Here is a 288,358-nt window from a genome sequence, read left to right on the forward strand (position 1 = left end):
GCATATATTTATTACGAGACTAAACTGAACTCATGTGGGACAGTCAACTTCCTGTAATGCTGCACAGCTTTTAATAAGCACTTCTGTAAAAAGCAGACTCTCCTCCACCACCCTGACTCAACCCAACACATGGAATGCATGGAGTTAATAAAATCTATTATGATATTTTGGGCTAGATTTGGATGGGGGAAGGATGTGAAATTCATAATAGATTAATTCTGTAGCACAGATAACCAGTTCCCAATTTAACATCTCAATTAAGTTGCACTGTATGTGGTTGGAGTTTGTGAATACAGATGATGAGATCTGATTAACTTTAGCCTAGCTGCAGTACAACACTTTGTTAGATATGAGATTCAAAACAGAAATACCCTTAGAACTCATGGTTTTATTTTCAGAATATTTTCTCCCTTTGTACCCAATTTTTGATTCCTAATACTATCACAGTTTGGCACCTTCTAGTGAAAGATCTGTGTGGCTGGAAGGCAAGCTAATAAGACAAAAGCTTACCAGTGTTTTTAAATGGGGATATATGTTTCTCTAAAATTCATCCAGTTACAAGCACTTTCAGGTGACAGAGTTGCTCATAAAAGTGTTTGCCATCAGTTACTGAGTATACTTATGGCATCCTGTGGGCTTAGAGGCATGACACATTATTAACCTCTCTACCAAGGTCTGACAGTTGCAAGTTGACCATGGCATCAAGCAGCTACAACACTCTGCTAACATTACTTCTTTGTTAAGCTGGTTGAATACCCTTATAACACACAGGAAATATACGATCTGATACAGTTAGTTAGAAATTATTTTTGTGTTCCCACCTTTGAAGAAAGCTTCAACTGGAAAGGCACTGCAGAATTACATAATCAATGAAAAGGACAGAAAAAGCATAACAGCAGAAAACTTCAATGGAAACAGTATGGAATACAACCAAAATAAGAAGAAGTATTTTTGACTGATATGTGATAGCTTAACCGAATAGTGCTATATACCTCCAGACAGTCCTTTGCATAAGGCATACCTAATTATCTGGCTTTTTTTGAACTCTGATGATCATATAGTTGAAGTTACTTGCTTACAACAGGCAGCAAGCACCAAACACTTCCTGCTCTCTAATTTCCCTTCCCTCATTTTTTATAAAAGGACTCTGTTTTAAGAATCTGCAGTACTCCATTCCAGATACAAATATCTTTACTCACATTAACCAGTATACAAGGGCAGATTTACTTGTCTGAGTGCAAACCATTGCCACCTCATCCACCTTTTAATTGAGTCACCTTAGAGCTGACTCCACTTTGGAGACTCTGTGGGAACACTGGCCTGTAAGAAAGCTGGGCATAATCCTATTTTACGATGTTTAAATGATTGACCCTATAGAAGTCCTTTTGTGGGTTAGGGATAGGCTACTAATCCCCATTTTAGAGATGAAAAATGGGTACAGAGAAAGTCTAAGACCATTTCTCAAGCATGATCACCTATTCCCATTGAATTTGGTGTGAGGCTCTTGTTTAAATGGGAAGCTGTAGACACACGGCTAAGCCACTTGGCCAATGTGATATAGAAAATCTGTGGCAGGACAGGGTATCTCCCCATCCTGTGGACTGAAATTTTCTGAACATTGGGCAGTGCTTTCTCCATGTCATAATTTCCAAAATTAAAAAAAAAGGATAACTCTAGAAGTGATTTTTCTGAAACCTGGAGTTCCTGTTGTGGAGTTCCACAACAAAGAAGCTACAGAGAAACTTCAGAATTTCCACAAGTCTCATCCTTTTTTTTTTTTCTCTACATATGAAGCAGTGAAGCAATGAAGTGGGCTATTGAAATTATTGAATTCCATTAGATTACTATCACCAGCAAAATCTGACTGCTGTCTTAAAGTAATAAAACTTGCATGATAAAAGAAACAACCCCCCCCAAACCCATGCAGACAAATGATAGCCTGCAATATTTCTTTTAGATTAATTTTAAGAGCAAAGAATAGTTAAAGCAGCAGGGCTAGCTGCATGTTCACTTTTCTGTGCATGTTGCAAACATTGCTAAAATCAGACCACATACAAATGTGAGGTGTCTGCTACTTTAGGTGACACTTGTAATGATTGCATATGGAGAGTATTTATGGAAATTAATGGAGATTATTTTAAATGGGAATTGACAGTGACAACTTGCGTCTGTTAAAATCATCAAGTGATCTACCCTCAAACTGAGTAATCTGGTTAAAGGGCCTGTCTTTTCCAGTGTGAAGGCATGCCACTGAAATGGGACAGAGGACACTGACTGTCACAGAAGTCAGGAGTATCACGAGAATAATCTTAATATCTGTCTGCGTAAATGTGATATTCATTGCCAGGCTATGTATGTGCTTGTACAGAGCTTATAGTATCTTGTAATAGGATAAATAATGAGAGAGAAAACAGTTGGTCACATGTAGGTCACAAATGCCTTATGGTAAAAATATTGGCTTTCATGAATAATTTGGATGTATTTGTTCATCCCATGCAAAAGGATACAAAAGGAACCAGATTTTTCTACACCCTATTCATTTTGTTGGGGAAGCAGAACATTTTGTCACATTCATCTTGACATTTACATCTTCCACTCTACCTGGAAGCAAGGAGATCTTTTTATATTGCGTCTGGTCTCCTTTTGAATTGGAACACTTCTCTACCTCTTTCATGTAATGCCTTAATAAGTTTCTATCACAACCTTTTTCATGTGGTTGAATGCATTTGATCTCCAACAAATTTATCACTCAGTACCTCTGATTAAAAAAATAAAATCTGGATGCCTTTGAAGAATTGTTCTGCTTTGCTGGAGAGTAAATGGATTTTTTTTTTTTAAATTAGAGCTCTAACAGCTTCTTACTATGTGTATATATGCGTGTATGCGTGTGTGCAGGGGGAAGGGAGCTTTATACTTATTACATCAGGAGATCCCACTGCTAGAATATGAAAAATAGATTGGAAAGACCTATTGTTTAATGGGCTATACTTTGCCTGCTTTTCTACCAATATATTAAAAGCACTTTATATTGTAAAACGGACAAATTCTAGTTAGAAATCCTCCTGATTACCACAGCAGCAATAGTCAGAAGACTAATTAGCTCTATTAACTTGTCTAATCGAGAAGGATATGAAAAGTGAAAGAGAACGGGTGTGTGAGGAGGGAGATCTTACACATTGTTTTCCTCTCCCATTTTAGTATTTTCCATTTTTATATATATTATAAAGATAAATCCTTGTAATACAATATGAAATACTTGCAGTTTTAATTTCAGTGGCTTTCTGTATTTTATAACCCTATTTTCTCATATGACCAGAGCTGAGTTACAAAGATAGACAGATGATTGACAAAATTTTCTGAAACATCTGCATGGCCTAACTAATGCATAGATACCTGAGGTAGCTCTGCTTATGTACTGAAGCAACATAGACATGTTTACATTGCTCTAATATGGACAAATTTACATCCCTTTAGGGATTGCAGAGCTAACCCTTCCTTAAACGTAAAAGGTCAATCTGTTTCCTAAATTGTTTAAAACTACTTTTGAAAACCTTGTCCACTATCAAAAACTCTTAGATTTATCTCTGCTAGTAAGGTTTAGCATGTTTCTATCACATTTTAGTTAGTTAGCTGGAGCTGGACATTCATCAGACACAGGTAAAGTACTCCGATCAAAACACCACGAGCTAGATAGGTAATTTCTTGAAAATACCAAATGTTTTTTATCTTCTTCTTTTTTTTTTTTTTTTTTTTTAATGTGGAAGACGTTCCCTTACCTTCTTCTTCTGACAATTTGGAACAACAAACAGGGAGATGGTAGAATTTATTACACTTAAAATATGCTGTTATTCCATAAAGTCAGCCAGTAAAGAGGGATGGTGAGTATAGATAGATGGCAGCTCAGCAGCTCATTTTACACTCAATACTCAATCTTTTGGCTTGTGGACAGTGTGAACAATTCAGGCAATTCCTAGGTCACACTCCTTTCTTCATTTGCTATCCAATGCATAGGTAGCATCAACCTTTTGATGTAACACGGTGTAACTGAACCACATACATGCAATATATCCAGTTATGTGACAGATGAAACAGTGCAACATCTATCTATTGCCAGTGCAGCTGGAGACGTTATGTATCTCAGAAGCCTATCACAGTAGAAAGGCTCTGTTGCCCCTAAATTAGATTTGCTCAAAGCATATAGACTGCTTTGGCATTGTCATTGAGGTTGACTACAAGAACTATCACAACTGGAATACTACTCAAAAGAAAAACAACAGTGAGCAAAATGATGCTATTTTGCTGTTCTGGAGCTTACTCTCCTTTCATGTGTCCTATTTTACATTTACAGAAGTCTGGAAGATACAGCACTGCTGAAAAAACCTGAAAGTACAATTGGACCTATATAGCACTTAGCTTTTCATTTGACGGTTGCCAAGCTTATGATAAACATGACAGAAACCTCCACAGAGGATGATTCATCGTATCCTTAGAAGTTCAAATATTATCTTGTCTAGTCCAGAAGGATGCAAACAGTGAAACAGGATATCTTTGTAAAAGGAGATTATTGATTTATTTGAGGTCATGCCCTGACTTTGAAACTTCTCCACTGGTAATGACTGGAAGACACAAATCTAGTCTTGGCCACATAGTCTTGCCAGAGCTTTGTGCTCAGTTATTAAATTCTTTAGAGAGAATTTCTGTGGAACTTGATCTGCATCTGGATAAATGCCATAACTCAGTCTAGGACCTACCAGGTTTATTAATTAGCAGTATGAATGAAGGTTGGTTTTTTTTTAAAAAAAATTAAGTTTTGTGTTGGATATTGTTTGTTTACTTTTTTTTTCCCTTGTTCTGCTTCCCACCTTTGGAGCCCTTTGCTTGGTACTATTTTGTGTGCAAGGGCTGTGAGTCTGTGGGCATCTAATATACACTTTTATGGTCTGTGAGTCTGATGCAGTTGAATCTATGGCCTTGTTCAGTGCCTGCAGAAGTCAAGGAGAACATTATCTTCAGCGGGCTCAGAATAAGGTGCAGAGACATTTACTAACCAAACAATTAGTTGCTGTTCTCTTCCACTAAAGCATGCAGTCAAAGACTGTGGGTAAAATTCTGATCCCATTTAAGTCAGTATGAAAAGTTGCTAGGATCAAGATTTGACTGCATGTAAACCAGAAATGAAATAAAGAAAGGTGAAGAGAGAGAAGAGGAAGAGAAGAGGAAGAGAAGAGAAGAGGAAGAGAAGAGGAAGAGGAGAGGAGAGGAGAGGAGAAGAGAGGAGAGGAGAGGAGAGAAAACAGCAACAAACATTTTTTTTTGTATAGCACTGGTTCTGGCAACCACTTCAAAGCACTAACCGAGCTGTTATCTCACTCCTCTATAGGAAGAAAAAAAAAGTACTAAGAATTTGTTTCTATCAGTGTTCAAGAAGGCTCCACAAACTTTGTTTCTGCCCTTAGCAGAAATAATTTGCACTCCTAAAATTTTTGAAACTTTTCCAAGTCTTAAAAAAAAGCCATGTAAAGTAGTTGCTGACTCTGCCTCCTTTTTCAGTTGTACACCCTTGAGGTGTGTTAGTGAGGCTGTGAAGCTGGATATGTTAGGTGTAGAGTTTATGAATATGAAAAACAGTAAATTTGCATGATTGTGGTGCACCAGTCATTGAAATTCACTCCTGTTTGAGCAGAAAGGATGTCTCAGTGCATAAAACATTTAATTAATGAAGACTTAATCTTTAAAACAAAAGCTAAAGTTAAAAATGAAAGAAAGAAGAAAGAAAGAGACAAATTTAACTTCTAAATGCATTTCATTTTTGAGAATCTTTCAAGATCATCTCTGAAGATCTAGTGTCAACATCGTTGCAGCTTCAAAACTCATTTCTGCTGCCTATTGCACTGTTTTAAACTTTTACTTTTAAAATCAAAACAAGGAAATGTAACCTTCCGTTTGTAGTTTCTCTTTTATAAAATAAAAGGCTTCAAATGGCACAAGGGCAGCAATTATACCTTCCAAACCTGTCATGACAGAGTTCTAGGGACAGCAGTGAAGCAGGCTGGAAAAAGGCAAAAGATATCAAAAGTAGGCATGAATTTTATTCCATTTATTCCTATATTCTTTCATGGTTTCTTGGAATCTTGAGAATAAGAAAATTGACTCATATTACATTTCCCTTGGGACAATTATACTCAATTAATGTAGGAAATGTGTTTTGGTGCAATAGCAATACAATAATATCCAATAACAGCTATGCTACATATTCATAGTCACATTTTTGGTGTAGCTTTTGAAACAGCTAGAATATTGTTCTGAAGTTGAGTTTAATAGAAATTACTTTTGCTAGGCTACCTTTTTATTTATTCAGGCCAAATTACTTCTAAATGTTTTGAAGCACATTGACCAGAATCAACAATATTAGCAATCATACTAATTTTAGAGGAAACATATTTCAGCACTTATGGTAACTTAAAAATTTGCTACTGTCTTCTGCAGGGATGACATACAAATTGGCTTTCTTCTGGTAATTGATCTTATACCTTTCAATAACCCCTGCACAACAAAGTATAGATTATGGAAATGGTAGCCTACAAGCAGTCAATGGGACTAGGATATTGGGTAGCCAGGTTAGGCACCAGAAAAATCTTTCGTTTACCACACTTATTTCCTATCCTTTGTAAAAACACAAAGCAACCTTATGAGGTACTGAGGCAATCTTTCCCTTTGTCTCTAAAAAATTTCAGGAAACACTTCAGCTTGGAACTTAATGGTTTATTCAGACTTAACTAATTACTCTTAAGAAAGACATGATCATGAGAAACAGTTTTGGACGGCTGAACTGTATGAATGCTCAGAACTCACATACAACTTCAGTCCTCAAAGTTTTGATAAACAGTTTACTTTGCTGATATCCATGTGGGTTTTTTTTTTTTGTGTGTGGGCTTTTTTTTTTTTTTTCCTAAAGATTAATCTCTACACAATATGTATTCTGCTTGATAGCTGAGAATTGTAAAGTTCAGTATGGACTCTAAATTCTGAATTGGTATAAGGAAAATTGCTCTCATGATGTCTGCAAGTACTGGCTGGAAACAAGAAACATTTAAAATAATATTAAAAAACTCCAACAGACGCCAGTGCAGTTTAAGGATCAAATGGAGGAAGAGCATTATTTAGGCTAAGAAAAGCAAAAGCTTTATTGCTTACATAGATGAGACACAAGCAACAAACAGTCAAACATTTGAAAGGCCAAAATCAACCAAAACCTCTTCACAATATATACTATTAAACAACAAATTTATCTGAAAATTTGTCCTACTTCTACTCGTTGCAAGGCAGAAAAATGATGGTGATCACTATGAGAAAAAAAAACCTAACTAATTCTATTTAACAATATTAATCAGATGAGGGTAACAGTAGACACATGTATTGGCTAGAGTAGATTGAGAAATGAGATGGAGATGCAAGGCTACTGGAATTCTCTGTGTCACATACCCACAATTTCAGCATCACCAGAAGGTTATCCTATTTAAAGTACTTATTATATAAGATCTTTAATACTGTCAATGGGAAAAAACAAAAAAACAAACAAAGAAAACAACTATGATTTTTGGCAAGGTAAAATTTCCATCATTTGGAAATGTGACAGAATTCTTCTAGATTTATCTGAACTGAAATGGTAGATTATAGAGCTAGACAGGGTCTTAAGGTGTTGTCTTGCCTGTTCCTGCCCCTCAAGGCAGGCTACACTTAAAGAAGTCATTTCTTCCTGCTGACAACACACAGTGACACCTCAGTGACTTGTGTTTGCATTGTGTTCTGAATCTCACAAGCAGCCCCAACATCTGAGCACACAGAGACAGAATCACAGAATAGTTTAGTTGGAAGGGATCATCTGGTCCAATCCTCCTGCTCAAGCAGGGTAAACTAGAGCTGGTTGCCCAGAACTTTGTCCAGATGGCTTTTAAATATCTCCAGGAACTGAGATTTCAGAAGAACTCTGGGCAATCTCCCCTATCTACAAAGCTAGTCATTACATGGGATTATCAAGTTGGTAAGGCATGACTTCCCCTTTGTGAATCCACACTGACTTCTCATCATCTCCATGTCTTTCAAGAGCCTGAAAATGGTTCCATCACCTTCCCAGAGGTCCAGGTGGGACTGAACAGCCTGTAGTTCTCTGGGTCCTTCTTGCCCTTTTTGAAGACAGGAATGACAACACACTTGCCTGTCTACCTGTAAGAGACAGGTGGCTCCAAATAATGTTTTCTTTGCATTTTAATTCCAATTCAGACAAACTTCTACATTTTAGAGTCCATTTAAATCTCAGATCCACATATCCAAAACAGACTATACATTCCTGAATAAAAAATGTCTCTTCTCCTCCTGGACTGGCATCTGCCACTTAACAATGTTGTGATTTTGTAGTCCAAGGGGTACCCTCAGCTGAGAAAACTTTTTTCGTTATTGATATTTACTTAATGTGCTGCTTTGAAAGCACCAACATATGCTCCAGTCCAGGAAACTACTACAGTAAAAGAAATTACCATAATACTGCAGTAGTCAAAGCTTAGTGAACCATTAAAAGCAAACCAGCTCAATGAACCGAGCAGCAACTGCAAAATAAAAGTACACTGAAAGCATGCCTAGGGCAACAACATTTATTTTACTCCCATCTCTGATACTGACTTCAACAAATTGCAAAAGGATCCAATAATTTCTTTGTTGCCCTCCCCATCTGGACTTCCAAGACTTTCAGGCAAATTTTCAGCACAGCCTCTTGATTTGACGGTCTCCATCATAAGGTCAGAGTCTTACGCAGAAGTGCTGATTGCTTTCCATTCCAGTTTGCCAGATGGTGTATCCAGGATGAGTGGCTACCTCTGATAATGCTGGTTTTTTTGTGTGTGTGTGCTTATGTGTGTGAATGTGTATGAGGTATTAGCCTACACACCAAAAAAAAGTGAGTTCCATCCAAGACATTTTTATTGCAGCTGTACTGCTCTGACCAGAGTGGAAGTCCCTTTTGGATGACTTCAGAAAGCTGCAGCTTACAGGTCACTAAGCTTACAACCTTCAATCCTAGGGCTTCTTTAATCTGTTTAGTCCAAGTCTAGCCAGCATGCAGCAGGCACGACATATTTGTTGCTATGATGAAAGTAATTCTCTTCTTCAAACTCATTAATAACTGACAACAGTCATTAGTGTCATCTAGAACTGACTGAACACAAAACCATTGGTCAGTATGAAAGTTCATATATTTTCTCTGAGCTTGCTGCCATCACCGTTAAAGCTGGAGGGAAAAAAAAAAAGGTTATTTTTCTCTTGGGGTGTCTCACTTGAAGAGCAAAGAGAAAAAAGTGTCCCATTACCTTATTTGCCAACTTCGTTAACAGGCAAGTGCTTTGAGTTCTTTAGTTGTGAGCGCTCTACCATCTTTGAGAAAAACGGGTTTGGATTTCACTGAAATGTACAAGTAAACTGACTAAACTGATGAAATATGGGTAGGGTATTATCAAAGCCTCTGAAGTGATGTTGGACTCTACCTCTTTCACTCTTATACCCATTTTGCTTTTCCCATTATCCACACCTAGCACCAAGAGTGGTCATGAGTGAGGGTAGCTTCAGGACCGTTGGAAAGGTGCCAAACAGAGGTGCAGAGTGACTGAACTGCCCAGGAAGTGTTTTTGGTACTGTCTGAATTTCACTTCCCAAGGTCCTGTGGCCAAATGGGACTTTAATTACACTATTTCATAAAGTAATGGATGAGTTTAGGTGAACAATGAGTTCCTCCTCTCTCCTGAGAGGTCTACTGTCTGCAAGGGGGAAATTAGATACTGTGTCTTTGATAATGACGCAATGAGTACAGAAGAGTTGCACCACTTTACAAAGAAAGAAAAGACAATTTTAGTTTTTCATGTCTCAGAAAATGCAGAGCAGCTAGACTCCAATGGCTCCAAAATCAGAAGGCAAATACAGTAAGGCTAACTTTGCTATGATTTTTAAAAGCTGTCTTATTTTGAGCTCATTTCCAAATGTGAGAGGGAGTATATTATGATGCTTTTGTGGTCTGCTCTCATCTCTAGGACTTCACAGATCAGGCAATAGTGTTTGATATGGAGATGCATAACTCTTGGCATTATTGATCACGTCTGCACTATCAGACGTGATCAATAAGTTAACTGGCAAATGCCCAATCCCAGCATGCATTAGGTTTTAGCAAGCAGAGTTAGAAAAATCTGGGGGCAATTTTGGTTTTGATTTGTTTCAGGGGAATTACTAGGTGTTTGTTGGGGGACTATGTGTTAAACAAGTATTATCCAATAGCCGAAAGAAGATAATAGTAAACTTGACAAACAAGCCATACAAATGTCAACTCTTCCCTCAATGTTCTTCATATTTTAAAGATGAAGTTTTATTTATCCATGAGGCTTTTCTTTACATGTTCTTGCTTGGATGTGACTTGAAGGACACCTGGGAACAACGTGGGAGACTAAGACAGAGGCCAGCTTCTTGTGACAAATAGCTTAAAGCATCAAGAGTTAGAAGCTCAAATGACAGTGAGTGTACTGTGCTCAAGCTTGTTGTGGTTTAACCCCAGTTGGCAGCTAAGTACCACACAGCCTCTTGCTCACCCTTCACCTCCCCCCAGTGGGATGGGGGAGATAATTGGAACTGTAAAAGTAAGAAAACTTATAGGTTGAGATATGAACACTCTGACGGTCAAAACAAAATAAAATAAAGCAATAATAATAATAACAACATTTTAATGAAAACAAAACAAAACAAAAAAGAACAAAAAAAGAGAAAGAAGCAAAACCCAAGAAAAACAAGTAATACAATCACTGACCATGTGCTAACCTATGCCCAGACAGTTCCCAAGCAGCGACCGCGGCCATTCAACCAGCTCCCTCCAGTTTATATGTTGAGTATGATGTCATATGGTATGGAATATCCCTTTGGCCAGTTTGGGTCAGCTGCCCTGGCTGTGCCCCCTCCCAGCATCTTGTGCACCTCCAGGCTTCTTGCTGTCAGGGCATGAGCAGCTGAAAAGTCCTTGACTTAGTGTAAGCACTACTTAGCAACACTAAAACATCAGTGTGCTATCAACATTATTCTGAGACTAAATCAAAAACACAGCACTATACTAGCTACTAGGAAGAAAATAAACTCTATATCTCAGCTGAAACCAGGACAAAGGTATTAGCAGAAAAAGCCAGACTGGACTTTCACTGAAGTCAAAGCGTCCCTCAGAAGGGCCAGTGTATGATTTCATCTAGTGTACATTTCTAATAATTCACAAAACTTGATTTAAACATTGCCTGTCTTTTATTATGTACAATCACTTGCAAAAAAAACCAACCCAGATCTAGTACATTTCCAGAAGGTAACAGAGCTATTTCAAGCTAATCTTTGAAAAAAACAGAGTATTGTGCTTAACAATGTTTTTCAAAATATACAAAAAATACATGTGGACATTATTTTACCCACAATGTCTGCATTGTTCTACACAGTGTAGCTTTTAGAAAAAGCACAGGTAGCAAAACTTCATTTCCCCAAAATGCACTTCAATATATTTTAAGTATAAAAACGTAATTTAAAATAAAGTCAGCATCTTTCGCCTGTAGAATACGAGGCTCAGCATCTTTAAATTATTTAAGAGGTCCTCAGAGAGTCAGTTATGCTTATAATGTCAGATTTACTCAAAGAAATGGAAAGAGCAAAGCAAAGTGTTGAATAAGGACTTCCTGTGTGATTTTACCAAGTTATTTTTTACTGCCTGTAATTGAAGCAGCGTTCTCACCTCACACAGTTTTAGCCAAAAATATCTGTTGTATAACTGTAACTCATTTAACTTGTTTTGTTTCTTTTTTTTTCTTTGTTTTTTTTTTTTTATAAATAGAGTAGGTCTGCTCTACTGAACTGCTCTTTTCCCCATGAGCATTCATTCACACAAATAGATAGAAGCTCTATCAAGACTCAATTGAAAGTGCATTTTGTACAAGAGTTATAAATCCTGCATGTGTCTCCTCTTAAAAGGAAAAATACATAATTGTTTGAAAACATAAGCGAAAGAGTTTACCAGTATAATCTCTGACATATTTTGTTCCCCTTTACTGTGATGGAAGGACCAGAGCTAATACTGATAATGTGATCTTAGCAGTTTATATTCAAACAAATGATGAATGTCAGAGTCTGTGCAGTGTCACATCACTGTTGTAGTTTGTCATTACAAGTGCACTTTGAAGATGAAAAAGTCTACCTTAGTATCAGCCATAATATTAGGTTAGCTGAAAAAAAAAAATTCTTGTTAGTCTTTAATGAAGGCTCTCCTTCTTTGCTAGGCATTTTGGAGACCTGTGGATAAAACAAAGTCTCTGTAAGATGTGATGTATTTTCTCATGCATAAGCCCCACTTTAACTGTGAAAAAAAAAAAAGTGTGTGTCCCCTCTGGCCAAGCACCAATGCTTTATTGGTAGAATAGATTAAGGATATGTGAGAGAAGACCTTTAAAAAAATTATAAGAGTACTAGGTACTCTTATACATTGTATAAGGTACATTGTATTCAAATGCTGTATACACGTGCCGCACTTTCTGTCTTAACTTTAGTCCTAAGACCAAACTGAGATCTTTATCCGTGTTCTGAACCCGTCTTTAAAACCATTAATTCAAGTGCTGCATTTAGAAAGCTGACATGCATACTAACTGTATGGCTTTACTGAGAAAAATTCGCATAGGGATATATGTCACTGCTCTTTTCTGTGACTAGCCACAGTAGTACACTGACCAGCAGCACCTCTTGTTCTCCTTGCACCTTGGCTACTTCTTATGCCTCTAATGAAAAAGAGGAACTACTGATCCCTATTTGCTTTGACACTGTTTCAGTACTAATGAGGAAATTAGAAAGTACACAGAGAACATCTATCAGAGGTAGAACAAGGAGAACAGGCCAGTTCCTACTTTAACATTACCTCTACCTCCAAACACCTTGTACTGGCACACCATGAACTATCCGTGTCTGAAACACTTCGTATTTGAACTGAAGCACAAGCTCCCCAGGGAAGAGACGTATCATCTCATTTGTGTTTGAACTGAGCACACACATTATTGACTCTTTTGTACACAATAAAAGGGATCGGTAGCATTCATAATGTTGATATTTGGAAAGAGATTTCTCATTCACTAAAAGAAATAATTCTCCTTTTAAATAAAAAATGAAACATACCTTGGGTATAATTACACAGTTCATAAGACAACATGCAAGGGTTATACCCTTCGGCCTGAGGAACTTTGGGTAAAGCTGAGTAACAGTCTTGGCATTTGAGCACGGGCCTCTCAGCTTCAACCCAGGCTGCCAAGTGGCTGTGTGTTGAAACTCACCCAGAGCCACGCTTCACCACTGCTGAAGTACAGCTGCTGCTGGAGACAAGAGCTTCTATCCATGGTCTTCTCTTTTCCACGCCTCCACTCTAATCGGCAGCTTACCTCTGGGTCTGAGGACTGTCCTTTCCAGAGCAAGCTGCAGGCTGAATATTTAAAAATGGATCTGAATACTACAAATAACACAACAGCAGCAAAAGCATAAGATGACAGAAATCTAACTATGCCATTGTTTTTACCATAGATAGATTTTTCTACTATCTCTTAACTCTGACTAATAAAGTACAGTAAACATTCTGTGCCCAGTAAGTGGAAATACATTCAAATAATTTGATAGGAAATCTAGCTGGTTTTGCTGTTTAGAGATCTGCCAACCCATAGCTGCCACAGGGTGGTACCTTAAGGAGGGACTGTAAACACAATACATTCATCTCTACGTCAATACGCTGTCATTCATCTCTTGCTGTCATTCTTTGGCTTTAAAATCCAATTTGAGGTTATATTGTATGGAAATAAATGCTTAACTTTAATCTTCTGTTGCAGACATCACCTTGTCCATTAAAACCTGGCAAATGGAATAGCACTTTATTTAAACAGAAGCTGAAAGTTATGTAGATTTGAAATTGTTCATTATTTCATGCAGAACAAAAAAAACCACAACCATCAAGTACATCTGAATTCAGTTTGAATACTGTTTCTTGCTTCACACTTCAACTTCTTCCTTTTCCCTCAACAAGGGGTTTTATAGCACAGGAGAAATAGAAAGAATTATTCAGATTCTGAGATTAGCCTTGAGCAGTACTGTTTTCCTGTCCATGTCCTCATCCTGTCTTTAACTAAGATATATCCTCTAAAACTTGTGCCAATCTCATCTGGCACAAGATGGTGAAGCTACACTGAAGCCAGTGTTCATTTACATAGCTATGGATCCCTTAACCTTCATTTTATAGTCTGACTTCAGCTTCTGCAAGTTCCTATCCCTTCCATCCCCTGACAGTATGCTGACCATGACACCACCTCTCTTGGTACTGTGAAGAGGACAACCTCTAAATCTAGATCACTTTTAACAGTGCTTGGACAGTAAAGGGGCTTATTAAATAAATTCATGACTGCTTTCTAAAACTCTCCATATTTCAGAAAAAAATATTGATTATTTTGGTAGTAAGTTCAGTGACTAACCTCTGCAGAGAATATAGGAAAAATTAGAGAGGAAACAAGATAGAGATGATCAGCAAAGCACCAGCATTTTTATTCTATTTCTTTGCTATTCTCACCTTGCTATTGCCATTTGCATTATTTTTCTCTATCAAAATAGAATAATGACCCTATTGTCATCCGTTACTACACAATACAGAAGTCTCTTTTTCCTAATGCAATATATCATATTTCATATTTATTCATTTTCACGGTCTTGTAAAAAAATCTTGAACCTAAATTTAAGAATTTATTCAAGACAGCATAATAGGAATAGTAGGATAGTATCTCTTGATGTTTGGAAGTGGCACTTGAAAAAGATTGCACGGGATATATGGAGTTCCCAGAATATGTTTACAGTGGTCTCCATAAGCACTAAGTTTTATCTCTGCCTACAGAGTCATTTTCTCTGACTGTAACAAAACATCCTCAGAAACGTCAGAGTAGATTTTTCTTTTTTCTCACGAGGAAAGGTAAAAAATATTGAGTAAATAACAAGACCTAACAAATAACAACTGGGCATCTTGGATGCTAGATTGTTTATAACCTGTTTTTTTTTAGACTGGAACAGAAATATGTTATGTCTCAGTGCTAAAGTACTATTTATCAAAATCAGAGAACCTGATATAGTACAGGCCTCAGTTATATGAAAGGTTGCAAAGAATTCATAACATATAAAACACACAACTTTTTTACTTTATATTATGGTGTCCTGTAGAGGCTTCATCCTTTGTGTTGTGTTATACAATACAAAGATATAAATGATGCTTAAAACAAGTGAGGAGTGTAATCTGAATCATCAATGACCTTAAAGATAGATAACCACTTAGTTTATGTAAAGGTTCCACTTAATCAAGATGGTTCTGTAAAAGGAGCTAGTACATACACTTTGGAACATCAACCATTCAGAGGTTTTACTGGATTTTAGTACAATCATCTGTTCACTGAAAACTTTTAAACTTGAAATGAGGATCAAAATGTATTTGCCTGTCCTGTTTTGGTAAAAGAAACTATAAATCTTGGACATAACTCAACTGTTCTAAGAGTGAGAATACAGACAGGCTTTAAATGTTAATAAACCAAATATTTATGGAATATTGAATTATGCAACATAATGTAAATGAGAATGGCAAGATGCAGAACATGATACTCCCTGGTTATTTACACTTCTCTCATCCAATATGGGACAATTTCCTTAATCTAAATTATATTGCAGATGTTACTAAGACAGATATGCTGAATCTAAACATTTCAAGTCTGGCACAGTTTTTTGAGAGTATTTCTAAATCTTTTTTCCAGGGCCAGATGATACAGTTTAATGATCACAATCCCTATAGAAACAGAAAAGTATTTTCCCATCTTTGGTATCATATGATCTTTTAATCGTATTATTTTTTTTTACAAGCAACATTTAATTAAAGCAACTATAATTCTACATTTCTGTTGTTGTGCTGATGAAAACATCTGCTTCTTCAGGACTGGAAGCACATTCTAGAGACGCACAAAGTACAGTTGTTTTCCTCCTAAAATTTACTCAGTAGCCTCATAATTTTACAATTGATTTTACGCCACCATTGCAATCCAAAGGTATCTAGGCACTTAAAAATACGCACTTTTTAGACCAGGTAGTTTAAGTTCTCAGCTTGAACAAGAACAGGATGTGCTGAGCCCACAGGGGAAACTGGAAGATGTCCTTTGTTCTTGTGGGGAAGATCCTTATTGCTCTTTATTACTTTATTAGAGAAAGCCCTGCCATTTGCAACACTAAGGAAGCTCTGCTGATTTAAAGTAGTGCTTTCTATTGGCTAAAATATAGCTAGTTTATGCATGTTCTTGTTTCTCAGTTGAGGGGTTTTTAAACAATTTTGCTTTAAAAAATGCAGATGATTTTCAAGGAGTGGTTATCTAGTGGTGACTACCTTGCTATGATTTTTTATTTTCCATGGTATGCAGCATGAGTTCAATTTAGAAGATCATTGAAATCACTGGGGTTACTCACCATCTCAAAATCATGCATGTGCTTCAGTGGTCTGTTGAACTGAGGCCAGAATTCCCATCACTCGCAGCAGAAGCAGACTAAGGGCTGAATTTGGTTTATACTGGCCTCTTGGTATTTAATGAGTGAAATGCCTTGTACAGCTGCCGCTGGTACTTTACACAGCTCTGCAGCTTGTGCATTTCTTTCCTCAAACCAGGACAATATTGTTATCCAGCCTGCTTTCATTCTGCAGGAGGATTTCTATTTCACGAACCCAGTACAGCAAACAGCTTTGACAATAAAAGATACACTGTTCAAACTCTATTTTTTTTTTCTGTAACCATGAGATCATGTTATGCATGACACTTCATCAGCCTTCTGATTTCAGTCTAGCAAAGAAGACAGAATACTGAGACAGTACATAAATTCCATTAAAACAAATGCTTGGATCCCATGTATTTCTTGACAGAAAAGAGACAAACATCAGGTAGAGTAACTGGCCTTTTCATAGGCTTAGGATAAACCAACATGGAATAATTTTCAATTCTATGCTATAAGGCCTTTTATTTTTCCTCATAATTAATTATAAACGAGGATCAGAGTATCGTGTTTACTGGCACATTTGGCTCCAAGTTTAGACTACATCACCTGATTTGAATATCCTCAAGAAAGCTGTTAGGTCCTAAGCATTTTGAAAATCTGAACTTTTTCATATAGGTATCTACTTGATCTACAACACTACGATAAAATCTGTAGTTTTCCTGCTCAGTAAATTGTGTCCCAGAATCATGTGCCTGAAGTATTACTGAATTTGCCCTGACTTTCAGACAATGGACATTTTTGTTAGCAGAGGGGATTTGCATTCCATAATAATGTGTAACATATATTTGGAAATGCAAAAACAACACTGTTAACATTTCAAATAAGTTTAGTGATATAGGAATTTATGCTGACATTAAAAGCTATACTAAATTGCTGCTTGGGTTATTTTGAGAATATCTCTATTACTAATATGACAAAAGATGAGTTTAATGGCATCATAAACCAGAAACATGAAAGCATTATTAAAACCAGCTTCATAAAGAGTTATCAGCCTGCTATCAGTTAAGCTGTTCAGACATGATGATATTTCAAGCTAAACACACTGGACGACTTCATACACTTTTAACCAGCGGTGCTGTAAATTCAACAGTAATGGATATGTAAGCTAAAAGAATAAAGGGAAAAAAAGGATTATTTTTTGCCAATATAGTCCAGAATAAATATTATAGAACAGAAAAATATTACACGCCTCCTGAAATCTACCCAAATATTTTGAGAATCTTTCTTTCCCTCATTATTACTGTGGAACATTTGTTTTGTGCATTGCCCAGTCCTACCATTTCTTTTTGGAAGCATGACACTTAGTTTAATTTATCCAATGAAATCAGTCACTTTAGGATCTTACGTATTTTTAAGACACAGAGGAGCTATACTCTGCATTCCTTTTCATTAATTATTTATCTCTCTGCAGGGTAAAACACTTGCTTTACATGTTCTATTCTTTCCCTTCTAAACTGCATACTGGACCTGGGTAAATCATGAAGTATCTGAAAACCAGACCTGATAGTAGGTAAGATAAATTTTTTTTTGGTTTGTTTGTGGAGGTGCCTTAATGAAAGTTTACAGAAATGTTTTTGGAGATCATATACCTGCTCAAAGCCACTATATTTGAAAACGTCATGTATAGTTGAAGGTCTGGGATTAATTTCATCCCAAATTCCTTAAAATGGTTTTGGCAACAAAGATTTTAGGAAAACAGAAAACTAAGGATCTAATGTAATTCTTCATGCAGTTTAGATTTAGATCTGCATAATTCCTATAATTACAGCCTAATGAAAAAGAAAGCATTGTGTTTCTGGAAAACATTCTGAACCATATCCATCTGCTTAGAGGATCAAGATCTTAAAATGTTCTCTGCTTGAGTTAGGTTAATGGTGCATTTTAATCAAATGGCAAATAATGTCTACATAACAAGTACACAGACAAAGTCCTGCAAGAACTTCTTCAGATGTAGAGCAACCTACAAGTCTATTTCTGATTACAGAACCAAAGAATAGATACACCTAATACATTAAAAGCTGAAGGAAAAACTCCCAGGAGCTACAATTTTTCTCATAGAATGTACTGGCAGCAAACATACTTCCTACTATTTGCATACTATTTGCATATTGTTCCATCCTCCTGCTCTCTCCCTCCCCCCCTGCTCCTCTCCTCCCTCTCTTGATTACAGAAGATTTGATGCATTATAACGGAGTTTAGGTACCAAGTGGGGGAACTGACTCACTGGACTCACAGAGGTGAGAGCATGCAATTCGAAAACAGAAAAAAACTTGTGCTGGAAAAAGGAATGGACTCAGCTAGAAGAAGGCAGCTTTGAGTGTCATATATATCAAAAATTTGCGGTGTTTTTAGGGTAATTCAGTTGTGACAGATGCAACAGCAGTGATGGGTAGACTGTGATTTGCAAGGCTAGCCTATAGTCCTCATGCAGGAAACTACTTCAGCAGAACAGTTTTATACAGGCCATATTTAAGCCTCTTGCAAAACGCTTGGGCTAAAAATCATTGGTCCACAATGCTTCTCACTGCATATAGTTTGTGTTTCATTTACAAGTCTGGTAGCAGAATCTTTCTGGTTGAAAGGACAGCATAAATAATGAGCAAGATACAAACGAGAGCAAGCAAAATAAATAAAGGATAGATGGGGCAGAATTGTTTCCCTGTCTTAGGCGCTATGGCAAACTTTACTTTCATTCAGGTATTATTTTTCCTCCAGCTCAACTCCATGGTGTATTCTAAAGACAGTGCCCACTACAGAGCACCTAGTTACAATAACATGAGTACATGCACCTTGGTCCATTTCTGAAAGAATAACACACAGTCACGAACTTAAATAAAAAATGGGAAATAAAGAGTCTTTTTGCCACATCTCATAGCTCTCAGGGATTCTGTGAGCCAAATAGTGTCTTGAGTTCACACACTCTGTAAGAAATATTTTTTAGAAAAGACAAGGAAACTCTTTCTTCATCATGTTATTAATCATTTCCCCAATCAGCTTGAGCTGTTTGCCATGTATAGATTATAGCTCCAGGAAGAGCTAGGAGTCATGCTTTTACTCGGGTTCCTATTAAAGCCACTTGTAGAGCTACAGGTAGAGCCAATGGGCAAAAAATACTTCCCCTGTTGACACCCAGGGCCCCTGGAGGGTGGAGGACACAAACTGTATGTTCCAGCCTCAGTGGTCAGCATGGTCTCTTACCTATTGCAACAGCTCATCAAAACTTACACAGGATTTGGCGAGTCCACTGGGTATGGCTGCCTCCCGCAGAAGGCACGTAACAGGCTTGTGGGATTTTCTCTGTTACTTCCAGTACAGACAGCCAGAGTCTGGACTAGAATTAGTAAAGGCACCAGCTGGAGGTTTCTACTAATTGGTTTAGACCCCTCTTAGTGTCTTACTGAGGCATCAGGATGTTTAGACCCCAGCTTTTCTGTTTAACAGACAGGAGGGCTGGAAGGCGCTTGCTGTTTTTCTGCTTTCTTATGGGACGAACGGCAGAAGCAGAAGGTAACCTGACTCCTGCCTTTGTTGTATAACAATATCTGCTTGTATTTAATAACAAACAGGAGCACTTCTCATCAGTTTGCGGCATGAGTAGAAGGCAGTTCAGCCATATGTTTGTATAAAATCCCAATGGAACACTTGAATCATTATTAGTTACACACACAAGATGATCATTAGTGTACTTATATTGGCGGCAAACTTGCCTTGCAACTGAATTTTAACTATAGTTTGAGCTTTTACAGCATATTTATTTGTGATCCACTGAAATAAAGCATTCTGAGAAAGGCAAGAGGCATCTGCATTTTGAAGATTACTAGTTAGGCTGAGCTTAGGAGATGATTAAAGTTCAGCTGGTTTGTAGAAGGTGAAATTTCCAAATCACTGTACTTTCATATACTTAATTAACTGAAGCCCAGCATAAATAATGTCAGTTTTCTAATCCTCCTAATATAAGGGCAATTTTGAGATGTACTGAAATGGAAATGAGTAAGAAACATATGATGATCAGTTAGACTAGTATCCCTAAAATCTCTAATCTGTAAATTAAATTAAAACCCTACAACTCCATTCACAATACAGATTTTTGTGACAAAGCACTGTTCTCAAGAATGCTGCCAAGGAAGCTGGCAGAATATCTTTCAAAAGTGAAGAAAGAAAATGTGTTTAGACATTTTCATTTTTTCTAGTTTCCCTTCTCTATTTTTATAATTCAGACCTCAAAGATTTGAAAATTCCTGATAAAGGCTGTGCTGAATTCTATATCATGGAGACAATCCTAAAAGGATGTGCAATTCCAGCAGCAGGACAGGCCTGCCATATGTGCAGGATAGTCCTGGACAAAATAGCCCAAAGCAAACTGCTCTTCCATGGCACTGCCTGCATGTAACATTGGGTGCAAAGATTTCATGTTATGCCTACGATCTTGCAGCAGTGGATTAACATTGGAACCTCCATTGCTCTGAAAACATCATTAGACATGGGTGTTACAGAGGATAAGTAACAAAGAAGGAAAAACACTTTGTCATTCTCTACTTCGAGTGTGAAGCAATGGTATCTGGGCACCAGGAAACTCACTCTAGATCTCATTCCATGTTTAAAGGATTTAGCTTGGCTTCTGTGCATGAAAAATGTGCCAAGCCTTTCTCCTGCTCCAGTTCTCCAGTATTGCACTGGACTTGGAAAATTGCAGACATTTCCCAGCCTCCTCAATATACTCTTGGCAGCATTACACGTTCACAAACACAACAGGTACAAACTTAAGCTGCTCACATATAGAGGATATTGATTCATGCACTGAGACACTTTTCTTGTGTGCATTGGGGCCCTCTTCCATGAAGAGGCACTACTGTGATGTGAATAAAACGAAGAAAGTAAGAGCAGAAGGAGGAAAGTAAAAGAGCAGAAAATAATCCCCCTGAACAATTTGTGCTTGTTAAGATGGACTCACTCGTATATAGTCTGGATTCAAAACAAAACAAAATAAATGACAACAACAACAACAAAATTAGTAAAAATACCAGAATGTGAACAGATCAGCAATGATACACAGTAGGAAGCCTTATGGTACTAACCTCTTTTTTTTTTTTTTTTTTTTTTTTTCGGGTACAACAAAAGCCGTGAAAAACAACAAAGGAGGGACTTGCATGGAAACAGTGAAGAAAAGCATTCTGCCAGGGTCCAAACCCCCATAAGGTGACATTCTACTGCACAAATCCACAGACCCTCACTGGTTTGCATAAGCCAGAGAAACACGTCAAAAATGGTGCTGCTGACATGCAGTTTAAACTCTATTTAGGTAGGTAGCTCACTACTCAGTGGGTGTTCCCAGCCTGCACGTTTGCCCCACTTGTGATTCCTGTGTCTGAAGATCTGAAGATGGGGGTTGCAAAATGAGAGCCTTCAGTGAAACTCAGCGTGTTTCTCTATCAACAAACTTTAAACAAATATAGTATTTTGAGATTACAAAGTGGTGATAATTTCTGTTTACTATTACAGCAGCAAACAAAATGATCCACCAAATTAACTCTTCAAATACTGAAATGGAAAACAAATATTGATACAATAAAGCTTGAAAAGCTGGATGCTTGTATTTTTCTGGCTGTCTAATGACTAAGTTGAGGACCATTTTTTTTTTCAAATGCTTTCAGCTATTAATTATGTTTCTAACAATATTCTGGATCAAACACTCTGCAATGAATTTGTGGTCTGATTTCTTTTTTAGTACCGTAATTACAAATTGTAAACAACTTCCCTTTTCCCTAAAGGTTGCATAACTTTATAAAAACAGAGGGGAGGGGTGGAGGGTGCTGAACAAAAAAAAAAAGTATCTATTGAAGTAGAAATTAAAAAGGGATGTTTGATATGATAAATAATGACTAGATAATGGGTTTCACTGGGATATGAAAATATACCCCAGAAAGAGAGCAAAAACCTGTGTGAAGGGGCTTGGGGAAGGACAGCACCATATTGTTTTTCTTTTGCTCACCCTTGGTGTTGCTGTCACCAGGCCAAACCTTAGGGATAATCCATGGTTGACTCAGCTCACCCGGGATTCTCCTTAAGAATGACTGTGGTTAGAGGTGCAGCTAATAGATGGTTTTATTTGTTTTGTAGTCAAATGGAGAGGAAAAACGTAGGAGATATTCCATGTATTCAATGCTTGTGAATAAAGAACACAAGTACAATTAAGAGGCACTGATAGCATTTAATCAAGATGCCTTACCACAATATCTAATTTTATTCATCTTCTATCGAGTGCTTTCACTTTATTAGTTGATTGTCCAACAGACTCTTGGACATCTGACAGTCTGTTGGTTTAGAAAGTCTCCAGAAATTTGCCTTTACATGAAGAATAGTGGATCTATCAACCTCAGGAGACTAGAATACCTCACATATGCCAGGTGATCCAGTGGCACCTGTTATGAGAAGAGGACAAAAGTTTATATTCCATTAAAAAGCATGTATTTTCAGTAGTGGAAGAAATTTAGATGAAATAGCGAAAAATACCTTTAGAATTGTATTTAATGATCACTGTCCTCTTTAGCTGCACTAGCTTGTGAGCCAGCTTCATTAGACATACTTCAGATCTAATGAAACTTCTCCAGAGCTCACAAAACCTTATAGAAGTCTGGAAGCCTATCCTTCCCATTTCTATTAGTGAAGGTGGCTCTTGAAACAGTTCAAGCAGATGCTTGAGTGATCTGCTGCTTTTCTAGTCTGGGATCCACTAGTTCACTAACTAATCACAAGACTAACCTAACGTCCTGCTTTCGGCAGGGATGGAGCTATTTTTCCTCTCAGTAGCCTCTGTGTTTTGGATTTCCTGTGTGAAGAATGTTGATAAACACCCTGATGAGATGAGTTGTTGCTAACAAGACCAAGGACACTATCTGGCTTTCCAGGTCTCACTAATGTGCAGGTAGAGGAAGCTGGGAGGGATATAGCCAGAATAATTGACCCAAACTGGCCAAAGAGAGTATTCCATGCCATAAATGTCATGCTCAGTATAGAAGTTGGAGTTGGCCGGGACAGGATGTGGCTCCCTTTCGCTCCTTTGCTTGCTGCTTTGTTTCGTTTCCATGATCGCTGCTGAGGATGAGCTGTATCGGTCATTGGGATGTCGAGTGGTGAGAAATCGTGCTTTGTTCATTTTGTATATTTCAGTATCCATATATTTAATTATTCCTGTAATTTTCCTTTGGTATTCTAGTAAACTGTCTGCATCTCAGCCTCCGAGTTTTCCTTTCTTCCTATTTCTCTCTGCCATCCCGCTGAGGAGGGGAAGGTTGAGACAGAAACTGTGTGGTGATGAGGGCTAAACCACCACACTAACTACAAAAGAAAACTAACCACAGTTTTGTTTCACACAAGTTGTAGCAGTGAAATATCTGTGCTAATATACCTTTTCCCAGTAATGGGAGCTATATGCCAAAAATAACCTAAGGAAAAAATCAACACTAGTGTAACTATTTTAAGAAGAAATAACAATAGAAGAGCAAGAGGTTTATGACAGACTTTTATTCCATGGCTTAACATGACATATGTACCACATATGCTATTTAATGTGCAATTTCAAGTTCAGCAGAACCTTTGTTAGCAAGCAGTATTTTGACTCGGGGACTGGGAAGGAAGACAGTTACTTTCCATCCATATAAAATTTTGATTTAACTCTGAGTAAAGCCTTTAGATTTTATTTTCTTCCAGCTAAACTTCTAATTCTTGTTAGGGGACTTCTAGGCTTTCAGAAGAAAGGAGCCAACTTAATGTCCCATTTTCTGCTCCTTCACCAGTCTGTGTAGGAAAGTGATTAACCCATAGTGCTTCTGTTTTACCTTTAAATATTAATGTGTTCTTTTTTTTTTTTTAAATGAAACATCCTAGGCCATTTTGTGTACAACCTCTTATAATGTTAAGAACACCTGCAAACCAATTAGTAGTGGTGGTAATGGCTTCAACAGAAGTGACAGTGTGACCACAGGACTACTCATATTAGATTTGAAAGAATTGTTCAGTGCTTTACCTATCTAAGTTTTTTCTTTTTAATGCATGTTTTTCTCTGTTTATATCCTTGAAGTTCTCAGATAATATCTACAAATCTATTTCAGTAGACAGAGTCTATACAAAGCAAAGCAACCGAATGTTTTGTGATCCTTTAATCTTTCATGCCTTTACCAATAAGTAGCTGTTTCCCTTCTTCCTAGCTAGTGCATTTCATAATCAATTATATAAAACTTTGCCTCATAATAGCACAAAGGAACTTGTAAGGGAACAAGGGGGAACACATGGTCCGTTAAGATCTCCCATAACTAACCTTGGGACTTTTTAATGCAGTTGCTCCCACCCTTAGCCTTCTCAGCTTGAAATTAAATCAATTCATATATCACCATTTATCTTCTTGGAAATCTAGCTTGCAACTGTACTCTCCAATTCTCTCCTCCAGAAATGTGTCAGAATAATTCACACTTGCTTCTATCACTGCCTTTGACAATTTGTTCCATTATTCAGTAACCCTCTGCATAAAGAAATTCTGTCTGAACTGCTTATAGATTAATCCTTTCTTTAACATAAATCCATTATCTCTGTTTTTGAGTAAATTATTATCTCAAAGAGTGCCTTAGTGACAACTCAGTTCTCTTCCTTCAGGATCTTACATGGGCATAACTAGGCCCTTGTTCTGCTAAGATCTATGCTCTCTGTGTATCTGATTTCAGATATTTTAAACTTCTTTCGACAACTAATAGAAGTACTTTTTATTTTTAATCTCTTACAGGAAGAACTCTACAATACCAGAATAGGAGATGGATTCTTGTTTATACTAATTTAGAAAAGTGAAACATCTGAAAAAGTCCTCCTACTTGGCACAACAGCTCAGGATACAAGGAGTCTCCTGGCTTGGTTGTTCTTAATACAGTTGTTATGAAAGGAGACTTTTGGGAGACACCATTCATCTGCAGCACTTGTCCTCCACTACACAGCTTTAGTGGTGTGGCAGAAATGCAAGCACTTGGTTTCATCTGTGCTAATACTAACAGGACAGTATGAAGATTTTATTATGGCAGGCATTTTGTCTTTCCATAGTAACAGAAGTAGTAATTTAGTGCTCTACCATTTTTTGAGCAGTCCTCTATTTTCTTGCACAGCTACGTATTTTTGTACTGCATCCAGATGTCAAAACAATGAGCATTGTAGGGGTAAAAAAATGAGTAAGTTAAGCACTCAACACAAATATGGATTAAAAGGTTAGCTTGATGGGCTGCTTAGAGTTGCATAAATCTATCCCTTTGTGTATTTCTCCTGCTTTCACTAAGACTTCATTTGCTCAAATAGTTTCTGTATTACATTGCTTTTTATTCATCATTACTTCATAAGCTGCTTTGAGAGATATTATCAAACCTGAAGGATCTACATAAAGCCAAAGTTGTTGTGATTCTTTAAAACAGACATTGAACTACACTCAGTCAGCTTTACAACTTCTGATTTTCATTCCTAGGTAAGGAACATTGTCAAGTATCTCTGCTGATGCTGTCTTCTTTCTTGTTATAGTACTTAAAGTTGGTACTGCATTTTAAAGACATGAATCTCTGACTTCTAATGCTTTTGTCTACAATTACTGTTTCCTTGCACATTGTGAGGTGGAGAACCTTTATGGTGGGTCTTGTGTTATCGTGGGCTGGTTCTGATTTGGTAATGAATTGTATGATGTTGACTGTGATGACACTGCTATTATCATCCTTTACAGAATACCTGAGATAAAGCTCTCAAACATTAACTTTTTTTTCTTTTTTTTTTTCTTAATAGAAAGATACTAGAAGTCAATACTCCACATACACATTCCTTATTATAACTTTCAACCTGGTATAAAATCTGGTATTTGACATTGATTTTTGTCTAATTTTAGGTTACAGAAGTATTGAATTATTTTTTGTTTAGATGAAAAATTCCTAAGATTTCAAAGAGGAAGTGACATCATGTTTTGATTTGGCATTTCGCATTCAAAATTTGCGATTTTTTATGGTTTGTTCTATTTTATTGACCTATCCCTCAAATTTTTTGCTTTTCTATAATTCTGCACTTCTGCTTGAGAGTTGTGTTTTTTCAAAGTTTCTGTGACTGATAAAAATAGGAACAACCCACAGCAAAATACATTCCCCGAAGCATATCTCTTTTTTCCCCTCTCCAAATTTTGATTTTTCAAAGACTGTATTTTCTATTAAATTAGTCATTAACACAAAAATATGTCACTAGATTTTTTAATAACAGGGTTTTAAAAATAATCTTATACCATAGATGTATATGTTATGACTTCTACATCAGTTTTTCCCTCTGTAATTCACTCACTAACACTACTAACTAGAATAAAAGCTGCTTTCTGTACAGCAGTGCATGGAGATTATAGGTGTGTAAAAGTATTTTTTTGTTAGTAAAAAAATATGAGTCTGAAAAAGCCCCCAAACTTTTAATCCTGAAACCCTTCTATTCTAAATTCAGAAGACATGTTGCTATTAACACAGTTTCAGGAGAAAAAAAAAACACCTGTGTCAGTGTAGGATGTGGAAAAGAAAACAGTTTTATATAATTCCATTATTTTTTTCCTTTTTGATCACTTGAAAAGTTGTTCATTAAGATTTTTACTAGTTTTACATTGAACATTCAAAATACAGTGGTTTAATGCATTGTTAAGATACAAAATCCTAATTTTTCATTTAAAAAAGGCTGAAATAAATTTTTCAGATATTGCTAAAATTTTCTCCAGTGCTAAGTGGTGAAAAATTATTCCAAGGTGTTTTTCCTCTATTAAGAAAATCCTAGATTTATTGAATTGACATTTCACAATAAAAGGAACAGAGCTTTCTACAAGGGTTCCATGCTTTATGGGAACAGACAGGTATACTGCGTAAAATCTGTCAGTAGTTCCCCTGAAAAAGCTCCAGTTATTGGAAGGGGGGAAAAAAAAAAAGAATAAATTGGACTGCAGCCTTTGCATTAGTTTTTTAATGTTATCGGCAAATCAGTGCGCTCTGTTGTTTACCTGGGAGCCTGGGCAAGTCGGGATAGACCACCTCATGCCACTCCTGCTAGATGCCAAATGTAGACAGGCTGACTATACTAAACAGTGATAGGGTGCCCTGCTGACCCATCTTTTTCAGTTAATTGCATTTTAAACATTTGCAAAATTTTCTGCATTTAATAAAAGGAATTATTGTGCCCTGTTCACATCTACATAAATAGATAGATGGATGAGAGATGGACATACACTTATGTAAACCCTCATTTGTTGTTTATGTTTTCACCATCCTACTCTAATATTTTATATTTGTGCTAAGCTGATTTGTGTTCCTTAATCCCTTTGTGAAGCTCCTTATTCAGCAACATACTGCAGGTCTTTTTACTCCTGCTGTGCCTATTACTAAATAACACTTGGTTTTGAACACATATTTTTCTCCTAACACTCTCTGTTTTCCTTAATGATTGTTCTCCCCAGTGCTTCTTGCCTTCTAATTTCATACTGTCCACTTCACAATCTGTTTTACAATCATTGTACAGTATTGTCAAAAGATCACAGACTCACATTCTTAAAAAACAAAACAAAAACCTCAGGGTGTTTTAGAAGTATTTAACTTTTTGGTAAAAATAAGCTAAAACAAATCCGAGTTAATTTTCTGTCTTGAAAAATTCTACTTTCAAGGTCCCTTCTTCCCACTCTCCATTTGTCCACTGTGCCCAGAGACATGGTAAAGCCACCTAGGTGAAGACACAAGCACATGTTCACACATACCAATAGGCATACAGTGAACTGAAGGAGATTTCAATGAAAACACAAGTAAGCTGCAGTGATGATGAAATTTAATTTTCAATCAGGCTTTTCTGAAGCTTCTGTCTGCAGACAACATTTCCAAGTTTACTGCAAAGTATTTTATATGTGTGTCCTATAAACCTAAAACTTCCTAGGTTTACCTGGTGCTAGAAGCATACACCTGTTTAAGCATTCTCTTCTCTGTTAGACATCATGCCATTGACACATGCCATTGTCCAATCTGGGATCAAGCTTGAATAAATACCGAGTTGGAGAAGCAGGGGAAAAAAAAAACAAAACAAGGAGGAGGAAAACTAAGAATAAATAAATTAAGGGTCTCTTACTGACAGGAATAACAACATAGGCAGAAATTAGAACTGGATTAAAATCGGTCTCCTAAGGGTCGAAACATTCCCTATAGACTAGTAAGATCATTGTCTAGACCTTGTTGCTTTCTGGGCCACATGTAGTAGGTCACAACTTTGGTCTTGCCAGGGCTAGAAAACAATGTTATCCTGTCCAGTTGGACAGGGCTCTTCTTGCTCTGCACAAAGCCCCCTGTTATTTATGTTTAGAGCTAGATAGCATAATTTACCATGCCTTGTCTCTGAGTGAGTCAGACAGACCCCTGGATCTGTGCCAACTGTTTTCCTCCCTGTCATTAGGTCCGAGATTTATTTATGTAAGAGTGGGAAAACTGATTGGAAGCAGGAGCTTAAACGTGAGAGGAATGTACAAGGCCTAGACTGTTACCCGCTCACTCAGACACTTTATACAGCTATTTCATGGGTCTTAGGCACCTGTAGCCTTATTTGGCTGGAGCAAATCAGGAAAGATAAAGAAATAGAGCCTCCTCCGTTGTTGCAATTATGAACAACAGCAGCATTGCACCCACCAAAAAGAACCAGTATTGTTTTTTGTTTGTTTCACTGATGACATCAGACCTGAACCTTTCAGTGGTCGACGTACAGCTGTGATATTTTCCAATATTTTACTGAAAGGGTTGTCAAGCATTGGAACAGGCTGCCCAGGGAAGTGGTTGACTCACCATCCCTGGAGGTATTTGAAGACGTGTAGGTGAGGCGCTTAGGGATGTGGTTTAGTGGCGGACTTGGCAGTGTTAGGTTTACAGCTGAACTCAGTGATCTTAAAGGTCTTTTCCAACCTAAATGATTCTGTGATTCTATGATTCTGTTCTAAATGCTGAGCACTATCAGGCTGTGGCCCGACAGAGCTATGAGGAAGTATTAGTTTTCTTCTCAATGCTTTTATTTCTTGCTTACAATGTGTTTTTTATGACAAAACAAATCTTAATTAAAGGCAAAGTAATGAAAATCAGAAACATATATATAAAAAAAAGAAAGTATAAAACATATGTTATCCTGTGCCCAGCCTTCTAGTGCATGCAGCAGATGTATTAACATTAGTATTCAGATCTATGGAACAGAAAGCTATTATTAAAGCAACTGAAGAGTTTTTAATATTATAAATATGTATGACTTCGTAAAACAGTAAGGAAATATATTCTGCTCAATATTCTGCTCAAAGTTCTCCAAATGCTGAATATTTTAATAAAACTTAAAGCATTTTTCTACAAGTGCTATAAATTATCTACTTTAAAATTAGATAAAAACTATTTGAGAAATAATTATGAGTATATGTTCATTAGACTGGAGTTGGAGGACTGAGAGATAAGGGCATTAGGTCAAGTCTTTCAATCTGCCTCCAGATACTCATTTCCACTATAATGCCTATAAGAACATTATGGCAACAGAATCTCAGTTTTTAGAGAATTCTAATTCTTTCCCACTCTCTCACTGCAAGACAGTCATTCTTGTGTACAAAAACACAAACACAAACACAAAATTTGAGCACACGCAGCTGAGATATTCCTCTCTCACCCCTTTCTGCCACCCATCGTCTTTCTGCTTCCTCTCCAGCCTGCCTGCTGAAGACAATCAGCATGCAAGACTTTACCAAGCAGTTAGTAAATGTTGATTCAGACTGCAGTATTTACTTAATAATGGCATTGCTTTATCCTTGCTTTTAAGTTAATCACAAACAATCCTCCTCCAATCCTTGCTAGGAAGCCTCCCTTAAGTTCATTGCAAATCATAGACATAATCTGTGTAAATAATTAATCTGCCTGAATCTTATTCCAGCAACACCTGCACCAACACTGATTACCAGATGTGTAATTGCATTGTGCTTGTATTTAAACAGATTTGCCTCTGCTTTTGGTATGGGAGAGGGCCTCACCTCCCTTGTGATCAAGGGCAGAATTTCTTGACCTCTCTTTTGTTCCTTGATGTGAGTGAGCACCAAGATAAACCAAGGTGATGTCAGACCATAAGGATGTACCTTGTCCAGCTTCCTCTGAAGCTAGAGGTCAATGTGTGAATCAACAAGGGGCACAATAACTTTCTCACAAGCCCAAGTAATAATAAGAAAAAAAGCAAAGTGATTAGACTCTACAGTATTTTTCATTGACTGAAAAATTAACACATAAACTGACTTAATTCAAAAATTCTCCATGGTAGCATACTGGTGTGATATATTGATTAATGCTTCCTACAGAAATTTTTTAAGGAGTCTTCTTTCTATCATCTTACTTTACCATTCAAATGACTGAGATTCATACACCTCAGAAAACAGATACATGATATGTATAAATATGCGTATACACACACACACATACACACACATCACAATGTATGTACACACACATGCAGACCATGTACAATATTGAAGCGTATATACTGAGGAAACTTTGCTTAAGTTTCAGTTCTTTGGTTCATCAACTGATATATACAAGGAAAAGTTCACCTTCAAACAAAGGCCAGCAAAACATCTAGTGATGGTTTTGAGTCATTTCAGCCCTGTTTAACATTTGTTCTTTAGCCCAAACATAAATTCATGCATTGTGCCTAAATGTACCACGCACATCAAATTATGTGTTTTATGCAGTGGAGGTGTGGTACTGTACAGTACAATACACTGATGTACAACCTAACATCTTAGGTGAAACAAGTTAGAGAAACAAGAATAATTCTGCTTGCTAGAAAGAACATTCTCTAACTTCTTGTGTTTTAACACAATAAGTGTTCTGCTTAGTAAATTAGTGCAAGTTAACTTCAGTCCTCCTGTACAACTTAACTATCCAGCCCACTGCGTTTACTCTATCTTATTTCTAGACTTTTTTGTTGTTGTTCTTTTAGACCATCTGGTATAGATAACTTACCTTTCAAAAGTGCTGAGAATTTGTCTTGAAAGGGGGGAGCAAAATAAACCACATCAGCTTCTACATGGTCATGGACTTTCTTTACAGCACTGAGATAAAGATTTTTCAAATTAATGAAAAGTAACACCCTGACTTTCAATGTTGCTTCAAACTCATATGTTATGGTTTGGGGCCAATCTTATGTTTAGCCATATATTTTCTCCTTCTCAGACTGTTGAAGATATATTGTGTAATATTAGTTGTATTTTTCCCCATTTCAGGTAATGGCAGAAATGAGTGTCTTAGCCTAAGTACACTCTTCTTACACATAATGACTTAGATGAGGCAAAGAAATAAATTGGATAACTATGAGGAATGCAGTACACTTCCACATAGACTTTACAAGTAACCTTAACCTTATGTCCTTTAGAGGAAGGCAGGCCAAAACAGATTTATAGTTATGGGATTGAAAATCATCTAAAGTAACAACATAAACTAAAACCATGAGAACATGTTCCTGTCAGGCAGGAACAACATTAAACAATATCTTGGAATGATACAGATGAGGGGCAGAACTTCATATAGTTCAGCAACACTGTTAAGGAAAATAAAAATTCCTGTATGAAAAGAGAGCACCAGATATGTCTTCGTAACCCTAAGTAATCCAAAGAAAGAGAAGTGCTACCCTTTGGAGTAAATGTTGTATATTGATTTCCAGTGTAGCAGCTCTTTTATATTTATTTATTGAAATGTTACTGTCTGAATTCCAAGCATTCATAAACAGCTGTCCTTAGCAAATCCTTAACATCCTCTGACCAGAAAATAATCAGAGATAACTGTTGTGAAGACGGATGAAGCAGAACCAGTGGGATTAGAAGTTCAGTCAAAAGAACTGTGATGAATTCTTTCAGCTGAAGAAAACACGACAAGGTAGGTCTTACATTAGAGTGCATAATGAAAGAGAAACTGAGGCAGACTGAAGTGATAATAGAAGCCTGTAATTCACATGAAATGAAAAACAAACAAAAAAAACCCAAATCAAAGCTATGCAGGAAGGAGAAAAAGGGGCTACAAGAGACCAAAAACATGAGAAAGAGGAATGATGATGTATTCTGCTACTTCGCTTATGTAAAGAAATACTGAATACATTACAATCAATAGCTCAAACAGAGAAAAGTTGCAAACGTACTGGTGATGCAAAGCAACCTTCAAAGCAGTGTTAGATCAGTCTTCCTTAGAGCTTTTGGGACACCTCTTACCTGCCTGTGTTGAAGGAATGAGGACACGTGAGAATCAGTGGCTGCAGGTACAAACAAATCGGCTGCTGCCAGTAATTAAGGTTAGTTAACAGTTTCCAGCCAACATAAAGTATTTAAAGCTGGTTATTACAGTTTAATCTGACTCCTCAGGAACTAAATTGCTGCTGCTATTGGCTGCTGTTTAATACTTTGAGGCTGTTTTTCAACACTTCTGCAATCCTCTGGGGAGCAGTGGTCTACACTTTGCAAAATGCTGAAAGCAACTGGCTATGCAAGATCACAGTGTTTCTTTTACTTTCTCAAACGTAGGTAACCGCTCTGATTGCAATCTATATGCTTTTCTTGTTAGTCATGTTTAGCGTGTGAGTGTCTAACAAATAAAAGTAATCAGGAAGATGTAGTTGACACTCAAATCTCACCAAAGACAAATCACGAAACATACACAAATGTAAAAATTTAGATCCGCTAACTCCGGATAAACTAAATTTCTGTGATTCCTGGCTGTGCCAGGTTTTACTAAACAGATATGAGAATTTTCAGTTCTTTATTATTAAGTCTGAGCACTCACTGTTATTTGCATTTCTGGAATGTTAAAGTAAAAACTAAAATACAAAAGCAAGCAGTGAAGTAAAGCTGGTATAATTTAACTCCTTTAAAATAGTACAGATGTATCTTCAATATACGGATTCAAGCCATTTGATTAAACAAATTCTTCTTATGTAGGTAGGCATAATTCTATTCCAAACACTTTACTGAGAAATTCCAAGTGATACAGTGTAGAGAGAGTTAAGATTATTAAGGATCAGGAAGTGCCTGCTCCACTTGAACAGAACCTGACTGTAGCATCCACTGCAATAGATGAAGAAAAGCTGCAAAACTATATGTGGGAGCCCATTAGACCATTCTCCCAGTTACCCTTCTCCCAGTTTTATGTTATTAGCAAACTTCGTGAGGGTATATTCTGCCCTATCATCCAAATCATTAGTGACTTCTGGGATATAATGCTAACTACTGGGCTCCAACTAGAGTTCATTCAGAGATTACCAAGACTGTCCTTGTAATGACATCAGAGAGTTCCCTTGGCACACATGGGTGCATCCCAACAGGGCCCATGGACTTATGCACGTCCAGTTTGCTTAAGTATTTCCTGACCTGATTCTGTCCCACCAAGAGTAAGACTTCCTTGCTCCTGACTTTCCCTTTGTTTTCCAGGACCTTGAATTCCTGAAGGACGGTCTTGCTAGCAAAGACTGAGGTGAAGGAGGCATTCAGTACCTCAGCCTTTTCTATGTCCTGTATCAGCAGGGCCCCTACCCTGTTCAGCAGTCAGCCCACATGTTCACTAGTCTCCCTTTTTCTATTTATGAACCTGTAAAACCTTTCTTGTTACCCTTAACATACTTTGCTGGATTTAACTCCAGGTGGCTTTGGGTTTTCTAACCATATCTTTGCATGTTCAGACAGTGTCTCTGTGTTCCCCTCAGACTTCCTATACTTGCTTCTACCTTCTGTATGCTGTTGTGTTTGAGCTTTGTCAGGATCTACTTGTTCATCCATGTAGGCCTCCTGGTACTTTTTGCCTGACAGCCTCTTCATTGGGATGAACTGCTCTTGAGCTTGGAGGAGGTGATCCTTGAATATCAACCAGCTTGCTTGGACTCCAGTTCCTTCCAGGCCCTTATTCTGTGGGACTCCTTCAAGTAGATCCATGAAGAGGCTGAATTCTGCTTTACTGAATCCCAAGGTTGTGATCTTGCTTTTTACCATACTCCCTCCACTGTAGTCACTGTAGGCAAGGTTATCTTTGACCTTTAGATCCTTAACCACCTGAGATAGTTATGAGCCAGTGGTTATGAACCATTTGGCTTATTAAAGACTTATGTTACAAGTAGCACACAAAAAAAAATGTAATAGAAGCAGATTGAAACTTTCCTCAAAGTTTTTCTTTGTCTTAGTGGGAAAAAAGTTTCTTCAGCCTTCAAAACCACTTCATTGTGGAATGGATAAAAAAAGAGATTTCAGATGTGTCTAGGCAAGATAAGTAGAATCATAGAATCATAGAATGGTTAGGGCTGGAAGGGACCTTCAAAGGTCATCTAGTCCAACTCCCCTGCAAGGAGCAGGGACATCCCCAACTAGATCAGGTTGCTCAGAGCCTCACCCAACCTGGCCTTGAATGTTTCCAGGGATGGGTCTTCCACCACCTTTCTGGGCAACCTGTTCCAGTGTTCTATAACCTGCATTGCAAAAAATTTTTTCCTAATATCTAATCTAAATCAACCCCCCTCTATTTTAAAACCATTACTCCTTGCCCTATCGCAACAGGCCCTACTAAACAGCCTCTCCCCATCTTTCTTGTAGGCCCCCTTGAGGTACTGGAAGACCGCTATCAGGTCTCCCCGGAGCCTCCTCTTCTCCAGGCTGAACAGCCCCAACTCTCTCAGCCTGTCCTCATAAGAGAGGTGCTCCAGCCCTTTTATCATCTTTGTGGCCCTCCTCTGGACCTTCTCCAACTGGTCTATGTCCTTCTTCTGTTGGGGGCTCCAGAACTGGACACAGTACTCCAGGTGGGGTCTCACCAGGGCAGAGTAGAGGGGGAGAATCACCTCCCTCGACCTGCTGGCCACGCTTCTCTTGATGCAGCCCAGGATGCGGTTGGCCTTCTGGGCCGCAAGGGCGCATTGCCTGCTCATGTTGAGCTTCTCATCCACCACCACTCCCAAGTCCTTCTCCTCAGGGCTGCTCTCAATCCATTCTCCGCCCAGCCTGTATTTGTGCCTGGGATTGCCATGACCCAGGTGCAGGACCTTGCACTTGGCCTGGTTGAACTTCAAGAGGTTGGCACAGGCCCACCTCTCCAGCCTGTCAAGGTCCCTTTGGATGGCATCCCTCCCTTCCAGCATGTCGACGGCACCACACAACTTGGTGTCGTCGGCGAACTTGCTGAGGGTGCACTCTATCCCACTGTCCATGTCGCCAACAAAGATGTTGAACAGGGCTGGGCCCAACACGGACCCTTGAGGGACTCCACTCATGACCAGTCTCCACTTGGACATCGAGCCGTTAACCACCACTCTCTGAGTGCGGCCATCCAGCCAACTCTTTATCCACCGAGTGGTCTGTCCATCAAACCCATGCCTCTCTAGTTTAGAGAGAAGGATGTCGTGTGGGACAGTGTCAAAAGCTTTGCACAAGCCCAGGTAGATGATATCTGTTGCTCGTCCCTTGTCCACCGATGCTGTCACCCCGTCATAGAAGGCCACCAAATTGGTCAGGCACGATCTGCCCTTGGTGAAGCCATGTTGGCTGTCACCAACCACCTCCTTGCTCTCCATGTGCCTTAGCGTGGTTTCCAGGAGAATCTGCTCCATGACCTTGCCAGGCACAGAGGTGAGGCTGACCAGCCTGTAGTTCCCCGGGTCTTCCTTATTTCCCTTTTTAAAAATTGGGCTTATGTTCCCTTTCTTCCAGTCATCGGGGACTTCACCAGAGCACCACGACTTCTCAAATACGATAGCCAGTGGCTTGGCAGCTTCATCCGCCAGTTCCCTCAGGACCCGCGGATGGATCTCATCAGGTCCCATGGACTTGTGCACCTTTATGTTCCTCAGATGATCCCGAACCTGCTCTTCAAGTACAGTGGTCGGTTCTTCATCCTCGCAGTCCCTGCTTGCACCTTCTACAGCTTGGGCGGTGGGACAGGAACTCTTGTCGGTGAAGACTGAGGCAAAAATGTCATTGAGTACCTCAGCCTTCTCCATGTCCTGGGTAACCAGGACATCAGTTCCCTTCCAGAGGGGGCCTACATTTCCTCTGGACTTTCTTTTGTCCCTTACGTACCTATAGAAGCTCTTCTTGTTGCTTTTTATATCCCTGGCCAAATTCAGTTCTGCCAGGGCTTTGGCCTTCCTTACCCAATCCCTGGCCACTCGCACAGCCTCTTTGTAGACCTCCCAGGCTACCTGTCTCTGTTTCCACCCTCTATAGGCTTGCTTTTTAACTTTCAGTTGGTCCAGGAGGTCCTTGCTCATCCACGCCGGCCTCCTGGCCTTTTTGCCCAACTTGTTCTTCGTCGGGATGCACCTCTGCTGAGCTTGGAGGAGGTGCTCCTTGAATATAGACCAACTTTCCTGGGCCCCTCTTCCCTCCAGGGCCGCCTCCCATGGCACTTGGCCCATCAGGTCCCTGAAGAGGCCGAAGTCTGCCCTCTTGAAGCGTAGGGCAGAGAGCTTGCCATGTAGTTTCCTTGCTGCCCTGTGGATCTTGAACTCCACCGTGTCATGGTCACTGCAGCCAAGGCTGTTCTTTAGTTTCACATCCCCCACCAGACCCTCCCTGTTGGTGAGCACAAGGTCGAGCATGGCACCCCTCCTTGTTGGCTATAGTACCTATAGTTTCATCCACCCTGTAACTAAAGAGAGAACAAGAATGCTTGCAGTAGATCCTTAGGATTCTTCGGTCTTTCATCTCTGTAACTCTGATGTATGAACAAGCAAAGCCACACAGTTGCAGAAACAGTAGGGACACATGGAAGTTCCCATCAAAAGCATGACAGAGGATGCCATGCAAATGAGAAAACATGCCACAGAAAAAAAACTTGGAAATGTTTCTCTACTCTGAAGCATTCACTAGTTAATGTCTTGCTTAATTTCTTCTGTAGCAGTGCATTTTACATGTATCCTCTTCTGATTTTATTCAGTGAGGTAGGCTACAGCGGCATCTTCTGTAAGAAGCTGCTAGAAGTTGTCTCCCCTTTGTTCAGCGGACTCGCCCGGGCCTAGGGTGGACCTGCTGCTGGCCAAGGCCGAGCTAATTGGTAGCAGAATGTTTCTTGATAACACCTCTGCGATAATGTATTTAAGGGAAAAAGAGGAAAAAAAAAAAAAAGAAGTGAGGATGTGAAGAAGCTGGAGTAGGGGCAGAGAGGGGGAGGCACAAGCCTTGTGGGCCCTGCAGGCCTCACCCTCTGGCCTCTTGCCAGGTGGCCAACTGGGCCCGACTCAGCCTGGCCCGGCTGCAAGAAGTGGAGAGGAGATGAGAAGTGAAGAGAATCTGAGAGGCATCTGCCAGCCTGTTGTGAAGAATTTCTTGTGAGAGGAACGGCTGCAGACTCCAAGGTCAGTGAAGAAGGAGGAGGAGAAGTAATGCCACTCTTGGCCAGAATTCCCCTGCAGCCTGTGGTGATGAGGCTGGCTGTCCCCCTGCAGCCATGGAGGCCCACAGAGGAGCAGAGATCCATCTGCAGCCCATGAAGGACCCAACATCAGGGCAGGCAGATGCCTGAAGGAGGCTGTGGCCCGTGGAGGGTCTGCTGTGCCAGCCATTCCGGAGGGACTGTACCCTGTGGAAAAACAACCCATGCTGGAGCAGTTCACAAAAGACTGTAGCCTGTGGCAGGGACCCCATGATGGAGCAGGGGAGGAATGTGAGGAGCTCTTCCCCTGACAAGGAAGGAGCAGCGTAAAGCGACGTGTGATGAACTGACTGTAACTCCCATTCCCTCTTCCCCTCTGTGCTGCTCTGTGGGGCAGGAGGTAGAAATAAAGTTAAGCTGGGGAAGAGGGAAGGGTGGAGGGGAAGTTATCTTGTTCTCTTTCTCATTATCCTGCTTTGTTTTTAATAATAAACAAATAGTTTTCCCCAAGTTGAGCCTGTTTTGCCCGTATTGGCAACTTTAAAGATCTCTCCCTGTCCTTATCTCAAACCTCAAGTCTTTTTTTTTGTATTATCCCTATTCTCTCAGAGGGAGAGGGGAGTGAGAGAGAGAGACTGTGTAGTCTGGTCCCGAGCAGGGCTAAACTACGACATACCCACATATGAATATTTGAGTGATTTTTTCATTTGTTTTCACATGCATCTGCATGTCTTTCTATCATATATGAGAAGCATAGCTGACCTCTGTCAGTTGAGACACTGAAAACAGTCAGCCTGAGCTATGTCTACTTTGATGTATAACTCAGCATTCCTGATTGCTCTTGAAGTTAGGAAACAAAGTGCATCCCTTGATTTCAGGGAAAGAGGACTGGACGTACTAATAGGTGAGTCAAAGAGGAATCTGTCAAATGCACAGAGTTTTGTGCATTGTGATAGCAAAAATGAATTGAAAACCAACCACTAGTTCCCCAAAACAGATGGTTAGAATCTGCATGTCAATAAGAAATTTGTCACTGCCGTCAGAGAGATAAAAGCAGATTATTCTCTGACCTTCTGAAAGCTTTTCTTATTGAATTGCCTTTGAGTTCAGACTTGCCCCCATTAAATCCAAGTCATCTTCCCTTTCATGACTGTATAGCTATCTTTACAGTTTACAGCTGTAGCCTATGGTTTGTGAAAGATAAGTATAAATTTTCCCTGATGTAATTTTAATTTACGGCACACAGAGATTTTAATTACATAATTGTTTAATTTTGATTCTGCCATCTTAATTGCTATACTTAAGTAAGCATTTGCTAAGTGTTAGATTTTTTCTTTTTTCTTCTTTTTTTTTTTTCCCCAGCAGGTTAAATTTAATTTTTTCTAATTTATTTTACTTTGATTCTGTATTGTGCCCTTTCCCCTTCAGAGTTATCTCCTTGCTAGGAGCACACTGCTATAGAGATGTTACAATTATCCTTTCAGATATCACAGATCTATATTTCCAGGAGTCTTCCAATTATGTAATGCATTTCCATTCCCAGCTGAATTCAGGTGCTTCCTTTCACACAGAAAGCAGTGTCTTTATCCCATGGAAGACTGACTTGCTCTTTTTTCATTGCTTCCCCTTAAATAAAAATAAATAAGGCATTTTTTCTTTCCCCCCAGTGGAAAAAAATCCATAATGACTTCTGAAGATGGAAAATTCTCTGAAATATCTCTCTCAAATTTCAGCATACTGCACTCAGTTTCTATTCTGTGGTCTTTGTAGGCCACAGTATCACTTGTGTTCCTAGACTTGGTTTCCTGTCTTGACTTTAGTTAAAACTTGAGATTCAGGTTCAAGTTCCTCGTCTGTATTCAGGCAGGTGCTCTAATAAGAGGTTGCTAATGCATGTCTCATTTTGCAGCCAAGTCAAGAAATTAAAAAGTTGATTTGGCACACTTCAATCAAAAGAAATATACTTACAGTGAATTTGGGTTGTAACAAACCATTTTGTGTCCATTGAGAATTTCCTCCTCCAAAACAACAACAACAACAAATCAGTTTGCTTCAATTCTGTAACACTGGGGGTTTTAAAAAACTAGACATTTTCTTACTTCTGCCTTGCGTTGCACTGACAGATATAGTGTCTACTATAATGTCATAATAACTTGACTTTTTAACTCAAACAGTTTAAAATTCCTATCTCGATTATTACAGAACCTGAGCCACAATTCTTTCTATCTGCCTCTGAACATTTTATTTTTGTCTTGATTTAAGATCTTTGGAATCACTCACAGAAGATGAGAAGTGCTATTAATATGAAAGGTACCTTTTTGCAAAAGAACAAATATTACCTCCTGCCACCCAAAGTCATTGCAGTGGTGGTGGCACTGATTGCAAATCTCTCAAAACACCTCTCCAGCGAGGTGCTTTACAGAGCAGGGAGAGCAGAGGCAGCAACACTTTTTCAGTGTGTTTCAGATGAAGTTTTTCCACAGTTAGATGCCTTGACATCACTCTGTGTGGATGCTGTATGCACACTTCTTGCTAGAGGAGTGAAACTTTAATAGAGTGATGTGGAGCTTTGCTTCATTAGCCCGAGCCTGAGCTGTACCCACCACACGCTTAAGAGCAGTAATGGCTCAATTTCACTGCCAGAAGTGTACAACATGGAAATTCAGATCCCCTCTTCTCTCAGATGTTGAGCTACAAAGCTTTAAGCTCCATCAAAGGATATTTCTATGGCAGCACCGTTGGTGACATCACTGAATTAAGTTCTGCAATAGCATCTGCATCCAACTCTTGTGCTTTCTAATGGGATAAAGTTGGGACAAACTTGTGGGATCCAAGGGACAGGACTACCAGATGTGGAATATGGAAGTCTTGGGGACTCAATTAGGTGCTAGGTAGTATCCAGAAGTTCACATCTGGCCACCTAGTCTCCCTAAAGTTTGGAAAAACAACCACAACTCACTGGAGCACATACATAAGATGGGCAGAATAGTCCAGAAGCAAAATAGGGGATAGGATGTTTTAAAAAGGATTTAAAAAAATTGGGATCCAATTCATACAAAGAAGGAAGAAAATCTCACTTCTTGTTTCAAGTGTGGCTGTACCGTACCAGGATTACCTACATATAGTAGCGATTCATTGCATGTGAACAAACTGTCACCATCTCGTTCTGTTGGTGAGGGTTGCAGTTTGTGAAAATCTGAATGCTTGCTTCTATATAAAAATGGAGAATGAAGTCTTCTGAAAGCCTGCCTGAACACTTTATGCTGATGTTAAGGGGTGATATTATAGAAACTGCATCATTATTGTCCATACTTATTTTTGTTAGCTAACCACTCCATAGAATGCAGAACTGCACAAAGACCTACCTGCAACTCATTTTTAGTGAGCATTTTGCAGAATTTTCTGAGGATCTTTTAATGCCATATACTTCATATATACTGAAAGATGCTCCTTTGTTAAGATTTTCAGTTTATATTATGCATTAGAGAAGTTAAGAGGAAAATGTTAGTGTATTGTTTAACACAGTATGTTCCAAGCACAAGGAGTTAATATCCGGATGCAAATCTCAGCTTTTCCACTCAGATGAACTTCTAATAATTTTGATATATTCTGTCTCTATGTGCTTTGAACATCTTGCTGGCAGACAAGTCAGTAACCATGTGGAATGAAAAAAGTTGGCTTATAGAAAGTTCAGTGTACCAAAGAATCATAGAATAATCGAATGGTTTGGTTTGGAAGGGACCTTAAAGATCATCTAGTTCCAACCTCACTGCCATGGGCAGGGACACCTTCCACTGGACCAGGTCACTCAAAATGCCATCCAACCTGGCCTTGAACACTTGTAGGGATGGGGCATCCATAGCATCTCTGGGCAATCCAGAGTGCCCCACCACCCTCATAGTAAAGAATTTCTTCCTCATATCTAATCTAAATGTACACTCGTCAGGTTAAAGCCATTACCCCTTGTCCTATCCCTGCATGCCTTTCTCAAAAGTCCCTCCCCATCTTTCTTGTAGGCCCCCTTTAAGTACTGGAAGGCTGCTACAAGGTCTCTCTGGAGCATCCTCTTCTCCAGGCTGAACAGCCCCAACTCTCTCAACCTGTCCTCATAGGAGAGGTGTTCCAGTCCTCTGATCATCTTCGTGGCCCGCCTCTGGATCCTCTCCAGCTGATCCATGTCCTTCTTATGCCGGCTCATCCACCATCACTCCCAAGTCCCTCTCTGTAAGGCTGTTCTCAATCCATTCATCATCCAGCCTGCACTAATATTAGGGAATGCCCAGGGTCTGAGACTTGGCCTGGTTGAACTTCATGAGGTTCACATGGGCCCACCTCTCAAGTCCCTCTGGATGATGTCCCTTCCCTCTAGGTTATCAACCATACCACTCAGCTTGGTGTCATCCACAAAATTGCTGAGGGTGCACTCTATTCCACTGTCCATGTCCCTGACAAAGATGTTAAATAATCCTGGTGCCAGTATGGATAGTGACACCACCCACCACTTGTCTCCACCCAGACACTGAGCCATTGACTGCAACTCTTTGAGTGTGATCATCCAGCCAAATCTTTATTCACCATCCATCAACTCCATGTCTCTCCAATTTAGAGACAAGGGTATCATAGAATCTTTAAGGTTGGAAAAGACCTCCAAGATCATCAAGTCCAACCATCAAACTAACACCACCATGTCCACTAAACCATATCCTGAAGTGCCACATCTACAAGTTTTTTTTTAACACCTCCAGGGGTGGCGACTCCACCATTTCCTTTGGCAATCTGCTCCAGTGCCTGACCGCTCTTTCAGTAAAGAAATGCTTCCTAATATCCAATCTAAACCTCTCCTGTTGCAACTTGAGGCCATTTCCTCTTGTCCTATCACTTGTTACTTGGGAGAAGAGACCAACACCCACCTCCCTACAACCTGCTTTCAGGTAGTTGTAGAGAACAATGAGGTCACCCCTCAGCCTCCTCTTCTCTAGATTAAACAATCCCAGTTCCCTCAGCTGCTCCTCGTAACACTTGTTCTCCAGACCCTTCCCCAGCTTTGTTGCCCTTCTCTGGACATGCTCCAGCAACTCAACGTCCTTCTACTGAGGGGCCAAAACTACATACAGTACTTGAGATGCAGCCCCACCACTGCTGAGTACAGGGGCATGATCACTTCCCTACTGCTGCTGGCCACGCTATTCCTGACACAAACCAGGATGCTGTTGGCGTTCTTGGCCACCTGGGCATACTGCTGGCTCATATTCAGTTGTCTGTCAACCAGCACCTCTGCTTTCCACTGGGCAACTTTCCAGTCACTCTTCCCCAGGCCTATAGCATTGTATGGGGTTGTTGTGATTGAAGTGCAGGAGCTTTATTGAATCGCATACAATTCATCTCGGCCCATCAATCCAGTCTGTCCAGATCCCTCTGCAGAACTTTCCTACCCTCGAGCAGATCGACACTCTTGCCCAGTTTGGTGTCATCTGCAGACTTACTGAGGGAGCGCTCAATCCCCTCATCCAGATCATTGATCAAAATGTTAAACAAGACTGGCCCCAAAATTTAGACCTGAGGAACATCGCTTGTGACCGACTGCCAACTGGATTTAACTCCATTCACCACAACTCTCTGGGCTTGGCCATCCAGCTAGTTCTTAAGTGGCTGGATTTTTTTTTTATATCATGCTGGACAATGTCAAACGCTTTGCACAATTCCAGAAAGATGCCATTGGTTGCTCATCCCTCATCCACCAACTCTGTAACTCTGTCACAGAAGGCCACCTACTTACTCAGGCATGATTTGCCCTTAGTGAAGCCATGTTGGCTGTCATCTATTACCTTCTTATTTTCCATGTGTCTTAGCATGGTGTCCAGGAGGATCTGCTCCATGAGCTTGCCAGGCACAGAGGTGAGACTGGCTGGCCTGTAGTTCCCTGGGCCTGTAGTTCCCCAGTAATGTTTCCACTTTTCCAGTCAGTCAGAACTTCACCAGACTGCCATGACTTATCAAATATGAGGGACAGTGGCTTAGCATCTTCATCCACCAGTTCCCTCAGGATGCATGGATGCGTCTCATCAGGTCCCATGGACTTGTGCACCTTCAGTTTAATGCTTCATCTTCTTACAGTATCAACACTCCAGGGGATCTTGATTCCAGTTTTACAAACAAAGATGTAGTCTAACGGAAAAAAATGAATTTATGTTTTCCATGCCAGCACACAGAGCTTTACTTTGTCATACTAGAAGAGACAGAAAGAATGCAGCCGTCTCAAGCCTCTTAATTTATCACCAGTTCTTGTTTACAGTGGTTACCATGGGACTGTTATTGCATTGTGTGGTTAAGAAAAACACTAAGATAACTTTTCTAATTTCTGCAATTGCTAGTTTGTTACAATTATAACACTGATAATAAGTATCAATCAGTCAAAACCATGTGAATGTACTATTAAAAGATGGAAGGAATCATTTAGGTCCATAAGAGACATTCTCCACACAGAAATTTCAGAGACAGACCACTGATGCCATCATTTGGAAGGAGTTATGGAAGAAGGGAGGAAACATTAACTTATCTTTAACAGTTGTAACTGCAGTAAGTATTTAGACAAAGGTATCTATACTTAAATACAGCTACGGAAAATACTGCTTTTGCAGAAGAAACAGCTTGATGCCCCTTTCCTTAAGAGACGTCGATTCCAACAGAGGTTTTGAAGTAGTCAAGTGATTGTTAAAGTTAATGCAATCTTAATGCTGTCTTGTTGTTTTACTTAAGATGAACTTGTAGGTGAGAAAATGTATATGTATTGTTTTTAACTTTTATCTAGTGAAGTATGAGGTGTCTGACTCCTCTGTCCCACATCAATATTGATGCCTTGTATCTGCCCTAAATCTTAAAGCTGATGTTTTGAAGTCCCTGAACAAATGATTGGCTATTTGAAATCTTACTTCTCAGGTGCACCTCTAGAGAATATTGATGTGCCACCTTGAGAAGAGCTATTGGAAGAATTTAGGAGAGGAAGTAGTGTCTTACAGTAACCAATTATTGCCAGTATGCAGTGGTGGTTGTACCTCTATCCCAGATCTCTTTTATATCAGCAGTGTCAATATGACGATAAATTTTTGACACTTTAAAACTGGTAAACAAGACTCTATGGACTTACTCTGCAGTAGGAGCAGCTGTTTTGGTTTAGTGGGACTTGCTGTTAACCAACTTTACCTAAGCCTAAATGCATTAGCCTTCTGAATACACAACTTGGTCATAGATCTTCAGATGATCTTGTTGATGGAAGAAGAGCAATTTATCAGAGGGAGGGAAAAAAAAGAGTGGTAATGCCAAACATTAGGCTAGTTACATTAATCAAATGTGTCACTGTTTACAGTCTTGGGTGTTGGCCAAAGATTTCTGAAGACTTGACTAGAACCTAAGGAGAGTGCTATGAAAACGAAGACAGAGACAGGGTGTTTGTGAAATTCAGCCAACTTCAGTCCAGAGTGAGCTCTAGAATAGTGACTAAGCTTCAGAATTTAGATCAAATTTACAGTGATTGCTTTTTAACATTAAAAAAATAGCTTAAAATCACCATCTGTCTCCATTTGTATTAAGTCCTGCATGCCTTTTCATCCATATATTTGAATTTGATTAAGGATGTCTAGAAGTGAGAATGTGAATTAATAAATGCCCTATTAATAATTGAAAAATAGCCCTAGGCATCTTGGGTAAAGGCAACAGTAACTCCTCAGTTCCCAGTCAAGGATAAGACTATTTCTTGCAAACAGAGAGAATTTTGTCTTATAATGTGGTTCTAAAAAGACAGCTGGATTTTAAAAGAAATTAGAATGCTATTTATCTTACAGGTTTCATTATCTTTTCCATATCTTGAATACTTCGTAATGTTTGTGGGTGATAAATTCAGCTATCTTGGTTTTACTTAGCATCATGTCGCTTACACCTCTTGGGTTTTCCTAATGCTGTACAAAATCTCTTGCAATGTTTGTGCAAGAAATGAGGCAAATCAATGTCTCTTTTACACGCAAATGCTAAGAGGTCTGGAAATGCAGAAAGCTACTTAGGGTGTTTTTGCACCTATTTCTCATTCATTTTAATTAGAATGGCGTGCTTCAGTTAGTCACCTTTTACCCTCTGCCACTCGCAGCTAAAAGATTCATATAATACCAAGAAACAGACAAAAAAAATCTGACAGCAGTAATTTTTAAGACCATATATAATCTGTGTTCTTTAAAATTGAAACTTTCACCGCACAAGTGTCTAAGAAAAGAAACAATTATGTCTTCCTCCATGTCTGGAGTCCAGCTGTCCTTATTACCACTGAGACAATCCTCAAAAGCGCTCATATTCTCCGAAGTAGCCTTAAAAAAAGAGTCTCTACCATGCAAATAGAGAAATGGTACTGAAAAATAAGACAGGAATTACTAAAAACTTGAAATAGTTTCCAAGTTACATTTTACTCTCAGAAAATACCAGAATGAACCAAGCATTTTTCATTTGAAATTTCCTATTTTCAGAGTTCCTCAGTCAAATGTAGACTTGGCTTTGACCACAATTATATCGATAGCAGATCACAAAAGATTCATTCTTGAAAACAGAGTAGTGTAGGTAGATCATGGTCTTACAAACATGAAAATGAAAGGTTCTCTGGCTGCAGCAACAGCAGAATTAAGTCTTTAGAGAAAGACTGAAAAAAAGTAATAATAAATTCCCATAGAATTGGGTGGACTTTGGCTCAAGCTTACAATGAGGAAGACAAAATAGACAAATGTTCATTCATACAGGAGGAAAACATCCGTTCCATTAAATTTCTTTTGGATGTCCAGACATTCAAGCTTTACTAAAAGACACTGTTAAAATATTTTCTAAGCATTTTTTTTCATGTGTTAAGATCCATTTTAAAGTCTTTTAATTTGACTTTAAAATTGTCTCTTCTTCTATAATTGTTAGTGATTTATGAATTATGCTTGGTGTTATTAATTTCATGCCTTTTATCATGAGTACACAGGTAAGTAGTAGGCAGTAGATTCTACTTTCTGTTGAACAGAAATCTGGAATATTTCCTCTTCCTGCAAGTCTGTTTTACCTCTGAGTAGGACAACAAAATTAAAGGGACTATTAATGAAACAGGAGACATCTTTGCACTAACAGTAGTTAACGCACAGCCTTCTCCTGCCCGTTTAAAATTAGATACTTGAACTACCTGTGTGATGACGTAAAACTAGCGATTTAAAACCAGATATCCAGAGCTCTGCATGTTCAGGGAGGAAACATCTAAATGAACCACCAGGAAAGAATGACAGAGATTTATCTTTTTAAACTCCGTCTCTCTCTGGAACTAAACCGCCTTTTGAAGAGTACAGTGAAGGTGCCAATTTCTGCATGGGATTTGTAGCTCTGATTGCCAGCAGCTATGTCAAACAGTGTCCACTTGCAAAGTAGAAAAACAATAGCTAAGGCTTTAGTGTGTCTTTTATCTCCCACCATTCATAAAAAATGAACAGTTTTCTGCCTTTCCAAACATATATAGAGATGCAAATGAGTTAGAATGGCTCTTGAGAATGCTGGTGAAGTTTTTTAAAAAATTATTCCTGGTACTTAAATCCTCAACCTTGGATTATTTATTTATTTTTTTTTTAAATTCATACATCTATTTTTAAAACTCACAGTTTTGAAGAAACATGGCCTTTCTATGTTTTGAATACATTTTGTACTCCTATGACCCAGCTAAGATTTACAGGCTGTTGCTGCTAATGAGGCCTACAATTTTCTCGTATTGTTTTTAAATGTGAAGCAGCCATCTCTTTCACAGTTGTTGAATACATTCCATAAAAACAAGGAATATTGATGCAAACTCTGTGAAGGCTCTGTTCTCACATTGGAAAAGCATAGATTGAGTAAAAGAATCAGAGACCAAATGCCAACTCTAAAAATGTTCCATTTTTTTCCTAAGTCCAAAATTATAATTTCTGTAATTGATGATGAAAATTGTCAAAGCTATACGAGATATTGAATATATTTATGGAAATACATTAGCTATGTCATTGCAAGTAATAGAAATAATTGTAGTGTTCACAGAGCACCATGCATTAAATTAATGATATAGTCATGGTAAGATAGAATCGTAACTATGTTGGTAGATCTACAGAGGGAAAAAGTTAGTGCTGAGGATCTGATATCGACATTAAATGTATTTCAGGGAGTATTTATTTCAGACTTAATATGTTTTAGTCTCATGGGATAAATGTCCATTATTGTTTGGAAACTATTAGATGTGTTTCAAGAAAGTATCTTGAAACAGTTTAGGTATATTTGAAAGATATACTGTCCATAGGCACCAAGACTGTGAACTAAGAAATTTTAAGTTAGGACTTTTGGAAAATCCACTTTGAAATTTCTTTGCTCTGAACTGAAACACTAATGTAGACTTGACATCGACATTTCTTTTGCAAAGCAAATAACCGTTCTGTTTTCTTTTTTGAAACTTTGAATATTCATTCCCCACTATCAGGTCTTCGTGTATAAGATGTTACAAGAACATTGAGTTCTAGGTATTATGTATTATAATTAAAATCACTTTGAAGATAGACATTGCAAATATCCCTAAGAATTGATCATGACTGCATTCAAAGTTTGGTCAAATTCTGTTTAAGACCATTGTGAAAAGAACTGTTCAATGATATGAATCTAGCCTAAAGGCAAAGCACAACTCTTTCAATAAATATTTTTATTGTCGAAAATTCCAACTAATTTCCTTACGTTTTTGTTATCCTGAAAACCAAAATGATCACAAAATATCTCCACTAAGGTGAATATTGAAACTTAGAGGAGGCTAAAGGCATAACATGGTAAGATAATAGTTCACTATGCTAAAGTACAAGACAAAATTAAGAAAATAAAAGCAGCAGCAGAAATGAAAAAAAAAGACAGTTAAAAGTTAGTAAAGCAAAAGAAAAAAAAATGAATATCCTAAGAAACTCCATGCTGTGTGACCTCGGATGAATAAAAATTTGTGCTAGAAGTTATAGTGCTTCCTAATTCCACTTGGACAGTTTTGACAATTCTCTAAGTAAAAGCAATAGGTTTGGGTTTTGACTCACGGTCATAGGCCAGCAGTTCATTTATTTGTGCTATGGTCCTCCCTGTCCTCCATGAATCTGCAACCCGTGTGTGAGTAAAGGAATTGGATCTGGCATCTGCCAAATGACATTACACGGCACATGATGCACAGGTCTGGGATTACTCCTTAGCCCTGCTTATAGTCAGTGTGGTTTGCACAGACCCTCTGCACTCAGCAGCTTATAGATCGACAATATCATAGAGTCATAGAATGGTTTGAGTTGGAAGATGCCTTTAAAGATCATCTAGTCCAATCCCCCTGCCACAGGGTCAAAGCCCCATACAATCTAAGCTTGAACCCTTACAGGGACAGGGCATCCACAGCTTTCTTAGGCAACCTGTTCCAGTGCCCCACCACCCTCATCATAAAATTTTCCTCATTATGTCCATTCTAAATCTACCCTTTTTCAGTTTAAAATCAATGGCCCTTGTCCTGTCACTGCAGGCCATAGTAAAAAGCCCCTCTCCACCTTTCTTTTAAGCCTCCTTTAGTATCAAAAGGCTGCAATGAGGTCTCCCAGAAGCCTTCTCTTCTCCAGGCTGAACAACCTGAACTTTCTTAGCCTTAATGGGAGAGGCATTGCAGCTCTCTGATAATTTTTATGGCCCTTATATGGCCATGTCTTGTACTGGGGATCTCAGAACTGGGTGCAGTACTCCAGATGGAGTCTCATGAGAGTGGAACAGACTGGGAGGATCACCTCTCTTAACCTGCTGTCCACATTTCTTTTACGCAACCCGGGATACAGTTTGCTTTCTGGGCTGCAAGTGCACATTGTTGGCTAATACCTATTTTTTCAGCTACCAACACCCCCAAGTTCTTCTCTTCAGGACTGCTGTCAATGCATTCATCACTCAGCCTGTATTGATGTTGGGGATTGCCCTGACCCAGGTGCTGTACCTTGTGCTTAGCCTTGTTGAACTTCATGAGAGTCACATGGGCCCACTCCTTAGGCCTGTCAATGTCCCTCTGGATGGCATCCCTTCCCTCAAGCATATCAACTGCTCCACTCAGTTTCATGTCGTCAGCAAACTTGCTGAGGGTGCACTCAATCCCACTGTCTATGTCATTGATGAAGATATGAAATAGTATTGGTCCCAGTATGGACTCCTGAGGGACACCACTCCCTTCTGGTTTCCACTTTGAGATAATGAGATAGCAACTTTAAGTCTTTGAATGTAGCCATCCAGCCAATTCCTTTAGTCAGCCATAAAACCCACACTTTAGAGATAAATATGCTGTGGCGGCCATATTGAAGACCTTACAGAAGTCCAGGCAGATGACATCCATAGCCCTTCTGTTGTCCATTAATGCAGTCACTCCAGTGTGGAAGGCTACTAGATTAGTCAGGCATGATTTGCTGACAGTGGAGCCGTGCTGGCTATCTCTAACCACCTCCCAGTCTTCCATATGCATTGACGTATCTTCCAGGAGGATCTGTTCCATGATCTTACTGGGCACAGAAGTGAGGTTGGTTGGTCAGTGTTTCCAGCATCCTCTTTTTATACCCTTTCTAAAAATGGGTGTGATGCTTCTATTTTTGCAGTGACTGGGGACTTCACGTGGCTGACATGACAGTAACAATGTCTTCAGACATCTCATATTTCAGCATTTTGAGTAGCATAATTCAGATTAATTGATCACCCAGATTGCTCAGAGAACTGAGGGCAAGAAAATAAGCAGCAAATATGGGCCTGATTTTTTTTTTAAAAAAAGGTAGTCAAAATCTAAACAAAACACTAATAAAGAAAAAATAATTATTTTCCTTTCAGGCTTGTGAATGTATACAGCCTCATGCAAAGCAGAACAAATAATGCCAATGTGATCAGTGAAACAACAAAAATATGTCGGCACATGTTTTATACACATGGACAAACAGACACAGATGCATACAAACACAAACAGACACAGACCAGAGACACACAGAGACATCCACACAGAGATACTTACACTGAGATATTAATACACATATTTCTTTATTTTTTTGTATACTTAAGGATCTGAGTATGTGTCTGAGTATGCACACAGGACGGCCTCTGATAAATTCACAGCTGGAAAATCTACAAAAAGCCAAGAATACAAATAACTTGTAATTACAGGAAATCTTATTTTTTCTTTCTATTTCTCACTTCTGTGAATGTCCACTCTATGCTCCCACCTCTTCTTGTTACCACCACAAAAGCTATCTTGTATTTTCACTACCCTACTCCTTCCACTCCCTCTGTCTAGTTTCATCCCTCTCTCTCCTCTTATTTGCAGTGATGATGTCTCTTGCTCACCCAAAGAAACATTTTTACTCTTCTTCATATGTTAAAACAAGGCTAGTGCCAAAGTGTCAAGTTTTTCTCCCCATATGGGGCAAGATCTAGAAAGGCAGTGTAAGTCCAAGTGGTAGGATGCTCCACTTCACACTTCTCTGGCATATGGCTGGCTGGGCTGCTGCTGGGAGTAAAGCCCTTATCACCTTTCAACAGTTGTTAGACACCTAGGAATGAGGAAAGAAGCCAGCCAGCAGCAGTCTTGGCTTTAGGATCTGCTTTGCTCTCCTTTGCTCCCTGCTCAGTCTAGACTGGCCTGAAGTGACATCTACTCTATACTCATAACAAGATAGACATACACTTGTGTGAGAGTAGCTGTGTCATGCTACACATTACAGGACACTTTTTAGATGTATGCGTGGAAACAGATGTGGAAGTGGTGAGAACCATGCACAATTTCAGTCTGTCTGTGTTTGCATGTCTTTGTAGATGCAGACTGTCTAGGCCAGTCCCTGTGCTGGCTGTAAGAAACAGCTCACTTCTAGTTACACTCCTGCTTTACTGGGCTGTATAAGGCACTTTAAATTCTCTGCAACTTCACCCTGGGCCCTTACATCCTTTTATTTTGTGTGGTTCCCTACTCATTTTATAAACTTCCCCATTTTCAGTCTTAGCAATGTAAAAGTATGAAAAGCTGGTAGACGTAACTGACACTGGAGTGGGTTGCTGCCCCTTAAGCTGAAACACTGACTTTCCTAGTGACAGCACATTTCAAAGACAATTAAAGGACAAATGAGAGATTTAGAATTAGCAGCAATGTATTAAAAAAAGTGTGGCACTCTGCCCAGATTTCTGCCATAAAGTTAATTGATTTTGGTAGTTGTGATAACACTTTGCAACAATAGTAATTCCACTGCGATTTTAAGTGGAGTGTGAAAGTATGCACACACAGTGAAGCACAATTTAAAGATAAGTGGTGGAGACACATATAAGTATATACTGCTCTGTGTGTGTGCATATGTGTATATAGATATATGTGTGCACATGAAGACACACAGTGATACAAGTACAAAGACATTTCTAAAATTTCAGTGGTGGAGTTGAAGTAATCCGTGTTAAATGTAAAGTGAGCATCCAGAGCATACTGCAGTGTGATATCCCATTCCCAGCCAGCAGCTTTTGTTGTCCCCTGCGAACCCAACTCAGCCTTGTATTACATAATAGCAAATATGTGTAACTTTTGTAATGAGGCAATTAAAGAAGGCAATTTCTCTGCTGTCTCTTCTAAGTTGTTTAAAACAGATTTGTGAATATTAAGAATGTTAATTCAACAAACAAAATGACTGCATGCACAAAGCAAAAGCTTAAAATGAATGTAATGACAGAGGTATTTGTAATTCTGATGTTCTAGGACTGTGTTCTAACATAATAAACCACAGAAATTAGGGGAACAATTGTTAAATAATTGTTTTCAAATTGCATACACCATTAAAAATATTTATTAAATGCTATTTGATCAACTAACCACACAGATAACAAGATGATAAAAGGTGGAAAATTAGTATAGAATAGTAGAAAAGAGATACAAACATTAATATACCTGTGTTTCAGTTATATGGATTTAATATTTGGCTTGGTTATATTCTTTGTTTTGTTGTTAGATTTTCTAATGTCAACACAATTGATGCTTCAGGAAGCACAAAATTCTGCATGCAACAATAAAAGAAAAATAGTATAGCACATGTAGCCACTCATTAAATATATCCACCTCCCTCATCAAATCATACGGAGCTTTTCCCTACAGATGTTCTGTTCTGTTTAAACTATGAAGAAAGTCTTGTGTTTTTTATTGTACAGGTGTTGTTCTGCATTGTATACGTAACCACTCTAAACGCTGAATGAGAAAACTGGTATTAGAAGTCAAGATTTTGTGTTTAAATATCTGATGAATTCCGCCCTTAGTTAAAACTAACTGTCAGAGTTGATGATACAGAAAATGGATCAATAATGATAGAAAGGCAGTGGCTGTGAGTTTAACATTATGAACATCCCCACAGTGAAAAGACAGATGTATAATATTCAGGAGTCAATACTTCCGCTGTTTAGGATTTTTCTAAAAAAAAAAATCTTTTCCAATTCTGAAAGTTCTGAGTGACCAAAAATATAAATAAAGCACTGTTTGATTTTAAAGATCTTATTTTTTTTTGTAAGTAGTAATTTTGTACAGCTTTCTTTGAATGTAATTAATATCCATTTCTAAAATGGGAAACTACTTTTAATAAAACCCAATACTTTTATGAAAGTAGGGAACTCAAATATTTTAAAAATTTAAAAAATTTTTCAACATCTTCATAAAATATTTTTGAAACAGTCTTTTCCCATGAAGGGGTTGCAAATTATGTATATTAACACAAACTTTTTATTAATAAGAAATCCTTATGAGCTACAGCATACACAGTGAGTTGCACATATATGCACTGATTGTTTTCTGTTGCGTTTTTATTGTGGAAAGTATTCTCCTCTTTAAAGTTAGATCCTAAGTATTATTTTTCCCCTTTCAATAACTTTAAAAAAATGTTAATAATTTAGTAATTTCTGGAGAAGAAAAAAACTGTACAATAAAGATATTGTTATCAGTATCATAGAATAGAATAATAGAATGGGTAGGGTTGGAAGGGATCTTCAAAAGTCATCTAGTCCAACGCCCACTACAAGAAGCAGGGACATCTCCAACTAGATCAGGTTGCTCAGAGCCTCACCCAACCTGGCCTTGAATGTTTCCAGGGATGGGGCATCCACCACCTTTCTGGGAAACCTGTTCCAGTATTCTACCACCCTCATAAAAATTTTTTTCCTAATATCTAATCTAAATCTACCTCCCTCTATTTTGAAACCATTACCCCTTGTCCTGTTACAACAGGCCCTACTGAAGAGTCTCTCCCTGTCTTTCATGTAGCCCCCCTTGAGGTACTGGAAGACCGCTATCAGGTCTCCCTGGAGCCTCCTCTTCTCCAGGTTGAACAGCCCCAACTCTCTCAGCCTGTCTTCACAGAAGAGGTGCTCCAGTCCTCTGATCATCTTTGTGGCCCTCCTCTGGACCTTCTCCAACTCATCCATATCCTTCTTATGTTGGGGGCTCCGGAACTGGACATAGTACTCCAGGTGGGGTCTCATCAGGGCGGAGTAGAGAAAGAGAATCACCTCCCTTGACCTGCTGGCCACACTCCTCTTGATGCAGCCCAGGATGTGGTTGGCTTTCTGGACTGCAAAGGCGCATTGCCAGCTCATGTTGAGCTTCTCATCCACCACCACTCCCAAGTCCCTCTCCTCAGGGTTAGTCTCGATCCATTCCCCACCCAGCCTGTATTTGTGCCTGGGATTGCCATGACCCAAGTGCAGGATGTTGCACTTGGTCTGGTTGAACGTCATGAGGTTGGCACAGGCCCACCTCTCCAGCCTGTCAAGGTCAAAGTTAATTTAAAAATTACCTACTTCTTATCTAGATTTTCAAGTTTCTAATGCTGGATATTAGACTAGAACAAATAACTCAAGAATGGGAAGAACCAACGAATACTTAAAGCTTTGAAGAAGTAAATTTTCAGGAAAATCTGTTTTGATTCAAACTTGTCTTTGACATTTTTTCTAAGCAACATATCCATTCCTGATTTTGCAAAACATACTCATATGTCAGAACGTATTCTTTAATCTGCATCTTTATATAATGGTCTTGTTCTTTAATCATATAGAGCAATAGCTGCTTATTCCTGTATGGCACATGTCGTTAGAATAGTTTTTATTCTCTTTTTTTCTTTAAAAGAATATCTGATTACTTAAATGTAAGAACTGAGAGTATGACTATAACACGTCTCTTTGTCTACCTTATCATAATGCCTGCTAAATAAGAATAAGGAACTAATTTACATAGATAGTTATTTAGAAGAAGCATATAAATGGTACAGTTACTGATACTTAATTGAAAAATAGAGATACCGAATCTATAGAATTCTTTTATTGCAGCCAAAGAAAAGAATGATGAAAACTGAACTGACTCCCAGGGAAGAAATCAACCAACTAACCACACAGAAAAGAGGGACACCAAAAAAAGAAAAAAAAAATTGAAGTCTGTAAGATCTCTCTGTCAAAGGATCAGGATAAGAATGCAGCAAAAAGCAAGGCACAGAAGAAATCAGCACCTTGTGAAACACACTAAAAAAAAAGAAAGCCAAGAGATTAAAGGTTCTCATGAAAGTAATTTATTTGTATTTCTATTTTTATAGACTTTGCAATGCTTGCTTGTTGTAAATAATGTATGTTGGCTCAGTAGACATACAAAGATATGAAGCTTAGCTGGGGCAAAATTATGTAAATTTGTCAGATTAGTGTTGGTAAAGATGTAGGTACTTTTTATTGAGATTGAAAACTAAAACAACAAGAGTAGTTTTTAAGAACTGCAAGAAACTTTGTCTAAGTTCCACGTGCAGAATCTCTCTCTCTCTAGGACTTTCAGACATGAGTGATCCAACTCCTAGCACCCAGTTTTCTTTGTGCCTTTGACTACCACAGTCCAGCAGAAGCAAGAATTAAAGTAGATTCAACTTTAGAACACAAGCATGATGAGTGGTCTTCAATTTGGGAAACAAATCTTGGTAAACTGAGGAGATACTACATAAATTCTCACTATACTAGCCTGTCACATTTGGAAAATTAGAAGCATGTGAACTTCCTTCACACATGTCTGGTAAGGTAACATGCTACTGGAGAAAAAATATGGTCTGGTATCACTCTCACATGCCTTCAGCTTCAGATATTTAGACATATCAAACTGAGCTGTCCTGTAGAAGTTAAATGAAAAGACAAATGTGGTTCGGTTGTTCAGCACTACAGGTGAAAGGCTACACTTTAATTTGGCAAAGTATGTTTAAATTAGGCCTTATAATAGGTTGGTTCCCCATTATTTTGTGCCATTAACTTGGTTTTAGAGAATACTTTAAAACACCTTCACTTGTTAAATCTTTCAGAGCCAGCTGATTGTCTCCCTAACAGAAAATGAGAGGCAAAATGTCAAGAAGAGCAAGGATTATCCTAACCTTGTACTACACTGATCAGAACTCCGCTCGAAGTCAATGATTGCAAAACTTGTTCAGAATAACCTGATGACTCAGTCTCCCAGAATGCTAATCTTCAAAATCAGTGCAGCAAGAGACAAGAGGATTAAAGCCACATTCAATTGTAATGAGATCCATCATTAAAGGTAGAACACAGTCCATTGACATGAGATATCTATCATGTGTTATTGCTTTTACTTTAAAATTTTCATTAGCACAAAAATTTAGAATCATTGTTCTGTCATTACATTTTACCTATTATTTTCATTTTATTCTTATAACTTAACTAAGTTGTTAATAAAGCTCTCAGTTTTCTGCAGGGACTTGCATTGTAGCTTCAATTTATACAGGCACCAGTTTTTTTTAATGAGGAGAAAGACCTGGCCGCTTAGCCTCTTCATATTGTTCACCAGATTTTTTTCTTTTTAATGTTCAAAAAGATTGTCTCATTCTGAAACTTACTTTTTCCCGCTTTCTTTAAGTAGAGCTCCTCATTTCCCTCAGAATTATTCTCTACCTCTGGCCAATGCATGTATGAACTGGATTGAGCATATGCAGCCTGCTTCTGGATCATGCTCCCCCCTTGAAGACCAAGTAGTTAAGAGGACTGTGGAGCATTGGTCCTCTGATTTTTTTTTTTTTTTTTTTTTTTTGAGTAAAGGAAAACTAAGCAGGTCTTCAAATTGTATTTTTCCTATTTGGCTTTGCTTTGGACTTTTGGTTCACTCAGAGAAAACCACTGCATTTCTGCTCCAGCAAAACAAATTGTTAATTTATTTGGAGTGGAGAATACCGAAGGATACTCTACATGATTAATTAACCTAAAGTATGTGCTAAAAGCAAATAAATAAAGAAACGGCAGGGCCAAATTACGCATGGTCCACATTCAGTTGATCTAAGCAGTGAAATACTGTTTGGAAATGCACAGCTTTCCACCAAGTCCTTTTATACGCAAGGGACTAATTCTCATTTAAGCCACATAGCATTTTATTTTTATCATTAAAACTGGTAAACAAACTGGTAAACATTTATGAATCTTAATTAGCCATTTAAAAACATTCTATAGCAACAGTCCTGAAACATACCAACTTTCTATTTTCTTGTTTTCCTCCCCCTCCCCTTCTTTTGCTTACACATACCACTGTATATATGAAAATTTTTATTGCATTTATGGATATATTTCCATAAAAATATATTATGTTTTGAAGAGTGTTAAAAGGATATCAGAAGCAGGATTCTAAAAAATTCAAGGTAAATTATATGATCCTCAGAGGAGTTAAGGTAACCAAGACAGACTTCCAAACTTGGAATAAAATAAAATAAAATAAAATTATATTCCCCCTCACCTCTGAAATTTACTCCTTCCATGTAAGCAAGCTGGTGCACTTACAAAGTACGGCTATTAATTCCAGTATGCTTTAAGACTCAACTCTGCTCTGGAGTGTTAAAGTGCAATTCTAGATTTATTACTACTACATAATAGTACAAAATGACTGTAATTACAACTACCTTTGCTTCCAGTTTCCCCCTCTCTCACACAGCCTCCCTGGGAGACTTTAAAGCAAGATAGCTAATAAAATAGATGACTGAATGCTGTAATGCAGATGTCATATGACAGGTCTGAAAGCATCAACAGCAAATTGACTACTGAGGTACATGGCTCTTCTGATGTTCAATGAATGAGATGATTTCTCGTGACTTAGCCTTGATAGAATCTAAGGCATGAAAATATAAACAAATTATACAAAATCAGAAATTATAATTTTTGACAGTGAGAAAGGATTAATGGAAAGGATTTTTACTTGCATATTGTCCATTTTTTTTTTCCTGGCTGAGTTACAGACTCAGGAAAAGATTATTTCTTTCTTAGATGGTGCTTCCTGAGTTTTGTTTCTGTCTCAGCTGAGCATGACAGAGGCAAGGAGGGGAAGAGAGGAGTGAAAGGCGGAGGAGGAAAGAGCAGGAGAAGTAACCATTTATAAGGAGTGGTTACTAAGCTAAGTGCCAAATATTCATAACACAAAACATAGATTGTTGCAGTAATGTCATAATTATCAGCTGGAAACTTGCCATAAAACATGTAAAAATAGCCATGTGCCATCTGGTAATCATTTTTTTTCCCAGGCAAAATGGAAATTAAGGGCTACAGCAAAACTGTAATTCCTTAGCCTGGGAGAGTAGTAGAACAAGCGTATACCACTTGGTGTATTTGTTTCCTGGGCATGTACTTTGGTATCAACATAATAAAGCACATAAAAAACTCTTACATTCTAGAACGCATCTCACTTGAAGGTCTAAGGTAGCTCATTAAAAGAGCAGAACATCCTTAGTAACAAACATATAAAGATATCTGTAACTATAGGCCTGACTACATTTCTTTGGAGTCCTATTTTCACTCTCCTTTCCCGTTTTGGATCTAGTGTTTCAATGACATTTTCAGTGTAGAACTAGAATGCCAGCTTTTAATATGAAAATCACAACTCTCAAAATTGAGTTCATTTTACTTTTATACATGCTAATTTGCAGATGATAATGTGTGCAAATGTCCTTATATATTTCACATCTATGACAGTATTTCATATGCTTTCTACTGCGTCTAAGCAGTAATATATTTCTTCATTTTGACATAGTACATAGTCTCTCAAAGTACCTTAATTTTGTTTATATTTGCACATTTTGCTAGGCATGATATGATTTATACTTTAATTGATTTATATATTACATTTTCATTTATATTCAGGTGAAAAAAAACATGAGGACAGACATGAATAATAACAAATGGTGATGCAATCTTTCAATTACTAGCAATATAACTTTCTCGTTAGCCAGAAATTACTTGCAGGATGTACCTGAAGACTTTAATATAATTGTACTAGTCCAGATCTTCACCTAATATATGTTTTCAGCAGACAAAACCTTTCAGACCTTACTCATGCCAAATTTGCTGTGATTAACCACTGTAATTACACATGTAACTAAGTGCTTGCATCCTAAACACGGTGGCTTCTTGATGACCCAATTCTACAAGTGTTGATTGTGTCACTTCTTTCCCACCCAGCAGTCATCCACTATTGCAGTCCTGAGGATTGTCATGTTCTGAAACTGGTCCATTAGTTTTTTCTTTGTTGTACTTTTTAAAAATTATTTTTGTGCAAGGTCCTACTGTCACAAGCACAGGGTCCTATTGTCACAGTGACCGTTGAGGCATTTTACTTGATGAAGGTTTCCAAGTAGGACTCTGGTGTAAGGTACTGTGCCTTGTCCAGTAAGCTTTGTGCCTGTCTCGTAGTGCTGCTGCCAGACTGGTAGAGCACAGTGGCTGTAAGTTTAGACAGTCTTGGCTGACAGTTGAAGCCAGTTAAAGCTCTTTTCCTTTCAGTTCAGGCTGAAAGAAGTGTTATGGGTCCATTTACTACTATCTTTGACAGAGTCCACAGTACATCACAAGATGTTATTAGTCAGTGTAATCCTCAAACGCATGGGTTCAAATGAATGCAGCACCTTTGCTCTTACCTGTTACAGATCCCTGAGGGACTTGTTACTAAAACTAATTTTACAGACCAGTTTGTACACCTGCACCAAAGAATTTAATGTAAATGAAGTATCCCAGCATCTCTTATACCAAAGGTTTTTCAGAAAAAGCAGATTTCTCTAAGTTCACTGTGAAAAAGAGGGGGACTTACAGTACCATTTCTTCCTGATTCCCTATTGTTGCCCTGAAGCTGTGCCCTTCAATTTTGTTTAAAGCAATACAGATAGAAAGCTCATGGTTTTTTTCCCTTTTCCTTTAGGAGACAGGAACTTCAGATTTGGTAAATATTCATGAAGTGCCTGAATTAATAGCCCATACTTCTTGCAATGCTCAACAATGAAAAATATCTCTTAATGCACGCAATGGCCAGAAATCATAAGGACTGTGCTACCTGCTGGGATCAGTCTTGTTTGTCTAACTGGAAGGTATCTGACCATACTGCTCCTGCACTGAATTGAAGGTAAGTCTTCTAATTTGAAAGCAACTCAAAGTCTCAGTGTATTGCAATGGATAAGGTGTTTTTCCACAATTAGAAAAACCTCAGAAGCTCTACCAGACCTCTACCTGGCCAGAAGCCAGGCCAGTTTCCAGGCCAGAAGCTCTACTTTGATTTGAGGATAGAGTAAATTAACTAATAGACTGATCTAGTTGAAGATGTCCTTGCTCCTTTCAGGCAGATTGGACTAGATGACCTTTAAAGGTCCCTTCCAACCCAAACTATGCTATGATTCTGTGATTCTTTGTGAAATGTAGATGTTATGGACTGCCATTAAGCTTCCTTTAGCAGACACAATGGCTTGAAAGTGTCTGTGTGTTCCCTTGTTCAGAAGTAAATTTTCCTTTGTTTTAGACTACCACATTACCTAAAAGTGTCTTAAAAAACCCTCTTTTATTTAGCCAATAATATTATTTAATGGTTAGGCACTCAAAGAATCCTACTGTATAGGCTACAAATATGTTGTTTAAAATAAATATTTAGGGTGAAATAATAGTACTTCAGTGAAAGTTTAAGGAAGCAGTAAGATACCTTGTCCTTTGTATTCTGACTATCAGATGCCAAATATTTTGATGGAAATCTCAATACTTCCCTCATGTAGAAATACTGGCCAGAGCAAGCAGATTCTGAAATATTTGGATGCAACAATAATTGCCCTCTAATTTATCAGTGCCTTAACTTTCAACACAAACCCTCTTCTTATTTGTACCTGTCACAGGTGCCAAGACATAAACCAACAGCAATGCCATGACCATTCAATAAACAAAGGGCAAGAGGCTAGTATTTCTCTGCCATGAAACAAAACTCTCTCAACATCAAAGACAAAATTTGCTTGACATGAAATGATATAATTTTTTTTTAAATACTAAATATTAAAACACATTTTACATTTCTCTATCAATAATAAACAATAATTCATAGATGTCTAAAGGCCAAAAATAAAGCATTTCTCAAGTAATCACTGTGAAAATTGAGAGAATGGTCAACTGATCCCATTTTTGCCACCCTTGCTACTCAGCTTGCCTTGAGAGTCACTGCAATTACTGTCAGGCTGAACAGTAACAGTATTAGATGCGATATTGTAGGTTGGCTGTGCTACTTAGAACTTAAAGTCAAAATTAGATTTTCAACGGGAATTCAGAAAACCACACAGTATGTTTCCATCACTTTTGACAAGATACTGTAGTATGCAAAGGAAGATGTCAATCACTGAGTATCTTTTGAAGGGGCTCATATACACACAGGGAGAGAGGTATTGTGCCTCTCTTTGAAGATTCCTTACCTCTCAGACTTCCACAGATGACTTCTGGCTGGTGTCAGAAAACAAACTATCCAAGAAGATTGCCCCCTCCAAAGAAACCCAGCAGAAAAAGATGCTGAAAAGCTCAATTGAAAATTAATGAATGTCGTCTGAATTTACTTGATAGAAGATCTTTTGACTAACTTATTATCACATAGTAATACCATCCCTAAACCCAAAATAACTTGGCATGAAAGCCTACTTTATTTTGCAGTTCCCCACAAGTCTCAGTTTTTGGCCTGTATCTTTAAGTGTGAAGAGCACGTTATTGGAAACGGAAACAGAGTTTGTTTTTCAGTATATTAAGAACAGAAGGGGTCTCAGGTACAAAGACATGATGTCTATTTTAAAAATAAGTCTAAGGTGCAGAAACTAAAGGCTTCCTATGTGTAGTCAATTCAAAAGTACAAACCATTTCATAAATATCTGGTATTAGAAGCTCAGTTATGCTCAGAAAAGTGTTGCTGACAGGCTTCATTAAAGTAATCTGGGGTAATTGTAGTACCAGAAAAAAATAATATGATCACAGACCCAGCTACAAGAAGTTGTAAGCCTTTTAGCTAAGAAGCAAGTTGTTATGTTGCTCTGTGAGAGCTAATCTCATCAGACAAAGACATAATTTCAAAATTTTAAACATTTCAAAAATCTTCAGTGTTTTGGTGTCACTGTCCAAATGAGAGTTGTGAGCTTCTTAAGCTTTACTCCAAGGTGGCCAGGCTTGATCAGGTTTCTGTCTAGAAGACATCTAGTTGCCTTACTATGTTAACTGTGTCTGAGCTAACATTTCTCACTTCTCAACAGGGGCTCAGACATTGAGGTCTAGTGCTTTACTGATATATTTTCTCAACTGTCTTACATCCACCTGATCAGCAGCCGATGCTGAAAACCATGTCTGCTTGTGTCATGCAAGCTTCAAAGAATGATGCCTATTTATTTAATTTTCTTCCCAACATACCAGTATTTAGACCAATCTGCATTCTTCTAACTACTAGGTTTTCATTGTAATGTCTTTGTTCCAAAGAATTCAACTTAATTATAGCAATTTGGCAACTACTAGAGTTTTACTCATACCTCCTTTCCCAACAGCCTCTCCAAGTCTTGCAATATGAACTGGAAGGTTTCAACACTGTTAATATGACCACCATTGGTCTCTGCTGTCTGAAAAGAACTATGTCTATTGGGTTTACATGGCAAGGTTTTGGTAGCAGAGGGACATCTATGAGAAGATACCACAAGCTTTCCCCATGTTGGATGGAGCCAGTTTCAACCAGCTTCAAGACAGATCCACCACTGGCCAGTGCTAAGCCATTCAGTGATGGTGGTAGTGCCTCTGTGACAACATATTTAAGAAAGGGAGAAAACTGGTGCACAACAGCAACTGGGACAGAGTAGTGAGAACATATGAGAGAAACAACTCTGCAGACACTAAGGTCAGTGAAGAAGGAGTGGAGCAGGTGCTCCAGGCACTGGAGCAGAGTTTCTCCTGCAGTCCGTGGTGCAGCCCATGGTGAGGCAGGCTGTCCCCCTGCAGCCCATGGAGGTTAATGGTGGTGCAGAGATCCACCTGCAGCCTGTGGAGGACCCCCACACACCGGATGGATGCCTGGAGGAGGCTGTGACCCCGGAAGCCTGTGTTGGAGCAGGCTCCTGGCAGGTCCTGTGATGCCATGGAAAAGAGCCTGTACTAGAGCAGGTGTGCTGGCAGGACCTGTGGCCCTGTGGAGGATGCATGTTGGGGCAGTCTGTTCCTGAAGGACTACACTCTGGAAACAAACCATGCTGGAACAGTTTGTGAAGAACTGCAGCTCATGGGAAAGACTCACGTTGGAGAAGTTCATTGAGGACTGTCTCCCATGATTGGGACCCTATGCTGGAGCAGGGGAAAAGTGTGAGGAGGAAGGAACGACAGAGACAATGTACAATGAACTGATCACAACCCCATTCCCTGTCCCTCTGTGCTGCTCACGGGGAGGAGGTAGAGAATTTGGGAATAAAGCTGAGCCCAGGAAGAAGGGAGGAGTGGGGAGAAAGTGCATTAAGATTTGTTCTTATTTCTTATTATCCTGCTCTGATTTTATTGGCAATAAATTAAATTAATTTCCCCAAACCAAGTCTACTTTGGCCATACCAGTAATTCCTGAGTGATCTCCCTCTCCTTATCTCAACCCATGAGCCTTTCATCATACCTTTTTTCGCCTTGCCCAGTTGAGGACGGGGAGTGATAGAGCAGCTTGGTGGGCACCTGGTGGCTAGCCAAGGTCAAGCCACCAGTCTGTGTTTTGGGGGAGAAGAAATTTCACTAATGTGTGGCAGTGTAGCTACATTTTTTTTTTCAGCAGTGCAAACTCAGTTTACATGAATATTCTTAAGAAATTATCTGGGCAGACTGTATGCACTTACCATCCTTTTTATTCTAATTTAAGAGCACAAAATTGATGGACATGGTGAATGAATGAAAAAGAATGTTACAGAGGTAGGGTTATTCAGCTGAATAGGACAATGGCAGCAAGTATTTTCTCTTCATCATACGAAGCAGCAGGAAAAATCATAAGGAGTCTAGTATGGCAAGTGTTCACTAACAAAGGCAAAAAAAATGGTAGATATGATTTGTGGCAATCTACCTACCACTAAGATAAGACAAAATTTGATCTATCAGCCTTTCTTCAGGTAAAGCTTTATAAAATTCAGAGTTTTGCTTGAATATAGAGAAGACCAGCAAGTACTAGATAACTCCGCTGTTATCTTTGCCGTTTCAATATCTTAAGGTAAATATTAACACTACACAGAAGATTTAACAAAACAAACTCACAATAAACATTGGCAGACTGTGAAATAGCCTCATCAGACAAAATATGACATCTTTTTTAGAGATTATCTCCAATTCTTCCCTTGCATTTTCCTTCTGGAAATCATCTGAAACACAGCACTGTTTTATGCTTTATATGAAGTGCCCCCACTGACCTCGCGTTACTAAATTTCTTAATATTTAAGCTGACAGATGGAGTGTTGGGATTTGAACCAGATACCAACCTTCTGTTCACATATGACTAGCTGTACCTTTAGTAAGAGAGCTCTGTGGAAGCTGAGTCCTGGTGAGGATTTCAAACCAGGTTATATTTTTGTCAAATTCTCACCAAGAAATGACACTGATTGCTTGGGACTCCATTCTGAATACTAAAGCGTGGCTCTTGAAAGATTCACTATACTCTCAAAACATTTATTCAACTGATTATTTCAGCAGTTTTTACTTTTGATAGTCCATTCCTCTCCTCCAAAAAGAGAGGTAGACCAGGATTTCAGCGACTCTTTCCTGAAACCTGTATCCGAGTAGCAAAACACCATCACATTTCCAGTGCATCCTTAATGCTGTTCTTTGATGTCTCTTTGAAGAGACAGTCAGGCAAGAATCCTTTTTTTTTTTGTTATTGTTCATCACATTCAAAATGTTCCAGATGTCATACAAAACATACAGAAGCACATAGTCAGCTACTTGGCTTCCAGTAAATGATTGTACTTTCAATGCTTATGAAGGCTCTATGACATAATGGCAAGAAGCTTATTAGAACAATAGCTAGAGAGAGATAAAGTGGTTGGCAGCAAGTGAGCTTGTCTTTCCTCCCCCTCCCCTTCTTGCTTCCTCTTCCCCTTGTCTCTCATAAAATGTGTGCTGAAAGGGATGAGCATAAAGCAGAGCAGAGAAGCTTCCTGGGCGAGGACTGAGAGATCAACTCAAGTCTAGGGGCAGGGATTTAATTCAAGGTTCCTTTTGTTGATAGCTGCTCACAGTACACTTTGAGCATTTAGTTACTTCATGCCTGTCATCAGTCCTTTAACACGATTGCAGTGCTCTAAGTAGAGCCAGACATCAAGCATTAACAACATCACAGCATGTAGATTAAAACACCCAACTCTTTATTTTTACTGAAGAACAGACACGTAGCTCTTCGCCTACACAAAATCAGAAGTCCCACTCACTGACTTTATGCATGCACATGGATCCTGGCTATTCTTCCAAAACTTCTGCCTGGCTCAAGAGAATCACGGGTTTGTCCAGCAGGTCCAACAGGCTCCGCACAGGTGCAGAGGGATTAGCATGGCTCCATTGACTTGATTCATGCTGATGAGGCCATGTAACAAAACTTCATTGTCTCTTTTGCCATTCAGGGGGAAAAGGGTTAAAAATCCTTGAGATGACAAGATGAGGGTAATCCTTTCCCTTGCATGGTGTAGTTTCTCCTTTTCCTGAAGAAAAGATCTCTAGATGGAAGATCTCTGAGGATCAGCAACCTCAGGAGAAGGAAAAGAAGCTAACTACAAGAATGAGTTCTGCTTATATAAACTTTCTTATGCCATTTTCCCAATTACACTACTCAAAAAGCTGGCAGGAATCAAATGAATCAGCATTTCATATCTCTGACCAAAGATAAAAGTCCCATAGAGATTCAAAGGAAAAAAGTCAATCTCCTCACTGGCTATGGATGTAATATCCTGGATGCAACAATCTGCTCCCCATTGCTAATGCCTCCACTGAGATATGTGCTTGTACGGTGAGGACTCATGCTTTTTATATGGATCAGCACATGCAAAACATTTCCTGTCTTCCTATAAGCATAGAAACTTTATGAGACTAGACTGAAATCTGTAGTCTCGTGAGTAGATATTTAAGGCCTATAAATACAGTACATTGCTGTAAAGTATATTATGAATTACTTTATTGTTATATAAGGAAAAAGCATGCTACTGTGATAAAATAGAAAAAAAAAAATTGTCGAAGTCTGATGCTACCTCACTCCAACCTAATGAATTCCCTCCTAAGAAATACCAGCAAAATAAATGGAAGATCACATGAAGCTTTGCAAAACCATTGGCTACAGAGAATACAGCAACAACCTGAGTCCCTCAGCAAAATGTTAACATCTCCAATAACGAAGCTAAATCCAAATCCACAAAATTCACATTTTTTTTTTTCACAAAGACCTAATAGATTTTCTCTCTTGTCTACTAATTAAATGTTACTCCAAAGGGCAATTGTGTAAAATTGAACATCAGTTTCAATTCTGATCTTTTCAAAGTTGCCTCTGATTTGTCAAGCAAGGTCTCTCTGTCCTGCAGTTTTTCCATTTCATTCTCAGCTCAAAGGCAAGGTGGTTTTTTTTTTCCCTATTGACTGATAAAAATTCACTGAGGCATGGTTGAATGGTACAAGCATGAAAAGATGTCACTTTAAAGATCCTATGTCTTAAAAATAGCAGAAATGAAATACTTCATATCCAGATTTGATCAGTGGATGTCACCAGAAATTCAGGCCTGAAGAAAATTACCTCAGTTTTAAGTACATGGGCAGTTTCACACTGGGATAATGCAAATTAGAGCATTTTCTTCCTGCGGTATACCTTGGAGCAAATATAGCATAGAATATGGGCAACATATTAAGCCTTTTTAGCCTTAGATATGAGATCAGGATGTAAGTGCTACATGGTTTCGCTATTATGGCTTGATGCTGTACATGCTGTACTTTTTAGAAATCTTAATTAACCCCAAGTTTTACTTTAAGCTTTAATGTACTTGTATTCCTTACCTGACTATTTTATATTACTTCTTCCATTCCATTTGTAGGTTACAAAAACTAAGTGAGAACTGCTGGCCAAAAATGTCAGGATCTGTCTAACTAAGGCTTTGTTAGTTTGGGATACATTGCAAATAAAAACATAAATGTAATATGTGCTAGCAACATTTCAAAACGCAAAATATTATGTCTATGTTAGTGATCCACAAGGATAAAAAAAAATCTATTTAGTGTTCTTAATGTCTGAAAATCTTAATAATCCAATGTTAGTTTTGTAATGCATTAGCACGTGCATAATACCACATCGATAAATTACGTCTATATATTCAGATTAATGTAGAATCCAGATCATATCCCTACGTTTGTTGCCATTGTTTCTTTTAAGAATTTGTACTGTGTACGATCTGTTCTGTTACTACATTTGTTCAGCATAAAAAGGAGCCCCTTCTTGTCCCATAATAAAAATGAAATATTTCTGATAGTCTTAAATGGGCATCAGTACAGTCCATTTCAGAATAGGATCATACCAATTTCTATGAAAGAACAGAAAGAGCATCTCCATAAGGATAATGACAACAGACTTTACCAGCCCTATTCCTCATTTATAACATATTAGCAATGAAGTGTTTATGAGAAGAACAACTCTCTGGTTATGATATCTCCTTAAAGTAGAAATAAACAGAAATACCCTCCATACTGTCGGTGGAATTTTAATTTTTGAATAGCTGATCACCTACCATTTTGTACACATCTTCCCTTGCTCACAATAACACTATTCGAATGGTGTTTCCTGTTTTAATGGTAAGGAGAAATTTAATTACTTCACAGTTTCATTGTCTGCTTCTCACTGGATATGAATTAATAAATGAAACCAATAGATGTATTTGTAAACAATATTTTAGCTATAACGATGGTTCTTTTGCCACAGCTTCAGGTCAATGATGAAAAAATTTACACTGTGATTGCTGCTGCATAGTATGATCTAGAGAAAAACAGCAGTTATGATTAGTGTGTAAAATTATTTTTCAGTACTATCCTGTCTTCAGAAGGAAAACATGGAGACAGTAATTTGATTCAATGAAGAGAATCTTTTTCATCATGTAATATAAGCATCTATAGATAAACTTCAGATTCAGGAGAGTATTGTTTCCGGCCCACAGAAAGATTGAAATGATCTGAAACTAATGTTTCTTTCTGGTGCTTCCTTGTCCAATAGCATCACATACTGATAAATCACACACCAACTTCTTGATTACTCCATACAAAAATTACAAAGTAATATATTCCTCACCCTGTACAAGGAAATAATAATTTTCTATATCTTTTGGCAAACTGCAACATGGTAGATTTTTCAGGGAAAAAGCTTGATGCATTCAGAATCTGAAATATCCAGGATGCTGCTGTCTGTAAAAAAATGTGAATCATACGGGTTCTGCTGACCATTTTCTGCTGCTTTTGAAAAGTTTTTTAGTTCTTGCACCAAGGGCTTTGGATATTGTAGGTAAAGTCAGTAAGTCTCCTGTTACTGAGATTACTTTCTTTTATAGGCTCATAAAACAACAGATCCACAAACAGCTGTTTGCAAGCCATCCCTTGGTTAAAAAAAAAACAAAACCAAACAACCCAAACCCAACTAAACAAAAAATGCAACTGATATTATTAGAGCCTAGGCACTAGTCTTGTATTTCATGAGGCGTCAAAGCTAAGAAAGTAGTTAAGCTTAATTTGAAGTTTGGCTTTGAAATAGATTCATAGGATGGGATAGCCAAACTTCAAATTAAGCTTTTATATTTTATCACCTCCATGGTGCATAGTTGAGATCCACAATAGGACCCACAGAGCCACATCACTTAATTAGGCAGAAGGGCATCTCAAACAATTTGATCTACTTGAGAATGCTCTTTATTGGAACACATTAATTGATTTTCCATTTGTCAACAAGGAACTACATTAATTTCTGCACACATTAGGACAGAAAATTTAGTGTGTACTTATATGATGATGGATGATATGAAAGATGAGGCCATAAAACATTGAGAGCAATGTTAAATCTTTCAAGCCCTTAGCATTGATAATTTGGAGTGAAAAAGTCTGGAAATCAGAGAAGGGGAGCAGTTTTCTTTTGGAGACTGAGAAATGAAGACAAAGCTCACAGAAAGTAAAACAACAGGGACATAATTAGTTCTGTTTCTGGTTAGGGATGTACACACGCAAACTTCTCTGCTCCCAGGCCCTCCGAGGTCTTCTTGTACGCTGAATGTGCAAGTTCCCTGGCATCCGTGCACCTAGGGGCATTGTCAAACCAGATCTTGGCACGACTCTGGTATCCCTGAAGCCTGTTATTTGCAAGGGTTTTGTCAGCATTAAGGGGCTCCGATGGTTGGACTTTGCTCTGTCTTTATTACTTTGTGTTAATACGGATACGTCATAACACATAATGTTTATACTGCAGTACAGTGTGCTTACTATACTAACCAACATTCAGCCTTTCCTTTTACTGTTGCCACTAATCGAGTCAATAAATAATTGGATGGGTCGTTTACGAGGATAAGCATCCTCTCTAGGCCTCAGAGTGCCTACACAGCTGGAAAAAAAAGCTCAGTTAAAAAATCAGGTCCCTCTACTTTCGTGAAGTGGAAACATTCCTCTCCTCATTTTGAGGATACATGTAGCGAAGAAATGAAAAGTTCGCTACTCGTTAAGAAATCATTGAGCTCTGGGGTGTCTTTTGGAAACCAGACTAAGTAATTCAAAGGAATCTCTACTTTGTGTGGTAAAGATTAAAATAACTGGTACGGGTGCAGGAGTCTGTAAGATCCTGGGGAGGGTTGTGAAGGGGAAAGATTTCTTTCAAACTCATTAGTGATTTTAAAGGGCAAAACTAAGCATGGGTCTGAGCCGTCACAAAATTAGTGAGACGCTTGATTTCAAAGTGAGAGGGAGTTTCTATTGCAGGTAAACGCTTTTGCCTCTAAACCTGTAAAAAGGAGGGGTGAAAGCAAGCAGAACCCATGGCAGACCAGAGGCTGCACCAAGAGAACTCTTGCCGGGAGAGGAATCGAGGACTGCCCATGCTACCTGAGCAACCAGGTCAAACATGTCGCCAGTAATGAAGACCCATCCATTACCATAACATGCAGGCTAGCACTGTAGATCACTTTCATGGTCTCCAAAGAAGCGGTGCAGTTATCAGTAACATTCAAAAATCCACTGGAAAGTCATTCATTTCACTTTATGGTCCTAATTAGCCATTTGTATAGTTCTATAATTAAATATGTTCCTTTCTCATCAAGTTTTTCACTTTAGTAATGATACCACTGTGCCACAAACAGGCCCCATGCTGTTTGGTTTGGGACTTATTCATAGCATTTAATTGGTCACCCAGTGGTTAGCCAATAACCCCTTCTATGTGAAGCAACACTCTGAATGCTGTTAATGGGCTAGAGGCACAGTGATTGCCTCCTGGTACCCAGCAGTACTGGGAATAAAGCAATTTCCTCCACTGTGTTGTGTGCCCAATAGCTAATCCTCTCCACTCCTGAAATGCACACTATTTGGTTATAAGTATTTGTACTGGCTTACTTACCGCTGGGTTGTTAATAGGCAGTGATTCTTCAATGCTCCTTCAGTGAAGTTACAGTCTGCTTGCTGACTGCTAATTAAAACAAGTTTGCACTCTAGGACTGCAACTAAGAGGTAGCAAGGTCATATTATTTAATGCAGCAGTCTTTTATTTAACAATGTTTATACAATACTTATATGGGCACACTTTGCAACAGGCACAGCTATTATTGATCATGTCAATACAGTTGGAATGAGCCACAGCCTAATCTTTCTGTCCTTGGAGTATGATCACTAGGCTCACCCTGTCTCTGGGACTGTACAGTTAAAAAGCAACATGTACACACAGATCTCTCCGGTCTATTTCTCAGCTTGAAGAAACATTTAAAAAATAGGAGCAGATGAACTAACAATGTTCTAGAAGGACTCAATCTGCCAGGAGTCTTTATAGAAATCCTTCTCCATAAGCATTGGAGAAATTTTGAACCTAGTAAGGTTAAGAGAGCAGAGTGGTTATGGCTTGCAGAAACAAATTTTACCTATTAGTTTGTGCTTTTGTGCTACTTATTTAAAGTCCAGTTTGAATAAGAACTCCTATCAGCAGGGTATTTAAGTGTAATATTAATCTGTTGTCAGTAACTATTCCTTTCTTTCTGCTTGTCTCCAGTAAAAATAATAGTGTTCTGTTTACTTTTACTTTTGACTTTACTAACAGGAAGGCTATAGAATAATACTTAGCCATATTGCTACTGAAACTAATATCTGAGACAGAAATAAGAAGTTATGCATTTTTAAAAAGTTGCTTGACAGTCTTTTGCTTCTCCATACATTACAATAGAAGTTCGCTCATCTAGTGTCTCCAGTGCAATGTAGGCCACTGCAATTTCCACAAGGCTTTAGCACAATATGTACCTTAATCAGAAAGATTTTACACTTTTTTTTTTTTAAATCAAATAATACATAGACTTGCACCTTGGAAATGGGTTCAGTGTTTACGAAAAGTTAACTATTAGGGAACAAATACTGTTCACCCCTCTTACTCTTTACTTTTAATACTTATATTCCCTACTAGTTTGAACAGGCATGCTTTCTCAAATGTAACACGAATGGAGAATACACTCATAGCATTACATATTCTCTAGCCACTCCCTGTTAACCCAAAGAAAACAAAATTGAAGCTATTTTGCTTCCGCAGTGTAGCCTTTTCTTAATAGCAGCCCTTATCTTGTAGCACTGACATGCAGCATGCTCCTCAATTTCAAACTGATTTTACAGTTCTGAAGGAATTGTGACTATTTAACCAATAGTCCACTCATCAATCAAAAAAATTATAAGTGACTGAACCACCGGTGTGCTTGATATTCACAGTCCACCTGCATGTGGGTAGCAATTCTTGTTTCTCTTTCTTTTCAAATTTCATGTCCTTGCATGATTTTTCTTCACCCTCTTCATTCGTTTCTGGTTTATGGAACCATTAGAGCTCATTATGCTCAGACTCAGACAGAACACGTACTGCACACCTTTAAGGCACAAAGGAGCACACCCCCAGGCTTTTGAGGAAGGCTGATGGTCTAGAACTGTGCAACCAGTTGATTAGCCTGTATTTTGTGTATGAGGGAGTGTTTTGCACCTATCTCTCCTCGTCTGATTTAGAAAACAGTTTTACATGAAAGCAAATTCACACACATTGAATCCTGTTCAATAGAACTGTTCATATGCAGAGGGGTTTGCACAAGTTTCACCTGAATTTTGATAGACTAGGTGTACTGTAAAAAGAGTTTGGATAAGTATCTTTAAATATTACTTTGAATACAGGATTACTTTCATAATTAACTTCACACAACACTGCAGATTATATAATTTAAAATTTTTATAGCACATTCTCTTTGTAATTTATGGAGCATTCACAAGACCCCACTCTGTACTGTAGGAGGATCCCTTTGTGCATTTTATGCATGTGCACAAAAGTTAGCATATTGTTCAAAGTGTACAGAACAGAGACCTATTATGCCTTGTACTTTAAACAGAAAACTTGGGCTGGAGAGAGGAGGAGAAAGAGAAAAAGGATGCTTTTTCCCCAAAGTTTGCCTATCCACAATTCCTAACAAATTATCTGCCTGTTAAACTTTCCTACACCAGTTCTCCTCCCAGCACTCACAATTCATCATCTAAAGATTTGGAAAACTTGTCTAATTATAAAAGGTGATTTTTCCAATTAATATATTTGATGGCTTTCCCTCTTCTTCCCCCTTTCGCCACCTCAAGAATGATAGAACATATATCACCTCAGGACATCTGGGCAGAAGGTGCACCTTGGATCCTCCCTCACAGAAAAAAAAAAAAAAAAAAGTATTACTTAGCCCATAAAAACATGATTAATTTGTTAAGAAAATAAATGGAAACTTTTTGATTGACTTCCTTAAGTCTTGAATCAGATGATTAATACAAAATAAGCCAGTCACAGCTTAAGTCTCTACAGAAGGTATTGTGTTGTTCTAGTCATTTGACCTATGGACACTAAGGCTCAAAGAGATTAAATTAATTCACTATTGCCATGCAGAAGTCTGTTTTGAAGCCTGAAACAGGAGCTGTAACAACCGAATCTCAGGCTACTCCCCACCCTTTTAAGGATCAATATTTTTGTTTAACAATGCAGTTCTGAATTATCTCTTAAACATTATTATGCTAGACATTAATATCTGCCATAATTCTCTTAAACATCATTATGCTAGACATTAATATCTGCCATAACTAAATTTTTATCTTTGCGAATGGCAGATGAACGTATAAAACCCACATGAGCACTTTGTTTCAAGTAAGAGAAAGGAAAGTGAAGCCCTTTTTAAAATGTCACCAGAACAACAGGTGCACTGCACAGGCATGGACTGACGCTCGCAGAACGTTAGAGACATACCATGAAAGCGAACGCTTCTGAACCAGTTTTGGATGAGCCAGCCCCAGTAGTCAAAGGACTGAATGTAGACCCAAACTGGGGACTGTGCTGTCAGTATGACCTTGTACCATCACTCAGTGCTGCATCATGGCAACTCACCACCTTAAATGTCATAGAATCATAGAACAGTTTGGGTTGGAAAGGACCTTTAAAGGTCATCTAGTCCAACCCCCCTGCAAGGAGCAGGGACATCTCTAACCACATCAGGTTGCTCAGAGCTTCATCCAACCTGGCCTTGAATGTTTCCAGGGATCGGGCATCCACCACCTCTCTGGGCAACCTGTTCCAGTGTTCTACCACCCTCATAATAAAAATTCTTTTCCTAATATCTAATCTAAATCTTTCTCCCTCTGTTTTGAAAACCATTACCCCTAGTCCTCTTTCAACAGGCCCTGCTGAAGAGCTTTTTTTCCTGTAGGCCCCCTTTAGGTACTGGAAGACTGCTATAAGGTCTCCCTGGATCCTCCCCTTCTGTCCCAGCACAATAATCTGCCATTTAATGTAAGAATACTCTGCTGTCCAGAGTTGCATGGTGGAGAACAACCGACAAATTTCATATGCAGGAGAGGCAGTGTGTTCATCTGGGTGTGTTCAAAGACATCAGAAAACCAAAAGATAACTGGGTCTGCCTGTGGCAGCAAGCCAGAGGAAAGCCTGCACTCTTGCTTTGTGGAAAAGAAACATGCTGAAAAGGCAGGCTTGGAGATTTGCCTGCAAGAGAACTGCCTGCCATTGTTTATTTCTACTTTGTTCAAACCAACAGGACTGGATGCACTCTCTGTAAATAAACTCGGCTGCAGCAAAGAATATTCCAGGCTCATATAATCAATTTCCTCTCCTAATGGAAACAGAGCCCCAGTATTGGCTGTGTGGGCTAAAGGGGAAATGATGTTATTATCACCTGGTTGGAAGAGTTAATCTACTCTGCCATGCATCATGATTTAATTATTCCTAATTGATCCTTAATAGATGGATGTCAAGTCTGGCCTTGCTCGGCTTCAATTACAGCAATTTTGCAACCTCACTTTGTAGTGGAGCTTGGCAAATATCTGGTGATTTTTGCCTCTCTGTGTTTCTGTTTGAGCACTTCTAAATTTACTTAAATGCTACATGAAACTTTCATGTAATATGGCACCAAAAAGAAAGGGAGTGCAGATTTTACAACAGATATTCTTTGTAAAAGGCTTGTGACCATTCCCAGTTTTTACAGGATTGAAGCTGTGTCAGTTGCTATTCTGTTGGTAGGTGCTATTTATATTCTTAGAGAAGATGGGTGAAAAATGATCAGATTTTTAAGTCAAACATATTTCTGAGTTAAACATTGATTTTCATTTTCACTTGCTGGAATGTACATGTGGGTAACCTTAAAAGACAGACAAATATGTTATTTTATAACATAAGAAAATACCCCTGAGATTAATTGTTTGTGTTGTCTCCTTTTTGACATTTTGGTTTACCTTCTAAATAAATTAATAGTTCAAAATATACTTAGGCTGGTTAGCTTTTGATTACTAGAAGATTAGTAAAATGATATTCCAAGATATTTTTATAAACTGAATAGGCAGAAAAAGAGTTTTCAATTAAAGCATTTTTCTCTATTTTTTCCTTCTTCAATATACTTTAACTCAATTTCAAGCTCAAGGATTAATTAACTTTTTTTTTTGTGAGACAGAAAGAGCTAATATTTGTATTAAGCATTCAACACTACTGAAAACACGCTGAATTAAGACATTAAAATTAACAATCTGTTTTAAGGCATCACTAACTCCTCAGGTACTACCAGAGAGAAAAATTAGTGATAGTACTTCATGGGGTACATGTTCATAGGGAAGCTACATCAGATTAGGTGTATTTCTTTTTAACCAGTGGAACTATGTCTATAGGCCAGATCAGCGCAAATAAAATATAAGGGAAAAGTATGTCTTTTCCCTGTCCTTCGAAAAGTTGGAGCCACAAGATCAAAATTATGAAATGTTGAATAGTTAACTTTAAAAATGTAAATAATTCTTAAAGTGAATGAATTAGAACATAACTAGAAAATTAATGTGGAAGAAGCATGTATAGAGTTTGAGTAAATTCAATTACTTGCATTCTCTAAGTATTTTTCTTATTTTTTCAAAAAGGAATCTTTTTTTCTTTGTTTTTGGAATAATTTTGGTTGCATTTCATAATGATTAACTTAAAAAGCCAAATTTTGTAGCTGGTATTATATTGTGCTGGTAGATGATATTAAGTGCACAGTAACTCAGTTATCTGATATATAGAAATTCAGAAAGTTCATGTCTATTTTTGATAATGCCCCAATAAAATTTCATTCTATTTCTCAGCTAGTCAAATAGATTAATCTCTAAAGCATCAACAAAAAATATTGCTCCTAACAAGAGTGCTAATATTGCTCTGAGTATCTTTACACACAGACACCTATGGAATTTGCTGAAACTTGTGAGTTTTTAAAAATATCTCTATTTGTAACAGAATGATGGATGAATTGGAGAAGAGAAAAAAATTATTGGTGGGCCTTTCAGAAAATGTTTTCTAGTTTCAGGGGAAACAATCACTAGAAGACACAAGGAAACCATAACTATAAAGTCTACAGCCACTTTGTCTCATTTATCTTACAGACTTGGTAAGCATTAAGGAAATAAGATAACCATAACATAAAATATTTGAGCCAGCAGTACGGGAGTTGGAAAAGGGACCTACATTTGTCCCTCAGCAGCTTTGCTATACCACATAAAGCACTTCTTTCTGTTACAGAAATACCAAACAGCTCTGATAACTCCGTTCCCTCTGCACACAGTCATCACAGCTTCATGTGTGGGATGGTAAGTCATCCAACAAAGCCTTAAATATCTCCTCCACATCACAACTTCGGCCACATCTGATAATACTTAAGGCAGCTATATTTGTTGATCTATTCGTTTCTTAATGGGCATTTCTGCCAGGGCTATGGCAGTCATAGGAAAATGCCATGGTGAAAAAGAGGTGCTTACTCTGCCACAGTATTTGCTGCCTAGCATTGCCAAAATGCCAAATTGCCATCTTTAGATGATGTTGTCAAAATCTGAGAGGCAGAACCACAATGGTGTTGATTCCCCTTTCTTCCACTGGGACCCACAGAGGACTGAGACAGCATTAAAAGTTGACAGCACTTGCTGAGGTGTGCTCAGGAAGCTAAATCAGAGCATTCCAAAGGTGGTTTCAGGCAGCAGAATTCCTTTGGAGCCCTTGGCAAAGACTGAACCTGTCTGTCTTCTCTTAGATGATTTTGCCCAGAGCATACCAGGCCAAGCTTGAGCAGAATATTACCATTGGATATGCTTGTCATTAGGCAAGTGAAATGGTCTTTCTAGCTTAAAGGGGTTGGGGAGAGGGTTCTACTTGGATGGAAATGAAATATGGCCAAATAAATAAAATATGGGATTCCCTGGAAGATAGAAAACCCTACCATTGTGTGCTCACAGAAGAGTAATCATTACACCTGTGTTGTGGGGACATAAATATATGCACGCTTAGTTCAGCTATTTAAATATTTCACGTAGCTATTTGCATATATTTGCTCTAACAAGGTTTCAATATTTCCAATCAAGTGGTCTGCATCACTGTTGATAGCAGATCAGTTGCTTAAAGAACTTCTATTGAGAAGAGTTTATATTTGAAAGAATAGCACGTACTTCACTGAAAAAAAAACATTACTCAGCAGGCATCTCACTCAGGCCCACACGGACTAAAAAAACATGTTCCAGAGCTGAAATATTACAGCTTGTTTGCACCTGAAGGTACCAAAAAGTGATTTACTGTTGGCAAGTTTACCCACAAAAATTCAATTTGAATGTTTATTCGGAACTGTACCAGTGCTAGCATGTCTCACTGGGGAATAATCTAACTGGCAATGTCACATAAAACACTGAGTGAAAAGCAGTGTAGAGGCAAGCTCTCCATTCTCTAAACGCATCCCATGTGAAACAAGGTTAGGAGGCAGGCAGCTGGCATGGAAGGATTTGCCATTAATAGAATATGAACAGGCATGGCAGAGGAGATAAATTGACAGACATTTATTTCTTTCATGCTCTCTCAAACAAATACACACTGTATTTTTGTCTTCCTTCCTCATTAATGTTGCTGCTTTTCCATAAAAATATGAAAAGAGTGATAGGATGGGGAAGATTCTGTCCTACTTTACATTGCACCTCAAGAATGGTCTGAAGCTTGTGCAAGGGGCTTGTAACCACTGTTTACACGGAAAAATATCAAATCTGCATCTTATCCACTCTCCAGTGCACCAAGCTGGGAGCTCATCCACTGCCCTCCAGTGACGAAGCCTTTTATAATGGTACACATCAGTTAAATTAGGATCCTGACAGATCCATGCCCACTGGGCAGATCCAAAGTCCTTTAAAATCAATGAATAGATTCAGGCCACCACTGCTGTCTCCTGCCAGCTTTTCTGCACTGGGGAAAGAGCACAGGCTAAAGAGTTGTTTTGGCAATCATCAGACTGCCTACCCCATCCGAATAACTAGGAGAGAGCCAACAGGCAAATGTCTAATTAAAAATTAAAAAAAAAAAAAGAAAAGGCAAACACGAACAATAAAACCCAGAGGGAACCTTCCAGTTATTTCTATTAGATAGATCCAAACAAGTTGTTCTTAATACCAAGAGCAAATTATTCTCAGTATTAGAACCCATTCCAGGCGGTTTGCAAAACTAGATCAGCAGTTCATCTAATCTAGCATCCTCTTCCTAGTTCTGCTGGATATTTCAGAGGAACTGCACAATTTCACAACTCATCTAATCATATAAATCTACACAACTGGGAATCTTTTTGTCCCGTTGCCCAGCTGGTAATCAGCATATGCCCTGAAGCATGAGGATTGGTTGGAGAGAAGATAAAAGCAGAGGAGAGGAGAAATAATAATGGGACTTAATTCAGCTATTGCTTTAGACCCTAATGGATCTCACCACAAATTAATTCTTCGTAGTACAAATGCCCTGTGGTAATGCTCTGAACTACAGATGGATCAGCTGTGTCATGTGCACCTAAAAGGCTGGTGCAAAGGTGCTAGATTTTAAAGGAAAGATTACTTGGTATTCATATGTAGAACACTGTTTGTGTACTAACAGAGAACAGTGGGAACAGATCTTTGATGCCCAGGAAATAAATGTGTTCCTTCTTCTCAGCAGTTTCGCTCTCTACACCACTGGATAGCCCAAGCTTTGTGCCCTTATTCTTTATTCAGCTCACTAGTCAATTTATTTTGAAGACCAGAAAGAGTTAGAATGCCTGGGGACAGTCAGAATGGTAAATACTCTGTATTTCTACCTGTGCTGTGTTCTTCAACAGTGCCAGTGAAACCAGGAAAAGGAAACAGTGTGCCTTGTTCTATCATGGGATTGGCATTTGCAGGTCGGTAACCATTATGCTTACCTTTAGGCAGTCATTCTGCAGGAAAGCACTTGAGGTACCAGGCAAAGCAATAACCACAGCACCAGCATCGGCTTCCACATCTCTGTTAGCTGTCTTTATATTTCCAACCCAGCAGAGTAGCCTGTGGGAAGTGGACTGACAGAAAGGTTTGGCCATTAGCGGACTCTTTTGTGCTGTTACCTCTTTTATTATGTTTGCAAATGGCTTTTTTTTTTTTTTTCTCCAAGGCTGAAACAGCCTGCAGCGGCAGCCTAGAGAAAGCAGGCATCACCAAGATAGGACAGCAAGAATGAGTGATGAATTACACTGACACATTTGTGGTGATAGGATCATATGAGCGATGCAGAGAAAGAAGGCCAAGGGGGAGTCATTGCCTTCATGCTCAGTAACTGGAGAGCAATTGTACTAGCTGAATGTCTGTGCTTGAATAGTGGAAGTCAAGGTGAGGGACACACATATTGAAAGCTGCCCATTCTGATGTCTGCTCTCTATGCTGCCTCCTAAGCTAACATGGTTCGTAGAAATAGTAATCAGAAACTGGCAATAACAGAACAGTGATGAAAAGGAGGATGCAGGTTGCATGAGATTATAGGTTGTCATTTATTGCAATTGAACAACAAAAAGATACCAGATGAGGAAAAAGGGAGTTGAGTGTGTGGTTTATGTGACTAAGTAGGTCTCTGCTACATTTCATCCTTACTGTTAGATATGCTTGCTAGCCTTTACTTGCTAATAATCCTCTTAAGCACAAAACCAAAAAACAAATGAGGTTATATTGCAGCATGCAGCTTCAGTCTCGCTTCAGATCAGGGATAGTATGAGTTACCATCAACACTGGTCACTCAGAGACAGCTGCAACATTTGGCCCTGAGAAATCTGGAGCACAAAGTTACTAAAGAAAATCTCAAAGAAAATAAAGAATTGAAGTGAAATGATCTTTACTCTCGTGCGGTTACCCAAAGCACTCAGAGGTCAATTGCACTAGTTTGACTGTTAGTTTCACAGGAGGTGTGACTGAAGTTTAATTTAAGAGGACCTCTTTTCTGTTGAGTCTTACTTTATAAAGACCATCTAAATTGTGGACTTTTGCTGTACAGAATATCAAGAGAGATTTTCTATCTTAAAGTTTTTTTTGATCACTTGGGAGAAACTAACCACATCCTCTTTTTCCTGTTGGAAATGTTAGATTCAGTTGGTACCTGAAGCAGCAATCCCTTACAAACTTTCTGGGAAGGCACAGGTGCCAGCAAGTTTTCAGAAAATGTCATACATTCTGAATCTGTTGGACTTACTGTGCCTGCACAACTCAACAGTATATCACGCAAAGAGTAGAAGAGATGTATTATGGATTTGTGGAACTTACTGTGCCTGCAGTGTATATTCCTGTCCAGAATATCGTGAATTAAAATAAGAAGGGTTAAGGGGGCAACTAGGGAGAGGTTGCCAAAATGGATTTTTAAGTGATGTCACTCCATTCTCTATGGATATGGATGTTAGTGGAACTGTGCAGTTGATGCTCTCCAGTGTTCTTGATCAAGTATGCTCCAGTATTAAATTATTATTGCTGGACAAAAAACCTAGCAGCAGAGACTGAATGAAGAATGCAGAGTAAACATTAAAAGAAAAAAAAATTGCTCAACAGTATAACAACATTCCTGTAGACTAGCTGAATAATTTTTCCACTCTGGTATATTTTCCTTTTGCTTTTTTATTCTAAATGATTAAGCCTCTAGTCAATGTAAACCAGACAGAAATATTGATTACATTTCAATCCAGGTCCATATTTGACTTTATTTTTTTAATGCCATTCTGCACATTTTCCCAGTGCTTGAATCATAGGATGGAAATATGTGTAATTTTTTAATGTTCATTTTCTCACAGATGCTAGTTGAAAAGAAAATAAAACATCTGTGGGGAAGAAGCAGAGAATGAGACAGATGGGAGAAAGAGCATATGTTACCTATACAGTTCTCTCCCTCACCTGATTTCTGATTCCCCTTTGGTATGTATACATCTGAGTTTAAGTAGGAAACTGAAATGAATTTTTCTTGCTTTTCTTTCATACTGTCACAAGAGAGAAAGAGAAATAAAGGCTTTAAAAAATGCATACTTTCCTTTTAAGATAAGATCAGTGAAAAAACCACCAGGAAACATTAAAAGTTCTGGTACTTTGCTGTGTTTTCCTTATTTACCCTGATGTTTCTGCTCACAGCCAAATTCTAACAAACAGACATTCCTGCAGCTCCCTGTGTTCCTCTGCATAGCTTTTTCCTACCTGTCCAGATAATTCACATGTGCATCAACATCTGGGACATCCTCAGATAGAAAGAGAATGTTTCTGTTCAAGGCTGTATCTAGTTTGGGAGACACAAACTTACAAATCCTCACAAACATATTGTGGACTCTTCATTGTCATCTTCAAGGAGTATACTTAGGTTGCTTCCAACAGATAGTAATCTTTTTTTCTCTCTCCAGCTTGATAGACATCACAATTTATTGGTATCTGCGTCCACATCTCAGAGAACAACATTTGCAAAGATGTCCTCTTAGGATAATGATTGCTGCCACTTGCACACATTATTTTTTGATGACAGCTAGTAGGCTTGTTGTATTTCCTATGAGCTCTAAAAGTCCACTTGCTATACCTCTACAGCCTCATTAGTTAGACTCGATCCTGAAAGTCAGTTTTCTGGATGATTTTGTGCAAGATGACAACCATGATGCTAATAATTTTCCTCCAAACTAACACTTTAGAAACACCTTTATCAAGCCATCTCAAGAAAAGCCTTTAAGCAAATATATATGGTACCTGAGATTCTAATTGGAGGCCCTTTCAAAATGAACTAAAACATAGTTATAAGATAGTTATATAGTTATAAGATATATCCCAGTCTGATAGAAGAAGATAAAGCAGGAGACAAATCTATGGTCTACTTTAAGGCCTGAGAGGGAGACAGGCTATGTTCTGACTCCATCCACTGAGATAAGGAAAAACTTGAGGAGGATTGTTCATTTACAGGCAGTAGAGGTATTTATATGGGTATTGCCTGTCACTGTAACCAGAAGCAAAACCACAACTGCTGCAATCAGAATCCAACCTTACATTTAACTTCTAATAACAAAATTTTCCTGTGTTTTGGTTTGGTAGTGAAAAAATCCAGCATTTTGTCTGCTTCTAATAGATCTGGTTTTGCCTTTAATACCTAATGGGAGGAATGTTCTCACAATGTGATTCAGGATAGTGTCAGTAAACTAGAAAGTGCTCCAAGAATAAGAGGTTAAAATATTTGTCCCTGGAGATAAAGTATAAAAATGGATAGCTGTGCTGTTTTAAAAAGAGTGTTACATTTAAAATGTGTATATAGATATCCTATGATGAAAAGAACGATAGCTCTACCATACTGTTGGCTAAGGCTTGCTTTAACTTCTGTATCCTTTAGAGATGTGATGTCTACAGAGCATTTGTGAAGCACTTTCAGTCTGATTTTGTGATACTCTGCCTAAAGCCACTTTTTAAAAAACATTAATCGTAGTGGGACATTAGTATAATAAAAGGAAAGATACCTCCTTTTCTAAAGTAATAACATTGGAAAGGAAGGCACAGATACTGTCTTTAAACAGCTAACAGTTTTGATCCCTATGATCCTTATGGCAGCTTCTTCTCCAAAAGATATGCAAGAACAAATAAAAACCCCAAATTACCCCAAAATTTACCCCAAATTCTACAGTAGGTTCCTACTTTTAAGTGAAGGACTAAACTTACATACAAGATGTGAACAAAACGATATCCTTTTCTTTATGTATATGTTAACTTTCAGTTACAATAATTTTTCCTGCACTACTTTGTAAATGAATCATTTAGTGTATAACCCTGGCTGTTGCTTGCCTCTCTCCATAATTGGTACTTTATAGTTGTCAGCATTTATTATAGTACATCACCAGTGCAATGCATTCATGACCTGAAATAATGACCCTCTAATAGGATCAGGGGACATTTAAAGTTCCTCTTTTCATATAGTTTGCAGTCTCTTATGAGCAGAACAATCAAAATTCATTGCCTAAAGGATCTTCTGTTGTTGGACATTCAGACTCATTTGCAATCATCATCGGTCTGGGCTAGCGTTAAGTGCTACAGAAACTATGAAGCTCAAGTCGACCCTGGTCAGTGTGTCACCTTGGCCTTTTGACAAAGGAGTATTAATGATGAAACTCCATTGCTGAAAACTATGTTTGCACAAAGTACCACCTTGCTGATATGAACACAACCATAATTGCTATGTATTCACAATTTAATAAGTAGTGTAAGCGTTCCTACAATAAACTCTCCCAGAAATGGCAAATATTCAGTACGCTTATTTTCAGGCTAGCAAAACACTGGAAACCATTAGTGTTAGCTTTAATAAACATAGCAAAGTATTTAGGGTGGTAGGCAGTGGAGCTAGGTTCTCTGGGATATGCAGCAAAAGATGGTTTCACAATCTAAACTAGCAAATAAATCAAATGTAATGCTATAAAGCCAAAAAGTCCAATGGCTAGCTATAGTCTTGAGTCTTCCATTTATTTTGTTTGTTTTTCAGTATGCTAAAAAATAATTTTTGTTCCATTGTATCACATATAAGCATATCTGTTTTGGGTGTCAATGCCCAGTTTTCTGGGGCGTAAGGGGTGTGCTGCAGGGGTGGCCTCTGAGGACGGCCCAGGAGCTGCCCTACGCCAGACACAGCTTGTGTCTGGCGTAGCTTGTCCCAGCCAGCTGCAGCAGATGGACCATGGGACATAGCTGAGCCCCTCAGCCAAGATGGTGGCATCTCCTTGGTAACATATTTAAGAAAGGGTAAAAAATGCTGCAGGGCAGTGATGAGATAGAGAAGTGAAAAATCATGTGAGAAAAGCAGCCCTTCAGACACCTTTGTCAGTGAAGAAGGAGAGAGAGGAGGTGTTCCAGATGCCAGAGCAGAGATTCCCCTGCAGCCCGTGGTGCAGCCCATGGGGAGGCCGGCTGTCCCCCTGCAGCCTGTGGAGGTCTATGGAGGAGCTGAGATGCACCTGCAGCCCGTGGAGCATCCCATGCTGCAGCAAGTATACATGCTCTAACGGAAGCTTCAGCGCATAGAGAGCCCACACAGGAGCAGTTTTTCAGGCAGGGGTGGTGACTCACGGGGGATCCATGCTAGAGCAGGTTTACCCTGAAAGACCATACCCCATGGAAAGGACTCATGCTGTAGCAGTTTTTTAAGAACTGCAGCCCATGGGAAGGACCCACAATGGAGCAGTTTATGGAGGACTGCAGCCTGTGGGAGGGACCCCACAGTGGAACAGGGAAACAGTGTGAGGAAGCAGCAGCAGAGAGGAACTGTCACGGATTGACCGCAACCCCCATTCCCCATCTCCCTTGCCCTGCTTGGGGGCAGGGAGAGGTAGAAGACCTGGGAATGAAGATATGAAGTTGAGGTTTAGGTGAGGGCGAGGGGGAAGATGGTGTTAGTTTTATCTTTGTTTCTCACTATCCCACTCTATTTTTAATTAGCAATTAATTAAATTGTTCTGCTTGTGATGGTAATTCATATATGATCTCCCTGTCTTTATGCTGAACCACAAGCTGCTTCATCTCATTTCTCCTCTGTCCTGTTAAAGAGAGGAAAGCAGCTGGGTGGGTGTCCAGCAGCCCATCACATTTAAACAACCACAATATCCTTTGCTTTCTAGCAACACAAATGCTTGGTTAAGACCAGAGAATTTCCAAGAAGCATTGATACAGACATTCCCAACACCTTGGAGGTTTTCTTCCAGTTCCTCCATTTGAATTAGCTCACTAGGATTACAATTAATAAGCAAAAGAGTTCGGTGTTTCTTCAAATATTTTGTGTACACCCTCTGCTATTCTCTTTAATAGGACTATCTCATAGTCTTACTACCAAGTTACCATCTTGATATTACACAATTAACCCCCTTCAGCTGCATTATAATGCTCCTACTTGCATTGGACAGTTATAGATCAAGTTTTGTGGGAGGCACTTGGTTCCAAAGCTTTGCTTGATAGGGCCAAAATGTAAGGAGAAAAAAAAAAAGTTCACATAAGAAAAACACAGAAGAGCTCAACTATGTCTTACAATTACATCCAGAGTAACTAAACAAATGTGACACACACACCCCCTTTTCCCTATCAAGCAAAGAATAAAGGCTTCTCAGGTAGCTTAGACAGAGTACTCAAAACCTCCACTCACTTACATTGTGCATAAATACAGTAATCTATAAAAATCCTCTTATTATAGCAGGATGGAGCAGTATATAAATGCCCATATATACAATTTTCACTAATTCTACCTTTTTTTTTTGTAAGAGGCAGAATGAACATCAATAGTTTACCATTTTCAACAGATATAACTGCTCTATTTTCATCTAAAATAGCTTTAGCATGAAATTACTTGGGAAAAATATGCCATCATGTCTGCAGAAGGCATTTTTGCTGAATAAACCCTATTCTCACAGGCACAGGGATACTGCAAGTAGGAGAGGGCAAGTGAACAAAATCACAAACCTCACTTCTTCTCCATATCATATAAAACATCCAAGTGGAAACCAGAGCTCACACATTGAAGATTAATGCTACAATCCTGTTGGTACTTAAAATTAAGCTATTGTCAGAGCTGCCAGCTCCATCAGGTAGCTTTGCTGTGTCAATATTGATTATTGCCATGCCCAAAACCTCTGTGCCTCACTGCGCATGGGAATCCCTATGCTTTGAAGATGTCGTGCAGGTTTTGAAAAATGCTTCATGAAGAAGAGCTGCAATGAAGGCATCTTCAGGAACAAGTTGCATGGGAAGCTGCATAAACTAAGAAGGAATTTAATCTAAAGGGAAGACTATGTCAGCCACAGGGAAGGGCAACCAACGTCATCTGCCTGGACTTGTGGAAGGCATTTGACACTGTCCCACACCACATCCTTGTATCTAAGCTGGAGAGACATGGATTTGACAGATGGTCCACTTCATGGATAAGGAATTGGCTAGATGGTTGCAGTCAAAGATTTTTGGTCAATGGCTTGATGTCCAAGTGGAGACCAGTGATGTGTGGCATTCTTCAGGGGTGTCTATTGGGTTTAACATTTTCGTTGATGATATGGACAATGGGATTGAGTGCACCCTCAGCAAGTTTGCTGACAACACCAAGCTATGTGGTGTGGTTGATATGCTGGAGGAAAGGGATGCCATCCAACGGGGCCTTGGCAGACTGGAGAGGTGGGCCCGTGCAAACCTCATGAAGTTCAACAAGGCCAAGTGCAAGGTACAGCATGTAGGTCAGGGAAACCCCTGCTATCAATACAGGTTGGGGAAGAAAGGGATTGAGAGCAGCCTTGCAGAGAAGGACTTGGGGGTACTGGTGGATGAAAAGCTGGACATGAGCTGGCAATGTGCACTCACAGCCCAGAAAGCCAACCGCACCCTGGGCTGTATCAAAAGAAGCACAGCCAGTAGGTTGAGAAAGGTCCTCTACTCTGCTCTCATAAGACCCCACTGGAGTACCGCGTCCAGCTCAGTACAGGAAAGACATGAACCTGTTGGAGTGGGTCTAGAGGAGGGCCACAAAAATGATCAAAGGGATGGAAGTCCTCTCCCATGAAGAAAGGCTGAGAGAAATGCAGTTGTTCAGCCTGGAGAACAGAAGGCTCCAGGGAGAGCTTATTGCAGCCTTTCAATACCTAAAGGGGCCTTATAAGAAAGACAGGGACAAACTTTTTACCAGGACCTGTTGCAACAGGACAAGGGGTTATGATTTTAAAGTAAAAGTGGATAGATTTAGACTAGACATAAGGAAGAAATTTTTTACAATGAGGGTTGTAGAACACTGGAACAGGTTGCCCAGAGAGGTGGTACATGCCCCATTCCTGGAAACATTCAAGGCCAGGCTGGATGAGGCTCTGAGCAACCTGAGTTGAAGATGTCCCTGCTCCTTGCAGGGAGGTTGGACTGGATGACCTTTGAAGGTCCCTTCCATCCCAAACTATTCTATGATTCTATAAGATTTCCTTTAACAATGACAGAAAAATTCTAGCAAACTTGTAAAGTCACTGAATAAACTGCAGAGAAGTTGGAACATAGTTCTTATCTCTCTCATTGCCACATATAATGTTCCAGAAAGCAATGGTTACTATTTTGAAAAAAAAACCCAAACCTGAAAATGGGCAAGTTATATGTATTTTGTCACCTACTGTAGTGTAGTTTGCAGATGGTTTGCTCATAGGCAGAACTTCTTCCTCCCTGCCACTTGTCAAAGCTTGTTTCCAACATAGTATTAGAGTTTGAGAATGCTCTAAACAAACAAAATACTAACCACTACTTCTTTTTGCTAATTTGAAAATAATCTTAAACACAGAGAAAATGTGCAAAATTTTTCCTATGGAAAGCTTCCAAATTCTTAATTCCTAAAATTTCCCAATAAAAGAATATACTTAATCTCTTACATTATGGATATTTTCATTCTCTAGTGTAAAATAAAAAATAAAAAAAAACCTAACAAACCAGTTGAAATTATTACAAACCAATTAAAGCAGGTGACTAGGAAAAGCCAACACAGACTTACCAAATGCAAGTCACGCCAGACTAACATCACCTTCTACAACAAGACAACATCTTCTGTCGACATGGGGAAAGAAGTAGATGTTGTTTAGGACTTCAGCACAGCATTTAACACTGTTTCCCAAAGCCTTCTCCTGGACAAACTGTCAAGGTACAGATTGTATGGATGGTCTGTGAAGTAAGTAGGAAATTGTTTCTCAGGCTGCCCTCAGAGGTGAGTGATCAACGTCTTTTACTCAGGCTGGCAGCCTGTCACAAGTGGTGTCCCCGAGAGATCAATACCGGTTCCCACATTGTTCAATGTTTTCATAAGTGATCTGGATGATGCAACTCAAAGCACCCTCACCAAGTTTGCTGACGACATTAACTTAGGTGGTGAGCTGGACATGTTAGAGGGAAGAGCCATTGTTCAGAGACCTGTTTGGAATAGTGGGCTAGCAAGAACTGTATGAAGTTTAACAAAGACAAGTGAAAAATCCTGCATCTGGGATGACACAACCAAAGAGCCCAGTACAGGTTAGGATCTGTGTGGCTGAAGAGCAGCATTGCTGTAGGGGACCTGAGGGTCCTGGTGGACAACAAGCTAAACATGAGTCACCAATATACTGCTCCAGCCAGCAAGGCAAATTGCGTCCTGAGCTGCATCCTCTGGGGCATTACCAGCAGAGATAGAGATGTGATCAACTCACTCTTAGAATCATAGAATAGTTTGAGTTGGAAGGGACCTTTAAAGGTCATCTAGTCCCCTGCAAGGAGCAGGGGCATCAAGTAGATCAGAGACAGAAGCTCTATCTTCACAGGGAGACACATGCATAACACAAAGGGTTATGGGTACAACATCATTGTGATATAAGAAACAGATTTTTTACACTAAGAACAATCCATCACTGTAGAGTCCCTGTCACTTAAAGTTTCAACATGCAATTGGACAGAGTGATAGATAACCTGATCTAGGCTCCCTTTCTCATGAAAGGTTGGACCAGGTGATCTTCTGAGGTCCCCTTCCAACTTGGCATATGCTATGGTTCTATGATTCTATGAAACTTATCTCAAGAAGTATAAATATTTTTCATATTCACAACTGCTTAATGGAAACCAAACTTTTTTTTTCTGATCTTTAATCATACTTTTGATGGAAAATCTGCAAACACTGATCAAATCACCAATACTAGGAAACTTTCTGACGTTATTCACAATAAGAGCATGCTTTTAAAATCATATATGTGGCCAAAGTATTTGTTTTAATGCACTGGAAAAGACTGTTCTGTCTTCCTAAACACACTATTCCTTTCACTGAGTTTCAATGACCAAAATTTAATGACTAAGTGGAAAGAGAAATGCTAAAATATTAGTGTCTATTTTTGGAGAGAAACAACATTCGTTAGGAATCAAAAATGTATTTGCATAGCCAAATTGGCAGTTCAGTCCCAGATACTGCACACCTTCTGGCCCCAGTTAAAATACATATGTACACATAAAAGATGCATGATCTCAAATATGTGTTTACCACTCCTATCTCATTCAAAGAAATTGATGTACAAACTACATATTATAGTCCCACATGCTTTCATTTCAGAAAAACAAAAAGAAGTGCTTTTCCACAAGTAAGTTTTATTTCCTGCTCCCCCTCCCCAGACTTCTATTGATCTTATTTACCTGTCTGATCTTCGTGCTTAACATAGTTCTTCTGCTCAAAATATCTATTGTGCCAATAGGAGGGCCTGCAAAGTAAAATATTGATTCTTACTAGTTCATTATTTCGTGTATGGGAAAATTTAAGTACCTGGAAGGAGGATTAATTTCCAATAATTTTCCATAAATCATCAAAAAATTATTACTGTATTAAAGGCATTTGTTGTCACTCTGAGTTTGAAAACTTCAGTCTTCTGGAAAACCAGAAGAAATGTATTTTCATGCATTTTATTGATGATATTTAAGTAAGATAAGAATAGAACTAGTGAAATAACAATGCTCAGATTCTATCAAATTAAGTAAAATACTAATTTTCTGGTATCCATTTATTTGTTTTTAACCTGGGAATAATCAACATTTTACTTGACATACGTTTACACTAACATTTTACTCTGTGCACTGGAGTGCAGGTTTCCAAGATATGCAGTCACCCAATTAGAAAGATATGCAGAACTCTTTGAAATGAACTGAGCCTTTAAAGAGAAAAAAAAAATAAAATACAGAAGTCACTCCAAGTCATACAAATAGCCCTTGCAAACAAACATAGATGTCTATTTTTGCCCGTTACATCACATTTATGACAAAAACAGAATTCTGCTGACTTAAAAGCATGATAGCATTTCAATTGTTATCTTTTTTTCACTCTTTTGTGTTTTATTTTAGTTATTTTTAAAACTTTGATACTATTATAGACAATAGCATAGAGAGATGTCAGCCAATGAGAAGATATGCTGCTTCTCCTAGCAAGTGAACAGTCTTGGTTTACCTAATTGCTACATTTCCCAGGAACTGAGGAATTTAAGGCTTGGGTCTCAGATTTAACTTTGCCTCTCAAATTTAAGAGAGGTAGAGAAAGGTAACAGCAACTTTCTCCTTCTATCTGCCTACTGCACAGAAAGAAACATCAAAACTCTTCAGGATCTTAGGGGCGTACAGAATTCAGAAAAGGAGGAGTATTTTTCAGTTGTATATGCCCAATAAACATACAGAAATCAGCATTTTCCCACCTGAAGCAAGGAGAGGACATTAACTTCAAAAATATATAGAAGGAAGGCAACAATGCAACCTTGCACATTCTCCCTACAGTATTACCTACTTTACTTTCATAGTATTTCAGACTTAGCCCTGAATTAAAAGAGTTGCTTAAGTTAGCTTGGAGTGCTGCTGAAGTTTTTCTGACAGCACAAGCAAGATTTCCTATTTCTTTATGACAGTTTGTGTTTCTGCTGAATTCGAATGGAATTACGTGGGCCAAGAGAGAGTTTTGCTAGGAAGAAATCCTTGCCTCTGATTTATAAATTATGCTCTGAACTGTGGAAGTAGAAAGATTCTGATTTCTCTTTGATAACAGGTGGAACTAGGCAAACTGAAAGTAGCAGTACATACCAGCTCCACTTGCCAAAAAAAAAAAAAAATAAAAAAAAAAATCAAAAAAAAATCAGGTTTTATAAGATCATGCCCAATTAAGGATTTCAAACACTCTACCAAATTAGGATAACTAACAGAATCTAAAGATGAAAAAATGCTGCAGAAAGGTTTAGTGAAGTAGAAATAAAACCCTAGCAGTAACAGTATTATAGACAGAACTGAAGTCTCCAAGCTACAGCTACTACGACTGCTTGCTATTATCTCTGATCAGGGTTAGACAGCAGCAGAGAAAGAACTACTCTGCTTTTGCACGGTAGTTCCAGGTTCATGTTACGTGATAATTAACAGAAGTGCTTTCTACTTTATACTGAGCTGCCAGTTTTAACTCTTCGAGGTAAGGATTGTATAAATCCCTTAATAGATCTTGATTAATTTAGTACTAGTGTTTTCAGCTGTATTGACACCTAACAGCATTTACTATTTGATAAAACAATTCAGCATTGCATGCTGGACAGATACATGTACACAAAGAAAATAAATGTGAGAAAAAAATCTCTGCTCTCAAACCAAAGTCTGCCCAGTTTCTCCAGCTTCACTCTAAACAGTTACATCCACAAAATTGGGTGTGAAGACCTATATAAAATAACTGTGGGGTGATAAAAAAAGACACAAAGATATGTTGATATCTTGCCTTAAAAAAAAAAGCAACAGTGACACTTACAAGCCTATCATCTGCAATATCACCTTGTCTTCACTGAACTACACACAGCTCAAAACAAAACTATGTTTGCATATGCAAAACCAGATGCGAGTCCGTTTGGTTTTACTGTCTTCACAGTTTCACTGTATCTCAGAGATATTATTCAAGGCAATCCAATATCTATATTCAAATTCCTTTTACTAGTATTGACACATTAATCTTTATAAAACCAGGAATAGAATCACTTAGGTTAGATATCAAACACCAAAACACCAAACATCAAACACTATTCTATGATTCTATGATTCTACCAACGTGCTGGATATTATGCTGTAGTTTTGCTACTGAAGACTTAAGGTACCTTTATAAAAGGAAGTCCATATGTGGATTGAATAGACAATAGCTGACTGAAGGGACAGTGATTATTCTTTTGCCTTCATATGTGCATTAAACCAACCCTTAATTAGATGCCTTCCAGAGCTCCACAATCTTCATAAACATATTGCGCTGGTTTTGGTTGGGGTAGAGTTAATTTTCTTCATAGTAGCTAGTACGGGGCTTTGTTTTGGATTTGTGCTGAAAACAGTGTTGATAACACAGGGATGTTTTCGTTATTGCTGAGCAGTGCTTACACACAGCCAAGACCTTTTCTGTTTCTCATACCACCCTACCAGTGAGGAGGCTGGGGATGCACAAGTTGGGAGAGGACACAGCTGGGACAGCTAACTCCAGCTGACCAAAGGGATATCTCAGACCATATGATGTCGTGCTCGGCATATAAAGCTAGGGGAAGAAGGAAAGGGGAAAGGTTCAGAATTGCTGTGTTTTGTCTTCCCAAGTAACCATTACGCATGATGGACCCTGGCTTTCCTGGAGATGACTGAACATCTGACTGCTGTTGGGATGTGGTGAATTAATTCCTTGTTTTCCTTCACTTGTGCACACAGTTTTTGCTTTACTTATTAAACTGTTTTTATCTCAGCACATGAGTCTTCTTACTTTTGCCCTTCCGATTCTCTCCCCATGCCACTGTGGGGGGAGCGAGTGAGCGGTTGGGTGGGGCTTAGTTGCCATCTGGGACTAAACCATGACCCATATACAGACAGATTGAGCTGTACAAATTGACTATCACATGCTAGCAGACTTTAACATTGAAATGATATTTTCCAGTGATACATTTTTCACAGCTGTAGAAATGATAAAATATTTTGAGTTTACTACTTCTGTTTTATCTGAGTAGTTAGGTCTTAAAGAATTATTAACTCTAAATACATTGCATATCTCTGCTTTAGTTGCTACCTTGAAAAAATGAACACTTTTTATAGTGAACCTACACTTCTAAAGCAAAATTAGTCTTAAAACTAATTAGGAATGCTATTATTTTCCAGCAGTTTGTATTTCTTTAAATGAAATTAAAACCAGCCTAGGTTTGTCCTGTAACACCACTAAAGATAGCACCTGAATGCTCAGTGGTGCATCCTAATTAAGTCAATGTAACCTGTAATGCTATTCAGAACAAGGCAAATCAGGTGCCATAGTTTCTGTTTGTTATAGATTCATGAACACTCTGAAAACTTATTTCCCCTGCTAATGAGCTAATGAACTTTGGCTCATCCTAAATCTCAAACTGAATGTGCTTTATTTTGGGTTATTTCCATATTCACCAAAGACAATTTAGGACTACAGTTTATCTTTTTTTTTTTTTTCCTTCTTTGGGAAAGTACAGAATGCCTGATTATTTAGTTGAAATTTCATTACTTAAACAACACTTCAAACAGTCACTGAGGTACCAGGCTTTAGCAAGGATTTACTGTGGAACAAATTTCAGAGGGGAAAAAAGAAAGGAGACAGGATAAAGGACAAGAGCTAAGAGACCAAGCACTTTATACAGGTAGATTAGAAACAAAAGCAATTAGGCTCCTGAATGTACCATTGTCTCCTGAAGTTCTTGAATTTGCTGTTTGCTGAATGAACTGAACAGGTATGAAGATGTTTAGTTAGGTGTTCAGAGGTCCCAATGCACAGAGAACACTGCAAGGTTAGACTGAGAAAAGCTTGGCAATACATCTATCTATACAAAGAAATGTCCATTCACATCTGTTAACATTGCTTCAGATTCTGGATAATTGTTATTCCCCCCCCCCCCCCTTTTTATAAACTGTGATTCTGAGAGGAAACTAAGCCAATGAAAAATCCAAGACCACGTTTGAATAGCTTAATCTACTGATCGTTCACAAATCTTCCCAAAGTAATTAATGACAGGCTTAATTTAATTGGTAAATAAGTACTAGAAGAGACTATTAGTGCCTTGTAGCAAGATTTCCAGACCTATGGAAGCTAACTGTGAGCGTATGTGGTAGCTACAAATACATAGCTCAAGTTTTTTTGACCATATCGGCACCCATGAAATGTTATTATCATAATATTTTGCTTCTATATCATTGCTTTGTGGTCTCTGGTCCCCTCACTTGGACTTGTTTTCTACTTAACAGGGAGCGCCAGGCTCTCCCTTAGCCTGCTGACATCTGTGACATGAGCCTGCTGCCTTGCACCCTCAATCTACTCCTGGAAGAACTTAGTCTAGGTTGAGGTGCCTTCAACGTAGTCACCAAACAGCTAAGCATAAATACCATCAGATTCCCAATGCAATAAATTACTATAGATGTAAAACATAACCTCAGAAGTCAAAAGGCTCTGGAGATAAAGCAACTTGCTATAGGCTGAACCAGCTCTTTCAAAGCAGAAATACTGTTTGGGATGCTCCTGATGTACAGTAATTGCAGACCAGATGGATTTGTGGTTTGCACTTTCCCACTTTTCACACTTTCTGGGGATTTTTCTACTGAAGTATCCACATGCACACATAACCCCAGGGTCAGACAGACACATTTACAGAGATGTCATATGGATTGTATTAGTGACTCAGAATCAATAATTTTTGTTACTGCTATTCACACTTTCAGATGCAGTTCTCTTTATCTTGACTTTCCAGAAGATACGTCAGAATTTTTGTATTAAATTGGAGTTTATGTATACAGAACCAACATATCAGCTAGCAAGCATATCTGGATTAAGCCAAGTGGCTAGGAACTTGCATTTGAACTCAAAATCTGCCTCTGTGCTCAACTGGTTCAAATATTTCACATTGTCTGTCTCGATACAACTTTTAGATATGACTAAACACTGTAGAGATGTAGATTGTCCTAGAAGTTCATTTCTGTACTGAAGATTCTTTTCATGAAACAAAATGTAATGAAAAGGTTTATGACCTGAGAGAAGGAAACAAAACTACACAGAAAATATGTTTTCTCTTGATACTTCTATATCCAGTGGTATATCAAAATACATTTTGCTTTACCTAAAGATTTTCCAAATGCTTATGAAGATATTTTTATTCTATTGGGGTTTCATTTAACTTAGATTTTGTATAAGATTTGGGAAAAAAAAACCTGACAAAATTTATTGTATATCTCATCAATGCTCCAGAAAAAGAATATTTTTCTTTTTGCCTGCAGTTGAAGGCATGATCCACAAGATCCTGTAAGTGTGGGGAAAGGCTTCCACTGATTATAGCAGACTTTAGATGAAATTCTTAGGCAGCTAGAGCACAATTGCTCTGGTATGCAAAAAAAAAATATGGCATTTACATTTAAAATGCAGGATCACTGTGCATAAATGCAAGTTACTTCTGCAACCAAGGAGAATTTTTTTATGAAATTCTTGGTGTATGAAATATCTCCCAGAATATTTGGTAACACATTTCTGCCCAAATGGTAACATTTACCTGTTTGGGAACCTCTCTGTTTACAAATCTGTTATGTGGTGGCTTTAAATCTGTCTGTGACTTATGTTTGTTTTGAGGTGGCTTGAAATCTGTTTTTAAACCAACTTAATCAAATTCTTCTCTGAATAGTTTTATTTTGCCTCAAGAATATCTTAATTTGATTAAACTCAACCCTATGCCTAACCAAGATAAACTGCTAATCATTTTAAACTTGAAAAAGCACTTTTAAATGGACCTCTAAGGTATCGACATGGGGGCTAATTCATGTAAAATCAGTTAAATTAAGCCTGCACAGACAAGGTTTAATATCAAATTAGTTTTTGTCCCTATATAATGCTAAGTAGATATTTGTTCTAAAACCCTGTTAATTCTCAATTTTTAATTCTCAATTATGTTATCACTCTTTGAGTGAAGTTTAAAGCATATGGTAACAACAAAGGTTTTCTATTAATGAAAAGACATTTCTGTAAGAGATCTAGAAAGATTTTTTTTAAAAAAAAATAAGTTAAATCATATTCAACACTTGATAAGTCTTCATGTGTGCTGGATATTTATCATCATCAAAGTATTCTTCAAAATCACCAAAGGCAGTCAATTCTTTAAAGACTGAAGCACCACCTGCTTTGATGCTATATATTTCTCCCAGGAGTTTGGATTGAGCCTGAAGTCATTACTGATGTTTAACTGAGAAGAGTGCAGGCTGAGAACTGCCATATTCTGTTTATGAAGTTTATTTCTGTTCATTCTCCCATAATGGTCTCTGATTTTTGCTGTAATCTTGAAAAATCTCTAAAATAATAATAAAAAAAAGTCTGTTTCTTCTCGGGTAATTTTTACGAGCATGCTGCAAATGAAGATAGCCGTAGATAAGAGGGCATGATTCTGCCACTGTTGCTATCCCCTTCCTGGAAAACAAATCACTATTATATACAAAGTGATAACTTCAAATACCTGCGGGTTCCCCAACTTAGTACAAAACCACTCTTGAGAGTTTTGAGGAGCTTTGTGTTTGCAAACTCTCTTCTTTGACTAGCCAAGCTTATTTCTGTCAAGTTGCTTACTTATTACCAGTTAGGGAAACTAGTATTGGAATGGAACTTCATCCTTTGGATCTTGCTTGCAAAAAGCACCTGAAGAGGATCAAAGTGAAAGGAAACCAGTGACAAACTGTTGTAGGTTAGCCTCAGTTGTGGCCAGACTACGCAGTCTCTCTCTCACTCCCCCCACCCTCCAAGAGAATAGGGGGAGATGATGTAAGAAAAACAGCTCAAAGTTTGAGATAAGGAGAAATTGAGAAATCCTTAAAGTTACCCTTACAGGCAAAACAAACTAAACTTGGGGAAAACTATTCATTTATTACTAAAACCAGCAGGATAATGAGACAGAGAATGAGATACCACCCCCCCCCCGCCCCCTTCCCAGGATTAACATTATCTCTACCACCTTTCCCCCATCGAGTGGCACAGGGCGGGAAGAGGGAATGGGGGTTACGGTCAGTCCATCACACATTGTTTCACGCTTCTGCTTCGTTGTCAGAGGAAGAACTCCTCACATTCCTCCCCTGCTTCTTTGTGGGGTCCCTCCCACGGGCCACAGTCCTTCATGAAACTGCTCTGGAGTGGGTCATCTCTTCCACAGGGTGCAGTCCCTCCAGAACAGCTGCCCCAGCAGGCCCTCCATGGGCCACAGCCTCCTTCAGGCATCCACCTGCCCTGACATGGGGTCCTCCATGGGCTGCAGATGGATCTCTGCTCCTCCATGGGCCTCCGTGGGCCTCCATGGGCTGCAGGGGGACAGCCGGCCTCACCATGGGCTGCACCACAGGCTGCAGGGGAATCTTGGCCAGGAGCAGCATTACTGCTCCCCCTCCTTCTTCACTGACTTTGGCATCTGCAGCCGTTCCTCTCACAAGAAAAATTCTTCACAACAGGCTGGCAGATGCCTCTCAGGATCTTTTTATATGTCATTCACTTCTCATCTCCTCTCCACTTCTTGCAGCTGGGCCGGGCTGAGTCGGGCCCAGTCAGCTGCCTGGCAGGAGGACAGAGGGTGAGGCCTGCAAGGCCCACAAGGCTCATGCCTCCCCCTCTTTGCCCCTGCTCCAGCTTCTTCACATCTTATCTCCTCTTTTTTTTTCCTGTTTTCCCCTTCTTAAACACGTTATCGCAGAGGCGTTATCAGGGAACATTCTGCTACCAATTGGCTTGGCCTTGGCCAGCAGCGAGTCTGCCCTAGGCCAGTCGAATCCACTGAACAAAGGGGATACAACTTCTAGCAGTTTCTTACAGAAGCTATCACCTTAGCCCCCCCCCCCCACTAAATAAAACCAGAACAAAAAGCAAACATCCTTCTTCTAGCCCAGAAAATACTGAGATGTCCAACTTTGGAAGCAGAAAAACCAAAATCACTTTCAGAGGAATGTCATTTTGTCTCCTGATAATCCAGATTACATCCAGAATCACCTTAGCATTTTTCTGATGACTTTATAAACCCTCACACTCAGTTCTAAAAGTTCTGTGAGAGGCTGGAGCAGAATACCTATGTTTGGCACTACAGTAGTTATTTACACATGCAAGGCACTAGATTCTCATTAAATAAATCCGAACAAAGGTAAAATGAGCTGCTGTGGCTTCCTTAGTTGCTCAGCAGAGAGGATGGTCACAGTTGGAAACTATACTGTAGAAACAGAAAGCACTCAGGTTTTAAACATTCAAGTAAGGATACAATAACTGTTTTGAAACTTCTGTTGTTTAGGTGTTTCCAAACTAGTTTTTAGGTCATTTCTCTATCTACTTCTAGATGTGAAACCACACAAACTAGTGAAAAGTGAAAGTGAAACCACAAAAACTAGGCATTTTTTTCTTCATATATGAACAAATATAGAAGAGTAAAAGAAAATATCAGCCAGAAGTAACTATGCAAGTATTTGGTTCTCTGTCTTGAAACAGAAATGTCAGAAAAAAAATAATATTGTGCCAACTGGAAATTACTCCTTCCTTCTGTCCCTGTTGGGAAGCACACAAGTGAAACAATAACATCAGGGTATACAAAAGCTTTTATCTATTTTTGGAGGCAGTTTTAAACTTCAGATAAAATCAAGTCAAATTTCTGAATGAAACAAAAAATGCTACATTTAAAATTACAAACATTTTGATTATTTTATACATCTTTCCCAGTGTGGGGCCAGATGTAATAGCAAAATTTAGTTGAATTTGCAAATAATTTAAAAAACAATCTAGCAAACATGATATTTAAAAACTTCCAGCAACCTATTTGATCATTTTAGTTTTCCGCATCTAAAAAAAATAGTTTCTATGTATTGATCTCATCTGTAATGTCGTTTGACATCTAATTCATGATTGCTTTGAAGTGTCTGAGCAGACCAACATGAGTGAATCATTGAAAATAGAATCCACAGCCAAAATTGTGACTGACTTGGCACCAAAATACTAGGGGTTTTTATGCATTGAATTGCCAAGGACATTTTGAGGATCTGTTCCAAATCACATTAAGATGTGACATTTTGTACTGCATGTATTGTTAAACTGTGTATTTTCATTCCTGTGTATTATCAGTATGGCATACTTGATATCATCAGAAATGGCTGATTTAGTCATTATTTAGCATGATATTCAACAAAGACTCTTGATACAGTAATGATTCATACATGAATTGCCATATATTTAGCTTAACAGGGTACAATCAACTATGTCCTGTTGAATTCAGCAGATAATTCTGAATTTAATTCTTTCAGACTGGAAATTAGCTAGTCACATAGCATATGTCTGCAATGTGTGATGTGTCAGAAAGATCAGAGCCAACTTTAAAGGGGCACATTGGTCTTCACAGCCCATCCCAGCATGATGGGTAATGTTCTTGCTCATGGGCCAGAAACATTTATGCATCAGTATGGCAGGACTGAGCAGAGACTGGAGGACCATGCTGCACTGCTCCCCTTGTTTGGAATTAACCCTTACATCTTTACACAATGTTTCATGGTTGCTTGAAGGAAAATGAGACCTTGTTGGTAGGAAAATTGACAAGATCTTAATTGAAAAAAAAATTTTGACAGACAAAACATTTCCAGTGATTTTCATTCTAAAAACCTGTTTGTGTTTACTTTGAAATATTTGGAGTCTAATATAAAATAATTAATGGAATCGGAAGAGCTCTGGAACAACCATCCACTAGTGAATGTCTGTGGAGATACCTCCATAATTTCTTCTCATTGTCATAGGAGTGGCCAGAAGTGAAGTGCAAGTCCAAGACAACTAAGTACAAACCTTGGGTTTTATTCAGCGGCCAAAATACCATCTGCAGGCAGTTTGTGCATGGGAGATTATGTATGGGGTGCTGTATAAAATTCTCTGAATATTTAAGATGGATGTCTAGGTGTAATACTCACAACAGCAACGAGTCACACTAAAGTAAAATTTCTCTGGTTCATTGTTTTCCAAGTTTATTATTTATTTATTCTTTCTTCAAAAAGGCGATGTCTAAGAAGGTTTAGCAACACATTAAAAGTAAGAAGCACCATCAGTAATTACACGGAAAGCACATAGTCTACGCATTATGAACTCAGACTTTACTGATATCTTGGCCTGACTAAGGATATGGTTTTAAATGGTCTTGGTTAAACCAGCTCAAAGAAATATAATGAGCATACATAATTCACCGTTAACCCTGGTTTATATGGATCTAATTCAACTAAGTAAAGCCTCAGTTTAAGACATAATTTTACATGTCCAAGTTAACAAGAACACTTGCAATATAAAAATGAATTTAAAAAAATCCTAATTCTACACCATTAATTAGTTCTAATAGCATCAAGAGCACCTCAATTTTTTCAGTAGCTAAAGAGTGAGAAATTTCCAATTTTGCAGCATATTGGGTAGCTAGAATGGCTCTATGACAAAAACATGCTGCCGTCTGGCCATACCCCCTGCCTGCAGATGGAGCTTTAGCAGCTGAGCAAAATCAAAGGTTTGTGCTCAGTTATGTGGAACTTCACTTCTTCTGGACACTCCTGTGAAGATGAAAAAAAAAATTAACACACTCCAAAGTTAATTTGGGTTTTAGACCAAAGTCAAGCTTAACTTGTTATACAGAGCTTTGTTTTTTTCTTTTCTGAATGAGTTAGGTAATGCCATGTGTGTATCAAGGACATAGAGCCAGAGTAGCCACTGGGATCTTAATTACCTTTCCTAAGCTACCACATTATACAAAATGTTATTTTGGGGTATTTTCATCTTATAAAAGCAACACATGCACGCACACTCTGCTGATTGTCAATTTAATTGTGCTCTTCTTACACAAGTGAGCTCACCCCCCCAAAAATTCTAGCACTCATTATATTTCAAATATTTGTGCTGTTCTAAGTACATGCACATTAACTGAATGCTAATATACTCAGTTTTCAGTCAAGTACTAATACAATGTTCTTGTAAAAATATATATATACACCACAGAATTTTTTAATGAACTAGCCATATGAAGTGGAAAAATGGTAGTATATATTTTGTGGCACAGAATTTACAGAAGCATTTTTTCCAGGTGTGTGAATTCCTTACTGACTAAAGATTCTTACTGACATGTATGGATAGCTGTGTACATAGACATGCTTTCCATGTACAGGTATTGGGTATAATGTGTGTGGTTATGTTGTTATGTGTATTTCTAAATAGCTATATGTATGATCATAGATGTGTGTTATTCTTGATCAGATATATAACAGATAATTGAGCAAAAGGAATTTTGATCCATACTCTACTTCTAGCTGGAATTATTGGGAAAGGTGCTGTCTTTAGGATATCTGTGAAAATTTTACAATATTTTAATAATATTTACCTTCTGTATAAGGAGATATTCTGTGAGACTGTCACGTGAAATTCAGCGCTTCTGATTGGAAACATGAACTTCCATTTTTGGCTCACAGATGAAGGAACATGATTAGTTTTAGAGAGAGATCTCACAGAGTTTAACTGAATAATGGCCTGGATTCACTTACTGTTGAATTATATGACAGGGACTATTGACTGTATGGCAAGGTTAAATTAATTACTATTTGCCAACATGTTTGAGATGCTTACATGAAATTTTCCATCACCGCTAATAGAGTGCATTCCTTGAAATAGGAATAGGATTTTTTTAGGCTCATTATTCAATGTGGATAAAGTAATTTAAAAAAAAAATCCAAAAAACTAGCTAATATTTACAGAACATTTTCAGAGTTACTCAGCTCTACAGGAAAGTTTTGGATTCTAAAAACAGTTGCAGATGTGTTTGGATTCCTGTTTTATCCGCATTATCCCTCCTATCACAGACACACTGATGTGTGGGCAGTGCTGCTTTCCTAAAGCACCAGAGCTCAGGTGATAAAAGGAGAAAAGGAAAGTAATAGCAGGTGTGAGAAAGACATTCAAGCTGTTACCAAGACTACCTAAAGGATCCATATTCTATGCTTCTAAGGAGGATCCCTTTCACAGCTACGGAATCATAATAAACAACGGGCAGTGCTTTTGTAAGGATTTATCTCTTGCACCAGCCACTTAATTCCTTTAAATACTGGAAACTGGCTTCCTCTTCTCAGCTTGAGAAGAGATAAAATCTGACTATTAACCTATTATCTCCCCTGAGGATCAAAAAATATATCAGAGTTTTATAAGTGATGGTAGCAGCTTTGTCTCATTTTAGCACCTACCATATGTGTATCTAAAAGCAAGGTATGGCAGACATAGGTACACCTAATCTTTTACATAACATTGTTTTGTGGAATATAGCCTTTCCGCCTACTAACATACAAACCAAGTTTCTTCAGTGTTACCTTGTAAGGGTCCATCTATCGGTATCTGGCCTAGAGTTGAACAAGTTACCACAGGGTGAGAAGTCCTTACAAGCCAGTTGACCTGTAGCTATTTAAGTCTATGTTATTTGCTCATTACAAATATGAAGTGAGATAAATAGGTATAGCTTAGCCTATTTTCACTGAGAAACGCGCTTGCCTTTCTGCCACTTGATCTACATAGAGAAGTGGGATATACATCCACGTACCTGTTTCTTTATATCTATGCATACCTAGATATATATATAGAAATGTACACATAAAACATACAGCAGGCATACTGTTAAAAAGTTTTCTTTCACTACTTGCTCTAGGTAAGATTGTTCCAGCTCTGGTAAATTGCATATGTAAGGATTGACTGTACAATCTGAGAAAATTAATATCTTTTCACACACACATAGATTATGATCTCAATTACACTAGTGAGAGCTAATGAATTAGTTACTCCACATGTGCTTCAGTTTAACTGGAATCAAAATTATACTCACAGTGCCATAATCAATTTGTTTTAAACCAGTGTAGGCAAATGAACAAAATGAGTGTTGAGAAATCTGCAGGTAGGATTTGAGTTCAGGCAACAAATTCTACAGATTGTTTAAAGTATTATTTCAGTCTACAATGAGAGGATCCTGTGGAAGGAGACTTCTCTACAGGTAATTTCAGAATACCTCCCATTTTTTCATGCTTAGGTATTTATTGTTGTACCCTCTTCTCAGCTACAACAGTATAGAAAGTGGCTGGTGTGTGAGAAGAATCAAGATTTTTGTATTTGTATGACCACAGAGGGCAGCCAGACCTTACTGATACAAAAATGCAGAGTAGGTAAGCTGAAAGTAAGTGAAACTTCCTTACTTTCAGTATTCTGGTTTCAAAAGACATCTGTTTTCCAGCATGCATTCAGCAATGCACAGTTGGCTAATGCATCAATATCATTAGTCTCAATAATTGTACTGTTTGAAAATAAATATAAGGAAGCCGAGGAAATGCTAGGACTGAAAGCCTGACTTTTGGAAGCTGAAGTAACACAGAAAGCAAGATACTAGAGTAGCAGTGTATTTTAACATCACCAAACTGTCTTAAAGAATAGGCTGTATAGTGCGGCCCTTTGAGGCACAAGGAGCTGGCTGAGATCTGAGTCATGTGGGAGACACTGGGGATGGAACTGGATGCATTGTTTGGTACAGTTCTCTTTACTTAACAGTGAATGTCTGAACCATCTTATTTTCTAGAACCAAGTGAGAGCAGATTGCTTCAAGGCTGTTTTGAACTCCAGCTCTCCTCAGAATCTTTTTCCCTTGCTTTTTCTCAAGGTTACCCTGTGACCTGCATTCCTCTAAGGCTTCATTTTAGCTTTTTTTTTTTTTTTTTTTTTTTCTTCCCTGCAAGTTTCTGTAGAATATTTTCTGGGGTCTTTTTTGGTTGTCGGTTTTTGGTATTTGTTGGTTTGATTTTTTTTTTTTTTTTTATCATGCACAACTCTCTCAAATCTCCCTCTGTTACCTGGGAAACCTCTTAGTCAACACAACTCAAACATGCTCAGGCTCAGCTTTCAAGCATCTAGCATTTTCCCTCTGTCACTAAACAAGAGCATCCACACATGTATCCTGCATGGAGGTAGCTGTCACTCCTAGAAAATTTCCTGAAGTAGTGGGACACATCAGTCCTCAGTATGAACTGAGACTTTTCCATTAATTTGCAACACGGGAAAATTCTATTACTTATAAGTAAAAAAAAAAAAAATTCACCATGAGGATGGTCAAACACTGGAACAGACTCTCAGAGGGGCTGTGAACTCTCTGCCCTTTCAGATACTCAAAACCTAACTGGACACGACTGTGAAAAACCTGCTCTTCAGCTTTCCTGCTCTGAGCAGGAGACTGGGCTAGAGACTTCCAAAACCCCCTTCTGGTCTACACAATGCCATCATTCTGGGGTTATGAATGACAGCTGGGCAAACCAGAAAAATATGCCTCAAACAAGATCAGCAACCACTAGTAAAAATGTGCTGCACGGTAAAAATGGATGTGACAGGGGTTTTTTTTATGTTGGCTCAGACTCTTCCCAAGTAAGGACTGTTCTGTGTTGCTGAGGCAAACTAATTCAGAGGGGCCATACCCCACTGTGAGGGGGTTACTGTACTGGCAATATGCATGGTTCTCCACTTTCTTGATCCTGTATGGGAAACAGCTATGAACAGATAATTCCTGCTAGGCTGGTGACCCCTGCTTTTGTTGTGGTCTGTCAATGGCACTGACAGTCAAAACAGTTTGGGAGAATCCTTGTGATACATTCGCTTCACTCAGGGGCCAGGGCAGCACATACATGGTTTATGATCTGGTAATCTTTTAATTCCTGCCCCTTATATCCCCCAGTCTGCTGTGCGTGCTGATGGGTGACAGCCAAGGGTTAAGCAATTACTGTATTTAGCAGAAAGGAACTGGTTGTCTCATGGACAGTACCTTTCATAGAGGCCAAGGGAAAGGTAGAGGAGACCAGTGCCATGTCAGCGCAATTGAAAAACTCCATCCTGGCTCTGTAAGTGATTGTCAAGAAGATCACCATAATATTCAGTAGTATGTAATGCAGTGACACATTCAATAGGACAGTGATGTTTTTCTGGCAGAAGGCAGGGAACATGTTAGCATGGGGTCTCTTTAGACACCAAAACCTGCAAGTTTTGTTGGACTTGGGGAAGCAATGGCATATCCCACTTGCCTATTGCTACATCTGTCTGAAATGAAAGTCCTGCTGAACGTAGAGCAGAGCTGAGGTTTATACAGTACACGTGTTGTGAAAATATTCACTTGCTACACGTAAAAGAAAGAGGTTTGGTCCTTTTTCAAATCTTACGTCTTATGGCTAGCTGAGAATACCTATTACCAGAGCACAGAAAAGAAGTTTCACCTGATTCTTACAAATATCTGCAGCGAAACAGCAAAGAATGAATCAGGGATGGGAAATTTGATGAACACAATTATAAGCAATGGTAATATAAATCCAAATTGCGGTTAGTTAGAATTTGGAACACTCTTCAAGTAGAGAAAAAGGCTAAATTAATTGAATGAATTATTTGCTTTGCATGATTTACTCTACTGCATCATCTGGCATGTGTGTTGGAATATGATTATGTACAATTTTTGAAGAAGAAAACACAAATGCATCATCACTTTGAGAAGATGTAGCTGTGCCCTATCCACCATACACATATAAGTTACAGAAGGAGAGTTCGTTCAATATGATTATAGTTGTGAGTTATCGTTGCCTAAAGACACTGCTTTGTTTTCCATATGTCAAATAAAGTTTTATATGGTAGGTATTACAAATGTAATTTTTTTTTAATCATTGCTATGGCTGTCTAAGGGTTTTTAACTAATTGATTATATGATGTATAACCTAATAAAACCACGTTTGATTTAGGTAATATATAATTTCATGTTTCTTAGTTTTCACTTTTTTTTTTTTTTGTTTTTAATATTAGAATAATCTCCCGTTTGGGGTGGATCCTTCTTAACTGGGAGCTTGTAATAGACTCCTACCTAAATAAACATATGTATGACTTTATATGACATTACATTTCTACATTTTCTAATGAAATTAGTATTCCTGGGAAACTTAGGAATTCTTTAATGCTGTTATTCTTTATTAAAGAAGTCCTCCCTGTGCAACCAATATAGAGGGGAGACAGACCAGAAAAATGTTTTTTAGCATTTTGCACATCAGCAGCTACCCAGCATCAATTTGATTCTTTCCTCCACATGTCGAAGCACAGCTCAGAGCATTAAACCCATTCTCCAGTGACTGGGACAAAAGTAGGTTAGTAGAGTGGGTTGCTAGGAGACCAGTGTCAGCGTCATCTATGACCTTGCAGAGCATAAAGAAACTGTATAGATTTATTGAGCTCTGTGGCACATTGTCTAAGTCCTCTGCTTGGCTGTCTTACTCCATTTCCATCTGCCATAGTGCTCTTGTGCTCCCTCGCACAGGCACAAATGCCCTCCTCCCCAAGAGCAGCCATGTGCAAGGAGATATACCTCTGCTTCTTGAGACGTCCTACAGCATCACTCTTATTACTCTGTAGCATTAAACTACAGCATAGTCTCTTCGCTAACTAGACACAGAGAAAGCAGCATCAGCAAAACCCCACCCTTTTAAAAGTCTGCTTCTTCATACTGTTGCTGCAAGAAATACAGGAATCAGTTCTACTGGGAACAGCATTATGAAAAATGTATAAACATCACAAAGTAATTTTGCTGTCACATTGAAAATGTTTTCTTCAAAGCTGCATCCACAGTTTTCACAGCTGAGGTGACTTAAGGTTAGACAGCCAAGTACTCTAGGAAGCTGTGGCACTTCTGTCATCTTCCAGACCCTCTTTTTCGGAAACAGCTGAAGGTAGCAGGTAGGAAGGAAAACAAATGAAAATGTAATACTCACACAAAGAAATATTTTATTTCTTTTTTAAAAAAAAGAAATTCCTTTGGATGTGAAAAACCTTCTGTTACAATAATTTATCTTCCTGTCAGGCATATTTAAGTGCTTACTATTTGAATGCTGATGTTTACATTACAGAAATAAAAAAGATATGCAATGGGGGCTAGATAATGAAATCCTAGTTACTTTGTGGCAGCAGTTTATGTGAGAGAAAAGGATCACATGTAAAAATTTCAATTAAAAAGTACTGTGTTGGATACATAGACTGATGTATGATCCTTTCCACAGCTCATAATATGTATATGCTGTTTTGTCAGACAGAAATACATGTAATAGCAAAGATTATTTTTAGGAAGAACTGGACCACTTTTCCTATGCAACCAAATTATCTATATTGCTTTTCTCTGCCCTGGCAGGTCCCTAATGAATGCTAAACAGTGAGCAGACTGCTCTGTGAATGCCAATAAACTCTGGTTGTATCGCAGCAGTTGAGAAAGTGCATTCCAGCTCGAAAGGCTTTCTTGGACGCAATTCCTTGTCACTTGCTTCTTGCATTTAAACCCAGGGACTGCTTTCTAGAGCATCTCAACTGACTGCAGCTGTCGCAGGGGTGCCTGGGCACCATGCGGAGTACTGGAGCATTAAAATCCTAGATTATGTGTGGCTCAGTGCTACCAGTAGATAAGGTTCCTTAATCAGTCCCAGTAAAAAGTAAGAAATTAAGTTGTTTGTTCATTTGTTATTACCCCCCCTCACATTATGATACATAGCTGAGAGATTTTCAAACCCAGAATTATTATAAAATGTCAGAAATGGTAATGGATTAGGCAGTCCTATTCCTTCTATGAGAATCTTTATATGTGATGGGGCACAGAAGTGTGATACAGAAAGCGCTCTGTTGGCCAACATGGTCTGTCCACAGAATTTGGGGTACAGAGTGCAGTCCAGCCCCTAGCCCACCTCAGTGATCCACCTAACTCCTCAGGTAACTGGAAGAGCATCTGTGACCATTTCAGCTGCAAAATCTGTCTTAATACTCACACGTTTGATATTGGGCATATCTGCAGGCACCTCCACGATCTCGAAGGGCTGAGGATGTGTCACCACTTTATCCCACATTTGATTCAGAAGCTATGCCTCTTGCTATGCCAAAATCCCCTTGAGGGTCAGTCCTGTGGGTGTGTTCAGACACAGGCTATTTATGCCAAGCAGCACTAAACTTGGCATACAACAGGACTATCCTGAACATACTAATGATCACTGGTTCTGCCAGCTTTTCTGTATAATACCGTAGTGGCCATAAAATAAAAGAATGGGATTAAAGTATGCTCTCTACTAGTAAAGTTTCAAGGGATGTTGTGAATCATTACTTGGAACAAATCATTGAATGGAATAGTTTGGGTGGAAGCATCTTCCACCTTTCCATTGTAACTGAGCCACTTTGCAACGACAATGAGGACTGCAGAACCAGGAAGAAAAAAAAAAAGAAAAAAAAAAAAAGAAAAGAAAAGAAAAGAGGTTTAGTAAATATAGCATTCTGGCAAGGTATATATGTCCATGTGGAGGCCGGTCACGAGTGGCGTCCCTCAAGGGTTCGTGTTGGGCCCAGCCCTGTTCAACATCTTTGTCAGCGACATGGACAGTGGGATAGAGTGCACTCTCAGCAAGTTCGCCGATGACACCAAGCTGTGTGGTGCCGTCGACACGCTGGAAGGGAGGGATGCCATCCAGAGGGACCTTGACAGGCTGGAGAGGTGGGCCCGTGCAAACCTCATGAAGTTCAACCAGGCCAAGTGCAAGGTCCTGCACCTGGGTGGTGGCAATCCCAGGCACAAATCCAGGCTGGGCGGGGAATGGATTGAGAGCAGCCCTGAGGAGAAGGACTTGGGAGTGGTGGTGGATGAGAAGCTCAACATGAGCTGGCAATGCGCCCTTGCTGCCCAGAAGGCCAACCGCATCCTGGGCTGCATCAAGAGGAGCGTGGCCAGCAGGTCGAGGGAGGTGATTCTCCCCCTCTACTCTGCCCTGGTGAGACCCCACCTGGAGTACTGTGTCCAGTTCTGGAGCCCCCAACACAAGAAGGACATAGACCAGTTGGAGAAGGTTCAGAGGAGGGCCACGAAGATGATAAAAGGGCTGGAGCACCTCTCTTATGAGGACAGGCTGAGAGAGTTGGGGCTGTTCAGCCTGCAGAAGAGAAGGCTCCAGGGAGACCTGATAGTGGTCTTCCAGTACCTCAAGGGGGCCTACAAGAAAGATGGGGAGAGGCTGTTCAGTAGGGCCTGTTGCGATAGGAGTAACGGTTTTAAAATAGAGGGGGGTAGATTTAGGTTAGATATTAGGAAAAAAATTTTTACAATTCGAGTTGTAGAACACTAGAACAGGTTGCCCAGAGAGATGGTGGAAGCCCCGTCCCTGGAAACGTTCAAGGCCAGGTTGGGTGAGGCTCTGAGCAACCTGATCTAGTTGGACATGTCCCTGCTCCTTGCAGGGGAGTTGTACTAGATGACCTTTGAAGGTCCCTTCCAACCCTAACCATTCTATGATTCTATGATTCTATATATGCCATATCTGGCAGCTGAGCATCACACTCTCAGTTCCGTCAGGTGGTTAAATGAAGACTATCTTCTTAAGTTCTTTATACATTTTACACTATTTACATCATGGGGATAATAGGGATCTACAGATGTATAATGACAGTAATTGAATTTTTTTTTCTGGTTCTTTTGATAATCTATATTCGACTATGTCCACAGGTGGCAGAATAACAGCACTGTTCCCCTCACTTGATTTGCAAACAGATAACAATTGACAGAGCCATTCAGAGCCTCTTAGCAGGACAGACAAAACTATGTTTTGAATTCTTGAGGCTCCAGGTGAGAGAAAGAAGGGATACAGAAGAGCAGGGCGTAGCCTTATGATAGAGACCTGAGTGAAAGTCCTCTCATATCCCAACCTGCAACCAGATCAGCTTTCCAGGTCTCTGACACAGGCCAAAGCAAGAGTGGCCACCCTGGCAGCTTTGTGACATACACAGCTGGCTGCTTCCTCTGTGTGTTTAATGACATGGTCTTTTGCAACTGGGTCTAGTGGATCCTGCCTGAGCATTCAGTTCAGCAAAATGACCTCCAGAGATCCCTTCCAACCTTGACCATTCTGTGTTGCTTTTCCCAGACCCATGTAATTTATTACGTATATGTATGTTTGATATAACAGAAACTCAGATGGGGAGCCCTGAGTCTTACCATCTGATTGAAACTTGGCATAGTCTTCATCTGATGTAACGACTTTGCTTCAAAGTTCTCAGTTTTAGTATCCATGGGCAAAAAATCTGTGGATGTTGCAAATGTCAGGATTAGGGTATGCACAAAAACCTTGTTTTCTGCTGTTATTGTCACTAAAACTATCTGTCTCTGATGATGCAGTGGGGTAACATGTTATCATGTTCACTGCCTGAACACTCATTGATTTTACTGTGCAGAGGGAGTACACTGGCCTGAAACCTCTGATCCTTATTCAGGCAAAATATACACTTTCATGCAAAAATCACAGGAAAATGAAATCTTAAATTGTTATTTTTAGGGGTAAGCTCATCTGAGCGGTCCGGGCAAACCCAGCAATGTCAGTCTCTAAAAACCCTGTTCCCTCCAAGAATTTGCTCAGCCATCAGAGTGACAGCACAGATCTGTCACTAGGCACAGCGCCAGCCCGAGAACCTTTCTTGAACCATTTATCAGCTGCACATAGCTCAAAATTCACTTGCTGGCCACCCTTGCAGCATATGTACAGAGCTTTGAAAAAGTGCAGCCAGAAAGTGACTGAGCAGTTGTATGTCAGAGGGGACTGGAGAATATGTCAGTTTTCATTTGGAAAGTATTTCCTTAGGCTGTTTATTGTGGCAGAACCTACTTAGACTGACCAAAGCAGCAGGAAAATAAATACTATTTTTTAAATGTTGTATAAAGTTTGAAATTATTGGAATTTTCCTCAAAAGACTTTAACCAAAGTATGTCTACTGTTCTCCATTTTTATCCCCTGAACTAAATCTTAATTTCAACAAGGAAATAAATTGAAAAAAGAAGGTAAAGCTTTAGTGAAATGTGTACCATGGAAAAAGTTCTTCAGTAGATCATCTGGGTGAAAAGGAAAATTTTCAATGTCTGAGTGACTGAGAGCATTACTACAAGGAGCACTGCACTACACTAGAGAGTGTGAGGTAGACACCTCTCCCTTAATAGACATCAAATCAGTGAGCCCTCCCAGCACAGGACAGGTCTGCGGATGTCTCTGGAGCTGCCTTCCCATGGTGCAGTCCCCAAGCACAGCACCAGAACACTGACCAGTCAGTTCCAGCTTCTTGGTCTTCAGGGTGCATGAAAATCTCTACCATGTATATACACCCTGGGGAACGCCAGTCACTCAGATACTTCTGAAAGTATTACTTTCTGTCTGCCATTTACCAAGGAAAGCTTTATTTTTGGGAAAAAAAAGTCAGCCTGTAATGGAAAAACATGTGACGGTAAATAAGAGATGGGAGAAATCTTTAGGCTAGGCTTGGAGCTATGTCGATAGAAAACTGTCTAAGGATCTAGTCCTTTGAATTCATTTGCTTTCAGAAGCATCTTGCAGTAGGCGATTGCAGTGTAGATCAGTTATTAAATTACAGTACTAGCTTGGCATCTAGCTGTATATTTACTTCAGTTACACATGCTTCTTTTGAATAAGGCTCAGATCAAAATTAGATGCAAGGAAGAGATATAGAAAGTTATTTTTATGGCTGGCTGGCACTATGTACTTTGAAAACATTGTAGGCAAGTTTTCCAGCCTGATTTTTAGATCAGTGATGTTCAAATGGCTGCAGATGTTCATTTCAGCTTCTCACGAGATAATTTCTGTGAATTCTCAAAAGTAACCCTTGCCACTAAAGAAGAATATCCACAACAGAAATTTGATTTTTAACTCAAAAATTAAAAAAATTAAATGTCCCATAGACACATTGTTTGTAATCACTCTGTGAACATCCTGCAGCCTCACATTCTGATTTCATTGTATGTTTTAACTGACTCATGAGCTCACATCTATCTATCTTGATCCTGAGCAAGGGGAACAGGACTACCTCTCTCTTTTGGTGGCAAAGAGCTATTAAGTCAACTTAAGTGTTCCACTGTTCCTTACCCAATTATGGCTGCTTAGGTCTCTACAAATTTATAAATACTACATGCATACTAAATGGCCTGTACCTATGAATCAAGCATAACTGATAGATCAAATTATTCCTAACTATATGCCAGTGACCCTATAACACTGAGTGCTCTGGGGAAACCAGGGGTGTGTCTACTTTGAACAGCACCGTCCCTGTATTCTGTGTCAATGTGAAGGCCAAATCAGACGTCTCCTTTTTTTCACACTCACTATTGTCACAGGACTTGATGTTACCTTGTTATTGGAGATGTTTTGGAAAGCAACGGGCAGAGAAGCACACGGCAGTGCAACTTGCCGGTGAGATGCAGTGCAGGAGCAGTGAGCTGTACAGATGGGCTGAGGGCCAGCATATGTTTCATGCACCTCTCCCATTAAAGTGCAGGTGTATATTCAGTGATTTACTAAATCTTTGCCTTTGCTTCCGAACATGTTTTGCATCTTCCGCCCTTGTCAGGAAGGAAGTCATCCTTCAGAGGTTCTTCTCAACTACAGTGATTACAGTGGTCAGATGAGAACAAATAGCAACTCCCCGGATGCCACCTGTAGCAGACCTTCCTCTTGGAAGTATTTTCCCTGGCAGTAACGCCAAAGTCATGGCAAGGCCATCCTAATGGAACTGGATCAGAATGATTCAGTGTAATACTGGAATCTGGGCCATTGTGTTTAATGAGAACACATTTAAATTTCTTTGATATTTCTTTGTGGTACAGTATTAGAGCCCCCAGGGGGCAACATATTCCATCTTAGTTACACTAGCTTTGTTAAATAAGCAAATAATCAGTTACCTGTAAGCAAAAGAAACGGATTGTGTACGTGCCATGCATTACCACCTTTGCTTTAGAAATAAGTAGCTTTTTCTGCCTAGGATTGTTTTACATTAGACAATTAGATATATTGAATAAATGTAAAAAAATAGTTATAATGAAAATATGTTATGTTTGCACATGTAAATGACTTTAGCTTTCTTTTAAACCAGTGCACAGAATTTCCATCTTGTTTTAGGAAGAACAGAGATGATAAAAGTATGATCTTGCCCTGCACCCTGCAATCTATGGGACATAAATATGTATTGCAATGTACAAAGAAATTGAGTCTGAGCACAGAGTACCTTGTAAATGTCTAATTTGAAGATTACAAGGAGGAGAACTGTTGAAGAGGGAAAAAAATACAACAGTTCTGAAATAAATTTCCATAACGTTGTTGCAGAGTTGCTGAGGCAAGCAGCTTCAACATAGTCAAGCTAAAACATACAGAACGCATTTGTGCTTGGACCAAGAGCTGTTTCATCTGCTTATAGTTCCTATACATTGAAAGAGATCATTGTAGAGGATTATCCAGGCCACATCCTTAAATGACTCCGGACTTATGCAGAAACAGGGCACATCATCAGGAAGCTAGTTACTAGTAAAACAAACCTTTAGAAGATTTGCCATTCCAGTAAGAAAGAGACTCAGAAAGGTGCCCAACACCTTCACAGATTATCTGATCTCTGTGTTGGGAGAGGTAATGGGCTCACACTTGCAAGACTTTGACATGCTTTGATTCCTGATGCTATAGGAGTGCAAACCAATATGACCCCTCCCCCACTGAGCCAGAGGGGATCAGAAGGAAGACTATTATGAAGAATAATAAATCAAACAAATGCATGTTTTCTTTCCCTGCCTCTGCCCTTCTCTTTTTCTTCCCTTCATTTCAGGGTAGATAAGCAAAAGTGTTGCGGAAAAGTAAAGTATTCCTTCTGGACCTGCTCAACCTTCAAACCACACAGTTCAACATATAGGGCTTATTGCTGAAGGTCATCAGTGAGGTTAGATGTCAGCGCAGAGCTGGCAGCATTCAAAGCTGCCATGCCTAGGGAAAATCAAAGACAGTACAACCTGTGGTTGGGATAGTGTCCTACAGAAAGATTAGTGAGTAGCCTGTTCTTCTTCCCCACAGTGACTCCTAAAACTTTTCTCCAAAATGCTTATCTCTTATGCCTTTTGAAAATAAGCAGATTTAAAAAGATCCAATCAAACTTCAATAAAACAAACACATAAAAAACAGCAAAACCCAATCACATAAAATGTAGACACTAGGCAAGGGTTAAACCAAAAACAAATAGTCTATAACGTAAAGTCACATAAATGCATGCATTTCATGCCCTCCTGCTTGTCTGCAAGCTGCCAAGCAGGGCCCCAATTCAGCAGTGGTTAATAATGCTCATTTTTAAGTGTACATGAATTAATAAGTTTTAACTCCGCTGTATTGCCTATGAAGATCTTCTGGTTATAACAATGACAATGACATTTCTAGCAATGAAAACACTTTAAAATTAATAGGTCAGACAAAATAGATATTACAATATGCTCATAATTCTACTAACTATATTTATTCATTTTTTCACTACAGCTATTCTGTGAGGAGAAATCCAGATATTTCCCTCCAGGTTTTCTTGTCTCATAAATATTTTATTAGGGAAGCGGGCAGTGAATAGGTAAAGGTGCTTCCTACCTGGACAGCCTTTCATAAAGCATGTTCATAAATCAAGGTATCAAAGACAAACAAAGATGTCAGGCTGATGTAGGTAACAATATTCAGTTTTGTGCTTATGAATACCGGATACACAATCTAGTGACTATAGAATGTCACAGAGCTGAAGTTATTTACAAACTGTGGCTAGAAGCACTTAAAATCACTTTAGCAATTCAGGAACCTACAGAACAAGTGACATATTGCTGATGCAAATGAGCAGAGGAATGCCATAAATAGGAGCAAGACAGTAAGCTCTGGTTTGAAAAAGAGTTATCTAAAATCTGTTAGAATCCTCTCCTAATTCTGCTTGAAATGTACCAGCCATGGACAGCCAGATTGCCCTGAAAGGGTGGGGTTTTTTTTTTGTCCACCATCAATATGCAGCAGTAGGGAGTATATTACAGCCTGCAATATTTGCTGAAAGGGATGCCACTTCTTTGGTTTCCAGAAATCTTGAGTTTATAAATGCATATACATATGTAGGGAGAGGTTCTGCTTTCCTACCCTCCCTCTCTCAATATATCGTACAATGAGACAGAGGGGAAGGAAAAGAGTAATTGTGCGAACAGATAGCAGCCTAAACAAAGAAAAGTCCAAATGACTCATGCAGTACTAAGCTGCCTTTGTTTTTTTTTTTTATTGTTTTCAAACCATTTAAAGACTGAGTGTATCTGAAAGCAGATTTAGGCTTTTAAAGAGATTACACATACATCCAAAAAATGGCAGCACATTTCCCCGGCAGCTGCGACGCACTTGTTTGGCACTCTGCAATACCGCTGCTGCCCGTGGAGCACATGGCTCCCTCGACCTTACACCCTCCCTCTGATCCTTTGTGGGAACTGTTGCTGCAGGAGCTGTGAGATACTCATGGAGACTGAAGGACTCAGGTGGTATTCTGTTTTGCATTCCCTGACAGACCCACTTTCTCCTTCTTGTGTGGTATCTACAGAATCTGCCAGATTCTCCATCTTTCTCTCCCTCTCTCCTCCCCTTCGCTGCCCTCAACTTTCTCCTCTTCCCTGCCCACAGTGATTCCCACAGTGGCCAGTGCGCAAGCTTGGCAGATAGGCAGTCCTGGTGCCCGTTCAGTTTGTTCTGCTGCAGTGGAGGCATCTGCATCAATATCTGACCTCTTCTGGCCTTGCCACGGGCTGTGCAGCACAAAAAGCTGTTTCTATTTATAATATATTTATATTCAAAAAGGAAAATAAATTCCAAGTTGAGAATGAGTGCCTAACTGTATCCCATACTGACTGAAGACAAACTACTCCAGAGCACATTTGCAACAGTGTCACTTCCAATATAGACCAGCTCATCAGACAGCAAGATTGCTGCGTTCTATCATTTTACAGCATATTTTACAATCTGAACTGTCTGATGTATAGAAGAAGCTTTCATCTGGCCTTTTTCTTCTAGAAGTAGGATGGTGTGAATGGTTAACATACACTTATGCCCTAATAGAGCATAGGTAAAAAGCTATATAGAAATCCAGGATTAGACTCAGATTGTGGCCAGAAAAGCATGCCCATTTCTAGTGCTTTTCTGGACCCTTAAAAAAAATTATCATAGAAACTAAAGAAAAAAAAATCCAATCGATTCTCATCTCAAACTTTCATGTTCAGATTATCACGTGACACAGTTTATACCTTCAGAAGTAGGAAAGAAGATTTTCTTTTTTAATTATGCTACCACTTTAAACTGAAATACCAATTCAGAATTCAGCTGATGTCCAGTGATTGTGTAGATACCGCACAAGAATTTGTGAAGATTTTACAGTATACTGCAATGATTCACAGCATTTACATTCCGGATGCATTTTCACCTACATGTAACCAGCTCCTGTTTGATGCATTGTAGAGTCAAGTCCCATGCAACCAAACCTGTTCAGGTTATTTATTATCTCCCTTAATGAAACAGTACACACAAGGTATACACAAGGTATGTAAAATGAGGATCTTGAATTAACAAATACAAGTAGAAGCAAATTCTGAGCTTCATCTACAAAGGTAAAGAAGTGATTTGAAAACATACCCATTATTGCTGCTATTGAGCTTTAAGTGAGATTTACTAATACAGCTTTGAAACAAGAAAAGGCCATGCTTTAAAGGCATTGGTCCAGTGTGAATTAAAATGGTCCTGTTATGAATTAAAATGTTATTTTCAAGACTGTGCTATGATCTTTCTTGACACATTTATCAGAATACTTCCAAAATGCAGAGCCTATCCACTGAGGAGGAAATAATGGCCTATCAAGAGATGTCCACAGCTTGAAGTCTGATTTGGAGACATTATATATTAAAAATCCTTTCAAATTACATATTGTGGCAAATACTGTGGTGAAGGCATATGGGATTTTTGACCATGCTGTCTCCCTGCTCCTTCAGTTTGAAATTTTTTTCTAATCTAAGTGTTACTGCTCATGTCTTAAGGTGCCGTTCCTAAGAAGGATCAACAGGAACAAACCTAATTACTACTTTTTTTCAAAATTATTTTTTTATTTTTTATTTTTTTCAGCATTCAGTGGTAGGGCTGAGTTATCTGTGTTTTTTAGGGACAGTCCACTAAAAAAGCATAAAAGCATCTTTGTGGACAATGGTGAGAGGACTACTGTATCATTGTTTACTGAATTCAATCCCCATCACTTCAATCTAGAACTTCTCATGGGTTCTTAACAGAAAGAAAAAAAAAGAAGAAAGAGTTAGGGAGAAAGCCAGTAGAAGATAAAAAATTCCTACTGTGGCTCAGATTGGGAGGGTTTGTTTTGCTTAGTCTTTCCTCTTTGACTCAAGTTTTTGACTCTGGCTTGTTGGTACAAAGTTTATTTTGTAGCTCCACAATCATGGCAACAGCAACATGACACAAAGATTCAATAAAATTATTTCCTGTCACTCATACTTTTTTCTTTTTTTTTTTTTTTCCTTCCCTTCACAGAAAGGGACTCTCAAGCCTTATATCAGAAGGACCTGCTAGAGTGGAAACTTAACAGTCAGCCTTTCTGTCTGCTCTTCCGCAGAAGTCACATTTCTGCTGTCATCTCTTCCATAGATAATCCTTTATTACTATACAGAAAACCTTCTGAGCTTTGGTAATAATTATGCATCCAGCAACACTTTAACTCCATTTCAGGAGATAATAATCTGTCTTCCTCATCCTACTTTCTCCAGAAAAGAGAAACTTGAGCTGCACTACTTCAAGGCCAGTTTGGACACGGCTCTGAGTAACTTAATGTAGTTGAAGATGTCCTTGCTCCTCACAGCAGCGTTGGACTAGATGACCTTTAAAGGTCCCTTCCAACACAAACCATTCTATGATTCTACTTGTGAATGTCAAAGCATTCCAGTAACTTCTGTTTCTGTGCAAAAGGGAGTATCAGAACACACCCTAACATGAAGTCTAGATGAAGTCAGAGTCACTTTTTTTTTCAGTTAAAAACCAAAATCATTAAAACCCCCTCACACTAGCAGAAAATCTACAGCTTCATTGAAATAATCCACTTGACCCATCTTTGTAAGTAGATCAGATAGAGAACACTCTTACTGATTGTTAACTTGCCACTTCCTGGGCTCTAATAATTGCAAACACCCTTACCTCATTAGCTTTCTCAAAAAAAAGGCTCTGACAGGTAAAACCAAACCATGTAGTCTGGGCCAAACTTCTTTCTACTTTAGCAAGTAAGAAAGCCGTTGCCTTTCTCATGTTTGAATCTGCTTTCCCACAGTCGTGAAATGAGCAGAGATAATTAAAATAGCTCAAGTTAGCCTCATACTTCTGTATTTATAAGGAATCTGTACCTCTCTGTGACATGCAAGTAGCCTTTAACTGGAATTAGGAATGCAGCTGACAACATAATGTACAGCATAAAATAAATTTATTGCAGATATCTTTCTGTCACAGATGTTGTGAATAAAACCAAACATATTTTAAATAAAGATTTTGTTTTACAGTGTTGTTTGACTTTTCGAAGTGATAGCTCATTTGTTGTTTAGTGTTCTCAGGTACTGATTGGTTAGAAATATGTTTGAGTTTATAACAGTGACATGTCTTTAAAATAAAGACATATTAACAAATATTAAGTGAAGAATGATTTAGGAGGACAAACACAGAAAATAAATCCGTATATCTGTCTATGAACTATAATAATTTCTTAGATCTAAGAGGTGAATAGGGAGAATTCACAGAGGTATTCTTCATTGACTTATAGCAAAGAAGATGTTGAGTAGTCCTTGAATTTTCCCTTATTTCATCAGAACTACCACAACAAAATACATTGGTACATTTATAATATATTTCTTCGGATGCTCTAGGTCATAGATTTAACGCAAGGGGCTATTTTGTATTTCAGCAGGCCAAGGACTAAAGAAGGTATCACAGCATCATAAAAGCATAGAATAGTTTGGGTTGGAAAGTTATTTTGTTTAACTCTGTTTTACTGAATCATAAGTCTTTCTCTGATGGGAAGGATTTCTGTTCCCAGGCCACCTACAGTCATGAAGTTCAAGGATTTCTGCCAAAATGCTGAGTTTGGTCTGAATCCTACATTAGTTTAATTTAATGGAATTCCTTTTGTCATATGGTCTAAACTCAATCAGCACAAATTCACAGGTAGTTTTACAGGTTTTGGGGGTTTTCTGTACTTTTTTTTTTTTTTAAAGTAGAAAATAAATGGGAACATCCCAGTTCAAGGAAACTATTATTTTGCATTCAAAATTTACTGCAAATCAGATAAAATAGTATAACAGCTTTTTAATCTAGGTGAATCTTTCAAAACTGATTGCTTCAGCAATCAATACTAGCTTCTGTTTCTATTGCATGCTGCTTGCTCAGATACCACTGTAATGCAGTTTGCCCTGGAAGAACAGTGCAAGGTCAAAAACTGGATTAGATAACATAGGCGAGGAAAAGAGCTCAAAAGGGCTTAAAAGAACCTTTCCTGTTGAATAGGACGCTTTTAACTATCTTATACGAAGACAGTATTAATTCCAAGATAAACTATAAAAAATGACATGGTACAGGTATTTCTTCCAGCACATGACAAGGAACAAGCCAAACTCGAATATTTAAATACACTTCTCATTTTAATCTGGGAACTTAGCTTTGCCTCTAATAAAGGAGTATATTTTGAACCACAACTGCGAAAGCTCTAAAGAGTTAACAAAAAGCAACATTTATTATTTTAAAACATCTGTGAACCCCATGAGCCGTGCCAAGACCTATTGCACAGTCCAACCAGTTGATCCTCAAGGGGCCAGTAAGATCCATATTGCCTTTGGAGAAATTATGACAGTTAATAAGTGTTCCGTTACTGCTGCAGAGAATCTGGCCTTCAGATGATTGATGAGACCATTTGAGTTTTTGTACCTATTTCTTTTCAACTTATTTTGTTTTCAATACATATATACACATAAATAACAATAGGCAGCAGATTTTCAGTAATTAGATGTTTGATTATAGAAAAATATCAATTATTATTTGGGGGTCTCAAGTTTTATCTTATTGAAAAAAAAAAGCAAACTATTTGGATCTCCACTGTAAGAGCTTCAGTAATAGGACTGTAGCACCCATGCCGTGTCATACCATACCATAAAATAATAGCTATTCTGAGATTCCTCAAACACAGAAAAATAGCATACATAAGCTCCTTCTTTTGAAGATCGAAAATACCTTCAAAATTTTTTTTGTTCCAAAAAATACAAAATTTGACCTCAAATAATTATTAAAAAAAAAAAAAGTAGCCTACTTAAAATCCACTTCCCTGCCCAGGATTTGATGTTACGTCAAGTGTAATTTCAAAGCCGCACATGACTGCAAAACAGCAGATATTTTCCCCTCCCCTCCTTGCCTCAAATGCCATAGAAAACTATTTCTAAAGTTTGCATCTTTCTGTTATTTATGACTCTAGTGCTGTCTGTAAAAAACAGAGTTGGGGTACACACATACCAATTCCTAACTGTATTAGCATTTCCTGTTTTAAATATTTTTCTCTGTTGTTCAGTGGTGTTCCCTCCTCCTGCCCCAAGCCATTCTTATTGCTCTGTCTTGGCTATGCTGCTGAGGTAATGATGACTGACATATGGTTTTATTTACCTCCCAAAATTCATATTTTGGATGCAAATGCTGGAATAATTTCTTTCTGATCTTCCTGTGGTGAAGTCTTCCAAAGAGAAAACAGGATCAGCAACCACTGCTATATTTACCTGCCCCATGTTGCTCCTGCAAATCCCACTTTGTGGCCCCCAAAGTGCAAAGTAGTATTGAAGAGTGGACATTAAATGAGCTGGTAGGGACACAAAGGGAAGACAAGACTAATACTCCTTCATTTGAAATATTGCTGACTCTTGGGAGATTTGCAGCAATGACAGTGACTTCTGTGGGTATTCTAGGATCTTTATAGATCTTCAGGGCTTAGGGCAGGTGCCCACATAGCAGTGGGCAGGAAAAAAAAAATGCAGCAATTCTTCTGGAGATTATTTTCCTCATTAGCTTCTTACACTGACAATGTTAAAAAATACATATTGGACTTCTAGATTGTTTACTCTCAAAAATTCATTAATCTTGTTGTTTCTACATACTTGCTACTGAACAAGCATATTTAGTTGATGCATACCCACAAACAAAAATTATCCAAAAAGAGTTTAAATTATATACAGAAAGGACTCCTGCACTGATTACATGTGCCCTCTAAAAGCTTATTGTCTGAAAAGTCAAAGCTTAAACAATGGATGAATAAAATAAAGAGAGGAACACAATAATTCAGAGAGAGAAGTAGTGTGGTTATACTGTCTACAGTGTCTCACAACAATTTCAGTGGTTTAGTTTTTAAGTAATTTTGAGATATTTCAGTTTTGGAAGTGATTTAACACGTTTGTGAAAAATTGTCCTGATTGCTACTTTTGCTTCTCCAGCAGACTGAGAAAGACAGGTCAGGTACTTTCTGAGTACTGGTGGAGCTGGACAGATTAGTCTTGACTTTTTCTGAGTAATATTGACAATATTTAACACTGAAAATATACAATAGCTGGAGGTGCCACAAAATGTAGGGATTTTTTTGTCCGTTTCCTTAAACAAATCCCAGTGGTTGCTGCTATTCTTCATGTGGAAACTACAGTTTTGTTGCCAGCCAAGATTAACATGTAACCCTCAGTTTGGAGACACAGAATTTTTTCTAGACTACTTACACACCTCATCAGCTTTTAAGTGCCAAGCAATGCCAGATGACCACGTAACAAGGACAGATTGAAAAGCCATGGTGAAACAGGGATGGTCAAAGGAAAATGTTACAAATGACTGAGCTGTCTGTTGGACTGGTGCTGCTGCTGCTCTAGAGAAACTGACTTTTTGGATTTTCTGAATTACAGCAGAGCTTATACCTGCAATGGTTACATATCTTCTAGTATCAAAAGCTGGTTATATATATATTAAATAATAATACATTTCTAATGTTAATTTGCAAATAAAGTGGACATTAAAAAACATAAGCAGTTGAGAACACTAAAATTAATAATGCTGTTTAAAAACCAAGATTTTATTGTCACCTCTAAATATTATCACTTCTAAACTGATGTGTTATCACTGTAAACTTTTGCGTGTTATTGCAGTAAGTTTTTAAACCTGCTTTCATTTTGCTACCAGAAAACTAAAGTAAAGAATTTCCTTAGGCTGGTAGGAATCAAAGTTACCTCTGCCTTTATTCAACAAATTCAGCAGGGGAATTATCCACAAATAAGCATAGCCCCTACCTAGTAAAATTTGATACTAAGGCATTTTTGAGCTAATTCGCTAAATACCCAAGAATTTCCTAAGACAGATGTAGTTCTATCTAGGTTCTATCCTTTCAGCTACATTTTCCAGTATGTCACACTATGCTTCCCTCTGAGTTTTGATGTATGTTAGAGCTTCATTACAGTGTATATATATTACCCTACTTAGTAGGATTATTAGCGTAATTAGCATTGCTGGTGTGCTGGTTTTGCTGTCTCTCAGCAATAGCGTCTGAACAGAAGTCTGGGAATTTGTTTTTCATTGTGATGCTTGCTGACACTAGATGAACTTACACAAAGTTCTTAATCCTTACTACAGGGGAAATTTCTCAATGCATCCTTTTGATTATTACTTAATATTGCTGGAAGTTGACATTCTGTTCCTAGTAGGTTGGAGAAAAAGCCAGTAGGATCAGATTGTAACAATAAAAAAAAAAAAATTCCCACAGATTGCCACTGAAGTTCCATTTAGTGTCAACTTCTCACTAAGAGCTTCTGCAGTCAGGATTGCAAGCCATGGTACTGGCCTTGGGTTTTGGTCTGAGAAACAATATTACTTTACGTGTTGGTTTTATTTAGTGAGGCGGGGCTATGGTAGCAGCTTCAGTAAGATACTGCTAGAAGTTGCTCCCCTTTGTTCAGTGGACTCAGCCGGGCCAATGGCGGACCTGCTGCTGGCCAGGGCTGAGCCAATTGGTAGCATAGTGTTCTGTGATAACGCCTCTGCGATAACATATTTACAAAGGGGACAAAACAGAAAAGAAAAAAAAAGAAAAGAAGTGAAGAAGCTGAAGCAGCAGCAGAGAGGTGGAGGCTCGAGCCTTGTGGGCCTTGTGGCCCTCACCTTCTGGCCTCCCGCCGGGCAGCCGACTGGGACTGACATGGCCCAGCACAGCTAAAAGAAGTGGAGAGGAGATGAGATGTGAAGAGAACCTGAGAGGCATCTGCCAGCCAGTTGTGAGGAACGGCTGCAGACACCAAGGTCAGTGAAGAAGGAGGGGGAGGAGCAGTGCTTCTTCTGGCCAGAATTCCCCTGCAGCCTGTGGTGCAGCCCATGGTGAGGCCGGCTGTGCCCCTGCAGCCCATGGAGGTCCATGGAGGATCAGAGATCCACCTGCAGCCTGTGGAGGAACCCCATGCTGGGGCATTCGGATGCCTGAAGGAGGCTGTGGCCCATGGAGGGCATGTGCTGGGGCAGCTGTTCTGGAGGGACTGCACCCTGTGGAAAAAAAACAACCCACGCCAGAGCAGTAGACGAAGGACTGTAGCCTGTGGGAGTGACCCCACGATGCAGCAGGGGAGGAATGTGAGGAGCTCTTCACCCGAGGAGGAAGGAGAAGCATAAAGAGACGTGTGATGAACTGACCGTAATCCCCATTCCCTGTTTCACCTGTGCCACTCGGTGTGGTGGTAGGGGAAGGTGGTAGAGATAATGTTAAGCCCGGGAAGAGGGAGGGGTGGGGGGAGGCTATTTTGTTCTCTGTCTCATTCTCCTGCTTTGATTTTGATAATAAATAAATAGTTTTCCCCAAGTTGAGTCTGTTTTGCCTGCAACGGTAATTTCAAGGATTTGTCCCTGTCCTTATCTCAAACCTTGAGCCTTTTTCTTATATTATCTCTCCCTATTCCCTTGGAGGGTGGGGGGAGTGAGAAAGAGACTGCGCAGTCTGGTCCCAGGCAGGTCTAAACCATGACACTTTGATAAAATGTTACAGTAAAGAATAAGAATATGTCTAGACATTTGTTTCTTTGTCCTGTGTTATAAACAGCAATGTGTATTAAACAAGGCACTTTTAAACTCGCAAGTTAAAGATGAGTCTTCATCCATGAAAACAGCTCAGCAACTGAAACAGTATTTGATTGTTCCTCATACACTACCCTGAAGCACAGCCATCTCTTATTAATATTACTCTTCATTTGTTCAAGTCTGTACTTAAGTATTGCCTGATTATTATTTTAATTATTCCTCAAAAGACCCTAGAAATTATACTTTTATATCCATTCTCAACAAAAAAAAAATGTTGTGAGGAATTTGAAAATATTCCATACAAACTGATCCTAAGAAAAAGAAAACAAAACAGAACCAAAAGAGTTATTTCAGCCTAAACCGTAGGGACACAGTGCTACAACATGGCATAATTTGAGTGAGTCAGGCATGGTTAAGTGACAGTTTGTAAAAAATCTGGAATCATAGAATAACTTAGGGTCTCTCATCTGGTCCAATCCTTTGCTCAGAGCAGGAGCAACTTAGATCAGGTTGCTCTGGGCCTTGCTCTGTTGCCCTTTGAAAATTTGCAAGGATGGAGACCTGTTTATTTGATTTTACAAGGATGGAAATATATTTCCTTTTATTTAAGTAGGACGGTTTGTGCGTACGCCTTCATTATCCAGCAATTTGCATTTATGAAATGTCCAAATAATACTTTTCTGTGAGTTCCGTGACTTTTAAAAGCAACCAGTAGGGTTTACATTGTTTTTCACTTTCTTTTGAAATTTACAACAAGTACATCAGATTTTTGATCTCAAATTAAATGCTGATGTCAAATGAGCATTACATTATTTTACTATGATGTCATCAAAAATAAAAAAGAACAACAGCTGAGGTAGTGAACATAACTGTTTGCTCAGGTACTTTATAAATTTTTTTTCTTTACAAAGTTTGTAAAGGGGATTTCCAAGATAATTACATATTTTAGTGAGATTAATGAAGCACTTACACATAATTAACTGTGCATAATATTTGACTACAAATTTGATTACACTGAAAAAACCTGGAGGAAGTCATAATCAGAGTGTCACGAGAAGGGTAACAAGGTTGAAAGCAGACTTATAACTGATGAGAATTCAGAAGGATAACCTTCCTTCCTCACCTTGCCTCCACAGAGTGAGGCTCTTGCGGACTGTACACAAGGTGCCTTATTTTATCCTGATGTCTTTTGAACCATCTTTTGCAAACTTCTCACTATGATTGGCTTGGCTCTGATGTTTTCAATATTGATACAGCATTGGTTTTGTGGATTACACAACCAAAGCTTCTCAAACACCGGTGCAGCATTGATAATTTCTTATTCAACTACAGTATACTACCAGTATCACTGATAAAATTATCTGTTTTTCATAAGTTCTTAAAGAATGCAAATATATGAAGAGATTTTAAGTAAATGGTGTTGCTGAAAGGGGACAAACAGTAATGAGGGAATGCTGCCTTCCCACATACAGCCTTGCTTGGCAGCAGCTTTCACAGTAAGTCCATCCATGCTAGCCCCAAACCATATGCTGAACTTGAAAAGATTATTCTTTTGCAGGGGATGTACTGGATCACTGTCCCTGGCTAGCTGAACTTTTGCTTAGGAGTTATAAAACCAGAGGAAATATCATGCTGGGAGAGAGCAGTGGGCTATTTCACATTCAGAATGCTATTTCCAACAATAAGTGCAAAAATCCTGGAAGATATAGTCAGCAACTGGTCCATAAGGGAAACTTCATCTTAAACTGACAAAAGTAGTGCTTTTTATCACTTCTGCATGTTTCAACTGTTCTAATTGTGCTATGAAAATTCTTATTTTTAATTGTAATCCCCAACCATTTTTTATTTATCCATCAGAACTGTTCTCCTCACTGAAGCCTTTTAGCTATGAATTACAGTTTAATAAAACATTAATTAAAACATAGTTATTTTTTCACCCGTTTCTTTCAAAGTAACATAAACACCTATGTTTATTTATCTGTGGAAGCTTCTTTGTTTTTTTATATTTTTGTGCTCCTTTCTATTTCTATCTTTTTCAATATACTTTAGATGTTCAGAAAGGTAACACATCAACACCTCTACTAGTTCCAGTGACAATTTTTATACTGTACACTATAAAATGGAATTTTACCTAACACTTCTACTTTGACAAAAAAAAGAATAAACTTACAGAGAAGTTTATGTTTACCTAAACCATTTATAGTTTTTAACACATATGATATGAAGTAAGTCTTAATATTTTTGGTAGAATTCAGCCATGATAATTTTTATATAAGCACTTTGATTATTTCACTCAGATAACTGAGTAGTTAATTATGAAACAGTTTGAATCTGATGGTCTTTCTTGTAGAGTGATTTATTTTAATACAACATTTTTTTGTGCGTGTGAAATGATGGTTTAATACTTAATTTTAAATCAAAGAATAATATATGAACTTTTGTTACTCTTTTACTTCAAGCTGTGGAGGCAGGATTCAAAACTGATTTATACCTGAATATTTGTGTTAAAAATAGCCGCACTAGGCTATTTTTTAATCAGTATGCTTTAAAATCACTCTCTTATTAGTTTATCTGGCATTGAAATAGAAGCTGGTAATCAAAATGTTAATCTGCACTTTCTTTTCATAATTTAGTTGTGTTTAAAATGACAAAGAGTTATTTGTGAGCCCGATTTTTTAATATTCCTTCCATTTTTGCTATTAGTAAGAAATAAATAAGACTTTTGAATATCTGTTGTAAAATAAAGTCCCATCTCCTTATTTGTATTCTTTTCTCATAAATCCTAACAAACAGATGTATATGCTCGTTGTCAGCTGTATTTGTCACTGTACAAGCTGTCTCTTGCCAGTATTTCAGCATGTTGTTAGACATAATTTATTGTGTGCTGTCAGTCCTGTAGTTTCTTTTCAAAGAAGCAAATCTGACTACCATTCCTGAATGAAGAAGTCATCGAAATAGTAGTCAGACGAGTATAGAACTCATCTGATCATCTGTAACTTGATGTTTACTCAGTGTCTCAGTTTTCCATTGTTGGACATTTGGATGGGAAAAAAACCCAAACATATTACTATACTCCATTCTCATGGGAAAAATAATCACATATTTATACAAATACTCCCATATTCCACAGACTTTTAAATAAAAGACTGCATTTTTTTTTCCTGTGGTTTTTAATGTCCTTTATTACACTGAAAGTTAATCTCCTTGGGCTATCAGAGTGCTGAGTTATTGGCTAATTATCTCATCGTAAAACTGTTCACAAGAGATAATACATGGACAGTACGTAAATCTTAGGATCATTTTCACTGTCACTTCATAAATCCAGATCAGGCAGAATTAATCATCATAATCTAGTTGCCCATTAACACATCTGCAGTGGAAAACTGTGTTCCTTTCACACGTGCACGTTAGCACGTCTCCGACAAACTGGCGTAACACACTCATACAGACAGTGTTTAATACTGGACCTATGACTTACAACAAGAAGGGAATGCGGTAAATACACTTAAAAAATCCATTTACTGAAAAAAGCCTCCAGTCCCCACTTCAAGAATTTGTCAGCTGTGGCTAAAAATAAGTGATGCTGTACGTGGTCCATTTTCTCTTCAATGTTTTTCAATACTCGGTATTCAGCAAAGTAAATCCACTCTAAATAGTTCCAAATAATGCTTACAACTGTGTAGTGTAAAATAGCTATCCTTTACAATACATATTACTGTATGAAAGAGAATCAATAGGAATTAGCATGTATAATTTGTTAACATTGTCCTTTCAAACTGTACATTGTAAACTTTCTTTGTGTGTGACAGATTCTACTGCTGTTGTCAGAAACATATGGATCTCAAGGTGAAAGCAGCAAGAAGCAATACAAACGTCACTTTGACACTTCCAAGTGCTCATGATGATTTTGCAGAGAACTTTTTGGCTTATAAAATCTATTAATGTTTTATCAAATTAATTCAACATTGATGGATGCTCTTTTCTTCCTTTCTTCTTCAAGAATGCTCTTGTGAGGCCTTTTCAAACCTGAACACTCCCATTTCTTTCTAAATGTACCCAGATATATCTCAACTCTACTAGTTTTCTGACAGCAAAGAAAAAAATAATAGCAGTGATTTGACACACACTGTCACTTGTTCTTACTACCTTACTTTATTCATTTATGTAATAGAGCCTAACTGTTTGGACAACACAGCTCTCTTCAAATCTAAGTGCCGCTAATGTACCCAGAGAAAAGAAAAGTTACACCTGACATGAAGATTCATCCAAGTATTGTCATATATCCACTAGAGCTAGTGCTGCTGTCCATGGAGAAGCTATCCTGGAGTTTTCCACATACAATAACCTACCTTTGTCTGTTCAGAGCCCTAATCATCATCAGTCATTCAGAGCCAAACATCACTGTGTGCATTCTGAGACTAGGATAGCTTATTTGGCTAGGCTATTGTAATAATAATAATAATAAAATTATTGAAAAAAAATAGTTTGGAGATCCTGGATTTGAGCAATGGATGTCCTTTGCTTCAGGAAAGAAATACTTGCTGTTTCCATGAAAATTCCTACCAAAATTTTGCCTAACTTTTAGCCTCTGAAAAATTCTGTTTTGCATGTTTGGCAGAGATGCAATGCAGTTTAGTTGGTACATTTCTGGGAGTGATACCTTTTCAGCTGGAACTGTGAGGCAAAAGAGGCTGCCTCTCACCTCTGAGGGTTGCTCTGGTGCATAAGATAAGTTTAGATCCCCAGATTCCTGAAATATTAACAGGATGAGCATAGCAGAATGTACATTTCCACACATTATTTTTTTTTCTACATATAATCTCTAAGTACTTGGCAAGAGCAGGATTCACATGAAACAATCAACTCAATAAAACCAAGCTACACTGGCATATGCCTGAACTAGCCAATAAAAACAGATGAAGGGAAGTTTATGTTAAAATGAGCCCATCTCTTGGATTTCAGCACCAGCCTTGTGATACTACCACTCGGAGCTGGGAGGTGCAACCTGATACCCTTGGCTTGAGTTACAAGTCTCAGCTAGCCCTTCCTCAAAAAACAAATGCAGAAGAAGTAGTGGCCATGCCTCCTTATTCTTTATATACCCAGGTTCAGTGAATAGGCCGTTTATTCTGTTCCTATAAAATCTGGGTGTAATTTTGTTTAAAAGGAGCTGGACACATAGTTGTCACACCTTATAAGGAGGACACTTAAGACCTTTGTGTTGAAACTCTTTCAATGTTAAAGAATAAAAGATTTATTCGGACAATGGAGGAAAAGGGATCTATTCTATAGATAATTCATTAGATTTAATAGCTGAGTATTGTTATATGCTCCAAAGAACACTTAGTTATTTCATTATGAAATATTATAATATATTATTGTGTGATAATTTGTCGTTGAGAAATCCTGAGCGCCCTGAAGTCTGTGAGTTTTTGACAATTGATTTGAAAGGACTCTAGATTCTGTTGAAAGCACTGACCAGCAGAAGACAGTCCCAAACAAAGGAGAAATTGGTTTGCTTGCTCCATTTCTGACAACTTGTCACTGAGATACATTCTCTTTGTGCAGTTGAAAATTACATCAACTGGTGTTGTGGAATTATTTTTCTTAGATAAGTCCAAGATGGCTTCTTCCTTATCATCCCAAGGAAAACAAGTCCATGAAAATAAATTTTAAAAGGGACAAATTAGGTGAAAAAACAGCACTGCTATGAAGTCCCTGTTAAAGCAGTCATAAATTAGTCTTATCACTTAGCCTAGGTGCCTTCTTCCAAGAATCTCTGGTCTCCACTGAAAACAAAACAAAACTTTCATCCTTTTTAGTTTGTTTTTGAATATTTTGGATTCTGAATGCTGTATAAGTTTCCTGCATACCAAACAACACAACTTGTTATATTTAAAATGCCCTGTCAGATCTGATACTGTTATTTTAACAGCTTCCACAGGTTTTTTTTTTTTTTAAGTTTTATGAAGCTAACTTAAAAGACTGCCAGCAACAAGCTAATGAGCTTCATTCATGTAATCCTAGGAAATGAAAAGAAGCTGAAGAACATTTTCATGAGTGTCAAGTACAGTATCCAACTGCACATATGCAATCTCAATACTTTGACAAAATTAAAGAAAAAATGCGTATGACCAAAATGACTCGAGTGGCAAGTGTGTGGCAAATGCAAGAGAAATGGGCTTTTTAGTATGCAGGGAAAAGGAGGTCTACAAACAGATGATTGACTAGAGATTGCAGCTTTGCAATGTACACAGCTTGCTGCACTGACAAGAATTTTTCTAATGTGTGTCTACTTTATTTTGTAAATTGTTACAGAAGGAAGAAAAGCTGAAGCTGCATTTTTCTCAGGTATAATAATGAACTTCTGAAGACACAAAAATGTGAGAGGTATTAAGCTTTCACTTACAGTTATACAACTCTGTTGTATAACTTTTGCATGCCTGGTACTTTTCTGTCTCATTGGAGAAACATGGTCAGATCTTCCTGCAGCTTGACTGTGTATCTTTGCCTTCATGTCAGTGAAATTATATTGACCTAACCTCCTGAATATCTGACCTATGGTGCATCTCTCCAAACATGGTGGTGTTTTAGGAAATAAGCATAGGTAAGTCTGATGTTTCCAAAATTCCACCCCCCGCCCCCGCCTCCATATCCACTCAATTCACTTCTTTCTTTCTAGAAGGGTACTGATATGACACAGATTTTTGTAGGGTGAGAATAAGAATAGTGCCTTAGGATTCTTCTCCTCCTATCTCTCCTATATATTAATAAATGAGGTTGGTGCAAAATAATACTACCCCTTGTACAAAATGCCAATGAGACTGTGGAATCATTCCCCAGACTTATCACAGTGCTTTTCACATACATCCATTGATAATATATTTCACTTTACCAGAGGTAACATACAACCATGACTTAGTACAGATGGTGAAACACTCCATATTCCAAAGACTGCTGTATAAAGAACAAGGTACAAGGTGAGATTCTGTGCAAAAGCATATTTGCTTTCTCTTAAGAAAGATACCGCAGGGGAAAAAAAAAGAAAAAAAAAAGTTTTCAAGGCAATATTGTGTTGTTTACAGGATGGAAAAGCAAAAAGATAGACAAAACAGATTCATACTAGCCTGAACCTAAACACTGACACTAAAAATCTCTTAAGCTTGCTGCCAAAAAGTCAAGAAAAGGTGGTTGTTTTTTTTTAACAAGGGAAAAATCAAGGACAGGTGTTTACAAAGACTGCAATAAAGCAATAAATGTCTTCATTCCCAAGACAGTCTTCTATTCTGAGAAGAAACTATGAGCAAAGAGGTGCACAGATCTGCCTTCTACAAGTTGCCTCTCATGGTAACCTCTGACAGCCGGCCTCAAGGGAAGGGACATATGTAATGAAGTATGGTTTTAGGCCAGGTCCTTTTTAATGCCAGTCCAATGAGTGCATGAAGGTGGTAAGATGGTATGAAAATATTGCAAGTACCCACTCTTAAGGCTGTAGAACCAGGCTGTGGTCTATTCAGTAAGCACAGGGATGTTAGCTGCTGGCATTTGTTTGAAAAAAAAAAAAAAAGATAAATTAAGAATACTTGTACTGAGGGTGGTGGAACACTGGAACAGGTTGCCCAGAGAGGTGGTGGATGCCCTATCCCTGGAAACGTTCAAGGCCAGGTTGGATGAGGCTCTGAGCAACCTGATCTAGTTGGACATGTCCCTGCTCCTTGCAGACGCGTTGGACTAGATGACCTTTGAAGGTCCCTTCCAACCCTAACTATTCTATGATTCTATGATGGGAAGGTTACTGGGGCATTGTACATACATAAGGAAAAGAAAACCAGAGACGTTGCTGTGATATAGGAAGATGAGGGTTATAATTCCACGAGAGTATTTCTGTATATATCTTTGATGGGAAGGGTGTTGTCTTCCAGGAAGATTAATTCAGTGTCCTCTGAGGGCATTGCCACATCCTGTAGAGGAGTGAGTGAAACTTTCTGAAAATGTTAGCCTGAGGTTGCCTTTCTTTGTTTATTTTTCAGAACATTTTCTTCAATTAACTTCAAATCTCCTTCTGTGATCACTAGACTCCTATCGGTATCAAAGCTAGATATGCTAAAGCTTTCCCATCTCATTATGATACTGCAGTTGCAACAGTATGAAATTTGAGCAGGTAAGTTAATTACCATATTTCTCTTGCCCACCTCTTGTTCACCTCCAACTTATATCCTAGGAGAAACAGTGAAAAACACATGATGTCTTGATGCTGTGCAAGAAGAGTTCAGCAATAGGTAGAACATTGGTGAGTTATCAACTCTGTTTTGATTACAAATCTAAAGCACAGCACCATATGGGATACTATGAGAAAATTAACTCCATTCTAGCCAGACACAGTACAATGAGAAAAGAAAGAAGATGTGTAGACCTCCAATAAAAATGACCAGTGTGGCAAATAATCCTTCAAGTAATTAAGGCAGACAACAAATAATTAAAATACAAAACAAAAAAACATTCCAGGAGAATCAGCCTATATAGGTTGAAACAAAGTCCTGTGAAGTTTGGTCTGCTTCCTCCTTCCTCTTGTCTTCTTTGGAGGCTAGATATCTTTCACTTTTGATTTAATTGTTTGGAACATAACAGCATGATAAAAGTTTTTTTATGGAAATTTCTCACAGCAACATAATCAATCATATTTCCAACTCATGCACCGTCTTGAGCCCCTGAGCCTCAAAGACTTCTTTTCTATGGAGCTTACTTGTTAATTTAGCACTGATCAAAGGCTAAAACATTTATCATGCTTATTAGTGAATAAACCTAGCAGCAGGTATCCCAAGTGAGGAAGCAAATCCTCATTTCCTGCAAGAATGAATTGGAAATTATCCAAAGTGCTTGCAAACATTTTTCAGGAGTGACGAATTGTCAAAAAGAAAGCAGCTGCTAGATGTGGCAGCTCTAGGGTTAGGAGAAATGAAAAAAAAAAGAAACAAAAAAGAAAAGCATCTTGCAAAGGTATCTTCAGAATACCCCATGGGGATATTCTACACTTTCATTTACTGTAATTGCCTCTGAAATCCTGTATCAGCTGACCTTAGAACCAAGTTGCAAAGTAACTGTATAAACTGTTGTGGTTGTTAATGTTCAGACAAATGGGAAATTCTTCACACTTGCTCCTCTAGAGCCCCAATCTTTTTAAATTTCCAAATATGCATATGGCATGTTGCAGAGGGTTCTCTAAAGCATCATCTGTACAAATCTACTCCAATTTGACCACAGGAGAAGTAGTAAACCTTGGTCTATGTGGACCTATTTTTTCTAACATGTAGCAGAAGGAAATAAGAACTGTGTTGTGCTCAGGTTCACCACCAAAGGTTCGGACCCAGTGGCAAGTAGGGTAGCCTGGCCAGAAAAGTTTCTTGAAGAACTGGATAAACCTGCTGAGCTAAAACTCAAAAGTGAGTAGAGGCTTGCTCTGATGACAACAATTCCACCAACAGCTTTTGATTTGTCCCGCTTGATACTTACCCAAAGCTTTAATTCCATGTCTTGTTCGTTGGTCTTCTCTCTCTTGCTTGCTTATTTTCACTTCACTTGGACACACAGTCTGATCTTGCTTCATCTTCCACCCACACTCCATGCTGTCTTGCTATATGTAGATGACCTTTGGCTCTATCTCATTGAAAGTTGTGGGCTTCTAAACACTTCAGTGTTTTCTCCCTTTGCATTTATCCTTCAGACCTCAGTGCTGTGACTTGGCTAACTACATATCTATCTTGATGTGCAACCCAGGAGAACAGACAATGTGGAATGATTGCAATATTTACCTGTGAATTTTACCCATACACTGCTGCTTTATAATAAAAGTATGTCACTGTATGCATACATTTTCAGCTGCTGTATCTACCTCACTTATAGATTGTACAACAGAAGGGCAGACTACCCGACAATCTTTACAGAACAAGACAGATATATGCTTACATCTATGGGTTGCATAAGAAAGGAAAGTTATCCTACACAGGAGCCAGTCGGTGTTTTGGTTTGGTATAGCAGTTCTTGGTAATGTGTTTTTGTGTATTGATAATTTTTTGTTGTGTATTGATTTTGTATATTTGATAATAAATGTGCTATAAACTATGAAACTAAGAAACTCAGTATAGCATCCCACTGGCACAGAGAGATCTATGGCTTTAAACCTTTCTTACTACTGGATAACTTTATGGGATTTTTAAAAATTTTCTTTTTGCCTGAATTTCTTCTTTACAATACGAGCCCAGCAGTGTTCTGTGCACCAGCTCACTCATGCAAGACGCTTCAGTCTCTGAATCTCCAGAGAGAGTTTGCTCTGGAGAAATTTTCAGCTTAGAACTGACAGATATGAAAGATCCTTGCTGCTGTCCATGTTGGCCAATATCCCCAGTGACAGAAACTTGCACTGTTTGAACATACTTTTCTCTGTTAAATCAAGTTTATTGGTGAGAATGTAGTTATTATTTTCTGTGATAAATATTAGAAAGCTGTAAAAATTAGATTATGCACATCCTTCCCTCAGTTAACTGGAAACCACCCACAGCCAATTTTTCTCATATATGTGGTTATTTTACTTTTCTCAGAATATTTAGTGCCTGCTTTTGTGCCAAAGTGGGGATGAGGTGGGGAAAACACAAGAGTTTGAGTTTCTACAGCCTTTCAGCTGTTACAAGAGGAAGAGTCCTAATTATACAGACAGCATGACAGCTGAAAAAAAGACCTGTAAAGACTAATTTAAAACACCTGGAAATTCCTCTTATTTACACAGCAGATCTTAACAATTCTATGTCCTCCTGCTGAAGAGAAGTGGAGTTACAATTTGAAGACATTGTGCTTTGTATTCTGCTTTATATTCTTCCAAAGGGAAAATGAGAAGTCACATGGAAAAAAGTCAAATCTCCTACTTCCTCTGCTGTTATCAGAACTCCTCCCTGGTAAGGATCCTCTAAGAAATACAGATCATCTGCTTGAAAATATCAGAGGTAAGAGCCATTAACTTCAAAAAAGGCCCCCAAAAACAACAACAACAACAAAAAAACACTCCAAACTTGAGAGATTATGTTTCATGTTCCCTCCTCCTCTTGTATTTTTATTGTCACCTATATCAGTATAAATTGCAATGTTAGGCATTTGAAGCTAACCATAAAAATAATTAATGTCTGAAAAATAGTACTATGAATATTAATTCCACAAAATGCTGCATTTTGGATTTATTGAAACTGACATAATGTTCACTCCCTCTATTTCTTAAAAATCAGATAACTTTACCACAAACTAAGGCAGAAATCCTGCAATAACTTAAATAACGGTTTACTCTTGAGAGGGGATATGAAATGTTGCAGATAACAAATCCCTAGATTAGGTCAGAACATGTTCAAATGATTCCTTACTTTTATTGAGTATCTTTTGAGTACAAATAGAGGCAAAGCAGAGATACTTCAGTGCTGTAAGTCAGCACTGAAGCACATACTGCTTTTAAGTTTAGAAAATGAATACACAACATTTCTGATATTGTTACTTAAAATGCATATTGAAATACTGTTGTTGTTATGGTCTGCTAAGCAGATAAATAAAGATGTGAAATACGCATTTTGATAATTTAACGGGAAGAAAAATGCAAACTTGACAGTAAGCACTATTCAGTCATGAAATAATCTCCCTTAGGTAATGGTGGAAAAAAAGCTCCATCTCTAGGAATATTTACAATTCTACTACACAAAGCATTGGAAAATATACTGTAGGGAACAATCTTGTACTGACAGCATCCTGGACTCATGTGCCATTCCCTTTTTAAAACTTCTATAACATCCATGAGGAATGTGTTGCAGTTACTTGATCTTAAATTCTCCTTTGGATCTCCTGTAATCTACCATAGACTTTGATTACAGCATACATTTTAGTAATCAAGAATATGGACTCTGAAAACAAAGAGTTGCATAGTAACCTGAATAATAAATGTAGTCAATGCTGAACTATAATACTGTCAAATGTATTAAGATTCTTTCATGCCTATCAAACACAGTTGCATGTCTACTTGACCGTGGTATTAGTCATCCATATGGCATTCCCCTCCTTTCAACAAGTACCACAGGCTACCATTAAAAGTAATGTGACAGTATGTAAGCTATTCCTGGCTTGTGAATTACTGCTGCAAGTATGGTAAGGGAAGTAAGGGAATGCCTTAAAATTGACCATTCTATTGCCCCTCCAAAATCTCCCAAAAGACATAAATGTTGTTGTTCCACAAAAGATCAAATATATGCTTAGTAAAATGTATTTTACTGGGAAAAAGTTCTCTTTTTTTTTCCCCCCATATTTTTATGCAGTGACTATTTCTTTCCCCAAACTCAACTTTCTATCTGGTTTTAAAATGTCAACATTTTGTACCTTCGCTTCATTCCTGTGTATGAGTAAAAGTGCAGGGTACAGAAGAGATTCCAGATTAGCCACCAGTATATAGCTAAATGCAATCCCACCCAGGGAAGTGTTGAAAACAGTCATTCTCCACTTCAGATATCTGTAAGTTTCTCTCAACCCATTCCTAATTTCCTTGATGAACTAATAAGATGGGCTGTGACATTGCTTTCATCACCCAGTCTTTTTTTCACTTTGCCCTTGGATTTCTGAATATTTCTGAGTAACCATTTTATTTTCATCTACTGCAGCCCATTGCAGTGGAGAATCAAGAGCTGAATCCTCTCAGAGCTAGGTCCAGATTCCCCAAAATTGAGTGGCTCCTTCCACTCCGGTCAGCTGCAGCTGCATCACACTCTAAGGAGGAGCCAAATTTTGTTGTTGTTTACTATTTTATCTCTTATTAAGGAAATTATTTTATGGTGAGCATTTAATTTTAGTATAAGTGACATTGTTATTGAGAGACACCTGTTGTTGTTCAGTTTGGATCAGTACCTGGCAGTGTTTTTTCCACCTTACTCTCTGCAGCTGTTTATTACAATAAATCAGAGCTTATTAAGGACAAGTATATGTTGTATAGTAGTAGACCTCCGGTTCAGTACAATAATTTGTCTTGGGAAAATTCATCTAATCAGTGTTCTTTAGATGTAAGAGGACTTATAATAAAGAAACAATTAGTACTTTGTAGACCAATGCTTCAGGGCTCTGAGGCCACAGTGTACTGATCTTTGAGATATGTCTTTGTGTATTCCTCATCTGCTAATAACAGGGCAAAACAGAAAAAGGTGAGTTTAAATACCACTGGACTTTAATACTGAACCAGCTAAGGGCTAGGATTTTTGTAGGCATCTTTGGAAAACAATGAACATTCATATGAAGTGGCAAACCTTGGTGTTTTTATGAACCAGATTATATCACTAATAGTAGCATATGAGCCCTTGTTAGCCATGGTCAAGCAATGTGGTAGCTGATAGACTGAGTAACATTGGCAAAACAGGCCAATCTTACAGGCTAAATATAATTTCTTTAAACACCAATTGAGTGACTCATGAATCATAGAATCATAGAATGGTTTGGAAGTCACTGTGTTGCCACTGGTCACTGGTTTTCACTTCCAAAGTCACTGTTTTGTTTGTTTTTTTTTGTTTTTTTTTTTTTTTTGTCCAAAAGATTGAGATAGTGCTATTGTTCTTTTCTGCAAGAATATGCCAGGCCAAGAACTGAGAAGCTCAGCTGCATTTTCTTCTGGGTTACTTAGGGTTCAGTTAGTCATGTTTTTTTCCTGCTTGACAGCAGTAGCTAATATCAGAGGAAAAGCTTGTGCAAATAGCTTATGAGAGGTGGCTATTCTTCATCTGACATCATAATTCAGAACACTTTTGTATGATTACAAGTTTGTTACCGTAAATATGAGTAAAAAAGCAGAACCCACTGAGACTTTTTGTTATGTAGGTAAGAGAAATGTAAACAGATATATAAAGTGAAGTGTGGTTTGTTTGTTTTTTTTTTTCTATATGCATCTGAATATTAACCTCTCTTTATTCACGGGGGATAACTTACAATAGGTGGGGGACCTGATTAATTTGATTCACGGCTTTGCTTTTTACTTAACTGTATCAGCTTAGAAGAAGTACAAAGCATAACATAGTGAGTTGTGAAGCTTAGCTGGAAGTCCTAGTAGGAGGTCATGCAGAGATATTTCAGGTGTGCAGATAAAAATAAGCTAGACCGAAGGACATAAATGTTTTTACAGCAGATCCAGTTTAAGGAAAGTCACTAGATAAGTGCCTGGGCCTAATTTTTGGAGAAGGATAAGGGTGCTGAGCTAAGTTTAGCTTTGCAAGTTAATTAGTGTGCTTGTAAAAAAGGTAGAAAAACTTTGTCTGCTGTCACAGGAGACAGCTCAAGTCAATTTTTTTTTTTATTATGCACACAAAAGTCCAGATTCGTATTATAAAACTATTGAGAGATATCCAGCAATTTGATATTTGAGCAATGAATTCCTTGTATTCACACCGGTGCCTGAGACAACAAAGTGACTTCTGCCATAATACTTCAAGATTATTTTTACCATTAGAAATTTACATTTTTTCTCATAAGTTTTGATTAATCTTTCTCTGAAATCAATAGAAGCTTCTCTTTTGATGTGAGAGGACGGGCTTTGTGTGGTCTTGTTTACTGCGACTATCCCAGAAGTCACACACACTACTCTCACTTCTCTGACTCAAGACCCCAGTGGTGCACGTCAGTGTAGTACTTAAACATCAGGGGTTTCTGCTACAAGCATTATGATAAATGTAATTTTTAATATTCCTATATCTTCTTTCCTTGGATTCCTTAAGACCTGATAGATCTATCTTCTTGCTCTGGAGTTTCCTGTGTTACAATTAATTTATGCTCTTCCTATGTGCATCCTTCCCATGAAACATTTTCTTATGTAAAGGAGTGAATTATCCATGGTGAAAGGTGAATAGGTTGAGATTCAGAGTTAGTGAATTTTAGAGAACAAAAGTAAACAATTATCAGTGGAAAAACCATAATCAATGTTAAAAAGGAATCTGTACTTGAAATAGCTGAGACTCAGTTTGTGCAAAGTGTGTGCCAATGCTGAGGGACTCTTTTAAACACTGTTAAGTAAAACAGAATTATAGTTGAAGAATGGCTTGAGGCAAAGAATTAATGAAAAAACTACCCTGTTGTGAAACTGAGCAAATTAGGAGCTATAAAATAGGTATTATATTTAGAAGTGTTAAAGCTGTTTTGAGTTTTTAGATTTCAGGAGGGGAAGTAAGATGTACTCAATAGAGTACATCTGTTACCAGTTAACTTAAAATAGTCAACACATTGCTGACCTTGAAAAATGTCCAAGGAAAAAAACAAAAGAAATTAGTATAGTGGGAAGGTAAGTGAAAGTTCTGACCTCAAAATAATTAAATGAAAGTTATTCTGCTGGCTGATATGATTTTCAGTGTCCTAGAGCCTTTTGCTCCCTAGACAGTTTCGGAAAAGTTAAAGTTGTTATTGCTTAGAGAGATAACACATTCTAATGAGAATGACTGTTAAACAAACACTTTCAAAACAGTCAAAACTGACAGCACTTAATGCTTGAATTATGTTTTTTATTCACTTACTCATTTAGATATTATTATCCGTATGTTCAGCACTTCAGTAAGGAAGAGTTGTCTATTTCATGTTTCTTCCTTCAGGCAGAAGAAAGAGGGAAAAGCGTTGCCTACCTCCTCTGATTTGGTGCTTGGGTAGAGCAGGGTCAGAGAGTGGTTAGTGGCGTGCAACATTTTGCAAATATCAGAAGCAATTAGAGGGACAAGGAAAAAACTTACTGGAAGAAGGAGGGGGAATTGACTGCATATCTGCAGCCATTAGCTCTAGAAAAAAGTTGCACACCTTCGTGCAATTATGATTTTGGAAAAGAAACTTGAGCGCAAGATGGCTGTCCTCATGGATATATGCTGGTACTAGCAAAAGGCTACATTAGGGAAAAAGAAAATTCTGTTGGTAACATCCAGCTGCCTAGGATATAATGAACAGAATGCAGATTTTAAATTTTATGCAAAAAAAAAAAAAAAGGAAGGTGATCAATGTGTACTCCAACAGCAACAATCTTTGTACACATTCAGTGTAGATAAGTGCTGATAATGGATACTGAGCCAACATGAGTTGTCATGCTTCCATGTAAGTCAATGTTGATGAGCAAGAAAGTCACTTACTTGTGTCAATGAGACTCTGTCCTACTGTCTATTAACACACATACCACACCAAGTTATGCATGCCTGAATGAATATGGCCAAATGTGCCCACACGAATGAGGCATGTGCCTAGAGGGATGAGACATAAAAATTTGTTATAATTATGTGTACTTTTGTGCACAAAGAAAGCAAAAAACCTTTAAATATGGTAAAACATATAATTTGCATTTATACCGCTTAGCTTGAGCACTTGAAGTATTACTACATTCAAGTAAAAAAAGCTAAACTGAGCAAGCTTATCTTAAGTTCTTGGAAGGCAACTAGGACAGAGTAAGCTATGTTTTCTTTTTACACATTTTAGTCTGAAGTAAGACCCTAGCATGTGCTACAACATTAAAGAGTCTTTGGCAGGTTTGCATCCCTTTTGAAAAAATGCTGACAGCTCGATATCATAGAGTTGTTGCTTTCATATGCAAATCTGAGCTTTTGCGCCTGGTTCCCATCAACAATTCAGAAAATAAATTGCAGACTTTTTTTTAATTAAAATGTTTTAACAATAAAACCTGAGAAAAGCAGTCCTGAAGTCTCTTTGATGTAATAGAAGATAAAATACAGTGACAATTTTGCTAATGGATGTGAAAGGTGACATTTTTTTCCTTTTCCAATAATTGAGTTTAATGTCAAATCACAGATCAGTTCATTATCAGTCAGGGCTAGAGGCAACATCACCCACTTGAGTGTATTTTGAACTGAGGTGTAAATCTGAGATTGAGTTGAATGGTCATGTTTTTCAGATAGTCTTGGGCAGTATATCAGACGCTTCACTTAGAAAGAGATTTATTTGAACGGTGTAACAAGCAGACATTGATAAATAAACTTTTCTTTGTCAGGAGGAATAATTGCTGGCAACCTGAGTTTTAACACGAGGCAGGAGCTTGATCACTGAGCTAATTTATTTAATCAAGGAAAGTTTCTGAGAGAGGACTACTGAATTTTGAACATATGAGCTTCAAAAAAGGTTACAGAAGGATGTGTAAAACTTAAGGTATCTGTAGTGAAATGGGCAGCAGACCTAAAAATAATGTTGGCATAGGATAGTGGCACATAATTTTATGTGGTAGCTTGATGCATCCAAAATCTTAGTGGGTTCTGATTCACAAATGCCATTTTTCACCAGGCAAAGTGTTGATAGGTCAGTAAATTCTGAGAAAGGGGAAGCAGCCTGACAAGAAACTATTGTCTTGTAGCCCTGTACAAAGAGTATGTAGGAGCAGAGCTAATGTTGTAAATGTTTAGTTACAGTTCCTTCCAGCAAAACATAAGATACAGTTAGCTAAAGGGACTTTACCGCCTCTGAAAAATTGAGACTATATAACCTTCCCAGTCTTCAGTTACTGAGCATTTTGATACCTCTCCTATTTTCAAATGCTTCCTACGTTATGACAAGAATTCACATTAAAACTGGATGCTTTTACCACATGAACTCTTAACAAAAAATATCTTCCCCTGCTTTCCTTGTATTTATAAACACAAATTCATTACACAAAGCACAGGAGAGCGAAGCAACAGGTCTAAGTGAAGTGTTATTCATTCCAACATGTGAGCATTTTTTGAGATAATCAGTTAAGACAAGAAAAGGAAAGAGTTGAAGTTACAAAAGGAGAAAACGCAAAACACGTATCAAAAAAAAAGTCTTAAAATGTGATCCCTGTAAAACAACTGAAGTGTCTGTTGCCCTTTGGTCATGCACTTCATGGTGAATAGAAGAGGCAGAATGGGAAGACAGAAAGAATAAGAGGATTCTCTTTTGTACAGCTATGAACTCTGCACAGCCTTCACCAGGGTCCTATGTGAACAATTAACTGTCAGTTGCCTTAACCTACATCTGCTGTATTTCCCAAAGCTGGCAGCTGATCTCCACGGCAGATTCAGCCAAGGGAAGAAGTAGTGGCATTTGCTCCACCATCTTTGCTGTATTGATACAAACTCTACCAGAGAAGAGCAATGTTAACCTATAGGGCCAGAACAAGTCACTGGAGGTGTTGTGGTTTTGTTAGTGAGGGGGGACCTAAGGTGGCAGCTTCTGTAGGAAACTGCTAGAAGTTGCTCCCCTTCATTCAGTGGACTCGGCCGGGCCTAGGGCGGACCCGCTGCTGGCCAAGGCCGAGCCGATTGGTAGCAGAATGTCCCGTGATAACGCCTCTGCGATAACGTATTTAAGAAGGGGAGAACAGAAAAAAAAAAAAGAGAGAAGAGAAGATGTGAAGAAGCTGAGCCTTGCAGGCCTCACCCTCTGGCCTCTCGCCAGGCGGCCGACTGGGCCCAACTCGGTCCGGCCCACCTGCAAGAAGTGGAGAGGAGATGAGAAGTGAATAAGATGTGCCGCTCGGGGGGCGGGGGAGGTAGTAGAGATAATGTTAAGCTTGGGAAGAGGGAGAGGTGGATGGAGGTTATCTTGTTCTCTGTCTAATTATCCTGCTGTTTGTAGTAATAAATGAATAGTTTTCCCCAAGTCGAGTCTGTTTTGCCCGTGACGGTAACTTTAAGGATTTCTCCCCGTCCTTATCTCAAACCTCGAGCCGTTTTTCCTTATATTTTCTCTCCCTGTTCCCTCGGAAGGTGGGGGGAGTGAGAGAGAGACTGCGTAGTCTGGTCCTGATCAGGGCTGAACTACGACAGGAGGTCACTTGCATTTCCTTCAGTGCATGAGCTAAATTTCTGCACTCTCTCTTATTCCTCACCAGAAGTTTTTTTTCCTATCTGTTCTAAGATTAAGATGTTGCGTCATTAGCCTTCTAAACTTCTAATTTTTTTACTGTCTGTTCAGTTGCTCATAGTTTGTATGAAGTGCTTTTGTGAGAGAAATTCACAACAAAACAACAAACTAATGGGAGACATCTAATAAATGCCAGTCCCATGATGAAAAATTGGATCAAAATTTAGGCAGGAGGGGAGCATAGGGCAAAATGATCAAAGCTGCTGCTTGTGAGATCATGGCTTAATGCATCGATAGGATTACAACAAATATCTGATTCAAAATAAAGAGCATCATGAAAACTCTTGTCACACAATCATCTAGAGAGCTAGACAATAGAGAAATAAAAGTTAAGCAATTAAAAACCTGTTTGTTGCCTTAGGCATGTTTTAGTTCATTGTTCATCAGCTCCATTGCTCTGTCTGTTCCATTTAATGGTTCATTTAGATGAATTTGGGACCAAAAAAAAAAAAATACAGGTATACTGTGCAAAAGAGAAAATTGTTATGTTTTCTCAGAGTGTGCTGGCTGCAGGTCAAAAGCCCAAAGGTGACAGCTACCAATGTACTGTCTTATTCAGTATATGGAGATATATAGATTCAGAGAAAATGTTAATATTTAGTATTCTGGTCACATTTGCTTTAGAATGTGGTTCTAAAAATCTCAAAGGCAAATGCAGAGTACAGCAGATCTTATTAGCAGTTAAATTTTAGTTCTGGGCCTTTTCTCACACAAGTTTTAATAAAGATACTCTTTATTTTTAGTAACATGAGAGAGCAATAAAGCTCTCTGTATTTAACTTCTGTCCACTTTACAGAAGAGCTGCTCTATGGAATCAGATGAAGTATCCCACTGGCACAATATCCTGCCTCTGATAATGGCCAGTGGTAGACATTTAGGAAACGAACAAGCTCATGTCTAGCTAATCTTTGCCCTGATATACCCTACCTTTAACTCATCAGCAGTTTGAAGACTGGCCTCTGGATCTTCAAGTTTACGTGACCTCGATGGAGTTATTCTCCATGAAGTTGTCCAGCCTTGTTCATCTCTCATCACAAGTGCATTTTTCTTTCAACATTTTCAATAGTCCAGGTAAAAGAGCAAACGAGTTTAGACTGCAGTTGTAAAGCTTATGATGTTTTCCTTATTTTGACTTATTAAAGTCACCAGTCAGTAAAATCTACTACCAAATTCAATTGAAAATGAGATCAAAGGTGGGTTCTCAAACTTTCTGATGTTCAAGAAAATTCAGTTATTTACTTTTGTTTAGAAATATGTACTCCACTTTACTATGCCTCTCACTGGTCCCATAAAGGTCAACGTATTATAGTAAGATCTGAATCACCCAGGATTTTCAGCCTGAGTAGATGCAGAACTATTGTAAATCTCAAGTCAAAAATCTATTCTCATGAGACATATGACTTCAGTTTGCAGGCCAAAGAGACCTGATAAAAAACTGAAATTTTAAGTTTTTCACAAGGGTCAACTGAAATTATATTTGTCCTTTTCATTACTCTGTTTTACTGTTCCTTTCCTCTGCTAAATGAATGCCATAGCATTTAGTTCTATTGTTCTGAGAGAAAAAGGTATTTATTGCTTAATTTGAAAACGCAAAGTTTAGTTAGTGGAATAGATGATTCTATATAGTTATTTGTTAGTTTTGTTTTAATGTAATTAATGCAGTTCCTTTGCAGTCTAATGAAACAAATATATAATTTGGATGCTCAAAAATTGTTATGGGGTTATTCAGACATCTGCATACCTATATCAGTGTAATAAGCCAGTAAAACAAAATTGCTGTCTTACTATACCAATATAGCATGTTTCTGCAATGTCATTAACTCTGTTGCAGAGTTCCTTCTCTCAGAAAGATGATTTACAGATGCCTGAGGAGACAAGTTCCCTTTCCAAGCACTTACAAAGAGAAGATTAGAATGGGTATGGAAGAGGATGTCGTAGGGGAAATTAATGGGAAAAAAATTCTCAGACAGAATTCATTTGATTGGAAATGCTTTGAGGAATCGCAACTCCTTGCCTTAGTAAAGACACGCACCATTTCACTTATAGCTAGTACCCATGGAGACAGTGGAATCAAACCCTACCTTCCTTAATCACACACCTTGCCCTTTCTCAGCCAGTTTGTACCTTCTAGGGGCTAGCCACAATGTGATAAACCCCATAAAAGCAAACCAAATGAGATGTTCTTTCTTTCATCATTTTTGAGAGTTGTATGGAGACTGTCTCTGATGAGTAGCTGGTAATCAGGATTGAGAACACCCCTTATAGCAAGTTGCTGCATGCTGCAAAGTTCTATTTAAAGTCTTACAGCGCTAGTGACACTGAGCTTATTTATTTCAGATGGTGGACCTTGCAAAATTATGTCCTGGGCATGTTTGGTCTTAAAGTGTGACAATTTTATTCTCTCTAAAGGTATAAAAATGTCACACTGACATATGTAAAAGGCACACATACTTTATCTGAATTCTGGGTTTTGTTAACTCATTTTTCAAAGTCATTTATCTTAGCTGTTTTCAGTCTTCAGACTACAATTTGGGCTAAATGAAAAACTGTACATAATTGTTTCTAGCAACATTTATTTTAATCTAAATTATTTTATGTAGTGGTAGAGGTCTTAGGCTTGGGGTACAAGAGAATGGGAATTAGAAAAAAACATTTAAAAGGTGAATAAGAGTTGAGAAGAGCTTGGTAATGTAAGTTTTAAAGAGACCTGCAGTTTTTGTAGTTGAAAAGGAAAAGAGGAAGGAAGTGAAAATGGATGAGAGGGGGAAGAAAGAGGGCTGTGTAGGAACAGCTGAAAAGTGAACATTATAGAGTTATGGAAAAACAGGTATTAACAAGACAGGCATTATCAGGCATTGTTTAGTTGTAACCAAAATCAGCTGGAATTTAAACAATGGATGCCATCACACCAGTTATCCTCTTTTGAAATACATTTTCAGTTGTATGCTTTTGGTAAAAATGACTTATTTCTGAATGTAAGCCTAAATATTATTTATTAAAAGTGTATCTTGATGGTTTGTAACTGAACACTTCACAATTACTGCCTTTTGAAAAAAACTGATTATAGAAATCAAAATCTGTGCTCTCCATGAATATACTTGAGAAGTACTTTTCTTACAGTTACATCTTTACACAACATTACATTTCCCTAAAATAATGAATTGTTCTCATGTACTATACAAAGTCTTCAAGACTTTCGTATTCCTAACAGTGATCTATTGATTCAAGTTGTTCTTCAGTACTTAGAATCGAAACAGTTAGTGTAACATAAGTATTTATTATAGTATTTAGTGGCTGACTTAATTGTTAAATAATGCACAATCTTCCTACTTATTCAAGTATACCCTTTCCACAAAATGATTAACTATTTCAGATAACTAGTTCATCACCCAAAGATAATAAAAACATATATTTAAAGTCCTTACCAAAATTAGACAGACAGTTTTGTAAATTGTCCACCTCAGTTTCACTTTTCAACTGGTTTCAATTTTCACTACAGGTCTAGATGGAATAATAGCTTAGTATTATTCTAGTATCTCCACAGGCATTCCCTTACAGGCTGGAAGAGAGCGAGAGACATGTAATAGATGTTTATCTTTGATACCTTTTTCAGTGTTGTTAGCAAGAGGGCTCCTCAGGTAGTCAGCTGAGAAGCCAGCTCTCTCTGATCTCCCCTCTAGTTTTATGGCTTCAGGGAAGTGACTTGCTATAGCTGGTGGGGCCCCTGGCATTAACTTATAAGGTCATCCAGTGACCAGTTTCCTTTCACTGAAACCGGTCTGGGACTGGTCTGTACACTAGTGACATTTTGTACATTATTTCTTCTTCACGCACAGAAGTTTAATTGTCAGGAAGACCCTTTTTGCTATTTCAACAGGTTTAGATGAGCATCTAGTCATTTTAGAACATATCATACCTCTGCAATTCTGGTTTGGGGGTAATTAAAAAAGCCTCTTTTTCCAGTCTAACAAGTTTGATGATTATGTTTATTATTATTATTTGGAATGACAAATTTGGGGAGGGAGGGATGAATTTTGCTTTAGTCATTCCAACACATTTCTTTCCAGATTATTTCTAACATTCAAGGCACTTGAATTCTGTTTGCTTCTTGTAGCACGTCACACTTCCAAAATACATGCAAGCATTTAGGATTTTAATTATGGAGTAAACTGCCATCTCACAAGAAAATACTAGAATGGAGAATTCTTCGAAGATAAAGCATTGCAAGATTCCCTTCACAGAATCATTCTTAAGTCACACTACTGTGTAAACTGCTCTGCTTAGCCCATGTCTGATAAAGTGTTACCAGGTGAAGACAGAAGAGGCAAATTAATCCTTGTGCTTCCAGTTTTATTCAATTTGAGCTGTTGTTACCATTTATCAGCAGCTGTAGATTGTGGCCATTCTTCTTTAGCCTCTTAAGTAACTATATCCGATTCTCTAATACAGTTGTAATTTCTTCTACACATTGCTGTCTTATTCATTACAGCTGGCAGCTCCATAGGACAGGGAGAGATCTTTGTTGTCATATAGATGGATTAAAAGCATGAGCCCTATAAAAGCCTAAGCAGAATATACTGGCATCTGACACTGCATTTTGTTGCAAATTCTGGAAATAAAAATAACTAATTTAATCAGAAAATGACTTGTGAATAATTCTGTGCGTATCAGTTCTCTCTTTCAAAATAATGTCATTATTTGCAGGCAGGTAGGAAGTCTGGGGAGCCTCGGAACTTAAGACTTACAGGGATTTTGAACACTGATTTTGGGACCAGGCAGTCTTTCCTCGAGCAACTTAGTTTCAAAACACCAGGAGTGAAAAGCTACTGATCTGGGAGTCAGTGATCTAATGCTTTCTAGGAGCAATGCTGATGTTCCAGGAACCCAAAGCCAAAAGCTGCACGGTATCTGGGCAGTTTTCTATCAGTAACTTTGGCTTCTGTTTGAAATATCTGCTGAAAGATTTCAATTTAATGTAACTCGCATTCTCATTCAGTAAAGAAGATTTCAACCATACACTGCACATTTTAAATACACAGTTAGAATTAATCCACCTTAAAAAAAATCTCATCAAAAAATCCACAAACTGATTGCAATTAGTACAACCCCAAATAATGAGACAGGTATCAAAAAATTAGCATAGTATATAGTAGAAAAGCAGATTCAAATTTAAAAGGTTTTTTTTTTGTGGTGGTGGTGTTGTTTTTTTTTCTCCTTCCAGTCCTTCTCTTTCCATGGAGAAATGTGTCAAAAAGGTGAAAGAGTATCCATGCCTCATGATTTTTTCTTTACAGTTTTAATAGCAACAGATTAGACTGAGAGGAAATTTTTCAAAGTGGTGCACAGGGATTGTACTATGCAACTCCCATTGAAACCACTGGGAACCTGGAGGCTAAACCTCCCCCTGGCTTTGAAAATGTACCCTAAACTATCAGTAATTTCCACTTACCTATGCTTGAATTAGCTGGATGGTTTATCATTATTCATTTCTTAAATACTATGATTACACTTTTGGGTACCAATACAAGTGTGTTTAAATGATATAAGTGCATTGTAAAATCCCAAAGCAAGATCTTTTTAATTTGTCATGTATCAAGCTAATAAATACACAATATATACCTTTTTTATTAATTATATCAATTAATTATCTTATTACAAAATAAACAACAGAGAAATTGCAGTCATAGAAGGGATCATTGATCATTTATCATGCATGAATTTCTAACTTCTAAATAAAATAGTGATCATGAGCTAATGTGAAACCTTGACAAATTAATAAAACTAATAGATATTGATTGTAATGTCATGTGAATCATCACTGGCAATTTTGAAAAGTTAGTGCAAATATGGGTGCAAAAATCTCTCCAGAATTAATTGAAAGAAGTGTTGCAAACAGTACTAAAATTGAAGAATGAATATGATGTGCTCAAAATGATAAACCATAGAGCTGGACCAGTTGATAGACAGAAATATACCACTTAAATGTATTAAGAGTGTGCCAGCCAATGTAGATATAAGTGGTCTTGGAGTATGAAGCCTACACACACTCTATTTTCTCACTTAGAGATGTTTATTTTACTTTTTTTTTTAACCAGTGTGTGACGGACACTGATGGATTACTTGAGCCTGTTGTGAGAAACAATCTTTTCATATGCGTCTGCATCCTGTAGACATATTACTTTCACAAATACAAGCCTAAAAGGTGCTTTGTGAAAGCCTCGTATGACTCTGAAATATGAAGTACAAAAGTATAATATATGAGCAGGATTAGATTATATGAATTTCCTTATATGTCCTCTTTTGCTGACTTAGACTTGGAAGATTCCTTAATACATCTTAAAATAAAGTTTTGCTTAGCATTACACTATATTCAGGAGTAAAAAATTCAGTTAAACTCATTTGTCAACTTTAGATCCAAGGATGATTTCAAGCCAAAGCCACAATTATAACAGCCCTATAGTTACAGAAGTCTTGAATCCTAATCTAGGTCAAAAATCTGAAAACTCGTTTTTGTTTGTTTGTTTGTTATGCTTTCTAAATGCCAGGTTTGCATGGGAGAAAGACTAAAATCCACTGTCTCCTACTTACCAAGGATATAAATGTACAAAATAAAAATATTACCATCAATGCAACTTCAAAGGAATAGATTCACAAAACAGGAAAGCTTTTTCTCCAGTGATCAAGGGGTTGATTCTGGATATAATAGTCCTCAAAAAATCTAAAATCCATCAATATTCTGAAAAACTTTGACAGAATCAAAGGAAAGGGAAGCCAGCAGAAAAACAGAAGCAGCATCCCAATTTGTCACAGCTAGAGGCAAACATGAAGCTGACAAAAAAAAAAAAAAAAGGGCCCAAGGAATCTGCTAGAGTCAAATGCCAGAAAGAATTATTTTCACATTTCATTGCCTGAGTTTCTGTGATTAACAACAAAAAGAAAGGGGGAATAGATAGTGGGTGTCACAAATCAAACTGAATCTCCCAGTAAAGCCATATTTTAAAAGGCCATAGAAATTAAGGGGACAAATCAGCATCACATACCTAGAGTAAACATAACCTTGTTAAACTTAGACAGTAGCACAAAGATTCAACTGCAAATGGTCACTCTGGTCATGGAAATTGAAGATGAAACTTGTATTCACCGTAGCGACATTTGTTGCTAGTCTTAGGCTGAGTTACTTACATTCCCCCTCCTCCAACTTCCTACTCTCCTCCTACCCCTACTACTGTAGTGCATGCACATTACAGTCATTAAAATGGGAAAATAACCATAGCTCCAGCCTTATTCTTATATCACACACATCATTTCATCAATTATTTCCTCCACTAAGTGACAGTTCCTCGTCCAGTTTCCTCTACCTCTCAAGCCTGATCCCAACCTGAGAACTTGCATCTTCCCTTTCTGGCCAGCAAGAGCTACTAGAAAATATTTATCTCAAAAGTTTTATTTTAACCTTCCTTTAAATCCCTAAAGAGGTGCTGTTGTCTCCATTCACTTGAAAGAACCCAAGAGAATGGGAAGCAGAGTGGGGAAGCCAGTTCTCTGAAGTCAGAAGCAAACAACGTGTTCACTGGATCTTTCTTGCCTACGAATATGCTATAGTTCTTACAGGCACAGAAAAGGGGAACTCATGCCAGCAGAAATCCTTAGAAATGTGCAAGTTTACAACGCTGCTACAGCGTACCATAATGTCTGAGCCACTAACACTGTCATGTAAATTAAGATCTTCCTCACTCGATTTTAGCAGTAACCTGATATGTGCTCCAGGAATATCAAAAGGTGTTAGTTATTGCTCATTTGCAGTGAAGGTCATCTTCTTGAAGGTGTTAAGAATTTATTTAAATAGAAGCTGTGTACCTGAATACCCTTAATCTCTTTTCCTTTCCTTGTCTTTATAAGTCTACAAAGTCAAAACCAGAACAGAGTGCAGTGCAGTGCCTGCTCCAGCGCACGTGTCCAGATTTGCCGTAGTTGCAACAATATGAGTCTCTCAGGAGTCTTAATAGACTCTATAACATAACTACTGCCCAAAGTTAAGGAAAGTTCTTTAAGTGTACTGTAAATAGTAGAGAGATCTGCTTACACAGATGACTACCAGAATAATCTGTCAGACCTTTTATTTAATGACCCCTTGTGCCTGCTATTTAACCAGTGCTCACATATAGATATTTCTTAGGTCAGAGTCCATTACTCAAGTGACATAATTTTGCTCTGTGTGTTCACTGTGCTGCTGATGCAAGTTTATCTTGCTCAGGCAAGATGAATCCTGCTTATGTGTAACATTAGTTAATATGCCTCATCCTCTGTAAAGGATTTCCTGTTACATGTAGTTTGCATGCCAAGATGACAATCCAGCAATAAGCAGAACACAAAAACTCAGTTTGTTTCTGTGGATTTCAAGTTCAAGTCTGTAAAGACAGAAGAGCTGGAAAAACATAAGGACTCACTTGGTCTTTTAATTATTTTCCCCAATTTTGTGCCTGAAAAGGGAGTATGTTGAATTAAACTTAACTGAATATCCTTCTTTTCAAGATATTTTTTTTCTTCTACAAGTCTTTTCTCTCAGGTTTTGCTTACCTGATGATGCAAGGACAAAAACAATTTTTTTTTTTGTAGGTAGCAGGTGGCTTATTGTTTTCTGAAATGATAATTTTCATAATATGAGGTACAAAAATACAAGTAAGATGAGTTAGCACATCTACAGCATTGGTCTTGTCACTCTGGAGACAAAAATAACTAAAAATTAATTGCTACTTTTTCTCTTGTCTTTATCTGCCTTCTACTATATTTAATTTTTTTCCTCTCCCCTCTGTTCACCAGCATGTCATGCTCCCTATTCTGGTTCCTTGTCACATTTTCACTTCATTGCATAGCGAGTTCTAGACTATGTTGCCAAAATCTACCTCCCTTTTATATCATGCTTTATCCATTTCTAGTTCTTCTGACCTATCTCCTCTGTAGAATAAGTGACTTCTTATTTTCAAAGCATTGCTTCTGCCTTTGTTTTCTCCTATACTCTCAATAATTTTTCTGTGCCAGCTTCTCCCCTTCCATTGCCACTTTCACAACTGTCCTCAACAATCTGAACAAACTCCTGGTTGATTATATCATGTGATCTTCCTCTTGTAATTTCCTTATGAAAATCTACTTATCTCATAAAACCATGATGGCAGTCAGCAATAGAATTAAAATATACTAGGTATAGGAAGGTTGGAGGTACTGGTTTTGTCCACAGCTGAACAAGTTAGTGTGTTTGTAACTGAACAATCTGGAGGTCTCTATATATGTTTGAATCTTGTCCATTTATAGTAGCCTACGTTCTTCCAAAGGAACATTCCAGATCTGTAAGGTAACTTTATTTCCCTGTCAGGAATTCATGTCATCACTAGGGAAAGGATGTAATACTGCACAGCTAAAACTGTGTCAACACCTGTTCTTCTGACATTAAAGAAAGAAAACCAAAATCAAACACACTCCCACCCCCAAATAAAAAAAAAAAGGTCAAAAAACCTAACTGACTAAATATCAAGTTATTTCAGTTAGATATTCCATATTAACCAATTAAAGTGATTACATTGAAATGAGAAAACTTTGGACCTACAGCTGTCGGTCAGACATTTTTTATGAGACTTTAGGCATGACTTGCAAGACCTGCAGTCTTCCATGTATTGAAACAAAAATCAAGTAATCCATTCAAGTAAACGACACATCCTTATTCCCAGCCTACAAGCAGCATCATAACTTATAGACGGTTTAAGACTTTTAACAAAGCCTTAATGAACGCTAATATTTCCCTCTAGACTATTTTTAACTTGGCTGCTTTAATTCTACATCATGTGAAAAGCAATATATAAAACTATTTTTTTTTCTTACTGACTTTACACCTCGTGTATTTTCAGAGTCTCAGCATGTTGGCTTGAAGTTGCAGCTCAGCTATGATTCTTAATTCTTAAGGAGTTTTCCTCAGAGGAAGGAATATGTTTATTATTGTGACAAACATCATTTATTGTCAAGTATCATGAGTGCCCAGACACTTAAACTCTCCTTAAATTATTTTGTGAAATTTTTTAATGTGGAAACATAGCAAGGACAAAACAGTTCACACAGGCCTAGGAACAATAACCCCTTAACTTCAAAATGGCACCTTCAGCTATTTCCTTACTTTTATCGGTCAGCTTCTGTTACTGAAATGCCATTACAATAAATGTCCCCTTCCCATTTTTTTTTTTTTGCACCAAATAGAATGATAGTTCTCCTACATAACTGGATTAATCACTCCCAGATTTTGAGCCATATTTGTGTCTCAAACTGGACCCTTTGTACACTAAAATTATGACTGAAAATATCTGAGAACAGATTTCTAAACTAGGGGATGGATATAGCTTATGTAGCTCCTTTTACTATAATTCACCCACATCCCTTTATACATGGCATCCTTCATGGAATCATAAGGTATAGAGTAGAAAACTTAGCTCTTTTCACAATAGGACATATCTGATTTGCCAAAATGACATGACACTGTTGCATTAGTAACATGAAAGGCTTTTATCTTGCTCAGAGACACACATACTATAGTCATTTCAATAGATGAAATGTCAAACTGCTTGGGCATATCAGTTGTGACATATAGACAAGTAATTGCCTTAGGAACTTCTAAGGTAGTGAGTCTAAGATACAGTAAATGCAGAGCTGACTAATGCAGATGCTGCATTTTACACCTATTAGAGGAAGCGAAAAAAAAAGGAAAAAAAACCAACCAAACAATCCACAACAATCCAACCTACCAGTTTCTGTGAGAAATAAAGTAAAATTGTAGCTACTTAAAAACTAAAATCCCTTCACATTTGATCAGAGACCTCCCTTACACTCATCCTCGTGAGACTGGTCCCACTTGTAAATATTTTATCAGTTACTATGGATACGTCAGTCCTCATTCTTCCATAGTCCTTTGACTGACCAAGAGAATACAGTTGTGTTACATATGACATGGACCAGCCTATTACACTTTCATAAAATGGAGTAAAAATAACATAAATTTAAAATTCAAATTATCCTAAAGTATTACCTAAAAATAGTTTTGCAGAAATAAATTTTTAAACGTGAATTTTTAAAATGTAAAAGCTTAGCTGCAAGATATAAATATATCAAAGACATTTTCCATAAAGTGTGAAATATGCTAAATCTTTACATTAAAACTTGGACTAATGTACTGCATTTAAAAAAAAATACTCATTTACCTCATAAAGGTATAGACACAGATGTTATTGATACTGATACCTGTGATGCAGCCTTCTGCTCCAAAGTTTGTTTTATTTAAGATCTTTCTGTGTAGAATCTATGCCCTTAGATTACCTTAATTTCTCCAATTTGGAGGCCTCATGCTAGACAACATGGTAGAAATCAATACAGTTTTGTAAACTGCCTGATTGATTAACTTTCATTGACCTATGATAGAAATGTCAGGCTCAGTTTTTTTTTCCTTCTTCCCTTATAATCAACAGTCCTTAATAAATGAGCATAACAAATGCTAGGATGCAAGTACAAAAGATCATTAGTTTCAAGATTCTCAGATCAAAAGAGCACTGAACTGGTTTAACTCTATGAAAAAAAAAGGTTAATGACCTTTTGGTAACCTCTGACATGGTGGTAAAAAAAAAAATAAAATAAAAAAGAAAGCTTTTTTTTTTTAGCATTCTAATTAAATAGGAATTTTAGCTGTGACTGTTAGTGATTCATCCTTTTGTTAGTATTTTGTTTGGAGTTGAAGTCTCATTAAGAAAACTATGTAGATAAAATATAAAAGTAACATTGATAAGCCTGTAAAATTCAGGACTTCATGATATAAAAGCTCCATATTCAACTTCAATTCTATCACTTCTGTTACGAATAACTTTTTAATGCTTATAAGACAGTCCTAGTCATGATCATAGCTAAGTTATAATAGTTTTATTACATTCTTCACCTTACTGCAATTACAACTCAGTTGAAAATCAACTCTGAAGAGTGCATTCTGAATAATAATCAACATGAATAATACAAGTTTATTATTAAAAGGATTCAAAACAAACAGATCCCTACAGGGATTTTTTTTTTTAAATTAATCCTTTTAAAATTTTCAGACTAGAAGTAACTAACGTCATAAGATAAATTATCTTTTATCTACCTTCCCTTTAGAGAAGCTTTGACATGTGCAAAATGTGATTTTATTAAAGCTTATTATTTAAGTCTGCAGCACCTATTAAACCCGAATGGTACTAGTATGACTATATTTTTTAATTGTCATTAATTGCCATTCAGGAGTTTAAAGAATTTTTGCAAACAAGAGATCTAAATCTTCCTGTGGTTTTATTAGTTTGACCATATTGAAATCTAAGTCCCATTTGTAGACAGCTTGGTAAAATCAGTAAAGTAAACCAAGATTTAGAAATATTTCAGACAATATTATAAATGCTACTGCTGCAAATCAAATCAACTAGGTCAACTAAATCAATAATAAACTTGTCTGCCTTTGATAACATTGCCAAATTAATTTCCAAGCAATAACACTCAGGTTATTACAGACCTACTTCAGCTGCAATCAAGAGCTGAAGTTTCCTGAGCTGCTAGAAAGATTTTCCTAAAGTACTACCTGATGGAAAAATCTGTTCCTCAAATGTGCTCATTTAGAACTGAAATAATCTAACTGTATGAAGTTAGGTGAGGTTACCTGGGTTTCGTTGAACAAATGGTAGGTCATTTACATAATCTTCATGTTGACAATGTTATTACTGTCCCGTCAGTTCAGAGCTGAAAGTGGTCCCATGCAATGACTTACTCCAAAATATTTTACTGAAATCGAGTCCAGACTCATAAGTTTCTGCTTAAAAATACTTTCTATCAGTTTATGCACATCTTGGTGAACAACACTGTAATAAAACAAATTAACATATCACAAGGTTTTATTGCCCATTTTCTGAGCAGCAAAGTCCAAATATCCTTTTCTGTGAAAGGTAATTTCTAAAATTTCTTCCTCATAAACTCACAAGCAGACTCAGAGTCCAAATATTTATATCACAATTGCCAAAGTCTTATGACAGTCAACAATATCCTTAGAGTAAACATTTAAGTACTTTTTTACCTCATTATTATTAATGTAATCTCAACAAAAGTTTAGATGTTAAAGAAAATATTTTGGAATATTTTAATTATATGAGAGTTATTGTTTTATTTGTTTGAGAGATGTTCCCTATGTTTATAGTAGACATTGCACTAGAAGGTAAGATGACTAGTGAGGTGATGTTTCTTTTCATTCTGATGACAATATCACCCAACTGAATGGGAAAATTGTTCAGTTACTTGTTAAAAACGTGGTCTCCAGTTACCTGCAAAGTAACACTGCGAGGCAACAACAGGTGGAGGACCCTGAATAATACCCTGCCCTTGCTCCTCCCAGACCTGTGGTAGGAACCCTCAGCCTCTGGACATTATAGTGAGTCAGCAGGAACAGCTCCCCTGGTCAACTTTGGGACTGAGATGAGTCACTGCCTGGAGGTAGGGGACACACTATTGGATGCAGGGGGAAAGCCTCTAGGGACTGTACAAGAATTATTACAGGATGTTTTGGGGAGCCAACTGAGGAAAGAGTTGTCTCTGGGGATGAACAAGTGTGGCAAAATAGAGACACAATTGGATAAAAAAGGCTGGTCATGTGTGAAGCACTCAGTAAGCTTGCTTGGTGTGCCCTACACCTGATCAGCACAGCCTGTCCTGTCTTCTTATTTAATTTCGTTTCTAACTCTTTCTCAGGTGAAGGCTTTCTATACTTGGTGCATGCGTGTGTATGGAGTGCTGCAACTATTGTTAGACGATGGGTTGGAGGGCCCATATGTCTGTTGTACCAGGAAACTGAGTGAGTGGGTATGCAAGTGTGATCACTAGTGAAGATGAAGCTGGACCAACTGGTGAGTAGGTGAAGTAGTCTGGGAGCAAGGGTTTGAGCAGGTCTGTAACAGCAAGACCACGAAGGATTGGCTACTGGAGGACCAGAGGTGTCCTGGCCACATTGGAGGGGGTGTGTATATGTATGTAAGCATACATGTGTGTGTGTGTGCATATGCACGTGTGTGTGCATGCATATTCACATGTAAGTGACATGGTCTCTACCTGCAACTGCAGCAGTGCTGTGGCCTCAGGGATTGATATGCCCAGGTGCCAGAAACAGAGGGATCCAGTGGCAGCTACTGGACACACCAAGTGTATAAGCCCCAGTGCTGACAGGGTCTGCATTGTCCGTATGTATATCTACATTTTTACCAGCAGACCTCCATCTTGCTCATTCAGAGAGAGGAGTAGGATGATGCTGTTCTTGCTGTTCGTGCTTCTGTGAATTTGTGAGCACCCTGTATGTCTGTCTAATATGTACAGCCAGCCATTTACATTTCTATACCGGTGGAGTACACCTATGCCTCGGCCTTACTACTGGTTGGACCTGGGATCATGGAGCTGTGGCATCCTTGCCACTGTTGGTCTTTCAGACTTGGCAACTTCTAACAAATACAAGCTAATGTTAAAAATTATAAAAAATTATTAAAAATGTTGGATGCTTTCTTATAATTTAATTTATAGAATCATAGAATCATAGAATAGCTAGAGTTGGAAGGGACCTTTAAAGGTCATCTAGTCCAACACCCCGGCAAGAAGCACGGACATCCCCAACTAGATCAGGTTGCTCAGAGCCCCATCCAACCTGGTCTTGAATGTTTCCAGGGACGGGGCATCAACCACCTCTCTGGGCAACCTGTTCCAGTGTTCCACCAGCCTAATCGTAATTTTTTTTTCCTTATATCAAGTCTGAATCTACCTCTTTCTATTTTAAAACCATTACCGCTTGTCCTATCACAACACGTCTTGCTAAAGAGTTTCTCCTCATCTTCCTATAAGCCCCCTTTAGGTACTGGAAGGCTGCTATAAGGTCTCCCCAGAGTTTTCTCTTCTCCATGCTGAACAGCCCCAACTGTCTCAGCCTGTCCTCATAGGAGAGGTGCTCCAGCCCTCTGATCATCTTCATGGCCCTCCTCTGGACTTGCTTCAACTGATCCATGTCCTTCTTATGTTGGGGGCTCCAGAACTGGACGCAGTACTCCAGGTGGGCTCTCAGCAGGGCAGAGTAGGGGGGCAGAATCACCTCCCTTGACCTGTTGGCCATGCTTCTTTTGATGCAGCCCAGGATGCTGTTGGATTTCTGGACCGCAAGGGTGCATTGCTGGCTCATGTTGAGCTTCTCATCCACTGGTACCCCAAGTCCTTCTTGTCAGGGCTGCTCTCAATCCGTCCTCCACCCAGCCTGCATTTGGGCCTGGGATTGCCCTGACCCATGTGCAGGACCTTTCACTTGGCCTTGTTGAACTTCATGGGGTTTGCACTGACTAGATGTTAAACAGGGTTGGGCCCAATATCAACCCCTGACGAACGCCACTTGTTACTAGTCTCCAGTTGGACATTATCTACTGAGTGGTCCGTCAAATCCATGTCTCTCCAGTCTAGAGACAGGGGTGTCATGTGGGACAGTGTCAAATGCTTTGCAGAAATCCAGGTAGATGACATCAGTTACTCATTCCTTGTCCACCGGTGCTGTAACCCCATATCCTGGTTTTGGCGGGGATGAAGATAATTTTCCTCTCAGTAGCCAGTGTGTTTTGGATTTTGTATGTGAGAATGTTGATAAAACACCCTGATGATGTGAGTTGTTAATGAGACCAAGGACAGTGTCCGGCTTTCCAAGTCTCGCTGAAGTACAGATGTAGGAAGCTGGGATAAAGACAGACAGAATAATTGACCCAAACTGGCCAAAGAGAGTATTCTATGCCATAAATGTCATGCTCAGTATAGAAGTGGGGGTAGCCCATGGAGGGGGTGCATCCATTTTTCCATCTTTTCTCTCTTACTCGCTGGCATCGTTCCCTCTACTTTGCTGACTTGCTTTCGCTCCTTTGCTTGCTGCTTGGTTTCAATTCTGTGAACGCTCAGGATGGGCTGTACCAGTCATTGGGACATTGGGTGGTGAGATATTGTGCATTGTTCATTTTGTATATTTTAATATGCTTATGTTCTGTTATTATTGTATTTTTCCTTTGCTATTCTAGTAAACTGTCTTCATCTCAACCCATGAGTTTTCCTTTCTTCCCAATTTCTCTCCCCCATCCCACTGGGGAAGGGGGAGGGGGAGCGAGAAACTGCGTAGTGACTCAGGCTAAACCACCACACCCTGTCATAGAAGGCCACCAAATTAGTCAGGCATGATGTGCCCGTAGTGAAGTCATGTTTTGTCACTAATCAACTCCTTATATTCCACGTGCCTTAGCATGGTTTTCAGGAGAATCTGCTCTGTGGCCTTGACATTTAGAGAAATTAAGGAAAAAAGCAGGAATGAACCTTAATCATCAAGTATGTAATTTTGTCTATTTTTAGCCTCCTTCCCTACTCTTTCTAACTCCAGGACTTTCACTCTGGACTATCTTTCTTCCTTACTTTTTCTGTATGCTTTCTTTCCCTCCTTTGACTTAAAGAGCATAAACCATCTTTCACACGCCTTTTCCCTCACTAGTTCTAGGGACAAATTCAAGCCTTTTTGATACTAGATATTAGAATCATAAAATCATAGGATCATTAGGGTTGGAAGGGACCTTTAAATGTCATCTAGTCCATCACCCCTGCAAGGAGCAAGAACATCTTCAACTAGATCAGGTTGCTCAGAGCCCCATCCAATCTGGCCTTGAATGTTTCCAGGGATGGGGCATCCACCACCTCTCTGGGCAACCCGTGCCAGTGTTCTACCATGTGTTCTATATGTCTTTATTAAGACATAGTAAGACATATACAATATCATTATGGCTGAAGCCACACTCCAAAGTGCTCATGAGAGTTAAAACAAGTACAAAGCCAGTTCCCAGTATCTCTCCACTTCCTATAAGTCAGTCTTTCTGGATGACTGTTTATCTGAGTGTAGCTCTTTTAAAGAACCATTGTGCACCTCTTATAATACCATAGCTTCTCAGAATTCAACCACTGAGTTACTACTTGTGATATTTTATGCTGCATCATGCTAGTGTCGTACGAGTGTCTCTCAGGCTTCTAGGGATTTGTATCTAGCAGAAGGTTTCAAACCTAAAGTTCAGTGAGATTCAAAACTCACTCTGCTTAAGAAGTTCATAATTCTAATTTCAAAGGAGGAGATTTTAAATATTTTTAGTTGGTGAATATATCTAATCTGCTTCATGTTATAAAATAATAATAATAAAAAATTTAGTAAATAAGATTAAAACTAGTCCATAGAAAGATATAAGAGCACTTCAGGTTTGATGGAGGTAGTGCAGAAGGAAAATCCCAAACCAGAAATTTTGACTTAAACATTTCTTATAATTTAATGCGTTAGATGAAAGATTTATATTTGGCAAACTGCAGCTGAACTTCAAAAACATAGTTTAGGAGGAAGCTAAAATCTTTCAAAGGTCATATTTGAAGAGAAAAGGGAGAGTGTAAAGAGTCAAAGCTAAGGAATTCCATTGATACTTCAGATTAAATCACCCTCAGGTTTCTCCTGATTAAATAAAGTAAAAACTAAGCATATGAAAATAATGTCTAGTCAGAAATGGTATATTATAATATATATATGCCATAATATTAAAAAATGACATATATTTTATTCTTTAAATAAAGAGATCTTGAAATTTTCTAGGTAAAAACAAAAACAAAAACCAAAACCCTGTTGAATAAAATGTGCTTTTTATTTAAAAAAATTTCAAGCAAGCGCAAATACATCTTACCACTTTGAGCAGACTTTTCGTTAAAATATAATATCCATTTTTTTTTTGCCAAGTTATGTATGTAGCAATTATTATTTTACCTGCAACTTTTCTTCTGTCAATAATATTCTTGGCAGTTGAGAAGGAGGGGGTGGACTAGATGATATCAAGAGACTTATGCCAGTCTAATTATTCTGTGATAAATACAAGAAAGTTCCTAGACCTCCAAATATACATTAGCAGAGATAGTGAATCTATTTGTTTTACTGGAAAATGTGAAAGCTGCAGTAGAGCAGGAAAGACTTTTTGGTTACGTACTTGTCACTAGAGGCAGTTGTAGGTAAGTGAAAAGAGGTTTGTTCTCCAGGGAAAAGATATCATGTCTAGCATGATTGAGTCAGAGCAATGTTTGCATTCTTCTCTTGCAGTTTTATTGCCCTCTATGCATCACATGATGAACCTTGTAATTGTTAAGTTGTTTTTTTTTTTTCTTATAGTTTTACAGGTATGGGCAATCATTGCTAACAATCATTCAATCACGGTAGAGAAAACACAGATAAAAATAGTCTTGATCTGATTAAAATGGTTGGGTTTTTTTTTCTTTCTTTTTTTCCTTCCTCTAGCTGTACTTCAACAACTGTCATTCTAGAATTTACTGATCTTAGAAATTTTCTCTGGGATAGTCATTTAATGTTAAATGCTGCTTAAATATTGTTCTTGCTGTTAAGTTTTAACTAGTCAGTGCTCCTTCTTATAAAAAAAAAGTTCTGTTATGGTTAAGATTCCTGTAATTTGCTCATATAATAGTTGCCTTTTCTGCCTTGTCTTCCTTTGTAGTACTTTGCACCATTTGACAGTTCATCCTAAATTAAGATAGATACTTGCATTAATTGTATAGTCATGTGAGGGAATCTATAAAGAGAGTTTGATGAGCTTATGTTGTGGTTTTGTTTAGTGAGGGGGGGCCTAAGGTGGTAGCTTCTGTAGGAAACTGCTAGAAGGTGCTCCCCTTCATTCAGTGGACTTGGCCGGGCCTAGGGCAGACCTGCTGCTGGCCAAGGCCGAGCCAGTTGGTAGCAGAATGTTCTGTGATAACGCCTCTGCGATAACGTATTTAAGTAGGGGAAAACAGAAAAAAAAAAGAGAGAAGAGAAGATGTGAAGAAGCTGAGCAGGGGCAGAGGCGCAGAGGGGGAGGTGTGGGCTTCGTGGGCCTTGCAGGCCTCACCCTCTGGCCTCCCACCAGGCAGCCGACTGGATCCAACTTGGCCCAGCCTGGCTGCAAGAAGGGGAGAGGAGATGAGATGGATGATGTGAAGAGATTCTGAGAGGCGTCTGCCAGCCTGTTGTGAAGAACTTTTTTTGTGAGAGGAACGGCTGCAGATGCCAAGGTCAGTTCAGAAGGAGGGGGAGGAGTAATGCCACTCCTGGCCAAGATTCCCCTGCAGCCTGTGGTGAGGACCACGGTGGAGCAGGTTGTCCCCCTGCAGCCCATGGAGGCCCACGGAAGAGCAGAGATCCACCTGCAGCCCATGGAGGACCCCACATCGGGGCAGGGGGGTGCCTGAAGGAGGCTGGGACCCCTGGAGGGCCCGCTGGGGCAGCTGTTCTGGAGAGACTGCACCCTGTGGAAGAGATGACCCATGCTGGAACAGTTTCACAAAGGACTGTGGCATATGAGTGGGACCCCACAATGGAGCAGGGGAGGAATGTGAGAAGTTCTTCCCCTGACCATGAAGCAGCGGCGTGAAACAACATATGATGAACTGACTGCAACCCCCATTCCCTCTTCCCCCTTGTGCCGCTCGGGGAGGGAGGAGATGGTAGAGATAATGTTAAGCTCGGGAAGAGGGAGGGGTGGGGGGAGGTTATCTTGTTCTCTGTCTCATTATGCTGCTGTTTTTAGTAATAAATGTATAGTTTTCCCCAAGTCGAATCTGTTTTTGCCCATAACAGTAACTTCAAGGGTTTCTCCCTGTCCTTATCTCAAACCTCGAGCCGTTTTTCTTATATTATCTCCCCCTATTATCCTGGAGGGTGGGGGGAGTGAGAGAGACTGCGTAGTCTGGTCCCGATCGAGGCTGAACTATGACAGATAGTCATAGATAAATAACTTTGTTGTGCTTAAATGTAATGTGAATATGGTGCCTTCTGTATCACTATGAAACTTTGAACTCAGTCTGTTGCTGAAAATATATAATTATTTGTGTTTGTTCAACACTGTCAAGCCAGCCTCTAAAAAATCCCAGGGTTTTTATTAATTTTTTTTTTTCCCCCTAAGACCTCTTAAGCTTTTGTTCAAAAATAACAAGAGGACTGGGTACCTTACCCTAACACTCTTCAGGGTGGAATGACCTTCAAACAGGTGGTGTCTTGAAATGTTATGAAAGCAAAGAGAGGTAATATTCCTGTCTCGCAACCACTTTTGCCTCCTTTTGCCTTTAGGGAGAAATAAATGTCGGCACTGTCTTGGTGAAACTCTTGGCTATAGTCTCGTGTATAAAGGATCCAGAAACATGTCAAAGGCCTCCTATTACTTTTAAATGAGTGGGTTCTGTCTTTGTCCTAGAAGGACTGGAAAAGTGGATTCGCTAACTCAGTGGTTACACTTTATTACAACACACTATGGATTAGTAATCAGGGCAAATGCCATTTTTGAGGATGAAAACCTTTACAATACAGTTGACATTTACCTTGAATTCACAGAATTCAAAGATGAAAGTGAGGCAGAGGGAAGACAAAAGCTCCATTAGCTTAATCAACTCACCTTCTGCCCATGAATTGTGCTTCTTACAAACACATTTTCTCGTATATTGTTCAGCCTAGTTATAAACGTACTGAAGTGCTGGAGCTTCCATCACTCCTCTGGGATCCCTCAGCGCTGCTAATTGGCTTACAAGAGCCAATACAGTGGAACTAAAAAGCTGAAGGGCAAAGTTTAATTTCTGACCTTTATTTCTGTAATTCGAACTGACTTCACTGTAGTAAGACTTGGTGAAATTTTTCAGCTTTCATTCAGTCTCAGCTGACTCACATCAACTTCTACCTAGGTATGCCATAGCAAAAGTATGTAGGCTTGCAAATATAAACTTCTATTTCTTAATTTTTTTTTGTGAGTACTTTAAAAAATACAGTAATCTCAAAGACAAATTAATTGTCAAAATGTGAAATATTCTGTTCCTGAAAAACCAGTGAAAAGAAGAAATAAATGCATGAAGAAGAGGAACACATGAGGAATCTTCTTTGCACTTCTCTAAAAATCATCTAAATCCCTCACTGGATTCAGTTTACTAACACTACATTTACACACAATGCATTACTTTGAGCAAGCATTCAGTATCACTGGAGAATTGTCTTGAGCTTTCAGCAACACAATTTATCTTGCATTAAGTTAGAAAATCTTTTGTAATGCAGCTTCATCAGAAAAAAAATCGGTGCATTAGCACCGTATTTTGTAATGACACAATAGGTGCTGTCATAAGTTTATCAAGTAAGCAGTGGAAATTTTAACCAAAAAGAATGAGCAGCTCTCCTTTTCCCTAGAACAGCTTAAGAGCCCCTTTGGGATCTGTGGGAATACCAGGTTTTCACAGTTAGAGGAAGACTGTCTTCCACACCATGGGCAAGTCATCTGCTGTTACCATATTAATCCACTTTTATGCAAAAGAATACATTAAAGTAAACCTGGAGCAACAGTACCAGTAAGTCTAAAAGGAGTAGAGGAGTTCCATGGAAACACACCAGCTTGAGCTGAGCAACTCCCTGAGCACAATTATGTGTCCTAGTTTCAGCTAGGATGGAGTTAATTTTCCTTTCAGTAGCGGATGTCTTTTGGATTTTGTATGTGAATAATGTTGATAAACACTCTGATGTTGTTAGTTGTTGCTAAAAAGACAAAGGCCACTGTTTGTCTTCCCAGGTTTGGCTGATGTACAGATACAGGAAGCTGGGAGGGATATAGCCAGAATAGTTGACCCAGACTGGCCAAAGAGAGTATTCCATGCCATAAACGTCATGCTTAGTGCTTTGGTTGGGGGGTGAGCCAGTGAGCTGTCTCTTTTTTCCTCTCTCACTGTTTGGAATCGTTCCAAGATCATTTATGGAGGTTTTTTTTTGTTCTGTGCTTGCTGCTCGGGACAGGCTGATTCAGTCATCAGGTCATTTGGTGGTGAGAAATTGTGCATTATTTGTTGTTTTGTTTGTTTGTTTTGATTTTTAAAAATATTATTATTTTTTTTCTATTAGTATTATTATCTTTATTATATATGTATGTATTATTTTATTTTCTATTTGCTATCCTTGTAAACTGTCCTTATCTCAACCCAGGAGTTTTCTTTTCTTCCTGATTCTCTCCCCATCCCCTGGGGATGAGGGAGGGTGATTGAGCAGTTGTGTGGTACTTGATTGCTGATTGTAGCTAAACTATGACATTATGCAATGCTAATAAACCTTGTGCATTCTGAAAAGTTATTACAATAGTCTTGTCTTACCTCTAGGGTTAAATGCAAGCATATTTTTGTTGTTCTGGGTTTTCTTTTTTTTTCTCCCAAAGCCTGCATATTTCACAGGACAGGAAAACCATTTCTTTTTCTATCTATAACTTGAAATTTTCATATCAGTCAGTTTCACTTATTCTTGCTTTGTTTCTTGGATCTCTGTCAGTGGAAATGGGCTGAACTAAAGCCAGAGTCTACATACAGAAAAATACAGCTTTCTTCTGAAGGCAAAAATGCTGACGACCTGTTTCTTACCTTGTTGCCTAAGGACAATCAGTATCACTAACACTGTCTTTGACCAGAAGATTTTTCAACTGTATGCTTCCAAATAGCTTGGACAGTTACTTGATGTGCATGAAAAGATGGACTTGTTGGACTCAACATGTCTAGGAAATGCTTATTTATTTCTGCTTGTAGAGCAGACCACTGTCACATGAGTCTCTAGTGAGATCAGTGGTAAAAGATAAGATGGAAATATTCTCTCAAAAATCAAATGTTTCCACATTCCTATGTCTCAATTCATCACCTGTTCTGCAAGCAATCATCTGGGTTTGGATTATACACACTCTTCATCTTCCCTCTCCTGAACACCCAGCTCCAGGTAAATCTTGTTCCATCTCGGCTGGAAAAGAGCCAGGGTTGGGTTTTTTTGAGTGTAAACCATGTTTAAGGAAGCCTGCTGAGGAAGGTTCCATATGCACATGTCCCATAGGAAAAGTTTTGTGTTCCCATCAGTCAGCATGTCTAGCACAGCAAGAGATCTAGAAACCTCTCCTCTGTTAAATAGTTGAATCTGGCACACAGATACTCAGACTGCACTTACACATACATACATGCCCAAAAGGAATTTTCTTCTACCTGCTAAAAAGAGTTGAATATTTGTTAGGAAGCTGTTTTGAAATAAATTTTTCGGAAAAAAAAATAGCATGTAGGTTTAAAGGAAAATAGCAAAGTGCTCACTGATGCTAGAACAGGGCCCAGTTTTGCCAATTCAATCCCTCTTTTGGAAATAGTTGTGCACAGTCAGCTTTGGATTTGAGAATGAAAGCAAGAGGGAATTTGCATGATTTGCTGCACAAATAATTTCCCTCTTTTAATACCCTATTTTTGAGGTTCTAGCTTGTCATAAACCCTTATTAAAATTTATTACTGAGCGATGTTGAAACATTCCTGGAAAATCATTCAGTATTACCCTAATATCAGATGGCTAACATAATTTTGGTAATATTTTTTATAAGGAAAGACAATATAAATACTTTTAATAAGTCATATCCTAAAAAATCACAGATGAGTTGGTGAAAATAGTTACCTCTAACTCAAGAAAAGGATTCAACCTAGCAAATCAAAAGGAACACAGAGTGGGAACATTTTTAAAAATAATTATGATGATCACTTTGTATTAGCACAGTAATGAGTTAATTAGTAAAACACAGCATGGACAGGGACAGTATGCCTGTCTCTGTTTTCTCACTCATCAAAAAGAGCATTTCCTATTGCATATGTGTATGTGTGCGCACATGCGCATATCTTCATGTTTTGCCAGCCCTGCAGTGATTTAAACTACAGCTGCAGTAGAGTGCTAACTGTGCAGCTAATCCCTCAGCTGTATTTCAGACAGTAAAAACATGTCAAAAGCACAACTGTGCATGAGACAAAACCATGCAATACTGTATCAGAAAGTAGGCCCACAGAAGGTGCAGAAAAAAAACCTGGTTGAATTCTGTGTACCCTCTGTTCCAGTTAGTGTTAAAAATTGCTAATTTGCCAAGAACAGAGTATATGCATTACTGCTGCCTGAATTTCAGCATTTATATAGGCATATAGCATCAAGTATGTGCTCACAAGATCTGTGAAAATATAAAAAACAGAGCCCCTCTCTCTGTCTGAAAACTGCCCCTACAACTCAGGAAGCACTGCAAAAGCCTTGCCTATTGCAGCCTGATCTGTTCCTAGATCTATTCCTAGAATGGACTGGAGTAGCACTACTCCTGCTGTACGTATGGATCCGACCATGATTAAAGAAGACAAAATCTGGTTGTGATTCATGATTGAAGGTATGACACTGACATTTATTCATCCAGTTTACTGCTGTCTGGCACTTTGGGGTCACAGCAACAACTCATTATTTTCAGAGAGAAAAGCTGCATCAAAGGAATGAATATGCCAAAGCTGTTCCTAACCTTTGTTAAACTGTCTGTTCTTTTACAGTCTCCTACAGCATCAGCACTACTGAAGGCAGGTTCTAGGGCCTTTGACAAACAGATGTATACCAATGACGTGTCTCTAATCCACTGGTGCACAAATAATATCTCAGTGATTTGCTTTTCTTTGAGAATGCTGTTAACAAGCCGCTTTTGCTTACTTGATCCCATGACCTTGTAGCAGCTTTGGGCTTCTTGCTTTCCTTTCCCCTTGTTTCTATAACGGTTTGGTTAGTTACAAGGTTAAAAAGGCAGGTGTGGAAAGATACGGGTTTGATCTCCTATTACAGGGAGTGTCAGCAAACTACCATGGAGTACAGAGAGAAGGAAATATCTCAGCCTCACAAAACTAGTAATTGATTTCATTATTAGGGAAGCATTTGGATTTTCCAGAGGTCATAAACTACATGCTGTTGGATGTTTGCATAAAGGCCTCTTTGTCTCTAGGTGATTGACCAGACATTTAACCCTAAATCAATATTTTGCTACAGTAAATTATTTTCAATATCCTAAAGGTTTGTTTGTTTGTTTGGTTTTGCTTTTGTTTTTGTTTTTTTTTTGTTTTTGTTTTTGTTTTTTTTTAAATCATACAAAGACATTTGTGACAATGATGTAACCACACAGGCTAGGAACAGACAAAATAAGTGCCTGCCTATGTCTTTGGGGTAAACAGACCTTCAGCTGATATTTGTCTGCTGTTTAGATCACAGTGCATATATTGTCGTGCTTATATGATAATAATTATCAAAACCTCTGAACTCTAGTATAAGTAATGCCAGTCATTGGCCTGTATTGGGTTTGTGTAGCGGTGGGGGCTAGAGTGATGGCTTCTTGTCAGAAGTCTGGTGGAGCTGGCTCGCTCCAGGGCAGGCTCGCTGCTGGCTGGGATGAGTGTGTTTGTGACAGTGATAATGCCTGTGTAGTAATGTATTTAAAAAGTGGAAAATAAAAACAGAAGTGCAGGCAGAGAGGGGGAAGCACAGGCCTTGCGGGCCTTGCAGGCCTCACCCTCTGGCCTTCTGCCAGGCGGTCGTCTGGGCTTGATCTGGCTCAGCCCACACAAATGAGAAGAGAGGATATGTGAGAGAATATAAAAGGTATCTGCCTGAGTTCAGTTCTGAGGAAATGCTTGTAAGAGTAGCAGCTGTGGATGCCAAGGTCAGTGAAGAAGGAGGAGGAGGAGGAGGAGTAATGCTACTCCTGGCCAAGATTCCCCTGCAGCCTATGGTGATGACCATGGTGAGTCCCCTGCAGCCCATGGAGACCCATGGAGGAGCAGAGATCCACCTGCAGCCCGTGGAGGACCCCATGTCGGGGCAGGCGGCTGCCCAAAGGAGGCTGTGGCCTATGGAGGGCCTGCGCTGGTTTGTGAGGGACTGCACCCAGTGCAAAAGGACCCACACTGTAGCAGTTCATGAAGGACTACAGCCCATGTGAGGGACCCCGTGATGGAACAGGGGAGGAATGTGAGGAGTTCTTCCCCTGAGGAGGAAGGAGTGGCAGAAACAACATATGATGAACTGACTGCAGCCTCCATTCCCTATTCCCCCTGTGCCGCTTGGGGCCAGGCGTCAAGGGGAGGGGAGGAAGGTCGAGATAACTTGAAATGAAGTTAAGCCCAAGAGGAGGGGAAGGGTGGGGGCAATGTGTTCTTAAGATCTTGTTTCATCTCTCATTATCCTACTTAGGTTTTGTTGTTAATAAATTGAATTACTTTCCCCAAGTTGAGTCTGTTTTCGCCCGTAACTGTAACTTGTATCATTTCTCCCTGTCCTTATCTCAAACCTCGAGCTTTTTGTTGGATTATCTTTCCCCTATTCCCTTGGAGGCTGGAGAGGGTGAGTGAATGATTACATAGGGCTTAGTCCTGAGCGGGACTAAGCTACGACATAGCCAATTATGTTTATATGTCTTATTAAACATGTGAACTGCTGATTAATATCAATATATACTTTGATAGGACAAGTGTAATATTTATCCTAGAGTCTAGCAGGTTTTGACTCTACAGATACATTACCTTTAGTATTATTTCAGTCAGTGTTTTGGAAGTGGTGTAGAAAAGTAGTAGCACTGTGGGTGGATGTTTATATTACATATGCAACTCTTTTTGAATATCACACTAAGTGGGAACTCCATGGACATAGAAGAATATGTATGTAACCACAACATACACCCTCTGTAGTAATTCTCTGTGGATCAACTTGAGTTCTGCTCTTTAGAAACATATAAGCTAAAAATGGTTGTTGAAATACACATTTAGACTAACTCCTCGCACAGATTGAAGTGCCATCTTTGACATCAATATTTAGCAATTATCACTCTCAATTAGATGCTTAGGTTCTTCCCACTAGGGAATTATAGGATTGAGTGTCAGTGGTCACCTGGCGGGTCTTCAATTAAGGAAAAGTTAAATCCCTTTGCACCTACTTACATTGTGCCTACGTGTTCACTTCTCTTCAAGAGGTGATTTGTGTAAGTGCAAAAAATTTTAGGAGGTGCTGAACAACCAAGAATACTGGGACCTTAAGGGGGTTTTGCACAATGAAGCCCCGTGGTATTACAGAGTAAAAAGGGAGTAAAGTTATTGTCTGTAAGTATCAGAGTGGTTGTGTTTACCCCATGTCCTGATTTTGGCAGGGATGGAGTAAATTTTCCTCTTAGTAGCTGGTGTGTTTTGGATTTCTTGTGTGAAGGATGTTGATAAACACCCTGATGATATAAGTTGTTGTGAATGAGAACAAGGACACCATCCTGCTTTCCAAGTCTCACTAATTTGCAGATGCAGGAAGCTGGGAGAAAGACAGAATAATTAACCCAAACTGGCCAAAGAGAGTATTCCATGCCGTAAACGTCATGCTCAGTATATAAGTGGGGGCTGGCCAGGGTGGGTATCTGCCTTCCTGGCATCCATCTTTCTCCCTCGTTTTGCTGGTATCGTTACCTCTACCCTACTGGCTCCCTTTTGCACCCTTGGTTGCCACTTGGTTTTGTTTCTGTGATCGCTGCTCGGGACGGGCTATTTCGGTCATTGGGACATCGGGTGGCGAGATATTGTGCATTGTTCACTTTGTATATTTTAATATCCCTATATTCTGTTATTATTGTTGTTTTTCCTTTTTATTTTAGTAAATTGTCTTCATCTCAACCCACGAGTTCTCCTTCCTTCCCAATTCTCTCCCCCATCCCACTGGGGAGGGGGGAGGGTGAGCGAGAAACTGTGTGGTAATTCAGGCTAAACCATCACACCCCAGTATGGAATCATGCTCAGCTGTCTGTTCCTGGTATTATAACAGGAAGAAATAATGAGCAGAGTTAAATGAAACATAACTTTATTCTCCAGTAGGCCTTGTGGTCACATTGTTGTCCCAGTAGTTATTGCTGATGTGGGTTACATAAGCATCAAGTAGGAGGACTGAGGAATTCTTTTTGTGTAAATACAACCCTTCAATTTTAGCTTTCTGATTATCTCAAAGGAAACTTGGTAAAGATGGCAGCAGAGCAGGAAAAACAAATTACTCTGTATCATTAGGATGAGCTGGCTGAAATATCAGCAAAGACAAAGCATCACAGTAACTCAGATCCAAGTTCAACCTCAGATTCCCTACATTCTCCAAAACAGGCTGCTAACTTGACATTCTCTTTCAACCTTGTCTGTCCTCAGTGGGAAAAGGAAATGCAGTATAAAGTTTGTCATTACCATAGGACTCTCCCTATTTCTACCTCTTCTTCTCTTATTCAAAGAAATTATTTTTTTTTGTTAGATTTCTGACTTGTGGGAGCTCTGCCTCTAAGGAGAGAACAATGAACCCATAGGGAATTTTTCTCTCCCAGAGATATGGTTTTAGGCAATATTCACCAGGATGTGGGAGGTAAAACTGCTGCAGTTTTGTTTCTTTTAGAGTTCATTAACCAATGCGTTATGCTACAGTCTCTTTCCATTATTACTACTCCTAAACTTTTTTACTCAAGTTGCTAATTTGTTATTGCCAACTTAGGATCTGTGCAATAAGCAGCAGGAAGGGGAAAACTCTATTCTAATATTAACATGATATCCCGGATGATATTGAGTTCTGTTTTCCAGGTGCTATACAACAGCAGATCACAGTAAACAGATATAGTGACCCTTCATGAGGATTGCTTTTAAGGACCTTCAAATTTAACAATAATAAAGATATCTTCAGCTTAAATATGACTCAAAATTTACGATTTTGGACAAGATAAAATAAGAAAAAAAAAGATAAAGTTAAAAACACTCAAAAAAATTTACGGTTTGATTTTAGGACAGCTGAGGTATAGAAATGAACTCCATGAAGCCCTAAGGGTTCATGAGGTCCTTTCTGGTTATTTTGTTGTTGATTAGGTAAAGCCCTGAACAGTCAGATCACAGCTGGCCTTGATCTGAGTGGAAGGTTATACAAAATGGCCTCCAACCTAACTTTCTTTATGGCTATCTGCTTCTAGTGAACAATGAGAAGTATTTGAATTTAACTTTGTTCTTCTGGGACCACACAAAACCTCTTACTTCCACAGGCCTTTTGCCATCATATTCTTCAAGCCACCACAACTGTTAAGCTCAGTGAGGATACGTGAACTTTAGGGGTCTGGGTTTGGAGTTTCCCAGAGAAACAGCAAATCTCACAGTCAGATTTGATGTTCCCCTTGGAATTCATTTGCTTTGATAAGTTGGTCAAAGGTCAAAGGCAATTTAAACATTGCACAGACTCAGGCAGATTGAAACACCAATATACGTGAACAGGGGGAATTCAAGAACATAATGAAAAGTCAGAAAACAGTGCTATATAAATTGCTTTAACTCTCCAGAGTCAGAAATCATCTTTAGATAGATTAAACAGGTGATTTCAGATCTTTTATAGCGGCAGATAGAGTGGACAATGCTTGATGTCAGTACTAGTTCAGTTTGTAAGCCTTAAACCTAAACCTGTTCCCTTGAAGGTTGCACTCAAAATAGACTGTATTGAGTCAGCAGGTATCCCCTATATAATAGCTGCATTCAAAAGTAACTAAATGTACAAAAGCAGATTCATTACATGGGTCTATTTCCTAGTAGCCTAGGATAAGTTTATGCAACTATTGTTCTAGGCCATGTGAACAGTTCAAAAACATTCTAGTTTTTTTTAAAGAAGTCTTCTTCCCTAAGTCTCTTCTTTTGAAAGTTACAGGCAAATAATTTGAGGCATATCTGGAGCTAGTGCTATCCTGTCACTGAACTGGCTAGATTAGCTAGTATTAACAGGCTAAATCATTAACAGAAGAAAAACTTAAAAAATTAAAATCATTGTCTGTTATCTGGTTTATCTCTGAAGTGCCCTAGACTACCACCATTTTGAGAAGAAGGGACTATAACTCTATTTAATAGCTCAAGTGTCTTAACTTTCAGAAAGGGTCAGTACTCAGGTGAAGTAAAAATTTAACGCTAGGAATGCTCCCTTCATAGACAGATAGACTGTTTAGAAAGAATATGAAATTTCTTAAGATTAAGAATAAAATGTGCTAAACAGGTTTATATTAATGCTAGTACTCATCATTCAGCAATTTTAATAATGAAGTCCCTTTTGTAATTTGAACACAGACATAAGGCATTTGCTTTTGGGACATCAAAAAAAAAAAAAAAGCCAAGAAAAAGAAGAAAGTTTATGCAGGAAGCCATGGAGGGAAAAAAAAAAGGAAGATCTGTTGAGATTTTGGGAATACACAAAGGACTTCCCTGTGGAATCTTTTAATTCAGCGGTGTCTAAGAATGAGATTTGAAAGTGCATTCTAATTATACCTTGCAATCCAAGCATTATTTCTGCAGGAATATGCAAGAAATTGCTAAATTCTTCTTAGCTGAAGGGAAAGCACATTTCCTGTATTCTACCATTTTATTTTTATTTGTAAGTCTAACTAAAGAATCTGTTACAACTGTATCTAGTTAAAAAAGGTAAATGGTTTAAGAAACAGAAATACGTAGCCTGAATCTGTGTTGAAGCCACATGAGGCACTTGAAAATGGGCAGAGATGTTTGAAAGATCAAGCAAAATATTGCAGCTTTACGATGCAGTTCCCTATTGGCTTGTAAGCATTTGCCTCCTGAGGTTTACATTCCAGTTTGTGTCATTGACAGTCAAGACATTATTTTATTTTTAAGAAGCTAAGCTATGAGAATGGAAGTGAATTTAGCCTTTATATACTGAAGAGTTTATATTCTGGGGAATTTTAATTGTGTTGAATGCTCATCTACCTTATGGAAGACTTTCCTTGTCCTACTACTTTTAGACACTTGGAAGCCGACTACATCAGACTCATTAGAGACACACAATATTCAGTCTTTTTGGAAGTACAGAAAATACTTCCATGTTTCCTTTTAAATGTACAGCGGCTCCAGGTGATTTTTCTGGACGTAGAAGGATGAAAATACTGAGCCTAATTGATTCTTTTCCATCCTTACCCAAGAAATATCAGAACCAACGAGGAGTTTCAGTTTACTTTCTCAAACCAGAATCAACAACACAAAAAAGGTGACTTTCTTTCATCTCTCCAGCCCTGAAAGTATCACTTCAGCAATGGCAAAGCAATACTGACAGGAATATGTAGCATTCTGACACAGAAATCTATCTTCCTAATAGATCATCCTATGAACAATATTCAAACTCTGCTTAATTCTAACTTAGACTTATTTCAATCCAGAAGAAGAGCAGGCAGGAAGGCATGCATAAGTACTAAAGTTTACTTCATGTCAATTAGAGGTGCTTTAGCTTCTGTAAATGGAGACAGACTAGGGAAAGTAAAAACAGATTTTTCCTGAAGTCAAAGATAGTTTAAGCTCCCAAATTCTGATCTGAGTGGTTTTTTTTATCCCAAACATTCTTCTTCTAATATGTCTTAACTATAGGTCCCCTCTGGCATGTAATTTTTTGTTAAAGGCAGTACTGGAAAGTTAGCATTTTCTATGTCTGTCTGAAAATTCCAAATTCTTTCACACCTTAACTTTTTAATTCGTGTACCTTTGCATACACTTTTTAAATAGTACAGGCTTCCACTTTTTTCAGGAGACAAAATCTTTATTTTACTAATTCAGATGCTATTGAAGAAGATCTGCCCCTGTGGTGCCAGGTGGGCTGGGAGAGACTGTGTTAGTGCAAATGCATTTTGTATTAACATGTCATCAAAGAGTTCAAGAGGGGAAAGAAGCAATTTATTTTAAGGGTCCATGAACACCTATGGAGAAACATATGACATCTCTGAATACCAAATGAAATTATTATTATCAGTGATACTCTAATGAATATCAAATGAATCCATAATGAGAGGACGTTAAGCATTATTTTGGTCAATTATGTCACAATACTGCGGGAGTATAGCAACAATATTTGTAGGCTGTAAGCTCTATTCAGACTTTCAACTGTATAATTAAGATACACAAAGTTTTTTTTTCTGTAACGTAAGCTAGATGCAGAAATTGCTGTTTCGTAACTACTCACACCAGAATGCAACCCCTTCATTCTTATCAATCTTTCACTTTTTTGAGAAATAAAATCCTTTAAAACAAAGGAAGAAAAGGTAAAATAGCATGAACATATGAATAGCATACAATTTTCCCATCAGAACATACTTTTTGTGGGATAGAGACACTATGATTGAAAAGAAAGATCTGCCAAGATGTAGTGAGTTATGTCTATGAAATAATAAATACCCTATTAGTACATATCTGTGTCACGTCCCAAACTCAAGATCAGTCACTGTCTGGAAATGAAACAGGTAAGCTTTATCCTCTTTAGATCGGATGAGTGCTCTTCTTGTATGCTCTCTTCATCTCCTCTACCAAATTCCTTGACAACTTAGAATGGAAACATCTTTGCTAGTTGTGAAAACTGTACATCTAGCTAAAACTCACAAATATTTTCTATAACCCTTTAAGTGCTGACATTACAAAAAAGTAAACCAAGCTCCCAATAAAACAAGAGAATATCTGCCCTGTAGTAAAAGAAATCACATAGCTTTCTAGTTGTACCATGATCAGTGTAGCTAATGGAAAGAATGTATTTGAGTGGTTGTCGCTAGACTTAATAGAGCTGTTTTTCCTTTTTAGTGGAATTATACTTAATTCTTTCTTAAGCTGAAGAGGAAAGTGACCTTTTCTATCATTGTCTACACAAAACTGAGACTTAAATTCATGGAGCTGGGTATCTGCAACACCTACTGACTTGGGTTATGCATGAATACTCTGAGCTTCTGTAAACCAGACTTCTGAATGCTTAAGGGAAAACCTCTAAAATGCAACTTCTTAGTGCAGCTTAGTTGCACAAGACAATTCAGGTGCATTTGAAAAGGGAGTGAACTGAGAGAACAGGGTGAAGATGTTGAGAATGTTCATATCAGTAGATTCATTATTGCAGGAAAGCCAGACACAATAGAGTCAGAGTATCATTAGGGACCATCTGGTAGCCTTGTGGCAAAGATCATCCAAAACAAACTTTCAACAGAATCACATAATGAAGAATAAATTTAGCTTATGCTCTGCTACTCATCTTGAAGTTTATCACTGATAATTTGACTGCCCATTTCTCTGATGAGTGTGCCAAACTTAGCCATAAAATGTATCCCTTTGAAAAAAGTTTTAAGGCAATGACAGCAGCCATTTGCTACTTTTCTATCTGTACAATGAAGCAAACTCAAGTAAAGAAAGGCCTTTAGATACAGCTTCTGCAAGAGGTTTTAATCCTTGGATTTTAATAGCCAATACCACATGCAGTTCTTTAGGGAGTTTGCTTTTAAAAAGGAAGAAAATGAAGGAGGGAAAAGAAAAAAAAGGAAACAGCAAGGAAAGGCTGAACAGACAGATTCCTCCATGCCCAGTAGCAATATAACATGCTTCTGCAAAAAGACACTGATCAGCCACTGATTTCCACCAGCTTCCCCATCAGGCAACCAGTCTCTCTCCACTTCATGCAGTCATTGCACTCCCATCTATAGCTCTGCAGGACATGGGTCAGGCCATAAGTAGTCAAATCACATTCCTATCTTCTTCCCAAGACATAGGCAGCTATGATGAGTTGAAAGCACCTGCTTGCTACTCACAAAGGCTGTAGTGTAGCTTCATTAGCAATTCCCTCCTTTAGTTTACTCAATCACTCTATTCACGAGGTGCATCAAGGAATCACTCCCCCTCTGGGCCAGTGCAGAAGTATAGATTAATTATGCTAATCATCCACTCTAGGCAGCAAATGCATGAAACATCCACTCCTCCTATACCTCCAGTCAGTTCTTTCCCATCTACACATCTTACCTCTGGGTCCTTCCAGTGTGCCTGACTTAACTCATATCTGGGATTTGGAGACAGATTCCAAGCATTTTCTCTAGTCATTCAGTGCTGTCAAACCCCATTAAGAAGCTTTGTTTCTCGTAACTACTGTGGATATTTGTAGACTTGTTAGTTTTTCAACTTTAACTCTATAAATACTCCTAATACTCCTACGTAATTTATTTTCAAGCCTGTTCCTTACCATGCTACTTTTCTAAACCTTCTATAGTGTGAAAGACAGGGACAAACTTTTACCAGGGACTGTTGTGATAGGATGAGGGGTAATCGTTTTAAACTAGAAGGAGGTAGATTTAGATTAGACATAAGGAAGAATTTTTTTACACTGATGGTGGTGAAACACTGGCACAGGTTGTGCAGAGGGTTGGTAGATGCTCCATCCTTGGAAACATTCAAGGCCAGGCTGGATGAGACTCTGAGCAACCTGAGATGTCCCTGCTCCTTGCATGACCTTTAAAGGTCCGGTCTAACCTAAACTGTTCTGTAATTCTAGGATTCTATGAAAGTTCAAGATTTCTACAGTCTCTTTTTCTTTTATATTTTATTTCCCTTTTAGTTAAGATTTTATTTCTCTTCTGGTAACCTGCAAACCAAGTTATTTTTTCAACAAGTTTAATGTTTAACAAGCTCCTTTTTTTTTTTTCTGAAGCCAATCAGGTTTACACATCGAATACCAAGTTAAATGGCACATGCCATGTGCAATTCACTTCACAATATGCAATATTTCTTGAAACTTTAAATGTAATAGAAAAAAGTAATCTGTGAATAAAAATGGGTTCTAATATTTTTTTGTCTTGTATGAGTTTTAATTTGTTTTAAATTTTCAGAAGATTTTTCCAGAAAATTCTTTGTTGCTAATTTTTGTGTCAGAATGACACCCTCTTTTAAAAACAATGAGATTTCTCCCTTTTGGTTTTGAAAAGAAATTTATAGTAAATTAAACAATTTTAAGCTGATACACTAGAACGTGCACAAACTTCCTAATTGTAAGAATTTAAAGGTCAATGTTGTTGACTATTTTCATAATGGCTGTTTTAGCAAAAGCATTAAACTTTTAACTTCTGACTGGCTTTCCCAGTTACCTGAAGTCCTACTAGCCACCTACACAATGAATAGTGTATTCATACCTATTTATGTGTTTACATTTTGTCAGTGTAATGTCCTCTGGATACTAAAGTCTGGAAAACATAATAACTTGAATTCAAAGACAGCAAAAATAAAGCCAGACCTACTCTACAGATGCTGTCTTTCATTTCCGTGTTTGAGTCAAAAATCCTTTTGTAGACTGACAGAGAAATACCAGTCTGTCACACCACAGCACCACAAAAAAAATAGGCATCTTGCCATCAAAATTGTGTCCTCTTTGCCAGGGCATTGTCCAGAATAGAACAGTGTCATTATATAGGGTTTAAAATTAAAGTAAATGGAAAATATATTTATGCTTGAAAACTGAATCTAATTGTTTTATCAGTGGACTGTGAATTCACTTAATTCAATGAATTAAGTAATAAACAGCACAATTAAGATATTGCGGTAGTTTTCTTAGCGTTTGTTAGGATGTAGTATTGGCAGATTTTTAATCAAGTGACCTTCTTTAACCCTCATACCCTGATAAACCAGGGACAAAATGAAGAATCGAGGTCATTTTTCAGCCTATGTTAACTAGAATGTCAATTACTCTTTTGCTCTACCACAAAGCAGTCACAGAGAGTTAGTGCACGGGCTCAGATGTGAGCATGTAGAGAGGGACAGCCTCAAGATATATTCAGTCAGCTGATGTCAACGTTTGCCTTCCTAACCCTGTTGGCCATCAATACACTATTCAAGGTTTGATTCACTTTTCCGGCTTTTAATAGTTAATTCAAACACACTCATCTGTACTTCCTGTTTAATTGGATTATTTCCCAAATCTATTTTGAGGAATTTTGTGCAGTTAAAAATATGATTCTTTACTTTTCTCAGCATCACAGAATCAGAATGGATGAGTCTGGATGTACACCTCTGGAGGTCATCTTGTCCTACCCCCTCCTGCTCAAGGAGGGTCATCTGGAGTAAGTTGTGAAGGACCATGTCCAGATGGCTTTTGAATATCTCTAGGGACAGAGACTCCACAACTTCTCTGGGTGACCAGTGCCAGCGCTTAGTCACCTGCACAGTGAAAAAAACTCTGTCTTCTTTACATCTCCCCTTCAGATATTTGTACACTTTTATGAGATTCCCCTAAGCTTTCTCTATTCCAGTTCAAACAGTCCCAGTTCTTTCAGTCTTTCCTCACATAAGAGGTGTTCCCATCCCTTAATCACCATAGTGGTCCTTCACCAAAGTCTTTCTAGAAGTTACATATCTTTCTTGTATTGAGAAGCCCAGAACTAGACCCAGTACTCCAAGTGTGATCTCACTTTTCCATTAAATTAGTGTCACTAAATGTATTAATTACACACACTTCAAATATAGAAGACCCTTGTCCTTCAAGTGCTGTATCTTACTTACTGTGTAACCATGGCTAAATGAACACATTCAAAATTTCTGTTGCAAGATGGATATGTCTATAATATGTCTCATTCTGGAAAGGGTGTGTAATCAGACTAACATGTTGTCGTAGTTCAGCCCTGATCAGGACCAGACTACGCAGTCTCTCTCTCACTCCCCCCACCTTCCGAGAGAACAGAGAGAGAAAATATAAGGAAAAACGGCTCGAGGTTTGAGATAAGGACAGGGAGAAATCCTTAAAGTTACCATCACGGGCAAAACAGACTCGACTTGGGGAAAACTATTCATTTATTACTACAAACAGCAGGATAATGAGACAGAGAACAAGATAACCTCCCTCCACCCCTCCCTCTTCCCAAACTTAACATTATCTCTACCACCTTCCCCTCCTGAGCGGCACAGGGGGGAAGAGGGAATGGGGGTCGCGGTCAGTTCATCATACATTGTTTCACGCTGCTGCTTCATGGTCGGGGGAAGAACTCCTCACATTCCCCCCCTGCTCCATTGTGGGGTCCCACCCCTACGCAGCAGTCCTTCGTGGAACTGCTCCGGCGTGGGTCATCTCTTCCACAGAGTACAGGCTCTCCAGAACAGCTGTCCCAGCGGGCCCTCCACGGGCCACAGCTGCCTTCAGGCATCCACCTACCCCTGTGTGGGGTCCTTCACGGGCTCCAGGTGGATCTCTGCTCCTCCGTGGACCTCCATGGGCTGCAGGGGGACAACCTGCTCCACCATGGTCGTCACCACAGGCTGCTGGGGAATCTTGGCCAGGAGCTGCATTACTCCTTCCCCTCACTTCTGAACTGACCTTGGTGTCTGCAGCCATTCCTCACAACAGGCTGGTAGATGTCTCTCAGGATCTCTTTTTTACATCTTATTCACTTCTCATCTCCTCTCCACTTCTTGCAGCCGGGCCGGACCGAGTCGGGCCCAGTTGGCTGCCTGGCGAGAGGCCAGAGGGTGAGGCCTGCAAGGCCCATGAGGCCTGCGCCTCCCCCTCTGTGCCTCTGCCCCTGCTCAGCTTCTTCACATCTTCTCTTCTCTCTCTCTTCTTTTTTTCTGTTTTCCCCTTCTTAAATACGTTATCACAGAGGCGTTATCACGGGACATTCTGCTACCAATCGGCTTGGCCTTGGCCAGCAGCGGGTCCGCCCTAGGCCTGGCCAAGTCCACTGAACAAAGGGGAGCAAATTCTAGCAGTTTCCTACAGAAGCTACCACCTTAGGCCCCCCCTCACTAACAAAACCACGACACATGTTCAATGCAAAGTAGAGTGAAAGTGAGAAAGAGAATGACTACAGCGATCTAAGCCACAGGGGCACAGTGTTAACAAGTGGCAGCAGGCAGCAGCACATTTGCATGTAGCTGCACAGAGAAAATTTTTGGGAACAGTCCGGAAGCAGTCACCATAAGCAAGAGCTTTTGGGCCTATAGTCTAACTGTACTCTGAAATATGAAAAACACTGTAGGAGTGGTTCATAGACAGACCTTCTCTTCTGGGCTCCATCTCTGATCAAGGTTGAGAAATGTTGTCATTGATTTCAATTACAGTGAGGTTACTTTGAAGTTTTCCACACCTCATGCAAGGTAGCCAAGTTAGTAACACTAGTATGATCTCTAGCAAGATAAAGTAACATATGCCTTGGAGTTTCATGGCTGACTCCTCTAATCATTTGCTATCATTTTCGGGCCATCTGTGTTTCAGAGTGAAGAAATGTGTTTTCTGAAATCCCATTCTAGAACATTTTAATCAAGTTGCAGCATTAAAAGCAGAACTCAGTTTCCTCTTACCACATTTTATTTGAGGTGGCAGTCACAAGATGGAATTATTGTCCCAGGATAGAAAACTTTGAGTTGTGATGTCCAATGACCATATGAATATCAATAAAACTGCCTAGAGGCTGAACTATAGGCAAATAAAAATATTTTTTTAATAGTAATTCAAACTTCTAAAATTACAAGGGGTTGATGGACATATTCTAGAAGAGCTTGGCTGCTACAGACAATTTATTTCTGACACTGCCCTGTAGAGCTCTGACCTCTTACCTTCAATCTCAAACAGCCTTTAACTTGCTAGACATCCACACCTACACCTATCATCTTCAAGGGAATCCAAAAGACTCAAAAAAAAAAAGATGATTTGTGTGTGTTATTACCTTGGTCCAAAACATGCTGTGCAACATTTAACCCTGCTGACTAGGTACAAAGTTCATTACACAGAACTGGAGACTCTTGTATTGCTTTGTGAAGCTTCTTGCTATGAGCTGGGCTAATGAAAACGTACCCTGTCAGTCATGGTGATGAAAGGTAAAGACACGTACTTGTTGAAGCAACTGCCATTTCTGACCAGGAACTCTGGGCTTAGTACTGGAGTTACATGAAATGTGTGACTTGAGGCATAGCACAGAAAGACATAACAAGTGTGTTGTGGGTCACTTCAGGTCTCATCTGGTGACCAAGACTGGATTATTACAGCTATTTTTGTATATATATGTGTTAAGGTAATCAGTTAATAGCTTTCATGGGGCTATTTTCTTTGTCTAAGTATCCACATCAGTCTGAAGGTGCAGGTAGTTGCTAAATTAGAATATTTGAAGTGTCCCCCAGGAAATTTAAGTAGTTTTTCCTATCCAGACACAGTCACCCTATTTTACCCCTCCTTTCAGTGTTCACTGGCCTCAATAAATAGTACGTGGACATTTGTGGACTCCCACAAGCTCTGTCTGAACTTTACAGTGCTTCTCAGCACTCAGTTCAAGTTTATGCTCCAGGTTGATCTCACCACCATGTCAAGGTGAAACCTGAGTTTCATATAGCCTAACTCTCTTGAGAGGCTTGATTTTCCTAGAGAATAAACCTTGGCAGATGAGCTAGAAGAAAGATATTCTGCATTATGGACTAGTACCCAGTCTCAACAAATCAAGAATACAAGCAGCTGACATCCACCACAAAGTGTAACCATGAAGTCTGGGCTCCATCAGAAAGACTATATTAAGCCATGGTGAAGTCCAGTGTCCTGGTTTCAGCAGGGATAGAGTTAATTTTCCTCTCAGTAGTTGATGTGTTTTGAATTTCAGATGTGAAGAACATTGATGAACACACTGATGTTATGAGTTGTTGCTAATGAGACCAAGGACACTGTCCGGCTTTCCAGGTCTCGCTAATGTGCAGGTACAGGAAGCTGGGAGGGTTGTGGCCAGAATAATTGACCCAGACTGTCCAAAGAGAGTATTCCATGGCATTCCGTGTCATGCTCAATACATAACTGAGTGTTAGCCTGGGAGCATCTTGATCTTCCTTGTCCTTTCCCTTTCTCTCCCTTGCTTGCTTCTTGGTTTTGTTTCCATGATCGCTGCTCCGGATGGGCTGTTATCAGTCATTGGGACATTGGGTGGTAAGCAATTTTGCATTGTTCATTGTAATTTTCACAGTTCTCTCCACCATCCCGATGGGGAGGGGGAGAATGAGTGAGAAAGTGTGTGGTGACTAGGGCTAAACTACAACATCCAGATTATTCAAATCCAGAATTTTGGAAGAAGAACAGAATTTGGCTGAAATAATCTTTTATCAGTTGCAAAAGTAACTTCGAATATATAATATCACAGTGCAGTTTGAAACAGTTGAAATAAGAGAAACAGAAAAAGTCGTATGCATCCATGACATCTTCACAGAACAGTCCCTAGTTTTCATTAGAAATGCTACTTTCACCTGTTGTTTCCTTTGCATGTTTTAGAGTTTTACCTTTGCTATGAATATTTCATTTCCCATTACACTGTAAATGTAACATGGTCATGCGTATCAGCATTACCAGTCTGTGAAATGGGATTGAAATAATGTGTACACTCTCTAAAATGTAAGATAAAAATAAGATTTACCAGTTTTAATTAGCCTTTTGCATAAACATTATGAATGGGAATTAGCTTTTATTAAATTATTTAATATGAATAACATGCTACCTATATAAAATTCAGATTAAATGACCAAGGTTTATATGTGAAAAAAAATGTAGACAGAAATTGATTTAGATGGAATTAAGTATGCTATATAAAGATATTACGGGATTTAAAAAAAAATAAACTAACATTCAAAGGGGAATTTGTTTTACCCTCTGGGTGACGTATTTACTTTTAATGTTAGTCTCTTACCTAGTATCTCTTTACTTAGTTTATGTGTGCTGAAACAATTTCAACAGAAGGTACAAGGATACCTTGACAGGCTGGAGAGGTAGGCCCGTGCCAGCCTCATGAAGTTCAACCAGGCCAAGTGCAAGGTCCTGCATGTGGGTCATGGCAATCCCAGGCACAAATACAGGCTGGGCGGGGAATGGATCGAGAGCAGCCCTGAGGAGGACTTGGGAGTGCTGGTGGATGAGAAGCTTAACATGAGCAGGCAATGCGCCCTTGCGGCCCAGAAGGCCAACCACATCCTGGGCTGCATCAAGAGAAGCGTGGCCAGCAGGTCGAGGGAGGTGATTCTCCCCCTCTACTCTGCACTGGTGAGACCCCACATGGAGTACTGTGTTCAGTTCTGGAGCTCCCAACATAAGAAGGACATGGATGAGTTGGAGAAAGTCCAGAGGAGGGCCACAAAGATGATCAGAGGTCTGGGGCACCTTTCCTATGAGGACAGGCTGAGAGAGTTGGGGCTGTTCAGCCTGAAGAAGAGAAGGCTCCAGGGAGACCTTATAACGCTCTTCCAGTACCTCAAGGGGGCCTACAAGAAAGATGGGGAGTGACTGCTCAGTAGGGTCTGGACTAGGGGTAATGATTTTAAAATAGAGGGAGGTAGATTTAGATTAGATATTAGGAAAAAATGTTTTACAATGCGGGTTGTAGAGCCCTGGAACAGGTTGCCCAGAGAGATGGTGGATGCCCCATCCCTGGAAACGTTCAAGGCCAGGTTGGATGAGGCTCTGAGCAACCTGATCTAGTCAGGGATGTCCCTGCTCCTTGCAGGGGGGTTGGACTAGATGACCTTTAAAGGTCCCTTCCAACCCTAACCATTCTATGATTCTATGATTTCTTCCCTCTCCTTTCCCCTAATCCTCACAGAAGTATCCCAGATATAACTCTTGAGTGAGGTAATCTTAAATAGTTTGAGTCATCTTTTTCAGAAGAAAAAAAATTTCAGGCTTCCACATTCTATATAGACTGCCTACGATTTTGAAGAAAAGGAAGACCCCTAGCTAGTGATACTGTAGAAGAAAATAGAAGCTCTTTGCTTCTTGAAAGAAAAGACACTTGAATCTATTTTCAGAGTAGCTTCCTGGCCTGCAGACCGTGAATACCTGGGCATATCTCCTGGAACCAGGAGTCAGAAGCCCGATGCCCATGGCAAGGCATATGACAATGACCTTCTTGCCCCTTTGTCCCACTCAGGAAGCTGTCTGCTCTGTTCAGGGTGAGTTTTGGTGGTTCACTGTTTTGGGGGCTGATTTGAAGCTCGCTTTAAGGCACCTACCTTCCCCCAGGCAAGTTAAAGAAGATCTGCAAGGGTTTTTACATTGTAATCTGGGAAACCCAGTGCCTCAGAGTAATGCATCTCAACATCTATCATCTTTATTACCTTTCTGGATTTTGTCCTGAGGCATTTTCTTCTCTGGAGGTCTGCCTTTGAATGCAGACAAATTTGTGAGCTAACTCCTGATTTACCATGGTTTTAAACATTTCATGGGTACAAATCCCACCTTTCAAGGGCAATATCGAGAGTTGCTTAAAGTATGGTGAGATGGCAGTCAGGAAGAGGTGGGAACCAAATAATGCACACATTTCCCTGGCCTCACTGACATTCACTGGAGTAGGCCTTAAAGATTGAAGTGTCTCACTGGACATCTTGAAAATATCCATCATGTATTTACTCCACCAGTGAGCTTGGGTTGTGTCCCAAAACTAATTTTAAAAGCATCTTTTAACAGTAGTATTTTTATTCTTCAATTTAAATAGTAAATAATAATTATAGTATTGTCAGAAAATTGCTGCTCCCTTAAGTCTTAAAGGGAGTTGGTAGTAAGAATGTGTTTTCACATTCAGTGCACTTCATTTGTGATTATTGTATGCAATTATTTTTTTAACAATTTCTTACCATATCCCATAAGGTAATGATTAAAACTTGAAAGCTTTAGAAGAGAAAATAACTCATCAAGAAAGATATAGAACAGTTTAGCCAAGTGCTTGGGGCTCTGGCTGCCTCAGTTCTCCCCCGCCCTGTCTTCCCTTGAGTCTTCCTTCTCAAAGCCTGTTCTTCCTCATGACCAACTATTCCCATCAGACTGTCTTAAAAGACAAGCCTCATCCAAAATAGGGGTGTGTTTTAGTCAATAATGAGAATAAAATCTGTATGCATATTGCCAGAATTTTTACTCTGCCTTCAATGCGCTCTTTTAGTGGTAATGTCACAAAAAGCATTGGGGGAAATTGCTATGGCATTGGTAAAATTATGACGATAAAACTTTCATTGGTTTCCATGGGTGCAGATCTTTAGACAATGGGCCTGATTCTACAAACTCTCTGATAGCTGAATAGCTCCACTGAAATTGGTTATACTGTGCACACGTGAGAAATCATTCTTATGCATAAATGTTTACAAGATGGGGGGCTGAATTTCAAGTGCTGAAGTTCAAAGAAGATACAATTAACAAAGAACACATTCCCATGAGCTGCCTAGCAGTTCCTACAAAGTACTGGGTATCCTCAACTCTCATTAATTTCAATAGAGGTTGAAGACAAGTGACGTGAAGCAAGATTAGGTCTCAAAATTCCAGCTAATATACATTTCTTTTTGACAACAACAAAAAACTGATCTGATACAGTCTCCTCAGCTCAGGACTTGTGCAAAGCCCAAATATATTTTTGTCTCTTTACAAGTGTCCGTCTTATTGATTCCAAAGATCAGTTAAATGATAATTATTTAATAATGAAACATAGTGAGTAAGGATCATTCTAAAGTAGCCTTTACATATAGAGAAACAACAGATCCAAAGGCATTTTTAGAAAAGTCATAATTTTTCGATCCTAAAAAAACCCCACCCTTGCATATATATTTGAGGGAAAGGAAAAAAAGTGTAAATGTATATACATATGTGCATATGTTTGTATGAATATTTATGTGTCTGTTGCATTTAATTATATAGAGATGTACTTTTTTCTTTCACCTCACTTCTACTTCTTCTATGATTACATATATATAAGACTTCTTACTACAAAGGACTATGCACTTAAATATTAGTAATAGTATCATGAATCTAATATTTGTCAATTTCTTAGTTTTTTTTTTCAAATTACCAGGGCTACCTAGGCTGAAATTAGATTCTCAAAGCTCTTACTACTTCAGTTTCAGGTCATTTTCAAATCAGAATGGGCCTATTTTCTATACTTAATTTGCATGCAAACAAAATCCTATGGGAACAGCTGAACTCAGAAAAATTCACTTTCAAATTGCAGAAATTATCCTTATTATCATTATTATTGCTGTCATTTACACACCCATCAATGTGTAATCTGGAAGTACTTTAAATGGTTGAAAACGTGAGAAACTGACATTAAGCAAATAGGATAATCAAATACTTAAAGTTACAATCCCCACACGCATGCCCACACATACAAGTCTGCCCGCACACATGCAGACACATACACAGAATTTGAACATAAGAAAATGAAAAAGATGTTATCATAATATTAAATTCCAGAAATTGTGGTTAGTGAAAATCTAGGAGCAAGAGATGTACACAGTGCTACTGGCTTTAAAAGCAACCAAACTCAGTCTCAAAGAGATACCTGGTAGGAGGTGATTCCAAAGCTGAAGGATGCAGTAACAATACAAATCTGCCTTTCCCAGCACACAAAAAGAAAGGAGATAAGCAATCCTGAGGAATGGAGACAGTACAACCTAAACCAAGCATGGGCCTCAACTCTTCAACTCAACTTCTATGAATCTGTGCTTCATAGGTTGTAGTGGAAATTACAATTTGAGCAAGAACAAATACACAGATACTCTAAAATACTGAAATACTCTCACATCTTCACCTCAGAAGCAATCTGCTTTTGCAGTCACTCAGGCTCATGTCTGCTGTATTCATTATCTATGCACTACAGATTTATGAAGCAACTTGCTTTTTATCTAGGAAAAAAAAATATTTTCTAGGTTTATAGTAAGCACAAAGACAAGATATGAGAGATGACAGAGGAAACAGGTAGTGTATGGTGCCATGCAAGTAGTGAAGAACTACATCTCGTTAGGTTTACTCAAATCATAAACACAGCACAGAGCAGTCAAGACCCCTCTCAAAGAGGGACTGCTCTGAAAAACGATCAGACAGAATCCAGGTCTCTTGGGTTTTTTTCTGTCTTTGACAAAATTTTCTTATGCATTTTACAACATATTGTAGTACTTTTGAGACATACTCTTTCAACCAAAATGATATTTTTAGTAACATCAAAAATGAAAATGAGTGTGCAAACACAAAAAGTAAACACAGGTAGTAAAATTATTGTCTAGGGTTGTGGAAGGGATCTTCCCCTTAGCACAATACTCTGCTGCACCAAAATCCATGTGTGCTCAGGCAGAGGTGTCAGCCACAGAATCTTGTGGGTGGACTGCTTACCTCACCTTTTAAATTGCCTGAAATTTTATGTCCACTGCAAAATGAAAAATATTTGTCAATTTGCTAGTGAGACCAAGCTAGAAGTGATAACTCCAGTGAAAAGGCTGTGGTGGATCATTTGGATATCTTCATATTTTAGAATTTAAGTATCTTCATTGCCCTTGCTAACTCAGTCTAAAGACACATCTTCATGCTAACTGTTGAGAAGCAGCCTAGTGTGGAGCCCATATGCTTGTTCATTCACATTTGCTCAGTGATGTGGCAGTGATATTTATATATCTAAGTCCCACTCTGACTATTTAGACTGTGGAGCAACTACATGCAGGGAACCTATTCTCTCTCTGCAGTATGTTTTTTGTTTCAAAGTCAAAATGGCACAACCCCTAAATGCAACCTTACAATGGCACACTTTGAATTTATTTGACCGTAATTTTGTAACACAAAGGTTTTGCTCTTTCTCATAAATGTCTGCAGTTAGACATTTCAGTAAACTTCAAGATCCAGAGTATCTTCTGTGTTTAAAATTATTCTTGCAGAACATGTTACATTTTATGTTAATTGATGGTTAAGATTTATGAAACTGACAGTTTAAATAGGACAGCCTGGAGCCGGTTTCTGGATCTGGAGGTTTGAAAGCTGAATCATACTGAAAAATTCCCACTCTGTTTTGCATGTTTTATGGAGGAGAGTGAACCTTATTACGAGGCAGGAAATAATTTATTTTTGGGACAATTTTGGTAAACAGGAGTTAGTGTAATGAAATTCCCTAGCTGTCTTGTGTATTCCCCATCCATGACTAATGGTGGGTAAGTTGATTGCTTATGAATTTCTCTTTTTTTTTGGCCCAGAGGGGTTTGTGCCAGTAGGGAACACTTGAAGAACAAGACATTTCTCCTTTTACTTGCTGCAGCTTCCCTGGAGGCCCCATGTGTTACAGCACCTTGCTCTAGCAGTGAAAGAGTTGGAGAAATGCTCCTTCAGCTTGTAGACAGAGACTCCCATGGACATAATTTGGACTATAATTAGTAGCTGCAATGTTCAGGCTTCATTACCCAGTACAATTCCATCCTATAGTTACAGTCTTCTCTGACTTTTAAGATTCACTTCAAGTCAATTGTCTTCTATCTTCCCCATGTTCTATGTTAGTGAAAAGGCTTTAATTTTTGCCTGCAATGCAGAAATGAATCTAAGCAACATTCTTCGATTTAAAAGTAAATATAATCCATTTGGGGAAAAAAAAAAAAAAAGATGCAATTAAGACACTAATTCCAGCTCTGACAAAGTGTTGAAGGAGATCTTTAGAGAAAATTCAGGGGCAAATTCAAACCTTATTACATAGAGGTAATTGAGGGCATAATTTTATCCTTAGGACTACACTCTCCCTGAAATTCCCAGTGATTGTAATGGATTATAGGTGTAAATTGACTAAAGACAAATTCATGCAAATGAGATACATTTTAAAGGGAAATAATGTGGTTTTGTCCCATGTTTAGTTTTTAAATAAAGACATTAAAATTTTATCTTTTGTTCTTTAGTCCTACTCTTAAACTTATTTATTTGTTGCTATTTTTTTAAAATGCAATAAATATGGGAATTAAATACACATCTTCATATATTAATCAGAGAAAAAAAGTTAACAAATTTAAAACTGAAAATGAAAAGATGGGAAAGATTTCTGAGACACAGCTCTGTACCCTGAAGATTAAATAGAACTAAAGAGAGAACAGGGTTTTTTTTTCTTTAGCTGGGGTCAGTATTAAAAGACACGTTTCAAGTTCTTTTAGAACATTCTACTTTAAGAAATTTTCTATTTTAAGAGAAGAATATTGTGCTGCAAGATCCAGGCTCAATTAAAATGATTTTTTTTGCTTTTTTATGAAATTCTATTTAATCTCTGTGGCACTGTGCTGACCTGTATAGAGAAAGATGGCAAAGTTACCTCTTAGCTTCAACGTCTATTCCTGTAACACAGCCTCAGCAGTCAGTTTCTAACAGCTCCTCTGACAGGAAGACCTCTTACAGAATACTTTATCATTTAATAGACAAAATAGGAAAGAAGAAAGGACATTCCTTCAGTCCAAACCTCACCACAGCAGTTCTGAGTGGTGCCTACACTAGCGTCCTCAGTATTGGAAAGAAGGACTTTAAGAGGAAAGTAAATCTGAAACATAATTTTATTATCCAAAGGAAATTTCTATAAGAGTATCCTGTTCTACCTGATACTGTTATTGATACTTGTCTATAAATAATAGCTTTCTGCATCAAATTCAATTTTATTAATACTTTCAGTGAAGTTTCTGTTGCAATAGTTCCAGGAAGCTCAGAAGTGGACTCGCTATCTAAAAATGTAATATCTACTTGAGGAAATTTGGGCTAGTTAAGTTATAGTGAAAAGGGTGGCCACTCTGAATCCATTCTGTAGGACTCAGCACTGGAAGGATCCTCCTGGACCACAGAGCTCTGTCTCCTGCTATTGCAAACAGGCATATCTCGTAGCTTTTTTTGTTAACAGTGCTTCACCTAAAAATGATTGTGTCTTCTCTCTATGTTGTTTTAAATATAAGAGTATTCTAAAATTCTCTGATCTGTGATTTTGTGCTGCAAACTTTCTTCTTACTGTACTGAACAATTTCATAGCCAGCCACTTGTTTGTGCTTGTGCCACCTAAGCCTTGCTATACTAGTCTCCTCTCAGATAGTATCTTTCCAATCATTTGATTACTTTCCCCAAATTTCCAGTGAAGCTATTATTTAATAATTCAAGAATATGCTCATGATCATTATTAAGAACATTTTAGGTGGGTCTCACTAGCTCCTTCTGCTGTGATGTTAATAGTTTTCATATCTTCACAGAAAATATGTTACCTGGATCATTCTAAGACCACATTTACTTTCTTCACAGCAACATACTGAAGGTTCGCAGTAATTCTGCAGCTGATCACAGCTATAGTTTTTGGTTGATTGAATCCCAGTTTATTGTAGAAATATTGGTAGTTAGAGCATTACTTTGCATTTGCTATGACAGATTTTAATTCTGTTTATCCTTTTGGCTCCAGTCTTGAAGGTAGTCTAAACCTACTTATATTCTGTTCCAGCTGCCTCCTGTAGACATTGAGCAACCTGCAGATTTTTACTTTTTCTTCCCCCTCTTCCCCAATCCCCCCACCATGTCATTAATGCAAATAGTAAATGGTTGTCTCAAATATTCAAAGTACATCGGAGAACTTAAAGCAGTATTGAATGTGATCATTTATCTCACCCCCCTCAACTGATAGTACTGTAATTAAAAATACTGATCGACTTGTGTTATCTTTGCTGTTTAAAAAATCCTACATGAGGATGATATTTCTGGAATAAAAGAGACTGATTATACGTCTTTAAAAAATAAGCAGTGAACAGGCTAATAGATAAAGCACTCGGTTTTCACTGATAGAGTAAAAATTGTCAATACTAGCCAAAGAATAGATTATAAGTGAGATGGATGGTGGTCTCTGATCAGCCAGCAGTCAATGAAAAACACTTTTGAAAACACTAAACTACCTCTTGAACTAATCATTCTAACAGGAAATATCTTTTTAAGTGACACTAATTCAGGAATGGTGAAGGTTGAAAATATTACTTACAATGTTGGACCTGACAAGTCAGGCTATTTATTGACAGGAAGAAAACTTGAGACCACTCTAAGCAACCTTCTTGTGAAAGCAAAAGCACTGTGGCATCTTGTAGTTTTGACATAGTAGTTTGGGTCTGACCAACCACAAGGAGATATAGAGCACAAAAGGAAACAAGCACGTAACTGCAGAGTACATAGCTGTTACATCGGATGGCTTGGTAAATGTATGGATAAATTAGGCATCAGTGCTAACAAGAGCACCAAATTCACAAGGCACACAAGAAACAGAAATCTTGAATTTACATCACATATGCCAGGATGAGCTACAACAGGAAGCACAACACACATTATAGACCCACACAATGAGAGATAAACCTCTTCCAGCGTACTGTTAATTTGTATTAAAATAAATGCACATGTTCTGCATAAGCGACTTACAAAGGATAAAGAACTGCACTATATCTATGTTTTCACAGTAGTGTCATCCCTGTACAGGAGGGAACCAACCTACACCTGCAGGCAGATGAACTAAATAAATTAATAGTTCTTTTCAAATGTTAATCTCCTGACCAAATTCAGTCCTGATGTGAAGAGTAGTAAGTAATTCTTTGAACATAAAGCAGTCATGAAGAACTGTCGGGGGAAAAATAGCACTGAGGACCTCACAGTCTTTTGACGTTCAGTGAATACAACAAACAGATCACAAAGTAACATGAATCGAGGAAAGGACATGAACTGCTAGCAAGTAAAGTAATTAACAGGATCACAGAAAATAAGCACTCTGTCTCCCCAGGTTGAGCTTATTCCCAAACCATTCATAAATTTTAGGGTGTCTGTCATGTTGGCAAAATTCTAAGGAGATTGGATCACTGAATAGCTATGGGGCTAAATTTGGTTTTCAAAACATAAAATCAAGTCATTTTTTTGGTTTTGCATGGCCACTGAATACAGAGCTGACATATATTTAACTGAAGTCTTATGAAAAGCATGAAGAAACAAAGAAGTTTGGTTTGCTACCTTTGACAATCTTGTTAGTATTCCTCTACTCAGTATGACCTTTACAGATTTTTTAATCTGGCATTGTTATTTTGCTGCTCAAAGGAAAGGTGGCGTGGTAGATATCCAGAAAACAATATCTCTTCATAGACATATGGTAGTTATAACTGATAAAAATTAAAATCTTTTAGAGCAAGTTACATCTGGCACGCTTCTGCTAGCACATAGCTGTAGTCTACAGTATCCTATATGCTACCAGAGATAAGACAGATGAAATTTACATCTTTCAATGTGAAAGAAGCCCTAGCCTTTTCACTGAATGGAAGCAGCACAATTCACAGGTGGGAGAACTGACTATGTTTTAAAGTTCAATTAAAATTCTGTTTCAAGTATATATTTCTCTTAAGCTGATTTTTGTTTGCATCATGGACAAAATACTTCTATAAATAAAATACATTTCAGCTATTGGCACCCAGATACCAAGATGTTTAGTATGTGCCCCCGGCTCAAACCTCCAACCTCCTAGGAAAAGATTTAATGAAAACTGAAATAGGAAACTATTCCCACTGAATATTACTCTTAAGGAAATAGTATTACCCTGGCCTTTTTTTTTGCAACCCATGCAAATGTACTTGAGCATAGTTATTATAATGAATCCAAGTGAGACTGTTTTCCTGTTCCCCATTATCATGCTTGATGGCAATTCATTATGTCCCACAGGGGTCAAAGAGTAGCACAGGTGAAATCCTTAGAAAGCAGGAAAATTTCACTGACCAGGGAAAAAAAACCCAGTTTTTCAGGGCCCAATCATCTTAATTTTGGAATTTTCTCAGACATGATTAGAGGCACATTCATGACGTCAATGCCTGGAGATAACACTCACATGAGAGTATCTTGGGAGCTTTGGAAAGGTAGGTCCCTGCAATTTCTAAAGGGACAAAAGAGTACACTTTCCTTCTAGCTCACATTCAAAAAAATCTAACCATATTTACAGGGGAAAAAAAAAAGGAAAAATAAATGTGCTAACGCTGGACATTAGTATATAAAATCTAAATGCAAATACTTAAATTTTGAACATTACAAATATTGAAAATAATATATTACAACAGGAAAATACTGGGCACTTTGCTAAACCAGTTAACCTGGTTAATGTTTTAGCACACACAAGTAACTAATAGAAGGAAGTTAGGACAGCAATATTTGTACATTTTAGGTGTCAAAAACAATCCTGAAGAAGAAAATTATTACTAGTGGGCCTGTACCTTTCACATTGGTTTTTTCTTTAATGCTCAGATAAGTTGTAAGTAAATGACTTCTGAAAATGAGCAAATTAATTAACTTAGCTCATAGGCAGCTGTATCAGTATCCATAAGCATGAACTCCAACAAGTAACAACAATATATACAACCAAAAATATAAAGAACTCTGAAACTTCCTTAACATGCTTTTAGCACTATGTATCTCCCCATCTTTGCTGTCTAAACTGTAAAAAAGTCCTGCAAAAGTAAGTTTGTGCATGCCTCCAGAGCTTCAGGTAGTCCCATTAATTGATGCATTAACTTTTCAGACCTAAGGTCATTCCTGGGATGGGCTTCTGTCAGCATATCCCAGCTGAATATGCATTCACAGGAAGGGAAGAAGTAAAGAAGGAAAAAAAAGGGAAATTAAAAGTTCACTTATTTCATGTCAGCCTGTCTTTGCAATCGTTGACCTTAATGGAGAATCATGCCTCCAATTATTTTGATAAATCTACTTTACCTTTATAGAGTTATAACCATAGCAACATTATCTCTCTGTAACAGGGAAAAATTTCCATTTTCCTGCCTACAAGGGTAAGGGATGGTGACAAAATAGTAAAAAGGGCTACTTTTACTCAGCTTTGATCTTGCACAGTTGAGTAGACATATGGGAATGTAAATAGTGACACATTATCACCAGAACTGTGTTCAGAATTAAAATCACAGAACATTTAAAAACTGTGGACTACACTCAGCATAGCTACAGTAACAATTGAACTGCACAACAAAGTATGTGGGAATTGTAGTTGTTTTGCTAGCTCATTTCTCATTGGAATATTTGTTTGGTGTTTTCCTAGACCAGTGGTACCACTGCCAGAGTTTTGTGGAGAACTGTGTCTGTTCCCATTTTCAAGCAGTACTCATTCCATGAAAAACAACAGTTGAAATCTGAGTGTCATTGAAGCCAATGACTATGGTTGTGAACTTTAATATGATTCAAATATCATCCAGTATTACTAACAGACCTTCTTGCATAAATTTTTTTCTGCTCTTAAAAACATTGAGTTAGTAGCATTGATACTGATGGCCTCTATTTTTTGCTGTTGCAAAACTTCTACACACAGACGTTGAACATAACTTCCTGGGAAGAGCAAGGAAGGAAGGAAGAAAATTAATTTGATATCAAGAGGGAGGGACTTCCTATATAGTAAGCTTCACCCACTGTTATAATCTATTCCATTCGTCCTCATGGTTGTGTGGTGTTCTGATCTCCAGTGCATCTATAGAGCCTCCTTAATGCATGGTATCCAGGCAATTTATTAGTGTCCTACAACATTTCATGCCTTAGCCATTACTGGGTGTGTTTAATAAGGTGAGTCCCAAGATAAACCCGTAACAATTCTGCTTTCAAGTCCTAACTCCTGTCATCTACCTATTCTGAATCCTCTTCAGACTGTTTCTTATGGCCTCCAGTTTTGCTGCAAATCCTTTCCTTTATTTCAATTAATATTTTAGTTCACAATATTAAATATTTCATAAAAATCTACATGAATTGTATTATTTAGAAATCAGACTAACCTTATGAAAGAAGATAGCAAACTAATCTGTTACATTCTATTTTTGGAGTATTATGGTACATTTTATTACACTTTCCCTATTTTTGTCAACACAAAAACACAGACAGAAAAACATTTCAAGAAAGAGATGTAGGCAAGACTATTTTACACATCATGCAGATGGGGTTTCCTGGTGAGAAGAATAAAGTTGCCCAAGTCCAGGGAGGTAACGTGCATTACGTGACCAGCCACACCTAAACAGCTTAAAAGCTGTGAAGTAATGAAAAGTAGGCAATAAATGCTGATAGAAAAAAAAATCTCAGAAATAATTTCAGTAGTCCATCATGCAGAGGAAATAGTGATTTGCACATTGCTATTATGGGGATTGGGAAAAATAAGTGTTCATTCCATAAAATATTTCTTCTAAATGATTGTCTCTAATTCTGGCTAATATAACTTCCTACTCAAGTTTCCTCAAGTTGAGAAATTTTACCTTCTATATAGACCAGACGTCAATTTCAAAATGAACATACTAAATGTTGGATTTCCCTCATTGTAGTTTAGCATGCTTATTATCTTATTCGCTGGGGTTGTTGCATTACTGTGTTAAGGCTGTTAGGTGAAAGGCAGTTCTTCCCAAAGTTTTAATCTAGTGGTGACAAAGGACAGCATAAGGCTATAAGAAACAGTCAGAAAAAAAAGGGAGGTGGAACATTAAGGAACTGATGTGGGTTCAAAGAGACCACATACACATACCAACACAGTCGCAATGAAACCCTTATGAGTTTGCAATTGTAAGCATAGCTAGACAGTATGCTAAGTCAAAATGCCTCCCTACTTTTGATTTTACAGATTGCAAACTTTCTTTTGCCTTTAAGCATTATTCATATATGTACCATATGAGAGTGTTTGGTAAATAGAACTATACTTCTATAAAGACAGAAATATTTCAGGTAGAAAAGGAGCTTTATGGTTTGCAATGCAAAGTTCTTCCAGGTACCTATTCCTACAGTATCCAACTTCAGAAGTTTAAATCAGAAAACTCTAGCAGAGCTCACAGTCCTTTTTATATTTTTTAATTTAATAAAAACGAGGCTCAGAGGGGGAAGAATGATTAAAATCGGTATCAAATAAAACAACACAGTGATTAAAATCTCATTTTTGCAGGCTCTTGTTTTTCCTTGTCTTTAGATAACTGGAGTAATAGCTGCCTTTAGCAAAGTGGTAATAACCATTTCAGTACTAGTATTCCCAACAGCAGGAGCTGTGCCTTGACAAACGAATATGGAGATCTGAGCACAACCTTATTCAGATCTTAACAAGAACATTGTAGGATTGTGAGAACATGGCTGCCAGGCTTCTGTTTTTTTTTTCCCCATGCTATTTTCCCCTCTTGGCTTTCCCCTCCCCCCAAAACTGAAGGCAAATGAATGTAATTGGCACTAGAAATGCTGAAATGTTCATTTCTGAGCCAGGACTGTCTCTGGGCTGTATCCAGAGTTCTGTTGCTCAAACAGAGAATCCACCGTTTCGGGGTGGAAAACAGCAATAATTCCTGTCTTTACCATTTTCTATTTCTTCTCTCACAAGTGAAAAATTTAATAATTTTAGTATCTTAAATGTTATCTGTGAAGAGAAAGCCTGCCTGGCATTTATAGCCTCAAAGTAATGATTTCTCTTCTACATATGTATTTTGTATGTCGAATAATTTGCCAATTTTACCCATTAAATGCTAATAAAATGAACACATGCCTAAAATGGCAAACATATGTAATAATGTTTTCATTTCAATTCAACCTGTTTGCTGCCTAAAGAAGTTCAGGACATTAATGCACAGTGTGTAGAAGTTTATATCCCTTGGTTGATCAGAGGAATAAGGTAGAAATAATTGATTGACGCAGTACAAACATTGAAAAATACCTTACATGTTGAGGTAGAATTTTGGACATGGGAAAAAAAAAGGTGTGAGAGCTGTATATGTGATAATCTGTGAAGCATTCAGATACTGTGGTAATGGACATTGCATGAGGATTCCAGACTTATACATACTTACTCTCCATCTCCAGAGAAAATAAAAAAAAACCAAACCACCACTTCTTTTTCTTTTTCATTGTGAGCAAATTGCATGAAAGCTGAACTCTTGAAAAGATTTAAATTGGGCAAATATTGAGGCTGTTAAAGATTTTGACCCTGCCTTCTTCCCTGCTGTTTTGTGTTGAAGAAAAAGAGCAAGGAAAAAAATTGCTGTAGAACATCAGCTGTAATCGTACACTTCTATTTCATTCACAGGGTGGCAATACTCTGCCTGCTAGAGCCTGTTAATTCACTTTTAGCCCTAAGGAAGGCCAGATTTTGCTACCCTATGCCATAGTTCAGACCAGACCACGCAGTCTCTCTCTCACTCCCCCGACCCTCCGAGAAAATAGAGGGAGATGACACAAGAAAAACGGCTCGAGGTTTGAGATAAGGACGGGGAGAAATCCTCAAAGTTACCACCATGGGCAAAACAGACTCAACCTGAGGAAAACTAATCATCCATTTCTAAAACTAGCAGGAGAATGAGAGAGAGAACAAGATAATCTCCCCCCACTCCTCCCTCCTCCCGGGCCCAACACCATCTCTACCACCTTCCCCTGCCCTGAGCGGCACAGGGCGGGAAGAGGGAATGGGGGTTATGGTCACTTCATCACACGTTGTTTCACACCACTGCTTCATCGTCAGGAGAAGCACTCCTCGCATTCCTTCCCTGCTTCATCATGAGGTCCCTTCCACAGGCCACAGTCCTTCATGAAACTGCTCCGGCGTGGGTCATCTCTTCCACAGGGTGCAGTCCCTCTAGAACAATTGCCCCAGTGGGCCCTCCATGGGCCACAGCCTCCTTCAGGAATCCGCCTGCCCCAGGGTGGAGTCCTCCACGGGCTGCAGGTGGATGTCTGCTCCTCCATGGGCCTCCATGGGTTGCAGGGGGACAACCTGCTCCACCATGGTTATCACCACAGGCTGCAGGGGAATCGTGGCCAGGAGTTGCATTACTCCTGCTCCTCCTTCTTTACTGACCTTGCCATCTGCAGCCATTCCTCTCACAAGAAATTCTTCACAACAGGCAGGCAGACGCCTCTCAGGATCTCTTCACATCATCCATCTCCTCTCCACTTCTTGCAACTGGGACTTGGCCCAGTTGGCTGCCTGGTGAGAGGCCAGAGGGTGAGGCCTGCAAGGCCCACGACGCTCGTGCCTTCCCCTCTCTGCCCCTGCTCAGCTTCTTCACATCTTCTCCACTCTTTTCTTCTGTTCTCCCCTTCTTAAATACGTTATCGCAGAGGCATTATCGTGGAACATTCTGCTACCAATTGGCTTGGCCTTGGCCAGCAGTGGGTCCGTCCTAGGCCCGTCCGAGTCCACTGAACAAAGGGGAGCAACTTCTAACAGTTTCCTACAGAAGCTGCCACCTTAGGCCCCCCCTCACTAAACAAAACCAGAACACCTTGCAACCTCATCCATTTATCCTAGCAACTATCTCACAATAGGGAAAAGACAGAATGGATGTAAAAGATTAGGTGTAATTAAAATGTCAGAGGTATTGAAACAAATAGTAAATATAAGCAAACTCCTCTGGTAAACAGTAAGTAAACCTATAAGAAAAAGAGATGTAGTCATCATTAGAGACCTGGTGTTCCCTAAGAACTAGCAGGCAGTGATACTGAAGAGGCTGCCCCTTTCCTGCTATTCTACCTCTGTGTCTGGCAAGGTAGTGGAGCAGATTCTCCTGGAAAGAGTGCTAAGGCACATGGAAAATAAGAAGGTGATTGGTGACAGCCAACATGTCCTCACTAAGGGCAAGTTGTGCCTGACCAATATGGTGGCCTTCTATGACATAGTTACAGCATCGGTGGATAAGGGACGAGCAACTGAAGTAGTCTTTCTGGACTTGTGCAAAGCGTTTGACACTATTCCACGTGACATCCTTCTCTCTAAACTGGAGAGACATGGATTTGAAGGACAGACCACTCAGTGGATAAGGAATTGGCTGGATGGCCACACTCAGAGAGTAGTGGTCAATGGCTCAATGTCCAGGTAGAAACCGGTGACAAGTGGCATTCCTCAGGAGTCAGTATTGGGCCAAGCCCTGTTCAACATCTTTGTCAGTGACATGGACAGTGGGATAGAGTGCACCCTCAGCAACTTCACAGACAACACCAAGCTGTGCGCTGTGGTCAACATGCAGGAGGGAAGGGATGCCATCTGAAGGGACCTTGACAGGCTGGAGAGCTGGGCCTGTGCCAACCTCATGAAGTTCAACCAGACCAAGTGCAAGGTCCTGCACATGGGTTGGGGCAATCTCAGGCACAAATGCAGGCTGGGTGGAGAATGGATCGAGAGCAGCTCTGACAAGAAGGACTTGGGGTACTAGTGGATGATAAGCTCAACATGAGCCGACAATTCACACTTGCAGCCCAGAAAGCCAACTGCATCCTGGGCTGCATCAAAAGAAGCGTGGCCAGCAGGTCGAGGGAGGTGATTCTTCCTCTCTACTCTTCTCTCATGAGACTCCACCTGGAGTACTATGTTCAGCATGGGACCCCCTAACATAAGAAGGACATGGATCTGCTGCAGCAAGTCCAGAGGGCTACAAAGATGATGAGAGGGCTGGAGCACCTTTGCTATGAGGACAGGCTGAGAGAGTTGGGGCTGTTCAGCCTGGAGAAGAGAAGGCTCTGGGGAGATCTTATAGCGGTCTTCTAGGACCTAAAGGGAACTTATAGGAAAGACAGGGAGAAACTCTTTAGCAAGACCTGTTGTGATAGGTAATGGTTTTAAAATAGAGGGAGCTAGATTCAGACTGGACATGAGGAAAGTATTTTTTTTTTTGCAATAAGAGGGATGGAACACTGGAACAGGTTGCTCAGAGAGATGGTAGATGCCTCATTCCTGGAAACATTCAAGGCCAGGTTGGACGGGGCTCTGAGCAACCTGGCTGAGTTGGAGATGTCCCTGCTTCTTGCAGGGCAGTTGGACCAGTTGACCTTTAAAGGTCCCTTCCAACTGTAACTATTTTACAATTCTATGATTCTAGAATTCTATTTAGAACACACTTTATCTTTAGAATCTCACAAGTAGTGGCAATAACTTCTACACAATACAAGATTTATTTTTAAAAAGAGTCTTATCCACTCAGGGAAGTAAGGCCAGACTCAACACTTTGCTGATGGCTTTCCACTCCACATACATCTGGCTGAGTGCACCAGATGGGATCCATCACTATACAGTTTTACTGTTGGAACTTGAACAGGAAGGCAGACAGTTGTAACTCTGGACAGTGACAAAGAATATCCTCTCTCTACTCTTTCAAGAAAAAGACAAGACTTTTTTTTTCTTTCAGCCAGCCATGGCCTTGATTAGCAATCTCAAATTATGAAAACAGTCAAGAAGACCATCCACTCTACACTGCTGTTGCTTGACTTGGAGTGCAAGCAGAGAATTGCTGCAGCAATTCAGAGTAATCAGAGTAATCTGTGGATGCCTAAATGAACACCAATTTTGGGGGAAAAAAAAAAAGTATCCTGACAAGCAGATCAGGAGTAATATCGAGAAGGAATCAAAAGCATGGGATCTTCATGGCAGTGTGAACAGAGAGAGGGGGATCAGGGGAAGTAGAACTTGGCAACAGAGAGGAAACATACTATGGAGTCACAGGCAGGGAACTTTTGGGAAGGAGAGTTCCTGAAGTAGACTTCCCTTCATATTACCCACACTCTAATCTACACAAGAGGAGAGGGGCACAGATATATATTGGATTTGTTTCAATTTTTTTTTACAAAGATAACCCCCAGGTTATACATCCGAAAATGCAGCACTGTAGAAAATGCATTGCCTTTAAAAGATTTATGTTTAATTCTGCTCTGTGCTATGCCTACAATCCAGACAGACTTCAAACAATAGATCCTCTCACCAATCCTCTTTCAGCAGAAACTCTAACATGGCGTTCCAGTTTTAGGAGTATTTGTTATCCATGAACAAGTAAACTAGGACTGTGACTTGTTGCACCTTCTCTTTGAGTAAGCTCAAAGAGTGCAGTGCACATTTTTAAAAGTTACATTGACATACATAGATGAGAATTCATCATCAGAGCATTTTAGCTCTATGAACTAATTTCTGATGAAAATGCATTATTATTAAAATAAAAGAAGAGCATTAGAACATGATGCACATTCACATCTTACTTTTAGAAAAAAGTAAAAAAAAATTGCTTTTTTTTTTTTTATTTGAGAACAAATATGCGATTCCTCCACCACATATGCAATCTGTTGCAAAGCACTGATTGCTATATAGTTACGTAGGAGGCCTGAATTGCCTTGGCTGTGAGAACCTGCTCTGCCTGCCTCATGGGGAGCCTCTGCAGCCCCCAGGGAGCCCCTGGCCTGGAAAGGAAGTTTGGCCAGGGACTGACAGTCCCAGGCTGAGCTGAGACAGAGCCCCCAGGGCCATTGATCAGGGTGGGGCAGAAGCCCCCAGGGAAGGCTGGTCAGGTGCACTGTTTGTGTTGTCAGGGCCCTGGCAGCATGTGTCTTTGGGCTCCCCGCTTTTCTTTCTGTCAGCGTTTTTCTCACAATCTTTGATGGTTCTTCTGGAACCAAGCTGCCATCAGCAACAACAGAGATCATCAGCCTGATCCTTAGCAAGATGGCGTTCACTCTAGTGTGATGAGTTGTGAAGTTTTACATCAATAGTAGATTTGATCTTTTGGTGGTTTGTACATTTTAGTGCTCATATGCACAATTTTAATATATTGCTTTGAACTGAACTCAGGTTTCTGTCAACAAAACAACTAGGCATGAGGAGCATGCCTGTATTCTAGAGTCCCCCAGAGTGAGATGAGACCCTGTCCCCGCTTAGACTGTTTTACGTTCAAATTGAGAGCAACAACAGAGGTATGGATGGGAACTAAATAGCACATACCTTACTGCAGTCCCTTTCGTATCTTACAGTTCACATGTACACTCATTTAGCATCCCTCTGCCATTTCACTGCCTCTTGTTTCTTTCCTTTCAGTCTTATCTTTCCCATCTCTGCTACATTCACAGCAACCTATCATATTTTTTGTACATATATGGACAAAAAAAAGTTTTTTAATATCAGACGTCAAGTCACACTTAACATCTCTGGTGACATCGGCAGGAAAATTATGCTGCTGGTCAGTATTTTATATGAACTCTGAGAGGCAGCTCTGTCAGTGTGCTGATGCTTGTAAAATACTTTAGTTGTGAGACAACAGGCAGTAATGCAAATACACTCTTGATCTCCTGGCATCCAGGAAGCACCCCCACTGTACACTAGTTTATTTTTTGCATATTGTAATTATCCTACTGTACCTTGATGTACATTTGTGTAAATCATATCTGTTAACAAGGTTTTTCAGTTTTAATTATTAATATTTAAAGTTACTGGCATAAATCAATCACACAGATTTTTACAAGCCACTTCTTTAAAAGCTATGGATGGGCTCTTTGATCAAGAGATGTTCACTCTTATTATGTTTTCAATAATATCTTTTATTGTCATTGCTATTTATTTCTATTAACACATCAAATTTGTATAAATTTTGGTGCTGAAATGCAGAGTAATATTTTAAAAGCTACAATTACCTTAGAATAAAGATTGACTTCTATTTTGAATAAAAGCAAATAGTATCACAATTGGCGGATGAAAAAGTCAGTCACATGAAGAGATAAAGAGTTCTGAAATGTCACCTTAAGAGTATTGGTTTCACAACAAACTTGCCTCACAGGACAAAGTATTAATCCATACTTGGTTAGCAACATCAGTTAGTGTTTCTGTCCTCCATGGAAAATAACTACAGTCCTCAGTGTAATAAACAGGCTGTAAGATTTAAGAAGCTGAATTCTGAAAAGCAGTTCATGAAAAATTAATTTTTTCCATTTTTAATTTTTATGTTCTAGGAAAACTGCTGACACGAGAACTTTTTCAATTTCTCCTTTTCTCTGTCTCTCCCTCTCTCCACTTCACCTCTGTCTTTTTTTCTTTTTTTTTCTTTTTTTTTTTTTAATTAAGAAGGTAGTCAGAGCTGCCAGGCCCCAGGAAAAAACAGACAGAACGAAACCTTTCCTACCTTACCTCACACTCATAGTCACAGTGTAAGAACTGATGTATAGGGGAGCAACAACACTGTGTCAATGACTTAAGGCCTGAGAATAGATATTATCGAGGAATTCTTTGATGCCAGTTGTACTGCCAGACAGGATTATTACATCCAAAAAGAGGCATAAAATGCAATTAGATGCTCAGTCCATTGGAAAGCAATGAAAGTTGGTTGCCTATCTGAGTTCTGTTCCTTTGAAAATTTCCCTTAAGCTCCCTAAGAGAAGGATGTTGTCTTTGATTTGTGTTTGTAAAATGAGTTGCAATACAGCAAATAATCAGTAAGTGGCCAGGCAGATTGAACAAAAAGATGTGGAAGCCAGAAATGCACACCCTTTGCTAGAAAAAAATAATGCAGACTGTTCCTATACAAATGAGGTAAGTTTTTTAAAAAATACTGGTATATAAGCTATTTCAAATGAGTGCAAAAAAGAAAAAAAAAAAAGAAAAATCCAGTCTTGACCTTTCTGTTGGAGGGGATTGTAATGGAGGGGTGTGGCAGTGGCTGTGCAGACCCCTGAGTACACTCAGGAGTAGTTGCTGTTTAAAAGGGTGACACTTAAAACTAGGAGGGAGAGAAGGGCACACAAACAACAGCACGTGTGTACCTGCAGAAACCATCTGGGATGGAACTGATAGCAGCCACTACAAACTTGGCACAACCAAATTCCTTTGGAGTTACTCTCCTTGAACCTTCTTTGTCGGTACAGAAAAACCAACTGAGTAAGCAATACGTAACTGGAAAGGAAGAGAAGAGTAAACAGTCATGTTTCATCTGCCACATCCTCATCAGCAGAAATGTCTGACTTGAGATGGTTGCACCCATCAGGAATTTAATTAATGGTAAAGAGCCACTGGAACAGGGCAGGTCAGTTGTGTTTCCATCTGTGTTCAGGAATTATTCTTTAGCCTTAAATAATCTATATTATTAATGCTAAGCATGGGTTTGATAATATCTAAGACTAATAATACCTTTTTTTTTTCATACACAACTCACAGCTGTAACCCCACTCATGAAGGCTGACATGATACAGAACAGATTCTGTTTCTATTGCCTCCATGTAAGGATGAGGGAATACTTGCAGCTCCCATTTGACAAACATTTAACTACAGCTAGAAATTTTAATTGGGGCTGGGATGGGGGTTGGGGAAAGGAAGTAGTGCATATTTAAGAATCATAACACAGTGCTTATTGATATAGGAATTATTATTCCTCATTAACCATAGAAAGAAATATACCTGTAAAATGGAACCTGCCAGATAAAAACACTGTATGGGCTCTCTATTACAAAGTAGGCACTGAAATTGTTTCCTGACTTCCAGTAGGATGATTGGAATGGGAATCAGCCAAGCTGGGAAAGCTTATTTGAACGACACAAAGGAAATTACTCCTACAACAAGAGGTTGTTTTGTTGGGGTTTTTTTGTTTTTGTTTTTGTACCTACCCAAAACTACTCATTTGGTGGCACAGCCTCAATAAACTGCATATTTCTCATCAGTAATTCTTCATGTGCTTAATCAAGGGGTTTACATCCTAATATTTAGGTCTGAAATCTGTTCTAGAAAGTGCAGAACACAGAGTAACAAATCTTTTGTTGGTTTTGAATAAGCTTTGCGGAACTAAATTTTCAAGAAATATGACTTGTGCCTCTCTGTAACACTAAGATCTAGATATGCAGGGCTGCTGGCAGATCTGGGTATCAGTCAGTCACTTAAGATCCTACCACAGCAGAGGAGATACATCTTCATCACTGGAAACTCTTGACAGCACAGTATATTTCCGACTGAGTTATAGCGAAAAGCTGGGAAAAGAAGGGAAGTCCAGAATCCATAGAACCATAGAAGAGTTAGGGTTGGAAGGGACCTTTAAAGGTCATCTAGTCCAACCCCCCTGCAAGGAACAGGGACATCTCCAACCAGATCAGGCTGCTCAGAGCCCTGTCCAACCTGGCCTTGAATGTTTCGAGGGATGGGGCATCCACCACCTCTCTGGGCAACCTGTTCCAGTGTTCCACCCTAATGAGGCATTTTGTAGTTTCATATAAACTAAAAAATTGCTCAGATTTACACTGTCAAGTTTAATCCCCTGAGTCCTAAAAAACATGGAGATGATTGGTGACAGCCAACATCTTCTCACTAAGGGCAAATCATGCCTGACTAATTTGGTGGCCTTCTATGATGGGGTTACAGCATTGGTGGACAAGGGACGAGCAACTGATGTCATCTCTCTGGACTTGTGCAAAGCATTTGACACTATTCCACATAACATCCTTCTCTCTAAACTAGAGAGACACGGATTTGATGGATGGACCATTCGGTGGATAAGAAATTGGCTAGATGGATGCACTCAAAGAGTGGTGGTCAACAGCTCAATATCCAGGTGGAGACCAGTGACAAGTATTGTTCCTCAGGGGTCAGTATTGGGCCCAGCCCTGTTTAACATCTTTGTTGGCGACATGGACAGTGGCATAGAGTGACCCTTCAGCAAATTCATTGACTACACCAAGCTATGTGGTGCGGTCAACATGCTGGAGGGAAGGGATGCCATCCAGAGGGACCTTGACAGGCTCGAGAGGTGGGCCTGTGCAACTCCCATGAAGTTCAATGAGGCCAAGTGCAAGGTCCTGCACATGGATTGGGGCAATCCCAAGCACAAGTACAGACTCAGTGGAGAACGGATTGAGAGCAACCCTGAGGAGAGGGACTTGGGTGTCCTAGTGGACAAAAAGCTCAACATGAGCCAGTGACGCTTGCTTGCAGCCCAGAAAGCCAACTGCATCTTGGGCTGCATTAAAAGAAGCGTGGCCAGCAGGTTAAGGGAGATGATTCTTCCCCTCTACTCCACACTCATGAGAGCCCACCTGGAGTATTACGTCTAGCTCTGGAGCCCCCAATATAAGAAGGACATGGATTTGTTGGAGTGAGTCCAGAGGAGGGTCATGAAGATGTACCTCTGCTATAAGGACAGGCTGAGAGAGTTGGGGCTGTTCAGCCTGAACAAGAGAAGGCTCTGGGGAGACCTTATAGCAGCCATCCCGTACGTACAGGGGGCTTATAAGAAAGATGGGGAGAAACTCTTCAGCAGGGCTTGTTGTGAAAAGACAAGGGGTAATGGTTTTAAAATAGAGGGAGGCAGATTCAGACTTGACATAAGGAAGAAATTTTTTACACTGAGTGTCGTGGAACACTGGAACAAGTTTCCCAGAGAGATGGTGAGTGCCTCATCCCTGGAAACATTCAAGGCCAGGTTGGATGGGGCTCTGAGCAACCTGATCTTGGTGAAAATGTCCCTGCTCCTTGTAGGGCAGTTGGACTAGTTGACCTTTATGAGTGCCTTCCAACCCTAACTATTCTATGATTCCATGTTTTTTAATATTCTACGAGAGATCTTCATAGCTGTTGCTTGCAAATATAGCAATTTGTACGATGACATGTTGTTCGATCTACAACTCTTATATGAAAATAAAAAGAAGGGGAATATTATTTTCCTTGGATCTTCCTCCATTTCCTGGAGGAAGAAAAAACAAAAAAGAAACAAAAAATTATGCCTGAAGCTTTGTAATTTCACTTTAAATTCCTTTCTTTTATTGACTCTTAGGGCATTTTTCTTCTTGCCTTCATAATAAATACATTTGTATTTTGGAGATAATGATCAAAACAAATAGAAGCCAAAATTAGAAAGAAATGTATGATATCACTGCTAAGAAGCAGTAAATGGAAATACAGTATGCACCACCAAAAATAAGACCACAAGCTTTGCAATGAAAGATTTAAGTCAGGATTCTGGTCATGCCAGTTATGAAGATAAGTCTGTCTGATAAGAACAGCTTCAGTGTAAAAGGGCAGAGGTTTTTTGATGAATCTTGAATGGTTGTCACTTTTAATCCTGGTACTTTCTAAAGAGTGCTTTATAATATTTCTATATTTCTTTTCTCAATAGGTAAAACTTTTGCAATGGAGAACTTTGTGCAGCTATGTTTTTATGACTTTTCAAAGCAGTAAACTGTAGTTAAACATGAATTAAGGGAAAAAAAAGAGCAAATAGAAAACCTTTGGAGAAGGATGCTGTCAAATTTCCCTTAAAATCTGAATGACTCCCAAGAAACCTGCTTACATCACGGTAGTAAAGAGATAAATGGAAATAAGTCTAGCTGGAAAGTCAGTCAAAAGTGGCAAAAAGCCACAAAATCTGCTTCTAAAAAGTCCTAAGTAGAAACAGATACCATCATAAACACAGCATAGGTGGTATTCTACTGGCCTACATCCTTCTTGGAAATCCTTTGAGTCCTAGTTCATTCATGGTTAACCATTCCTTGTTTCATTGGACTTGCAATGAGGAATAGCTTGTTACTAGGACATACTAACATATTGTGTCAGTTAAAACTTTTGTATTCCACCACTTGTAACTTTTAGAATCTTTTCCTTTTCTATTGATCTTCACGTATTTGGGAATACTGCAGATATTCTTTATTTTTCTTTCTTTCTTTCTTTCTTTCTTTCTTTCTTTCTTTCTTTCTTTCTTTCTTTCCTTCTTTCTTTTTCTTTCTTTCTTTCTTTTTCTTTGTTTCTTTCTTTCTTTCTTTCTTTTTTCTTTTTTTCCCTAGTAGGAACAACGGACATTTGGCTAATCTTGAGCTAAGAGAGAATAACAAATATGTGTTCTGTTGAAAGAAGTGGTTCATCCGCACTTCCAGCAAGGCTCTACAAATGGCTGACGGAGACAATTGTGAATTAGAGATACTGATAGCACTTGGTTTGCACACATGCAAGTAGCCTTGCTTCAAACAACATGCACCAACCCTTGTGTGAGCCAAATTAAATTACCTTGAAAATGAGTGGTTCTCACCATTCTTACATTTTGAAATTATGTTTTCGTTGCCCCTGCCAAGATTATCATACTCAGAAATTCCAGCGTCTTTACCCACTTGTAATGCTAGTACCTATTCTGTTGTCCCACGTGCCCGCATGTCATGGCTCTGATGGACTAAATGAGTGTATTTTGAGATAATCTTAGCTTAATGAAATTGAAAATCAAGGCGCATGTGAATGCATCTGGAATGGTGTTAGATGGAGCATCAACTAAGTCTATGGCCAGACAATACCTGCAGAAGTGGCTATGGTGATTAGAGATATTGCTGACCCCAGTTCAGTTGTTAATGTTGATTGCATCCCTACTGCAGTTTGTACCTCTGCCTTCAAAGAAAGCCTCGAGGATCATGTAAGTGCTTCTCTTTTGTATCAAGGAAGACAGATATTTCATTTTAGATACTGTTCAGTAGTTGTCTAGGCTACACAGGAGGACTTTGCTCTCATGCAGCTGAAGAGCTCTCATCAGTTTGACTTCCAGCAGCAATATCTGGGGGACAATATCTTATGCTGGAAAGTGGTAGGATCTCAAATCACAGCTGTTTCTGTAACAACTGTACACATCTTGCTTACAAGAGCTTATATCTCATTGACATACACTTGAGCCCACATAAAATGAAATAAGGGATTTTCTTCTTTCTCTAAAAGTTTCATTGCTATTATTTCCAGGATTTTTCTTCATCTTTCTTTAAGGTTTACTCTGTCGGTGGTAATGCAAAAGTAAGCATACACGCATGTTGTGTTTGTGTACTAGTAGGACTTGTAGATTCTTCTGTACATACAAACCCATGAACACTGTGTTTAAGTGTCTTAACGTCTACCCAGCTGTTACTCTGCACCAGGATCACAAGACCTTAACCTTTCTGATAATATTATTATTCATTGTGCGCCTGAAGCTGACAGTATTGTCAGTAGTGAATAATGTATACTTGCTGATAAATCACCACAGTAATGGAGTCTGTAATGTAGCCAGGGTTATATGTCACACTGTTTTATTATACATTTACAGTGGGACCTTGAGCATATCTCTGTTTATACGGTAGAGATTCTTATTTACTGTTTGTGTTCATGGTTGAAGCACTTAGCTTCTCTACTGGACTGCAAACCTGAATTATTTTCAAAGTACTCCATAAACCAAAAATATCTCTTAGGCACCATTGCATTTCATAAGGAACATTTTAACTTTGTTATTGGCAGTGAATTGTGTAACTCTTGAATAAATGGTGACAGGTGGGTTTTTTATTTATTTATTTGTTTATTTTTCTGGGATTTTTTTCGTTGACATGAGACTACCCTGAGACCTTTCTAACTTTACTTTATTTGTACTCCTAGATATGAAGACTTAGAATCATAAAATCATAGAATAGCTTGTGTTGGAAGAGACCTTTAAAAGTCGTCTGGTCCAACCCCACTGTAACGAGCAGGGACATTTTCAACTAGATCAGGTTGCTCAGAGCCACATCCAACCTGGCCTTTTAACATTTTCTTAGTTTTTCCTACTGCTGAAGGATAAAATAAGTATTGTAGTTATCTCACAGGTAAGTACAAGAGAATCTAGAATGCAAATCAAAGGAACTCCTATTGCTCCAACCAGCAAGTTGGCATAATCCGGGGCCTAGCGTAAGTGCCTCTGTGCCAGCGCACATAGCATGGGGAACAAACAGGAAGAGTTAGAGATGTGCGCATGCCTGCAGGGCTACGATCTTGTTGGCACACAGAGATGTGGTGGGATCACTCCTATGACTGGAGTGTTGGGATGGAGGCATATAGGGTCTTTTGGAAGGACAGGCGGAGGGGGCAAGGAGAGGGTGTCGCCCTCTATGTCAGCAACCAGTGGAGTGCATGGAGCTCTGCCTGGGCATGGATTAAGAGCTGACAGAAAGCTTATGGGTCAGGATTAGAGGAAGGGCAGGGACAGGTGACATTACAGTAGGGGTTTACTACAGGCCACCTGGCCAGGAGGACTGAGTGGACGAGGCCCTCTACAGGCAGATAGGAACAGCCTCACGGCCACAACCCCTAGTCCTCATGGGGGACTTCAACCACCCTGACATGTGTTGGAGGGACAACACAGTGACAATGCCTCCATGTGTCCCCCGCTTGTCCTTCCTAAAGAGCCTATATCTAAGTCCATGGGACCTGATGAGATGCATCCGCAGGTCCTGAGGGAACTGGCCCGCTGTCCATTGTATTTGAGAGTCATGGCAGTCTGGTGAGGTTCCTGATGACTGGAAAAGGGGTAACATAACCCCTATTTTTAAAAAGGGGAACAAGGAAGACCCGGGGAACTATAGGCTGGTCAGTCTCACCTCTGTGCCTGGCAAGATCATGGAGCAGATTCTCCTGGAAACCATGCTAAGGCACATGGAATGCAAGGAGGTGACTGGTGACAGCCAACATGGCTTCACTAAGGGCACATCATGCCTGACTAATTTGATGGCCTTCTATGACACAGTTACAGCATTGGTGGACAAGGGACAAGCAATTGATGTAATTCACCTGCACTTCTGCAAAGCATTTGACACTGTCCCGCACGACATCCTTCTCTCTAAACTGGAGAGAAGAAGCGTGGCCAGCAGGATGAGGGAGGTGATTCTTCCCCTCTATTCTTCTCTCATGAGACCTCGCCTGGAGTACTGCATCCAGCTCTGGAGCCCACAACATAAGAAGGACACGAACCTGTTGGAGTGAGTCCAGAGGAGGGCCACAAAGATGATAAAAGGGCTGGAGCACCTCTCCTATGAGGACAGGCTGAGAGAGTTGGGGCTGTTCAGCCTGAAGAGAAGGCTCCAGGGAGACTTTATAGCAGTCTTCCAGGACCTAAAGGGAACCTACAGGAAAGATGGGGAGAAACTCTTCAGCAGGGCCCGTTGTGATAGGACAAGGGGTAACGGTTTTAAAATAGAGGGAGGTAGATTCAGATCAGGCATTAGGAAAATTTTTTTTACACTGAGTGTGGTGGAACACTGGAACAGGTTTCCCAGAGAGGTGGTAGATACCCCATCCATGGGAACATTCAAGGCCAGGTTGGGTGAGGCTCTGAGCAACCTGATCTAGTTGAAGATGCCCCTGATGTTTACAGGGGGTTTGAACTAGATGACGTTTATAGGTCCCTTCCAACCCAAATTATTCTATAATTCTATGAAATGAGTCTATGATGGAGGAAAAAGAGGAAACAATTAGTTGAAGTTATTTTTCAGGTCTGCTAATTAAATGGCCATTAGAGTTTTTAATCTATGTATGTACACCTGTGAGGAATAAGAGCCTTCACATCATTCTTCTGTGCCACTAAAACCATCATGAATCTGAAGAACAACCTTTCCTCCTTCTTTCAACACAGCAATGTAAATGCTGTTTGTTAGGCTAGCAACAATCACAAATTCAAGACTGAAAGGGTTTACTTATGTTACGTTTTAATTAATCATGACTCCTAAAAAGAATATCTCTCTCCTGTTATAGTGTGTGGTAAGAATTGCATAAGATGAGATTTGGAAATAGAGCATGGGCTTGATATTTCCTGCTGTGGACAAGCACCATGCTGTAGAGCCCTCTGCTGTTCAGCTGTTTAGCCATGTTGGTGGCTTCCAAGTGAAAAACTCTGTTTTTTGGTGGCTCAACAGAGGTTTCATGGCAAAGAAGAAGGAAAACATCATGGGACAGCGATGCTTTAACAGGTGCACTGTGAGACTAATGAAGTTATGTGATTTAAGTCTTCAATATCTTAGGAAAAACGAGACTATAGAAAAAAAAGTGGGAAAGGTTATGAAGGAGAAACATTTTATTCTTTTATTAACACATAAGAGACACAGTTAACATTATTACAAGAGCTTGGAAATTAAAGAGTTAAATATGGCAAAATGTTTTACCCCGATCCCCTAACCTGTATATTTTACAGAGTAGCATAATTAATGCTTAAAAGTTTCACAGTCAAGTAGTATTTCATAAAACCTGGAAGTATATTTCTTTATGTTTATGTATGTTTCTAAAAATACTATCTCTGAAAAATAATCCTGTTTTAGGCCACTTGAAACATCAGTCTCAAAACAACATTATGTGTTATCTTAAAGTGTCATATCATTTTAGCTTATGGCTTAAAAGAAATTTAACATTTTAAACCAAATTATTGATTTGAAATGAAAAATCTGACTTATAAAAATTATTTTAGACTGTTCTCACTTCCATTTTTTGATCTCATCTCATTTACTCTGCAAGTAAATAAACATTTAAACAGAAAATAAAAACTACTGTGCTCACAATTTATTGTGAAGTATATTACACTTGCTGACCACCCACAACATAGGAATCACCTGTGTAAAACACAGTGCAGTGCAATATGTATCAAAAATAAATGCAATGGAACCTGTTTCAGACTATAATTAACATTACATTTCATACTTATTGGCGGTCATCAGTGCTGAAAAGAATAGGAAATTAAATCCTGATTTTGCAAATTCATGTTTATATCCCTTGCATATCTTTGTGATCATAGGGAATAGATATGTATGCAGGAGACAAACCTGGTAACTTGTTGAGCTGTGTAAAATACATAATTTCACTGAATATTTTCGAATCTAGATTTAATGTAAGTATTATCCTGCTTAATATTCCTTTGCACAGCTCTCGTCATTTCTTTAAAACTTAGAAAATGCTCATTTGAAAACAATTGCAAACATTTCTGCTCCTGCTTTGTGTTTCTTGTAGCTAGCTTAATGGCATTTCATATGATGCTCTGCTTCACGTAGCCGTGCAACAAAACCTATAATTTTTTGTTGATCGGGTAAGAAAATTGTCCCTCCTCAGATTTTGTCTATCAAACACAGTTTTCTTTTTGTGTATTGTTCCCAGTACCTTCAGAAACCTTCAGAATCTCTCAACAACACCAACCTTCAGATCTTTCAAAGTGGATTCATTTTCCCCAAAAGGATACTTTCCCACAGTGTCTTAACTGATTTCATCAAAGTGTCTCTGATGAGTTGCTTCTCCTGAATGAATGTCATGGTGGAGAGGACCTCAATGGACAGCTCAGTCGCTTCATTGAATCCATTTTGATTGCCATATGAAATGTCAACTAATTTCAAGACTTTGGCTTGCAATCACTGATCATCCATGTCAGAAAGCCTTAATTTAGCTTTTAATTCAGCTATTTTATTTAAAACTAAACCAGCCAGGTTACTCTCATTACCAGGAAGAAACATCTGCACAAGTACTTCAGTTGCTTTCCTTCAACAGTTTCAGAATTGAAGCGCAGAGGTCCAATTAAACCTTGTCACCCCTGCAGTACAAGAGTAACCAGATTTTGAAGTTCAGGCTACATGTTTCTGAATTCAGTGAACACTGCTCAAGTATCTGCAGACATCACACCTCTCCAAAAACAATCTTCATCATTCTGAAGTCTTCAGAAAATGTTCTGCTTAAAAGGTTCAGCTCCTTGATCCAGCTAAGAAAATGACTTTGATGAGAGTACTGCTTGATCTTTATCATGACATGCTATTGTAACTACCATCTAGAGCTCTCTTCCTACCGGATGCAAAATTATTTCATTCCGCTTGAGTTGTAGTAGTCCCATTAATGAGGCACTAAACATGCTTTAGTGCTTTGACTCAGTACGTTCACATCATATCTGAGACCCACCACGGTATATTGAGAATCTAGGCACACTGTAAGTACTGTTAATGCCTTGCCTTCTGACAGATAAAAAATCTGTTTTCACAATTGTTCTCCAGATTCATATGACTCAGAGATGCCTGCTGCACTAGTTCATTAACTTATTCCTGTTCTTCACTCTGATATAATTCCTATTTGCAAGAACATGTAGTTTAAAACACTTCTGATCAGCTGTATTTTAATGTGCAGCAGTGAGAGATAAGCATGTTTCCATATATTATGTGTGAAGGTATGTGTTGCAAATTGCAGTATTTTGCTTTTATATAAGCATTCTGAATGATGTAGTGATGAAAACATCTTTAAACCTGAAAGGTAGCTGAATATTATGGATATTTCCTTTAGGTTTGTTATTTGGTCTTTTATTCACAAATAGAGAAAACATTGACTGCATTTCTGAGGATCATACTGTCACCTAGAATAAATCATAAGAGTGCTATTGCTTTCGTTTTAGCTTTGGAGCTTACACTACATGAAGAGCTGGGTACCCATTTAAAAAAAAAAGAAAAAAATCATCTCAAGAGCAACACAGAAAGCACTCGAGAAAATCAACAAGCAAGAAAGAGATATTAATCTGTCAGTAAAGCCGTTGTAGCAGAACAGCTGGTGGTTTTTTTCCATTTCATGAAAAATACCAGTGTTCCCAATTTGTCTTATATTCATCATCACAGCAAATACGAAATCTTGCATTTTGTAATATACAAACCCCACTTTTCTCTAAACAAACAAACAAACAAACAAACAAAATGATGGCAGAAAAACTTGGCACCGTTCTATAAAAAGGAAAGAGGGATGAGAAGAAAGTAAAAAAAAAAAAAATTCCATTCTTTTGCCAGAACAGTTTTCTTTTGCAAGAAATCAGATTCAGATCCAGTTAATTGTCTGCATAATAACGCTCAACCCTGAAGGATCTTAGCTGTGATGAAAATATGCTGTTGAATCGCCTGCTTAATCTTCCTTATCAAAACCTGGACCAAGAACTCTAACCTCTGTCTCAAACCTCAGAGATAAAGCCTAAATAATGAAAACTACTGGGGCCAAAACAAATACTATTATGAGGGTCAACAGATTTTCTTCCCAGATGTGGTGTCTGTTATTAAAAATCGAACAAGGAGTAGAAACTGGATCTCACAAAGAAAGATTCCCCGCTGTGAGGGTAGACACCGTACTGCCGTTCTTTGCTAAAGTGAGAGTAATCCATGACCACAAAATATATTCTGTGGCAGTCGGCACTCTTGGTAATCAAACAACCCCGAATAATAGCAGCTAAAAAGCCAAGGAGACCACAATACTTGACTGCATGCTGTGGGTCATGACATGAGAAGATCAAATACGTATTTAGATAAACTGGGTCCAAATGACTAACTGTTCGGTTGTCTGGGGACCTTCAGCCGTGATGACCAAGTCACAAAGTAGCTTTGTTACTTTGGCATTGTGAGGGTCCTTATTCATTGTATCCTCCTGATTTCCATATGAAATACAATTAGTTTAAGTAAAAGGATATTCCGTCCTTCCCTATCACTGGTTTACACATTTCCTAGTCTCTGACAGTTACTATGTTGCTTGCCACTGGTAATAATGGAGATTTTGCAGGCCAATTTTGGATTCCAGCTATAACTTTAAAGCTTATTGTTAATTATGTTAACTCTGGGCTTGAGCAGTTGTACTGAGAATCTCTGAAGGTCTACTTTGGCCACCAAATCCTCTCCAACTTGAAGTAATACAGAATGAAGATATGACAGAGAATTTGGGGTCCGTAGTGGACAGAGTGACTGGCATTGAGAAGAAAATGAAAACTAAATTAAATTTAGATTTACAAATTGTGAAAGTGATGTGGAAATCAACAGGTCATAGGTACCTCATATTTAAATAGTCCTTTCTCTCGATAGAAGTGTGTATAGACTATTCCCATTAGCTAGGCTCTAAAACCTATTTGTCTTTGGTAGTTCATAGCAGTTGTGAATTATTTTGTTCTCACAAGGCCTCCTTAAAATAAATTCATTACTCATTTTTTTTCCTGATCCATCTTTACTTTTTTTCCTATCATTCTATCAATCTTTGTCTATAAGTCACTTTAGAATTAAAGCATTGTTGGTTAATTTAGTTCTCTGAGGGCACCTAATCTGTCACATACAGAAAAAATGTTTTAGAAAAATTTTTATGAGATCTCCAGGAAATGTTTTGTTATTTCATGTTAACGGCAGGCATTTTCCATCCCATTAGATCACAGGTGCTATCTTACTTAATGGCTATTCCATACAGAATTTTACAAGTCAGTTCTCCTCTCTCTGAAAACATGATCCAAATATCTTGAGAGAAATCACAAAAATAGTTGTTTGTTTTTTTTTTCTTTAATGTGAAGATCAGTAGTGGTAAAGATTGTACAGTCTTTCTATTATGGCTCCAAAGATTTCAAGTGTTATTGAAAAGATCTTTTGTCCGTAAGACTGCAGTCATGCCAAAAAGATGATTCTCATTCACTGGATGGTTGGTTTCTGTTACTTGCATTGATTAGTCCACCGTTAACAGAGACAAATTAAAACATTTACATGAGCCAATATCACTTCTAAGAATGTAACTCCTTCATGAATACACCACTGTGTGTTTATTCTGTGTACTGCTTTAAGTGGGATACTCTCAGTGCCTCACTGAAGGGGCGTTTTCATGGTAGCAGATATTGGGGATCATGCTTTGGAGCTGGCATTTCCTCATTCCATATGGATGTGGATACACAAGACAAGCTGTCCAATGATTCAGTTCTGCTTAAGAAGTTAAACTTGTATTTCAAAATGAATTGAACAATTTTAAATCATCCAGTGACTTATCAAGTCAATGGACTCTGAGTAAGTAGTAGTAGTGTCTAAATACTGTGAGAATGAGAAAATGGCAAGTGATTTTACTTAATTGTTCTTTACTATAGCGTTCACCCTATGACATTAAACATATGCTCTTTTTGAAAATAGTCATTAACCTTTCACATGATGTATAACTAGCTTTATCACTCTGGAAAAAAAAAATCCCACTTTGAGTTCTGAAAAGAAGATCCACTGGGAGACACACAAATGGTAAACCACACCGAAGGACACAAAAAGGCCCATAAAACATCAGTAGGGTTATAAAGGTCTATGGATTTTAATTGCTGTGTGCCATTGGGCCTTTACAAAGCAATCAAGCAGGCAATCTCCGAAGACAGCCCTGCCATAATACATTTAACAATAGAGTTCTCACCCCATCAGCAGACTAGGGTTTATGAAGGTCCCAATAGCAATTAATGACCTTGTACATTGAGAGAAAAAGACAAAATTACTTAAATTGACTACCCTTTTTGGATACATATCTTAAGAGTTAGAAAGTGTAATTTCAAGGCAAGAAATGCAGAAGTTTTGATGATAGACAAAAAACCATTCTTATTCATCTGATATTCGTGTCTATTTAAGGTTTTTAAAGGTAAAGAAATCTGCCTTTTTAGTACTGCGTAGGAGATGTTCTGAAATACACAGTGTAATGCTAGTGCACAGAGAATTTTGGTTTGGGTGGCATGCTAAAATACTCTACCTGTGTAAATTCATTCTTCTCAAGAAGCTGGAAAATTCTATATTTCTGACATTGAGGTTGAATTCAAATTGTAAGCATACAATAGTAGCAATAAACAATTGTTTATTGTTAAATTTGAGCAAATAAGTGGAAACTTTTTTTTTTAAGTATAAATTTGCTTCTTGTTACACATGTTTTCAAACACAAATGAAATTGTACAGGGCTGCAAATTCAGTGGTGGTGTACAACATGCAAAACAGTAATCATTGCATGAAGGTAGCACTCCAGTCTGAAGAGAAGCAAATCCCATAATTAAAGATGGATATGAAGACAGAGAAAAATAAAGGAAAATCACTCCATGGAAAGAGTATATATAGTAAGTTTTACACAGAGTTTGCTTAAGTGAGCATTTAAGAGTCTTTATACTGTATCAGAAGAGAATGTAATGCTGTTTTTCGTTGGAACTTAGGTGTGCATTTTTTTTTTGTGCTTGAGATATTGGATCACCTCTGTGAACAAGGGGCAAGTATTTAGTTATTTTTGTAATTTTTTCTCGGTGTGGGAAATAATCCAGATGTATGTAGCAAACTAAATAATCTACTTTATTCCTCTAATTTTCTTCTTCATTTTAAAGAACTTAATGTTCTTTATAATAAAGCCTCAGGACATAACCCATGTAAGAATGGCTATAAAATTAATAATTTTCTGGATATTCCATTTAAAATCTGATTTAATCCTTGCCTCTTGAACTCAGTTTAATCAAGCTCGAATACATAAAGAATCATTCTGCTATTATGGAACTACCATAATATTATTTTTAAAGGTAGGTGATCCATTTGATAAATAATGTGAATTATGCCCAAAAATGCAAGTAAAATATTTTGTTGTCCAGTTAAAGAATGTACTCACACAAGTGTCATATCTGTGCTTAGCTAACAAAAAGAACTACACTTCAAAGGAGTTATTGTACACAGCATCACACTGGCGATATTCCAGAAATACTTTATTCTATACATACTGCCACTTCTTCTGTACATTTTGGAAAGTACTGATGCTTCTCTCCCTACATCTCTCTGCTTATAAGCAGATGCAAGTATAGCTGAATAGTTAGAACATTAAATGAAGATATGAAACAAATCTGACTCCAAATAGTCTATTTCTTTTCCATGCATTCTTTTCATTAGTAAACATAGTTTTCATTAGTATACAGCTTTGGAAAGCAAAATAGATTTGACTGGGGAATGCTTGGAATCTAATATTTTACAGATAGCATTTTTCTTAATTTTACTTACATTACTCTTCACCTGTAAATGAACAATCTATCTCCATTTCTGAGTGCTTTCTATTTTAAATTGAGAAAGCAAACTGTATCGCAGTCTTCAAGACTTATTTTCTAGCTGTAGCTGGTAGGAGAGATGTGTCTCAGAACAGACTGAGTCTGGCTAATGATAAACTTGCTCATTTAAAATCTGTTCAAGAATGTGGGGAAAATACATCTGTCCCTTTCTCACACATACACTCAGTTATTATAAAAACAAGTAGTATATATGCTTGTAGAGTAAAATGTGTGTGCTTTGGGAGTCCAAAATAACACAACCTATAAATGTTTTCTTGAATAAACGCATGTTGTCCTTCACCTTTTCTAACACCCTGGTTGCTCATGACTTCTAGTAAAAGTCTGGAGCAGGGAAAAAAAAACAAAACCAACCAGCAGAAAAACCGAACAGCTGAGAGAGTTGGTGCTGTTCAGCCTGGAGAAGAGAAGGCTCCGGAGAGACCTTATAGCAGCCTTCCAGTACCTAAAAGGGGCCTACAGGGAAGATGGGGAGAAACTCTTCAGCAGGACCTGTTGTGAAAAGGGGTAATGGTTTTAAAACAGAAGGAGGTAGATTCAAACTAGATATAAGGAAGACATTTTTTACAATAAGGGTGGTGGAACACTGAAACAGGTTGCCTAGAGAGGTGGTGGATGCCTCATCCCTGGAAACATTGAAGGCCAGGTTGGACGGGGCTCTGAGCAACCTGATCTAGTTGACAATGTCCCTGCTCCTTGCAGGGCAGTTGGACTAGATGACCTTTAAAAGTCCCTTCCAATGCAAACTATTCTATGATTCTGTGGTTCTATAAATAAAACCTGATTGGGATATAGCGGAACAGAAATTGTGGCAAATATGAGGAGGAGCCACAACTTCCTATTTCTCTGAAAAACACACCAAGATTGGGCTAAGAGTGCAATTCTAGCATTGGGCTTAACCCATACTTGAACCTATTTGCCCTGTAGTCACGCCGTGAGTAATGAAACCTTAAAATAGCTGTTGGCCTGAGCTGGGACATGGGCTTTCAAGGGGTGAAAATGTGTGCTAATTTGTGTGGGTAGTGCTGTAGACTAGGCTGTCTTCAGCGGGATATCATTGCTAGCAGGGGTCTTTCTGCTATTGCACAGAAACAATGCAGAAACAATATGGAACAACTTGGAAAAAAATATCTTTGCGGAAAAAAATAAAATGAAGAAACTCTTAAAAGGATAGACTTCATTAACCTCAGTAATGGCCATGACTAAAAAGGAGGTTGGTGCAAGTAATAAAATTGATTAAGTCGTATATCTATAAAATGGTGAACACCCTGGACTGAAGACATTGGCAAGAGAAGACGACTGAACACAGATAAATTGGATGTATATAAAACACTAAATCGTATTTGACTTTTAGGGAAAATAGATAATACTACCTTGTGGTGAAAAACAAGCTGAACCGGGAGTCTCCTATGTTTATTTGACAAAGGTCTTTCAACAGAACGCTAAGCTAAAGAAAACCAAGGGACAGAAAAAAAATTTACAACTTTAATGAAAGTGCATGCTGGAAAGAAAAAGAAAATATATGAATAAGAGAGTTGGAGAAAAGAATGCAAAAATACTTCAAAGAAAACATTCACAGGAGAAGAGCAGATTATGGGGATAAAAATTATTTTTAAGGGGCATCTTTTATTTTGGGCTGAACTGGAAGTAAATATCCATTACTATGTTACTTTTTATATGTTAATTTAAAGCTAAGAAGTCAACTGACACAGAAGATTTTTTTTAAAAAACATATTTTATAGTATTTTTAATACAAATTCCACTTTTATGAAAAATAAGGAACAAACAATTACAGCATGTTGCCTTCATAACAGACTCTGATAACAAAGTTTAGTTTAATTGTTAATACAACTTAAGGATTTAAGGGAGTATTTGCATCCCTCAACTTTAGATACCAATCTATGCTACTTAAATTAGCTGGCTAGATTCACAAAGCTGCTCCTTGAGTTGAAGAGCGATGTTTCTCCAGAGAGCTGCTCACAGCAGGAGGTAGTTCAGGTGCTCTCTCTCTGGCCTCTGTCTGCAGGTGGTTCTGTGTCTCCACTGACTATAGACAGAAGCTTTTCTGGCTCTATATTGGGTGATATGAATATCCCTCTTTGTAAAGGATCTATTCACTTTCTGTAGTTGAAAGTTTACTTCAGTGCTACCATCTCGAGTCATTTAGTTTTTTAATTTAGTCATTATTTACTCAGAAATCAATTCTGAAAAATGCATACATGTATTTAATGTTATTAAAGGTTCTTTAGCCATCGCCAGGGAACAAATGGCTGATAATCTGCTGATTACTGAGTTTTTGCAGTCCTTAAAACTCTAACTTCTTGGAAAGGGTTTCATATATGTCTGAAATTGCTCTTTAGGTCACAGCTACTGTTTTCTGAGAAGAATGGATGTTGATTGTGTGTTTATAATATATATAATAATATATATATGGCTCCTTTACAATTGGCAAATGAAAAGATTCTCAAACTTGTATAAAAAGTCTTTTTGGGCCTCATTTTTTACTGGGGTCGGGGTGGGAGGGGGAAGCAGAATTGATTTTTCTGCTGAGAAAACTCTCTATTTTCAGTATGTATGTGCTTTACAAGAGTAAAGCTGTGGTACCCACTAGACTGTTATACCTAAGGAATAGAACTATTGACTATGGTTTTTAGAGTGGAGCTTTAAATGCTCTTTCTGGCCTGGAAACATCAAACATTTTGAAAATACAGGCTGGCATCTTTCACTGTTTCACAATATTATATAGATTGTCAATGAGGAGAGCAGAACAGACACAAGGTTACCAGCATAAGATACACAGAAAACACTTGTTCAGTGTCACATTGTGATGAAAAATTGAATGTATGAGTTTCTTAGCCATTTCAGGGAAAAGTACATAATTTTGCTGTGTCCACACAGATGTATGATCAGGTTATCATAAGTTCGAGTCTTACAGGGTCTCTTACCCAACTGGAGAGTGTTATAAAACACTGATCTTAAGTTTTGTAGGCTAGAAGCATCTGTTAGGCTTTGAAAAACTATTTAGTTCTAACCACCCATGCTCCGGGTTAAGTAGATTGTCGACCGGATGCTCTCTTGTTCATGACTCTCTGTTGCAGTGGTATAGGGCTGGAGTATATGTTTTTTTCACACCACCCTTATTTTCTTGTTTCTTCTCTTCCTTAGTTCTGTATGAGTTTATTAATTATTATTTATGCATTCTCTAAATTCAGCAGAGGCTTTTCCACCTAGCTGGAACAGAACCTCAGAATGAAACTTCTTTGAAATATGAACAGTGTCTTCCTACCTGCTTAAATTAAATGTAGCACAATAACAGAATTTAGAATAGAAACAAACAGTGACAAAGCATAAACCAAAATACTTCTGCTAATAACTTCTGTCTTCGCAGCAGCAAACTGGTGGCTGTACTTGAAATGGGAATACTGCTTCAAAAGAGGCAAAGCACAGGGGCTGCTTGCAATAGAAAACTCAACCATTGACCTGTTATTATTTTGGCTGTTGTTTAGGAAGCATGAATTGTATTTGATGATAAATTCTTCATAGAAACACAGAAGAGCTATAGGGGCAGACAGACAAAGAGGGATCGTGGAAGTCCTCACAACAGAGACAGTTTTAACAAATATGTTTTGGCCCACAGGAGCTCTACTGGCAGAAGCTGATTTGGAAATAGGCTGACTATTATTTGAGAAAATAAATACTTACCAACATTAAAACACTGTTTTTCAATAGTTAACATGACTCAGAAAAAACACTCACAAACACTTTAAAAAAACTCATAGTCCTAATCAACGGTTCTTAGAGAATAGAAAAAAATATATTTAGTAGATAATGCTACTTTAGTCCAAACATTAGCATGATGTTTGAGACTAAACTTTATTTTCTCTTCTGTCAGGGAAGGGTAATAGCAGCAGGACAAGGTGGCTCTAAAATATGTTGGGGCATTTTTTCCCTCTGCTGCTTTGATTTGATGTTTTGTCTTACCTGATGGAAAAGTCTTGGTATATTATTTGTTTTGGTTTGGGTTTTTTTTTTTTTTGTGATTTTTACATTTTAATTAAGCTGCAGGCATCAGAGGTACTAATGTATAGGTGCTTCTGTAATTTGAAAATAAAATAAATAAATAGGCTGGTTTTAGCTCTTTGTGTTCCCAAACACATTTATCTGCATTTTCATATGATATTGTGTGAGAGTCCAGCAAAGACTGATGTGTTATAGCTTGTAAACTTCTATTTTTCTACTTTGTTGACTTTAATTGACTGAGATTTTAAGGTCTGGAGCATAACTATATATCTTTCTGATTATTCCAATTAAAGTCACAATTATTTTTCCTTTTGAAAATGCAGTTCACATAGCACAAATTAAGCTATAACTTGTTTCAGTTGCAAGACTAGGAAGCTCTATTGTAAACAGACAGACTTTTACCATTCCCAGCCCATGGCCCACTGAAATACAATAATGATATATCTGGTAAATTCCCCTAAGCTGCAAACTAATATCTTTTTTTTTTTTTTACATAGGACTAAGCTTAGTGTTGTCAGTACTCTTAAAATTCAATGAGGGAAATCGTCTCTTTTAAGAAAAGTAATTCCTTGTAAATATCCATAGAGAGTAATTAAAATATTTTTTCCCCTGGAAATAGAAGGGAAAATATATCTTTTGAAAGTCATATATGTCTTTGGAGCCCAAATTATCTTAAATGTTCATGGGGGATCTCTTCCCTACTCTCATGTAGAGGGTGCACAGCACAAATACCACATTGACTTGAACAACAATACATTTGGTCCTGGGGAAGTTTGATGGCAAAGAAATTTTGTGCTGCCCAAATACTTTTCTTCAGATAGCAGTTTTAGGTGATACAGTTCCAAGTATGGATGCAGTTGTCTTTAGGGTGAAGACAACTCATATTTCATAGTTACTGTAGTACTATAACTTCAACACATGCTACTTGGAAGTCTCTGCTAACTTCATAGCAACTCAAGCCATTTCATACTGCATTATTCTTCACAGAATGAACACATTCTTTGCATTTGTTAACAATTGTAAACAATTTTGTATTTTCAACAGAGATTGATTTGAATAAATTCACACTGAGAAAGTGATTCAAAGGACGGAACAATTTCTGACAATCTAACTGTTGATTGTCACTGGCAATCACACTGGCACACTGGCAACTATTTGTCTTCCGAGTTTGCTTCCATTATTTGTGATTTATTCCAATGATTAAGTTCAGGATATCATTATTTTACTTATTTTTTTCTTTTTCCTTTTTTTTTTTTTTTTTTTTTTTGGTCAAGTGAACTAACAATTTTAATTAATCCACATTGTAAGAAAAAGAAAGGACATTTGCTGGACTGCCTTTGGAAAATGACTGGTCAAATGGAGAGTGGGTAACATTAAGTTCTGCAAGAAGGTTTTCAGAAAGGCCTTTGATTATGATGTGAATAAATATTTGTTGGGTGCAGCTGGTTGCGAAAAAGTAGTGGTAAAAAGTGTGTGGGTGGTTCTGTCAGTCAGTATACCACACTTTGCCAGCAATTAACTGCAGAAAGACACTAAAGATTTAAATTCTGTTTTTGTAATGGACAGCCTTAGGAAGAGAGAATGGAGTTCCCAGCATATCCACCTAGCTTAGCCTCAAATATCTAGTTTCAACGAGTTAGCCACCTTTTAGAATTGCACTTTTCAGTTTTCCTCTGTAGTTGCTACTCTTTCCTAATTGCCTTTTTTATGAGTTTGCATTCTTCCTTTCCCCTCCCTACTTCCCACATTTTTTTTCTGTATATACAAAATATATCTACAGCAGGTCCTCAGCCTCCCAGTCTTTGGTATACAGTGTTTTGACGTAGTTTTTTCTTCATCAGTTTTTTGTTTTTTTAATGCTTTTAAGTGCGGGTCCAGTGTTTACACACTCATAGTGGTCCAAAATCCATGGGTTTAGGATAATTTTGTAGTCCAGCACATTACTTTTTTGATAGTGTAGAATCCACTGCCTCAAGATACTAAACATACTGCCTTTCCTAGTGTCCAATATTTCTCTTTTTAGGGACAGATGCTTTCCTCTGTTCCCATTATTGCTTCCATAGGCTCCTATCTCAGTACTTAGGCTTTAACTTTTTCTAATAATTTTTGCTTCACAGGCTCCTTGCTGTTTAGGCCAGGAGCCCCTGTCTCAGTCTGTGTAACACACTGATCTGAAATACCAGTTTCCAACCAAAGGCTACTTATTGATGTCTTTACTGAATTTTAAAGTTGCAATACCAAATTTTCACTGAAGTGTAATTCACTAAGCTTTATTAAACATACTTCAAGGAATGTTGTATCCCCTTTTAAAATATCTCACCAATATAATTTTGTGAACCTTATTAAGTTAGCAATACAGAATCTATGTTCCAGTTTTATGGCCTGAGCCATGACAAGTTACAGCTGTTTGATGAAATGAGCTATATTACCTTGTTTATTGCTTTATAATTAATATTAATTTATTTTCAACTGCTTAGAAGGAAAATATCTCCAGAAGGAAAAAAAGAGGAAGTGGAGTGGACAGAGTACATGGGCAGATGTGAAGAATATATAATGAAGATAGTTCACCTGCAAAAAATATATTGAAATTGCACTAAATGTAGGATTTATATGCTTCTATTTTCATAAAACTATAGAATCATTTACGTTGAAAAAGACCTTTAAGATCATCAGGTCCAACCATTAACCTAGCACTGCCAAATCCACCACTAAACCATGTCACTGAGCACCACAACTCCACATCTTCTAAATATCTCCAGAGATGGTGATTCCATCCCTTCCTGGGCTGCCTGTTCCAATTTTTGACAACCCTTTTCTTGAAGAAATTTTTCCTAATATCCAGTCTAACAAAACCCCTCCCCTCCCACCCCCACCCGCCCCCCCCAGCACAACTTGAGGCTTTTTCATCTCATCCTATCACTCGCTACTCAGGAGAAGAGGCCAACAGCCATCTCACTGCAACCCCCTTTCAGGTAGCTGTACAGACCAATAATGTCTCCCCTCGGCCTTCTTGTCTCCACTCGAAACAACTCCAATTCTCTCAGCCACTCCTCATCAGACTTGTTCTCTAGACACTTCACCAGCTTTTTTGCTCTTCTTCGGACGCACTCCAGCACATCAATATCTTTCTTGTAGTGAGGGACCCAAAACTGAGCATGGTATTCAAGCTGCAGTCTTGCCAGTGCTGAGTACAAGGGCTTGATCACTTCCCTACTCTTCCTGGCCACACTGTTCCCAACAGAGGCCAGGATGCGGTTGGCCTTCTTGGCCACCTGAGTACGCTGCTGGGTCATATTCAGATAACTGTTGGCCAGCACCCCCAGGTCCTTTTCTGCAATCACCTTTCCAGCCACTCTTCTCCAAGCCTGTAGGGTTGCATGGGGTTGTTTTGACCCAAGTGCAAGGCTCTTAGCCTTGTTGAAACTCATACTATTGGCCTCAGAAAATCAATCCAGCCTGTTCAGATCCCTCCCTTTCTACCCTCAAACAGATCAAAACTCCTACCCATTTTTGGGTACCTACCTATTCAAATTTACCTTCAAAATTTAATGTATTTGTACTTCAAAGGCAAGTTAAAGTTCTGTGACATTTTTCTGGTCAAAAAGGTAGTAACTTTACTAGAGGGAACACATAAAAACAAATGCCTTTTGAAGTATGTCTTGAGATGCTACTGATCTGTATCAAGATTTTCAGTCAGTAGAAACAGGTAAGCTCCTACATATAGATGTTCATGCTTCGTATAATGTATCAGAATTAAAGAAATATCTTAAACTTTAATAAAAAATAGTATTCCATTTGATCTTCAAACTTTCAGAAGTGATCCAGAAGAAAAGACTAGGTGACTTCTCACCTTGTGTTGACAGATTTCTCAAGTCACGTCTTTGTACAAGTGCTCTCACAACTTCTCCTGAACACCTTATACTGTACAGTTAGAAGAAGACAAGCTAGGGAAAGCTAATGAGGCATGTGCCCTTGGTAAAGACCTAGGGAAAATGAACAAGGAAGTATTCGCTCAAGTTTTTAGCAAGGTTGCAATGCCAGAAGAGGAAACCGGACTCTTCAGTGAGCAAACAGGGATGGTCAAATACTTTAGAACTGAGTGCAAATAGAGCTTGTTGGAGAAGAGAATCTGAAATAGACATGTTCATTGGTAAGGTCACCAGAGAAAGCTTTTCTTTTAGGAGCTTCAGTTCTGGAAACTGCTGCCTTCTAATTTATCAGAGCCATCTTTTAAATGTCACATTGCAAAGTCAGTCTTATTCCCTTTTTGTAACTGGAGGGGACATCTTCTCACAGAGATTTTGTTTATTCCTGCTTTCTTTTTAAAAAAAAAAATTCTATGACAGCTGGCTGGAAAACCTGGTGAACATCTCTTTTCCCCACACTGGAAACAGAAAAAATGCTAATGATGTCAAAGTTGCAAAGTCTCCTATGTACTTTTTTAAATATGAGGAGATAGTATCGCTTGTGATGACCAGATAGTGGAGAGTAGTGAGATTACAGACATTAGAATTTTTATGGCTCCTGCAATTAAAAGTGTCACAGTATCCCCCCATATCATGCTATTATTAAACCTTTGGGACAAAGGTCAATGCAGTTTCAGGGCACCATGCATAGGAACTAGATTCTCATTCTCCTTACTCACTCTTTTTTGACATTTAGTTTATCTGATGTCCCAAGCCTGGGACTTCATGCTGGAATTAACAGTAAAAATACGGTCCTAGGAATCTTCCATTCTTCCTTGCATCCTGGGTTTAGTTCCCTAACATAACATAATCCCAGAACACATAGATCTGGAAAAGGCTTTTGCCAGCTAGAGCAAAGGAAAAGAAGGCAGAGTGCCACTTGTCTCCCTCCATTCCCCTTCGTTGTTGCAGGGAACAGCAGATAAGCAGGGCTGACCAGGGCTAGCAAGAACTGACGGCAGCGGTAAAAGTACAGCGGGGCCAGGAACTGCAGAGCAGGAATTACCAGGGGACCTAGAATGGGGTATATTGCTGGATCTGAGAGACTTCAATAACAAAGTAGAACCCAATAATGCAGGAAGTTATTATGGATGTATGTCAAATTGTAAATATGGACTAAAGGTGTGTGGAGGTAATAAGCCTATAAAAACCACATGAAGAAACAATGCAGGATGTTCTAGGGAGAAACCGGGGAAAGACTATGGAGACTATGCACAGTGGGCATGAAGGAACTCAAATACAAAAAAAAAATATGCTCTTCACAAGAATTTGATTTGCTACAACCTCATCTACTAAGATGACTGTTCTAGGTCATGACTCCTGACCAGATTTATATTGTATGGATTTTTCACTGGACTGTTAGAACAACAGTTGTACACCTCATATTGTTCAAATCCAGGGAGAAGACTGCTGATGAAGGGAAAAGTTTTTCTTGATGTGAAGTGCTTGTTTTAGAAAACTAGAAGGAAAAGAGAAGAAAGGAAATGCAAAATATTATTAAAAAGCCAGGAGATAAGGATCAAACTTGTCTACATAGCCAAGATTACTGATGACTTGAGGTCTATATTTGAATTTCTCAAGCCAGTCAACCTGCAGGATCATTAAAAGCAAATCTCAAATGGAATTTCTTCATCTTTTTTATATAATTAGGCTGTCATGCTTATCTTTGAACTAGCAAGTGTATATTTCTGTTCACTGTCCTGTAACTCACTCCAAACTTGAAATGATTTTTCTCTTGCTTTCCAACAAAAACAATCCTACTTTTACCAGGAAAATGTCTTTATTTTCAAAGCAGAATATTTCACATAAGAAGTGAATGGAATGGGTATAATAATAAAAGACTATATGTAAACTAACTAAGGCATTATATTACAGTACAGCCATAAAGAACAATTGTATTATTTATTAATGATTTGAAAAATGTGTACTTGTACTAAATCTTGATATATATGTGCATATAAAGAAATTTTTGATTTATTTATGAGTAGATTTATTAATATAACACATACAAATCAGTGGTTTTGTGACGCTTATATCTGATCCTCTAAAATTGTCTTATTATTTTTTCTTTTTTTTTTTTTTGGTGAGAAACATGGAAAGTGGAAAGAATAGGATAAAAGAAGCAGTAAAGTGAAGTTATTATTCTGATGAGAATATATCCTTACATGAATAAAACTTTTTTTTTTTTCTTTTGCAGGGGACACTGACCACATGCAAAGGGACACTGCTAACTTCCACTGATTCACTTCCCAATACCCATTTCATTTGGAAAGCTGTGTCCAGCACTACACTCTAGATGAAATTATTGTCTCTCAGAGCCAACTCTCTCAGAGTTTTTTTCCATAGGTAATCAACATGACAACCCTTCTGACGGTACGGTTTACAACCATCCAATAAGAACTAAACCTCACTGAAGTAATTAAAAGAAACCAAAATGCATATTTCCTTAATATTGCTGAAAGTTGCTAGAAAACCTCTTCTTTATAAATGGAACAAACTTGCAATATTCAAAGCTTACATACATTGTAAAAAAACATTTTCTGAGGACCAAACATGGATCTGCCAGCTGTTTAAGAAAGAACATCACACTGTGCAGATTTTTTGTATTAATTTTCTGCTTCTATGGAGCATCAGGATTGTTCATTTATTATTTTGGGAATTACCAACAGATTTTTTTTTGCTTCCTAGGACTTACATGACAAAAGTTAGGTGTTTGTTCAGCCTATTTACTTTTTTTTTAATATAAATAATGTATCTACCGTGAAAAAGCATATGTACACAAAACAGTGCAATTGAGATTTTTTTTTTCCTCCTTCAGTTGTTATTTTAATGAATTCTGCATAGAGAAAGAATGTTCCTAAGAAGTGTTCCACGAGATACAGCTTGTTTGGTTTTTTTTTTTTTCTCCAGATCAAAATAAAACAAAAAGTTTTACCGAATGCAAAATTATACTAGTCCATTTATTTCACCATCACAAATATATCAATATGGATGCAGGAAGAAAGATCTCCTTTCCCGTTGAAAGGCCTATTGATGAGCAAACTGCTCCTAATATTGTATTAAACACTTACACCAAGAAGAAAAAGAAGAATAATACATAAGAAATGTTACAGAAGTATTAAACAATTTTCTTCTAACTATTTTCTTCCAAAATATAACTGAAGGAATCTTCATCTATCTCAGGTCGCTAGTTTCCAGATTAACTCTTAGAATGTAGAAATTTCTGTTCTATAGACATTTGTATTAGGAATAAAACAAACCTTTAAAACAAACGTGATGCATCATGTTGACATAACAAATGTGGACATTAATTAAAGAGCAGCAGAATCCAACAGCGAAGTTTGCCCTCCATCTGCTTGACCTGAGGTAATAACAATGTTCGTTTAACTAGAGCTGACAGATTTTCTTGTGTTAGTCTTGAATCACTAAAGTTGCCACCCTCAGTATGAATAACCATAACCGTATGCGTGACATCATAGAAAACAGGCAAGCTACAGTTAACTACTCATTTAGTTTGCTGTCTTCTCCTTAGTTGTTTTCTTCTGTGATACTAAGGTTCAGGCATGCGGATCAAGTGCAGGCTGGGATTCTGAATGTTTAACCTTTAAAACATTCCTAGGTCTTCAGATTTGGGGTCGTGCTGCATCAAAACCTACACACTTGCACGCTGTCAATTAAAAATAAGATGCCCAACATGGATTGTAAATTCTTCAGCCAATTAATAGATAATGCTTCTATCCTTGTCATCCTTTTATTTCTAGAAGTAATTTAAAATAATTCACTGATAAAAACACTTCTGTGAAAAGCAGAGGTGTGAACCATGCAAGTACAGCCCTATGAAGATGCTGGAGGCCACTGGAATTCCTCTATCTAGGAAGTATAAAGACCTGTCCTTCAATATTCAGTAAGCAGAGTACTTGAAGTCAGGTGAAAAACTCTGAGCAGACTTCAGCTTTAATAGATCAAGAATCAAGGAAACCTTTAATGTGAAGAACTTTCATTAAGATTTGCTCTGCAAGTATATGTCTCTCTTTTCTATTAGCATGTTTGAATGAAAGCTTTGCCCAGTGACTCAAAGATCATTGCAAGAATCTGATGAACTGCCAGGGTGCTTGAGAAAAAAAGACTTTGAGGTGGTTTAAATGTAGCTTGTATCCATCTCAAAGGTTCTTTATGGTCCCATACTAGTGTAGAACTAAGAAATAAATAAAAAATAGTCACCAAATCACAGGATGCATATGGTCAAAGGCAAATCAAATGTTTAATGAGAAAGCTGTCATTTGAGCAACATGCATATCCTACTGTTTCACTGTCAATTATTAAGCCTAGCCAAATTCCACAGTATCTGTAAGACAGAAATGGGAGACAAATATAAAAAAACTAAACCAGATAAGAATGATCAAAAGTCATTCTTGTGGCTAATTCTAGTCTGCAAAGAAGAATATGTTAAAATTATCAGCCATGTTACCGCATTTGCTTGTATGACAAGACGAAGCGGTCTCCAACAAGTCACAAATTGTTAAGTATCAGCACTGCAATAAAACAAGATAAACTCAACCATCCAGTTTACTCATCAAGCAATCAGAAAGATTGTTTTATCCTCTGCCTCATTATGGACACAATGTCAGATTATTTTCACTAGAAATAGACAATCTGAAGGCTTTTTAGCTTTGTCACAGCATGATGTGCAAAACTCCTCTGGCAGAAGAGGAATTTAGACAGTTTAAAAGTAAAAAGAAAAGGAGAGGAAGAAAAATTTCATGCTAATTTGTTTGATTCTGTTTTGGAGTTTTTCCTTCACCCTCCCCATCCCAAATTGTTTCTTCACTGCAATAAATAACATTCCTTTAAATTATCTAAGTTCCTCAAACTCCTTTTGTTGACCCACATGACAAGAGAGCAGCCTGAGCAGTTTCACAAGTTCAAGAATGTAAATCCAAAGATTACAAACGTGGAGCAAAATTCATGAGAAAGTCTTGAACTCATGGCACCCCTTTCACGAATGCAGATTGGATGTCAGCACCCCTTTGATGCGTGCAGACAGATGTCATATAAAATTTTTTAAAATATACATTTTTAAACTTCGTCCTCTCCTCACTCCAAAGCACTAGTTACCATGTTCAGACAGGAGGAGCACATAGATCTCAACCTCAATAGGCAGGAACAACAAATTATGCATTTAAGTGGACTGAAATTGTGGTTCTTAGTCCTCTGCTGACTCCAGATTGAGCAGCAGTGCCATATGAAGGCATCACAAACAGTCTTCATTGTTATATTTAGGTAGGAAATTACATCAGTATTATCTGGTTTGAGTATTCTAAAATAAAAAAGAAGTATTCCTTCTCATGTTAATACAGAAGTGATGTTTTGAATTCTTCATGTTGTCCTTGCACTGAACAGTTCTTGCCTTTTAATGCTACCATTTTCTCTTCCTTAATGATCTGTTTCAAATTTTTGTTTTGGGGCAGAAGGGAACAAGAACAAAATGTCTAAACTGGTTATTTTAGAACTTTGTTTTAATAAATAAACATTACCCTTTAGTGTTCTTAACTCTTCCTGAGAACTTATTCACATTCCAAGTGCTTAATTTATTTATTTTTTTAATAGTTTAAATTATCTAATCTTTAGAGACCTCCTTGGAAGCAAAAACAAAATAGTATCCCATATCTGCATGTTTTGGTACAACATTACATAGGAAATTAAAACATTCTTTTTGTTGCTGAAATTGGCTGAGGAACAGACAGCATTTTTCTTGGTCTGGAACTCCGATGTCAATATGAGTTAAAATATTCTCTCAGTCTCCCTGATCACTGCTGCTTCTGCCTATCTCCTTATAAAGATTATGCTTATGCTTAGTAAATGAAGAAAGGAATTAGTGATGCTCCTCTCATTTCCTGTCTTCCCACAGATGGTGATAAATTCAAATTCAGACTCCATTAAACCTGAGTAGAGAAACCCAGCAGGTGGCTACACTAATGGAAAATCCTGGCCTTGGAATAATGGGAATTGCAACCGACAGCTCTTCTACACCACAAAAAAGATGATGTATTCCTATTGACAGTGTTGCATTTGAGTCCAGAAGGCTGATCTGATAGTTCAGACCGGGCACAAGGGAAGCAGAAAGCCCCATGGGTATTTTTCTTGGCTATACCACTGTAATTTTTGTCATCTGAACCTTCTATTACAATTCATTGTACAAATCTCATATAAGTTCGAGGGAGAGCAGGAAAAAAAAAAACCTTCTGCATTTGGCCTACAGGCATACATTTGTTCTTTTTTTCTTGGTTTAAAGGACAAATAAAGGTTGACACACAACAGCATTTCCAGCCACTTCTGTATTTTTAATGCTGACATTCTTGGCCCAAGTGCTTTTAGTGTTTTCAGACAAGCCCATCTGAGAGAGTTTGTGTTAAAAAGATGCATAGATTGCCCTGGAGGTGTAATGCCTGATGTTCAGCTATAATTTGTGCAGGAATACCGTATTCATGGTGCTTTTTTCCTCTAGATTTTTTTCCCCTTCATTTAAATCCAGAGACTATGTTAGCAGCAGTTCTGTGAAACTTGTTTGGGAAAGTGACTGGACAGACCTATGGACTGAATCTTAATTTTAAACTACATTTTGGAATATAAGAAGAATTTTTTTGTGTGTCTGTGTGTGTTGTTTCTGTGTATTTTAATGCTCTGTCAGCAATTTTTATGTGCGATATATTCTGATTTTTTACCCTAGTATATACATTTTCCCAAGCTTTTGAACACTGAGTTAGTAAAAAGGAGGAGTTGCCAAGCAAAGGAAAATGTAAAGTGCCTGTACTTTTCCATTATTAATCAGAAGATTGTTTGTGTTACACTTATTTGTTCATAGAACTCAGATATGTAGCAATTTAAGAAAATACCCAATAATAATTGTAAGAGGTCATAAAATCAATGTCCCTAGTAAGTTTAAATTATTCTAAAAATTATTTCAGTATTACTTCAGAGTAACCTCGAAATACTCTACTGTAAATCTCCATTCCAAACTAAGAATCTCTGCAATAGACTGCTTGGAGTGTTCTGTATGGTGTTTTTGTAACATATGATTTGCATAAAAGGTAGTATTAACATACAGAATCTAAAAATTCTACAGCATGCTTCAAGGAGCGCCTTTTTAATAGTAATTCCTAAGCCAATTTTTTTCTGTTTTTTTTTTTTATTTCACTAATTGTCAATATAAAATATAAACAAAGGATCCTTTTTTTTTCCCTAGCTTTCTTTTGTTTTATTTTACTGTCTTGCAATTATTCTGCCTTCTCTAGTCTCTTCTTTATAAGAATACATGCTCTTTATGTATTTTCTGAGTTGCTTGTCTAGACATTTCACTTATGTTTTCTGAATTCAGTCCCAGCTAGTATAGTGACTAGGACAATATTAAAAAGCAAAATGTTCTTTTCATTGATTAAGAAACACTTTAAGTGGGATTGCTTTCTTATCTAAACTACTAACTTTCCACATCTTAATCTCTGACTATTATCCTCTAGGTTTATGATTTTTATTACCAGTATTTGTTTCAATTTCTTTTCAGTTAATTTCACTACAATTATTTTTCAGAAAACTAATTCTTACAACAGTGACTTCTAGGTGGAAATTTTATTCAGCTCTTGGTTTGCTAGTTCCTATTGTACGAATATTTCTTCCTTGACACTTACTTAAATATACCTTCCCAACATTAATTTGAGGACTTAACATAGCAAAAATATCAGTAAAATAAATAACAAGTGCAATTAATATGATTAATACAATGCAGCAAACTTTCATAAGGTTTCATGCATGAGAGAATCATCAATTCCTGCTCAGCATACACCATTTTTACCCCACATAAGGCCCAAATGCTTTAGTTAGATCGAAGTATTTCAGTCCTCTGGAAACTGAATTTACTGTTTTAGGTGGAGAATAGAATAAATCAAATTTGAACCTCACATTGCAGCAAATTGCTAGGCTGATGTAAAACTTATCCTCAGAAACTTTGCCAGTATCACCTGAAGGTTTTCACAGATGGTCCTTTCCATGGTAAACCTTCTGGAGACACAAGTCTTAGTCCTGGAAGAGACTTGCTGTTGATCTCACTTGCAATCAGTTAGCTTGTAACTACACTGTAATGGTGCTATAAGGTCGGGCCCTTGTCATTTTAACATTCCTCTAACGCTAAACTATCTTTGTGGCTTGGAAACAGAATTTTATTTCAAGGCTGAGTAAATCTAACATCAGCAAAATGCCAGTGTATCTTGTCGTGCCTCTGCTGAAAAGAAAGAAAAATAGGCTATGGGATACCTTCTTCAATAGCAGCACTCTTCCTTTCCTCAACATTGTTGTTTAACATCTTAAATAAAAACATGTATGCATAATGAAGGTGGGTGTAGGGACACTGCTGCAATCTTTTTCTGTACCTACCATTAGTAGAATGTTTAAAAGTTCATTGTTTTATGCAAGGTATTCACTGAACGCACAATTCCAAGGAGCAGGCAATACTCTGTGCTTGCAGAGAAACAGCTCGTATATCTGTCAGACTGAAAGTAAGTCTGAGACTAGAGCACAGGACAGCACTATCTCATTTTTGTAACCCTAAAGGGAGGGGACATTCTGCATAATTCTGAATATATCACTCTTTTGAGAGACCTTGTTTATAAATGATGAAAAATGTCTGGCAGTATTGAAGATAAGCCAAATGGCAATGCTTGTATTCTGATTCGACTATCTTATCAAAGTAGCAATCATTCATATTCCCATATTAGCGATATATCCTATTACGATGGCTGACTATATCTTGGCTTAGACAAAGTTTTGTCTGATAAATAGACTTAATACATAAATGTCTGTCGGGAACATGCAACAGCAAAATGGGGACAGATGTTTGGCTCTCTTTGGAGCTCATCAACACAGTTCAACTGCTTTGTCTATCAAATGGGTTCAGCCCACAGTCCAGATACAGATAAGCCCAGTATTTTGAGACTAACTAGAGCTAAGTGAATAATTTGTACCAGATAATACACTCAAGAAAATTCAGCCTTCTGCTCAGAGAATATCTGTGAGTAGATCATAATTTTGCTTGTGTTAATCAAACAAACATGTTCAAAAGCTACCTTTGAAAATAAGTTATTATGTGAAGTAATAAAATATGCAGAATTCAAAATGCGCTTTGTTTTTTACTTTTTTTTTTCTTTTTTTTTTTTTGGCAAGTCAGAGAAGGCAGGTGCATGGCTGCTAAAACGCAAGAATGTTAGCATGTGTATGGGAAAGGTCTTCTGTGTATGCAAGTATGTGACAATTTCATGTTTGATTCTTGTATGTGGAGCTCTGGAGGAAAGAGCTTCTTAAATATGGAGCTACAGCGTGAGGTGAGAGGGCAAGAACAGAATCTGACTTTGCTGTTTCTCTCAAGTGTATCAAGGAAAAACCTTCTTCCCAGAGGTGCTGGCACACAGCTTCCACTTTCCACTTTTGGGAATCTTCATGGTGCCCTTTCTCACAGATCTCATTCTGCCTTCAGAAAAATTATGGGTTTAGATGAGTTTTTGATTCTGTAAAAATTCTCAATTTTTACTGACTTTTAAAAAATTTTATTTCCTAGGAGATGAAAATTAGAAATTGGAAAGATCTTGGGTCATCTGGTTCATTCCTCTGCAAGTGAAAGATTGCTCCCTACAGTTAGATTTGTTAAATAATTAATTGCTCGTAATTTATCTAATTAATTAGAACCTTTTGCTTAAAATAAATTATTCAGATCTATTCATTATCTGGCCAGTTTTTCAGGTGGCTATATAATATTCTGAAAGTAGTGTGCAGATTATTCTGAAGTATTACCTTAATGTCCCAGGCAGGATCAAAGACCTACTGTGCTAGGTACTGTAAAAACATATACAGGAAAACACAGTTCTGGACATGATATCTTTATAGTCCAATTAAAAACAAGTGATTAAACCACACAGTAGGAGAGAAGGAAAGACGGTGATAACAGTGTAATTTGTGAAACATCAGAGGATTGCTGCATGTGTGCTCTACTTATTCTGAATTATGGCTATTTTAAACATGAGTTTTCTTTCCTATCACATTTATGTAAACATTAATGTCTATCTTGCCTAAAGCCTGGCCAACTTCTTAAAGGTATCACAGTACGTATTTTCAACTGGAGATTTGATATTCAAATCACGTATATATGCAGTCTTCCAAGATTTTTCAGTCCTGTTTTCAACTCGTTGTGCCAGGTATTTCCACTTGGCAAAGTAATGTGCCTTTGGGAAGCAAGTCATCTCCTTTAGACTAGGACGTAAGAAAGTGTGGATACAAAATCCTTTGAAACCAGTGATTTTCCTTGCTTTGTAACAGATTCTAGGCTTTCAATCCATAAAAATTCTGAAGGGCACATCTTTAAGTCAGATTCAATGTCTACAGGAAATATTTCCTCCTGACATAAAGTTTGATGGAGCTTTGTTAACCCTTGGGTACAAATCTTATTTTGACTTTAGGTTAGGGTTTAAGGCAACTGGTAGGAGGATGCATGTCTTTGGATGAACTCTCAAGTCTTTCAGAAGCTCTTCTGCACCACTTGTCTGGTTTTTACCCTAAATCATTAGCTTCCCACTCCTGATGTCACAGTTCTATAACAGTTCCCTAGTGCCTACCTCCACCTAACCTTAAAATAGATCATGCCTTCTGGCAGGGGGCAGGAGCAAGAATTTTACTGAAAGGCTGTGTTTAAGCACAATGGGTGAAGACCTGCTGCAGTGTCACTGCTGAAGGGGAGGTGAGAATGTCACAAACATATTGAAGATCAGGGACAGCAAGTTTGATCTAAATAGCCTCCTTGTTTTGCTTGAAAGGGCGATGGGTATGCAGCTTTCACAGAAGACTCCCCTTCCTTACTCTTTTCGCAAACAATTTCAGTCATCATAATTATTGACTTCTACTTCGGATTACAAATGCAGAAGAGACAGAACAACTGGGCTGTTCAGCTGGAGGAGAAAATAGGAAAATATGAAACATGCATTCACATTTGAAAGGTGGGATAATGAAAATATTGGGGAAAAAAAAGGTCTTTTGTCTAGTGATAACAACATTTTACACTTATTATTCAGTACACAGTGTCTTTCATCAAAAAAATCCCCAAACACTTAACATACACTACCATAGCTTTTTTCACTGAGATGAACATAAAAAAAAATACAGTTTTATAATACCTCTTAAAGGCCTTTTTAATTGAGTGAGCCACTTTACATGTCAGGAAGGCAAGTAAAGATAGAATGTCTAAATATGCAGTGAGTCTACTTACGAAATTGTACATATTCTGTATTTCGAAGACATTTTGCCAAAGAACAAAGATTAGTAGTGTATGAATTCCTCCTTCCCAGAAACTACCCTGAGACCTTCAATGTTCAGAAAAAGCAGAAGAAGCCCTGGAAAATACCTACTGAATAAAAAGACAAGTTGCAGTTTTGAAAGATGGGTCAAAATCTGTGACTATTAATTTCAGATCTGATTATTGTCTCTGAACTGACCACCATGCTTTGGGTGACAGAGTTTAGACAAATTAGTAATTTATGTAATTTTTATTATTTTTAGGTAATATTTCCAGAATTCTAGTGTGTCTTAGTTATGTTAACTTAATCTCAACTCACCTGTCTGCTACTATTCCTTCTCCTTTGTGCCTTTATCTTTTCTTCTTCTGCAAACCAGTCTTCCCTTGTTCTCTCATCCTTAGTAATCACTGATTTTACATTTACTCTTCTTTTTGAAGTCAATAAGATTACACATTAGCTTTCTGTGAGATTCCAAGAAACTAAATGGGAATCCTTGTTTCTCACCTAATATGTTTCATCCTAAAGGTCAACAGGAATTTTAGTTTCTAAGGAACTTACTACTGTGAAGGATTACACTGAGATACAGAAGGTCTAGTTGAAGGCATTTGAGACAGTTCCAGTGAAGGCCTTGATATTCTCTGTAGAGCAAATACAGCAAGCAAAGTAGTCAGGTGATGGTGCCCTCCACCTAATATTTATAAGGAGGTGCAGCATTTCTGGATTAACATAAGATTTTAAAATGTCGGAATGCCTTTGCCTAATTCTGCTAAGCCTGTCTAAAAATAGAGTGTGAAAGAAGATGAAGCAATATGTATATATATATATATATGTTTTTGTCCTCTGTTTCTTTATGGGTTTGTGGTTGATAAATGATAATAGCAGTGAAAACTGCTTCACCTGGATAAATCTCCAAGATCATATAATAGATATAAGTAACAGTATAACTTGTATGTACTCGCAGATTTACTCACATATACCCAGTATGTAAGCAAGCTCTCGAACTAGGAGAAACACATGTAGCTGCTTGCTTTCCCACTATGCTTTTGTCGGGGCCTCCATTGTCACAGCATTGTTAGGCTAGAATTGTCATAAAGAAATAGCACTATCCTAAAGCAGATCATCAACTCTGCCACTCTATACGATTGCAATAATTACAATAATTACAGTCCATAGCAAAGATAGCACTGTATTGTAATTAATTTTTCTTTCATAGTCTCTATTTTCAATCCCTCTGTGAAAAAGAGATAAGGATTTTCTTAAGTGCCAGGGAAGTAAAGCACTACAAGTCAAAAGGAGCTGGGCATATAAACAGCAGTAGTGCTTTAAAAAAGTATACCCTAAATGTCTTTGCTTATGTCAAATGCTAAATTTATCCCCATCGAGAACTAGGTTGATGGGAGTTGTCTGTTTAAATGAAACAGCTTTTCCTTTTTTTTTGTCTCTTTGTTTATGTTTTGTTTTAGTTTGTTTTTAATTAGACAAGCAAAAACATGTCCTAATTTTCATGTATCCAGTTTGGTGTTCACAAAAATCCTATGGAATTAAATTTTTAAAAATAATAATAATAATTATTAAAAATAATAAATAATAATTTTTAAAATATCTGTCTTTGGCTTGAACTACTCAAAGTTTTAGAAGAGTCAGTTGCTAAATAAGATTTTACAAATGAAACAAGTTCATGATTCAAAGTAAAATTCTTTATTTTGATATCTGCAATATTATTCTCTCTTATTAGGATGAGGAGAAGGGAATCCTTCTGCTTGGACAGGATAAAGACTTCGTATTATTCAGGTAATGTTCATTTCTATGTACTTTGTTTGCATCATTTTTACCATTTCCAGAAGGGAACATTTTCTCTAAAGAAAAAAATTCTGATTGTTTTCTTCAAAGCTGCTTCCCTTCTCCTCATGAAAAAAAACTTCATGTGGTCTTTTAGACAGAGATAAGGGGAATTACAGGATGTTAAAGCATCTTGCCTATACTTGTCTATATTCTGCAGAGTTTTTCTCATTAGCTCTGATTTCCCAGGCAGTGGACTGTATTGAGACTTTCCCCTCACATGCAACAAGGTCTGCCAAGGGGTGACGTGTACCCTCCTCTTGCCCTAAGCAGAAGCAAGGGTGCAGCTGGGGATGACAGCTGTGGAAAACACCACAAAGCCACCTTCCCTCTCAGTATAGGCATGACCACAGAAGACCTTCCATTCAGCCAGTTCTGATGTGGCATCCTTTATGTTAGCAGCCCTCTGTGCACAGGCATGAGTAGCCAGAGGAATTATCACTGAACCCCCACCCAACACCCTGAAAAAAAACAGACACCCACTATCACCTATAAAGCAAAGGAGGCCAGAAAACTGGTGCTATGATAAATAAATTCCTATTTGTACAGGCTTGAACACCAGAATTTGTTCCATACATGAATTATACACTCGTAGCTCATGTATACATAAGCAAATAGGAGACTTTGCAAAAACCGCTCATTGGTCATTAGATCCTCCTTCCACTCTCCATGTTCTTTCCTGCAGTGCTAAAGCTTTCAGTGCTAGGAACTTATATATAGTTCTTATGAAATGACAGTACTGGAACCCCGTTGAATATGATTGGTTCAGCACATCTCTGGGCAGCTTGCAAATACCCTTTCAGTTTGCATTAGTATATTTCCAGTCTGATATTCCTTTTAATTTTTTTTAAAAAGACTTTTAAAAAGAACAAGAAGAAAGTTCGATGTTTCCCAAAGCAACATTCAAAGCAATTAAATGAAACCTTTTTAACAGCATGATCTTTTTCATTTTCACTATCACCTCCTTAGCCTTAAGTAAAAACCAAAAGAGACCTTTGAAAAATGATGGTTTTTTTATATTTAATATGTGATCTTTTCATGTTTCTGCTGTTGTATGCTTTTGAGCTGTCTAACAACTACGGATATGTAGCCGGCAGAAGGGCAAACTTGTCTCATATCCTGTGAAGAGGTGACTACCTGAAGTGTGGGTATGAAAGAAAGTATAAGAATCCTCTGAAAGGTTTTACTACAGAGAATATAGGGCTGAGACCTTCATCTAACCCTGGTTGCATGTTATTCTTAATAATGCATATCTGTACAGTTTTTGCAGTCTTTAAGTACTGAGCTTACTAAAATTGACAATATTTTACAGAAATGGAAAAAAAAAAGTAATGTTTCCCGTATCATTCACAGTTCTTTAATTTGTGACATATCACTTTTATCTCTTCTTGCTTTAACACCAGATTTGGTTTAATTAAATTTATGTCAAATGAACACATGAAATGAAAGGAAAATCAGAAAGCCTGCAGTTGCCCATTAGTGAGTCAGTGACTGCACAGTGAAAGGCTTTTGAAGCCTGGCTTACTGCCAGAACAAGCTTGCGATGATGCTCAGAGACACCCATGATGCTTTGAAGGAAAGGACTTAGCTGACCTGAACCTGCTCGTGGAATCAGTCCAAATCCTCATGGGCTGGATTTGAAATCTATAATAAGTCTCCTGTCTTCAACCATTTACCTGTCAAGTGAAAACACTGTGTGAAATTACAATATCTGTACATAATTAATTAGAATAGATCATTCTTTATTTTGTACGTACTTAAAAAAACCTCCCACTGTTCCAAGTATTTTTTAACCCATTAGATACGTATTTATCACTGATGAGCCTTTTCTTTTCTTTCTTTTTTTTTTTTTCCCAAGTGGATCTACAAATCTTTAAAATACAAAATACCACTGCCTTACTTTGTATGCAGTGGAAGTGAGGTGTGTTGACCATGAGGGTGTTTGTCAGAACTCAGGCCTCTGAGATCTTGAGAGCCGTGGTCCAAATCTGGCAAAGTGAAGCAGCCTGCATCTAAAGTGCTTTTTGGGACTGGGATGAAGACAGTCAGCACCTTTCAGGTACTTTTCAGGTACTACTGGGTAGCTGCCATCAGAGAACAACCACACTGACACAGGCTAAAGAGATAGCGAAGGACATGCAGACTTCTAGGACTGTGTCTTAAAAATAAAGCCTGTCTTTAGGTGGAAACAATCATGAAGTACGGTAGGCTATGACTCTAAATATTCTGTAGGAACTCCAGGTATAGTCCACAATGAAAAATTCTTTGCGTGGTCACCTAAGTCCTCTACCAAATGGACAATAAAAGGTACACTTGTTTCAGAATAAAAGCCCTTGTACAAACAGGGATTGAATACCTACTGAGAAATAGATATTCTATATTCCATTTCTACACTCTTTCTCTTACAGACAAGGCCTTATAAATATATAAATAGATGATGTGAATTTAGACTATTTTCTATTAAAATCTAAATGTCTTCATGCTGGGCAACTTTCAGCTATATATCACACCTGATTTATACAGAAGAATATAATGTGATATGGTGATTTAATAGAGTTTTGTTGCCAGCTAGTAGTGAAACAAAGCATTCTCACTGCAGTTATTTTGTTACTGTCAGGCTAAAATGCCAGTTTGCATCTGGTTTAGCAACTGCTAACTCTTGATCTGTATCTCACAGTGGTATGACATTAAATTAATTCCTGGCGTTTCAGCACCTGAAAACATCAATATTTTGTCAACTTATTTCAATCTGAATATTAGATAACTTTGGCTGAATTTAAAGTAAACTATGTAAATTACATATACATTGTGTAAATAAATGAAACAATATGCCCATATATATATATTTCCTATTATTTTACATTTTAGATTGTTTCTTTAGTAGTTCTTTGGTCTGAAAGTTATAAAAACATTATCTGTTGCTAGTAGATGTGTATACCAGTTTAGTAGTCACAAGAAAGCACTACTAATCACATTACACTGATTTCATAACTCTCCAGAACTGTGATATTTCTTTGCAGTACCACATACGTACTTGTATTTCTTAGCATATTGTGACTTGCAATAAGATCAGAGTCCATTATTCTAGTCATTTTGACTCAGTGTGACACACACTTTGAAATGACATAGAGATCCTGATTCCCAAACCAGTATCTGGATTCTGGCAGACTTATGGATTAATGTTAGAACTGTAAAAAGACAAATAAAACCTAGTAAACACATAAACTTTATTCGAAAAATGAAGTTACATATCTGAACAGAACTATAACAATGAAGATTGTGAATATCTAAAAAAAAAAATTGAAATTATACACTGTTTCTTTACAAGGAATAGAACAACTCTTCTTGGCAGGTTCACCTTATAATCACACTTATCCCTCTGTTTCACATTGAATTGTACATGCTGCATCACTTAAGTTTCAGAGGAGGAAGGAGGGGAGGAAAGCCTTAACCCAAAATCCCACCAAATCTTCAGGACCTCTGGTGAACTGTTTTTCAAGTGTACGTCAACATTACACAAGTATTTAATTGATGTCTAGCAGCTGTTACTTAGCCCCATAGTCAGATTTTAGAGAGTACATTTTGAAAAGAGCAGATTTGGAGTACTTGCACATGCTGGAAAGTGAAAAAAAAAGTCACTATTAACATGCTACAAATGAAGAGTTTCATGCTAATGCATATTCTTCTTGAAGGGCCCAATATATTGTTGTCTATGCAGTAGCCTGAACTCAAAACCCAGTTTTATTTCAGCTTCCTTTTTAACTCATGGAGTCCTTGCAGCACCATAGCTGTTATCTGACAGTAACACAGGCTTTGTGTGCCCTTCTCTGCTTAACTTTTATGAACCATAAAAATACATTGATTATATTTCCTTAACCTCTGACAATCCAACACATAGAATTTTGCTTTGGGGGTGTTATAAAGGTACCTGTAAACTGTAACTTTTTCAATGTTTCTGCTTTACACATTCTATTTTGCTAATTAGGATTTTGTGCATAAAGAGAAGCTATTTTAAATTTTACTGAGCAAGGAAGATAAAAGTGCTAAAAATTGCATCCATGAGCTTATGGTTTGAATGATAGCAAAGCTATAATATGAAGCCTCATGAGCTGCATGCCACAACTTTCTGTCACTTGTACTTAGCTTGATCTTAAAATCTTTGTCACTTGCTGGGGATCTAACTAACAAGATTTGAAAAATATCTATAATGCTTTCCAGTTCCCCAGGTTGCAAGAAGAAGGTGCATTCAGGAAAACAGAAAAACAGATCTCATTTGAAGATGCCATAAGCTTGATGCCACCAGGAAAGATGGGTTTTGTCTTTTTTTTTTTTTTTTTAATGAGAGCCTCCATTCTTAAAAGACATATCTGCTTCTTGTACTGAAAAAAAAATCTTGTCATAGTAATCCATAAAAAGAGTAATTTTAAAAATGGAATGCTTCACCAGAGAAAGGTTCTGGTGTGAATCGATCGTGTTTTATATCATCGGTGCTTGACACCAACAAAATGATAAAAATACTTCTGTCATGTGAAGTTTCCACTTTACATATGCAACTTCTAATTTTGCTACACAGATTTACATAACCACTTCAAAAGTAGTTTATTTCCTGTGAGACTGGTCCAAATCTGGGAAAACAATACATAGGATAACTTGGAGCAAGAGATAAAAGAACACAGAAATATTCGGTTGTGTCAGTGGCAAGAGGTGCTTCCTACACTGCTAACTAACACTGCAAAAAGGGTGACCAGACTAATTGAGATATGGGTTAACTAAGACACTTTGAGGATTTTAGATTACTTTTTCCTTAACAAATGTAAAATACAAAAACCATTTCTGCACCTTCTTTCCCTATTTTTCTTCTAGTCATAGGACAATATTTTGTCATTAAAAGAGAATGTTTCTTATTTTTGTTTCAGATGTTAAATAAAAAGGAAACCATTTTACTAAAAAAGTTTAGTTTTTTCTGCACTACTAAGAGAATGATGGAGCTAACCCTTTCATCCTTTGCAGATATTTCAATTAGTCTTGCAGTTTCCTATTAGAAACTACTGGGGTTTTTTTTCAGGTTACTCCCTCACCCGTACTTTATGGTCTTTTAATTGAAAGATGCCTTAAAAAGGATATTTTAATGTCTTTCTGGATTTTATTATGTTTAACAATATTACTTTCATAGTATGGATGATATTTCTGAGCTTGCATAGTAATTACATTCAGAAGCATCCCATTTCCTTTTGGAAAATAAAAAAAAAAAAAAAACACAAGGAAATTATGGGAACATAATTACAATTTCTGTCAAAATGCCATATTTATAGAAAATGGGAAATAAACCTTTGTATCAAGAACAGTCTAACCAGAATATATCACCACCTGTCAGATGAAGAAAAAAAATACCTGCCCTATTTGAAATCCATCGCTTATATAAATGTCACAGAGTTTCAGAGCTGAATGACAACTTGAATTGAGGAATCATCGAAATCTCACATTTTTTCATTATATTTCTACAGCTTTATTTTTTTTTCTTAAAAAATAGCTTCTCTTACTAATGTATATTGTAACAAAATGAATTTAGCAAACTGATAAATGCATGCAGAATATGCTGAACTGAAGTTTCTCATTCTTTTTTTTTTAAATAATGTTTTCACAGCATAACTTGTGACATTGGGACAGCTGCTTTTTAACAGCCTGGTTCTGCCAGAATGTTTTAATGAAAGTCCACATTAGAACGCAACCTTAAAACATCCAATGCATCTTTGCAAGCCAGGGAAGCTTCTTGAAATTAAAATCAATTGATGTCTTAAGCCATTTTAAAAATATTCAGATCTACGCCATTTTTTAAATGCAACGATTTTAATCTGTGCAAATCAACACAGATGGTTGTTAAAAGTGCAGTCATTTTTTTATCATCCTGAATTAAAGAAGTCATCATTGCTACAAAAGACTGAATGTATACTTTTGATGACCAGAGAGACAATTTCTCATAAAATCTTGTAGTAAAGGGCAGTAAGTGAATCAAGGTCCTTCCCAATGTTTGTTCTGTTGTGATTTTTGTTTTGTTTTCAAAGCTGCATTGATTTAAGATGTGAAGATTCATAAGATAAGATGAGGAAAAGCACAGATTCTGCTGAAATTAAAACCAGTCCTGCATAGTCCATTTGATAATTTCTGTGGCTTCGTACAGGAATTAAACAGTGGCATCACCTAACACTGGCACTAAAAATATTTTCAGATACTTTTTAAGGATCAAAGAGCATCTCTGTTGGTGAATCTTATCTTTGTAAATTCCCTGTTTCCTTTAAACATGCTTTTTGATGGAATTACAAACCAAAATAAACACTTTCTTTTTCAATAAATAACATTTTAAAGGTTCTAGTCAATTTATGGCTTACAGAACAAGCTCTGTAACTATCAGTTTATACACTTCATAATGTTCCTGAAACAGCTGCTGCCTCAGTTTATAGTGGCATGATAAAAGAAGCATCTTTTGGTACACATTGTTCTTTAATGCAGAGTTATTGCAGCAAACCTACCTTACACATATAGAATTAAGGGGGAGAGGGAAGAATCCTCAGCACATTAATTTTGTTTGCAAAACACCTGATAGGTTGTTTAGTTCAGAAAATGCTGTTCTCTGGGTTAGAAGAAGCAGTAAGCGATGTGTCTCCTGAGAGAGAAAAAGAGAGAGAGAGAAATAATTACATGCTGGTTGAGAATATGCAGTAAATCTATGTCCCTGCTTTTACATACACTATTTAATAGCAATGGGATGAGGAAGAGAAATCTGCCTGTGTAGTCACTTAGAGTTTGCAATTCAGTTGTCATGTTGAAACTTACTACAGGCATGAGCAAAATGTGGTGTGAAAAATACGTGGCTTGATATTATACTGGAAAAGTGAATGCTTGTGCATACTGAAATGCCTGTGGTTGCTATTTTTTATGCACCACTTTGAACAACAATTAAAAAAAAAGAAACAAATACTCTGAGGTAACTGTAATGATGGCAAAATTTTGCCTTCCTGTGCTGTTTTTGTCATCTGCTTGTATCTGGCATTCTATATAAACACATATTTTTGCATATATTTTGTTTATGTGCTAGTCTTGGCATTTTAGCCATCTCCTGCAGAGGCCCCTTAGTACCATATGCTTCTGTTTTTCTTCATTGTGTGATGTGATCTCTTCTGACTGTTACATGCACGTGAAAGGACAGTGGGCTTTTGGGGGAGAAGAAACCATGCTTTAAGAGAGCACACGTCAGTTGGTCTTCAGTCGTTTGGAGCTGATTGGATCTGACAAGTGTTGTAGCTACTCATCGTAATGGATGTCTCTGTTTTAGCAGAGGAGAGGTGAAAAGGATGTAATTCCCAGTGGAAGAAGGCAACATGAACTATTATTTAATTACAGGCTAATATAAAAATCCCTTGGAATCCCTTGTTGGTTTGCCGACTTGCCTCTTCCTTTCTCCACAATGCAACAATCAAGGCTTTTAATGCAGCACAGACAGCTATGCCTGTTAGGAAAATAGTTCCTAAAAGACATAATATGCTCACTCCTCTCTTTTATGAAGCAGAGAAGTCTGCATAGATATGCCATAAATTCTTGAAATCTAGAAACCACTCATGTCCTTGTCCTGCTTAAAAGATGATTATTCTTAACGCACAGTCTGAAATAACAGTTTCATGTTCGACAGCAACATTGTCTGTGATCTGGAGGTTGTTTCCTTTATTCATCAGGAAGGCTTCATTACTTCTTTGACTGAATCCCTGTACCTTGTCTCTGTTCAAGCGCAAATGTTTTCATTCAGTTCAAAACACATCTGGCCCATTTCTCTGTGAAACTGAAATTCACATTTTTTTTTCTCATCTGGAGAAAAAATACTTTATTTGTTATGGTTGCTTTGGGAAAAACAGGCTTGTGATCATTTGCTTTTTCTCCATCACAAGCTTCACATGTGCCTGGGAATGAAAGACAGCAGTGTCAAAAACCGATATTCCCACTTAAACACTGGAAATACAATTAAGATTACACACTCAGAATTAAACTGGAAATACAAATAAGATTTCAGAAATGAGAGATAATTAAAAAGAAAAAAAAAAACAACTAAAAAAAATCAAGAAACAAACTCATAAACAAACAACCCCCCCAAACCCTAGCTAGGTACTGTCCAAGAGAAATACAGCAAGTGGCCAAAGGTTTGGATTCTCATTAGCTCCAAGTGGTTTCAGTCAAATATACACATTCCTGCACATTGCTGAATTTAGGCCTTTTTACTGATATGTTTTATACTGCATTTAACTGGTATAAAGACAACTGTAGGTATTCCATTACTGCCAGGAATAAATTCTGAATGTTAAAATGCTACAAAATAGTCTAACACTAGATTTATCCTGCACGTAAGATTTTGAAAGTCTGATAATAAAATAAATAAATCAGAAACAAAGAAGTAAAACTCTTATGGAACACAAAAAAAACCCCATGAGCAATAGAAATAAAATTTGACTCTTCCTACATAAGTGGTCCAAGCTTATGGAATTGGTGCTGAGTTATCTTAAATATAAGTTGCATTTTATTTTATAGCACTTCACAGAATTTAAAAAATGCCAAGACAATTCAGTAGATACAGATGTTTTGAAAACTCAGCCTAATAAGGAAAGAAGGATAAAGTGATTTGCCAGTTAGAGAGTGGCATATCTGGAATTCAACCTTCCCTCTTTTGGTTGGTCCTATTTCTCCAGGTCATGCTGTCTCTGTTCTCTGTAAAGCCTGAAGTCACACCAGTTCCACATTATCTCCAGTATTTGTTAACCAGCAACAACACCATTTCTGTTTTGGTAACCCTTTTGCACATTAATATTTGATACTTGAAAGGCTCAGCATGTGACTTGTGAAATAAAAATGCAATCTTCTTACCCATGTTTGCCAGCATTGACACCAATATGTGTTGTCCTAAAGATTTTGCTTTTGTTTTAATAACACTATTAACCTGCTTGAAGCTGACAAGAAGAAATTCACCGCTGAGTATCTGCCATGTAAAAGATCTCTATGACACAATGGAAATAAAATATTATGCGTCTCTTCCTGGAGTTACAACATGACAGTTTTTCCAGTTGTGCATTTTATCATACATTTTTTAACACCAACACGTAATAGGGGTTATTACAAATGGAATTTTACCTTTTCAAATCCAATTTACAGAAACAGCTATATGAACTAATCACATGAATACTTTGCTATGTAATGTCCTCTAACCATTGTCCATTCACTTAAAGATGCATATTTCTCCTTTGTTTTTGAAATATTCAGAAGTAGAAAGCTTCTCTCTCTTCTTTCTCGTCATCCTTTTTTAAAATCTCAAGACATGAGGTGGCCTCATGTCTTGCTGTGTGCAAAGTTAGCTGACTCTGAAAAGTGACACAGAGAGTGATCCATTCACACACTGTCAATTGATGGCAAATATTTAGCGTAAAATATTGGAGCTGTGGAGTGATGTCCCAAACTCTTTGCACCTGAAAACATTACCTGAGGAGCTTTAAACCTGACTCTAATTTTATCAATAGACACAACTTCCCCCCGCAAACTGCAGTTAATTAAATAAATAAGAGCTATCCTAACTGATCCATTTCTAAGAGACAGCAAAAAATGGGCAGTTTGTATTAGAAAACCTGGGGCAAAAAAAAATTATTTGCTGCACATTTTAAAACTAGGTTGAGGGTCCCTTGTGAACTGAACCAACCACAGGAGATTGATAAGAACACAGACTTTGTCTGATGGTTTACTTGTGCCATGAGAAAAATACAATGATAATCTACCTAACAGTAAAAGGGTGAGGAAATCAGAGGAACCGAAAGAGGCAAAGCTGAACTTTCCACAAAAAGTAAAAACGCAAAAATAAAGGATTTGGAAAGAATGAGGTATAATTGAGGTATACTTTCAGGTCCTTTATTTCAATGCTGTATTTCTGCTTCTAGGGAACATCTATATTGAGAGGCAGACTAAACAAAAGATCAAGGAAAAGCTTGTCTCCCTTCACTCAAAAAATGTTACTGTTAATTTTGAACACAAGTGACAGCAATTTATCACAGTCAACATGCACAATAGCAATGGCTAACTGGGTTTTAAGACAGCGAATGTGGCTGGGAAATTTGGCCAAAACTGGGCAAGAAAAAAGTAGAAAACTATTAAAAGAAAATTGCAGGTTCCTTGTCATCCATGGCGTAGAGAAACAGCACACCCCATTGTCTGGGAGAGAGAACCACACGCCAGGCCTGCAGTCACCTCTCAGGGGACCGGGTGTCTCTCAGCTGACTGTTGGGGAAAACAGAAGCAAGAAGTGCAAGGATATCAGCATCCAGTTTGTCGCTGAGGGAGTACTACAAAGGTCGGTGTCCCCACGGGCCAGTTTTGGAGGGCAGGATGTGGAAAGCATTCCCTGTGGGTACATCCGTCAGTTGATATTGCTCATGTTTTCTTGGCTGCCAGCTGTCTGGCACATAATTGAAAGATGCCTATGGCTGCTTCAGCCCTGGGATAAACGCATGGCATAAGAGTATACATTGGCCAGACTCCTGTGGGCAAACTGCCTTTGTCAAAGGAAATGCCTCTCCCTTTCCCCTGATAGCACACCCTCAGTGTCCTCTGCAGTGCACGCCAGTGCAGTTCTGCTTGCATGGGAGGAAACATAAGGATGGACAATATTTTGCGCTTCTTCCTACCATTTTGCACAGATGGCAAGTGTTTATGCCTTTCCACGTGGCTGCACACTGGACAAGATGATCAAGACAGATGATTTATAATGGAGCTCATTGGAGATGAGATTCAGTCTACAGTGGCTTAATTTCACTGGGATGCCCATAAATAGGGGCTGTTCTTTGTGGCTGGCTAGCAGCATCTCTTTGAAACAGCTTTGAGCCAGCCACTGTGTGGCATACATAGACTATAGACACATCTTCTATTGTTGTTATTGGACTATGAATACCTCAGAACACTTTATATGCATTTACAGTTAGAACCCTGTGTGGATTATTTCTTTTTTCTTTTTCCTCCACTGTCAGTTATTCAAAGATGTCAAATGTATAAGTTATCAGGCAATAGGGCTTGCCTGTGCCAAGAAACAAGAGAGATGGAGCACTCTGGATAGTAATGGGAGGGGGAAAGGATCCTGTCAGCCCTGGAGAGAATGCATGACTTAAACCAACTTCTTCCTATAAAAGCCCAGAGCTGGACAGCCCAGTATAATCTCTGAAAACTTTAGAAGAAAGTAAGCAACTGAAGGCTGAAGGCTCGAGCACAAATCCGGAAGAAAACCTTTGAGATTTACCAACAGCTCTTCTTAATCATGAAGCAAAGGGGTCCTTTCCTCATTTGTGGGTCCACTCACACTCAAAACAAATCTGAAACCATTACAACGCATGGCAGTTGGTCGATAGTGTGGAAAAACCTCATTTACTCACTGGCCAGACAGTTTTAAAACCTTCAGATTTTTCTAAGTCTAGGTTATTAACTGTCTGACTGTAATCACATCTTCACCATAGGGAGCTTCAAAAGCTTTTCATTTGCATTGAATCAGTTGCCTTCCTCCCTGTCTTTTTCCCTCTGGAAATAAGCTTAAATAATTCAACAAACTGCACACATGGCTAGTGATTATTGAACCATTCTGAAACACTCGAGGCAAATGGACCATTATGTAGTGGGAATTAAAACTTTCCTTGCAGTCATTGGGAGAAAGATGTATACATATATATGTATAATCCTTCTCTCTCATGTGTATGTGTGTGTGTGACAGTGTATGTGGACAGGGATATTTATAAACCTTCCCTTCTCACAGAGATCTTGTGAGTGTCCAAAAAAAAATTGTTTGAAACAGTGTTCAAAGACTGTGTTAGAGATGACCCATGACAGATTATGGTGAGTATAGAGTGTGCATTGTGAAGGTAGCAAGAGAGTCTTTCTTCTAACACTACATCTTTTCACACTGAAAGAGCATAGTATTTCTCTTTCATACTATGTGTTTGTGTGCAGGAGTCATAGGATTCTTCAGATTAACTCTGTAAGCTACATAACATGTTAGCTTGTATCCCTGTGTATGTATGTCACAAATTAGAATATAGGGAAAAAAAGTGTAAAACAAATCGATGAGTCTCATTAATTATACTTTTTTAATGGATAATATGATTTAAATATTATGAATTGAACTTGTTAGGGTAAACAAATAAGCAGAAGTAGCAAGAAAACCTCAGCTCAAAAATAAAACAAGACAGCTTTTCACTATCTAAAATGTCATGGTTGTATGCAATATTTCTAAACTGAATGCCTCACTCAGCCCTTTGGCTTTCCTCCATTTCAGTATGGGTCCTGTCATTACTGCTCTGCAGGCACAGGTTATCAGACCATTAATCTCTCAGTGTTTGGATTTTTACTTCCCAGGACTGGCCAGCTATTATTTATTTATTTATTTATTTTTAAATGAGAAATCTGTAAAAGTGGCACATCAGTCATTACCTGAAGAGATGAAAACAAATAAATAAACAAATCTCAGAAAACTCAAATACCATCAAAATTTATAGTAAATAACAGGAAAACAGGGAGGGAGAGAGGCCTTGTAAGGCAGCTGACAACATTACAGTTAGATTTGAGCCTAGTTACAGCTTTTCATTTAAGTAAGGATAAACCAATATACAGTGACAGAGAACTTTTGCTATGTTCTAGGACAAATAATACACTTGTTCCCTTGTTGTATGCCATTCTGACATCAGCTATATGTGCACATACGTAGTGAAAATGGACAAGAAAGTTCAGAAACACAGTGTATAAGGTCATCTCTAATTGGTAGCCCTCCACGCCATGCTAACTAGACAAAAAAAAAAAAAGTTATTTTATGTAAATACTGAAATCCAGGAAAACTCCTTGGCGCAGTTCAACTTTTACATAATATAGGGGAACATAAGGCAAATATGGCATACTACAAATAGTGTTCACTGTGAATATACTAATAACATATGATTTTTAATTCAAATTAGATTTTTCATTAGATTTTAAATATAGTTTCTTAATTTTTCCCCAAAATTTTCTTCCTTCATTTCTTCTTTCTTCCTTTGAATAGCTGAATACTGTCAGTCTTAATAGCTTAAAAGAGAGTAGAATTTTACTGTTAAGAACCTGTCTGCTGTCATGTTATTATGGAATACTATCTTATAAATATCCTCTACTGAATATCTATAAAGCATTTGCTGTGTAAATGCTATACCTATAGGTTTTGGCACATCTCTAGAGAGGATGAGAAGCTCCCAGAAGCTCTCACAAAGATTTTCCTACTTTTTGGGCACTACATAATAAATGTGTGCAGAACCCACTAAAGAATTTTCTCGAGAATCCTCTTGACCTTTCCAGCCACGGATAACGCAGGAGCACTGAATTGACTGTAGTGAAACTCTTAAGAATATTTTGTGCCCTTCTCTGACACCACTGGAAACTTTGCCTAGGTTCTCAGTAACAACAGACTATTTAGAAAAGAAAGTAAGTGTAATGACCTTTCCCTTAGCCACTTATTTATGTATCTAGTTATGCTGGTATCAAATACTCCAAATAAGGTTTTTTTTTTCCTGTACTAAAGACTGAGAGACCTCAGAAGCAGGCAGTGAGACCTCCTACTCAGTAAACTAATCTTTCCCTCTCACTGGGAAAACAGGAGAGAGAAAGATAAATACGTGAAGATCAAGCCCCAAGAACACTGTCTTCCAAATATCACTTTCCTAAATATATGTACACTATCAGTTGTGATATCAGAATCTGAAAAGAAAAGTAAGATTGGGAACCAACTTCGCTTTTTGCAAGTAAGTGTCTGTTTTATGCATTAAATATTTTATGAAGGTCAGCTATGGCTATGAACATTAGCATAATGTAATTGAAATAATAGGAAACAATTTATGTCATGTCTATTTTAACTTTTAATAATGTTATACTCCTGAGTGTGTTAAATCAATTGCTTGTCCATTTCTGTTGTTGAACAATGCTACTTGCTGATCACTAAAATAAATCCTGCAATATTAATTTTCAAGCACCACTTTTATTTCATTGATGTATGGCATAAATCCAAGAAGTAGCACGTGTCTGAGTGTCTTCTCCATGGGTGAGATTCTTCCATGTGAGTGGTTGCTTTGCAAAGTAGTTCAATGCAGTGTGCATTTAAAGTGCTTTTAAAGTGCACTTTATCAACCTATTGAAGATCAGCCCAATATAGTTACCAATAGCCTGGGCCTAACAATGGCTTCCATATAGCAAGGAAAAGGGAATTTAGATAGAGAAAAAGAGACATGACTAAGGACACTGCCCCTGAGTTACTGTGATAAATAAAAATCACACAGATTTCAGTGTCAAGATTACATTTCCTCACTGCCAGTAGGCTGACCTGCCTTTCAGAGCTAACACCATCATGTGAAGTGATATTGGAATCTAAATATTTGTTATTTATACAGTTACTTTGTTAAAAATCACTAGAAACACTTTAATCTGCAGATGTTCCTGCATTTGAATTGGGCAGGTTCAAAGATAAAGGGTTCATAAAAATTTGCAGAAATATCACTACTGATTAAGAGGATGGAGCAAAAAGGGAATCAGACTTATGTGGAGATGGTTGGTAAATTTGCATTAGTTGATGTTAGGAAGAGGTAACAAGAATGTACTGCCACACTGAAAGTCAAAATATGGGCTTCAGCACTTGTCATCTCCTGCAATTTAGGATTCAGCACTTACTCTGCTGATACTCTCTTTGTCCCCAGAGAACTGGGAGACCTAAATGAAATCAAAAGGGCTAATTTTCTATTATTTTCCCTTTGTAGCTTTCTTCTGAGGCTCCATCATACTTATATGCAGTGTTACTTTTCCCTGCTAGGCATCCCCTCCACCTCCTCCACTCCCCTCACCTCACACCTCTTCTTTTGTCCAATCAGCTTGGATCTCAGTAGAATAAGATTCAACCTGTACTATAGCACAAAGACAAATTAATGGTGCTAAAACTGTTTTGGTGTTTACACTGAGTTTAGGACCACTAAACTTCAAGACTAAGCTGATCCAAAGCCTAGGAACACATCATATCCAGGGAGACATAGCTAGCTGTCATAGTTCAGCCCCGATCAGGACCAGACTACGCAGTCTCTCTCTCACTCCCCCCACCCTCCAGTGGACACTAGTGCATGCTTGATGTGAGAGCGTAACTGTTACCAAGATCTACAGGCAGTGCAAATTCTAACTCCCCCGTTTCTAATCAGATTGCTTGGATGTAAGGCCAGAGTTTGGCTCCCATATTTTAGCTCATGTAGGTGTCTGCCAAAAGAAACATCCAAAATAGGATATACATAGCAAGAACTCCTCAAGACTTGACATAAACTCTACTAAAACCATAAGTTTGAAATTTCATAACAGTTCAATTGATTTTTCTTCCTCCCTCAGCACTTATTATTTTATATTTAGATTATAGAAATATATATATAAAAAAGCTTTAGTTGAAAAAAGGAAAGAATGTAAGCCAGTTTTGCAGAATAAAGAGGTTCAAATTTTTCAGCTAAGCACCTGAACTTTCATGTGAACCCAAATTGCAAGACTAATAGTCATCTTACCTTAGTCAGTAGCACATGCTCTGTTGTGAGTTACTGGTTAATTTATGCATCACCTGTCGACATTACAAAGTGGAATTATACCTTGGGCACTGGTAGCTGAGATTTTTCCAATGCTAAGCAGTAATGGAAATTGCTAATCCCAACTCATTTTGTCATGAGGTTTGTATTATGCAGGCCCACATATTTTGCTGTACTCAGCAGTCTGACACAGTGCTTGTAACACTGCTAAGATGGAAGAATAAAATGAGTCTCTGTGTTCTAATACGGGATGCAATGTGATTTCAGGAAACAATATCCAGCCATTCACAAATACTTTCTGAATTGTACCCTTGCCATTACGTAGCCCCAACATCTGATGATCAAACAATGTTCAAAATTCAGACATTCTTTATTTAACCTGCAACTGTTCGACAACTGAAAACAAACACTGATCTCAGAATCCTAGCTCTAGTTTCTGCTCCGCTGCAAATTTAAGGCAAAACTTCAGAAACCTATGAGGTATGAAGAAGTTCTAATTTCCATGACTGTTAAAGAAAGAATTACTCAGTTTGTATATGCAAGATTCGGGAGGCAGCTCCTGGAATGCTTAGGCTTTCTAGATGTTTCTCTGCTCCCTCAGACTCAGTTTCGGGGTTTCCTTTATACCATTTTAGCAAAGAAGGATTTAATCAGATTATATGTTAGGCCCAGTTGATTAATTACTCTGTTATTGAGGCAGGATTGTACAGGGTTTTAATGCTAAGAATCAGCTTCCCTACTCCTACCTCCTGCCATCATCTGTCAGATTATGCTTCATTACTAGTCCATTCATTTTCCACATAGCTCAGACAAATAGGGAGCCAGGTTATCAAACAGTGCTTTTCATTTTACCAATTAAGTGTTAACAAAAGCAATAATTTTCTATCCTCCTATGCTATAGCATAAAAAGAGAAAACACTCACAATTCTCACTTAGCAACAATTTCATGCACAGTATAAATTAATTAAGTGAGATTTGGTTGGTCCTTAGGAGTGTTGGAAATTGTATGTGAGGAAAGGCACAGAGGCTGTGTTTTTTTTTTTTTAAATTACCTAACTCTGTTTCATTGGCACACACGATGGGGTGCAGCTTTGTAGCATCTCACTTGGAAATGTAGTTTTGTTGTCACATATTTAAGTAACAGAACCAGAATCAGGTCAAAAAATGTGAAGAAAATTCTGCTGCCATTTGTTGTAAAAACCCACTAACCTTCCAGAGCAAGAAGGATAGTTTGTTAAAAATCCTCTCAAAATATCTGGAAATCTGCTTTTTTTTTTTTTTTTTTTTTTGTCTTTGTATTTCCTTGTTACAATCTAATTTCTTCAGACATCTGCTGAAAGACAGTGCTATTGGAAATATTTCCTTAAAGAATGTCCAAATTATGACATTTCAACAATTTTTGAAAGATGTCACTGTTTCTACCACACAATAGTGCAGTATTGTAAGTTAAATAATCTACTTCACTACTACATATATAGAAATAAATGTTTTCCTTCAGTTAATTGTCTACTTGTCTGCTTAACTGTTTTCCAGTAGTGTCCATCTTGATGTGAAGGTTAATAATAACAGCAAAGAAAAACATGTTATTTATACATGCTAGAGAAAAATTTAGCTGGAAGAGGATTTGTCACAGAGAACATTAAGCTCCTTTTATTGTCTGTCTGCTTCTTGATTTTGAATACACAAATTAGAAAATTGAGTGTTCTTTTTGTAGAGATGAAATTTCAAAATTAGAAGCCTAGGGCACCTGCTCAATTTGTAAAAGTGCTGAGCATCTGAAAGTCCCACTGCCCTCAGATGTTTTGTTCTGATATCACCTGAGACTTTGATCCAGAGACAATTTGCATTTTGCATACTGCAAGAGTAATCAAAATGTACCAGTTATCAAAATCATATCAGAAGACACAGTAAGCCAAGAGACAAAAGGATAAAGTAATCACAGCTAACTGGATTATTCTTCTTTTGTAACATTCTTTTTTCCTTCCGTTTCTCAATTATATTGTTTCTATAAACAGGGAGATTTTAGAAAGAAACATTAGCACTTCCAAATTTCCTACTAAGCAAAATCTTTCTAATAATACAAAATGCTGGTTTTAAACACTTTCTTTCCTCATCTTTTTGACATAAAATGTGATCATGTTCAGCAATTAGCTTCATATAATCTTTTTAAAAGCATTTATTTTTCACTATTATCCCAGAATGTTCTAAATGAAGAAAATATGGCAGTAGGAAATGTGATGTTGACATTACTTCAACAATTTTTCATGAAAAATATTTTGCAATCTTGCTTTTCCAAACACTTATGTTTACATGGGATTTGGTTTGGGTGGTTTTTTTTGACAAGATCTGCACATAATGAGATGCTAGCATTTCTCAGTGGAAATTTGCTTCCCTTTTACCTCATGCCTTTTGTGTCTGAATTGTTGAGTTAACGTCACAGAGACAATAATTGGAGGTGTTTAAGTAGACAGGAAAATGCAAAAAGTAGGTATAAAGGAAACAGGGTAGAGATCCAAAGGCATTGGAAGGGAGTGAGGGGAGACAAGATTTCTCCACAAGAAATACCTGACAAAGAGGAGAGATGAATGGATGCACTGGTGAGAGCCCTAAAGGGTATAATTTCACAAAGAAATATATGATCAGATTTGTCAAAAGCAGTTGAACAGCTATGGATGAAGACAAACTAGAGGTCCTGATTTGTCTAAGAGGGAGTAAAAGACCTTGGTAAAAGACCTTGACAAAAGCAAATATAGCAAAATGCCTGAGGGTGGGCATTATGAGAAGGATCGAGAAAGAAAGTTACCAGGTGAATGGTCCTTCCTGGTTACATCAGCAGAATAGATGTTGTGACTACAGTGAGAGAGCAAGTAAGACACTGCAGAAGGGAAGATAATGACAGGGAATTACAGGGCAGATCAAAACAAAAGTAAGGACCATCTTACATCTTTGATAACCTAGGGATTCATATGTTGTTCTTCTAGAGGTAGACATGTCTAGTGGAAGGAAGAGACATATGCATGCAAGGATCCTGTCTGAAGGCAGAGCACAAACTGCTGGTGTTGGAGTTAATATCTTCAGGAAGAAGTCAGAATAGAATGATGGATCATACTTGTAAGTTCTGTAATGAGATGCAGTATCTGTGATAGACATGAATCAGAATAATCAAACAAGGATTTCTTGTCATCTTACCATGTTCCATATCAGTAGAGCCCCACAGGGAAAAATAGCACCCCCTTAATCTTTTATGGCCTTTGGATAAACAGAAAAATCCTCTAATCTCTGCTTCTAATCCTTCCCTATTTCCACTGACACATTCAGCAAATAATGAGGATTGTGGTCAGTAAGAAAAGGGAAAATGGTGAAAGCATGGCAGACGTGCATACTGTACACCTTTACCATGACAGAGAGACAAAATACTACAGGCTAAATGTAAAGGGCCCTGGGAAAGATTGGAAATAGGTTTTTCCTCATTTCCTGAGCAGAATAAATCATCTGTGACCCCATGAAAATCGATGTTGCTCCCAGGAGCAGCTTACATGCATAAGGCCACTAATAAGTATGGCTGGATCAGATGTTCTTTCTGATCAGACGCTTCTACAGAACAGCAGAAAGGAGACACATAAACTCTTTTCTGCTCCTTCTATGGAAACTTGGTCTTCATCTTTCTCATCCTTCTCCTTGACCTAAGGAATCTAGTCCATTCTGAAATGCAATAGGGTTAGAATAAAAAACAAACAAACAAACAAACAAACAAACAAAGCCAATGAGAAATCCTCTTTTATTTCTTAAATAGATAATGAATTGAAAAAGTTTCAGAACAGGATCAGGCACTTCTCTACATTCCAGATTACTTGCAGTCAAGTTAGTTTTCAATAAATATGCATCTCACTCATTCTTCAGCAAAGAAAATAATATTTCTATCATTTTACTCCAAAAAGTGTTTAACTATGCTGTGATTATAATAATGCGTAATAAGCTATTTTAGTTTATTGGATGAGGTATAGGTGCAAGTCATGACTATAATTCGTATGGCGCAAGGGCTACAAAATCAGTTATTCAGCATATGTTTTTCTGACAGTCCCCTGGGGGTCTGATTTTTCATTTTGCATTTATTTTAGTCCTGCATCTTGTTTAGCTCTAAAGTCCTTTTACCTCTCCATTGCAATGTTTATATCTTCTCAATACATCCTTTTATTGCTCCATTCAGTGGCTGTGAGTAACTTAGCATTATGCAAGAACTATGGTAAAAATGCATTAGCTGGAAAGCTTTGCCATAAATATGCCACACAAGAGTTTTCAATCTAGATTACTTTTAATTTGAAGACATGGTAGTAGTGGCTAATCAGTGAACGTAGTGTAATGTCCCCCTTAGTCAGAAATAAGTGTGCAATTGATTCCTTCAGATTCACCATTCTGCATTTCTTCAGAGCTCCATCAGAAGGAACATCCATAGGAAGACTTAATACAGATAGTTCTAAACTGTGAATTTTGAAGTATTTACTTCTGTTTTTGCAAGTACTATTTCACAAAACTGAAATGAATATCAGTACCAATGTCCTTCTCCTCAAGTTAGCTTTGCATTTTTATATATGGTTACATGATCTGGAGTAATTGCAACTGAAGGAAAAATTATCAAAGATTTGGATAAGATGTTATCCAAAATAGCAGCCTTTCGTACTACCAAGGAGTTGTGCAGACTAATAAGATTGGGTTAGAGAGACAGGGGACATTTACATAAATGAAAAAGGAGGTCTATAGAAGTGCTGTGGAATGTCTTCCCACTCATTGTTGAGCGGAAGGGATTACGTTTGTTTATTTTCTGAAGAGGATTGATGGGATTTGAGAGAAGGAGGACAGAAGAGACAAAGATGGCACCGAAGTTGACCTGAATATTGGAAGGACAATGATATCAAGGGTTACTCAAAAAGGAAGCGTTGATTTGGTAAAAAATATTAGGAATTCATTTGAAATTACACATAGTATTAGCAAATTTCATGACTAATTACACACACATACACCACAGATTCTCCTCTTAGTTAGTATTCTTTTATCTGCCCAGCAACACCTTTTGTTCCATATAAATATGTATTTCAGTGAAGACACAGAATATTTAAAATTTACTAATAATCTCTGAAAAGCTATTTAAATGTGAGCATTATTAAGCCATTCTTTAACACAGGGTGCATTACATGTCTGGCATAAGAGACAAATCAGATGAGCTCTTAGCAGCTTCAACGCTGTCAAACTCTTTTGTGAGAGCAATGTTACTGAATTGACTCTACACAATTTTTGTAATAATACAATACAAGTGTAGATTTAATGAGCAATTTTATTAGTAGAAAAGAATCTTTTTGACTGTAACAAAAACAAATGTCTGCCTTTTGCCTATCACAATACTTTTTTCCTTAAAACTCCATAAAGATCTGTGTTTTGTTACTCACTTTCCATTGAAAGAAGATTTAAGATACTCTACCTATTCAGAGTTATATCATTAGGAATTCAGTAATGGCAGATGAAATAAAAACCATTGTGCAGTAATGATGTTATCAAATTGAAAAGCTTTTCCTTCAGAAATCTCTTCAAAGTCTGTTAACTCAGTGAAGAAGCTTGGAAACTAATCCTAATCACTGGATTTTTTTAAAAGATGTTTCCTCATTGAAATAATGGCAAAAACTGAAATTGCTAACCAGGGCAAAGACAGGGAATACAATCTGTCACAGGTTGCTTCATTTTAAGGTCCTGTGTATGTAGATGATTCTGAAAGTATTACAATTTTTAAAGGAAAATACTGCATATATGAAATAAGGCAGGTTTATGGCATTTTGTGGTCCTTATTTCTGAAACACTGGAAACATTTTAAGTGTTAGCAATGCAATTAAAATTGTGCATGTTCATATGCAAGTACACAGTATGCAAACAATTGGATAAGAGTGTGTACGAAACCCTAGTCAGTTGGTAGACTAAGGACACTGTTAAACAATAGCATGCATTACAGCTTTTAAAAGTCACACTTTTTATGTCAAGCTTGCCACCTTTTCCAGTATCTCCATGTTAATTCTTTGGTTTTTTCTTTCCCTATCTGATAGGTCTTGATTTCTTCTTGAAATTGATCTCTTCCTTTCCCTGAAAGATCAGTTTCACCATTTCTCTCTCCTAGCAACATTTGCTCCAACCATCTATTCTAGGTATTTCTTACTCCTCCATATCCTAAGAACTTCTGAGCTTCTGTGGAACTAACTCTGTTATTATTCTTGTGCCTGCTTTTCCTTAGCCTTCAGGGCAATAACAGTGGGTTAATTCTTGAAACTTAAAAAAAAAAAAGTGAGTGAAAGACTAGACTACAACTGGGAAGCAAATGGAGGAAGGAAAATGATGTCCCTAGAGTGCAGGAGGACAGAAAATCATAATGGTGCTGGGAAAAGGAAATTCATTCAAAAGGAGACACAGGACATCAAAATGTCTCTAGTTAGGTGTTCCTGAAGGTGACTTTGGTAATTATGATGTATGTTGATAAAGTCTTCCTGAAAGCATTAAATCTGAACTCAAACATGAAGGCTGACTAGAGGAATTACCAACCTTAAAATGAGAACCTCTGATCTCTCCCAGAATTATTTGTGGAAGTTAACACAAATTTTCCTAGACATAGAGAGAAATGGGGAAAACTGGATGAACATACAGACTGATTAAAGTTCTGGAAAATGTCTCATGAGCTGGGGAACATTACTGCACCAGTAGCTGTTGGAGCAAGTGGCTTTACACAGATGAGTAATTTCTGTTTTAAAATCCTACAGTCATTACTAATGACAAAAGTTGGCTGGAAAACAATAATAGTGCCCAGAATTCTTTGAAGGTCTGTCTGTAAAGATATCAGCTCATACTGCAACCTGCAATCAGTTTGTACAGTAGAGCATAGAACTTCCTAAAATTCAATATTCTGGTTGGCTAGAGATTTTTCTGTTTCAAAGCCAGAATGGATAAAACAAAGACTTTAATCTCCATATGTTGACTTCTTCAAATCTGGCCTGTAAATTCAGTTGTGGCAAAATTTGGGGCCATTTGCATTTTTTGATTCCTCTGGTGACACAGTTTTCACAGAAGGGAAAAAAAAAATAATGAAAGAAATTATTGAAAAATGTTTATTTTCTAATCTATCTGTATGACACCTTTCAGGGGCTTTGGCCTCTCACACAAACATTTAAAACTAAGTGGAAAAAAAAAAACAAACACCAAAAAAAAACACAAGCCCACCATTGAGAGGATGGATTAGATTCCAGGATATGCAAATTTCTTAAATTGTGTAATCTGCATTAATTAATAGAGCAGGGAGCAAATTAAGAACAGTCCCCTATCCAGTTTAATTAGGCTAACTACAGGTAAGGGAATCATATAGTAAAGGGAGGGGCATTCAGTAGAAAGGCTCTCTCATGTATCTGTTTCATGTCTGTCTCCTCCACTGTGACAGAGCTAAAGATGTCTAGTGCTTGACTTTCAACCTTTTAATGCAAGAAAGTAAACAAATCACACACTTATATTATTAAGACTTTGAAATTGTAAGCCCCAGGCATTCTGCGTGATGCTAAGTGGAGGAGAGGGAAGGAAGAAAGGGAGACAACTGGTATATTCATTCTTTCAAATCAACAACACTGCCATGTTATGTATAAATCTTAATTTGAGCTTCCTTGTATGCTTGCATGGTCAACAAGCTCATACAGCTCTTTTGTGAAGTGGCTAGAAATTAACAAATACTTAATTCGTGCTCTGAAATACATTCTAATGCCAATTAGAGAGTACAGCTCAAGTTACCAAATCTGGACAAGATACAGAGCTGAGAGAAGTGACATTTCCTTTTTAAAGGTCTCCATCAAAGTTTGTGTTACATGCTTGTATCATAGCTCCAATGTTCATTCTAAGCCCTTTTACTTTGCTGATCTGTTGAGAGACGCAGATGCTCAGACTGTGTGGAAGCAGACAGATAGAAGGTCCAAAAAAAAAAAAAAAAAAAGACTAAAAAAGAGACAGCACTAGCCATAAATATTCATTATCAGAAACATGGAAGAAAAAAAATAAAGAGAGAGGAAGGGGAGAGAATTGATACTTTGCCAAAGTTAATAAATGATGGCACACTTTTGATTTTTTGGTCACCCAGACCAAATCAACAGTCACCTTTGAAAAATTAGATAAACTCTATCTCCCCATTTTATTATCTTAATACTTAGCAGTTTCAGAATTTTTAATCTGCTTATGCTGAGAACAGAACTTTGAGGAAGGAAAGCAATGTTTACAGCTGAAGAAAAGACCCTTTCACGTCTGTTTAATCTCAGTGCAGGAGCACTGAATACATCTTTTTCGTTCATGCAGCATTTTTTCTTCTCCCTTTTTGTCACTTCCACAGGTCTTACAGTCAGAACAATGCATGATCTCCTAAAATATGCTCTCAAACAACGGAGGCCACGTAAATTTTCGCCGGCTTATGAGTTTTCTTCAGTGTTAGAATTATGTAGGTAGGTAATGTACACTCAGAAGGCTTGGCAAGGTACAAGATGGCACTGACAATGTTTAGGAGAAGAGATCAGGTTGGACACATTGCTATCCTTTTGTCCTGCTACTGGCACTGATGTGCACATGAGCTACAAGGCTCTCATAGCACAAGCTTCCCCTTCACTTCCTATCAGCTACCCCTCTGAGCCTCAGGATTGCATACAGGGTAGCTTTAAGTTTTAAAGGATCAGCTTTTGCCTCCATTTGCAGAACAGGAAACTTCCTGTTAATTACATGCAAAGTGTAATTAAAAGTCTAATGAGTGCACAAAAATCCTTATTACTAACAGTGTTCACATTCACATATCCCTTGCTCTTCTGCTTCTTTTCCTTGGTCAGAGCTTCTTTAATGAGAGGTTATCAGTAAAGTACTCAGATCTTTAGCTAGCACTAAGTTATGCCTTCAAGTTAGTCCTCATTTTTTACTATATTATTATTAAAGGCCAGTGATCAAGGTTAGGTAACTAAAATCATGCAATGTAGTCCAAGTAAGTCTACTACCTCTACAAATTTCCGAGAAAGGAAACCATACAAACAAGAAACCATATACAAGAGTGGTCTATTTTACCTTTTAATACCAATGCTGATGTCAATTCCAAAGGCAGCTGTATGCGTAATTTTGGATTTTTTCCTTGCCTGCTGAAAATAACCATTCCTATATGCAAGGTTAATAGTAATGTCAGTAAATTATCTGATCAGGTCTGGTATTCTTGGACAAATAAAATGCATAGAACATGCTCTACTGTAGAAGCTCCAAAAGAACATCTCTACTACCTGTCCCAAGACAGAACAGGACAACATTTCTTGGTGTACAACTTACAGCAAGACCTCTGCTAATGTTTTTTCCTCAGCTATTAAGAGTCAATATATGCCAGCATGTGGTACTTTCTGACTGCAAGACAAAACAGAAAGTTCAAGAAAAAATAACCTATGTTGGGGTTTCAGTTCAATTCTATCAACAAAACATATACAAGCTAAAAAAAAAAAAAAAGTGCTTTTATGGCTGATTCTATTTTGAATCGCTCACTAAGTAGACCTGGGATTCAAAACGGGAATACAGATTTCTAATCCCCAAGAAGGACATCCAGATGCACATCAACAGCATTCAACATTCACAGGGCAGCTGGTAAACTGGTTTGTATTCTTTCTGAAAAGCGCTATGACAAAGTTGTTTATTCAGCAAAACAAACTGTTCCCTGTGTCCGTTAACAAGGCTGGCTTTGTGCAGCACAGACTTCTGCAGTGCTGACTCCTGTTTGGAAACATTTCAGACTAATTAGAAATAAGAGAAAAGGCTGTGTTTATAAACAGCCCAGCTCAATACCTCTTTCAAACCACTCTTTCTGAAAATTAACTCAGTTGTAACCCTCTATGAATCACAGAGTTGCACAAACAGGACAGGGAAAAATATATTGTTAATAATTGTCAGCTTGCTGTGCAGAATGCCAATGCAAATTTTAAATAACACTACCCAAATCATATGAAATTATAAACTATGAAATGTTGTGCAGTTCCGTCATCTAAGGCTACAACTATAGTGATTTTTGAAGTGTTTAGCAACAGTAGGAATACGTGGTGAGTAAAAGAGTTACTATCATGAAAGAAATCAAATAATTAAATGATGCACTAAAAGTGAGTGTAGATCTGTGTTTTACTTATACGTGATTATTATGGAATACAACACAATCAATAAAATAGGAATGGGAATATCAGAAACATTTTCATCTGGAGGACAAAAAGATAATAAAATAGGGAAGGGCATTCAGTATTAACAGTGCAAAAAGGTATGTTGAAATATTAAAAGCTAAACCTGTCGATGTCATATAGGAAGTGTTTTCAGGGAACAATTATGCACTAGGGAGGTTTATTTCTAATTTCTATAGGCATCTTGCACTTTAGGCAGCATTTGCTTATGGAAATAATCCTCCTTAAATCCATGGGACTACTTGTGGAAGTGCCAGATGTCATAAATCAGGGCTACAGTGATAAGCACTAGTGCTTCTCAGCTCTCTGTATGGTGGTAAAGGTGTTACACATGAGATAGATACATCTGTAACATTCTCTATTATCAGTTATGACAAAAGAAAATTAAGTGGTTTGGACATAATATGTTTCAGCATCCTACACTTTTCTGATTTTATCATGAAAATAAATTGTTAGACTTTGACGTAGATAGTAAAAGTATTTGCTTCAGAATACATTTGAAAAGGGAGAAATTCTAAACCTATTTAGAAAAAAATATAGTACATCAAAACATCTTGCAAATGATTTGGCATGAATTCCATAATTTACTATGCAATTCAGTCTCATTTCTAAAATTTGAAAAAAACAACAAAGAAAAACTATGTGGGGAAAACATGTTTCTTCATGTCACAGGAAAGAGTTTAGCTTGTGATTTAATTGCTGTATACTAGATTTTTGTTCTAAAATCAAACCTGCATCTGAGATCTAGCAAGAGTTATGTCTCTTCTACCTGCATAATAGATGTCATATATAAATAAGAAACACAAGTAGGAAGAAAAATAAAATTAGTTGGGTCTCTTGTGAAGAAAGATATTACCGTCTAGATTTAACACGCAGCACTCCCAAGTGTTTTCATTTCTCATGGCTAATCTTTTCCTTACTGCATCCTGTTCTTAAGGAAATAAAGATTTAGACACTTGCTCTTATGACAAGTAGTGTTACATTGCATGGAACTTGTGATCTCAGTTTCAGGATTGCTTGTAAAATTAGTGGAGGACCAGCTCTATTTCCCAATGAAGCCTGCATCTCTCCATTGCTTTACTTGTAAACAAAACTGGGCCTTTTGACACTTGTCAAAATGAACTGACTTTCTTTTCAAGGATCATAAAGAACTGGAATAAGTTTTATCTCCCACAGCCTGCAACTGGAACAGCAGTTTTAACTACTTCAGCTTGATTGTAATGGACAAACTGAATTGAGGGGACAATATGCCGCTCCTCTAATGCTCGTAAGAATGAATTCTAAACACACTGTGTTTACATATCTAAAGTTTTCAGCCTTACTTTGAGCAATAAGTTTGCAGATAGGAATTGTTGTCTTGTTTCCACAAACCTGACTCTTTATTTAACTTCAAATACTGAAGGGAAAGCCTTTTCTGCAAATTATTCTCATGTCTCTAAATAGTGAAAAGCATTAGAGACGAGTATCTCATGTACTTTCAACTCAATTTCCCACCTAATATAATAAATGAATACTAGCAATTTTCAAACACAAAAGCCCACCAAATTTCATGGGGGTAATGCAGTTCAAATATCTTTTTTATGCTGTAATGAACTGATAGCATCAAATCACAAGAAGTTTTTCATACTTCTTAGAAGTAATTTCTTTTGTTTTCTATAGAAATCTGGGATACAACTTACAGCTTATTGTTACTAAACATAGTTAATGTAGTAGAATGCCTTCTCTGTATATTTTAATTGCATCTTACTATGTCTTCTGATTATTTTAGTTTTGCTTTTAACCAGAGAGAAGTTCATAACAGTTACATATTTGATCTTTCATGTGAATTTTCATTCTAATCTACTAGCTGTAGTTTATCTACTAAAAAGTACTGCAGATCTTTATCTCCATTCTACCTACTTATTTTCATTTTCAGATTTCATCATTTGTTTCTATTGTGCAATGCCAGTACTTTTTTTTTTTTTTTAATGTGTGAGCTCTGACTCTTTGGGAAAAAAAAAGCCCCTATGTACTCATTTTCTTTTAAAGCCAAGCAAAAGTCATTTAAAAATATGCAAAATGCAGACACTGTTTCAAATAGTTCACATTATGACTTTCCAAAGAATACTCTGAAGCAAGAGTTAACTCCATAATGCAAAAAAATAGATTAATAGTACAGAACTATAACTGGAATACTTCTATCAGTAACTGCATCAAGTACTTTACATCTTTCGGTTTGCCTAAAGGCAAGAAGAGGAAGCATTTCAGTAAGGTAGACTGCAGACTTTCCAAAGGACTGCATTTTGCCAGTAGTGTTTATTTGTTCTCTCTGTGACCAATGGACTCCCTGGAAAGTTTTGCAATTTTCAGAAAGGTTGACCTGAAGGTAGTATCATCCAGACTGGCATCATCAGCTGGTCAGTGATCTGTGGTCAGTTCTACTTCTGATATTTTTGAAAACACTGTCCTCTACTGGCTGTAATTCTGGAATTGAATACTCAAGAATTGAATTCCCCAATGACAGGTCTCCACAGGCTGGTCAATAGTGGACGAAAAATATCTGTGAAGATGAAAATCATTCATTATTTTCAATGTAGATATATGAACTGGCTCTGTGACCAATATATACAACTTTCTCAGATGGCAATAACCATTAGTAGTGTCCAAGAATAACCAAGTTAAACCATGATTATTGCTACAGCCTCATGTACTTTTTCTCCTTTCAATGTTTCTCATCTCTAATATCTCTTTTTTTTTCTAGAAACAGCGATCAACAAATCCCTTGAAACTCCAGACTGGAGCTTCCGGTAATAAGATTTATCCTATGTTTTAGCACGAGGATGATCCTCTGAGGGACTCTAGCATGTTCAAAACCAGGTAGTAAAAAGATACAGCTAGCTCATGAGGATGATAGTGCAGAGACCCCAATTTCCAAGCTGGTTTTTTACTGTTTTTAGCAGACATTTTGCAATATAAGAGAAAGTATACAGCAGAAAAGGGACAGAGTTTTGAGGCTTTTGAATTAAAATCTATGGAAATGGCCACTGTCTTTCATTAAGAAATGGCTCAGGTAAGAACAGAGTGTAGAAGATTTCCCTAACTCCATGTCTGTGTTCTGATGAGCAGAACACAGTTTAGAGTCTATATGGACTGACAGATTTGCTAATAAGAAATTGCTGTATGTGTTTCATATGCAAGTACTTTTTAGTTGTTGTTGTCGTCGTCGCTTCTCTACTGCTATCATCTTTCACTTACCACCTGGACTTGGACTTAAATTGGAGAAAAATTCATCAGGAGTTCTGAAATCAGTCTTCAAATTTCTCCTAGGAAACTTTTGTGCAAATACTAAATCAAGAACTTGAGCATTTTCATGCCCTTGTTCATTCAATGGATGGTTTCACTGCAGTTTTCTAATGGTCCAGCTAAACTGTAATTCTCCATTTTCATGGCATACACATGGATAGAATTGGAACCAGTTTTGATCATGTGGCTGACTTTTCCTATTGATTATATTAAAGTAACCAGGCAGTCCTATTAGAGAAAAAGCATGTATAAATACAGATCAGTTACATTCTTCCTGACTATCAAATGCTTTCCCTGATCTAATTATTTTCAACCTTTTACAGGACATCAGTTCATTATACCACCAAAAATCCAATTTCTGACATAAAAATTGTTTTAAGACCACTATTTCCCATTCTTTGTTAACTGAATACATTTTGCTCAGAATAAAAGTAACAGAAAAAAGTATTGGCTGCATAGAACTCCTTTGTTAGTGCTTTTGAACTCCCTAGTTGTGGACTACAAAGAGTCCAGTGCGCTGCCTCTCACCACCACAGAACAGAAGCGCTGAGCGCTGCCTTTTTTTTTTTTTTTTTTTTTTTTTTTTTTTTTTGGATCTTGATATACAGGATACATTACTGAGTGCCTATAAAAAGGTTTGTGAACCTTGATGGAAATCAGAGGTGAAAATGACAGTTCAAATGTCTGGTCTGGGTTTAAAAGATCTATGGTAATGTATTTTTACTTATAACAGATACTGAGAAGGGAAAAAAAAAAGTCAGCAAAGCAGAGTTTAGACTTATATTACACTCTTTCTCTGCTCCTGTCCTTTCCCTGAGCTGTCAAACCCGGAGTATTCTCTGAAAACTAAAGTGATTCTAGGCAGGTTACCCAGATATGTTATTTCTTATTGGTTATCTCCTTAGGATATCACAAAGAAACAAAGTCTCTATAATTCTTTTCACCAACAAACAATGAATCAGGAGCTGTACTGGCTTGAAGCATGTGTTATTCCTGGATTTCAATGCAATGGCCTCAAATAATTATTTTTTTTTTTAACACTTCTTATTTTATGTAGGAAGCTTTATGGAACAGTTAATCAGAAGGAAAGCAAGAATACGCTAGTCAATCAATTACTATTTGAATAGATTTTGACAACTGATATTTCAAGAAAAAAATTACAAAACTTTGAGAAAGGGAACTCTTTGTTCTATTACTTCCTGTGAAACACTAACATCTCTAAAATCCATTTCCCATCACGAAGCACCACCTGGTTCTGTTTTCTTCTACTCATCCAAACTATTTTTGCTGAACATTGGATTTCTGACCAAAATAAAAACAGTTCTGTTTTGCAAACAAACGTTTCCATTCCTTTGAGGGAACAGGGAAAATGGTTTTCTTTCCCTTTTTCCGAGTTCTTTGTCTTTGAAAAGACATTCACACTCAAATAATTTCTAGACCATCTCTAACTTCTTATTCTTTACTTATGTTAACTGAAAAACTTTGTGGTGGATTAGTAATCCACTGAACTCTGAAAAAGGAAAAGATTCAAGAGTGTTCAAAGTGTCAGTGTTGGAAACTATACCTTCTGTACAAATACTTATCATTCACACAGCTCATTATCTGCTCAGAAATAGTCATGGTAATCAGTGGCAAATGTTTCCCAATCATTCTCAATGGACTTCCTGTCTACTGAGACTCCAAATCTCTTTCGTCAAAGAAAGACAATCACTGACTGCCACCAATCATGCCTCTTCTTTAGAAGCACATGGGTGCTCTCTGCATGATCTACTTTTTGAGACAGGCATAAGTAGCAATGTCAACTTTCTCAAACTTTGGAGAAGTTTGGGCACAAGATTTGAGATAGCTCTCAAACTCCCAGAACATCAAAAGTATTTGATACCTAGTTTTTCTAGTTTTAATGGAGCACATATCAAAGCATACCACTTATTATTATATTTACTATATATATGAAGCTCACTGTTGGTACTGCATATGAGGATCACTGTGAGGAATCAGGATGGTTGTGAATAGCCAACGAATATATCAGTCATTGCATAAACACATACCTGAACCCAAGGAGTTTACAACTGTGACTGTAGAAGATCAACAGTGATGAGTCTTTAGCAGAGAGATGTCTGAAAATTAATGACAGACAAATAAGGCCTTATCTATTCAGACAGCTTAATGTTAATAAGCTTGGGTTAGAATTTACAGTCCACTAACTCCTCCATACTAAGAGCACCTTTATGTGAGGTGCTTTTAAGGTAGAATAAGTTGCCTCACGCTGTTTCCTCACAGGGAGTTAATGCAGAGTAACCAGTGTACTGTAAATTTGCACCCCAGTTTACCACAGAATAACTTCCCTGAGTAGATAACTCTTAATATAACGTGTATAGGGAAATCAATGACTAAGGCTCAGTAATTCATATTAAAAACTATTCAAGTTCTTGAAGTTTCTTATTCCCTTTTTTTTCACAGCTTTTTTTTTTTTTTGTGGGATGAGTTCCAGTTTCAGATTTGCCATATAGTTATTCCTCTCAAGATCGTGATGGTCACATGGAAAGAATTTGACATCTCCAGGAAATAAAACACAATTAGCTTTGTAATTGGTACCGGAAGTGCTTATTTCCTATTCATAAAATGTCGCATCATCAAATCAAAAGGTGAAATACTTCTCTCCTAATCAACTGATAAACAAATTGCAAACAAAAGGATGACAAATAACCAACAACAATCAGTTTAAATTTGTTTGTAAACTAGTCACAAAATGAAACATGCTTCCACGAAATCATCAAATCATTGCAGGAAGAAACGAGGTATTAATAGAAACCTAATTCTTCGTATGGATAATTCACAAGCAGGCATAAAATAAGCGTAAGCTTGGCAGGGAGAGAGTCTGAAGTCTGTCCGTAGAAAAATCATGTATGTAACCAATCTGAATTATTGTTACATTGAAATTACTTTTTTTTTTTTAATGGTCACTGCATCTTTAAAGTCACAGTTGAACAACAATTGCTCTATTTTGTACCACTTCAGGGAAACATAAGCAAACCTACTAGAAAAGAGCCCATTAAAATGCAAATGAAAATTCCCAATCACCTGAACACTGGCTTTTCTTTTTTTTTTTTCCCCAGGACCATGATGTGAGCAAGATCAAAAGAACATTTGAAATGCTAGATGTCAAGAGAGGAAACTGGAAAAATAACTACAGGTCTAGGAAAAGTTGGTGCTTTAGAGTTTGTATTTTCTATAGTTAAAAGAACCAAATATGACAATCAATTAATTTTTGAACACAGGACACTTCAACAGATGGCAAACATTTATATTAAAATAAAAATAATTTTTAAAAACACTCACACTGAAAACTCCATTGCTAAATGAGAAGTGAAATCAATATTTTTCCTTATATGAAAACTCTTTACTGTGAGGAGAGTAGCCACAGCCAGGGCCAAGGGAATAGATTTATTTACACAAAAAAAAATTTCTTATCATAAGAATACTAAAGAAGCTTTTAATACTGGTCAAACAGAACTGACAGACTAATGACATACCAAACTCTAAAGAGGTATACATTTCATGTTTCTGTTATCTCTCTGGTAAGAATATTCCACATTTCACTGGACTTGCCTGCTGGGAGCACACAGAAGACAACATAGAAGGAAAAGTTCTGTGAGGCTCAGAGAAGGTATACAACAAAAGACACAGGTATTGCCTGGAGGCACTGCAGCTCTCTAAGCATTTACAGCCTTGTCACCATCGAGAAAATTTCAGCATGCATTTCTCCAGGGGCCATTTGGGCCAGGAAAGCAGTGGGATAAGGGGAGACAGACTGTTTTCTCCTCTCATCCTGCGCTGTGTAACTTCCTGCCCTGTGAGGGCAAAGCAGCTGGAGAGGTTATAGAAGGTGTTTTCTTTGGGACTGCAAAAGGTATTTGAGGCCTGTGTTGAACCATGGGCACTGTATGGCGTGCAGGAGTAAGTAAGTGGCCACTTTGTGATGTAGAGCTTTAGAGAAAGCTCTTTAGTATCGGATGGCATTGCAACAAAGCTCATTAGGCCTAAGGCTATAGAAGAAGCCTACTCAAGATAGTTGTCTTGATGAAAATTATGAGATTTATGTTTGTGCAAATTTTCATATTGACATTCAGAGGAAACAGTGTAGCAACCGAGAGCATTTTGGTTTGGTTAGTATGATATGGGTACCAGTGTTATCCTATAATGAACTTACATTGAACTTCCTGACATGTGAGGGCAACACAGGTTGTTACAACAATTGTAACAGCCCTTGACCAAACTGGTCCAGTGCTGAGAAAAGAAAGAAGTTAAACAAAGGATAGTTATTAAAAAAAAAGCAAAAACAAGAACAAAAAAATCTGTCTTTCAGCCCGATAGCAGCAAATTTTAAAAGACATACTCATTAAAATAAGCATCCATATGTATATCAAATACAGACAGAAAACAATTCTGGATGAATACTAAACAATTAGGCATGAGAAGGGATGTGAGTGCCTCGCAGAGAATGCAGAAACACCTAGGCAGGACAGATGGGTTTGCTTATGAGATATTCTTCATAGGACATTATAGTCCATAGGCCTGTTGAGTGCATAGCAGACTAGAAGTATCATCCCTTTTTAATGTGAATTATTGCCATCTTCCACATGGCCAGCATCTAGTTCAAAATGACTTTTCCAAAAGGTTCAAAATGGGCTTCCAGTTCTACATCAGAGTACAACGGCAACATGGATAAGAAGTTTTGAGGCAGAGATATTTGTATATACAGTTCCTGCAGGATATATATATATATACATACATACAAATATACACACACACACATATGAAGCTGTGTATTTTTAAGGACTTCACTTTGAATAATGAAACTGAATAAAATGACTGTGCTAATCAAAAGAACACCAAAAGCAGTTCGTCAGTGGAAACAAAACAAAGGTATTCTGTCACAAAACATTCATGAGAAAGGAAAGAGAAAGCGAGTGTGTGCAACCAATTTCTTGGCTCTACAGAGTAATCACCTACAGGTGAATGACAGCAAATACGTACTCTCAACTAGGGTGACTTTTATAGTGCTCTGGAACTTCTTCATTTGTTCTTATCTCACTAGTAATTTACTTGGCCCAAGGGACCATTAAAGTCAATGGAATTACCCTAGGCTTGAATTCTGAATCTGGTTCCATTTCTCCTTTACACAGCTTATAAAGGCTTGAGACAACGACAATCCTTCTGATAAGTAAATGCTATTGTTAACCTACTTATTTTTATTAAATGTTCTCTTCATTACTCTAGCATGCATGATTTTAACATCAGCCTAATAGATACACCATGTTTATTGTACCCATAGTACTAAGTGTTAAGAATTAATAGACATTTCATGATGAATAATTATTCAGCTTAACAATATTTTCCCTATGGGGTTCATCTTGCGAGGTATCCCATAAATAATAAAACAGGGACTGTAAACATTAATGTTGAAAGGAACTTCATTATCAGGGTTCTCAGAGAAACATTTTCCTGTCAACTCTAACACAATGTCGTAAAGTTTCCAATTTATTAAAGAACCTTTCTACCTTATACTTCATCAACTCCCTTAAGTTATATGTTGCTAAAATTAGTTATGCTGCAAATTTAGAATCTAAGTCCCCAACACCACACTTAAAGAACTCACATCTGAATCCCTAGTCTCACAGTCATAATTTATTCTTGATGTGCAAATGATGAAAACATTTACGGATGTGTTTTCTTGAACCATTCAGTATGTAGACAGTTGAAATGTCTAGCCCCAGTCATTTTAATCAGGATGCCAAGGAAATGCCTACATAATATTCCAATTGCAGCAAACAAGCCTGTAATTCTTTCCAAAATAAGCTAGCTACAAGAATGTGTTGTTACAAGTACTGTCCACTCTTAAAATAATGATAATTAACAAGCGTGTATTCTGCAGTTCATGTCATCCTTTCAAAGACAGTACATCAAATAAACAAAAGAGGTCACCAGCTGATAATCTAACACTCTTGATTAACATTTGATAGCTCTCTCTGGATTCAAGAGTAGACTCAACTCAACCACTACCATTTGTTTAAAGAAAAAGGTTTAGAAGAAAAGAAGAATGTTGTCTTAAAATGATGTTTCCATGTAGTTAATCTCTTGAGAAGTCATAGTGCCGTTTCAGATTTAAAAGAAATAAACAATCGTATTTCATTTTATATTTTGATATTATGTGGCTTTGAGGCTGAACCCTGATACTCTATTTTATACACTGTTACCAGAAGAAATAGTTTGAATTATTTTGTTGGCCTTTAGAAGACAATTTGCTCTTTGTTGTTGCTTGTTAAAAAATACGACTGATGTTTTGAAAGAAGGAGGTATTGGAGAACTGTCTCAATTGATGCAATACTGCTTTCTTCTATAACGTTCACATCTACAACAATACAGAGCTGAATTCTGATCTCATTCAAGAGAAAGGCAAATCCCCAATTAGCTTTGATTGGAATCACAGGTGGTTGTGTTATAATCTTGAAATCTACAAAAATTGATAGTTTCATCTTATTCTTATGATTTCACTGTACTTTGATGCTTAGATGATCTAAGCATCTGAAGATGTCCTTCTTTCACAAAAGAAATGTAGATGCTACCAAACTACATTTTATTCAAATGTATTCACCAGTTTAAGAAAACAGAGCATACAGAGGAAAATAAATGATACGATATCAAATAACTTGCATTAGCCAGCTCCAGTAAAGGCTTCAGTGTCAAAATGTATCGACTACAGAAACAATACAGTTTACTCTGAGGCAATGTCATGTTCATGCATGACATTTCTGTTGTTTTCTTAGTAGCCTTTACAATTATTTGTGAAGATACATTTGCTGCAGATAAATATATCACTTAACTCTGAACGCTTATGCCTGTGCAGGACTTGACTTGAAAAATCACCCAACAATTGCCATATTTCTTTGGAAAATGTTTTCCTCAAATTTCTCACAGAGAACATAAGATACTAAATGTATCTCAGCTTTTCCATTGCAACTGATAAAAATCTCTACAGACACTGGCATCAATATTCATTCCCCCAAACAGAGCCATGAAACCCTAACATCTCTTACATACAAAGCCCACAACATTAAGAATATGTAAAATTTTTAAAACATTTTAAATATTTAACTATTCTTTCAAGTTATCCCACATATACAAGTATGTTTTTGCGTGTATAGATATAAAAGTGAGGTAGGTCTAGCTGCTTCAAAATACTTTCCTGTATGGATGGAGATAGGGATAAAAATCTTAGAAATTCCCCCTAAATTTTTTAAGATGGAAACTATTCCAAGCAACTAAACTGACTTGCCTGCTACCATAAAAGGCTCTTCGTATTTGGGAAGTTCAAAACTGTGGAAGAGGACAAGGGATCACAAAATTTAAAGAATGCATTTTCTGTAGTCAGAAGGGAGCCAAATTAAGTTTGCAGCCACATTCTTTAATCTATATTTTTCCCAAATTTTGGTGCTTGACTTTGTAATTTAAACAGCAATATTTAAAACATAGTATTTTGATGTAACGATTGTGAACACTTATGAATTTCATTAGGAAGAGATTTGGAGTGAAAGCACAGATTAAGTGCAACTGAAATAAATTATCCCCTCCCCAAGTACGAGGTTCCAACATTGCCTTCAAGAGGCTTTTTAGAGTACTTTGTATGGTTATGAAGGACATATGGCCTGCTAAAAGATATTCATTAATTGTGTCCCTACTCATCCAAGCTAGCTCAAGCAGGCAGTGCAGAAATCCTCACAGCACATAACGAAAACCTGTTCTGTGTGAATGTTTCTATTTGGGCATCACCTCATTGCTATTCTCACTGTAAGAGTCCTTAAATCCTTCTTTCCACAGGCACTAGATTTTATTTTACTAACATCTCTGGCTGTTTCATGAAGCTCAAGCCTCGGAGTGCCTCTCAGTGACTTTCAGACAGATTTGCATGCAATGTATTTACTATTTCAGGAGTTGCTACAGAATCTTGCTGTTCTGAACAGGATTTTAAATCTTGGTCTAAGCTAGAAAGCACATTCATCACATGCAGATCCTTCCTAATATACTGCTTTTATTTAATCCTAGTCTCTTATCTAGACAGCACTACTTCTAATTCATCTCTAAGGTATCACCTGTACAGCTCAACCCTCTTCACGATTCACAGTTTCAATTTCTGTTACTGCTTCCCTCATTTCTTACCCCAGCTTCAAGCTTCTCACTGCGAAGTTTTCACCTCTCTTTCTCTTTCTGGTGAGCGTTATCTATGGCAAAATAAAATATGCTTTTCAAACTTTTCTTATAGCACTACTTTCTTAAAAAAAAAACTGCATCTGCAAGAAAAAAAAAATACTGCCATCACGAGAAAAAACAAAAAAAAACAAAAAAAAACCCAGATAAAGCAAATTTTCTTCTTTGGTGGTGTGATTTTAGTAGATCTGTCTTCCATTGTTTCCTCTCTCATTTAGTCGGGCCTCTCCAGGTACACCATTCCTTTCCCGAGGTCACTCTCAATTGTCCTACACTCTTCATGTTCCACATTCCCAATCTCTCTTTCTTAACAAGTCCAATCACCCTCTAGCAATAATTCTCATAAAATAAAATCTAAATATATGCTAAATGTCCAAAAGAAGTATTTTTGTATCATATATCCTAAATATGCACTAAGTATCCAAAATAAGTACCATGAATTTCAAGCTGACTGTTGCATCATGTCACAGACCTCTTTTAGAGTTCCATGACTACTGTTGTGTCTAAACCACGTGTTAGACCATTTACTGTGTTAAACCATCCACTTCTCCTTTGTAGTTAATGTTTTCCTGGACCATATTTTTATTATTCTTCTACAGCTTAGAGACATTAGTTATCCCTTTAAAGCATATTATTATGTAGTAAGTGCTCCAGTAATGCCATTATGAGTTCTGCCAAGAAGCAGAGGAACTAAGAAGACCGTCAATCATACAAGCATGCAAAAATATGCAGTCAATTAACTGGGTATGGATACATTTTAGTGAAAGAAAGGGCACCACAAGAATTTTAAGCATCAGTTCAAGACAGATTTTTTCGGCCCTAATGCCCCTTTCTGCTGCTGCCCTTCCAGTCACTCACATATTTCCAAATGTGCCTCTTCTCCTGGAGTCAGTTTCAAGTGATTAACAGGTTATCTTGAGAAGACAACACACTGAGGAGCTCAGAAAAACCTGTAGCATATCATAACAGAGTTTCCAGTGTGAAAATATTCGCAATACAATAACATACAGTAAAATATAGCTACACATAGATGCTTGTAAGGATGACCCTTAAGAGGAGAACGAAAAAAAGGAACCTGGCAGCCCAACAGTACATCTAAAGGATACAGCTTTTATCAAAGAAATGGAAACTGCACTGCTTTACCAAGCACAGATTTTTATGGCAGGTGTCCTACAGAAAAGTGGAAGGAAGAGGACTTTCTAAAGCACAGGCAAGAATCCCAAATGAACAACTTTAGGAAACACATTAAGACTAAAATATATCAAATAAGCTAGAAATCTTTTCTACTTCATAAATACAAAGCCCATCAATTTCACAGATTTTAGGAAAAAAAATGAATAAAAGCATTTATCCCTGTACCCCCAAATTGTCTGCACTGATTTTTTTTTTTCTTTTTCTAAAGCTAATATAATCCTGTGGATATTCTTATTGTCTGATATAGTGAGGATAGCAATTGAAAGCTCAATGTGGGAATCTGAAATGCAGTATTTCAAATTGACTACCACATGCAGAGCAGCAGTTGTAATATTTCTGTTTCCTCTGCTATTAGTCTAGAAACAGTAAAACTCCTGCTGACTGTCTTATCAGAGATGTGGGCAAACTAAAGGAAAGATCAAGATCACCTCTGGTTAAAACAAGATGAACATCGTTGTGCTTTAATGTAAATGCTCAGCATTTCTAGCTCAATACAGAATGACTCATGAATTTCAGTAGAACATTTGGTCCTTGGAGGATAAGCTTTCATTTCCCACCTATTTAATTCACAATTCTGAATTAATTGTGTATTCTATACATTTATGTTTTATAAATCATGGTGAATATCCTCCACTGAGAAAAAGTTCAATGCAAAAGATGTAAAGGTGCCTTATATTGAAAATATTGGCTGTACTGGAAGGTATTTATTCATCTGCAAAATCAGCTTAGGTTAGGAAACTCAGAGAAATTAAATATACACTTACCATTGGATGTAAAGTATTTTAAATTACTTTATTTCACTAATAAGATTTTCAACAGAACTTAAGAGGACTAGGCACAGAACTCAAAGGAATGGTGCTTAACCTACACTTTTAAAACACACAGAGAAGGCTGAAAGTGCCATTGATGAGCCAGAGTTCACAGAGTATGAGTAAATCCAGAATTTCCAGCTCCTAATCTCATGTTGTTTGCGAGTAGCAAGATCAGGAAAATCAGTAAAAAATCATTTATTTGGTGAGTCACTTTGGTTCTCCTTCCCATATACATTTCTTTGTCTCTCAAGAAGCTAAATCTGTCTGGATTCATAATTGGCAGATCCTTCATATATCTCTGAATGCTTTGGTAAACTGAAAGTTTTCTATTTAGTAATAGGAGAAATTAGGCTAACTGCTATGTAAGTATGATGCCTTTATCCCTTGTTCAAATGGATTGACTGAAGTTTAAGGTGTTCTAAGAGTATTAGATTGTTAGCCAATGCCTTTGAAAACAAAGCTGCAATCTAAAATAAAAGTTGTTTTTTATTATCTTAAGTAGAAAAAGGTAAAAATGCAAATTACTTAACCCTGCCTGACCTTCCTCAGATTTCCATAGTATGTGCCAGTTGTTGCTTTCCTGACTTGTGAAGAGTTTAATCATTTTTGCCAAAAACATTCCTATAGCCAATTATTTTGTCTGATGTGTGACAATTTTTACCACATATAGAGGTAAACTTTGAGGTGGTAGATATCAATTATTTATGAAATCTATTCAGTAAGTCGTTACACATGGGAGTAACTGAACTGACTTTGATAGTGCTACTTGCTTCAGTAATCACAAGTAAAGAGTTCACAGCCTGATCCATAGTTTATCGTTCACTTAATAAGAAGAAAGGGCAATTCAATAAACATTATTCTTGTCATTTTCTGTTCCACACAGTGACGCACTTAATATGTACATTTGCTATAATCATCATACTACAGTTTATTATTACTACCAATGATCTTTTTCATTGATATTTCTCTTTCTGAAATGTATATATAAAGCATAAATCTTGAGCACAACAATGTTTTGTGTGATAAATGTTTTGTTGTAAAGTCACTCTCAATTATCACAAAAAAGCAAAACAAGAACTATACAAATTGAAATGGTAACAAAACTTCCCATAGTCATCTATGGCAGAGTTCCTTAACATGTTTAATTCCACACTTGCAAAAATAAAAGTTCCTTTGGAATAATGGTGAATACATACATCCTGTATTCCGCTTTATTAGGTATGATACAGTTTTAAAACATGTAGGAAAATGACATTCAGAACATCCAAGAGAGTCCGATTCTTTTATATTTTTACTTTCTACAGAAAGTAGCGCATATTTTTTTGCCCTGACTTTAGAAATTGCAGAGTTTCTGCAGAGTTTAAGAATTCTCTTTGGTATGAAAAGGAAACAGTGGGTTTTACTCTTGACCCAAAGAGATTTTCTGTGCAGAGAAGTGAATATGTGCTGAAACAGTGTGTCAATGGCTTCAAATACTGCAGTGAGGTTTGCTATAAAATGGGAGGGGTTGGAGGGGGCGGGGGTAATTGGGAAGATCCCAGAAGGGCAAAGTCCTATTCACACGTGGTTTAAATTCATCAGAAGCAAAAAGAAAAATTGGTGTTCAGGTGACAAGAGAGACAGGAAAAGTCATACGCCAACTCTAGGACATGAACAGAGCAGCTTGAAAGCTCTCACTGTCTGCTACCTGGAGAGTTCTTAAAGACATGTTCATGGCTTGTTATCTATGGCAGAAGAGCTGGAGGGAGGAAAAAGAAAAGGCTCAAGCTTTAGGGTTAAAAATTTCTCTGAAAACCTTTCCTCCCCTGACTACTGTTGAATAGAAGAACTGGATTTTATGAGGAAAAGGAGAAATATTCAGTCTATATTAACACATATATACATAATACATATATACACAAAGACACACACGTATATATGCATGCACACATATATACAAATCTATATATGCACATACATGTATGTTTATTTACATATATATAGTATGCATGTGTTTTAATGTAAGTGAATATTCATTTGTTATTATTATTTTCTTAAGATAGATCACCCTGCCTTTCTGTTATACACTGTAGCATGGTTTCTGTGCATGTCTTCTGGGAATTTCACCTCTGGCAAACATCCATAATTGCACCAACCTCCATTCAAGAGTTGTTAAATTATCATAGAATTATAGAATCATAGAATGGTTAGGGTTGGAAGGGACCTTCAAAGGTCATCTACTCCAACCCCCCTGCAAGGAGCAGGGACATCCCTGACTAGGTCAGGTTGCTCAGCGCCTCATCCAGACTGGCCTTGAACGTTTCCAGGGATGGGGCGATGGGGCCTCCACCACCTTTCTGGGCAACCTGTTCCAGTGTTCTATAACTTGCATCGTAAAAAATTTTTTCCTATTTTCCAATCTAAACCTACCCCCCACTATTTTAAAACTATTACACCTTGTCCTATTGCAACAGGCCCAACTAAACAGCCTCTCCCCATCTTTCTTGTAGGCCCCCTTGAGGTACTGGAAGACCACTATCAGGTCTCCCCGGAGCCTCCTCTTCTCCAGGCTGAACAGCACCAACTCTCTCAGCCTGTCCTCATACCAGAGGTGCTCCAGCCCTTTTATCATCTTTGTGGCCCTCCTCTGGACCTTCTCCAACTGGTCCATGTCCTTCTTGTGCTGGGGAGTCCAGAACTGAACACAGTACTCCAGGTGGGGTCTCACCGGGGCAGAGTAGAGGGGGAGAATCACCTCCCTCGACCTGCTGGCCACACTCCTCTTGATGCAGCCCAGAATACGGTTGGCCTTCTGGGCTGCAAGGGCGCATTGCTGGCTCATGTTAAGCTTCTCATCCACCACCACTTCCAAGTCCTTCTCCTCAGGGCTGCTCTCAATCCATTCCCCCCCCAGCCTGTATTTGTGCCTGGGATTGCCATGACCCAGGTGCAGGACTTTGCACTTGGCCTGGTTGAACTTCATGAGGTTGGCACGGGCCCACCTCTCCAGCCTGTCAAGGTCCCTCTGGATGGCATCCCTCCCTTCCAGCGTGTTGACGGCACCACACAGCTTGGTGTCGTCGGCGAACTTGCCGAGGGCGCACTCTATCCCACTGTCCATGTCGCCAACAAAGATGTTGAACAGGGCCGGGCCCAGCACAGACCCCTGAGGGACGCCACTCGTGACCGGTCTCCACATGGACATTGAGCCGTTGACCACCACTCTCTGAGTGCGGCCATCCAGCCAACTCCTTATCCACCGAGTGGTCCGTCCATCAAACCCATGTCTCTCTAGTTTAGAGAGAAGGATGTCATGTGGGACAGTGTCAAACGCTTTGCACAAGTCCAGGTAGATGATGTCTGTTGCTCGTCCCTTGTCCACCGATGCCGTCACCCCATCATAGAAGGCCACCAAATTGGTCAAGCAGAATCTGCCCTTGGTGAAGCCATGTTGGCTGTCACCAATCACCTCCTTGCTCTCCATGTGCCTGTCGTGGTTTTGTTAGTGAGGGGGGGCCTAAGGTGGTAGCTTCTGTAGGAAACTGCTAGAAGTCGCTCCCCTTTGTTCAGTGGACTCGGCCGGGCCTAGGGCGGACCCGCTGCTGGCCAAGGCCGAGCCGATTGGTAGCAGAATGTTCCGTGATAACGCCTCTGCGATAACGTATTTAAGAAGGGGAAAACAGAAAAAAAAAGAGAGGAGAGCAGATGTGAAGAAGCTGAGCAGGGGCAGAGGCGCAGAGGGGGAGGCGCAGGCCTCATGGGCCTTGCAGGCCTCACCCTCTGGCCTCTCGCCAGGCAGTCGACTGGGCCTGACTCGGTCCAGCCCGGCTGCAAGAAGTGGAGAGGAGATGAGAAGTGAATAAGATGTAAAAAATGATCCTGAGAAACATCTACCAGCCTGTTGTGAGGAACAGCTGCAGACGCCAAGGTCAGTTCAGAAGGAGGGGGAGGAGTAATGCGACTCCTGGCCAAGATTCCCCTGCAGCCTGTGGTGACGACCATGGTGGAGCAGGTTGTCCCCCTGCAGCCCATGGAGGTCCACGGAGGAGCAGAGATCCACTTGGAGCCCGTGAAGGACCCCGTACCGGGGCAGGTGGATGCCTGAAGGCAGCTGTGGCCTATGGAGGGCCCGCTGGGACAGCCGTTTTGGAGAGGCTGAACTCCATGGAAGAGATGACCCATGCCGGAGCAGTTTCAGGAAGGACTGTGGCATATGGGTGGGACCCCACGATGGAGCAGGGGAGGAATGTGAGGAGTTCTTCCCCCGACCGTGAAACAGCGGCGTAAAACAACACGTGATGAACTGACCGCAACCCCCATTCCCTCTTTCCCCCTGTGCCGCTCGGGGGGGGAAAGGTAGTAGAGATAATGTTAAGCTTGGGAAGAGGAAGGGGTGGGGGGAGGTTATCTTGTTCTCTGTCTCATTATCCTGCTGTTTGTAGTAATAAATGGTTTTCCCCAAGTCGAGTCTGTTTTGCTCATAACGGTAACTTTAAGGATTCTCTCCCTCTCCTTATCTCACACCTCGAGACGTTTTTCTTATATTATCTCTCCCTATTCTCTTGGAGGCTGGGGGAAGTGAGAGAGAGACTGCATAATCTGGTCCCGATCGGGGCTGAACTACGACAATACCGTGTAATCTTGCATGAGTAAGAAAAAACAAGATAGCTAAGCCACATAGCTTAAGACCTAGGTCACCACTTTGAAAATATAGGCAAAATCTAGAGGTATAAGACAGGATCCTCCAGCCTAACCTCGGAATTTCATTACATATTGAATTTGTAAAAACTTTAGTATTATTGTAAAGAATAATCTTTGTCCTTGAACAACCAACATAAACTGTCATTGGTCTCCCACAATGTTGGGATCAAGAAGCAAAAAAAAAATAGTCTTGAACAATTTTGCTTCTCATACTAGGAATCACATATGAACCTGTAGCCGTGTATCTCCAGAGATTATTTATTGTTCAAGGAAGTTTGATTTTGTTATTATTATTTTGGCAGGTTTTCAAGCAAAACAGGGCTATGGTCTACAATTTACAGTGTATATAATCTGGCTACAGTGCACCATGTACTCTCAATGTATGACAGGCATTTCAGATCTTGCAAAGTAACCTAGCATTTTGCTGATTACTCGAGGAGTTGTATGTCTAGTGTCTCAGCAGAAGCTTGCTCCCAATGTAAAATACCAATGAGAAAAACAGGTAGTAGAAAGTCACTTCTCCAGTAGCATCTTGGCTTATAAATCCTTTCAAATATACTATATAAGTCCTAGGTGAGATCAATATAGTGATATGAGTAAGAAAAGTAGATTATTCACTATTAAACTAATATTTATGTTACAATAACATAAAGGGTTAGGATTTTGTTGGAGGTTTTTTTCAGCTATATATTTTTCATCATTTCACAGAATGAATTGCAATATTCAAAATAAACTGGACATGAGTTCCCCCTGCTTGAAAACTGGCAATTCATTTTGGCTGACAGGCAGATAAAACAAATGATCCTATGAAACAGGTAATAAATGGCTATGTGAATGAAAATCATTCCACATGAATAAGAATACAGAAGTATTGGTTAATAGAATGGATGCTTTTTTTTTCTGAAGAGTGGATGTATAACCTTCCAACTTGGTATTTCTGCTTAATATAAAAGTGTTTATGGAAGAAGTTGCAATTCCCTCTTAGACTAAACTGATCCAATTGATGATGCAACAGGAACATTTTTAGTAAAGCTCTGATTTAGATTATTACTAGCCTTGTTAATAATAGCTAATGATATAAATATAAACTAAAAATCTGTAAAACAACAATTTCATCCCACTGTTGGCAAAAAAATTTGGAGCAGAACGCTTTATAAGTTTCCTGAGCAAATATGTGTCCAGCTTAAATAATTCTGTACATAAATATCTCATTGCATATCTCTTCACTTAAAAATACAAGTAAAATCATGCCATGTACATTAAGAAGCTTTACGTTCACAAGCTTAATATAAAAAATCGCATTCTGATAAAAATAATAATTGATTTTTACTTCTTACAGTTATTTCTTCCACTGTATCACCTTCAAATTGATTGTGGTTTCCTAGTGTAGACTCCAAAATATGAATGGGACATGCATGTATTTTTCAAAATCCAGAGTCAGCTTTCAGGGAATATTGTTTAATGTTTATAAAACAGTAAGCAAACATACTGGAAAAAACATGCAGGCAGCAGGTGTTAACTTTGTCTGGCAGTATGATAGGTTGATTTGCATACATATGGTCATGTTAAAAAACTACTATTCACTCATCTGCCTAGAAAAAACAGTATGCTCAGGTATGTTGCTGTGCTTCATGTTTCAAAGAGCAGGGTTTTTTGTTGACCAAATCAATGAGGCCTTTCAAATGAAAATATATTCTAGAAACATTATTGCAGAGACATGCCTTTTGAAAACACTGTGGGTTCTTCAAAAATCTTAGCAGCTAGGACTGGAAGGTGAATCAAAATGCAGTAAATGATAGTACAGCTCCTACAGAGGAGCTCTGTAGGAAGGAAATATTTGCTGCAATTTTTTCCCTCCATAGTCCTGCCTCATTTCTGAGGCAATAATTTGCCACAGAACCTCAATCTTACCAAAAATAATTTAACAGCCAATGTATAGTGTACATAAGTATATGGTTAGAGGAAGAGAACATAAACCCCAGTGTTTGTTAAAGTCCGAAGTGTTGCACACTTCCTCAGGCCCAAGGCAGACACTCTGCATCTGCATCTTCCCCAGAAATTCTATCAAAATGGAACATGTGTGCAAACATATCTAAGATTTGGCTGTTAATGTAACTCACATTCTCTACCATATTGAACCAAGTGGCCACCCAATCAGGGATCACTCCTTAGACCCTGAACTTTGTGGAAACATTGAACATAAAATGAAAAAAGACAGAAACACCTTAGGGGAGTAACTTTTTGCAATTCAATTGTCCCAACTGAATTCCAGATACTTTTTACTCTTTCCTGTGCAAAAAAAAACCAAAGAGCCATCTAGCTCTAAAGTATGTTCTTGGTCTGATCAACATAAACTCTTTAACAATTATCAACTTGTCTTCCAAGTTTCTCATGCAACTTGTGAAATTATCAGTTCTCAGTTCCAGATTTTAGGGTTCTATTTTTTTCTATTTGACTTGCTATAGTTGCTTAATATTTAACCAACCACTTGATAAAAACCTTTAGATGACATAACAGGCTTCAGTTAGGAAGAAAACAAAATGTGTTTTATGAAAATTTATTTTTCTCACAATCAATCTGTACAGTTTCTTTCCTGATCTGTCTCAAGCATAGTAGTACTTCCCTACTAAGGATTACAGAGCTTTTAAAAATCAGAGGAGATCTTATGTTTAAGAGTAGGCATTTTAAAATTCATACTAGAGCTTTGGCAGCCTACCCTGATTGTTTATTTTCTTGTATTTAGACATGGCTGTTTCTGCCTGTATTTCCTTCCCTTCTCCCATTAAACCAGCAACTCAGATAAACGTAGGCACTTCATTCAGTTCTACTTTCCACCTAACTGAAGAATCTGGAGACAGGAGATAGTTTCAGGGACTCAGCTGGCCAGTTTCTCCTAACGCAGGTTAAGAAAAGTCTACATCCAGGAGCTGATCTGGCTGCCAATCCTCCTGCTGCAGCTCTCAAGCTGATGCAAGTCCCTCAGTGAAAGCACTGCAGAAGGTGATTGGAGAGCAAAACACTGCAATCTGAGTGGAGATCCCTAAAACGTTTTAAGATAAAAAAATGCCTGAAGTCTAAATTGTTAAATTAAAAAGTTAATAAGATTGAAGTCCTTCAGGTGCTTTAAAAATTATTCCTCTGCATTACTCTGATCTCAGCTGGATTACCTCAGACTCTGGCTGTAAACTATCAGGCATGTTTAGGTGCAGAACAACTCACCTTCAGCGTTTCTGTTTACATCTGAGGGAAATTCACCTGCCTACTGTGACAGTTAAACACAGCTGGGAGCCAGTTAAACGCAGCTGGGAGCCCAAAGAAAGTAAGAACAGTAACTGATGGAAGAACTAGAGGAGATACAAGAGTCGTTTTCAGAGGGTAACCTATCTGTTTAATTTCTTTTTCTTTTTGTTCATTGTCATGGTCCATTTGGAGCTCTCAAATTTACAGGACAACATACTCTGTAAATTAAACTTTATTTCATGAGCTCTTTAAGAAATATAACAAACACAACAAACAGAGTAGTCTATCACATGAGTTCATACATTCACCATTTAAGACATTAGTTTCATCACTTATAACCCATAACTCTTAACACCTGCACCTATGAGCAAAATAGTTACCCAAGCTGACTATGACAGTGCTCATCCTTCCTCCTCAGTCATTATGAAGATGTCCCCTATATCACACCAGGATGCACAACAGCCTCAGCAGTCCAGCTGCTGTTGGATCTGCTTCAAAAGCTTTTTGGGTAAGCTGATGTTTTTATACCTTCCAGCATGGAAGTTTGGTCTACACCATTTCTGTGAGTTAGCAGATTCTGACAAAACTGCCAGACAATCAGTATGCAAAGATGATGGCTGCAGGAGACAGCAGTCTGTGGGTGGTAATGGCTCCATAACAGCCTTTTATCTCTTTCTGGCCACCTGTATTGCCTACCCGGTACTCTTGCTTTGACCTCATGGCACCTCTCTCAGCATGCATCAGGCCTTAGCATGAGCTGTGCTAGTCAAAATCTGTGCGGGAGTTGAGTCAATAGTCACATTCATGAATTATTTTTGAGAGTACCTAGAAAATCTTACTAAACAAAACCAAGTTCTGCACCACCCGTTTTTTTCCACTGACATGCAGACCCTGCCGGCCTCAGGCAGAGTAGCACCTTATGCATTCTAGTTGACTTCATTGATGTAAGTATTGTGCATTCAAAGTGCAATATTGTCTTTTTGCAACTAATCAAGGAAATAAAATGAGAGGTTTATTCAGGTGAATCGAAGCAGGGAAATAGATTTTTACACTGTTCTAAACATTAAAAGAAGAGGAAAGACATGGTAGTTCTATTTTGGGTAGCAGAAGGTAGCTCACAAGAATT

This window comes from Chlamydotis macqueenii, chromosome Z (assembly GCF_036417535.1).
Source record: "Chlamydotis macqueenii isolate bChlMac1 chromosome Z, bChlMac1.mat, whole genome shotgun sequence".
Lineage (NCBI taxonomy): Eukaryota > Metazoa > Chordata > Aves > Otidiformes > Otididae > Chlamydotis > Chlamydotis macqueenii.